The following is a 268848-nucleotide window of genomic DNA, read 5'->3' as shown; positions in this document are numbered from 1 at the left end:
CTGTGTTTGAAACATAATGTGTTATAGATAGCCCGACATGTGCCTGGTAATTGCAATAATCCAGCTGACTCTTTACCTCTCTCTAAGTTGCAGGACTTCTGGACTTCTTACCTGCTATAAGCCTAGAACATGACTGAATTTCCAGAAGATCTGTGGAAGATTGGTACCCCGGCAAATCTGATCTAGTGGTGGTTTCCCTGGCTAAACAGCCCACACAAGTTGCATATGTGCTATGTTATTTGAATTTACAAAGCACAAACAATTACCCAAAGGTGTCAAGGCGCTAGCACTCTGAAAGAGGAGAACTAAGAGCCCTGAGAGGTGTTTACTTAGGAAATAGCCAGGTTTCTAAGGCTATCTGAAATTGAGTAGGATATGGATGGATCTGATGTGGGGTGGTAGATTATTCCATTCCTTCTCTGTGAGGTTAACAACGCTTCTGCCTCCCCAGTTTGTACATTTGAACCTCTGGATCACCAACTGCCCGCCGCCGCTAAACCTGAGGCTCCTCCCAAGGTACCACTTGTTGGATTTTTGCAAAAACTCTGGACCAGTACCGTAGAGAGCCTTTTGGGCCATGCAGAGGCCTTTGAACATAATCCTCTTTCTGATACAAAGACAATGACGCTGTTTAATGGTGGGGGCGGGCTGATCTATGTTTATGTCTCCTGGTTAATGTTCTAGCTGCCGCATTTTGTAATACCTGGAGTTTATTAAGATGTTGTTCCTTCATGTTAAGGTATAAAGTATTACAGTAGTCTATTTGTGCCAGACTAGAGCCATGATAGCAGTTCTCTGGGCATCGGCCAGATTGAAAGAAAATATCTTTTTAAGCATACACAGTATAAAGAATTCAGAGGAGGTGATTGCCTTGACCTGTGGTCCGAGAGTCAGTTTGATGTCTAAAACCACATGCAGATTTCTGACTTTATTTACTGGTGTGGGAAGGGTACCCATTTCTTGAGGCCACCAGGATGGAGCCCATTGGTTAGGGTTGTTCCCCAATAAGATGACTTCAGTTTTCCCTGAATTAAGTTTTAGACAATTTTGGCCCATCCAGTGTTAATTGCTACCATGCATTATTGAAATTTAGGCCAGTAAGATTGTTGGTTGAGGACATGGCAACCACAGTGTGGGTATCATCTAGATAAGAAGTTGGGTTACGACCAAAAGATCTAATCAAGGTCACCAGAAGTTTAACGTATATGTTAAACAGTGTGGGACTCAGGAAGGATCCTTATGGGACTTCACATGGCAGAAAAAAGGGTTCTGTTACAAAGGGGTCAAGGGCCCCATCTGTTTCCTTTCAGTAAGAAAGGATCCTAAGAGTTTGAGAGCAGATCGCTTGATACCAACAGCCTGGAGACGGTTGATCAAATCTTATAGTCGACCGTATCGAAGACTGCAGATAAATCAAGGAGTACCGAGGGAGCACTACACCCGCCATCCTCTATAGCTCTGATTTCATCTGTGGTTTTTATCAGGGCTGTTTTGGCACTATGGCCGCTTCTGAAACCAAATTGTGTAGTATCTAGCAGCTGGTGGTGATTTAAGATTTGAGCCAGTTGTTGGTTTTAAGCTTTTGCATTTATTTTGTGAGGTAGGGATAGGCGGGAGATAGGTCTATAGTTGTTAGGATCTCCAGGGTTAAATTGACTATTTTTTAGCAGCGGAAGGATGTAGGCCTCATTCCAGACTGAAGGAAAAAGTCCAGAGGGCAACATAGAGTTAAAGGTTATAGTCAGATATTCTGCCACTGTTTCGGCGGCCATGTGAAGGATGGAAGGAGGTCAGAGCTCAAAGGGGGAGCCTGGTTTAGTAGTTTTGATAAGTGAGGTTACTTGCTGTAAGGTAAGAGGGGAAACATTAGGTTTGTCAGACGTATGCAGGTTTGTGGAGTGGTTGTCAGTCCTGGGAGCCTGATTCTGCCTAAAAATATTTTACATTTGAACTACTTTATCAAAGAAGAAACTGGCTAAAACGTTACAGAAGTCCTGGGTGTTGTAGCTCGAGGTACTCCTGGGAGGTGATGTCAGACTGGCTACGACTTTGAAAAGCTCTTTGGTGGAATTGTTGGCATCAGTAGTTTTTTGGGTGTAGTAAGTTGACGTTGCCTTATGAACAAGAGTTTTATAATTGTTGAGGCAGGCCTTATATTTTTCTGTTTCAGTAGGATTATAGTCCTTTCTTGTTTCCTACATTTTTGTTTATGCCACCTAAGGGTCTCCAAAAACAAAAGGGGCGATAGGAGAAATACTTTCTGAACTGTAGATCCTTTTTGCAGGAAGAGTGCTGAGACGTTCTCCAGTGAGCGACTTATTGGGAGCATTTGTCGTTATTAATCATTTTATTATAACAGCAACAATTTGATAGATGTGCTGTAAGTAGATGCATTGTAATGTATATAATGTTACTTGATGTAATTATTTATATTTTGTCTGATGTAAGACTGTTTTTGTTTATTGTTTGATGTAAATAAACATTACGGGTCTACGGGTCATATACTTGTTGGTGTCACCGCCACTTCACCATGTCCCTTGCCTATGACAGACACACATACCTCCAAACGCTCTCCTCACCTGTGCACAAAGTATTTTTGTTTTGTTTTGTTCTGCCAATATGTCAACAGCTGGGTATATCTCCTTCACAAAGTGGTAAGTACAATTGGCACATATGTGACCATTGGTGCGTGTTCTGTGAGGAGCCACGGGCTGGATGAGCATGTCGTTTATGACCCACTGACAGGCGCTGTTGGAATCTTCTATTGCCTTCAGCCTCAGCTGTAAAGCTCCTGTATGTGTGCTGTCAAGTACACCCACCTACAACCAGAATTCACCCTGACAGTTAGAGGCTCTCAGCTGACAGCATGCACTATACAAGAGTTCTGCGTCTCAGGAAAAAAACACTACAGGGACCAGTGGCGGCTGCCTCGCAACTCGGGGGAGGGCAAAAAAATGAAATAAACGTACATTTGCCGCCGTCGTACTCCTCTCCTCCATCCTCATCTCTTTGCAATAGCAGTACCAGAAGCACCCAGGCTCCCAGACTCTCCCAGCCAATCACGATGTTGCTCATGCAGAGTTGTGATTGGTCTGAGCGAGCTGTTTGGCTGCTCAGGCAGTGCCTGGTAGCCTGGGTATATTCTCCACTGGGCTGTGCAACACAGCCAGGTGGAGAATATGCTAAGTGCGCATGACTGTTTGGCCAGTCATGCGCACTTAAAGAGTGCAAACCCCTCCACACTCTGACGGTGGTGAGCCAACCCGGTCCCGACCTGGCTCCAGTCCCACACAGAAAAATAAAATGATGATAACGTCTTATTATCATTTTATTTTTATTTTTTGCACTGCTGAACTAGCATTGGGGCGAAATAGCATTGGGGCGCCTTAGCGGAGGAGTCGCCACTGACAGAGATGCTTTATCTTGAAAAAGCAAATACTCTTAGGGAATAGAACATGTTAAAACATGAAATGTTAATAGGGACTACATCACTGAGATAGAGCACCTCAAGTGTTTTTACATTCATTGCTGAGGAATTGATTAATGCTTTTGCCAGTACAGTTAAGTATATGAATGTTGGGGAAGTTGGGCACCCATGTCAAAGTCAGTTTTTACAGGTTACTGCTGGGTATGACTGACAGCTGACAGGACCCGCTCCACTCAAATCCCTGACCTGGACTTTGCAGCAGGAACACAGCACTCAATACCGGCTCTAGGGCAGTGCAGCCAGTGCCACCGCACTGGGTGCTGACTTCCAGGTTATTATGCCTGTTGCAAAGAACGTGTACCATGCAGATTACAAAGTGCATATAATGTAAATAGATCTGTGGGTTAATGCTTTTAAAAGAGACAGCCTTTAGGTACTTTAAATGTATATGGTAAAATCCTAATATAGAACAGCGAGCTATTAACTCTCATCAAAGAACTTTATGCAGACTGCAAAGTATAGATTAGAGCATAGATTAAAGTTGCAAAAAATATTAATTTAGGTAGAAATCGATTCTTATTATTAAATAGAACCCCCTCCCCCAACTATTGGTTTTCCTGATCAAATTCTGAGTTTGTGCTTCTCCAGACCAAGCACTCTTAAACTATACTGCTTACCTGTATGGCTGACATGTCACAGCTACACCTTGTAGTCCTCTAGCTTATGTAATGTTTTCAATACACTAATTTACAATGGTATGATTAATTAGCTCTGTGTAATGTGTGTGTGACTCAAAGTGATGTGACACCCTACACTGGTATGAGTGTAGCTATATCTATATAACTAATTAGATGCATCTGAGAGAGAATGGTTATGGAGACTTGTGGGGCACTGTTGAAGGGCGGTGGTCCTGAGAGCACTATTGAGAGTTGTGGGTTCTGCTGAGAGGACTCTCTGCACAGGGGGCTCAGGTTAGTGATGCAGGCTCTGCTGAGGAGATGGGGCTCTGCTGAAGGAGCTGAGCTCTGCTGAGAGGACTCTCTGCACAGGGGGCTCAGGTTAGTGGTGCAGGCTCTGCTGAGGGAGCTGGGCCTCTGCTGAGGGAGCTGGACTCTGCTGAGAGGACTCTCTGCACAGGGGGCTCAGGTTAGTGATGCAGGCTCTGCTGAGGTGACCTGGCCTCTGGTCACTCCCCACGCCGCACGGCTCCTCCTGGTTGCCCGTGACTGCCCCCACTGCTGCTGCTGCCAAGGGTTCGCCGCTGGTGTGCCCCTGGGACCTGCTCGCTGGTTCTGCTTCATTTTTTCATCCCCTACCTGACTGTTTGTTTTTGGTTATTGTTTTTACTCTGTTTGATGGCAGCTTATTTGTATCTTTCTTTTTGTATCTTTACTCTGTTTGCCGTTCCTGCGCCCTTGCCCTCTGTGCCCCCCCGCTCCCTGCTTCCCGCTGCTGCTCCCCGCGACCCGCCCCATTTTGCCTTCTGTGCCCTGTGCCCTCGCCCATTGGCCGCCCGCTCCTGCCTCCCAGCTGCTCCTCCCTCCCACTTCGCCACTTATGGAGGGCGCCACGCGGAAGCGCAGGAGATGCGCGCAGCGGGCGCGCCGCTGGCGAGCTAAAGGCACGACAAAGGCAAGCCCGTCTGCGCCCGTCCGTGCCTGGACCGCGCCCACCGCCAGATCCCCTGGCCCCCACCGCAGCCCAGTTACCCGGCTGACTCCGCCACCCTCAACGCACTCAACACCGGACGACCACCCACCTGCTACCGAGCCACCCAGAAGCACACCCACGGACCCTTCACCTGTCAAGCTTGCAAATTCACCTGCCTCCGACCCCGCCCCCAGCCAGCCACGCCAAGCAACAACGACAACCACCTCAAGTGCATCCTCCTCAACACCTGCTCCGTCCACAAGCACGCCATCGAACTCTGGGACCTCCTCAACACGTCCTCGGCCACAGACATCGCCATAGCCATCCCGGACGGCTACAAGATCACCCGGAAGGACCGCACCAACCAAACCGGAGGAGGAATCGCCTTCATCTACAAGAACACCATCAACATCACGACCAACGTCGAAGATACACTCTCCACCGCTGAACACCTACACTTCCAAATACACACCGACCCCAAGACCACGCCCGCGCACACAATTCACCAAAACCATTGCTGACTTCATCAGCCCGCACGCCCTAGCCTCACCAGAATACATCCTCCTAGGAGACCTGAACTTCCACCTAGAGAAGAACAACGACAACAACACCACCACCCTGCTCGACAACCTGGCAAACTTCGGACTCAAGCAACTGGTTGACACCCCCACCCACAGTGCCGGCCACACACTCACCCCCATCTTCTCCGCAGGCAACCACGTCTCCTTCAGCCACTCAACAGAACTACACTAGACCGACCACAGATGCATCCACTTCACCTTCAAAAAGAATACATCCCACCACCGCACACAACAAATCCCCCGCAGATGCTGGAGCAAAGTCACCACAGACCAGCTCCTCTCATCATTAAGCCAGAACCTGCCAGCCGACACTGCTGACCCTAACAACGCAGCCCAACAACCTCGCACAATGGATCACCAACTGCGCCGACGACCTCGCTCCACTGAAGAACCCCCAGGCAAGACCGGCAACAAGAAAACATCATGGTTCACAGACACCCTTAAAGAATCAAAGAAATCCTGCCGGACCCTCGAAAAAACCTGGCGCCATGATCGGACTTCAGAAAACATGACAGCCCTCAAAAACACCACCCGCGTACACCACCAGCTGATCCGCACCACCGAAAGGACATAGTTCAAAGAGCGACTGGACAAGAACACCCACAACAGCAAGGAACTCTTCAGCATCGTCAAAGAGCTCTCCAACCCCAGCGCCATCAGCAACGACATCACACCATCACAAGACCTCTGCAACTCCCTCGCCACATTCTTCCACCGCAAGATCACTGATATACACAACAGCTTCGGACCACAAATTCCGCCTCCAATCACAGAACCAACGACCCGTACCATCACCCTCAACGCATGGACACCTATCAGCACGGAAGACACCACCCACGTCATGAACACCATCCACTCCGGATCCCCCGCTGACCCATGCCCCCACCACATCTTCAACAAAGCCGACAGCATCATCGCACCCCACCTCCGGAACGTCATAAACAGCTCCTTCACGTCAGCCACCTTCCCGGAGAGCTGGAAGCACGCAGAGATCAACGCCCTACTGAAGAAACCCACGGCGGATCCCAGAGACCTCAAGAACTTCCGCCCCATTTCTCTTCTTCCCTTCCCGGCCAAAGTCATCGAGAAGACCGTCAATAAACAGCTGACCGCTTTCCTTGAGACGAACAACTCGCTCGACCCATCCCAGTCCGGATTCCAAGCAAACCACAGCACCGAAACTGCTCTCATCGCAGCCACCGATGACATCAGGAGCATGATGGACAACGGAGTAACAACCGCCCTCATTCTCCTAGACCTCTCGGCAGCCTTTGACACCGTATGCCACCGCACCCTAATAACCAGCCTCTACAACACTGGGATCCAAGGAAAGGCCCTGGACTGGATTACATCATTCCTCTCCGACAGAACCCAGAGAGTCCGCCTCCCTCCCTTCCGCTCCAAAGACACCAAGATCATCTGCGGCGTACCCCAGGGCTCCTCACTCAGCCCAACCCTCTTCAATATCTACATGATCTCCCTCGCCGCCATCGCACGCAAACACAACATCAACATCATCTCATACGCCGACGACACCCAACTGATACTCTCCCTCACCAAGGACCCAACCACCGCCAAAACCAACCTCCAGGAAGGAATTAAATATGTCGCAGAATGGATGAAGCTCAGTCGTCTAAAGCTGAACTCAGACAAGATGGAGGTCCTCATCCTCGGACAATCCCTCTCCGCCTGGGACGACACCTGGTGGCCCACAGCGCAGGGCCCCGCGCCGACCCCCACGGACCACGCACGTAACCTAGGATTCATCCTGGACTCCTCACTCTCGTTGACCAGACAAGTCAACGCCGTATCCTCATCCTGCTTCAACACCCTGCGCATGCTCCGAAAAATCTTCAGGTGGATCCCCACAGAAACCAGAAAGTCCGCCACCCAGGCCCTCGTCACCAGCCGTCTGGACTGCGGAAACGCCCTCTACGCAAGAACCACAGCCAAACTCCAGATTCGACTTCAGCGCATACAAAACGCCTCTGCCCGTCTCATCCTCGACATCCCCCGCCACAGCCACATATCCGCCCACCTAAGAAACCTGCACTGGCTCCCCGTCAACAAGAGGATCGTGTTCAGGCTTCTCACCCACGTACACAAAGCACTCCACGACAAAGGACCCGCATACCTCAACGACCGCCTCTCGTTCTACACCCCCACCCGCCAGCTCCGCTCAACCAGCCTCGCCCCCGCCACCGTTCCACGGATCCGCAGAACCACCGCTGGAGGAAGGTCGTTCTCCTACCTGGCCGCAAAGACATGGAACTCTCTCCCCACACACCTTCGACTGACCCAGGACCACCTCACCTTCAGGAAGAACCTCAAGACCTGGCTATTCGAGCAATGACAGCACCCCTCCCCTCAGCGCCTTGAGACCCTCACGGGTGAGTAGCGCGCTCTATAAATGTATTGATTGAGGAGATGGGGCTCTGCTGAGGGAGCTGGGCTCTGCTGAGAGGACTCTCTGCACAGGGGGCTCAGGTTAGTGATGCAGGCTCTGCTGAGGAGATTTGGCTCTGCTGAGGGAGCTGGGCTCTGCTGAGAGGACTCTCTGTACAGGGGGCTCAGGTTAGTGATGCAGGCTCTGCTGAGGAGATGGGGCTCTGCTGAGGGAGCTGGGCTCTGCTGAGAGGACTCTCTGCACAGGGGGCTCAGGTTAGTGATGCAGGCTCTGATGAGGAGATGGGGGTCTGCTGGCGGGCTCTTTCGAGAGAGCCAGGCTCTTCCCTGAGCTCTGCCCAGAGGCTTTAATGAAGGACTTTGCCCTTGCTGAAGGCCCTGGGCTCTGCTGAGAAGGCCTGTGTTCTGCTGAGGGGGCTTGTGATCTGCTGAGACAGAATAGGCCTCGGGCGCTGCTGAAAGGGTGCAAACTCTGACGTTTGCTGGCTTCTCTGCTGGGTTAACTTATCAAGGTTCTCATGTCTCAGAGTTAATTTATGCAAGCCATTCTCTCAATCATTCAACTGATGCGCCACAATGTCAAAAGAGCCCGGGAGTGTCTCTGAGAGAGTTCAGGCTGTCGCTGAGCATCATTGAAAATAGTATTTCCGTCCCATCAGGTCTGTCAATTCGGTCCCTCTAGTGATTGTGTTTCCGTCGTCGGCCTTGCTGATGGGGGCCTTCCTGCTGTTCCTCCCCTGAAGCTGGTGTGTAATACTACTGCATGTGTGTGGGTGTGAAAAAACGTGTGCAACAAGGGGTAGTACCCGGTCTGCGAGATGTCTCTCTGGATTGCTACACATGAGCACGTTGGGCCCAATACACAGAACTAGCTTAAGACAAAATCCTAAACTTACTACCATCACAGAAGGCACTTACTCATTTTGGTATTCACAGAAGGCACTTACTCATTTTGGTATTCACAGAAGTTAGGAGTCCTAACTTTAGGACTCCAAAATGCCTTCTGTGAATACCGAAAGTTAGGATTTTTCTCAGTTTAGGAGTAGTAAAATTAGGAGTCCTAACTTTAGGACTCCTAAACTGAGAAAAATCCTAACTTTAAGACTTTCAGTATTCACAGAAGGCATTTAGGAGTCCTAACTTTACGACTCCTAAACTGAGAAAAATACTAACTTTAAGACTTTCGATATTCACAGAAGGCATTTAGGAGTCCTAACTTTACGACTCCTAAACTAAGAAAAATCCTAACTTTAGGACTTTCGGTATTCACAGAAGGCATTTGGGAGTCCTAAAGTTAGGACTCCTAACTTCTGTGAATAACGAAATGAGTAAGTGCCTTCTGTGAATACCAAAATAAGTAAGTGCCTTCTGTGAAAACCAAAATGGTAGTAAGTTTAGATTTTGTCTTAAGTTAGTTCTGTGAATCGGGCCCGATGGTTATTGAGGGTTCTTCTACTAAGCTTATGAACCTAACTTAACCTTCACACATGTGAAAGAAAACGCATGTGGAATTTGCTTACCGAATCAAAATCTGTATGTTCTCGCAAATACTCTGCATTTTCCCAATAAAGGATTGGCAATATTTATCACAAACTCATAATTACAATATGTGCAGTAAGAGAAGTTAACACACATATTGCACATTACCGGACCACTCATAATGAAGGACCTAGCCTTCATTCAAATTGGGCTCAATGATTTACCTGGGGGCCTGCCACCGGCCATAAAAGAAAGGGTGAAGGTTCTTGGGTAATGTGGAGTACATCACCACTGTCACTGGAAATTCCCAATCATCTCAGATATTTTGATTATGGCTTTTTCTATGGCCGTTTTGGATTTTATAGTACAACCTTGGTTATTTATAATTTAAACTTAGTGTAAAAAATTAATGACCAATGCAGTGGCGTTTGGTGACATAAAAAAGTGGTGAGGCATTGCATACATTAAAACATACATACAGACATTAAAAAATGACATTAAAACATACATTAAAGTAAACATCTAAGAAAGAAAAAAAAAGTTTCACATCCTTCATCCTTCAACACATCCTCAATGCTCTACAATGTAAGCAGCATGAGTGAAGCGTCTGGATTGGGTTGCCTCTGCACTCGGAAAGGCACTGGAGGCCGGTGCCTTCTCTTCAACCCACAGAAATACAAGATGCTAGCCACACACTTACTTAAATCCTCTGTTTTTGAGGGAAAAGACCAAGTCAACACTTCCTGGTCGATCCGGGTTTATCACTCAACCCTTTTTAATTTTTAATTTTTATCTTTTTTAGTTTGATGTATGAAAAAGACACCTTATCGTATTATATTTTGCTCAGCAAACACTTATATACAATTCATAATTATTTACAACACAAAAACATACACATAACTACACGTATATACAAGATTATTTGCTCTGATATATACACAATCAATTCTTGCTAATTGCGTAAAGACAAGAGTCATTAACAGTTCCGTGAGAATAGACAGTTAATCACAATGAACTACAACTTGATGTAGTAAGCTCAGAAAAAAGAATAGAAGAGAAATAGACTCAAAATTAATTGATTCAGTCTATTAAACAAATTTATGTCTAATCTTTTTTACGCCAACGCGTTTCGAATCCGGTATGTCAACTCAACGGATTCTCATCAGGGCTCTGCCTTTTTACGATGTATCTGCAAGTGTATAAAGCAAAGCTTGTTTTAGCTACATTATTGGTATATGACAAAGCTTCCAACTGCACTTGAGTTATGTTCCTCTTATTACCTGTTCTACCAGCCATCGCCGGTTCGAGGGTGGAATATTGGTCCTGACTGAGTTTCTTATTTTCATATCTAGAAATAAATATATGGATGTCATAACCTATTTTGTTTACTTATTGTACAGAACGAGGGCACAAATATTAAATAGCCTACCTGGCTGGATCGTTTCTGTGATCCTTCGTTTTCATCAATTAGGATTCATTTTCATCTCGATGTCTAGCTAACAGCCTGAAAGTAGTAAAACACTCGTTTAATGCGCGTTCGCACAGGCGAGAGAGAGAAAGGCACTCAGTACTCTACTCGGCATACCTGCTATGCATAGCTCTTTGTTTAGGCTGTTCGTGTTCTATTTGCGTGTAGCGGCAAGCGCTCTTCAACAATGTGGACACCACTTTTAAAGTCCACAATACTCCCTTTCGTTTCCCCTAAAGGAGATAACATCGTATTAAAAAACCTTTAGTGCTACTACATTTGTAGGTCAATTAACCTGTGTTATTTTAAGACTTACTCTATCGCGCTGCAACACGGCGTCTGGCTCACAATCTCCGAGTGTGGCGGCCATGTTGGGACGTGGTTTTAAGTCTTATTAAAATACCCATTAGTGGCGGCCATCTTGCAGTGGGGTTTCTAGAAAGGGATATCTTTTAGGATGTAAGAGGAGGTGAATCTCAGTTGTGAGATGCGCAAGAATATCTGGAGCAATTTACAGTCTTGATATCTCAGATAGTGAATTGAGGCCGCTTTGTGCACTGTTAAATTTCAGTATCAAATATGCCTCTTTTTGCAGTAGAATTTTCTCATGATCAGTATATCTTGACTGTTGTAATACATACAAAATCGTCCATTTAAAGTCGTTCTCAGTATGGTTATTTTCAATAAAGTGCTCCACCATAGGTGCGGTTAACACCTTATTCTTTAGTCTCGATTTATGTTGTATTATGCGCATATTCACTTGTTGTGTTGTCTTGCCTATGTACATTTTATCACATGGGCAGGTAACTGCATATACCACATTGCGTGTTTTGCAGTTTGAAAAACTTAAGTGTTTCCACTTAGTATTCCCATGTTGAAATTCCTTCCCTTCCACAGTTGTTGCACACGCCACACAAGACCCACATTTATGGTGTCCCTCGATGGGTTTCATTTTCCATTGCGACAAAAGGTCGCTCTTGGGTTTGGGTATTGCTATATCCGCTCTTACAAGTTGTTGTCCAATGCTTTTGTTTCTCCGATACGCAAACAAGGGACGGGGAAAGGGACAATCCAAGTTCTCAAGTAAGTGCCAATTTTTTAACACAGTTTGCCTGAATCTATTGGTATCAGGCCCAAATGTGGTGACACAGACCAACCGGTCCAGTTCGACCTTTGGTTTTATCTGGAGTAAACATTCACGCGGTGTGCAACGTGTCCGCTTAAATGAGTTTTTTAGCAATTTTTTGCTTGGATTGTCCCTTTCCCCGTCCCTTGTTTGCGTATCGGAGAAACAAAAGCATTGGACAACAACTTGTAAGAGCGGATATAGCAATACCCAAACCCAAGAGCGACCTTTTGTCGCAATGGAAAATGAAACCCATCGAGGGACACCATAAATGTGGGTCTTGTGTGGCGTGTGCAACAACTGTGGAAGGGAAGGAATTTCAACATGGGAATACTAAGTGGAAACACTTAAGTTTTTCAAACTGCAAAACACGCAATGTGGTATATGCAGTTACCTGCCCATGTGATAAAATTTACATAGGCAAGACAACACAACAAGTGAATATGCGCATAATACAACATAAATCGAGACTAAAGAATAAGGTGTTAACCGCACCTATGGTGGAGCACTTTATTGAAAATAACCATACTGAGAACGACTTTAAATGGACGATTTTGTATGTATTACAACAGTCAAGATATACTGATCATGAGAAAATTCTACTGCAAAAAGAGGCATATTTGATACTGAAATTTAACAGTGCACAAAGCGGCCTCAATTCACTATCTGAGATATCAAGACTGTAAATTGCTCCAGATATTCTTGCGCATCTCACAACTGAGATTCACCTCCTCTTACATCCTAAAAGATATCCCTTTCTAGAAACCCCACTGCAAGATGGCCGCCACTAATGCGTATTTTAATAAGACTTAAAACCACGTCCCAACATGGCCGCCACACTCGGAGATTGTGAGCCAGACGCCGGGTTGCAGCGCGATATAGTAAGTCTTAAAATAACACAGGTTAATTGACCTACAAATGTAGTAGCACTAAAGGTTTTTTAATACGATGTTATCTCCTTTAGGGGAAACGAAAGGGAGTATTGTGGACTTTAAAAGTGGTGTCCGCATTGTTGAAGAGCGCTTGCCGCTACACGCAAATGGAACACGAACAGCCTAAACAAAGAGCTATGCATAGCAGGTATGCCGAGTAGAGTACTGAGTGCCTTTCTCTCTCTCGCCTGTGCGAACGCGCATTAAACGAGTGTTTTACTACTTTCAGGCTGTTAGCTAGACATCGAGATGAAAATGAATCCTAATTGATGAAAACGAAGGATCACAGAAACGATCCAGCCAGGTAGGCTATTTAATATTTGTGCCCTCGTTCTGTACAATAAGTAAACAAAATAGGTTATGACATCCATATATTTATTTCTAGATATGAAAATAAGAAACTCAGTCAGGACCAATATTCCACCCTCGAACCGGCGATGGCTGGTAGAACAGGTAATAAGAGGAACATTACTCAAGTGCAGTTGGAAGCTTTGTCATATACCAATAATGTAGCTAAAACAAGCTTTGCTTTATACACTTGCAGATACATCGTAAAAAGGCAGAGCCCTGATGAGAATCCGTTGAGTTGACATACCGGATTCGAAACGCGTTGGCGTAAAAAAGATTAGACATAAATTTGTTTAATAGACTGAATCAATTAATTTTGAGTCTATTTCTCTTCTATTCTTTTTTCTGAGCTTACTACATCAAGTTGTAGTTCATTGTGATTAACTGTCTATTCTCACGGAACTGTTAATGACTCTTGTCTTTACGCAATTAGCAAGAATTGATTGTGTATATATCAGAGCAAATAATCTTGTATATACGTGTAGTTATGTGTATGTTTTTGTGTTGTAAATAATTATGAATTGTATATAAGTGTTTGCTGAGCAAAATATAATACGATAAGGTGTCTTTTTCATACATCAAACAAAAAAAGATAAAAATTAAAAATGGTTGAGTGATAAACCCGGATCGACCAGGAAGTGTTGACTTGGTCTTTTCCCTCAAAAACAGAGGATTTAAGTAAGTGTGTGGCTAGCATCTTGTATTTCTGTAAGTTTACGAATGGTCCGGCTTGCCCCACGTCCCAGGACCTGACTCCCCCATTCTCTAAACGTTAGAGCGGGATCCCCCCGCGAGAGTTCCAAGGGCACACGATTAATTCAGGTTGCTCATTGGTGTTCATAAGATCAAATCAAGGAGGGATAACCTATCCTTCCAAAAAGTAATGTCTGAGAAGGATACCTTATCGTTCAGCGAAGAACGGATACAAAGTTTAATTGCTTCCTCTGCATTCTCCAATGTAGCTCTGAGCTCCTCAGCTCAACAACAGAACGAGTCGGATAAATTAATAAGGCTGAGTAAAAAACACTTAAGGACTGAATTGCATGGGCATTTTTCATTAAAACACCTGAGAGGTGGGACTATACCCTGGGGGCTACAGGTGAAGAATGTCCCTGTGATCTTCACTGAGGATACTGAATAAAGAAGGGGATTCAGTTGTATCAATACAAAATGCAGCAGGGACCTGATGGTCCATACAATAGAAACTGCACAGAGACTCAGTGCCAAAGAACTTGAATAAATAGAAACATTAACCCAGGCTATTAAAGATAGTCCCACAATATCTGATGCCAAAGCGCTATTAGAAAAAGTAGAGAAAGAGATCTTGGCATTCAAAGACACTACACTCAATAATAAAATCGCGCAGTACGAGAGAGACTCAAAGGCATTTACACTCGAGAAAGCATACCCATTCTTAAAGGACGAGTATTATACTCAAGCCGAGTCAAGGGGAGCATTGCGTAATTATCAGGGAAGGTCCCGGTATAGATATAAAACTTTTTCCTAAACCTCTTCATCATCAGATTCATCGGGCTCTGACGCACGTGGGAACCAAAATAAAAAGCAGGTGTCTTTTTTAGAGAAGGACCAGCAAGGAAAGACCAGATTCAAGGTACCATGGGAGATGCGGACAAGGAGGAATTTCTACAAATCATAAAGGCACCTTCAACAATAGTCAATCTCTCTGCCAAAACACTCACAAAAGATGAGGAATCCGTACTAAACTTAGGGTTAAAATTTGTGCCCCGTCAGCAAACTGACTTTACCCGAATGAAGCAAGAGACTATAGAATTTTGTCGCAAAATTCGACTTAGGGTATTTTTTGCCAACCAGCCACCAATGATGGAAAAAGAGACGACTGGGTTACGTAATAAATCAACATTTACACCCAGTCACAAAAATCCCAAAACAGGTTTATGCCTTCGAATAGATTATGCTTTCCTCAATTGATAAAATAGAGAAAACAAAAAAATATTTCAAACAGAATATCAGCAGAGGACAAAGAAGTGCATTACAGAATTTGCGAAATGATCAATCTATAGTTGTAAAACAGGCCGATAAAGGCGGAGCAGTAGTCCTTTGGCCAAGGGTGCAATATCTTGCTGAAGCTGATACACAGGTGAACAATAAAGTCTGGTATAGAAGTTTACAGGAAGATCCTGTAAAAAACATCCAGGGACATATAGCTGACATTGTAAAAATAGGACTAGATGAAGGATATGTGGGTGTGAGGGAAGGTGAATTTCTGATTAAAAAATATCCCAGGACACCAATCCTGTACTTCCTCCCCAAGATCCACAAAAATCTAAATGAACCACCAGGACGACCCATTGTTTCTGGGTGCGATTCCTGCCTTGAACCACTTGCCAAATATGTGGACTTCTTTTTGAAGCCCTTTGTCAGCTCTGTTAAATCATATCTCAGAGACACAATGGACTACCTAGTGAAAGTAGAAGGAACTGAATTCAATCCTGCATCACAATTGCTTGTGACAATGGACGTCATGTCCCTTTATACTCAGATCCCCCAAGGAGAGGCACTGGAAGTCATCGAGCTTTACCTAGAAGCTCGTGTAAGACCACATCGAGTTCCCACCAGTTTCATTCTTAAACTGGCGGAAATCGCGTTGCGGAAAAATTATTTCCCATTTAATGAGCAGTTCGTCATGCAGACCAAAGGGACTGCCATGGGATGCCCATATGCTCCTGAGATGGCTATATTGTATATGGCTGAATATGAGAAAAAATTCATTGAAAAGGACAACCTGTACTGCAGTCAGATTAAGCAGTGGTTACGATATATCGACGACGTGTGGCTCCTGTGGCAGGGGAGCCACACGGAGTTGATTGAGTTCCACGGATGGCTCAATTCTAAACATCCAGACATTAAATTCTCAATGACATTTAGTGACACACGAATGACGTTCCTGGATGTGGAAATCACATGTTCAAATGGAAAGTTAGCCTCTTCTTTACATAAGAAGCAGACTGATAAAAACACAATATTGCACCACCAAAGTGACCACCCCAGGAACTTAAGGGCCAACTTACCTTATGGCCAACTGCTCCGTATCAGGAGAAACTGTACGGAACTATCGGAATATGAAAGGCATGCTGATACATTCTGTCACGAAATGGAAAGCAGAGGTTATCCTAAAAAATTGCTAAAAAACTCATTTAAGCGGGCACGTTGCACACCACGTGAATGTTTACTCCAGATAAAACCAAAGGTCGAACTGGACCGGTTGGTCTGTGTCACCACATTTGGGCCTGATACCAATAGATTCAGGCAAACTGTGTTAAAAAATTGGCACTTACTTGAGAACTTGGATTGTCCCTTTCCCCGTCCCTTGTTTGCGTATCGGAGAAACAAAAGCATTGGACAACAACTTGTAAGAGCGGATATAGCAATACCCAAACCCAAGAGCGACCTTTTGTCGCAATGGAAAATGAAACCCATCGAGGGACACCATAAATGTGGGTCTTGTGTGGCGTGTGCAACAACTGTGGAAGGGAAGGAATTTCAACATGGGAATACTAAGTGGAAACACTTAAGTTTTTCAAACTGCAAAACACGCAATGTGGTATATGCAGTTACCTGCCCATGTGATAAAATTTACATAGGCAAGACAACACAACAAGTGAATATGCGCATAATACAACATAAATCGAGACTAAAGAATAAGGTGTTAACCGCACCTATGGTGGAGCACTTTATTGAAAATAACCATACTGAGAACGACTTTAAATGGACGATTTTGTATGTATTACAACAGTCAAGATATACTGATCATGAGAAAATTCTACTGCAAAAAGAGGCATATTTGATACTGAAATTTAACAGTGCACAAAGCGGCCTCAATTCACTATCTGAGATATCAAGACTGTAAATTGCTCCAGATATTCTTGCGCATCTCACAACTGAGATTCACCTCCTCTTACATCCTAAAAGATATCCCTTTCTAGAAACCCCACTGCAAGATGGCCGCCACTAATGCGTATTTTAATAAGACTTAAAACCACGTCCCAACATGGCCGCCACACTCGGAGATTGTGAGCCAGACGCCGGGTTGCAGCGCGATATAGTAAGTCTTAAAATAACACAGGTTAATTGACCTACAAATGTAGTAGCACTAAAGGTTTTTTAATACGATGTTATCTCCTTTAGGGGCAACGAAAGGGAGTATTGTGGACTTTAAAAGTGGTGTCCGCATTGTTGAAGAGCGCTTGCCGCTACACGCAAATAGAACACGAACAGCCTAAACAAAGAGCTATGCATAGCAGGTATGCCGAGTAGAGTACTGAGTGCCTTTCTCTCTCGCGCCTGTGCGAACGCGCATTAAACGAGTGTTTTACTACTTTCAGGCTGTTAGCTAGACATCGAGATGAAAATGAATCCTAATTGATGAAAACGAAGGATCACAGAAACGATCCAGCCAGGTAGGCTATTTAATATTTGTGCCCTCGTTCTGTACAATAAGTAAACAAAATAGGTTATGACATCCATATATTTATTTCTAGATATGAAAATAAGAAACTCAGTCAGGACCAATATTCCACCCACGAACCGGCGATGGCTGGTAGAACAGGTAATAAGAGGAACATAACTCAAGTGCAGTTGGAAGCTTTGTCATATACCAATAATGTAGCTAAAACAAGCTTTGCTTTATACACTTGCAGATACATCGTAAAAAGGCAGAGCCCTGATGAGAATCCGTTGAGTTGACATACCGGATTCGAAACGCATTGGCGTAAAAAAGATTAGACATAAATTTGTTTAATAGACTGAATCAATTAATTTTGAGTCTATTTCTCTTCTATTCTGTTTTCTGAGCTTACTACATCAAGTTGTAGTTCATTGTGATTAACTGTCTATTCTCACGGAACTGTTAATGACTCTTGTCTTTACGCAATTAGCAAGAATTGATTGTGTATATATCAGAGCAAATAATCTTGTATATACGTGTAGTTATGTGTATGTTTTTGTGTTGTAAATAATTATGAATTGTATAAAAGTGTTTGCTGAGCAAAATATAATACGATAAGGTGTCTTTTTCATACATCAAACAAAAAAAGATAAAAATTTAAAATTAAAAAGGGTTGAGTGATAAACCCGGATCGACCAGGAAGTGTTGACTTGGTCTTTTCCCTCAAAAACAGAGGATTTAAGTAAGTGTGTGGCTAGCATCTTGTATTTCTGTAAGTTTACGAATGGTCCGGCTAGCCCCACGTCCCAGGACCTGACTCCCCCATTCTCTTCAACCCAGGCATTTAAGACAGCTGGGTTGCAGAGATTTGGATTACGCATGTCGGGCTGGCCGTAGTAAGATAGCTGCCCAAACCGACATGCGCACTTCAAACTGAAGTGGCCGCTCCTCATGGCTGCCAATCAGCAGCAATGACGCACTGGCCCACTCCCACACTCTGTTCGGCAGAGAGTGTAAAATAAAATGGTGATAAAATCATTTATTACCATTCTATTTTTCACTCTTTCTGCAGCAGAATGGAGGAACCGCCGCTGGACCATGGTATAACCATGAGTCTGACCATAAAACCCAAAAACATAGAGCTAAAATAATTTCATTTTGAAATTTTACTGTAAACATCCCCCTGGCCTTAGGTTCAACGCTGAGAGGGAGCATTAGCCTTTGGAGCATGCGGCTTGCATTATATTTAGGGTTAGCAGCATTCTGAGGCTCAGGGCTTGGGTTAGTTTAAAGCCTCTTTTGAGCATTAGCTCTTAATTCAGGGTTTAGATTGAGTGCCATGCTTCGGTTTAACATTTATTCCACTGTGTTTTTACCATTATATTAGTTTTGGATTACATCGTCAGCTTGACACTCATAACCTTTTTAATGTTTTTCGAATTTTCGATGTCTGCATATCATTCCCAGTATAACTTTGATTTGTAGTTAAGTATGGTTTGGTTTGTTGCCAGCTCTACCACCAGGACACCTTTTAGGTATTTGCGTGCCCTAAAAATCCCTAAATCAATCAGTCGAGTTAATTTGGGATCATTTCAAAGTCGTTCAGAATCTTTAAAGATGTCGATGACTTGTAGCCAAAGCCGGGGTCCTGTGATGTTGGAAACCATTGTAGCCGCAAATGATTGTTTTTTTCTTGCTGTTGAAGTGCAGACTATTGCCAGATTTAACTCCTAATGAAGCAGAGTATGATGAGGATATCTTCTTCTAATACTGGGGTGAGTGCAACGATGGGCGGACGTAGACAACCCCACCTCCACTTCCAGCTATCAGCAGTGGTCAGCAAGGACAACCAGGAAACACTTTCCCTGAATGACATTTCCTAGGAACTTGTTGACATTTCTTCCCACGTGATTCCCATAAGTGGATACTACCAGTAGCAGCCTGTCCCCTGCCACAATAGGGGAGGCCGAGCCGGAGGAGGGAGGTGCGAAGGGTTTGGTATAAAAATAGTCTTACCTTAACACTGCCGCTGTCTCCCGTGCATCGGCTCTTCCTGCTTCTAGCTCTGGGCAAAGGCTCCCAGCCTTCCCTGCGGCCAATCCTGAAGCTGCTTTCGCATGATAGCAGCTTCAGGATTGGCCTGAGCGTCGGCAACTTGTGCTCCTAGGAAGACTGGGAGCCTGTGACTGCTCTCTCCAGCTCCAGCAACGCAGCTGAGGCTGGAGACAGCTTCACTACGCATGAGGGGTTTGGCCGGCCTGAGTACCCACCACTCCCCCACCAGCAGTGCCACACCCTGGCCCCGCCCACAAGACTCGTCAGAGTCCTAGGAGGAGGGTCAATGGGATTAAAATAAAATGATAATAAAACGGTTTTAAAACACGTTTTATTTACTGGTGGTGGCAGGGGTGGGCGGCGCTCCGCTGCTCTAATGGAACAGCCGCCGCTGGAGGTGGCTCTGGTGTTCTGACTCTGATGACAGTCTCCCAGATGTGTCAATCCAACAGGTTTCTTCATCAGTTTCTTGAGAGCACCAAACCCCACCTTCTTGTCAATTACTTTCTTCATCACCAAGATCTTATGACCCTTTTTCAGTGAGGTTCACTAACACTAGTCTAATTGTATTATGGATGACAATTCTGCATACGTGTAATAACACTTTCCCTTTGTAAAAAAAAATGACTTGATTTACTGAGCTCAGCCATGATAATTCATCAATCCCTGAGCGAGTGCTTGTCAAAGTGTCACCACTGTTGACTTTTTTAATTCTGACTGCTTGTCATCTTCCCATGGAGTCCTGGAAATAGTACTGAGTCAAACTGAAATTGAACAAGCATGATGGTTTTCAATGACTGTAAATTCATTCAGACACAGAAAGATTTACAAATGTTTAATGCCCATACCACAACTAGGCTTTCCTTTCCAGCTTGGATCATCCAATCTCTCCCTGAGTGTCCGTTTAGGGAGTCTGCAGCTCTGGGATGAAAGACAGACCTACCAGGCGTGTATCAGCTGTAAGACCGGTACAGAGCATGGTATGGAAATAAAGCAAGTAACCAGAGTTTGTATTCTGTCGTACTTAAGCGTAATTAGTCCCTCACAGTCTGCTGACCAAGAAAGTTCCAGGCCCTGAGAGGTCAGATGCTTGAGAGTGGGAGTCTGGGAGAAACACTTCAGTCCATATACAACACAGCACAGCCCAAGCTTGGAAAAAAACTTAGTAAAGTGAGGGTTGCAGAGGCAGCTGTGACCTTGAATGGTCCGGGTTGTATTCTTTGCCTGGAGGATATGTGCCCACAGGATTTCACTGAGGCTTTGTTAACTTGAATGTGAACTTGTTTTGCTTGAGTGTGAAATGTGCTTCCTCTACTCGGGGGGTGCTTTTAAGAGCCCAGGCTGCCATCGCTACAGCTGGCACAACTTGAGATGTGTCAGTAGACTTTTTCTGCTTATAACACTCCAAACATGAGGCCATTGTAATCAAACAGACTACTAGGAGAGACAAAAGTCGTAATGTTAAATGATGAATCATACAATTACAGCTGTTAATACCCCTTGTTGAGGGTTCAATTTGGAGAATATTTCATGCCAATCATCCTGTTGATTTTTGTTGGTGGGTCTCACCGTATGTGTTTGGAGCATTGGATTGATGCTTATCATACAGTCACTGGTAAATTGTCTTACTCAGTGGCTCGAGGGGATCATACTGTCCTGTGATGTTGCTGGGCCCGTACATACAGCATTACTAAAAAAGCAAAGGGGATTAGGTGGGATATTCCTTTGATGCTGGACTCTTGTCTGATGCCCCATGTGTCTCTTCTTTCCTTTGTAATGAGAATGTATAATTTTTGGAATACCTGCCTATCAACAGGGATCTTCACTGGTTGGATTGCCTGCTCGTGTCCCTGTACACCTGCACCTGATGCATTCTTAGCCTTGCCTTAGAACGCCTCTTTTGCCAGAAGTCTGTTTTTCATACTGGTTGCGATTCTGCTCTGATATGAGGCAGCAGCGGCTCCTTTGCTATGGCGGAGGAGTGTTGCCCCACTGCTTTTCAGCAGTGCCCTGCAAAGGAAACATAAAATGATAATAACTTTGAGTTATTATCATTATCATTTTATGTTTCTTGTTGCTTTTAGGGTGGGCAAGCGGGCCGGGCTGCTCTGCTCTCAGAGCAGGGCAGGGGAGGAGTGGTTCACCCACTCCAAGGTGCGCAATGACTCTAGCCTCCCAAACCAGTCATGCGCACTTTCCTCGTTCTCCATGCAGGCTTCATTACAGATGTGGAGAACAAACCCAGCCCCCCATTACCTGGTTGAGCGATGATCCAAGATGCTCAAAACCAATTCCAACGAGAGTTGAGATTGCTCAGGTGAGCTTTTTCTGTGCTTCCTGTGCCTCGGAGAGCAGGAGCAGAGACCGGGACCGGCACTCCAAAGTAAGCGTTTCTTTTAATATTTTTTTTTAACAGTTTACCTCCCACCTGCGTACCCACATCCGCAAACCATGCCCATTGCCAGTGATATGAGGGCAATCCGAAGAAAAAAAATTCAGCTACACAGGCTTTTAAGGCACCCAACAGCACTTTCGAACAGCTACTTACCACACACATACATTTACCAGTTAGTGAGCACTTTTACTAACAGAGCAAATAAGCAGTTTTCACCGACCGGAAAACCGTACAGCTCTAAAACGTAAGAATTTCAACCAGTGATGACATGTCTGGGCAAAACTGATTTAGACTCAAGACAGCAATGGGAATGTTGGTAAAGTCATAAGCGGTACTACCGAAAGGGACTGTAATGCCATACTATGGAAGATTGCAAACTCTACAAGTGATAATTTAAATAAAATCAATAGCAACATGGAGCGACCATCATGTGGCTAGCCTTGGTCATGGTAGTGATATTGTCGCTTACTAGGTCACAAAGATTTTCGGGAGTTTGAAGTGTCTTCAAGTCTTTAAGACTGCACAGCTCTTTCATGGCCATTGGATGCCCCACTACCTCTGATTGCATGTCAGCCATATGGGCAGACATATAAAGCCAGTGAGCATCTATTGTGTTGCAGCTTATGGAGGTGTTTACATGTGAACAAGGAGAATACACAGCCAGCAACAAGGCAAATGTAGCTATGGAGATGCCAGATCCTCTTCTCTATCGGTGCCAGTTTGGACCCAGATTCTTAGGGTTTTTGTCCTTTTTGAGGTGGGCAGTGGTTCAACTGAAGCCAGAAACATTGATGTGTATGATGTTCTTTATTTTGTTTCACTGTCAGATGATGAGTAAAAAACATGGTTGGAAACCCATTCAAAGATGGCCAACCTGTAGATATCTCTTTGCACTTGAGGTTGCTATGTCATCTAGTACTAACGTTTGAAGTGAAGAGGAGAAATAAACAAAGTCAATGCTAGCATGTATAATTTAGGAACAGACACACACACATACTGATTACTCAGACACGCTTCTTCCTCTTGGACACACTTTTCCCCAGACACATGGCCACATTTCCCACCTCTCTAACACATACTGCCTCCCTCAAGCACGTATATGCAATGCAGATTTCTGTCTCATAAACACGCTTCCCTCTCTTGGTCATGTAAGGAAGATCGCAAGCCTTGGTACCACAAAACAACAAATACACAAACTCCCATTCTCATATTTACACACACATGCACCCTTGGACACGCACAATTTCCTCTTGCAGGCAGCATATTTAGACACACGTGTGTGCGCGCAGCGCGCACCCACGCACACATAAGCACACATACTCAAATGAATATCTCCTGCAAACACACACAAGCAACCATCTCAAAAACGCAGGCTTCTCCTTGGACATACTTTACACTCATTTACATTCAGATTGCCTTTCTGAGCTCAAGTAATCACAAAACAGGAATTTATAAAATAATACCGGATGAAGACTGTTGGCTCGTTACTTTTATTGACACTGTTATGGGTTAGTAAGTAAGTAATATGCTTATAAAGCGCACGAATGCTGAGGCGTCTTAGCACTGAAGGAGGACTCAGTTTTAGCTCAAGAGAGGAACATTACTTCTGTCTTGCAAATGGCCATGTCTTCAACAACTTCCTGAAACGAGGTCGGGATAGTTGGAGTCTGATATCGTCAGGTAACTGGTTCCATATTTGATTGACAGCAGTTGTCTTGGCCCATCTATGAAGTAGATTCATTGCCTATAACTGACAGAGACATTATGAACAAGCACCACACGAAGTGTAGTAGGAAGGGGCTTGGTGTAACTCTGTGACAAATAGCTTTTACATTGTGAAGTCTCTGACAAATGCAATAGTAAGCAGCTCTACACCGTGAACTGTCTGACAAAACTGGAAGGGTTTTACAATGAATAGAAAGGAGATTCACTTTGTCAATTCTATGACACACACAGTAAGAAGGAGTGGTTTTACTTCGTGAGCCCTGCAACAAAGACCATAGGAAGGGGCTTTGCAATGGTTTACCTTCCTGCACATATTCTAGTTTGAAGAAAAGGCTAGAGCAGTCTGGATTGTATTGTGTTCATTAGTGAGTTTGTGTTTATCATTTAATCATGTGGGAACTAAAGTACCTTTTCTTGTTAAAAGCAAAAACACACTGTGCATTGATTCATCACGTTTCATTGTGTGATTTGCGCAGTTCTGAGTTTGTAACCCTCGCCGCTTTCCTGAGAGCCATGGACTGCTGTGCCTCGCTCAAGGGTTGTACTTGCTGCTCCCGTAGGGTGCTGTAGTAAGGTGTCTCCAGTGCATCTGATAATTAAGACTCCAGCTGTCACAATTGGAGCTTGGGTATTCGTAATTATCATCAGACCCCCCTTCTCCCGTCATCAGTTCCCATATTCTCACTTCACGTACAATGGAGATGCATTGTCAATGCCAACTGCCTCAGAATAAACCAGCCCTGATACCATATCCCCCTAGTGTGGCACCCCAAGCTCCGTCAGCTGCACATACGCCACCAGTAAGAAAAACAATCATTGGCAATGCCAATAGGTCTGGCATTGACTGCTAGCCTTTTGGATTTTCAATGCTTGTTTTGTTTCGCCATGGATTTTATGAACTTTTATTTCTGGGGGAGCTGCTGGGCCCTTGACAGTAAAAAAATAAAAGTTTCCTAAAAGCTAACTTTTTCGGTTTCAAAAAGCACACATTGCCATAGCAGTAACTACCAATTAAGGGTACTACTTTTCGTGTGGATGTATTTGTTGTGAAAGAGGAGAATGATGTCACTCACAGTGACATTAGCAATGATTTAAGTGGACTGACCTATTGAACCATGTTCAATGGCTGAACAGACCAATGGATGAAGAGAGCTGTCTGAAAGTCGCTGTCACTTTATTACATCTATGAATTCAGTAGAATCAAAAGGCCTCGGATAACCACTGTCCAAAAAAGCAATATTGTGTTAGTCCTTGTGTGTCAGACCCAAAATAGTAGTAGCTGACAAACTCCGGGCAAAGTAAGAGCAGTGCTTTATGGGCCAGTACTGTCTGGTACTTAGTACCCCTCAGACCGTTACACAAACACTCCCGTCACACACAGTCCCAGCACACAATGTCCCTTCCCTCATACCTCCACCTCTACCCCGTGACACTCCACATACCTCTCATACAAACACTCCGTCACACACAGCCCCTTCCCTCGTGCGCCCCCTGTCCTCGGACCGCCCCTCGTGACACTACACTTACAACTTGCACAAACACTCCCGTCACACACAGCCCCTTCCCTCGTGCGCCCCCTGTCCTCGGACCACCCCCTCGTGGCACTACACTTACCCCTTACACAAACACTCCCGTCACACACAGCCCCCTCACACAATGTCCCTTCCCTTGTGCGATCCCTTCCCTCAGACCTCTCCCTCAACCCCCTGACACAAAAACTCCTCTCACACACAGTCCGTTTCCTCGTGCGCTCCCTTTCCTCAGACAGCCCCTCTTCCCTGTGACACTCCACGTACCTCTCATACCGATACTCCCGTCACACACAGTCCCTTCTCACGGACCTCCCCCGTGGCATTCCACTTACCTCTCACACAAACACCGTCCTCACACACAGTCACAGTCCCTTCCCTCTTGCGCTGCTTTCCGTCGGACCCCCCTCTACTCCGTGACACTACTTACCTCTCACACACACTCCCCTCACTCACAGTCCCTTCCCTGGTGCGCTCTCTTCCCTCAGACCTCCCCCTCTCCCCCGTGCCACTCCTCCCCAGACAGACAGGCAGCAGTCGTGAGAGGCGGGGCCGCGGCGCTGTCCACCAGCCGCGGTGCTGAAGAGCCCATCACTCCAGGAGAGCCGGCGCGGACACCGGGAGCGCACGCGGAGTCTGCGGGGACTGGACGCCGCCTCCGGAGCCCGAGCGAGAGGAGCACCGGACCCGGCCACGCCGAGCTCAGGGGTACCCCGGGTGCGCCAGGGGAGGAGCTGCGGTGTCTGGGGGGACTCCAGTCTGAGAGCAGAGGGGCTCCTCGGCGGCTGTGCACGGTTTTGGTATTAGAACTGCGGGGCTGTCTCGGAAGACTCGGGGTGCGGCTGGTTCAGAAAAGTTTGTGGCGAGGGGCTATTCCTGAGTCCCCGGCGTGCCACGGCTCTAGACGCCCAATCTCAGCTACCGAGGCTCCCACGTACACTACCCACCCCCGATTCTGAACCCCCCAGGCTCCTCCGAGAACAGACGGACTGCCCAGCTCTGATTCTGGACCCCCAGGCTCCTCCGAGGACAGACAGACTGCCCAGCTCTGATTCTGGACCCCCAGGCTCCTCCGAGGACAGACAGACTGCCCAGCCCCGATTCTGAATCCCCCAGGCTCCTCCGAGGACAGACAGGCTGCCCAGCCCCGATTCTGAACACCCCAGGCTCCTCCGAGGACAGACGGACTGCCCAGCTCTGATTCTGAACCCCCAGGCTCCTCCGAGGACAGACAGACTGCCCAGCTCTGATTCTGAACTCTCCGTTACCGAGGCTTCTTCGATGACAGGCTCCTCTAAGGATAGACAGCTCCGATCCTAAGCTCCCGAGGCTCCTCTTGGGACAGACAGACGGCCCAGCTTTGATTCTAAGCTCCCGAGGCTCCTCTTAGGAAAGACAGACTGCCCCGCTCTGATTCTAAGCTCCCGAGGCTCCTCTGAGGACAGACAGACTGCACTGTTTTGACTCTAGCCTCTGCGTCCTCAGCTTTGAACTCTGACCTCCCGGGTCTCCCGTGAACTCCGAGCGCACGAGGCTTTCCCAGGCTCACCGGGGCCGGATCTGCACCCCCAGAATGGCGTTCATGGTGAAGACGGTGGTGGGGGGCCAGCTGAAGAACCTCACCGGGGGTCTGGGCAAAGGAGAGGAGAAGGGCGAAGGGGAGAAGTCTGCGGCGGAGGCCCAGGGCATGACCCGGGAGGAGTATGAGGAGTACCAGAAGCAGCTGCTGGAAGAGAAGTAAGGCTGCTCTGCCTGTTGGTGTTATTGATTGACTTAATAAGCGCTGCGAGGCTGAACAGTTCCATTTGTAGGCGCCCTTGAGGTGCATGTGGTTGAACCCTAGCTTCTGCTCTGCTGTACTATTCTTGGGTCCCTGTGTATGTATACTTGCCTGCTTCTTGTTACTGGACTGGGTACTACTTCTGGGTGCTAGTTGTGGGTGGCGGGTTGGTTCTCGGTCTAGATCTAGGCGCTAACTCCCGGCACTGTTACAGTTTAGTGGTTCTAGGCAGGGATATTGCCGTCCGTCCTGTCTCTGGGTCTTCGTTGCAAGTACTCGCTCTGGGCAATGGCTCTTCGGACTAGTTGATGGTACTGGGCCTGGCTAATTGATATAGGCAATGGTCATAGTTGCTAGTTCCTGGTCCTGGTACAAAGTTTAGAGCACAGGTCCAGAATACTGGCCATGGTAACTGGTTCTGAACACGTTTGTTAGTGGTAATAGCTATACCGAGGCACTGGACCTAGTTTCTGGGTCTAACCATGGAAACTGGTTCTTAAAATATATTTTGAGTGAGTGCCAGGGCTGAATTCTTGAAACTAGTCCTGGTTCTAGGTATTAGTTAGGGGTACTGCTAACTGGCACTGGTCCTGAGTGCCCGTTCTGAGCGCTAGTAGGTGCCATCCTCAGTTCTCATCTTGGGCACCAGTCTAGGCACCCCTGCCAGGCTCCAGTAATAGCTTCCAGTTCCAAGTAATAGTAAAGGATAGTAGGGCCTGCTTTGGTGTTTGGCTGTCAGGCCCTCTGCCACAGGCGTGAGTACCTTGGCCACCTTACTACAAATGACGTGGGATATGATCCGGACACGAGTCGGGGATACACACTAGTGGATGGCGTCCACCCACTTCTTTGACAGGGTGAACGCAGTCCACCCTGCCAAGTGTTTGGGCCGCACTGAATACTGTGCTGGACTCTTCCCAGTATCATTTCCAAACACCTGGACACTTTCAGCAGCGCCTGCATGTTGTTTGCTTTACTTCTGCAAGAAGCAACAACGTGCAGGTACAGGTGGGAGGCGGCTTTCTTAGTTAAGACTCCTGCTGGGCCCATAACAAAGGCTGAATTTGAGGTGTCATCAGGCCTCCAAGTCTCTTGGCTGGTAGCAGTCAGGAGCCTCACACCTGATGTAAATGAAGCAGAGGGAAAACAAAGGCTCACACCTTGTTAGCACTTCACACCTACTCAAGAAAGGCAGCTTTTCGTTTTGTTCAGTCCCTGTTCAGGAGATATGCATGCCTGTAAGAATATCAGATGTGTTGGTCTTTCCCAGCATTTAACAAAGCAAATTGCAATCAAATAGAGCATACTACACCTGAGGAGGCGTTGAAATAATTTAAGTCCCACTATTTTTTCTTGTATAGCCCTACTCATTCCAATGGAGGGTGTCAGAGAGCTTTACATCAACACGTGCATATTACATGTGCAATTAATTATATGTTTGTAAATGAATGTACAGGATATGTTACATAAAACTGGGGGATTGCAAGATGTACAAGTCACATATCATCTTCCATAGCTCTCAGTGCTATTATCCTCGCAATGCACTAAAGCGTACTCATGATAGACCTGCTAAACATATATGTGAGGGCTTTAGATCTGATGTCGCTTCTTGTGATGCCACTTCCGTAAAGTTGTGGTTTTTGATGCAACTTTCTATGATGTCAATTCTTGTGACGTCATGCGTAGTGATGTCATGTGCTGTGATGTTACGTGCCATGAAGTCGCGCACCATGATGTCACTTGCATACTGCTTAACTAGGTTAGTCCCCCCCACTTTTTTTTAGGACTTTTGCCCTGGATATGATGGATTTGAAATAGTGCAGGCCGGATGTCCATCACGTTCGTGATGCAGTGACCGGCCCTCCAACCTCCACATCAGGCCTTTAGGCTGGAGAATAGTCTGGGGTACTAGTCTGAAGGCTAGGCCTGGACACTGCTCCTGTGTGCACGAGCTCTAGGTAACTGTAAACTGCATCTATTTCCTGGTGCTGGTTTTCGATACCCGGATGTCGCCCTCCTTCCCCCGAAGCAAAGTAACATTTGTAGTATTGTCCTTAAAATCCGTTGTGTTAATCCCCGTGCAATCTGTGCGCCGGGGGCGGGCGGGGCCATCCTGCCCCGTTTATCTGGGCCCGCGCCCTCTGAACGTGAGGCTCCGGTCAGCGATTAACAACGTGTTTCTAGGAGCGCAGGGCGGGCGAGGGATGACGTGTGCAGGGCAGTGAGACAAGGAAGGGGCAGTCAGAGGTAAAGAGAGAGCGGGGGAGGGGCAAGAAAGACACGTCGGTCCCTGCAGCCCCTCTTCGTTTGTGTGTCTGTTTGGGGGCCTTTAAGAAGGGCCCTCTCGTCCAAAACCTCCAAATATAGCAGCAGGGGGGATTTTGATTGCCATTAAGACATTTGCCCCCCACCCCACGTCAATTTACTTTAACGAGTGACAGAGTGGATGAAAAAGAGAGAGAACCAGAGAAATTAAAGGGAGTAAGACAAAGTGGGGGAGGCAATGGCGGGCGGAGAAAGGCAGTAAAGACGGCGAGAGGTGTTTATTTATAGCTTTATGTTTTAGTTTTTGCAGTTACACCAGCTTCTTGGTGCTATAGATAACTAAACACGCATTTAAACATGCATTTGAACTGTGCTAACATACAGTGTTCTTGGTTTAGAGGTTACCTGGCAGACTTGACTCCCCTCAGCATGGGTTCATTGCCATCTCTGCCCAGGCTGCAGGGGCACATTTGACCCACCCCCAGTGCTGCAATGGGCAGCTTCCTGCAGCACCGGGGCTGCATCCACGGAATGAGAGCCACTTCTGGGACAAGCCTTTGGTAGAAAACCCACCCGTGCCCGTCACTGCTTGCAGAATACAGACCTCCAAACGTGGGCACCAGAAATCTACCCTCTGGAGAATGCTGCCCGGTGATTGCCCACGTGGGCTTTTTTCCATGGAGTGAACTCAAACAGAGGGGTCTGACACTAATGCCCTAATTACAAATGCCCCAGGTGGGAATGAGGTATTTAACAGATATGGCAACGACCGACACTGTGGGGCGAGGTATTGGTTGCAGTAAATACCTTCTAGTCTGTGTTTTCTCCTAAAAACCCAGCACAACATGGAGTAATCAGTGGCAGCCGTACCAGGTTACACACGTCTCAGTAATTACCCTGAAGGCTCCCCTGGTACATGTTGGCAGCTTTGACCTGACGTCACTGACCGTGGCTGACCCTGATGAAAGTGGCAGGCGCGCGATACTGACTGCAGCTGGCAATTACCCCCGGGATTCCAATCTACCGCGGAACAGGAGTTTGCGCCTCACACCTAATGATAGGGGGCTTGCATTCCTGGGGGGCCGGGAGCACAGAGGACACGTGCCACTTTTTGGCAGAGCCGCCCACCTTTAACTCGGCCCTTATGTCTCTAGGAGTCTAGGTCAACTCAACTCTCAACATAGTACATTTCTTCAAGCCCCGCCCCCGCCCCCAACTTCCAGACTAACTTACACATTCACCCACTGACTGACGCACACGGTTCTATCCAACGCGTAAATGGGAACCGATTTATAAAGAAAAAAATCAAGTATTTGGAGGTAAAGGAGAGACACAATAAAGGTCGAGGCAGATGGGGGAGGTCAGCAATCCGAGACAAGAGTTCGTCGAGAAAAGTGAAAGTTCAGAGAGGAGAGAAAGGAATAACTGAAGGTAGGAGACGGCTCGTGGGACAGCTGCTGCGCCCACCCATCAGCCGGGACAGTGATGTCTCAATATCACGCCTCCTGCTCCGGATCAATTTAATCCAATTCAGGGCGCTAAAGTGGTGTTTACCAGAAATAACTGCCCCGGCAGCACCTGTGTGGGTTTGTGGTCAGGGGGTGCATGCGTTATTGGGTCTGTGGACCCAGACCTGGACATCCCACATACGGAGTAAACTCCCAGCACCGAGTATACACGATGTGACACGCTGAATGCACACCACACCGTAACATGCACACACTACAGTAGCATGCACACCCAGCGTTCTAGCATGCACACATCACCCCAAAAACACGCAGTTACCCTATTATGCACACACCATAATATGCACAATTTGTGAAATGAGGGCCTGGCAATGTAATACGAGCAACGTCATAACACGCGCACATTACCATCACGCGTGTACACCACCGCAACTTGCACATGGTAGCAAAACATGCACACACCTTTCTAGGTTCATGCGAGTGTAACCGCACAAATCAACAATCCATGAACAAAGCACTGCGGCATGCACACACCACAACACACACAAAGACCACCATTGCATGAAGACAGCAGCAGAGCATGCGCTGAGCACCACAGCCTGTACACACACCCAGCACAGCAATGTGCATACACCACAACACACACAAAAACCACAATCGCATGACCACCATTGCAGGAAGACAGCAGCAGAGCATGCGCTGAGCACCACAACCTGTACACACACCCAGCACAGCAAGTGGAGTGGTGTGGCTCACTGGTTAGAGGCAGCAGACCCGGAAGCAGAGGACGGCCCGGGACCAGGGTTCAATTACCGACGGGGCAGGGTCGTGGACCAGGGTCAGCGGACTCGATAATTCTCGCCTCGGTGCCTACTCTAACCAGGGATCACACTCGGCAACTCTGGGCATTAGCTTGCCTCATCTCCACAACGGCCCCCCACATACGCCGGGGATGCCTGGTTTCACATTGGAGATACCCAGTAGGGACCATCTCACAGGGAAAGCCAGGACGGGTTCCCCAGCGGTCTACAGCGCAGAGATACTCCTTCGGGAGTCGACTAGAAACCCACAAATAAATAAATAATAAATGTGCATACACCACAACACACACAAAAACCACAATCGCATGAAGACAGCAGCAGAGCATGCGCTGAGCACCATAGCCTGTACACACACCCAGCACAGCAATGTGCACACACCACAACACACACAAAGACCACCATTGCATGAAGACAGCAGCAGAGCATGCGCTGAGCACCACAACCTGTACACACACCCAGCATAGCAATGTGCACACACCACAACACACACAAAGACCACCATCGCACGAAGACAGCAGCAGAGCATGCGCTGAGCACCACAACCCGTACACACACCCAGCACAGCAATATGCACACACCACAACACACACAAAGACCAGCATCGCATGAAGACAGCAGCAGAGCATGCGCTGAGCACCATAGCCTGTACACACACCACGCACAGCAATGTGCACACACCACAACACACACATAGACCAACATTGCAGGAAGACAGCAGCAGAACATGCGCTGAGCACCACAACCTGCACACATGCACAGCAATGTGCACACACCACATCACACACAAAAACCACAATCGCATGAAGACAGCAGCAGAGCATGCGCTGAGCACCATAGCCTGTACACACACCCAGCACAGCAATGTGCACACACCACAACACACACATAGACCAACATTGCATGAAGACAGCAGCAGAACATGCGCTGAGCACCACAACCTGCACACACGCACAGCAATGTGCACACACCACAACACACACAAAGACCACCATCGTATGAAGACAGCAGCAGAGCATGCGCTGAGCACCACAACCTGTACACACAACCAGCACAGCAATGTGCACACACCACAATACACACAAAGACCACCATTGCTTGAAGACAGCAGCAGAGCATGCGCAGAGCACCACAGCCTGTACACACAACCAGCACAGCAATGTGCACACACCACAACACACACAAAGACCACCATCGCATGAAGACAGCAGCAGGGCATGCGCTGAGCACCACAACCTGTACACACAACCAGCACAGCAATGTGCACACACCACAACACACACACACAAAGACCACCATCGCATGAAGACAGCAGCAGAGCATGCGCTGAGCACCACAGCCTGTACACACAACCAGCACAGCAATGTGCACACACCACAACACGCACAAAGACCACCATTGCATGAAGACAGCAGCAGAGCATGCGCTGAGCACCACAACCTGTACACACACCCAGCACAGCAATGTGCATACACCACAACACACACAAAAACCACAATCGCATGAAGACAGCAGCAGAGCATGCGTTGAGCACCATAGCCTGTACACACACCCAGCACAGCAATGTGCACACACCACAACACACACAAAGACCACCATTGCATGAAGACAGCAGCAGAGCATACGCTGAGCACCACAACCTGTACACACACCCAGCACAGCAATGTGCATACACCACAACACACACAAAAACCACTATCGCATGAAGACAGCAGCAGAGCATGCGCTGAGCACCATAGCCTGTACACACACCCAGCACAGCAATGTGCACACACCACAACAAACACAAAGACCACCATCGCATGAAGACAGCAGCAGGGCATGCGCTGAGCACCACAACCTGTACACAAAACCAGCACAGCAATGTGCACACACCACAACACACAAAAAGACCACCATTGCATGAAGACAGCAGCAGAGCATGCGCTGAGCACCACAACCTGTACACACACCCAGCACAGCAATGTGCATACACCACAACACACACAAAAACCACAATCGCATGAAGACAGCAGCAGAGCATGCGCTGAGCACCATAGCCTGTACACACACCCAGCACAGCAATGTGCACACACCACAACACACACATAGACCACCATCGTATGAAGACAGCAGCAGAGCATGCGCCGAGCACCACAACCTGTACACACTACCAGCACAGCAATGTGCACACACCACAATACACACAAAGACCACCATTGCATGAAGACAACAGCAGAGCATGCGCAGAGCACCTCAGCCTGTACACACACCCAGCACAGCAATGTGCACACACCACAATACACACAAAGACCACCATTGCATGAAGACAGCAGCAGAGCATGCGCAGAGCACCACAGCCTGTACACACAACCAGCACAGCAATGTGCACACAACACACACAAAGACCACCATCGCATGAAGACAGCAGCAGGGCATGCGCTGAGCACCACAACCTGTACACACAACCAGCACAGCAATGTGCACACACCACAACACACACACACAAAGACCACCATCGCATGAAGACAGCAGCAGAGCATGCGCTGAGCACCCCTGCCTGTACACACAACCAGCACAGCAATGTGCACACACCACAACACACACAAAGACCACCATCGCATGAAGACAGCAGCAGGGCTTGCACTGAGCACCACAACCTGTACACACACCCAGCACAGCAATGTGCACACACCACAATACACACAAAGACCACCATTGCATGAAGACAGCAGCAGAGCATGCGCTGAGCACCACAACCTGTACACACAACCAGCACAGCAATGTGCACACACCACAATACACACAAAGACCACCATCGCATGAAGACAGCAGCAGAGCATGCGCAGAGCACCACAGCCTGTACACACACCCAGCACAGCAATGTGCACACACCACAATACACACAAAGACCACCATTGCATGAAGACAGCAGCAGAGCATGCGCAGAACACCACAGCCTGTACACACACCCAGCACAGCAATGTGCACACACCACAACACACACAAAGACCACCATCGCATGAAGACAGCAGCAGGGCATGCGCTGAGCACCACAACCTGTACACAAAACCAGCACAGCAATGTGCACACACCACAACACACACAAAGACCACCATCTCATGAAGACAGCAGCAGAGCATGCGCTGAGCACCACAACCTGTACACACAACCAGCACAGCAATGTGCACACACCACAACACACACAAAGACCACCATCGCATGAAGACAGCAGCAGAGCATGCGCTGAGCACCACAGCCTGTACACACACCCAGCACAGCAATGTGCACACACCACAACACACACAAAGACCACCATCGCATGAAGACAGCAGCAGAGCATGCGCTGAGCACCACAGCCTGTACACACAATCAGCACAGCAATGTGCACACACCACAACACACACAAAGACCACCATTGCATGAAGACAGCAGCAGAGCATGCGCTGAGCACTACAACCTGTACACACAACCAGCACAGCAATGTGCACACACCACAACCCACACAAAGACCACCATCGCATGAAGACAGCAGCAGAGCATGCGCTGAGCACCACAGCCTGTACACACAACCAGCACAGCAATGTGCACACACCACAATACACACAAAGACCACCATTGCATGAAGACAGCAGCAGAGCATGCGCAGAGCACCACAGCATGAACACACACCCAGCACAGCAATGTACACACACCACAATACACACAAAGACCACCATTGCATGAAGACAGCAGCAGAGCATGCACAGAGCACCACAGCCTGTACACTCACCCAGCACAGCAATGTGCACACACCACAATACACACAAAGACCACCATTGCATGAAGACAGCAGCAGAGCATGCGCAGAGCACCACAGCCTGTACACACACCCAGCACAGCAATGTGCACACACCACAATACACACAAAGAGCACCATTGCATGAAGACAGCAGCAGAGCATGCGCTGAGCACCACAGCCTGTACACACACCCAGCACAGCAATGTGCACACACCACAACACACACAAAGACCACCATCGCATGAAGACAGCAGCAGGGCATGCGCTGAGCACCACAATCTGTACACACACCCAGCACAGCAATGTGCACACAGCACAATGCACACAAAGACCACCATTGCATGAAGACAGCAGCAGAGCATGCGCAGAGCACCACAGCATGAACACACACCCAGCACAGCAATGTACGCACACCACAATACACACAAAGACCACCATTGCATGAAGACAGCAGCAGAGCATGCGCAGAGCACCATAGCCTGTACACACACCCAGCACAGCAATGTGCACACACCACAATACACACAAAGACCACCTTTGCATGAAGACAGCAGCAGAGCATGCGCTGAGCACCACAGCCTGTACACACACCCAGCACAGCAATGTGCACACACCACAATACACACAAAGACCACCATTGCATGAAGACAGCAGCAGAGCATGCGCTGAGCACCACAGCCTGTACACACACCCAGCACAGCAATGTGCACACACCACAATACACACAAGGACCAGCATTGCATGAAGACAGCAGCAGGGCATGCGCTGAGCACCACAACCTGTACACACACCCAGCAGAGCAATGTGCACACACCACAATACACACAAAGACCACCATTGCATGAAGACAGCAGCAGAGCATGCGCAGAGCACCACCGCCTGTACACACAACCATCCAAGAATAACAGAAACACGCACACAGGAGGGCAGCTTGCATCCAGCACTGCAGCATGCACACGCCACAATACACACACAGACCACCATTGCATGAAGACAGCAGCAGAGCATGCGCAGAGCACCACCGCCTGTACACCCAACCATCCAAGAATAACAGAAACACGCACACAGGAGGGCAGCTTGCACCCAGCACAGCAATGCGCAAGGCACACACACTGCAACGGGCACACACTACAACAGTTTGCACATGTGCACATCATCGTGACATGAACACAGCCTCCTGGAATGCACACAAAGAGAATACAATGCACACCCTGTACCAGGCACATTTGATCACATGCACCAACCATTCTAACAAGCACAGAGCTGTACCCTCTGCACATTGGCACAGCACTCACCCACTGCTGGTCCTATCTCGTAGGCCTCGTTGCCAAGTTGATCTCTGGCCTGCCGTTGACTGCTCGTCTGGCGGGAGCTTTGCTGTGCGTAAATGTCCCCTCCTGGGCCACCTGCTCTTTCAATTTCATTGGGGGTGACATGCTCACCCCTGCTTCTGAGGTGGTGATGCACACCCATGCACACACGCACACTCAGACACACACACACACACGCCCACACACACACAGATGTACACCCACGTCCCAGGCACACAGAAGTGCACCCCACATAGTACACCTCGATTGTAAGGACTGACACCAGGTGACATCTACTCACAGTCACCTTCATAGACCCGCCCACTCTTCTGCTTCTAGGCGCTAGTCTGTTACTATTAAAGACCGGGTGCAGAGCGGGAGGCTGTCATCCCCGTGTGCCTGTCCTAGGATGGGGAATGCTCAAAAGAGGTCCTCCCCTCTCCGACCTTTAACCATAACCAAAACCAAAACACCTCAAGTACTACAAGTAAACATTTCCTGTCCTTCGATCAGGCCTACGTCAGGGCATGTTGCAGCCTCTGCTTGGTCTGGTAGGGTCTGTTGGCAATGCCCCTGGTACAGACCTGGCGATGGCCTCTCCTGGTGACTTATGGGGTCAGGTATAAACAAAGGAGGAGTATCACCAAAAGGACCAGGGAGGTACTTAATGGGATATCAGAAGAGAAAAGGATACTTTCCTTTTGTTAAGAAACCCCTCACTCACCAACCTAGTTGGTGACATGCTTCATCATCGGGGTCCACCCAGATGGCCGAGTGCCATCCGGGTGTGCTGCGACACCTGATTACAGTGGAGCTGGTTTTTGATGTGGAGTGCAACAAAAGTGTTAAAAATTGTCCTGGTATGATTGTAGACAAAAACTTTAATCAGAAAGCCACTGGACAATAATAAAAACAGAGTGTAGATACTGGTAGGTTACAATGACCAGGGGTATCTATGTGAATAATATATAAAAAGCGGTCAACATGTTTCAACCTGTAAATGGTAATCCCAGGTTTTCGTCAGGACCAAAAAGGAAAATGGGTGGTGTACACACACTAACGTGTACCCAGTCCTAGATTCCGTGTACTGTGTTGCAAAAATGTGCAGCAGGCAAACTCACAGCCTAAATAGGTGAGAAAAAATGAAGAAACCTGTGGGAGGAAAACAAAAGTAGTCACAAACATATTGTATACGTGCCTGTAACGTAGTGTAGGTTTTCATATTACTGCATGCTTCATGCGAATCCCATTAATAGTAAAAATACATGCCAGGGGAGTGGATACTGGTATCTAGTGTGGTAGTGCTAGCTGGCCGTATCTCGTAAATAGGTGGTGCTATGAATCAGCCATCCTGATAAGCTCACTCAATCACACAGATCAATTGTAGTGTGTGGTGGCTGGGAAATACCGTTAAATGTCACTAGCACACAAATAATTATTCGTAGCGTGACTATTAGAACTCACTTATACATAGGTGAGTTATTCTCATACATGCATGCATATATAATTGTATCTGACTATGAAAGACAGCTGTCAAATGGGGGAATCTTACTCCTAATCAGAGTTTCAATTGCTCCGGGGGGCAGAGGAAGGCTTGTTGAAGAGGAAACCTATTCTGTGGTACAAGATAAGTAAAAAGCCGGCAGTATATCGGTAAGGAGAGAGGTGGTTCGAAATGAGCCAGAGAGAGCCACTGTAGCATGGCGATTTGGACAGCAGCGCCTGAAGAAAACTTACAGTTTCTAAGAAATCCGAACTCCGGATACCTAAACGCCTCTTCGTTGTCCACGTAGCAATGAGGGAGCGCCAGTGAGGAGGTTATCTAGCGGCGGCTTCCGGGTTGGGCGGGGATTCGCATGAAGCATGCAGTAATATGAAAACCTACACTACGTTACAGGCACGTATACAATATGTTTGTGACTACTTTGTTTTCCTCCCACAGGTTTCTTCATTTTTTCTCGCCTATTTAGGCTGTGAGTTTGCCTGCTGCACATTTTTGCAACACGGTACACGGAATCTAGGACTGAGTACACGTTAGTGTGTGTACACCACCCATTTTCCTTTTTGGTCCTGACGAAAACCTGGGATTACCATTTACAGGTTGAAACATGTTGACCGCTTTTTATATATTATTCACATAGATACACCTGGTCATTGTAACCTACCAGTTTCTACACTCTGTTTTTTATTATTGTCCAGTGGCTTTCTGATTAAAGTTTTTGTCTACAAGCATACCAGGTCAATTTTTAACACTTTTTTTGCACTCCACATCAAAAACCAGCTCCACTGTAATCAGGTGTCGCAGCACACCCGGATGGCACTCGGCCATCTGGGTGGACCCCGATGATGAAGCATGTCACCAACTAGGTTGGTGAGTGAGGGGTTTCTTAACAAAAGGAAAGTATCCTTTTCTCTTCTGATATCCCATTAAGTACCTCCCTGGTCCTTTTGGTGATACTCCTCCTTTGTTTATACCAGATTTCAGACCCGGGGACTAGGAGTACCCTCCGTTCACTACGGTGAAGAATCCCTCACTCTCTCCTTTGTTGATATATAGACTTATGGGGTCACTCACTCCCTCAGCTCGTTGTGGGTCTCCTTCTGCTGTGCTGACAGCTCTCTGCTGACAGTGGCATCTGAGCTTTACTTCCCTGCCACCGTTCTCCTTTATCCTTCCATATCCATATTACATGAGGTCCCTGCCTCCTTGGTGACGCATGCAAGAACCCATTTGTGCCTTCCTCAGTGACACCACTTCTACATCTATGTACTATCCATGAGCCAATCCCGAGGTTGCGATACCACTTTTCTAGTGAGAATAGCTCATGAACTTCCACACTTATTCATCGCTCGAACATCAGCTGATGGGTGACACCATAGCCGTTCCATGCGCAGTGCTTCTTTACGATGACCAGAAGTCCTCCAGGGTTGGCAGGCTCCCTCGCCTGGTTTAGGGCACCTCCTTGGTTAGCATGACACGTCCCACAGACCAGTTTTAGGCAGATGATAGGGTGCCATGCAGGGGTGTTTTACTCCAGTCTTTCAGAGGGATTCTTCTAAACTGTTGAGCCTACATTTTGACAATCAGTCTTGACAACAAAGATGAGTCATAGAGCTGGCTTGGGGTTTGGTTGGTTTTTCATGTTGAAAACACGAGGACAGTCCTCCTGCCACTTTGAGGGTGAATCCACCTGCAAGAGATGAGGCTCACCATACAGGGGGCTCTGCAAAACCCACCTATAGTCTCCCCCGCCACTATAGTCTCCCCCGCCAGGCTGAACTCCATTCCTGTGGCTTTTCTTGGTAGCATTTAATGCTGCCTAGAACACACTCTTTCAAATGGCCACACAAAGAACACCATCTGCATCAATGCGAGACACATTTTCTACTGCTTGGACTCTCTGTTTCATACCGGAATATTTGTATGAGGCTTCGGGAGCAATAAACATTGAGTCCCAAATAACAAGGCCCCATTGTGTGTGCAGCGGCTTCTGGGGTGTAAATGGGGCAGAATCTGGATGTCTGGAACCCTGAATAATGTGGCTACTGTATTTTATCAAGTAACTTTTTAATAACATCGTGCCGTTGATTATCCCTTCCTCCTTCTATAAAATTATTGAATTTTTTCTTGTATGTAACTGGAATTTGTGTAATATGTTTTTCTGATATGTACATTTGTGGTTTTTATATTTTTATGAATGAATTGTGTAACTTTTATGGTTTTCATACTTGCAAACCGAATAACGTATTTGAGAGAGAGAGATGTCTGTGTCAGAAAACACTCCAAACAAAATGAGAGTTTATTAGATTTAAAATAAATGTAGTATATGTACGAATGTTGACGTATAGTGCATCCTCCAGAGATGGGAACCTTTACCTAAGCACGCGGACACTCCAGGACCACTGTCAGCCTTTCCTTTTCCAGAATAAACTTAGTGTAAGTGAGTTTGGAGTACTGCACTTGCACCCCCACAGAGCGCCGGGAGGTCAGCCACAGGTCATGGCTCTGACGGGTAATCCTGCAGCATATAGTCAGAGATCTAAGACAGCATGCTGTGATGTGGCCTCGCTGTGGCCAATGATTTCATTCTCACTCTTCCCACAAATCAGATTATCATAGATCAGTCCCTCCAATATCAGGCACTCAGTGGGTGCTGCCAAGCCGCGCACACAGGCAGTACCTCTAAATGGCTGCGGAGGCATTGTGTGCATGTTGCATCGCTGATCACGCAAGCGGTGTTTAGACAGAATATCGGAAACAAAATATCGTAGGACAAAATATCGTGTCAAGAATATCGAGGACAGAAATATCGTGATGCAAGTTTCTATGGGTAAACAAAGTTGTCCTCTATATAACTTCACATATATACACCCTACGATATGTATATCATTAAGCTACATAGATGTGGAGGTAAGGATAGTAAATCTATAATTACCTATTTGCACTTACCTTCTCAGTATTTTGGTCCTCGATATTTTTGACACGATATTCTGTCCACACAATATTTTTATTTCCGATCTCCCGTCCGTGATCCCAGACAAGCAACTACTGCATTGTTGATCGGACATCCAAAGATGTAGCACATTACATAGCAGACCAGTTTTGCTGTGGAGAGGCTCGGTAAATGTTAAACTAACATTAGAAGGAGCTTATGATCTATTATGTAGGTAAAGATTTCATATAAAAAAAGGTACAGGGTAAACACCTGAATCCTTCATAGTAATCAATTCTTATTTATTGATTGATTTCCCTCTGCTGTGTTGGGGATCTGGATGCAGAAGCCGCTGGCTGCCTTTATCTCTGTGTCAATGTACAGCACCACAGACCCTAGCCCATAGGACAAAGCATTGTACACCACCTTCAGCAGCTTTTCTATATGGTAAGGCACCATCATCCAGGAAGCTACGCACATCTCTGCGGTGGCCTGAAATACTCTGACAAGTAATGTTCTACTTTCCGGGAGGCGAGGGGATCAGAAGACACTTTTGGTGATATAGCACCTGCACCGCGCTTAGAAATGCATGGCAGGATATCAGTAGACGCTGGTATCATTACAATCGCATGATATCCTTGGCGTGGGTACCTTAGCCGGGGCTTCATCCATGCCATGTGCCTGAAGCAGCCAGTCCTTGTACACTTCTAGTTTGTCTGTTAACATCACTAATTACATTTTGTGTTTATTTCTGATTTACTTTAACTTTATAAGACCATATCACATAAAACATGATGTGAACATTTGAACTTAATGAGTATTCATCACAATAATTAATTACTAGGAGAACACTCTTGTTTCAGTAACCCTGGACACCATCAAATATGTGTCCTTCTGCAAGGAGGTGATTACTAGATTCAAAGCAGCCTTCAATTATTCAGCATTAGTATTCGAAATAAACAGAAAGTGATATCATTTCTAAGATCATTAGCTACAGCCCAAAGGGAAACACACAAGGCTAAATGTTTCTCTGTAACATCCACACAACGCCCACACTCTCCTCCTTAGAGATGCCAGCCAATGTCCATACAACTTCTAAAACAGGAAGTTGGCTAAGTATAAAACGTATACATTGTCAAAATACTACAGACGTGAGTGGTCTGAGCAGATAATTCAGGAGCTGTCCTTGAACCACAGTCTCCATATTTTGCTTACACAAAGGATTTGCCCTCTCGGGACACAAGGTGGCAGATCTACAAGGAAGTGCCGCAGCGTGGCACAACTAGCAGTTTGGCTGTCCCACGCTGCGGCACTTCCGAAGCACAGGGATGCAACATATTTACAAGAACATGTTGCATCTCTGTGCTTCCCCCTGGTATCCCATTTATTTATTTATTGAAGAGTTTTATATAGCGCTAGCCAGACCCATAGGTATTGGAGCGCTTCACAGCATGAGTTATCCCACTTAGTGACGCAGTGTCTATGTCCTGCAATGTGCAAGCGTAAGTGTTGCGGCAGCGGCTATCCCATGAACAACGGCGTTCATTTCAGGTGATAGTGGACGCACTGTACCCACCTGTTATAAGACGTTGTTGAGTGTCTGGGACTTAGACTCACTTTTACGTTAACTTCAGCCAGCTGGACACTATCCTAAGGTCAATGGTGAAAGTGAAAAACATGAGTGTCCCTCTCTGGCTGAAAACCATAACATAGCATGGGTATTTGTAAAGTGCGCCTCATGCAGCTTCTTGGCATTAAATAACAGATGTTTATTTTTACTCAACAGTATGGCATTTATTCACTTGATCGCACTCAGAAGGATAAGAGGCTGAGTGGGCTTGCTGGGGTTTGAACCTGTGACCTCAAAGTCAAGCACAGGTTTGTGGAGTGGATGGATCAGTCCACTGAGCCCCCAGACCTGACAAGCGGTGACACTGACTCCCATACTGATAGGGAATGCCTCAAGGTATGCCTGGGAGTGCACACTCACCACACTCACTGTTCAGACATGTATCCTACAGGACCGTGACCCTCTTCCAGAGCAGATGGCTTTAGTTTGGTTCTGGCCAGTGGGTGGAAGGGTCCTGTGATTACTGGGTGGCTTGGGAGGACCTCTGCGTAGACGTCCGTTCTTGAACCATGTCTTCCTGGTAAGGGGTCAGGTCTTCCCAACGCTACTAGCAGAACAGCTTCTTCTTCTTGTAGGGCAGTCCGCAGCAGCAGGTCTTACCTTCGAGTGGTAGACTTGTTCTCACCCTTAGGTAAAGAGCCCTTTCCCCGTCACATGTCTATCTGTGCTGGTGTAGCAGAACATATCCAGAAATATTCAGGAATGCGACCTACCTACTGGAGATGGCCAGTATTTATCTAAAACTGGGGCATTGGTGGTTTGTGTGTGCACTGCAAGCTGGGGTGCCAAGTTCAAAGTCATAACACCAGCCAACCAAACCAAAAGACATCTTCATGTGTGTTCTCCTTGGCCTTCATAAAGAAAGAGAAAGGTACCAGTTTTGTGTTCTAGTTTTGTGTTGCATCAAGGATCTGGGCTTGAGATAGCATAGCAGCTCACCAGACTGGGACAAACTGCCCTGAAGTCTTTAGGGACGCCGGAAAGCCTTTATGCAAAGCAGAGAACCAACATCTTGTGCCACATGCCGGGAGCAGCCTTTGCGCTTTGATACATTTTCATTTAATTTCGTGCAACATGTCCTCTCAGAGGACAACATTCATACTGCAAACTGCTTCATACACAGCACATTTAATTCAAGTAACACAACACACACTTATGGGGAAAAGAAGGACTTAGTTACAGGAGACTGGATGGGTTTTATCTGTGGAGGATGAAGTCATCCACTCCCACGGATAGAGGTGAAATACTTTATGCCCCTTGTAGATTCTGAGCATCTATTCTAGTGAGTGGGGTGATTGTGCCCTTTGCATTCAATCCCATTCCAGCATAGTATTGTCCTCTAATTGTTAGCAAGATTAAAACACATAAAGCCCCTGTAGTAGACTCGCGGATATAAAGTCCACAAAGGAAGAAAACCAATGCCGACTGGCAGTAGGGGGCACCAGGTGTTTCCCTGGTAGGCCGGAAAGGTGGGGGCCGGTTTTAGACCGGTGGGGGCTGTTTTTAGTAACTGGGGGCCAGTTTTGCGGCAGTGCTGCAAAATCGTCCCCATGTAACAGCTCAGCAGCATTGTTCACGTCAGCCCCCCTCCGCACCCCTAGCCCCCCTGCTCCCTTTCCCCCCATTCCCCAAGGCCGGTCGGTTTGCGATCCCAGTGCAGCCCTGAAGAAAACACTGGGGGCCATATTATCAAGATTATCAGGTTCTAGTGTTAACCTGGGCTTCTATGGGAAGTCACAAGGGCATATTATCAAGCCCATTATCTCTGCTTTAGCGGCAGTTTCCTGCCGATAAAAGCGGCGATAATGATCGCCCTTTCTTGATAATATGGCCCCTGATCTACCAGAATGGTGCAAAAAAAGGCAAAAAGGCTCTGCTTTCTACCTAATCACGTTATAGCTTAATGCAGACAAGAAATATTGCAGAGGGCCACACACACCACAGCAAGTACACGCCACTCTAGTACTACCATAACTACCATAACATGCCTACAGGGGAATGATGTGCACACACCAAGACATATACAACGCACCAAGATATGCACCCAGCTCCATAATGTAAAGGCACCATGTACACACACACACACAGACAGTATGCACATACTACCAGAGCATGCAAATGCAAGCATAACATGCACACCGCACAACTTGCCCATAGGACCTTAACATGCAATATGATTGAGTTTTTATCATAAAATGTGACAAAAGTGTGCTTACATTTCCCACCTCATGAATCATCAGGGCTCGCGATATAAGCCATGCGCTCACTGCGCTGTAGGGCTGAATGTCACAAGCCTTGTAGGAAAAAGACAGGCCCCGAGGGTGGGGAGGTCTCTGACAGATGCGGGGCCATTTCAAGGGATCCGCGAGGGGACAGGAAGCCAGCGCAGATTTTCCAACTCAAGGACGATCGGCTCTCGTCTTCTCAGACCCAGAATTACCCTGGCAGCAGCATCCTGCAAGAGCTGCAATCTGCGGATCAAACGGAGCGGGAGACCTATAAAGAGTGACAAAACGTGCACTTGCAACCTGTACACAACACCGCAACATGCACGCTCCAATACAGCAGGTACATAGAGTGACACAACGTGCACTTGCAACCTGTACACAACACCGCAACATGCACGCCCCAATAAAGCAGGTACATAGAGTGACACAAAGTGCACTTACAACCTGTACACAACACCTCCACATGCACGCCCCAATAAAGCAGGTACATAGAGTGATACAACGTGCACTTGCAACCTGTACACAACACCGCAACATTCACGCCCCAATAAAGCAGGTACATAGAGTGACACAAATGCACTTACAACCTGTACACAACACCGCAACATGCACGCCCCAGTAAAGCAGGTACATAGAGTGACACAACGTGCACTTACAACCTGTACACAACACCGCAACATGCACACCCCAATAAAGCAGGTACATAGAGTGACAAAACTTGCACTTACAACCTGTACACAACACCGCAACATGCACGCACCAATAAAGCAGGTACATAGAGTGACACACTGTGCACTTACAACCTGTACACAACACCGCCACATGCACGCCCCAATAAAGCAGGTACATAGAGTGATACAACGTGCACTTGCAACCTGTACACAACACCGCAACATTCACGCCCCAATAAAGCAGGTACATAGAGTGACACATTGTGCACTTACAACCTGTACACAACACTGCCACATGCACGCCCCAATAAAGCAGGTACATAGAGTGATACAACGTGCACTTGCAACCTGTACACAACACCGCAACATTCACGCCCCATTAAAGCAGGTACATAGAGTGACACAAAATGCACTTACAACCTGTACACAACACCGCAACATGCACGCCCCAGTAAAACAGGTACATAGAGTGACACAACGTGCACTTACAACCTGTACACAACACTGCAACATGCACGCCCCAATAAAGCAGGTACATAGAGTGACACAACGTGCACTTACAACCTGTACACAACACCGCAACATGCACGCACCAATAAAGCAGGTACATAGAGTGACACACTGTGCACTTACAACCTGTACACAACACCGCCACATGCACACCCCAAAAAAGCAGGTACATAGAGTGATACAACGTGCACTTGCAACCTGTACACAACACCGCAACATTCACGCCCCAATAAAGCAGGTGCATAGAGTGACACAACATGCACTTGCAACCGGTGCACAACACCGCCACATGCACGCCCCAATAAAGCAGGTACATAGAGTGATACAACGTGCACTTGCAACCTGTACACAACACCGCAACATTCACGCCCCAATAAAGCAGGTACATAGAGTGACACAACGTGCACTTACAACCTGTACACAACACTGCAACATGCACGCCCCAATAAAGCAGGTACATAGAGTGACACAACGTGCACTTACTTATAACCTGTACACAAGACCGCAACATGCACGCCCCAATAAAGCAGGTACATAGAGTGACACAACGTGCACTTACAACCTGTACACAACGCCGCAACATGCATGCCCCAATAAAGCAGGTACATAGAGTGATACAACGTGCACTTGAACCTGTACACAACCCCGCAACATGCAAACCCTAATAAAGCAGGTACATAGAGTGACACACCGTGCACTTACAACCTGTACACAACACCACCAGATGCACGCCCCAATACAGCAGGTACATAGAGTGACACACCGTGCACTTACAACCTGTAAACAACACCGCCAGATGCAAACCCCAAAGCAACAGGTACATAGAGTGACACACCGTGCACTAACATACTGTACACAACACGGCCAAATGCACGCCTCAATACAGCAGGTACATAGATTGACACAAGATGCACTTACAACCCGTACACAACAACGTCACATGCACGCCCCAATAAAGCTGGTACATAGAGTGACACAACGTGCACTTAAAACCAGTACACAACACCGTCACATGCACGCTCCAATGAAGCAGGTACATAGAGTGACACACCGTGCACTTGCAACCTGTACACAACGCCACAACATGCACGCCCAATAAAGCAGCACAACGTACACTTACAACCTGTACACAACGCCGCAAAATGCACGCCCCGATAAAGCAGGTACATAGAGTGACACAACGTGCACTTGCAACCTGTACACAACGCCGCAACATGCACGCCTCAATAAAGCTGGTACATAGAGTGACACAACGTGCACTTGCAACCTGTACACAATGCCGCAACATGCACGCCCCAATAAAGCAGGTACATAGAGTAACACAACATGCACTTACAGCCTGTACACAACACCGCAATATGCAGACCCCAATAAAGAGTGACACAACAAGCACTTACAACCTGTACACAACACGGTAACATGTCCACCCCAATGAAGAGTAACACAACGTGCTCTTACAACCTGTACACAACACCGTAACATGCACGCCCCAATAAAGCAGGTACATAGAGTGACACAAAATGCACTTACAACCTGCACACAACACCGCAACATGCACGCCCCAGTAAAGCAGGTACATAGAGTGACACACTGTGCACTTACAACCTGTACACAACATGGTACATGCCCACCCGAATAAAGAGTGACACAACAAGCACTTACAACCTGTACACAACACGGTAACATGCATGCCCCAATAAAGCTGGTACATAGAGTGACACAACATGCACTTACAACCTGTACACAACGCCACAACATGCACACCCCAATAAAACAGGTACATAGAGTGACACAGCGTGAACTTACAACCTGTACACAACACCGTAACATGCATGCCCCAATAAAGCAGGTACATAGAGTGACACAACATGCACTTACAACCTGTACACAACACCGCAACATGCACGCCCCAATAAAGCAGGTACATAGAGTGAGACAACATGCACTTACAACTTGTACACAACACCACAACATGCATGCCCCAATAAAGCAGGTACATAGAGTGACACACTGTGCACTTACAACCTGTACACAACAAGGTAACATGCCCACCCGAATAAAGAATGACACAACAAGCACTTACAACCTGTACACAACACGGTAACATGCCTACCTCAATAAAGAGTGACACAACATGCACTTACAACCTGTACACAACACGGTAACATGCACGCCCCAATAAAGCATGTACATAGAGTGACACACTGTGCACTTACAACCTGTACACAACAAGGTAACATGCCCACCCGAATAAAGAATGACACAACAAGCACTTACAACCTGTACACAACACGGTAACATGCCTACCTCAATGAAGAGTGACACAACATGCACTTACAACCTGTACACAACACGGTAACATGCACGCCCCAATAAAGCATGTACATAGAGTGATACAACATGCAATTACAACTTGTACACAATGTCACAACATGCACACCCCAATAAAGCAGGTACATAGAGTGACACAACATGAACTTACAACCTGTACACAACACAGTAACATGCACTTCCCAATAAAGCAGGTACATAGAATGACACAACATACACTTACAACCTGTACACAACACCGCAACATGTACGTCCCAATAGAGCAGATACATAGAGTGACACGCCGTGCACTTACAACCTGTACACAACACCGTCACATGCACGCCCCAATAAAGTAGGTACATAGAGTTACACCACGTGCACTTACAACCTGTACACAGCAGGGTAACATGCACACCCCAATAAAGCAGGTACATAGAGTGACACGTTGACTTACAATCTGTGCACAACAACGCAACATGCAAGCCCCAATAAAGCAGGTACATAGAGTGACACAATGTGCGCCTACAACCTGTACACAACACGGTAACATGCACACCCCAATAAAGCAGGTACATAGAGTGACACAACGTGCACTTGCAACCTGTACACAACACCGCAACATGCACGCCCCAATAAAGCAGGTACAGAGTGACACAACGTACACTTGCAACCTGTACACAACACCACAACATGCACGCCTCAATAAAGCTAGTACATAGAGGGACGCAACGTGCATTTGCAACCTGTACACAACACCGCAACATGCACGCCTCAACAAAGCAATTACATAGAGTGACACAACGTGCATTTGCAACCTGTCCAAAACACCGCCACATGCACGCCTCAATAAAGCAGGTACATAGAGTGACACAACGTGCACTTGCAACCTGTACACAACACCGCAACATGCATGCCCCAATAAAGCAGGTACATAGAGTGACACAACGTGCACTTACAACCTGTACACAACACCGCAACATGCACGCCCCAATAAAACAGGTACATAGAGTGACACAACGTGCACTTACAACCTGTACACAACACGGTAACATGCATGCCTGAATCAAGCAGGTACATAGAGTGACACAATGTGCACTTACAACCTGTACACAACACCGCAACATGCACACCCCAATAAAACAGGTACATAGAGTGACACAATGTGAACTTACTCCCTGTACACAACACAGTAACATACCCACCCCAATAAAGAGTGACACAACAAGCACTTACAACCTGTACACAGCAGGGTAACATGCACACCCCAATAAAGCAGGTACATAGAGTGACACAACGTTGACTTACAATCTGTGCACAACAACGTAACATGCAAGCCCCAATAAAGCAGGTACATAGAGTGACACAATGTGCACCTACAACCTGTACACAACACGGTAACATGCACACCCCAATAAAGCAGGTACATACAGTGACACAACGTGCACTTACAACCTGTACACAACACCGCAACATGCACGCCCCAATAAAGCAGGTACATAGAATGACACGACCTGCACTTACAACCTGTACACAACACGGTAACATGCACACACTAATAATACAGGTACACCCAATATTAAAAAATACACAAACCACAACAGACTACTCATGGCAATGTAGCATGCACCCAACATAGCTCAACTAAAACAGCACCAAAACATGCTCACACAGGCACCACGCATCACCATAAAGGGCACACAAAACTGTAGCATGTACATAGCATGATAGCATATACTCATCACCATAACCTGCACAGATCACCATAACATACAGAAAGCTTCCCGGCATGCATACACCACAATAACAGGTACACATATCTGTAGCAAGCCCGCACCACCATAACATGCACATACTGCATCCGCTTGCCCACATCACCGGAGGAGGATGGCGTATAGCCAAAGCCGCTGGAATTATGCGATTCTGCATTTTATACACAATTATGGATTGTTTGCCCTTGACATACAATACATCATCTACTGCATAAGCTGCAGATGTTAACAAAAAAATGTGTTTCTTCCTCAAACGCATTAAAAGTTGCACATGTTGCCACGCAGTGTTAACCCTTTGCAACCGCCAACCGGTCATCTTTCAATTGCTGATTACTGGATTTAGATGTTAAACTAACACTAATGCGGTCAAGTCTTCGTCCAGAGGGACTTAACGTGTCGAATATGACAAAAAATATAGCGATATTGCACAAAATGTGCCTTTTTATACGGAATAATCTTTTTCCTCCTTCATAATTTAGTCAACCCTGCTGCATAATTGCAGTGAGTCTGCACATAGTACTATAATCAACAAAATGTATATTTTTACTGATACAGCGGTATCCACAGCATGGGGAAATGACATAAACAACATGGGCAGAGCCACGCTTGCCGTTCCAACACAAGCGCAACCATGCTTGACTTAACCACGCACATGTGTGGCTATGGCAATGCACGGTCTAGGTGCTGAGATGGGCGGGCCCAGGAACAGGATGGATTGGGAGAGGTAAGTGGGGTTAGAGCCGGGTTTTGGGGTAGTTTTTAAATCGAGCTGGAGAAAGCAATGCGAAGCATTGCGTCCAGCTCGACAACTAATGTTGCCCGTCTCCTGGGAATCTGAGACAGGGGTCGGGCTTGCGCGACGATTGGTGTCTGTGGACGCGCACGTCCAGGCCGGCGCCGTGCACATCTCCTGCCTCAGATTCCCTGAAGTGCGCAAACACACATATACACATGCACAGCTACACACACGCATACACACACGCACCCCCCCCACCACGGGCTCACGCGCACACACACAGCCACGCACGCACCCCCCCACCACTCACAGACTCACGCGCACACACACGCGCACACACACACGCACACAGACACACACACATATCCCCCCCTCCACTCACCGTGCTCTTTTGTCACGTCGCCTCGCTGTGCTCTACAGGCTCCACACTCCCCTGGTGTTTTCTCCACCGCATCTCCACACGTGGCGCTTCCCTCATGCCTGGGAGCCCCGCGTCACCGTTGCTCTCTGTGGGCCGGGCTTCCCGCAAAAAGCGGAAGTCCCGCCCCAGGACATGACACTCCCGAACTTCCAGAACCTGCCGTGAAGAGACACACAAAAAACTGACACTACGCAGCATATAACCTCGAAGGATGAATAAAAACACAAACTGGCGAGTTTTTTATACCACAGTGCACCTATTGAGGCTCGGAAGCCACAGGCCCGCCTCATTGGAGCTGGGCACGAGCTGATGAGCCTCCGCCTGGAGCTGTGGGGGGAATGTGAAGAATGTGACCCGAGGGGGTACTGGCGGCTCTTCAAGAAGAGACCACGTGGCCTGCTTCCACCCGGACCTGCTCTCAGCACCACGGAAGCTAACATATTGGGCCCGATTCACAGAACTTACTTAAGACAAAATCGAAAACTTACTACCATTTTGTTATTCACAGAAGGTACTTACTCATTTTGGTATTCACAGAAGGCACTTACTCATTTTGGTATTCATAGAAGTTAGGACTCCTAACTTTAGGGCTCCTAAATGCCTTCTGTGAATACCAAAAGCCTCAAAGTTAGGATTTTCTCAGTTTAGGAGTAGTAAAGTAAGGAGTCCTAACTTTAGGACTGCTAAATGCCCTCTGTGAATACTGAAAGTCTTAAAGTTAGGATTTTTCTAAATTTAGGAGTAGTAAAGTTAGGACTCCTAAATTTAGGATTCCTAAACTGAGAAAAATCCTAGACTTTCCGTATTCACAGAAGGCAAATGAGTAAGTGCCTTCTGTGAATACCAAAATGGTAGTAAGTTTAGGATTTTGTCTTAAGTTAGTTCTGTGAATCGGGCTCATGGTATGTAAGCTGCGGCCAAGCGGGGGACACGCAAATTCGAGCTGTGCCCTCTGCAGGAGTCAATTAAGTACTGGGGGAAGAGGGCTGGCATATGTAACTTCAATTGGGCGACCCTGCGGGTCGTGGCCTGAACTGCACGGTGCAACAGCTCATCAGTGAGATGCAGTGAGAGGTGCTGGACAGTGACCTCATACGCCAATTGGAATAATTAGGACACACAGCGCTTGGTCCTTCCAGGGCCTAACCATCAATTCTGCTTTGGACATGAAGCCCATCTCTTCCGGCCCGCGCCTGTCCCACTCCAAGAAGGCCATCACAAGCCCGCTATGCATTCCGCACCCCTTTTTCCTAGCGCACTCTGTCGCCTTAAATGACAGGATCCATCCTCCCCTCTAGACTGCCCAGCCACGCTCCCACCAGTGCCTCAACCGAGGGCACTTGTATGTGCGGCCCCCTGCCCCCAACGCCCCTGGCCATCCCCGCATCCTCCACTGCCATCACCCTTCCCGCCAGTGCCCGCCCCCCGCTTTGTCCCCCCAGCGTCCTCAGCACTGAATCCCCATACCAACCGGCCCTAGAATGATGAAGGCCCCTGCATGACGCCCCTCCAACCACGCACCAGTCCCCTCCCTCCACCACTGATCCTGCGCAAAGTAGTCTACGACCGCGTCAGCAGCTCCACGCTCCGTGTCCTGCCGAGCTGTGTGCCCCCATGGGCACATTACTCATGCCATTGCCATAAATGTTTGCTACGTCTTACATTTTATTTCCTTTCGATACTTTCACACGTGCCACCATTGCCTATGTAACGTTTGTTGTTGTGTTGCAGGGTCTGCCATTTATTGCAGCATTATGCCTCTACTGGTACTTTGTTTGCTGTTGTAACCTGCACACATGTCCTTTCTCCTCCTGTAATGCACCGTTTGCTACTTTTTTTTATTTATTTTTTGCTGCTCACAATTGTCTGTTCCTATTGTGAAGCCTTTGACACCTTCGGGTAAAGTCCACGCTGTATAACAATGCATAAAACGTCCCCCACCCACAGGCCTGCATTAGCCTCCCAGTGTGTCCTTCATATCACCCGCCCCCACGGCCCTCTGCATAACGCGCAGTCTTTGCACCCTGTATAGCGCCTCATCCACCTCCCCCCCAGAACACCCAGTACTAGAACACGCTTTCGAGGAAATACCGGTAGTTTAAGCACTTGGAAACTGCGCAGCCTGCATTCTTTTCCAAATGGACCAAACGTAACAGTGGTAATACTGCCTGGGCCATAGTTTGCTCTCTCGAGCACAACTCAAGGCCTGATGACATTACTATTAACCCCTATGCGCCTCCTGACTACCAAGGTGTCACTAGACCTTCATATACCTGCTGGTTTGTCCTTGCCTCCTTTTTAGGTCTCGTAGAAGCAACGCACCACTCAGCACCACCACAGCACTACTCAGCACCACCACAGCATCACTCAGCACCATCACAGCACCACTCAGCACCACCACAGCATCACTCAGCACCACCACAGCACCACTCAACACCACCACAGCATCACTCAGCGCAACCCCAGGTTATAGGTGTCACATTTGCGAAAGTTATAACTATTGGCATTGTAAATGACAAAGCTATTAATTTAGCTATTTTCAAAACCAACACATAAATAAAAAAATTGTCATTTACAAAACCAATAGCTCAAACTTTCCTAATGCGAGACCTATTGCATTGGAAATGCTTGTTAAGGGTTGGGGGTAATTTTTAGGGCTCAGGGTTAGGGCTGGGGGGCATTGAGGTTGTTTTTAGGGCTGGGGAGTCGGGGTTGCTTTTAGGGCTCATGGGGGGGGGTCGGGAAATTTTCAGGGCTTGAGGTGTTTTAGGGGTTGAGAGTTCAGGGTAGTTTTAAGGCTCGGGGGGGGGGGGGAGACATTTTTAAGACTCAGGGGGTGGTCGGTTAATGTTAAGGGCTCAGGGTGGGATCGGGTTACTTTTTAGGGCTCAAGGGCGTAGAGGTACTTGTTAAGGCTAAGGGCAGGTGGCGTAGGGTATGATCTTTATCATACATCCCTATATCAGGCATTTCTTTACTACGAAATTGCCTGATAAATGAATGCATTGTTCAGGCGCATTCGTGGTTTAGGCAGCGTAGCAGAGGAATGCGTGGCTTAGCAATGCGTGCCTCTGTCATACAACCCAAAGCGTGCACAAAGCACAACGCCGTAACTCATAAACAGAGTTTACAGCATAAGGCAACTATAGCATAGACAGGCAAGGAAGTAAATTCACATGAACGCCCCCTCCCCAGCTCAAACCTTCACTTTCAGCAAAAGGTGCTAGAAATCACACTCACTTTCTTAAAGGCTCAGCGCGTCTATTAACACTCACAGGAGCTATTTTAACACAAAAAGGCAGGAAAGTGTCACTTGAAACATTTTTGGGCTGGTTTCAATTATCACTTGTATTTTATGTGAACAGTTTTTTTGAGTATGAAGCTTATGCATTTGTGTATTCATTGGAAATCAAAACAATTTTTAATGTGAAAAATAACATACACAGAAGGCACTCCCACACCCACGCACACAGCACGATCTGCACGTTGGCTGTTGCCGCGTCGCCTTTTTTTCATAAAGATTTCCTGCTGGAAGAAGACATTTTAATACATTGCTGCTGAAATGGGGGTAATGCATTTTTTAATGAAAGGAGCTGTAATCCCCTAATCCGCTTTGGAGACTTGGATGTGGGAGTGCGTGCGTGTTTTATTATAATCCGGCAACAACTCTGCTTTGTCTAGGAAGCTGCTGCATCTTCTCGGAAATAAAATTAAGATGCATATTTAAAGGATCTAAGGAAAGAGGCAGCCAACGTCTATTTTTATTGTCCTATCTGTCGTTTAGCATTACAGTGATAGTTTACTAAATAGACGGGTTAACCCATGAATGCCTGCAACGTCAAACGAATACATAATATGAAATATATATGGATGAAACACAGTTGAGAGGATGTTTAAATGAGGGATAGATTAGGGTAACATTATGTCTGGACTCGCCCCTCATATAATTTCCAACGAGTATCTATTGACAAACCAAGTTAACTTCATGTCATCAGTTAATTAGATCCAACAGTGAGTTTTACAACTATCAGGCCACTGACAGCTGGGGGTAAATCTGTAGAAATCTGACGGATCCAGTCAGTGCCTGGCATGTGACTGACTCTCACTCTGTCCTGTACCCTCTGAGAATCAGCAGGATATTTCTACAGGTGGTGGGTGGGAGGCTTTAAATAACAGCTTCTCATTGGATAGTATTCCAAGTCGCAGTCCATTGTTATTTTGCCCTATTTGTGCCACAACAGGCAGGACCATGCATATGCAAATCAACATCGGACCTCTCCAATAAGAATAGTCGAGAATGAACTGCTAGGCCACACCCCTACACAAGTAACTCCAAAACATGTTCAACTTCTTGGGCCCGATGTAGGTAGCCAAATACCGGTCGGTAACGGCCGAAATTCGGTAATTTCGGCCCTTACCGACCGGAATAAGAGTTTCGAGATGTATGTGGAAAAAAAGTGTCCGAATCGGTAAAAACCAGTCGGTAAAATACCGATTCGGTATTTCACGAATTGGAATATACCGAATTCTTATTTACCGAGTCGGTAAATAAGAAATGGGTATTTTCCGAATCGGAATATACCGAATTCTTATTTACTGAATCGGTAAATCAGAAATGGTAAAAATGGCATATCGAGATGTAGGAAACCCAAAAAATACAGAATACCATGAAAATCGGTATTTAAGAGTCGGTATTTACCACGGAATGAAAGCAGGTGGAAACCAGGTGCTGGATATAAAAGAAGGCCCCAAAATGCAACAGTGCAACCACAATGGCGGCTTTCTACATAATGAGAAGGCGGCTACGGATACAGGTAGCAGGAGAGAGGGTCTGGCTAAGGGAGGAGCAGGTGTATAGGCAGAGGATCACCCTATTCCAACTGACTGAACCAGAGATCCTGCAAAGGTACAGGCTACACCCCAGAACCATCCTGGACTTGATCAGGGACCTCCACCCATATCTGGAACACCCAACCCCAAGAGCACACGCCATCCCACCCCATGTGCAGGTGCTGTGCTGCCTACACCTTCTTGCTTCTGGGAGCTACCAGAATGTGATTGCTGTGGTAAGTGGGGTGTCCCAGAGCTGCCTGTCACGTTTCTTTAGGAAATTCCTTGACGCCATGATGCAGAAGATGGGACACTACATTGAGTTCCCTGACACACCTGCTGAACTAGCAAAGACCAAAACCGATTTCTACCAACTTGCACACTTCCCGCACATCATAGGCTGTATCGATGGCACGCACATCACACTATGCCCACCTGCAGCAACAGAACACATTTATAGAAACCGGAAGTCTACGCATTCAATCAATGTGCAGGTGATCTGCAATGCTGCCAACATCATTACCGACATTGTTGCCAAATTTCCAGGGAGTACCCACGACTCCTACATCTTCCAGAATAGTGGGATATACACACGCCTTGTTGCTGGTGATTTTGGGGATGGATACCTGCTAGGTAAATAACTGTGAGACACCCTGATAGTCAATGCAGAAGGATCAATCATGAGTATGTGACTAATCATTATTTCATTTTCCACCCAGGTGACAGGGCATATGCCCTGCGTTAATTTGTCCTCACCCCCTACCTGAATCCATCCACCACGTTGCGTGGTGGAACGCACTTTTGGACTGCTTAGAAGCAGATTTCGCGTCCTCCATAAGAGTGGAGGTGCACGGCAGTACACGCCAATGATCTGTTGCAAAATTATTGCGACCTGCGCCATGCTACACAATCTTGCCACCAAGGAGGGCACAGAGGTAGAAATCACATATCATGAGGACATAGATGATGGGACAGAACAAGCCGATCACAATGCAGCAGGAGCAGCGCCAGCAACAGATGGCAGACTGAGACACGCAGAAATCACAACCAGATATTTCTAATAGAGTGAGGAGACACAGGCATGTTTAGTTACTGAAGCACTCAGTTTACTATGCACTACTGCACTTCACATATACCAGACCACATGAATCAAACAACATCCGCATTTCACACTGGGTGGCCAAAGTTCACATCACTGTGACGTGTCCTGTGTTCAGGATTATTTGTTAATGCCTGCGCTTACGCAATATGGTGTGGGAGCTACGGGGCAGAGGGCCAACTTGCGCATTGGTGCCAGGGTCTTCTGCATGGAGCCTGCTGCTCCGACGGACGTCCTGTACAGGCGTGCTGGATCCACTCCTGCTTGTGGACTCCTCTGTGTCCCCGACACACGTGTTACCAGCAGTGGCTGTCTGCTGTGTCAGCAGTACCTCATAGCAGAGGCCACTCTCCCCATCCCCCTGGACAAGTCACTGCAGCAGTGCACAATGTCAGTCTGCATGTTCACTGACCGGCGGCATAGCAGGGTGGTTGCAGTTGCCAGCCGGTTGATGGCCTTATTCTGCTGCTTAAGTACGTGCCTATTCCTGCGCCTTTCTGTCTGGTCACTCTCTAGCATGTCACAGAGGGAACCCATGCGCACACCCATTTCCCTCACCCCCTCTACCATGGACTCCATTCCTTTTGCCATGGACTCCATTCCTAGGGCCATGGAGCATATCCCCCGATCAATGTTTGACATCCTGCTGTTCAGGATGCGCACCTGTCTGTGCACTGCCATGATCCCTTTGGTCTGCATGCGCTGGATCTTCACAATAGTGGTTTCCAAACCAGCAAAGACCCCATGCATATCCTGCCCCTCATCTCGCTCACGTGCCCTACGACCATGGACACTTGCACGCACAGATCCTGATGACCCTTGTTGCCCTGCGTTGCCAGCCAGTGGTGGAGTGCTAGGTGTGTGAACCTCCACCTCTTCTTCATCAGAGCTTTCTAGAATCCTGAGTGGTGGAACATCCTGCCTCCTTGGCCGAACATGCACAGTGGACCCTGAGGTTGGTGTTGTGGCACCTGCAGGTGCTTCCGGAGTCTGTGTCCCAAACAGCAGGGATGACAGTGGCTGTGCTGAGGTGTCTTCCTCCAATGCTGTGGGTGCCTGCGCTGTGGAAGTGTCCTCAGGGACAGTGCTGGGTCCTGATCTGTCTGAAGGCTTCTCCCTCGCAGCCGTTGCTGGTGCACTCGCCTCCCCTCCCTGCACTGCACTGCGCGATGACTCTCCTGTGGGCAGACATGGACAATGATCACCTGTGTGTCTTCATTAAATACATTCCTATCACACAATTTCCTAAGCATCAACTGCTTGTGTATGGGGAGGGTGGCAAGGCATGCTGAATTCTGTGTTGGCTGCTTTGATGTATGTTCCTATGACTACGACTACCATGATGCATTGGTGGTGAGTACTGACATGTGTTCTGGATTGTGATTCAGTCACCCAGATTGGGGAAGGGGCCAGGGAATGGGTGGGGATTCATGTCCATGCATCTTACGTTTCTTTCTTGCAGCTCTGGCTGAGCTGTCAGCATCCCCAATCCCATGTATGCATTCCAACTCCATGGTGGATTTCACCAGCTGCTCCAGTTCAGTGAGGCTTGGTGCACGGCTCTTCCCTCCACCTGTGGCTAAGGATTCTTTCCTCTGGGTTGCAATCTTCTTTTTGGTGGTGATCCTCAGATCATACCACCTTTTTTTTATATCTTCAATTTCCCGATGTGTGACCCCTAGGGCATTTACTTTGCTCTGGATCACCAGCCAGGTGTTTCTTTTGACAGACTCTGCTACTTGCAGGGACTGTCTCCCAAAAAGCTGGCTGTAATGCTGCACTACCTCCTCCACCAGCACCTGGAGCTCAGTTGTGCTGAATTTTAGCTTCCTTTTTCTATCACCTCCATCCTTCTGGCCTTCCTGGGACTCCATGGTGATGCTCTGCTGGGCTCAGTGCAGCCTGCTCCTCTGTCTTCCCTCCAGCTCTCCAAACAGTTCTGTAGCTCTGCACCTGCATGGGTGTGGCCACCTCCAGGTACTGTGGTGTGGTACTTGCATCTGATTGGTTGATTTCTCAGTTGCTTTGTTGTGGTGTGTGGTGGGTGTCCCTGATTGGTTAACTGGCTCACATGTCTTCTATTCGAATTTTCGAGATCAGATTTTACCGATTCGGTAATCTCTGAATCTGTAATTTCCTATTCGGTATCTCCCATTCATTCCTATGGGCCTGGAGGCCCATAGGGTTGAATGGGTGATACCGATTCGGATATTACCGATTTGGAGATTACCGAATCGGTATTTACCAAGTGTGGATTCCGATTGTTACCGATTCGATATTTTTTACCGATTTTTTTAGCTACATTCAGTTTTCCGATTCATAAATACCGATTCGGTATGAATCGGTATTTAAGAACCGGAAAAATGAACTTACCTACATCGGGCCCCTTGAGCCTTTTCGGTGAAATGCCCCTTGAGTCACATTCCTAACCACTGGTAATAACACCGGGCGCATTGCAGAAGAGGTGTAGCGCAGCGGCCAGGGTACCTGACTCCGGACCACAGAGTTCATGGTTCAATCCCCGGCTCCGGTGGCAGGTTAGCCCAGCACCATGTGACTCTAGGCAGTAGCTTGCTTAATCTTCCCGACGGCCCCCAGCCCTGGGACACCTCTCAAGAGGTAGCTGTGTGCTTTACAAAGGCTGGCATTTCATTTCATTCCAGTCCGTCATTTTTCACTCCCTGTGCCACTACAAACAGGGACTAAACAAATATAAATTAGCCTTGGTTCCCGTCCAATAACAGTTCAGTCCGTGCTGCTAGATTTACCAGTGGCTGAGATTATATTTTCTTTTTATGAACTGTTTATTTAGGTTTACATAAACCATAAAACATATTTTAAAAATCCACTTTTAAATTTACAATTATGTCACGTACAATCACATTTTCATCAGTTTCAACTTATTTAAAGCAGAGCTCCAGAAATCAGATATATTGCATATAATATTTACCAGTATGGCAAATGTAACATTTTTTAATGACTTCATATTGATCCAGATACGTGTGTATCTAGACCAAAACCCAGCCCCAACCCCAAAGTGGCCTTATTTACACGCCCATTGCGCCTCCAGTGCGTCACTTTTTCTGACACACCGGCAGCGAAATGGGCTTGTCCATATTCACAGGGCCACCTTAATTCATGCTGCGTGACTTTTCATGGCCTTGTAAATAGGGGCCCCTTTCACGCATTACTCTGCGTGAAAGGGGTGCTCCATAGGTGTTGCTGTGGGAGTTCCTGTGCTACATTCATGGAACCTGACACATTACCAGATTTACAATGTTTTGTAGAGCTGGGAATGCGTCAGAATCCTCCGCCTCCCCAGAGGAAGCGTAGGACCGGCGCAATGAGGAGACATACTTTTATTTCTCCTTGTTTTTTTCTCTTCCTATGCGTGCTGACTTCTGCAGCACACACAGAAAGAGGGAATTGCCATTAATTATTGGTTTGGTGCAAGAAGGTGTTCCTTCTTCGACAAAAACAATCATCTCCGCAACACTGGCACCCTTGCAACATGACACAAGGGTGTCTGTGTTGGCGCACGGCTGCTGTTTGTGTGCCAGCGCAGGGGAGGACAGGAATGCGCCGTATCTTGTAGATAAGGCTCTTTCCTGCCCTTTTCTTTTGATGCATGGCAGCACAGCAGGAAGGCTTGCTGCACTGCTGTGCCGTATATTGTAAATGAAGCCCTACATTCTTTAGCTCACAGATATATTGCATTGTTCATAGATGTATAAAGTATTGTAAAGCAATCATTTCGTTCTGCAGCAGGCTGTTTTTCGATTCTTTTCATTCTTTCTCTCTGATCACCACCCTACCTTGCCCATGTGCTTCTCTTGCCCTTGTTTGCTTCTCGGTTGGTCTTCTCATTATTTCTTTCTTGCTCTGAGTCTTCATTTCTTTATTTCTATTTTTTATCCTTTCAGCCCCTTCATCATCCTCTCTGCTTCTAGGATTTCTCTGTGTGTATGTTGCCCTTTTGCCATCCATCTTCTTTAATATCTGTTTCTCTGCCTCTCGCTATCATTTCCCGACATGCTGTTAGGCTGACTCCCTCTCCTTCTCCTTCTCTGCTCTATCAGGGCTCTATCGCCTTCTTTAACATATTCCCCAATTATATTAATTAGATTCATCCTCATCTTTATAACACAAAGTTTGCCTTCCATTTCTTGTTCCACCTCTGTCTACCCGCTAACGCGAAATTTCTCCCTGTTTCTCACTCAGGGGAGTGGCCACAGGCAGCGGTGGGGAGTGGTCAGAGGCAGCGGCGGGGAGTGGTCACATGCAGCGGTGGGAGTGGTGACAGGCAGCGGCGGGGAGTGATCACAGGCAGCGGCAGGGAGTGGTCACATGCAGTGGCAGGGAGTGGTCACAGGCAGCGGCGGGGAGTGATCACTGGCAGCAGCAGGGAGTGGTCACATGCAGTGGTGGGGAGTTGTCACATGCAGCGGCAGGGAGTGGTCACAGGCAGTGGTGGCGAGTGGTCACAGGCAGCGGCGGTGAGTGGTCATGGGCAGTGAGGAGGAGTGGTCATGGGCAGCGGCAGGGAGTGGTCACGGGCAGTGACGGGGAGCAGTCACAGGCAGCGGCGGGGAGAGGTCACAGGCAGCGGTGGGGAGTGGTCACAGGCTGCGGTGGGGAGTGGTCACAGGCAGCAGCGGGGAGTGGTCACATGCATCAGCAGGGAGTGGTCACAGGCTGCGGTGGGGAGTGGTCACAGGCAGCAGCGGGGAGTGGTCACATGCATCGGCAGGGAGTGGTCACAGGCAGCAGCGGGGAGTGGTCACATGCAGCGGCAAAGCGTGGGTTACCTGCACCCGGGGCAAGGGAAGTAATGCCCCACCTAACCCGCGGACCGCTAGCACTTTCTCAATGCAACTAGTACGATTTTTTTTCTTTTAAAATGTTGCTCTCCTAAGGAATTTCGCGCCCGGTGCAACCGCCCTTGTGGCCCTGCCACTAGTCACGGGGTTTGGAGGTGTGGGGGAGGAAAGGGACCCGTCATCCTCATCCCAATACTGGCGGAGCAAGAGACTGCTTTCGAAACAAAAGCTTAGCTCACGTCAATACTTTCTTCACCTCTGAATACATTTGGAATGCAAGCTTATGACCAGCGCCAGGTTGCCAAACAAGCTTAAACTCATTTATTTAATATTCATACGAAGACTGAAACTGCCCTTGCTCGGTCATCTGCAAAAAGTAGCCTGAAATAGGGGATAATCACAGTGCTGCATGAGTCACTGCAACAGAGGCATTACTGAAATTCACGTTTTACTTTCCAAATCTCCTTTTTAGGTCTCGGCTGGCAAAAGCAGCGTGCATGCACTGCTCTCGTCATACCAGAGCTTCTTGGAATCAATACAGATTCCTAAGCTCTCTGAGGCGGGGTTGAAGCCCCGCCCATCTTCCTCATTCTCTGGCGTCATCCTGCATGCAAAACGCAGACTCACGATAGAAAAGGAGACTTCTTAGTCCCGCCTTGTTCCCGCCCACCCGGATTGGATCTCTCACTTAAGGCGTCACACACTCTCCTTCATTAGCTGGGACACACTATGTTTTTCACACAACGCCGACAGCTTGTTTAGTGTTAGAGAGAAATATGGACCGGAAGCCGAGAGAAACTGAAAAATATGCATTTTGTATTTCCAAAGTTGCCAACAATAGTTTCTTAACTATTCTAAAATTCACCAGCGATAATATAGGAAGCTTTTGCAGTTTAAATATATTAAAAATAGTTTTAGAACATATAATGTAGTGAGCTCATATTTGAAAATTTAAAAAAAGTATCTCCTCAGCAATACAAGAGATTACTCCTAACACCTCAAAGATTGCCGTGGGCGCTTTACCCTGGGATGGCGGCCATCTTGAGAAGGGCTTACTCAGATTCAGATGCTCGGCATCTGCGGATTGCATGGATGGTTAGCGCGCAATAATATACCCAAACTCATGTAAAGTGTTAGGGGGCACTCCATTGTTTTGAAAGACCCCCTACTGGTGAAGTCCACTGCTCTGTTGATGTCACACATGCACACTAGGTGTCTGAACAGTGATCAACAGCCCTGCATTAATCCGATGTGCCATCTAGTCCGTCAATTATGTCCGTGACAACCATAACACCAGTATGTGCGCACACCCTAAAGCAGCAACGTTTGGAGATGGCGGGCCGGGCACGGGTGCAGTCTCTCCTCCGAAGGTACCAGCTACTACTGTTCACCGTGTTGCTGATCCTTTTGCTACAAGCGCTTCTGGGATGGAGCTTCCAGAGCTGGAGAAAGGGGGCGAGGAGGTGAGATCGGGAGTACGGTAGTGCATCAAGAATGTGGATTGGAGAATCTAAGGAAGGTTTGCGGGTGCTTGGGGAGTGATAGCTATGTTTACAAGTTATGGCTGTAATAATGATTGACTTACCATGCTAAGGTGCTGGAGATGACCTCAGAATGGAAGTCACGTTTGAGATTGTATATCGACCCACATGTAATTGATCACAAATTAGAATTGCAGCACAGACATTGTAATTGTATATAGCGCGCTTCACTGAAATCCATAGGTGGATTGGTAGAGACAATATAAATCCTCCTGAACCTAAAGCTCTAGGAAGAACCAATCTGATTGCTTGGGCAGGGGAAACATGGGAACAGTGGGAAACATTATCACTACACATGATTGCATTGCTATACTGTATATGTTGCATTAAAATACAATATGTGGTCTTTACCGAAAAGTGATAGAGCGCTGTACAATGGAAATAGAACATTACAGAAGGCCCACATTAACCAAGAACTTTGGTACATTTAAACTAGCCAAACACTTTAAAGAGTATGGTATAAATTGTAGCAGTCATAAAAACTGAGAAACAGGATATGGACTGGCGCAAAGTACAAGACAGAGTCCAATAAATCCAGGTAGAGAAGTAAGCCTCAGGGCACTACTCAGTGCAGATACTAAACCAGAGAGGTTAAAAACTGGGGGTGAGGTTGCTACAAATGTCTTTGAAAGAAAAGGGCTTTCAGCTCAGATTTAAAGAGAAACTTTGAGGTGGTAGTGTGTTGGTTCGAAGATAAGGAGTCCAATACTCTGGTACCTCAGAAGAATTGTGCTAAAATTGGTTTCCTTTTAAAGATTGAAGGTGCTAGTAGCAGCGCTTCGGCATTCTGTGAAAGTCTAGTTCCCCCAGCTAAGTTAAGGTTGCTAGCCAGGTAGCATGGAGTGAATGTATGTCGGGTCTTGTGAGTAGTACAGACTGCCTTATATGTAGCCTTGGTTTCAATGGGCAGCCAGTGAAGTTAAACCAATATCAGCGAAATACAGCAATTCCTTTTGGCAGCATAGACAACGTTTTGACAAATGTAGGACTGGTTTAGTAAAAGTGGAAAGACCAGTTGAGGGAGTTAGAGTAGTCTATTCTGGCTAGAGCCAGTGATTGAACACAATTTTTGAGACCTTGTTCTGGATGTAACAGCGAATTGAGCGGAGAGCATGCAGTTGAAAGCATTTCTGGCCATAATGCTGATGTGTGATTTTAAGTTGAGCCTTGTGTCTAGAATGACTCTTGGATATTTGGTTTCGTTAACAGTAGTGAGCTTTCTGTTAAGGGCATCAAGTGTGTCTATTCAGGATTTTATCACAAGTGGTTATTTCGATGAGGAAATGATAAGGGACTCAGTTTTGGAGGGGTCAGTTTCAAATGATGGGAAGTCATCCAGTCATGAACTTTGTTTAGCATGTAGGCAAGGTGCGAGATGTCTTTTGGAGAGGAGACCTTGAAGAGTAGTTTGATGTTATCAGCATACTGAAGATAAAAGATATACAAGTAGTATCGAAGTGTCTGAGGCATCACAAAACTCCTCAGATTGAACCTTCACAATCTGGATAAATCTATTGAGACTGGGCTTGTTTTGAAATATTATAAAAAAAAAAATCCTGTACATCTGCTATATACCCAGGCTTCACTTTGGTGGCAACAGTTTACTTATATTTGGAAAGCATAACTCAAAAGCTGCTTGATCACAGAGTTATAACCGACTTGCGTAGTAATTGAATTTGGACAATGTTGGTATAACTGTAGCAGCAAGACTGAGATTCCTCTAATGTGCTGTGGAGCAGTGACACAGCATTGACGTAGAACATCAAGTGGAAGGCCATTGTAGCTCATGCATCCAACGTAAAATATACCAGAAGACTTTAGCAATGTCACTGGATCGACCTGTCTTTTTTATTTTAGATAACATAGCATGTGTATTGTAGAGCACAGGTTGACTGGTGAGGACATTCTTAGTGCTATTGGCATCTAAAGGGTGTTTATTGTCACCCAACTGAATACTACTCATTTTATTGACCTCAGAAAGATCAAAGGCTGAGTAGTCCCACCAAGATTCAAATATGTGATCATGCAGTCAAGCACAGATCCCTGAAGTGGATGAATTAATCAACTGAGCCATCAGAAGATCAATAGATTTACTGTCTTTTTCCCTCTGTCCCTTCTTCGTAATCTTGACTATGCGTTAATTAAAAAATATGGTAATCCTAACCCAAATCCAGTTGCATACTTCATTATCGGGTTTCTGCTAGTCATGCCCATGCTTCTAGTGCGTGGATGCTCCTATTGGAGCTGTGGGGCAAGGTAATAGAGTCCTTAAACGGTTTAAGACACATTTGTATCAGAGATTTGAACATTAACTTCATAAAATTGTATAGAAATTCTGACACCTCTTCCAGTGTGGTTGGCATTGTAGGGCCCTAGTTAAAATATGAAGAAATGGTTATAGTCTTTTCTGAATGTATTCTTACCTCCATTTTCCATGGTTACAAACAAAGACCAGTAGAGATTAAAGTACAATCCTTTCTGGTATCTTTTACACATGCTTCTACTTTATCTAGTTAAGTTTCAAGTCATAGGCCGTTGTAAGGACAGGTGCTTGTTTACATGTATGGTAATGTCTAGATTGCTAGGTGTGATCTAAAGAGGTGGATTTGAAGTTCTTTCAGATTGTCAATAGATTAGGATTCTGTCATTGCCTGTCGTGGAGGTGATTCTGCATTTTTAGGTCGAGCATAGCGCAGTGTGCAAGCGCTGCTCTAGAAAATGACCTCTTGGAATCACTTCAGCTTTTCAGCCAACTCGTGCGTGTGGCTTTTTTTAGCAACACACACGAGTTTGCTGAAAAGCTTAAGTGATTGGCAATTGCTTGTGGCTTTCAAAAATAAAGGGCATGCAATTGGCTAAAGGCAGGTGCATGTCCCACCTTTCACAGTAAAAGTTTCCTCCCACGGCATGCAGCTGTTGGGAGGGAGCCACAACGCTTTTACTTTGGCGGCCGCACTTGTCTTCCTTACAGCGCGCGTGCACCACTCGCGGGACGCTGCAGCTACATTCCTCACACCCGCAGCGTTTTGCCTGCGAGAGCGAGAAGCTGTAGTGCCTCCTTGTTTTTAATTTGTTAGCCTCTTGGTTTCTAAAAGTTTAACCCCTGGGAGCACTCCCTCCCCAGTGCTGCACACGACCAACAGCTGACACAGCCCCGCCCACCTAATAGACCACCCGCACAGCGGCGGAAAAACCGCCGCGGTTAAGGTGTTAAACACTTTCCATTTTAAGTAGCCTGACATTACTGTGATGACAGTTGAATTTATTGAGAAGCAAAAAACAATCATTTCTGGTGTTTGGACTGGTTTTTATACACTTGCTTCTTTTTCTTCTCTTTTGTAGCTAGGGAAATGTGATGTTGAAAGGCAGCACGAGTACATTTAAATTGTTACATTTGCTTAAGTTTTCCTCTGTCCTTGTGCTTTCATTTCGCACCCTCTTTTATTTGTGTGCAAGGTAATAGGAAGTAGTGTTCCTGCTTGAAAGGAGAGCTAGGCTTTCCCCGGAAAGGACTGCAGTCACCTAATATATTTCAGCTTTTATCAATGTAATATTAATTTACAGAAAAATAGATGAAGTAGTTGTTTGATCATTAAATTATGTGAATTTCCTATTAATCGAAGATCTTCTGTTCTATCATACGGATACGGAGGTCACTGTCACAACGTGAACAAATGAGGTTTTTCCTAAGTGTGTATTGGCTTAATCAGTTAACTGTCTCCTAATAATGTTTAAAGTGCTTAAACTTCTTATAGCGCTCTATTGGAATATTTGGAGACTTCCAGAAAGATACGTTACCCAAAATGACCACACAGGCTCCGTCAATTAAACAAAACAGTAAATGTGGTCAGATTTCCTTGTTCTTGTAGATATGGTCTGGAATGGCTCTCCAGAGAGGTTAAAGCGTGCCATGACATTCTAATGTCCTTCTGTCGGAGAAGCGAGTGGGTGTGCAGAAAGCCCTCCAGAACCCCCATCTAGCCAGTGGCTGAAACCTGTCAAGAAGCACATCTTAAAACGCAGTTTCACAATAACTTTACTCGATGTGATTTGTTAAAAGCTACCAGTTAATCGTGTTGATCTTAATAAAAACAAGCATTGGCATAGACCATAGGTCTCGCCTTTGAGACCTTATAAGTGTTTAGCCATGTAGTAGTTGATGTTGTTGCACCAAGGATATTGTGCTGGATAACTAAACACTTATAAGGTCCCAAATGCGAGACCTATTGGCTATGCCACTGCTTGTTTAAGTGAGTCTCTCTCGCTAACAAAAACGTTATTTTACAAGCTTTTTCCTATTTATCCTTCTCAAAATACTCATCACTCAGGTTAATATTTTTCTTAGCACTTGGCCATCTTTGCTGTCAGTCCTACGAGCTCTTCCACCCCTTTAGCACTTTGAAATGACTTTGAGAGGTCAGAAGCAAATAAAGACAATATGTGGGACACGCTAGTAATTCTGAAGCTGGAATTCACAGGGACACTAGGAAACTGACACTGGGCCATTGAAATAGGGATATAAACTTTGTCTCTGGCGCACTGCCACAGGGGCACCGACACTGCCATGGGGACATTGACATGGATACACTGAGACTAGGACACTAGCAGGGGTCACTGAACCAAATGCACTAACAATGACATGGAAGCTTTTTCACAGTTTTCTATAGCACAAGCACATTAGACTGATTTACAAGAGAACCAGACAAGGAACACAATTTTAGGCACAAAGAGATTGAGTGCCTTTTGCCCAGGACCCCAGGATGTTGAGCCAAGGCCTGGATTGTAACCTTGCTCCCCACTTTCAAGGCTGACCGCTCTAGCTGCTAGGACACATCTCCTCCCAGTGATACAGAATCACTAACACGGGGCTGAAACACGAATGCTGGGCACTGGCAGAGGGACGCTTAGACATAACATGTTGATACTGGGACACAGTGGCAGTACAGTAGGATAGTATAGGGCCAGTGACACCTTGAAACTGAATGGGGGATGCAATACTAGCATCCAGTCATGTGGATACTGATTGAGGAAGTTGAAACAAGTACAGTGAATCGGACATGGGCACTAGGAACCTGACATGGAGCGCCAGCGCAGACATGGGGATTTTAACACTCTAACATTGACATTGTCAATACTAACATGTGAACTAGGACAGTGACACAGCGGCAATAGCACCCACAAAGCGGCAACGACACAAAGGCCTGACACTTGCCAAAGGGACACAGAAAGTGGGACACTGACACAACAGCACCAACACTGACTTGGGGATATTATTTTGAGGTACAGTAACACTGGAACTCTGTCACAGACACTGATGCTGTATCTATGCCATGGGGCAGTTACACTAGGAGAACCTACACAGGGACACTAGAATATTGACACTGTGATAGTGACACAGGACACCGCACCAGTACTGTGATACAACACAGGGTCACCCACGCAAGGCTGGTGTACTGACTTATGGTTACTGACATGAGGACACTGACAAAAGAATACTAACACAGGGACAGTGACATGGAGAAACCAACAAAGAGACAACCAGCATTGATAGCGACACTGAGACACTAACCTGGTCATTGTACACAAAGCATCTAGAGGTGTGGTCTGCACAGACTGGTTAGAAGCAGGATCTGTACATTGGAAGCTCCTGCAAGCAGAACCTCTATACCCTGTACTGAAAAACCTGAGAAGCAGACTCTGTACACAAACTGCTTAGGATAAGAGACAATACACAGAGCAAATAGATCCACAGTGTGTGCACTGAAAATGCATAGAAGCAGAGTTTTCATCCTGGTAGCTTCTAAAAGCAGGGTCTGTACAGTGGTAGCTCCTATAAGCAGTGCCACTGTAAGTCTGTGCATTCTACATAATTATGGCTATGTCACACTTGCCACATGAGCCAACATATTCTGCATAATTTGCAGATTTTAATAAACAATGTGCTTTAAGCAGACCTCTTGTTGTACAGAGGCACGTCACCTTTCAGTTGATAAATGCTGCATTTAGGGAGTAAACTGAAATTAATGAAGTGAAAAGTGACAACATCGTGAAGAAATACTGCTTCAAACTGTTCTGCATTAAGCCATATAATTGTCCCTTTGCTAGCTGCATAATTTAGTTAACCTTGCTACATAATGTGGTCCTCCATGGCTGCATAATTCCAGTGACCCTGCTTGTGAGAGGAAACCTTACACAGAGAGAGAGAAGAAGAAGAAGGCTCGACATAGAATTTCTATACTAGGAGTGTGTAGATAGAAGAAGGGTTTGTAAATAAGACTATTCAGAAACAGTGGATGTACACAATACCCAACATAGAAGCAGAAACTGTTGACAAAGAGGGGCGAATTCACAAAGGAAAAAGTACATGCAATTATTTACACATATGTATATTTACTTCTAAAACTGGATGCAACACTACACTTTTTGCTATTCACTATTTCATCATTTTTGAGTGTTGAATTCTACTTTGATGAGTGGGAGTGGATCCTCCTACAACAGGATTTACAAGTGTAAATGTACTTCTAGTATCTTTGCACTTGCCAGTGTAGATCTCCATCACTGTGGTGGAGAGCTCCCTAAGGGAAAGTATACAGACAATTATTAGTGTATTACTCTTTAAAACAATACAAAACATTCTAATATTAAAATATAAAAAGAAACCATATTTTTTGCATCTAGAACTAATAATACAAACAGTACATTAACTCATCAAATTAAACATTATTAAATAGTTCATCAATTTAAATATATTCATTTAATTTATAAATGTATTTTAAACAATAATTTTAGAAACAACCACCCGCACCTACATTTTTATTTCTATTTAATACATAGTAAATTTAATTTAATATTGTGTTTAATTAATGTAAATAATTGTAAAATAAATGTTTAAAAGTTTCATTTATATTTTAAATTAGATACATTAACTTGTAAAAAATTATATATACATATAAATATATGTGTGTGTGAGTGTAAATATATATATATATATATATATACTAGGTTCCGTGCTAAATTAAAAACATACCTATATGTCAGGTAGAATGCTCGCCCCTCAGTTAAAATTCTAGCTTCCGCCTCTCTCACCATAGCGCGGGGACACGCCGGTGTGCGTAACTCAGCGCTTTACAAATGCCCCTATTATTATTATTATTATTATTATATTTTCACACTCACGCACTATATATATATATATATATATATATTTATATATATTGCAAGTGGTAAATCCTCCACAGTTTTTCAGGAAAGGTATTTGGGACACCAAGATTGATGCTACAAGATGCGTTGTTACATTCAAACTGGCTGAGGATTTGCACCTTCTTCAAAGAAAGGACATTTTTCTTCTGGGTGCCATATTTATCAGGCCATTTTCAAATGTGTCTTCATAAAAATGAGAAAGAGTTCACAAGTAAGTGCAAACGTGCCTATAAAATCGAATAAGATTGGTCCAGTGTGAGGAATTTTATAAAATCTACTCGCTCAAGGTACTCGATGTTTTAGAAAAGTACCTGTTCTTTAAAAAAAAATCTACTTGCCCCATCTGATGCCAAGCAGTGAGGTGACATTATGGCAGGCTCTCTGATTATGCTAATTTTATAACAGGGTTTGGATTCTTTTAAGTCTCTGATTTCCCCACATTTCCACTATTATACGTACAAGGGCTGGAAGTAGGTGAGAAGCAGCTGAATGTCCTATACGTTTGTGAACACTCACTAAATTTGCCTGTTGACGGGTATTCATCAAGTCTTCTTCACACTAGAAAAGTTTGGTAATGTATTGTGAAGGCAGTAGTAGAGTTTTTCCATAATGGGAAAAAGGGGTTATAGAAATAGTGAATTTACAATCGCTCAGCTAAATTGTGTATTGGTAATGCACACATTCACCCTAGGGTCCTCTGGTACTGAAATAATAGATTTATATTGTCACCCACCTCAATGATATTCCCTTTATATAGCCTTGGAAGGTTCCACTTTCTGTTTTGTTTTCAGAATTGGACCCTCACTTATTTTCATGATTCTCCAAATTGAATTACACTGTTTATCAATCAATTTATTTTTAAATATCGGCATACATCCAACATATCATACTAGAAAATGCTTCCAGGAAATTATATTTAATATTGTGCAACTGTTTAGCAAAGTGCTTTTTTCAAGTTGGAGTTTTTTGCGTGTATATTTTATTTTGGAAGCAAAAAAAACATAATTCTGTTCAGGCTTCTTCATTTAGTCATGGAGCATTATAAAGTATCTCAAATTATTAAAGTTTGCAAATACATATGCACACTTTGTAATATAATGCAAGCTGGACTCACATTTCACTGCATTTAATTACATCAATGGCCCAAGTAGAAAAGGGTGTGCATTAATGAATCATATTTACAAGTTTGAAACATTTAAAAATATAAATACAAATCTTGCTTTAGTGTTAGCAGTCCTTTTACACATCTGTGATTCAAACCAGAATACGAAGAATATATGCTTCTGGGGGTTGGGCCTACTTATCCATCAGACAAATAAAACCTGAAAACTTGTTGTCTTTGATCCCAAATAATATGCCCTGGGCTTCAGGCAATGGGAATTCCACACCACTGATTGGTGCAGCAAAATATCAATCTATGTAGCAGAATGGGCAAGAGGTTTATCAAAATTCTACAATCTTGTATTAGACAGAGCTCATTTTCATGCTCTACAATACACTTAAAATAAAGACACGCATGTTGGCTAGTATGATCATGAGGTTCAACTTTCCTCTTAACCGAATTACAACGCCAGTATTTCTTTCTTCTCCGTGTGGCTAAATTAACAAAGACAGAAACCACAACAGATCATACCAGAATTAATTATCACTGTAAACAATCATATCACTGTGTTTGTGGTTCCGATTCATTAGAAAGAACTACAAGTGACACAGAAGAAAGAATTTACACATAACTGAATTCTATTGACAGTTAAGGCATCCTCAGCTAATTGGCCTTATGATAGTAGTTTACTTCTACGCAGTGTCATGTATTCTAATTAATGCCTTTTTGTCCTCATAACAAATGCATATTCGCAAACATAATGTTCTTACTGTAACAGAACACTTTTATTGCTAAAACATATTGTTAAAATGCAAGAAGTGAGATACCATCATTTACAAAAAAGGAAGGAGAAAATGTTCCTAAATAGAAGTCAGATTTAACATGATTGTTTTAATTCATTCTTCCAAAATCCAAATAAACAGGCTGTGAGAATTCATTAAACAAATTAGTAATATTCCGGAAATATAGTCATAATCTTAATATTAATGCATTAGTCATACAAATGAGAGACTCACAGTGCTTATATAACCTTGTCTCGTAGTAAACCAAGTGATTTCCTTATACTATTGACTACACATATTCCAGGGTGATCAGCTTAAGTTACACTATGGTGGCTTTCCTACAGCCACTATGTGTTTTCTCAATCGTGTTTCTAAAGCAGAAATTAACAGAATCAAGAAATAAACAAGACAACTGTTTTAAACAGATACATATGCATCCCAAAAGAGGAGTGAAACAGCAGTTGTTACTTGATTGATAACCAGCATGTAAATATAACTTCTCATTGGAGTTCAAACCATCTAGACATTTAGTGTTCAAATCAATGATGTGCTGGAATTCAACAAGCACCAACTCTCAGGCTGTATCCTGTTAAGACCAGATTAACATAAGACGTCAGGTTTCTGGTTGGGCTTTGTCTGACAATATACCCTTTCCTAATGGCCCACAGATGTTGGGGACCTATGTATTACTGGAAATATTTTACTTCATATTGTGGCTTGCAAGGACATTCCATACAGAATAACCTGAGGCGCATGTGATAAACCTTTTGATCGGTTTTCTCCTGCTCGTTGGTAAGGTAAGGTTGCAGACCCCAATAATCCCTCCAACTTTCGCCCTATTTCTTTGCTTCCCTGCTTCTCCAAGATTCTGGAGAAACATGTTAATTGTTTGCTTAACTCCTTTGTTGAATCCACGAATTTTCTTCATGGTTCACAATCCGGGTTCAGGGCTGGCTTTTCCACGGAAACAACTCTCCTTGGCGTGTCAGAAACCATCAGACGTCAAGTGGATAATGGTGAGACGGTGGCACTCATCCTGCTTGATTTGAGTGCCGCTTTTGATACCGTCTCCCATTCCATCTTATTGTCCACTCTGAAGGCAGTTGGTGTCGGTGGTACCGCCCTGGCCTGGATCGCTAATTTTCTTTCTGACCGCACGTTTCAAGTTTTTTCTTCCACATCCGCGTCATCTATCCTCCCTTCTTCTCACGGTGTTCCCCAGGGATCTATCCTTAGTCCCCTTTTTTTTTAAACATTTATGTGAGACCTCTTGCTTTCCTGGCGGAGCAAGCTGGTCTCACAATTTATTCTTATGCTGATGACACTCAAGTCATCTACTCACTTTCAACTAATAAAAACCTCCCATTTTCCTCTCTTCAAATTGGGCTGAAACACATATCGGACTGGATGCTGAAGCACAAACTAAAATTAAACGGGGACAAAACTGAGCTGCTCCTGTTTGGCCCAGACACCTCCCTCTGGGGCCCACATCATTGGCCTCCGGAGATGGGTCCTCTACCCATTCCATCAGTGTCTGCTCGCAATCTTGGTGTGATCTTTGACAACCAACTCACTTTCAAACAACACGCTGTGAAAGTCTCAGCCACCTGTACTACCATCATCAGGTGGCTGAGAAAGATCACCTGGATGCTGCCTGCAGACACCTTGAGGACCGTAGTCCAGGCTCTTGTCATCTCCCGCCTGGACTATGGGAACATCCTTCTCTTAGGCGCCGCTAAGGAGGTAACCAGGAAGTATCAGGTGGTACAAAATATGGCAGTCCGCCTGATCTGTCACCTTCCGGCCAGATCCTCGGTGACTCATCATATGAGGAACCTACACTGGTTGCGGATTGAAAGCAGAGTCAATTTCAAAGCACTTTGCTACATGCATAAAATCATGACGGGTAAAGCCCCCCGTTATCTCTCTAATCTGGTGCAGCAATATATCCCCCCCCGTACACTCAGGTCCTCGACGCAGAATAAATTTAAAATTCCGCGCATCAACAGAGCCAAGATGGGAGGACGCTCGTTTTCCCTGTTGGCCCCATCCTTATGGAATTCTCTTCCTCAATCTTTGCGCACTGAAGTGTGCTTTCTGAAATTCCGGAAGGGAATAAAAACGTGGCTCTTCAACAAATAATGCCTGATCTTACGTCCCTCTCTACCTTTCATCTGTCAGTTTGCCCTAGCGCCGGGAAACCTCCGGGTAGCTGCGCGCTTAATAAATGTAATTATAAATAAATAAATAAATAAGGTGTATATTTTTGGATTTAAACTGTCTTGACATGTTTTACAACTTTCATATTGGTAGACATATCTCTATGACCACTAGCCAGCTGTAGAGTGGTGCAGATTTCAGTGGTCTGTAGAGTGTGTAGTCTTGCAGAGTAGAGTGTAGTAGAGCACTGAGGTGTAGTGTGGAGTACATTAGCATTCAGTGCAGAGGTGTAAAGTTGAGCGGGGCAGTGTAGAGTGGTGTAGAGAGCTATGGCGTAGAGTACAGTGGTGCAGAGTAGAATAGAGTGGCATACAGTGCAGTGATGTAGAGTCTAATGGTGTAGTGTGGCATTGCGTGCATGGCATAGTGTGCAGTGATGTAGAGTAGAGTGCAGGGGCGTAGTGTGCAGAGGTGCAGAGTAGTTGGCGAGGAGTGCAGTGGCATAGAGTGAATTGGTTTTGAGTACAATGGTGATGAGTTCATTTGCAGAGAGTGCAGTGGTATCAAGTAGAGCGGCGTAGAGCACAGTGGTGTAGAGTATAATGGTGCATAGTAAGGTAGAGTGGAGCAGCGTAGAGTGCAGTTGCAAAGAGTGCAGTGGTTTTGATTGAAGTGGTGTAGAGTGCATTGGTGGAGAACGCAGTGATGTACAGTAGAGTGGTGCAGAGCAGAATGGTGTAGATTAGCATGGTGAAAAGGAAAGGTGGGTGGTGCATTATAGAGTGCAGTGGGTTAGAGTGGAGTTGTGCAGAGTGCAGTGGTAATAAAGGAGATTGTTTCAGGGCAGAGTGCATTGGCATGGAGCACAGTGGCATACAGTGCAGTGTTGCAGAGTAGAATGGCATAGAGGGGAGTATCGTAGAGTGGAGTAGATTATAGTTGAGTGGCCTAGACTGTAGTGGTGTGAGTACTTTGGCAAAGAGTGCAGTGGTGCATAGTAGAGTACAGAGATGTAGAGTGCATTGGTATAGAGTGGACCGGTACAGAGTAGAATACAGAGGCTTGGAGTGTAGTGGCATAGAGTGAGTGGTGCAAAGTGCAGTGGCACAGAGAAGTGTGGAGTAGAGTTCAATGGCAGGGAGTGGTGTTGTAGAGGAGCGGAGAGTGGTGTAGAGTGGTGCAGAGTAGAGTGACAGTGGCTTAGAGTGCATTAGTTTTGAGTGAAATGATGTACAGTGCATTTGAGGAGAGTGTAGTGGTTTAGAGTAGAGTGACGTAGAGCACGGTGGTGTAGAGTAGAATGGTGCAAAGTAAGGTAGAATGGAGCAGCATAGAGTGCAGTGGCGTAGAGTGAATTCGTTTTGAGTAAAGTGGTGTAGAACGCATTGATGCAGGTTGCAGTGGTTTCGAGTAGAGTGGCAAAAAGGGCAGTGGTGTAGAATAGAATGGTGCAATGTAAAGTAATGTGGAGCAGCTTAGACTGCAGTGGCGTAGAGTGAAGTGATGCAGTGTAGAGTGCCATAGAGTGTTGTGATGAGAAATGGCATAGAATGCAGAAGAGTGGCGTAGAGTTGAGTGGTGCAGAGTAGAATGCAGTCAACTAGATTGCAGTGTGGCAGAGTAGAGTGGTGTAGAGTTCAGTGGCAGAGTTTAGTCTTGCAGAGTAGAGTGTTGTAGAGTGCTGAGGTGCAGTGTGGAGTGTATTGGCATTGAGTGCAGTGGTGTAAAGTTGAGTGGTACAGTGTAGAGTGGTGTAGAATGCAATGGCCTAGAGTACAGTGGTGAATAATGAAACAAACCGGGTCTGGTGTGTGGCACAGTAAGGCTGCGCCAATTCAAGTAACAAACAAAACACTTTGCCAGTACTGTGCAATTTTTTACAATTTTTAGTTGAAGAGCTACTAATTGCTCTCCCGACAATGACCACTCTTTCAGTCCAACCAATTTATGAAAACATAGTTCTTTATTTTTTATTTATTTTGAACTGTTTTTTAGGTATTTATTTAGAAAAAATTCATGTATTTTGCAGTGTTTATTCTGCAATATTTTTCGAGTACATCAATGTAATTAATACAGAGGAGGAACAGAAAATTACACGCAGGAAATGGTAAATCAATTGATTGTACAAAAATTTAGACAATTAACACAACACATAGACACTGGACAACATTGAACACTCATGGATATCTAAGGGAGGTTGGGGCGGTGGGGGTTGGTGGTATTTCTCTCAAACTGTTTGTCATGGAACAGTAGATTTTAACTTAATTAAATGTACAATTTGACTTATTTAAACTCAAATCATAATTAAATCTAGCTGGATAATTGCTTTAATTAACCACAGTAAAAGACAATCCAAGTTAGGCCACCTAACCACAAGCGCCTCAATTGGTCGACGCGTTTCGAATCCTAAAGCTTTAATTAGGATTCTCTTCAGGACCAAAACAAAATCAATCTGTGGAAAAACAAAATAAAAAGCAAACTGTCAGTGGAAGACAGAGAGACTCTCAACTTTCATTCAGCGTCCAGAGCACACTCAAAAAGTTACCTGTCAGTGAATTAGTTTGGGTACGATGATGAGCTGAAAAATCAAAGAACATTTATATTCAAAACCCTGTTTGATGTTGGGTTTACTACACATCATATTACGAAAATCTAGTGTACTCACTATAGTGTGATAGTATCAAACACCTCGTGGGGGCGTCCAAACTGGCGAGGGATCCATTCCTTATATTGTTTAACCTCAATTCGGGATCTGACCTTTAGACTTGATCTAGAAAATAGAGAGAAAACAAACCACTCTCAGTGCGCTATTTGGGGCTCAACCCTGGCGGTGCTGCGAGCGGCAGCATTGTTGCACCGCAATTGTAACTAATAACCGGATTGTCGCTCTGCCCGACGTTCCTAACTTCCTGACTAAACGAGGATCTTTTTACCGAAAAGCGGCTCCAGCACGGATTGCAAAGGCCGCTGCCCTGGCTTCTGGGCGGTTTATTAATTACCTGAGATCGTTCGTTTTGTTCCTCCACTGGGTCGCGGTCGATAATGCACGCGATGGTGGTTTTCACAGGGTGTTGGTGTTTTGAAGTCAGAGTGATTTCCGGGTTCCTGCTCTATGAATCATGGGAGTTGTAGTTTAGGTGGTATGACTCATGGGAATTGTAGTTTCTGAGGGATGATCTGCCAAACCCTTGGAGCGAGCGCTGCAAAAAAATGCGAACAGGGGAAGGGGCACAGGGTTGGATGCCAGCGGGTATTTGTTCGATTCATCAGAGGTTGAATTCACTTGATTGGTAGAGCGCCCATTGCGAATGTAACCTTACAGGCTATAAAGTTCCGACATTTCATTCAGACCTTGTGTGGTCGTGTTAAATTTCAAAATTAACATGGCCTCTCTTTGGCGTAGTTTGGCCTCTACATCTCCGCCTCTTGGGTCATTGTCAATTTTGGATATTATGGTCCATTTTAGATCTTGTTCCCCATGTTGCTCGTCGAGCCAATGTTGGACCAATGGGGCGGTCACCACTTTTTTCTTTATCCGAGACTTATGTTGAGACATCCTTTGTCTAGTCTCTTGCGTTGTCTTCCCTATGTACAATTTGTCGCAGGGACATAGGATCCCGTACACAACATTCTTGGATTTACAGTTCGTGAATTGTTCGTGCTTCCAAGATATTCCTGCATGTTGGAACAGATCCCCTTCTATGGTAGTTGAACAGCAAAGGCAAGTGCCACATTTATGGTGGCCAGTGATGGGTGGAAGATTCACATATTCCCGAACTGTCAATGGCTTTTGTTTTGGTATTGCTGCTCTCACGATGTAATTGGCGATGCTCTTGTCCTTTTTATATGCAAAAAGGGGGCTTTCTGTGAATTGACTGTTGAGGTCTTTGAGCAAATGCCAATTTTGATGGATCAGTTTTTTAAGCATATTTGATGATGGACAATATGTCGAAACACAGACCACGCGTTGTTGTTGATGTTTTTTTCTTCTCTCAAGTAGATCCTCTCGCGGAGTCCACCATGCTCGTTTGATTGCTTGTTTTAATAGTTTAGCTGGATAGCCACGGACAAGAAGTTTCTCTTTTAGGACCTCCGCGTGTTCCATAAATTCATCTTTAAAGGTGCAGTTTCTGCGGATGCGCAGAAACTGCCCTACTGGGAGGTTTTGCTTAAGGCTTCTCGGGTGGTTACTTGAGAAATCCAGTGCCTTATTGCGGTCTGTGTCTTTCTTGAACAGGGTAGTGACTAGTTGTCCATTTGCACAATATACCTCTACATCCAAAAAGGACATTCGAAATTTATAGACTTCTTTTTGAAACCCTTTACACTGACGGTCAAATCTTTTCTTTTGGACACCACAGACTTTTTGAGAAAATTGGAGCAAATACCATACAATGAGAACCAAGACCTGTTAGTGAGTATGGATATAGTCTCACTCTACACACAAATTCCCCAAGATCAGGCATTGGAGGTCCTGGAGATCTTCTTAGAGAAACGGGTTCAGCCTTCAAAAATACCAACAGAATTCATATTACAACTCCAATGGATAGGAGGCTGGGTAAGATACATCGACGATATCTTTTTCACATGGTCAGGAACATCAGAACAATTAAACCAATTTCATACTTGGATAAATGACAGGACGAATGACATAAAATTCACGCTGCAGACCTCGAGCACCAGAATGTCCTTTTTGGATGTAGAGGTATATTGTGCAAATGGACAACTAGTCACTACCCTGTTCAAGAAAGACACAGACCGCAATAAGGCACTGGATTTCTCAAGTAACCACCCGAGAAGCCTTAAGCAAAACCTCCCAGTAGGGCAGTTTCTGCGCATCCGCAGAAACTGCACCTTTAAAGATGAATTTATGGAACACGCGGAGGTCCTAAAAGAGAAACTTCTTGTCCGTGGCTATCCAGCTAAACTATTAAAACAAGCAATCAAATGAGCATGGTGGACTCCGCGAGAGGATCTACTTGAGAGAAGAAAAAAACATCAACAACAACGCGTGGTCTGTGTTTCGACATATTGTCCATCATCAAATATGCTTAAAAAACTGATCCATCAAAATTGGCATTTGCTCAAAGACCTCAACAGTCAATTCACAGAAAGCCCCCTTTTTGCATATAAAAAGGACAAGAGCATCGCCAATTACATCGTGAGAGCAGCAATACCAAAACAAAAGCCATTGACAGTTCGGGAATATGTGAATCTTCCACCCATCACTGGCCACCATAAATGTGGCACTTGCCTTTGCTGTTCAACTACCATAGAAGGGGATCTGTTCCAACATGCAGGAATATCTTGGAAGCACGAACAATTCACGAACTGTAAATCCAAGAATGTTGTGTACGGGATCCTATGTCCCTGCGACAAATTGTACATAGGGAAGACAACGCAAGAGACTAGACAAAGGATGTCTCAACATAAGTCTCGGATAAAGAAAAAAGTGGTGACCGCCCCATTGGTCCAACATTGGCTCGACGAGCAACATGGGGAACAAGATCTAAAATGGACCATAATATCCAAAATTGACAATGACCCAAGAGGCGGAGATGTAGAGGCCAAACTACGCCAAAGAGAGGCCATGTTAATTTTGAAATTTAACACGACCACACAAGGTCTGAATGAAATGTCGGAACTTTATAGCCTGTAAGGTTACATTCGCAATGGGCGCTCTACCAATCAAGTGAATTCAACCTCTGATGAATCGAACAAATACCCGCTGGCATCCAACCCTGTGCCCCTTCCCCTGTTCGCATTTTTTTGCAGCGCTCGCTCCAAGGGTTTGGCAGATCATCCCTCAGAAACTACAATTCCCATGAGTCATACCACCTAAACTACAACTCCCATGATTCATAGAGCAGGAACCCGGAAATCACTCTGACTTCAAAACACCAACACCCTGTGAAAACCACCATCGCGTGCATTATCGACCGCGACCCAGTGGAGGAACAAAACGAACGATCTCAGGTAATTAATAAACCGCCCAGAAGCCAGGGCAGCGGCCTTTGCAATCCGTGCTGGAGCCGCTTTTCGGTAAAAAGATCCTCGTTTAGTCAGGAAGTTAGGAACGTCGGGCAGAGCGACAATCCGGTTATTAGTTACAATTGCGGTGCAACAATGCTGCCGCTCGCAGCACCGCCAGGGTTGAGCCCCAAATAGCGCACTGAGAGTGGTTTGTTTTCTCTCTATTTTCTAGATCAAGTCTAAAGGTCAGATCCCGAATTGAGGTTAAACAATATAAGGAATGGATCCCTCGCCAGTTTGGACGCCCCCACGAGGTGTTTGATACTATCACACTATAGTGAGTACACTAGATTTTCGTAATATGATGTGTAGTAAACCCAACATCAAACAGGGTTTTGAATATAAATGTTCTTTGATTTTTCAGCTCATCATCGTACCCAAACTAATTCACTGACAGGTAACTTTTTGAGTGTGCTCTGGACGCTGAATGAAAGTTGAGAGTCTCTCTGTCTTCCACTGACAGTTTGCTTTTTATTTTGTTTTTCCACAGATTGATTTTGTTTTGGTCCTGAAGAGAATCCTAATTAAAGCTTTAGGATTCGAAACGCGTCGACCAATTGAGGCGCTTGTGGTTAGGTGGCCTAACTTGGATTGTCTTTTACTGTGGTTAATGAAAGCAATTATCCAGCTAGATTTAATTATGATTTGAGTTTAAATAAGTCAAATTGTACATTTAATTAAGTTAAAATCTACTGTTCCATGACAAACAGTTTGAGAGAAATACCACCAACCCCCACCGCCCCAACCTCCCTTAGATATCCATGAGTGTTCAATGTTGTCCAGTGTCTATGTGTTGTGTTAATTGTCTAAATTTTTGTACAATCAATTGATTTACCATTTCCTGCGTGTAATTTTCTGTTCCTCCTCTGTATTAATTACATTGATGTACTCGAAAAATATTGCAGAATAAACACTGCAAAATACATTAATTTTTTCTAAATAAATACCTAAAAAACAGTTCAAAATAAATAAAAAATAAAGAACTATGTTTTCATAAATTGGTTGGACTGAAAGAGTGGTCATTGTCAGGAGAGCAATTAGTAGCTCTTCAACTAAAAATTGTAAAAAATTGCACAGTACTGGCAAAGTCTAGAGTACAGTGGGGCAGAGAAGAATAGAGTGGCATACAGTTCAGTGATGCAGAGTCCAATGGTGTAGAGTGGCATTGCATGCAGTGGCATAGTGGGCAGTGATGTAGAGTAGAGTGCAGTGGCGTAGTGTGCAGTGGTGCAGAGTAGCCGGCGAGGAGTACAGTGGCGTAGAGTGTATTGCCTTTGAGTAAAGTGGTGTTGAGCTCATTAGCAGAGAGTGCAGTTGCATAGAGTAAAATGCTGCAGAGTAGAGTAGAGTGGTGTAGAGTACAGTAGTGCAGAGTAGATTTTCGTACAGCGTATTGGTTTTGAGTAAAGTGGTGTAGAGTGCATTGGCATGGAGTGCAGTTGCATAGAGTGCAGTGGTATCGAGTAGACTGGTGCAGCATAAAGTCGAGTGGCACAGAGTAGAGTGGCACAGAGTGGAGTAGTGCAGCTTAGATTGCAGTGGCATAGAGTGGAGTGGCGCAGAGTAGATTGCTTCAGAGTAGAGTGAATTGGTGCAGAGTGGTGAGCGGTAGAGTGGAGTGGTGCAGGGTAGAGTGCTGTGCCATTGAGTGCAGTGGTGCACAGTAGATTTGAGTGGTGTATAGTGGATTGAAATGAAGTACACTGGCATACAGTGGAGTGGTACAGAGTAGAGTGAAGTGTCATAGAGTGCAGTGTTGCAGAGGACAGTTGCATAGAGTGGAATGGTGAAGAGTGGAGTATTGCAGAGTGGAGTGGAGTGGCCTAGACTGAAGTGGTGCAGAGTGCAGGGGCGAAGAGTGCAGTACTACATAGAATAGTAGAGTTGGATAGAGTGCATTAGAATAGATTAGAGGTGTTACAGAATAGAGCGGAATAGAGTGAAGCATCTTAGAGTGGACTGGTGCAGAGTAGAGTTTAGTGGCGCAGTGTGGAGTGGCATAGATTGGAGTGGCATAGTGTGAAGTGGTGCAGAGTAGTGTGTAGTGTGTGTAGTGATGTAGAGTTGAGTGGGGTAAAGTAGATTATACATGGGGTGGTAGTGCACTGGCATTACAGACAATACATCTTCAATTGAAATGATCATTACATTTGCACAGACATACAGTTTTACTGTTAAAACTATACAGCACACAAACGGTAATGATCGGAAATATTTTCACCTATTGCATTGATCATATTTTATCGTATTCAAATATTTATTTCCACCAGACTTCAGAATTACTAAAAAAAGGACTTCATCTGTGCTTACCTAATTCTGAAATAGCTGTACAGTTCATTTACAGACAGTTACATTTCGTTAAAATAATATTGTACAGCCTTCCATCTAGCACCCCCCAGTAGCCATCATGATTTTCACATAAATCCTCTCACTTCGAAGTCAGAGTAGGAAAAGAAAACACCAAGCTCCCTTGGAAGACAGAACCTAACAAATGGCATCTGTCTTTGAAGGAACAGCGACAAGATAACAACAAGATTTAAAGGCCTGTTTGCAGAAATCGAGCACTGGTGGAAGGATACATAGAGTATGGGCATTGGATGGGACAAATTCAAGCTGACCAACCTAAAATAAATAAAGCCAGCAAATCGAAAGTAGGCAAATGTGAGTTACAAAGCACAAAGTCAATGCTAAGCAATGGGCAGAGTGCATTACCAGGGACACTTTCCAAATGTTTCCAAGATGCTGTTAGCAAACCAGATATTTCGACCTAAAAAATGAATTGCTCCTCACTGTAGGCTTTTATTTATCTTGACATCTGTGTTCATTCTCCAGCTTTTACTCATGATGTCTCCCACTGCGGTTTCAGAGATTAAAGGCCTGAACTTCCTGCAATTTCATGCATGCTGGGTAGGTGTAATCTCCGGATAATAAATTCGCCACTGACTGGGCCATTCAACATTTGCAGATTAATGAGCACAGAGGACAAAATTTTGAAAATATTGTGATGTGTAAAAATTAATCTCAATGACATTTTCAATGTAAATATACTGCAAGCACATCATCGCATGTTTCTCTTCAGTGCACTCACTTTACAAAGTGCTCAATTACTGTAGTTCAACTTCTTTTAATGATTACATAGAGTAACCGCATCATTGCATGGTTCTGTGATGTCAACACATTTTTCTAAGAACACATTAGCATTTCTGTGATGAACAAACATAATTTGTGGCTCAACGTCCTTTGGTAATCCCAAATTACATGAGTGCTTTATATCTTGATTCTGTGATGTGCACTTCAGTAAGTCTGTGTTGCACACTCACATATATATATAGTGTGACAATACTCTGAGAACATATCTGGGTGTCCCAAAAACATAACAATTTTCTACCTTAGTATACGTTTTAAAAATATATACAAAAATATCTGATTTATCCGTGAAGTATTGATTTATATTGCAATATTGATGAGATTGAATTGTGTGTATGTTATATATCAGAGTACTATTCATAATACATTTTGAGCCACCTGCAAATCAAAATGCGCACAGCCACGCTCTTGGAACAAATGGAAAGAAGAGTTTGTGACATATTTGTATGCCATTTAAGGAGACACCGTGCCAGTGGATAGACATAAAAATATCTGTTTGCATTCTTTGTGTTCTGAGGGGAAGTACATTTTTAGGAGATTTGCATGCATGATTTCTGGTGAAGGTCAGGGTGAAATAAATTGCATTATTACTTTTATTTATTTATTTATAAAGTTTTATATAGCGTGAACACGATGGAGACAATAATGAAGCCTACTGAGAGTATTGCATTGGAGCGATATACATTTTATACAAGGACCCAAAGGGAGAATGAGGGGTTTGATTAGCTCCTTAGTCTCAGAGCTCTTTCAAAGTTACGCAATTCTGGATTAATGTAGTCAAAATGATAAGGGACTAAGGGGCATATTATCAAGGACAGGCGATACATTATCGCCGCTTTTATCGGCAGGAAACTGCCGATAAAGCGGCGATAATGGCCTTGATAATATGCTCTATGAATTCAATCGAAGCCCATGTTAGGTTAATCTAACATGGGCTTCGATTGAAATTCATAGAGCATATTATCAAGGCCATTATCGCCGCTTTATCGGCAGTTTCCTGCCGATAAAAGCGGCGATAATGTATCGCCTGTCCTTGATAATATGCCCCTAAATTATCATCAATGTAAACAGCAAGAAAATACAAGAACAACTGTGAGTATTCGTAGACCCATCACTGAATGATGCTATAGAAAGCAGCTAAAGCAATAAAGCATATTATCAAGGCCATTATCGCCGCTTTATCGGCAGTTTCCTGCCGATAAAAGCGGCGATAATGTATCGCCTGTTTTTGATAATATGCCCCTAAATTATCTTCAATGTAAACAGCAAGAAAATACAAGAACAACTGTGAGTATTCGTAGATCCATCACTGAATGATGCTATAGAAAGCAGCTAAAGCAATAAAGCAATCGGAAACCTGGATTAAGTCTGTTGATGAAGATCGACTGGAAAGAAGAAGCAAGGCACTGTGCAGTCTCTCAAGTATAATGTTCAAAAGATCACTCAAGTTTTAAAAAATTGAGAGCTATAATATGTGCTGTAAATGTGGAAGTTCTGCACATACTGCTACTTTTAAGTTATTTCCTGCAATAGGAAAAGATTGGAAAAACTGCCAAAGATATGGACGCTTAGCAAGAATGTGTAAGGAATCTGCGAAGTTGGGAAGAGTGAATAGGTCTGCAATTGCTACAGGTGGAGGTGCTATGGCGGTGGAGTGTCGCTGTTGGACCCGGCCTCATGGCGTGGTCCTACCCCTCCCGCATGGCGGGCCCCGGACGACACCAGCCCTCCTCCGGACCTCGGGCGGCCCCTTCGGCCCGACCCCGCACGCCCCAACACCACCGATCCGGATGCCATCCCGGATCCCCATCACCAGCCTGGCTCCGGCGTAGGCCCATCACGACCTAAGCACGAGGCCGTGCCCGACTCCATCTTGGGTCCCCCACGTCACGACCACGTGGCCTCGGCCCAGGCCCAGGCCCCAGCGAAGCCCCGACATCGAGGCACCAAGATCCTCCCAGGTGGTCGAGTGGCCACTCGACAGATCCCGGAGGGAGAGGATTTTCGATGGCCCTCCAGCCGTCCCCGGACGCCTGGTATCGATCGCCCTCCGGCCTCACTGGGCGCTGGCTCCACCCCCCTGCTGGGTGTCTGGACACCATCATCCCGGCCCCTCTGACCCCCCAGGCGGGAGGGTCCGGACATCAAAGGACCTCCGTCCTATATCTGGGCCAGCCCCGGAGTAGGACGTCAGTTGTATCCTGGACTGGAAGCCCTACTGACGCTGTCACGGCCGACACCAGACGAACTCATCCTTCCTGTCACCCGTCGTCCATCTGAGAGCCTGCTGGCGCTGCCGCGGCCTACCTTGCTGAACCATCCGAGAGCCTGCTGGCGCTGCCGCGGCCTACCTTGCTGAACCATCTGAGAGCCTGCTGGCGCTGCCGCGGCCTACCTTGCTGAACCATCCTGTAAGCCTGCTGGCACGGCCGCGGCTCGAACCTCTCGGAACCCCCCAGCTCGAGGATTGAGAGCTGTGCGCAGGGTATCCCTTCCTCCCCCCAGAAGCGAGACTGTCCCGCTACCTCGCCCCCCTTTTCGAGACTTTACGGATCCCTCGATCCGCCTTTATATACTGCCAAGAATCCGCAACCCGTATTCCTTATAAAAGCTTGAGAACTTGACCTCCTGTGTGGTGTCCGTTTGTAGTGTTGTGATTACTCTGCTGTACGATCCTAGGAGAGGGCCCTCCCCCAGGAGGCCTCTCGGTAACGCTCGGCTACGTCTCGACGGAGAGGTGGACCTAGGGGTGGTCAGTCAGACATCTTCTGCCTCCCCCGGGGTCGCCTTTCTAACAGTCGCCCCCCTTCCCCCCCACCAGCAACGTAAGAAAAAGAAAACAATAGTAAACCTGGGTTTTTTATCGTTTTATTTTGTTTCCCAGCCAAGTCTTTGGGGCGGGGTTAGAGGACATGACAGGCACTAACAGGGAGTGGTGTTCACTGTTATCAGTGCGCATTGCAATTTTATGCGATTACCTAAAATTGCAAGTCCAAATTGGTAATTGCAATTTGCGATTCCTTAAGCACATGTACCAAGCATTTCCTAAATACAAACTGGCCATTTAGGAACTGCGATTACCATTGACACCAAGTCGATGGTAACCTTGTGCAAGTTTTTGAAAATGCACAAAAAATGCATTTTTCAAAGTGTCATTTAGCTGTTCCCAGGCACACATGGATTTGCATTTCCAAACGTGCGATTACCAATTAGATAATCACAAATTAGGTCATGCAAAACCATTCCCACATATGGACCTTTAGGCCCATTGTAACTAATAGAGCATTTCCTAAAAGCAATTTCCTAAATGTCATTGTGACTCTGTAGGAATCGCTATTAGGGATGTGCTATTTTCTTACATACCATTTTGCATGCTCTAAATAGCGATTACCTAAAATTCTCTATTTAGGGAATGCAAAAGGAAATTTGATACATGTAGCCCTTTGTCTTTTAAGTGGGAGACACATAATCCCAAAGATACCAATAACGCCACCCGTGTGGGTATTAGATATTCTAGGGGGTCATTGGAAACTAATGGCAGATTCAGGTTCTCTATGGGCAATTGTTATTAAAGAGAATTTTATGGATAGGTTTAGGGACATTCGTAGTCTAGGAAACTTAAAGAGATTGGCTATTAATCCAGAAGCTTTAAAGATCGTACCATAGACATTATAGGGATTCAAGAGAGTTGCTAAATAGCTAGTATAAAGCAGCTAGTCGCAGTGAAAGGTGTAGATGTTTTAGGTTGGAGAGATAAACTGGTGTTAGGAATTATCTTAAATCCTAGGGGTAAGGGGCAAATAGTGTTCGTCAAAGAAGTGGAGAATGTTGATTGGTTAGAGTGTTCATTTTCCAAAGTATTTACTGAGAAACTAGAGAGACTCACGATGTTTTCACACAAAATCAAGCTCAAGGAAGGAGCTATTCCAGTTAGACAATATTTGAGGAGTACCTATGGGTGTCAGGACAGGATATGTTGGAAAATGTAATACAGGAGGACATAATAGAAGAGGTAGAATCTCCTTAATGGGTTTCGCCCACAGTTTTCGCACAGAAACTGTCAAATGCCAGAGATAATGCATAGATTTAAGGGCACCGAATGCCAACCTAGTAGTTGATTGTCACCCTCTATTGAGAAGAAATTAACTACTTTTCAAACTTGTGGGGACATAGGTGTTTTCAGCGTTAGACAGAAGATCTTCGTGGAGTTGTTACCTGAACCCAGGTCCTTAACGGCATCATTACACCTTATGGTCTATTCCAGTACACGTGAATGCCATTTGTTTATGCTTTGGCTGCTTTTGTTTTTCAGAGAGCCATGTTTTACATTTTTACATATTTAAGCACACTGAGTGTAAACACATTAAGTGCTTTTAGGGTGACATATTGGTTTATTCCAAGAATGAAGTTGAACATTAGCTACATTTACAAAAGGTTTGTTTGAGTTTACAATACCATGGATTGACCTTGACATGAGAAACATGTATGATATTTTGTAAAGGCATTGCCTATCTAGGGCACAGCATTTCATGCAGTGGTATTGAACAGAAACAGCCCTTGATAGAAGCCATTCAAAAAGCTCCTGATCCTGATACAAGAAAAAAAACGTTGTCTTTCTCAGGACTGGGCGAATATTATAGTGAATTCATCCAAAAATGTTACGAATAACTGGACCCTTTGAGAAAAATTGTTAGAAAAGAAGAAACATTCACTTTGAGTGGAAAAACAACAATAGTCATTTGAGAACGTTACAAATTATATAGTAAAGGATCCAAACATAAGTTCATTTTCTGTATGTAAAAATGCATAATAACAGTTGAAGCAAGTCAATATGGCTTGTTGCAATTTTCTCACCAAATGCAGGGATTGATGAATGGAACTAGGTGATTGCATCACATAAATTAAATACCACTGAAAGAAAATATGCAGTCTTTAAAAACGGAGTTGTGACACCCTATTCACCATGGATGGAAAGAAGACTGACCTTACTTCTGCAGTCAAATCATTGCGGCAGTAGGTGACCACTTTTGAATCCCGCCTTCACACACTTGAGCATGGAGCAAGTGGAAGCCCAGTACACAACTCTGCCAGACTGTGGCAGAAATATTGACTTTCTCATGCACAAGTTCACTGACTTATATAAGATAGGTCACGACAGGATAATATATGCATTTTGGGGTCACTGAGGGAGCGGAACCAAGTTTGTTAACCAAGTCACTTAGGGGCATATTAGCAACAACTTAGCGCAAATTTATTTATTGCCTCCTCTCACTGGATTTTATTGCAGAGATAACGCAGTATTACCAAGGTTTATCTCCACGGCGATAAAAAATCCAGCGATGGCGGCGATTCCCATGTTTAACGTGAGATTTCCAGCGATAAAAATCCTTTCGCTAAGGAAAATCTCGCTAAGAGGGAGGGGGGATTTAGCCATAGAATCCACCTCACATTGACTATTATGGCTAAGTCAGGTTATTACCAGGTGTAAAATCCTGGTGCTAATCGGGGTTAGCACGCTTTTTTTCATCGCGTCGCGGGTATTGCTACGAGGCGATAGCTGTGTTAGCGACTGCTTTCAGTCGCTACCGGTTTGGGTACGCCCACTTTGCATGTCATTAACGATAAATATCGCTGACATACAAAGCGGACCCCAAACCGGTCGCTATTGCCTGGAAGCTGTCGCTGACTGCTGTTAGCAACAGCTTGGTAATTGGGCGATAAAAAATTGCTGCTTTATCGGCAAAAAGTGCCGCTAAAGCGTCGATAACGCCCTTGCTAATATGCCCCCAGATTTTTATCCAGGAATTGTTTCTCTGAGAATGGTTCCCCAAGACCATAATCATTGATAATGGTGTACAGTTGGTGGCTTCTATAATGCAAGATTTCCTGAAGGAGTGTAGTATTAAACACATCACCGCCAAATTGTACGATCCTCAGTGCAACAAACAAGCAGAGTGATTAAACCGGGTGATCAAGGTAACATTGTATGAGCTCTGTCCAATGGAATAGATTGGAAGGAATATTTGAGAGAGAAAATTTGGCTGAGCAGAATACCCACTCACATTAATATGGAGTCCATTTAAGCTTCGGAGGGGAAGAAAGCTTCCTTCAAGATTTTGTCCATGGTGTTTTGAAGGAAGAGTTTTTTTGGTTGTGAAAATATATCTGAATCTTTCCTTGAGGGAATTGCTGAACGATCAAAAGAAAACAAGTCTTGATCAAATCTTTGTTTGTTAAGTGGAGAGGTGGTAGTATGGAGAGTGGTCATGTGGGAGATGTTGTGCTTACATTGAGACTTGGATTCATATGGAAGTCTGAATAAAAGTTTAGGAATCCAGTCAGTGTGGTAAAAATTAAGAAATACAGTGTGACTCACAAGACACGAAAGTTTGGAGCTTGAGGAGAGTTGCCTCATGTAGTGTGATGGTGGAAAGGATTCTGTTGTACATGTGACTAATGCCCCTTTCACATCAAAAGAAACAAGCATAGGGGTAGTAGAGGATTTGGGGAGGGCTTTGATAACCCTAGGAGCTGGAAATGCTGATACAACTGAGTTTATTCAGTTTCAGAGACTGTTAAGAGAAAGTTTAGCCTCCCGTGTGAAATCCTGGAGGACACACCGGTTTAAAGCTGTCAGACTGAGAGATTATGAGCAATGTTTGTGTTCCTAATTTTGTATTTAATCGGGAAAGGAGGGACACTGGTTGTTCATGTTATGTGAGTAACCTATAAGCGGGAGTAAGCTAAGGAATGGGTCATGGGTTAGGTGGGGTGTTTCTTTTCATTTAAAAAGTCTTTGCCTCTTTGTCAGAGAAGGGTCTCTACTTCTGATAATTGTTAGAATACGAAGAATCCTTTCTGATTGTTCTGCTAAGAGATATTACAATAAAGTATCTTTGAATAAATAGGGAACGAATGTGTTGTAATGCAATATTAGCATGATTCATTGTCATTTATTTATTGAATCAGTATTAAAGTGCATGTGTTTCCTCTTGAATTCCTGCAAGTGTTTCTTTCATTATTATTACTGCTCATGGATGTTTTTGCTGCCGATGCATTGGTTTACTGACATTTATTTCAGTTGATATAGAGCTGGGGTTGGCTCAATTGATCTGCTCCACCTTACTCGAGTTTATTAAAACTAGGGTCACAGTAAGGTACGATTTAACAGATTATATTAGGTGTATGGGTTAGTTTAGGGGTAGCAGTCAGAGTTAGGATGGGGCGAGAGTCACGGATTGGGTAATGTAGTGGGTTAAGTTTACTTTAGGAGTTGTGGAAACAACACCATGTTGATTCTGGTTATCTTTTTTTGTATAAAAAGCCCTTTTTTTATTAATGGATGTCCATAAACCTTGTTCTTACCTTATTAACTTCATAAAACAATTTGTGACAAACAAACAGCCGATACGAGTTTCGCGATAACAGTAACTTCTTCATGGTTGATGAACATGAAATCATACAAAAATAACAAGTGATGTCCTCGTTAATTTTCGTTTCCTTTGCAAGAATCGCACCAGTTTGCCAGTCTTTGCAAAGTTGATATCTGGGATCTAAAAAGGTGTGTTTTGTTTGACATTCAAAATGTGGGCAAGAGTAACTATTCTGTATAATTCAGCCATATCCATCAGGGAGAGTGGGAGTTTCCTTCAGTGTTCCACATCCTCCCTGAATCCCACATAAAGTTTAGACAGATTTCAATCCAGGAATCTCTCCCTATCTTTTGTTAAGAATACGGTAAGGATACAGATACCTCTCTATTTTAATGGGGCTTCGCCAGCTTTATGGCAGAGACCACTCTCACTGGGAAAAGTATTGATTTGGCCTAGCTAATCCAAATACCAGAATATCGTCCATACTTAGTTACTACATTTAATCTTCTTTCATTGGTTATTTGAGTGTCTGCCACATAAAGTAGTATATCATTTACAGTTGAGATGACATCCTCCACATCAGAGCTCCATCCCGGCCCTCTCACTAAGGCAACTTTCCTAATCGAGCATGCCAGGGGTTCTATAGCTAGGGCGAAGAGGAGTGGAGAAAGATGCATCCTTGTATCATGTCCCTACCCCGTGTAAATAGTTCCAAAACCTCTTCATTGACCCGTACTTGTGGTCTAGGGTGTTTGTATAGCAGCAAACCCTAGGATAGAAAGAATGGTTCATACCCCATCTTTTGCAGGATGACCAATAGGAAGGGCCATTCCACTGAATCGAAGGCATTTTTGGCATCAAATGACAGGACAGCTGCTGGTTCTAGTAATTTTCTTGCATGATTAAGTCACCCCTTGGGACATCATAGATTAAGGGCCTGATTTAGGGTTTGGCAGAAGGGTTACTCTGTCACAACCGTGGCAGCCATCCCATTCATCTAGTGCATTATATCCACTGGTACTTGAATCTATTAACAGACATAGTCAGCTGGCAAGGGCTTTCAGGAGTGTTTTATTCTTCACATTCATCAGAGATATGGGTCTATAGGATGTACACTCTTCAGGCTGTGTGCCAGGTTTATACAGCAGTATAATATTCGCCATATACAAGTCTGGTGGCAGACCACCTTGTTTTATGACCTCCAACAACATTTTGTGGATGTACAGTATGATTTTGCTTGATAAACGTTTCCCTATTTCTGCTGGGAATCCTGTGTTTTACAATCTCTATAAAAATAAATATATACCTAATGATTAGTCATCAAAACATTACTTTTCTTATGAAGTAATGTTTGTACCTTAAATACAGTAGTTGTCACACACAACCTTGCAAATGCATGAAATTAATGAAGTTTTCTATTTGAATAAAAGGATTAGCCATCTCAAACCTTCCTACCTTACTTAAATTAATGTAAATCCAGACAGTTTATCCAAGATTGGTAGATCCTGCTGAAACTAACATAATTTGCTCTAATAGTCATTCCCCAACCCACCCGAATTGTAATGGCGCCAAACAGCCTACCATAAGCAAGTAAAGTGCCCCCTCTTCACCCCCTTGCTTGGTAGTAAAAAAACAGAACCGTGGCTCTGGTGTCACTGCATCGGCTCACACCTGCCACCACCCCGTTACCCCCTTCTGTGTATGCCCAAAGCGGTAAGCGGCACACAGGCCTTTACATAAATACATGAATTGTTTATACTCAGAGTTGCTTATTCTGCTATGAGCTCACACAGTAACATCAGAGATAACATCCAGGTGCCATGATTGATGACATCACAGATGATATAATCTGTGACAGCAATGTGCTTAGTGCAGGAACTAGGACACATTGAATTATATGTTCTCCCCACTTACTTGTAGCTCACAGAAGATTTAGCCCTCAGCAATGCCCTTTCCCACCTGGCAGAAAGCTGGAACATATATAAATGGTATGGCCTGCATGTAACAGACAAAAGCCTAAACATACATGTGCAGAGAATACAGTCCATAGTCTTTTGCCATGTATTGTCTGTTGCCTGCCTTTCACAGTGCCCTGAGCAGGCTGCATACACGAACATATGGAATACTTGGATAAATGGTACACAGGGAGACATCCATAATCTGCGTCCTCTAGGTGCACTCATATTGGGCATGTAGAGAATAACCTGTAGCTGTCCCCTATATGTTTCACTATGTGTGGCCTATGGACTTCCAGTGTGCACACTACTTATGGGGCAATGCATATGCAAACATGTTCTCAATTGTTGATGTGTGCAAGGTCACTGGTGATGTCATTGATTATGTCATTTGTGAGGACATTAACAAGGCAGGTATGCTTGTATAAGTTACCATAGCAGGCACATTCCACTAGTGTTTATGGTCTGGCTTGACCGCGCAGCTGTCACCAGACAATTATGTGAGCATCACTAGAGACGGGCAGTGGCTCCGGCCACATGTTGGGAGACAGGAGTACATGTTTTGAGTGGGCAGCAGTTGTGTGCTTCCACCCAAAAAGTGCTTGCCTTCCATCCAGCTGTGATCTTGTTTGTTTATCCAGCTGCCTGAGCATGAACTTCCAGGGGCACAAACATGACACTGTAGTGCTATTGAACTGTGCTAGATAATTGGATAATTTATGGTGTTTTTCTCTGGCAGCACCACAGACAGGAGGGTAGTCTTTAACTTACATGGCTGTTTACCTCTGGCTTGACAGTGCACCTGTCACCTGACCTTTTGACCTACACAAATATTATTCTACAGTTCTTTGCTTTCAACAAATAAATATCTATTTCCATCCTATTTACTTGTAATACTTGACATTACCATACAACATTCCTTTAAAGCAAAACTGATTGGCATTGCCACTGCTTGTTAGGTTTTGCAGTGTAACAACAATGCCATTTAAATGAAGATTTTAGTTTTAAAAAACTTAGAATTTCTTTAACACACCATTTGGTCAAAGTGGCTTCTGGGTAATAGGCGTGCTCTTCGACCATGAACTGAGCTCACAATAGGCCAAGAGCAGGAGCTACGGTCACTGCCTGCATGTACTGACGCAGGACGTGGTCGTTACCACCCACTGTCCAGCATGTACCGAGCATTTGGCCGTAGGTCTTCCTCACACCAGCACTTATTAGAAATCTGATAAATGCTTGTAATTAGAAAAATTAATTGAATCATAATGACGGAAGTGCGATTTCTGCTCAGAAGAGTTACATTTTCCCTCTAAATTCAGGTAAGAGAACATTTCAGTGCAATAAGAGAACATTTCAGTACATTAAGAGAACATTTAGCTACACATAGAGCAAGAACCTCTAGATGAATTAACATCAAAGCTGGCATGAAACAGAGCCTAAGCCAAGGGGAGTGTTTTCATCGTTTGGTATATATCCATCCATCATTTTTGTAAATTACTTCAGGAACCTAATGTGAATGTGTGGTGCCCTGTCCCCTTTCACTGTTAAAGAATGAGAACACTGAACATTACAAGTACCAGATTGTTTACAAAGGCTAGCTGCTATGGCAAATAAAAGCCAAATGGGATTAAATTTAGGAGAGACCTGCCAGAACCTGCAACAATTAAATATAATGAGGTTGTCCAACTCGTCTCTATGTGCACCTTATTTACTGTCTGGTATTAGTCTGAAATCGACTAAAGGAACAGTAACTGGCACCTTCAACACTAAAGAGTATTAATACTCTTCTTCTCTGATGTTTGTCAAAAGCATGAAATGTAATAAAAGATTTCCAGTACTACCTGAGCAGTACTGCTAAAATTACTGAACATTATCATACACTCAGGAGCAAACAATCAGGAGCCCCCACGGACCCCTGCTCGCTGCACATTTTCCACAGATTTGCCATAGCACCCGAGCTACGTTGCACCATCAATGCCACCTCTGAATACGACACATTCCCAGATGACTGGAAACTCGCAGAAGTCAAGCCCCTCCTCAAGAAGCCCTCTGCAGACTCGACGGATCTCAAAAACTACAGACGCATCTCTCTCCTCCCATTAGTGGCCAGAGTCACAGAGCAGATCGTCCACGGCCAGCTCATGAACTTCATGGAAGACAACTCCATCCTCGACTCTTTCCAATCCAGATTCCGCAGCAACCACAGCACCAAGACCGACCTCCTCGCTGCCACAGACAACATCCGCACCCTCCTCGACAAAGGCCACACGGCGGGCTTCATCTTACTGGACCTGTCTGCATCCTACGATACCATCTCCCCCGCACTCTCACCGCCAGACTCCACGACGACGATATACACGGAACTGCCCTCGACTGGATCCGCTCCTTCCTCACTGGCTCAACCCATAGAATCAGACTCTCACCCTTCCTCTCCGAACCCACAGAGATCAACTGCGGAGTACCCCAAGGATTGTCGCTCTGCCCCATGCTCTTCAACATCTACATGGCTCCCCTCACCACCATTGTCAGACAGCATGGACTCAGCATTGTATCTTACGTTGACACCCAGCTCATCCTCTACCTCACGAGGCTACCTGACACCACGAAACTCAGCTTCCAGGAAGGAATGAGAGACTATGCATCTTAGATGAGCAGCAGCTGTCTGAAGCTCAGCTTGGAGAAGACTACGACGACACCTTCACCGCCGCCGAGTATGTCCACTTCCAGATACACACCGACCCAAAGACGACCCTCAGAGGCACCCTCGTCTACAGCCCCCCCGGACCACGTGCACAATTCAGCGACGACATCACGGACTTCATCAGCCCGCACGCCCTCCGCTCCGCTGACTACATCCTCCTAGGTGACCTCAACTTCCACCTGGAGAACAACAAGGACCGCAACACCGCCGCCCTGCTGGACAACCTCGCCAACCTCAGACTCAAGCAACTGGTCAACACCCCCACTCACTACGCAGGCCACACGCTCGACCCCGTCTTCTCATCCAGCAAGCACATCACCTTCAGCCACTCCACCGGACTTCACTGGACCGACCACAGCTGCGTCCACTTCAGCTTCAGAAGAACCACGACCCACCGCCACCCGCAACAGGTTCCTCACAGGAGCTGGAGCAAGATCACCACCGACCAGCTCACCACCTGCCTCAGCCAGAACCCACCCGCCAGCACAACGGACCACAACGAAGCAGCCCGCAACTTCACGCAGTGGCTGACCGCCTGCGCCGACGACCTCGCACCACTGAAGAACCCTCCTAGCAGACCCAGAAGCAAAAAGGCCTCCTGGTTCACCGAAGAACTCAAGGACTCCAAGAAGAACTGCCGCACCCTCGAGAAAGCCTTGCTCCTCGACCAGACCACAGACAACATGACCGCCCTCAAAGCCGCCACCCGCAAGCACCACCAGCTCATCCGCACCACCAAGAAGAAATCTCTGAAAGAACGACGGGACAACAACGCCCACGACAGCAAGGAGCTCTTCAGCATCGTCAAGGAGTTCTCCAACCCCAGCACCGGCAACAACGACATCACTCCTTCACAGGATCTCGGCGACTCTCTCGCCCTGTTCTTCCACCGCAAGATCGCCGACATCCACAACAGATTTGACGCACCACCCACGCACCCAACCGTCGAACCAACGCCCCCCACCGCCACCCTCCGCAACTGGACCATGGTGACCACCGAAGACAAAGCCCGCACGATGAACACTGTCCACTCCGGATCTCCAACCGACCCCTGCCCTAACCACATCTTCAACAAGGCCGACTCCATCATCGCACCCCAACTCCGGGACGTCATCAACATCTCCTTCAACACCGCCACTTTCCCGGAGAGCTGGAAGCATGCCGAGCTCAACGCCCTACTGAAGAAACCAACAGCGGACCCCACCGACCTCAAGAACGTCCGCCCCATCTCACTCCTCCCTTTTCCTGCCAAAGTCATCGAGAAGACCGTCAACAGACAGCTTGCAGCCTTCCTCGAGACGAACGGATCCCTCGACCCCTCGCAGTCCGGTTTCCGAGCCAACCACAGCACGGAGACCGCCCTCATCGCAGCCACCGATGACATCCGAGCCCTGCTCGACAACGGGGAACAGCAGCCCTCATCCTCCTGGACCTCTCTGCAGCGTTCGACACCGTCTGCCACCGCACTCTAGTCCAACGCCTCAGCAACATCGGGATCCAAGAGAAGGCTCTGGAGTGGATCATCTCGTTCCTCGCCGGAAGAACACAGAGAGTCCGCCTCCCCCCGTTCCGATCCGAGGCCACCAAAGTCATCTGCGGAGTACCACAAGGATCATCACTCAGCCCCACCCTCTTCAACGTCTACATGAGACCTCTCACCACCATCGCACGCCAGCACAACCTCAACATCATCTCCTACGCCGACGACACCCAACTGATCCTCTCCCTCACCAGAGACCCCGCCACCGCCAGAACGAGCCTGCACGAAGGGATGAAAAACGTCGCTGAATGGATGAAGAACAGCTGCCTGAAACTGAACTCAGACAAGACGGAAGTCCTCATCCTGGGACCATCGCCCTCCGCCTGGGACGACTCCTGGTGGCCCCCCACCCTGGGCGCCGCCCCCAAGCCGACAGACCACGCACGCAACCTGGGCTTCATCCTGGACTCTTCCCTCTCGATGACCAGACAAGTCAACGCCGTCTCCTCATCGTGCTTCAACACCCTGCGCATGCTCCGAAAGATCTTCCGATGGATCCCGACCCAAACCAGGAAGACGGTCACCCAGGCCCTCGTCACCAGCCGACTGGACTACGGGAACACCCTCTACGCGGGAACCACAGCCAAACTACAGAAAAGACTCCAGCGCATACAGAACGCCTCCGCCCGACTCATCCTGGACATCCCCCGACGCAGCCACATCTCCGGCCACCTGAGGGACCTGCACTGGCTCCCCGTCAGCAAAAGGATCACGTTCAGGCTCCTCACCCACGCACACAAGTCTCTCCACGACCTGGGCCCCAAGTACCTCAACGACCGCCTGACCTTCTACACGCCCACCCGTCAGCTACGTTCTACAAGCCTCGCCCTCGCCGCCGTACCATGCATCCGAAGGGCCACCGCCGGAGGAAGATCCTTCTCCTACCTGGCAGCCAAGACATGGAACTCCCTCCCCACCCACCTCCGGCGGACACAGGACCATCTCGCCTTCAGGAAACAACTCAAGACCTGGCTATTCGAGCAGTAGCGGACCCCTCCCCCAAAGCGCCTTGAGACCCTTCCGGGTGAGTAGCGCGCTATACAAATGTTATGATTGATTGATTGATTGATTGATTGAAGTCCTCGTCCTCAGACCCACCCCCTCAGCATGGGACAACACCTGGTGGCCCTCGGCAGCCGCTCTACTCCCACGGACCACGGCCGGAACCTCGGCATGATACTTGACTCCTCCCTCACTATGACCCGACAGATCAACGCCATCTCCTCCTCCTGCTTCACCACCCTCTGCATCCTTCACAAGACTTTCAAGTGGATCCCGCCCGAATCCAGAAACACCGTCACCCAGGGACTCATAACCAGCAAACTGGACTACAGTAACGCCCTCTAAGCCGGAATCAACAAATCCCTGCTCTAGAAACTCCAGACCCTCCAGAACACCGCTGCCAGGCTCATCCTCAGCACCCTATGACACAAACACATCCCCAGCACTTATGAGACATCTACTGGCTCTACTGGCTCCCCATTGAGAAGAGAGTCAACCTTCTCCTACATCGCGGCAAAGACCTGGAACTAATTCCCGCTCAACATCAGATGTTCCCCTACTCTTCACACCTTCAGGAAAAGCCTCAAGACCTGGCTCTTTGGCTGACTCGGAGCTGCACGAACTCCCTCCACCCCACCTCCACACCCGCAGCGCCTTGAAACCCTCATGGGTGGGTAGCGCGCTTCACAAATCCCTGATTGATTGATTGATTTATTGGTTTCATGGTGACTGCTTGGCACCATGCCCCGGGTTTGAAACGGGATTAATATTGAGAATATGGAATACTGCAATTACCAGACGAGCTTGCGGACCTGGCATCTGGCCACATAAAAGATACGTTACAACAGGTTAAAGAGTGAGCTTCTAGAACCTGCTATAACTACAACTAAAAACTAAGAAGTAGACAAGAGAGTAGCCATAAGATGATGGTCCACGCCAACTAATTAACAGTCTGTGAATAACATTTTGAAAAGGATCCACTGTATGTGTATATTTTCTTTTTCAAGAACCGTGTGCTGGTTTAGCATTTGTAGCCCCTTCACAACTAGATGTGTTAGAAAGTGAAAATAACTAGATAATAATAAACAAGGTAGGCCGCATGTTTTGCGCAATATTCAGCATACTTTGCTTTTCAATGCTGCATTTTCTTGCCACACCATTGAGTCGACCCTGCGGCTGCCTCCCAGTCTGGGTCTTCATTGAGCATCATTCCAAGGGCCCTGGTCCAAGTGCAGAAGAAGGCATATTTCAGGGCATTGAATGAGTGACAGGAGGACATCTGCTGAGAGCAGGGAGAGCCTTTGCTTATGTGCTGCTTCAAAAGACCAAGCATGAGAAGCATGAAAGCACCACATACAACATTGTAACCATAAGGGTAGAAAAGCAGGCAAGCAGACACGTGTTCTGTGCATTCACAGGTTTACAGTGTGTTCACGGGGTGAATGATGTGTGAGCATGAGGCTGCAGGGGGAAAGCAGTGCTATGGAGAAATCCTCTCAACCTCCAATGGGTGCCTGATGCACGGTCGATGAAATGCGCATGTTGACAGCTTCGAATAACACACCAGTGTGCTATGTAACACTTCAGGAGAGCATGGCAAGAATGTACCTGTTATATCCTCGCCGACAGGTTTATTTGCCGCTCTCCTCTGCACTTCTATTTTTTGCTGTCACCTTATAACACATGGGGAGCTATAATAAGTGTATAAAAGCCAGCTTTATTACGTGACAAGAAGTGCTCATAAGGTGGGGCTTAATGGTCAGTGGAAAAGGAGAGGGACAGAGATTGGTTGGGGTACGAAGTGAGATAAAACACAATATTTGGTAAACTAGCAAACATCTTTAAAGACTTTCAAGGCAGAGAAACAGTGTGTGTGTGCGTTTTTGTCTCTGTGTATATATAAAAATTCCTGGTGAATTTCGACAGACAACTCACCATACCCCACTGAAAGCAGCTGTACCAACTATTTACCTGAAAATATATTTATTGGGGGTGGGGGTGTAACACCCATAAAATGCCATCATGTTTTCAAGAAAACAAGTAGAACCCTTGGCTGCCATCTTGGATTCCTGCCCTGTGTCAAGCTCCTCCCCCGAGATCGAGTCCAAAGATCAGGGCTAGATCCATCACCGTTATTTAGCTCACTGCCCCATCCCAGCTCAGAACCTGGCTATATGCAAATGAGTCTGTCCCTGGCCCAGTGCATCATGGGAACAGGGCAGACCAAACTACCAAGCCAATTCTTCACCAGAAAGGAGACAAGCTACCGGGGACCGGTTTCTGGCATTTCAGCCTCGTCGGCCCGGCTTGCTTCAATCCTGATGGAGCAGTGAGCAAGGGACTCATGTCTGAGTATACCCTGCCACACCTATAGTGGCCAAAAACGATTCAGAAAAGGGGGTGGTGATGAAAAGAGTGTCTGAATTAAGCAGACCACTCTTACCCAGTCCAAAGATCAGGGCTTGATCCATCACCGTTATTTAGCGCACTGCCCCATCCCAGCTCAGAAAGCTGAATCATTTTGTCCACCATAAGCGTGGAAGGGTATACTCAGATGTGAGTCCCTTGCTCATTGCACCATCAGGATTCAAGCAAGCCGGGCCGACGACGCCTGAAATGGCAGAAACCGGTCCCCGGAAGCTTGTTTCCTTCCCAGTACAAGAATTGGCTTGGTAGTTTGGTTTGCCCTGTTCCCATCATGCACTGGGACAGGAACAGACTAATTTGCATATAGCCAAGTTCTGAGCTGGGATGGTGCAGTGAGCTAAAAAACGGTGATGGATCAAGCCCTGATCTTTGGACTGGTAAGAGTGGTCTGCTTAATTCAGGCACTCTGTTCATCACCACCCCCTTTTCTGAATCATTTTGTCCACCATAAGCGTGGAAGGGTATACTCAGATGTGAGTCCCTTGCTCATTGCACCATCAGGATTCAAGCAAGCCAGGCCGACGACGCCTGAAATGGCAGAAACCGGTCCCCGGAAGCTTGTTTCCTTCCCAGTACAAGAATTGGCTTGGTAGTTTGGTTTGCCCTGTTCCCATCATGCACTGGGACAGGAACAGACTAATTTGCATATAGCCAAGTTCTGAGCTGGGATGGTGCAGTGAGCTAAAAAACGGTGATGGATCAAGCCCTGATCTTTGGACTGGGTAAGAGTGGTCTGCTTAATTCAGGCACTCTGTTCATCACCACCCCCTTTTCTGAATCATTTTGTCCACCATAAGCGTGGAAGGGTATACTCAGATGTGAGTCCCTTGCTCATTGCACCATCAGGATTCAAGCAAGCCGGGCCGACGACGCCTGAAATGGCAGAAACCGGTCCCCGGAAGCTTGTTTCCTTCCCAGTACAAGAATTGGCTTGGTAGTTTGGTTTGCCCTGTTCCCATCATGCACTGGGACAGGAACAGACTAATTTGCATATAGCCAAGTTCTGAGCTGGGATGGTGCAGTGAGCTAAAAAACGGTGATGGATCAAGCCCTGATCTTTGGACTGGGTAAGAGTGGTCTGCTTAATTCAGGCACTCTGTTCATCACCACCCCCTTTTCTGAATCAGCAAGACTGGTCCTCAACCTGCAAAGCTACTGCCATATCTACCAGCACCTGCGCACACTCTACTGGCTCCCCATCGAAGCTAGAGTCACCTTCAAGATGCTAACCCTCGCTCACAAGGCCCTCCACGACACCGGACCAGAATACCTGAACAGCCAACTCAAATTCCACGCACCCCAAAGGACCCTACAATCAGCCCAGCTCTCCTACGCCGTGGTCCCCCACACCAGAAAGACCAGATCTGAGGCTACACCTTCTCCTTCCACGCGGCCAGTGCCTGGAACGACCTTCCGCTCCACCTCAGACAGATAACATCGCTCCCCATCTTCACAAGAAACCTCAAAACCTGGCTCTTTGACAGACCCCCTTCTTGATGGACTGGAACCTGCGAACCCCCCCCCCCCACACCCATGGCTCCTTGAGACCCTTACGGGTGAGTAGTCGTGCTTCACAAACACCTGATTTGATTTGATTTGATCCCAGATTTACTTAGGAGGTTCCCTAATGGTTCTAAGTAGAGATTAAACAAAGTGGATGCAAGGATAGAGCCTTGAGGGACGCCTTCACCTACCACCAATGGAGACGGAAGACTGTTCGTATCTTGATCATTTAGGATCTGTTCGAGAGGAATGAGGCAAACCATTTAAGCACTGTGCCTCCCAAGCCCATTCTCTGTTGAAGAGGTTGTTATGATTAACAGTGTCAAAGGCTTCAGAGAGGTCTAGAAGAATCAGAAGACACGATTCCCCAGAGTGCAGTATATGCAGCGCATCATCATTAACTTGCAGTAGGGCTGTTTCAGTGCTGCTATTTTGAATGAAGCCAGACTGGAAAATGTCAAGAAGATTATTGTCCATAATATGCAGGGAAAGTTGTTTAGCAACACATTTTCTGTGATTTTCTAAAGAAAAGGGAGTTTGGTGATGGGGCGGAAGTTGTTGAGGTTGTTGGCATCAGCAGAGGTTTTTTTTTGAAGAGGGGTAACCTGTCCTGTTTTGAGGGCAACAGGGAGGGAGCCTTGACTGAGGATGAGATTAACTAGCCTGGTCCAGTAGGAGAGAGTATGGGTGTAGAAATCAATGGGGATGTTACGAAGGATGGGGTCAGAAGAATGGTTGGAGGGTTTGGTTTCGCGGATGCATTTGATGAGGTCATCTTTTGAGATGCGTCAAAATTCTGCCAAGTGACTAAGGATTTTCGCTACTCAGTGAGGGTGGGGTGGGTGACCTGATTCCCCAGTGATTTGACCTTTTCATCAAAGAATATAGCACATTATCCTGCTTTCTTTGTAGAATCCTCAGGCTTGATGGTTAGGGGAGAGCAGTTTGGGTTTTTGTTGAGGTCAAAAAGTTTTTTGGGTCTGTTTTTGGCTGTGTCAAGGAGGGATCTGAAATGTGATGCTTTTTCATGGAAGATGTGATTGTGGTATTTTGATCTTGCTGAACGTAAAAGAGAGAGATTGGAGGTGGATGGAGTTTGTCTCCAATGTTTCTCCAAAATTCTATTTAATCATTGAGAGCTTTATTTAACCAAGGTGCTGAAGGGGTGGGTCTTTTCCTTTTGCTTTGGAGTGGAGCAACATTATCGATTTCGACTGCAAGGACTGAGAGGCAATGGGAGGTGAGATTGTTGACATCCACGTTCCGGTCTAGTCTAGGAAGTGAATGCATTGCAGAATCACACTGAGTGTCCAGATCAATGTTTTCAGTGTTGCAGAACCAGGTAGAAGCCCTTTTAGGTTGGCAGAGAGTTATCACGTGCGATAGGTGAAAACGGAAGGGAACGAGGAAGTGGTCTGACCAGTCTACATGGATGGGTGAGCAATAGTAAGACGGTCAGCTTTTGATATAACAAGGTCTAGAATTGAGCCCTTGGAGTGTGTAATTTCCAAGCAATGTTGGAAAAGATCATTGGCTCAGAGAAAGGTGGCAGGCTTGTTGGCAGCTGAGTCTTCCAAAGAGCCCCAGTGGAGATTGAAGTCACCCAGGAAGATCTGTCTGTCACTTTGAGAATATTGTTCACTGATGAAGTCGGTGAGTTCCTCCAAAAAGGAAGAGCAGTTAGCGGGTGGGTGGTAGATGGCATGGAATCTGAAGGGTGTTAATTGCCTGGATCACTTCACAGAAGGGCATGCGTATACAATGCTTCTATGAGGGGTGCAGGGGTCGAGGGGTGCTCTTTTCTAAGGATCCCCTCCCGAATTGATTCCCCGCTCGGTGGTCCTTGCTTTGCTCTCCTCCCCCTTACAGAACCCCAAGGAGACCTTAGTTTGTAGGGACCGTAGGCCGTTGGCCAAACTTCACATGCAATGCTAGCGAAAGTTAATTCAGATAATACATTGGGCTTTGGCGCCCGAGGACAGTCACAAGCCTCCAGGGCCCCACAGTCCCCTCAGTCGGAGGAGGCTCGCTGATCTGTAAACTGAAGATGCCGCAGCGGTGTCCGTCTCTCACTGGTCCCCGGGGAGGAGGGGGCGCCATCTCCCCAGGCCCTCGCAGCAGCGGACTTATTCATCCACATGAATCGAGTCAGAAAGAATACGAGGGAACTGCTTTCAGCGTCCTTGAAGGAATTAAAGATACCAACAGGTGGCGCTCTAGCATGGAACTGGAGAGTTATCTATGTAGGACAGGCTGCAGGTCGGCGCTGTCAGAGCTGAGGGTGCATGGACGCTGAGAATTATAATTGCATTTATACAGCGCCTATTACCACTGGCGAGGCGCTGCAGCGCTTTTCGGCAGGTTGCACGCTACTCTGGAACCCAAAAAGCCCAGGATGAGTGGTGAATTAGTTTAGGGTAATATGAAAGTAATTTGAAGCTCTAAAAGCATCTGGCATGCGGAAAAGAGAGGGGATACCAACCCGGTGGTGCTTGAACAGTATTTAGAGCGGGGATGATGGCCATCACTCTAGTGCCTTGACTGTCCTTTCCATGCTGATGAGCTATCCATATCTGTACTCTGCTCTGTAAACCACCATCGCCTATAGATGTGTGTTAGAAAAGCTCAGGAATGCTGTGACATTCTCTTTTCACCTGTACTCCAACCAGAGCGCCACGAGCTAAAATCACAAAATACCATAAACATGCAGTAAGAGGAAGGAACAGTAAACACATGTTTCTTTTAAAAGAATCAGCAGCATTTGGTCTAACAGAGTGGCTGCCTATCAGTCTGTGCTTGAACACAGGCCTCTTCCTTGTTAATTCTCCATCTGGCCTCCAGCAAGGATTTTAGGGGGTGCTGCAGCATCCTTCACACCCCCACAGTGCCACTGGGAATGCCAAAGATGTGTAAGCACAGGAGCCATTATACCCGAACTTATGCAGTGGATTGAGTTGAGGAGGGGCTGACAGGTCAGCCATAGGAGGCGGGGCTAACACTTCAAACAATGGGGCGGAGCTATCCCTGGAGCCAATACAAGAAAACAGAGGGACACATTTCACATTTCAAAATATTGATCAGACCTGTAAATATGTTTCAGTTAACCAAGAAATGGCATGGCAGAGCTGCAGGTCTGGGTTTAAGGTGCTCTGTCAGAGCTACGTATAGTACAGTGGAGTAGCAGAGTATTCTGCCCATCAGGGCCAAGGAGCCTTGGTTGGCCCCCTGTGCGAAGTATAGGAAAGAAATGTCAGGCAAACCCTAGCTGCAGGTCAGGATGACGTGCTTTGATGTAAATATGTGAGGGTTAAAGAAATGACAGACCTAAGGGTAGTCTATTGGCATCAGACCTAAGGATGGCCTATTGGCATCAGACATAAGGATGATCTATTGGCATCAGACCTCAGGATGGTTTATTGGCATCAGACCTAAGGATGGTCTATTGGCATCAGACCTAAGGGTGGTCTATTGGCATCAGACCTAAGGGTGGTCTATTGGCATCAGACCTAAGGGTGGTCTATTGGCATCAGACATAAGGATGCTCTATTGGCATCAGACCTAAGGATGGTCTATTGGCATCTGACCTAAGGGTGGTCTATTGGCATCAGACCTAAGGATGACCTATTGGCATCAGACCTATGGATGGTCTATTGGCATCTGACCTAAGGATGGTCTATTGGCATCAGACCTAAGGATGGTCTATTGGCATCAGACCTAAGGATGGTCTATTGGCATCAGACCTAAGGATGGTCTATTGGCATCTGACCTAAGGGTGGTCTATTGGCATCAGACCTAAGGATGGCCTATTGGCATCAGACCCAAGGATGGTCTATTGGCATCAGACTTAAGGATGGTCTATTGGACACAGACCTAAGGATGGTCTATTGGCATCAGACATAAGGATGGCCTATTGGCATCAGACCTAAGGATGGTCTATTGGCATCAGACCTAAGGATGGTCTATTGGCATCTGACCTAAGGATGGTCTATTGGCATCAGACCTAAGGATGGTCTATTGGCATCAGACATAAGGATGGCCTATTGGCATCAGACCTAAGGATGGTCTATTGGCATCAGACCTAAGGGTGGTCTATTGGCATCAGACCCAAGGGTGGTCTATTGGCATCAGACATAAGGATGGTCTATTGGCATCAGACCTAAGGGTGGTCTATTGGCATCAGACCTAAGGATGGTCTATTGGCATCAGACCTAAGGATGACCTATTGGCATCAGACCTAAGGGTGGTCTATTGGCATCTGACCTAAGGATGGTCTATTGGCATCTGACCTAAGGATGGTCTATTGGCATCAGACCTAAGGATGACCTATTGGCATCAGACCTAAGGATGGTCTATTGGCATCAGACCTAAGGATGGCCTATTGGCATCTGACCTAAGGATGGTCTATTGGTATCAGACCTAAGGATGGTCTATTGGCATCAGACCTAAGGATGGCCTATTGGCATCAGACATAAGGATGGTCTATTGGCATCAGAACTAAGGATGGTCTATTGGCATCAGACATAAGGATGGTCTATTGGCATCAGACCTAGTCTATTGGCTTCAGACATAACGATGGTCTATTAGCATCAGACCTAAGGGTGGTCTATTGGCATCAGACCTAAGGATGGTCTATTGGCATCAGACCTAAGGATGGTCTATTGGCATCAGACCTAAGGATGGGCTATTGGCATCAGACCTAAGGATGGTCTATTGGCATCTGACCTAGGGATGGTCTATTGGCATCAGACCTAAGGATGACCTATTGGCATCAGACCTAAGGACGGTCTATTGGCATCAGACCTAAGGATGGTTTATTGGTATCAGACCTAAGGATGGTCTATTGGCATCAGACCTAAGGATGACCTATTGGCATCAGACCTAAGGATGGTCTATTGGCATCAGACCTAAGGATGGTCTATTGGCATCAGACCTAAGGATGGTCTATTGGCATCAATCCTAAGGATGGCCTTTTGGCATCAGACCTACGAATGGTCTATTGGCCTCAGACATAAGGATGGTCTATTGGCATCAGACCTAAGGGTGGGCTATTGGCATCAGACCTAAGGATGACCTATTGGCATCAGACCTAAGGATGGTCTATTGGCATCAGACCTAAGGATGGTCTATTGGCATCTGACCTAAGAATGGTCTATTGGCATCAGACCTAAGGATGGTCTATTGGCATCAGACCTAAGGATGGTCTATTGGCATCAGACCTAAGGATGACCTATTGGCATCAGACCTAAGGATGGTCTATTGGCATCAGACCTAAGGATGGTCTATTGGCATCTGACCTAAGGATGGCCTATTGGCATCAGACCTAAGGATGGTCTATTGGCATCAGACCTAAGGATGGCCTATTGGCATCAGACCTAAGGATGTCCTATTGGCATCAGACCTAAGGATGACCTAGTGGCATCAGACCTAAGGATGGTTGGCATCAGACCTAAGGATGGTCTATTGGCATCAGACCTAAAGATGGCCTATTGGCATCAGACCTAAGGATGGTCTATTGGCATCAGACCTAAGGATGGTCTATTGGCATCAGACCTAAGCATGGTCTATTGGCATCAATCCTAAGGATGGCCTATTGGCATCAGACCTAAGAATGGTCTATTGGCATCAGACCTAAGGATGGTCTATTGGCATCAGACCTAAGGGTGGTCTATTGGCATCAGACCTAAGGATGACCTATTGGCATCAGACCTAAGGATGGTCTATTGGCATCAGACCTAAGGATGGTCTATTGGCATCTGAGCTAAGGATGGTCTATTGGCATCAGACCTAAGGATGGTCTATTGGCATCAGACCTAAGGGTGGTCTATTGGCATCAGACCTAAGGATGGTCTATTGGCATCAGACCTAAGGATGACCTATTGGCATCAGACCTAAGGATGGCCTGTTGGCATCAGACCCAAGGATGGTCTATTGGCATCAGACCTAAGGATGGTGTATTGGCATCAGACCTAAGGATGGTCTATTGGCATCAGACATAAGGATGGCATATTGGCATCAGACCTAAGGATGGTCTATTGGCATCAGACCTAAGGATGGCCTATTGGCATCTGACCTATGGATGGTCTATTGGCATCAGACCTAAGGATGGTGTATTGGCATCAGACCTAAGGATGGTCTATTGGCATCAGACCTAAGGATGGTCTATTGGCATCAGACCTTAGGATGGTCTATTGGCATCAGACATAAGGATGGCCTATTGGCATCAGACCTAAGGATGGTCTATTGGCATCCGACCTAAGGATGGTCTATTGGCATCAGACCTAAAGATGGCCTATTGGCATCAGACCTAAGGATGGTCTATTGGCATCAGACCTAAGGATGGTCTATTGGCATCAGACCTAAGGATGGTCTATTGGCATCAGAAATAAGGATGGCCTATTGGCATCAGACCTAAGGATGGTCTATTGGCATCAGACCTAAGGATGGTCTATTGGCATCTGACCTAAGGATGGTCTATTGGCATCAGACCTAAGGATGACCTATTGGCATCAGACCTAAGGATGGCCTATTGGCATAAGACCTAAGGATGGCCTATTGGCATCAGACCTAAGGATGGTCTATTGGCATCAGACCTAAGGGTGGTCTATTGGCATCAGACCTAAGGGTGGTCTATTGGCATCGGACCTAAGGATGACCTATTGGCATCAGACCTAAGGGTGGTGTATTGGCATCTGACCTAAGGATGGTCTATTGGTATCAGACCTAAGGATGGTCTATTGGCATCAGACCTAAGGATGGCCTATTAGCATCAGACATAAGGATGGTCTATTGGCATCAGAACTAAGGATGGTCTATTCGCATCAGACATAAGGATGGTCTATTGGCATCAGACCTAGTCTATTGGCATCAGACATAAGGATGGTCTATTAGCATCAGACCTAAGGGTGGTCTATTGGCATCAGACCTAAGGATGGTCTATTGGCATCAGACCTAAGGATGGTCTATTGGCATCAGACCTAAGGATGACCTATTGGCATCAGACCTAAGGATGGGCTATTGGCATCAGACCTAAGGATGGTCTATTGGCATCTGACCTAAGGATGGTCTATTGGCATCAGACCTAAGGATGACCTATTGGCATCAGACCTAAGGGCGGTCTATTGGCATCAGACCTAAGGATGGTCTATTGGTATCAGACCTAAGGATGGTCTATTGGCATCAGACCTAAGGATGGTCTATTGGCATCAGACCTAAGGATGGTCTATTGGCATCAGACCTAAGGATGGTCTATTGGCATCAATCCTAAGGATGGCCTATTGGCATCAGACCTAAGAATGGTCTATTGGCATCAGACATAAGGGTGGTCTATTGGCATCAGATCTAAGGATGACCTATTGGCATCAGACCTAAGGATGACCTCTTGGCATCAGACCTAAGGATGGTCTATTGGCATCTGACCTAAGGATGGTCTATTGGCATCAGACCTAAGGATGGTCTATTGGCATCAGACCTAAGGGTGGTCTATTGGCATCAGACCTAAGGATGGTCTATTGGCATCAGACCTAAGGATGACCTATTGGCATCAGACCTAAGAATGACCTATTGGCATCAGACCTAAGGATGGTCTATTGGCATCAGACCTAAGGATGGTCTATTGGCATCTGACCTAAGGATGGTCTATTGGCATCAGACCTAAGGATGGTCTATTGGCATCAGACCTAAGGGTGGTCTATTGGCATCAGACCTAAGGATGGTCTATTGGCATCAGACCTAAGGATGACCTATTGGCATCAGACCTAAGGATGGTCTATTGGCATCAGACCTCAGAATGGTCTATTGGCATCTGACCTAAGGATGGCCTATTGGCATCAGACCTAAGGATGGTCTATTGGCATCAGACCTAAGGATGGCCTATTGGCATCAGACCTAAGGATGGCCTATTGGCATCAGACCTAAGGATGACCTATTGGCATCAGACCTAAGGATGGTTGGCATCAGACCTAAGAATGGTCTATTGGCATCAGGCCTAAAGATGGCCTATTGGCATCAGACCTAAGGATGGTCTATTGGCATCAGACCTAAGGATGGTCTATTGGCATCAGACCTAAGCATGGTCTATTGGCATCAATCCTAAGGATGGCCTATTGGCATCAGACCTAAGAATGGTCTATTGGCATCAGACCTAAGGATGGTCTATTGGCATCAGACCTAAGGGTGGTCTATTGGCATCAGACCTAAGGATGACCTATTGGCATCAGACCTAAGGATGGTCTATTGGCATCAGACCTAAGGATGGTCTATTGGCATCTGAGCTAAGGATGGTCTATTGGCATCCGACCTAAGGATGGTCTATTGGCATCAGACCTAAGGGTGGTCTATTGGCATCAGACCTAAGGATGGTCTATTGGCATCAGACCTAAGGATGACCTATTGGCATCAGACCTAAGGATGGCCTGTTGGCATCAGACCCAAGGATGGTCTATTGGCATCAGACCTAAGGATGGTGTATTGGCATCAGACCTAAGGATGGTCTATTGGCATCAGACATAAGGATGGCATATTGGCATCAGACCTAAGGATGGTCTATTGGCATCAGACCTAAGGATGGCCTATTGGCATCTGACCTACGGATGGTCTATTGGCATCAGACCTAAGGATGGTGTATTGGCATCAGACCTAAGGATGGTCTATTGGCATCAGACCTAAGGATGGTCTATTGGCATCAGACCTTAGGATGGTCTATTGGCATCAGACATAAGGATGGCCTATTGGCATCAGACCTAAGGATGGTCTATTGGCATCAGACCTAAGGATGGTCTATTGGCATCAGACCTAAAGATGGCCTATTGGCATCAGACCTAAGGATGGTCTATTGGCATCAGACCTAAGGATGGTCTATTGGCATCAGACCTAAGGATGGTCTATTGGCATCAGAAATAAGGATGGCCTATTGGCATCAGACCTAAGGATGGTCTATTGGCATCAGACCTAAGGATGGTCTATTGGCATCTGACCTAAGGATGGTCTATTGGCATCAGACCTAAGGATGACCTATTGGCATCAGACCTAAGGATGGCCTATTGGCATCAGACCTAAGGATGGTCTATTGGCATCAGACCTAAGGATGGTCTATTGGCATCAGACCTAAGGATGGCCTATTGGCATCAGACCTAAGGATGGTCTATTGGCATCAGACCTAAGGGTGGTCTATTGGCATCAGACCTAAGGGTGGTCTATTGGCATCGGACCTAAGGATGACCTATTGGCATCAGACCTAAGGGTGGTGTATTGGCATCTGACCTAAGGATGGTCTATTGGTATCAGACCTAAGGATGGTCTATTGGCATCAGACCTAAGGATGGCCTATTAGCATCAGACATAAGGATGGTCTATTGGCATCAGAACTAAGGATGGTCTATTCGCATCAGACATAAGGATGGTCTATTGGCATCAGACCTAGTCTATTGGCATCAGACATAAGGATGGTCTATTAGCATCAGACCTAAGGGTGGTCTATTGGCATCAGACCTAAGGATGGTCTATTGGCATCAGACCTAAGGATGGTCTATTGGCATCAGACCTAAGGATGACCTATTGGCATCAGACCTAAGGATGGGCTATTGGCATCAGACCTAAGGATGGTCTATTGGCATCTGACCTAAGGATGGTCTATTGGCATCAGACCTAAGGATGACCTATTGGCATCAGACCTAAGGGCGGTCTATTGGCATCAGACCTAAGGATGGTCTATTGGTATCAGACCTAAGGATGGTCTATTGGCATCAGACCTAAGGATGGTCTATTGGCATCAGACCTAAGGATGGTCTATTGGCATCAGACCTAAGGATGGTCTATTGGCATCAGACCTAAGAATGGTCTATTGGCATCAGACATAAGGGTGGTCTATTGGCATCAGATCTAAGGATGACCTATTGGCATCAGACCTAAGGATGACCTCTTGGCATCAGACCTAAGGATGGTCTATTGGCATCTGACCTAAGGATGGTCTATTGGCATCAGACCTAAGGATGGTCTATTGGCATCAGACCTAAGGGTGGTCTATTGGCATCAGACCTAAGGATGGTCTATTGGCATCAGACCTAAGGATGACCTATTGGCATCAGACCTAAGGATGACCTATTGGCATCAGACCTAAGGATGGTCTATTGGCATCAGACCTAAGGATGGTCTATTGGCATCTGACCTAAGGATGGTCTATTGGCATCAGACCTAAGGATGGTCTATTGGCATCAGACCTAAGGGTGGTCTATTGGCATCAGACCTAAGGATGGTCTATTGGCATCAGACCTAAGGATGACCTATTGGCATCAGACCTAAGGATGGTCTATTGGCATCAGACCTCAGAATGGTCTATTGGCATCTGACCTAAGGATGGCCTATTGGCATCAGACCTAAGGATGGTCTATTGGCATCAGACCTAAGGATGGCCTATTGGCATCAGACCTAAGGATGGCCTATTGGCATCAGACCTAAGGATGACCTATTGGCATCAGACCTAAGGATGGTTGGCATCAGACCTAAGAATGGTCTATTGGCATCAGGCCTAAAGATGGCCTATTGGCATCAGACCTAAGGATGGTCTATTGGCATCAGACCTAAGGATGGTCTATTGGCATCAGACCTAAGGATGGCCCATTGGCATCATGAGCTGTAGACTTACTACAGGTCACAACTCTGTCGACGAGGTAGGACGAGAAGAAGGGTCCCTTGCCAGCAGAGTGGCCAGGGCTGCCCTCTGTAGTAGTGCAGGCCTTAGCTGAGTCACTCATGAGTCCATTTTGCAGTGGGCATTGTTATTAATATTAATGTATATATGGCTGCCCCTAAATGGAGACCGAGTAAAGTAGCATGTACACATGCTGATACCCACAATACACTACTGCACTGAGGCATTTATCTGGCAAGCATATTGGACACAGGGGGAGCTCACGAGCTGTATAATGCCAAGGTCATTTTATAATCAAGATGCCCTGTCCCACGCGCGCTGTGACACACGTAAATGGCTGTACCAGGCGCAGAGTGGGATAGAGCCCCCTATCACACTAAATACACTGTTCACAGTGCAGGAGTAAACACTCACCTGCACTGTGAACAGCGCAATAGAGGAAAGCGAACCAGCCAGCCTGCCTTTGGCTTTAGGTGAAGATCCAGTTTCACGTTTAAAGGGGGGAAAGACAGGGCTTTAAGTGGGATGAAAAAACTATGGGGTCTCTCAAAGGGGCGTGACTTACAAACTTAAGCTAAAAATCAGTGCTTAGCACAGTGTGCCGCCCGACTTGTATGTTGCTGTTTCTGTCATTGCATCTAGACATATGTTACAACAAGTAACATCATACCTACAACAAGTCAGGACCATTGGCTTTGTCAATGGCTATTAGTTGCACAAGATAAATAAGCAGCAACTATAGCTTGTATATAATATTGAAAAAACTTCGACTTAAAGCCCTGGTGACACCAAGACGATGTTGCTACTCTGGAATTTCAAAAAGAGAGGGGAAATCCAGAGAGAAAATGACTCTCTTTAAAGGACTTCCCATCCCCTACAACGCTCACCTGGCATGACGTAACTTCTCCACTAGTGAGAAGTGAGCAGTGTGAGCACGTGCACAGGGGTGGCTCTAGGCTCATGGCGGCCCTGGGCAGGGAGCGTAGGTAGGGGGCCCCGGAAGAAAGGTCCGGGCGGGGGGCCCCCGAAGAGGGGGGGTCAGGGTTTTTGGAAGTGTAGCAGAGCCGGAGGCCGCCAAATCCCTGCCAGAGGCCGCCACGAAAGTATGTATCCATCCTCAGAGGATTATTATATTAAGGATATATATTGGCGTGGCGGCCCCTGGGGTTTGGTGGCCCTGTGCAGGTGCACAGCTTGCACATGCCGCAGGCCGCCCTTGACGTGCACATCAATGTGCATGCTGTCACTGCTGTCCAGAAAAAAATGGACCACCTATGCCAGGGCATAAAACAGAGCCCGATAGAGACCAGTTTCGAGGCCCCTTCAAAAAACTGCCGGTGCTCAGACCCAGTGAGACCCGGCCCACTCAAGGCCCTCGGGAAGGGGATCTGCCTCATCGGGGGGAGGGAGTTGCGGTCAGTGACTACAGGTGCCTCACAAGAGTTTCTCTCTGTCCATGGGGCACAACCGTGTGTATCCCCTGACAGCATCCTTAACTCTGCGCCTGTAATGTGTTGTCTGTGTTGGCTTCTTAGTATGTATGTGTGTGGGTGTCTGTGAATAAAATATGTTTATTTTTGCAATCTAGGCTTGAATTAATCATGTAATAAGAATGAAATGTGTCATATTAATTGCATTTAAAGAAAACTCCTCGGGAAGCAATCTGCTCAAGCTAGAATGTAATTGTCGCAGCGTCCTTGGGTTTTTGGGGGTGCCCTAATAAAGTTTATGCAGTAATACGGCATGGGCACAAAGGATTCCCTTGGGATCACAATGACACGCATTTAGCACAGGCACACATTTAGCACTTGGGAAATCCATCATCAGAGGGCGCCGCAGTGAGAGGCAACAACAGGTGCACACATCTGTGGAGCCCCAGGGCAGTTTGTATGATATGGTCTCAGAACAGCCCAGTTGGAGAGGGTCTCTAGCAGCACCTCTGTCTATCAGGAAAAGGTTGACATGGTGCAAAAGATCGAGTCCCATCTCCATACCAAAGGTCAGCAGGGTGGGATGCTGCCAATCAGCTCCAGTGGTACCAAGATAGGGTCTAGGTACTGTGGCAGCAGATAGCCCTAGATGAATCCGTTCACTACCATGGGCCACCAGTGTGAGATAATCACTCACTGCACTAAAGCGTTCAGAGCCTCAGAAGTGGAAAAGAGAGAAGTCTCAGCACAGGTAGGTGACAAAAGCAGTCGTTGAAGTAAACACCTGAAAATAGAGGATTCGGACTCTGAGAAGGTGTTCATTGTATCACTTGACATGCGAGGGTTGAGAAGAGCCAAAGGCCATCCTAAGTGGAAAACCCAACTGCAAGAAGTGGACATAACTACAGTGATTCATTCTGTCTTTGTTTGGTTAATTTTGATCGCTAGAGCTTTTGGCTTCAGGCATTAAGCCTGTATGACGACACGGATGACGGGGTTAGAGTCTTTCAGATTTGGGAAGAGATCCAGGGACTCACATCTTTCAGTTGTGACTCCTGCTCTACTTGTAGACCTTTTTAGGTCGAGGTAATATCTGGTCTGCCGAAGGCAGAACCGGAAGTACCGAGATTTAATGTTGCTTAGTGTGGACTATTTGTCCCGCCTCTGTTTTTGCCTCACTCCCATTGGCTGGCTTCCTAAACGGAGGCCAGCCATTGGAGGAGAGAGCCGTCCCTCCGAATAGGCTCAGTCTTTTCGGATTTGGGAGCGTAAGTTTTGCTGTTGTTTAGACTGTGACGTTGTCTGTCACTCAAAACAGCAAAACACGCCCCCGAATCCGAAAATGGCCGTGCGTTTCTCCGAGGCATTTTCTCCAACACGTGGTGGTGTTTTCGGAGCTGCTCGCCTCCCTTCCCTTCTGCTTTTAGGAGCTGCTCGGCTCCGCTCGCCTCCCCCCTTCCCTCTGCCCTCCTCCGTCGCGCTCTCACCTCCCCCTTCCCCCCCCTCTGCTGCAGCTCTCCTCCGTCGTGCTCTGCCGCTCCCCGGCCCCCACCCCTCCCTCCCGCCTCCTTAAAATTATGTTGTGACCTCCCTATTCACGGGACTAAACTTTTGAAAAAAATTGACATCTTTATTTATCTGTTGGGAATTAAGTCAGACGATTCAGGGGACAGGAGGTCAGCTGGAATGAGGTGTAGGCACGAGTGTAGTGGGGGCACTGCTCAAGGCTCGCGGGCCGGGGCTACTCCTGGAAATATCGCTGCTGTCTGTCGCCAGACTCTGGTCACTGCGGCCGCCAGTGAGTGCTCACTGCGGCTCACCACAAGTTTCGTAGAGCTGCGGCTGAAGGCTGGCATCTACACTGGAGCCGGTGCTGCTCACTGCATTGCCCACTGCTCACTATGGCCGGCCAGGGGCTGCGCACTGTGGCCCCCTCAGGTTGCCCACTTCTGTCGGTTAGAGGATGGTCTCTATCACCCTCCTCACCCCCCCTCAGATATGCTTTGCTCCCTGACAGGCTCACAGCCTCTCCCGCACCCGGTCCAGCTCTGCGAAGCCGTCATCTGCAGAGTCCGCTGTTCACACTCAACCACGGGGCGCATTGTCCGTCCATCCGCGGAGGCCACTTGCCACATCTCATTAACGTGACACGCTCACGGGCTTGAGAGGGGACAATCGGGTGTTTTTCATCGGCCTCTTGTGGCTTAGCGAGGAGGCCGCTCTTTGTGCTGTGGGAACCTGTCATGTGCTCCCCTCCCCGCGTCTTCTCGCGGGTACATAGGTGGCCTGGGCGCCGCAGAGCGTTCTCACGGGGGGCACACACCTGCGACCGGGATGCGCGGCTATCACCCTCCTCACCCCCCTCAGATATGCTTTGCTCCCTGACAGGCTCACAGCCTCTCCCGCACCCGGTCCAGCTCTGCGAAGCCGTCATCTGCAGAGTCCGCTGTTCACACTCAACCACGGGGCGCATTGTCCGTCCATCCGCGGAGGCCACTTGCCACATCTCATTAACGTGACACGCTCACGGGCTTGAGAGGGGACAATCGGGTGTTTTTCATCGGCCTCTTGTGGCTTAGCGAGGAGGCCGCTCTTTGTGCTGTGGGAACCTGTCATGTGCTCCCCTCCCCGCGTCTTCTCGCGGGTACATAGGTGGCCTGGGCGCCGCAGAGCGTTCTCACGGGGGGCACACACCTGCGACCGGGATGCGCGTCCTCCCGGAGATAAGAGCCTCAGCCCAGGGCATCTCCGTGCGTGTTACTCTTGGTGGAACGAAGCTGGTACCCAGGTAAAGCGCTCTAATACCTCGCGCTATATAAAACTACCAAAAAACGTATCTACCGAAGACGAGTGCGAACGCAGTCTCAACGCGGGGAGTTATGAACATCAGTAAGTGCACCCCAGATTTATCGGACATCCCCCAGGGACGATAGCGAAACTTGAGGAGTGTGACATTTAAAGCACAGATACAACTGCAGATGGATTTGAAAATAGAAACGTGGGAATCACTTCTCTAACGTATTTATCTAGGTCTTTTGGTAATTACTGCATTTTCTCTGGCCCCAGTATTGCTGTAATAATTGTGCTACGCATTATTTGAATTTCATGCTGGCGGCACTCCATATAAATAAATGCATTAATTAATTTAAGGATTTCTAAAGCGCTAGGTGCAGCCGTTTAGTGACTTTATAGCGCCTACATACGCCGATAAATGGAGTATATTCGGTATTCTCGGAGTGTATTATAGATGGTCTTCAGACTTCACTTCACGGAGAGTTTTTTGGCACCCCAACGACAAAGACGTGCACCTCTGTTTATCCCAACAAGTCCGACCGGGCACACTGCCACAGTGCGATTGTGATCAAGACGAATGACTGCTCCTCTTTCATGAACGTTGCACTTTATATTATTAGACTGTTCAAACCACCCTCACACCTGCCACACACCTGCCACACACCTGCATGCCACCACCAGCGTATATATGTGCGTTTGTTTAATGCGCGCCTGCCCGGAACCTCTTCAGATGGCGATCGTTCTGCTACAATGTGGCCCCTTAAAGCATCCGTGGCACTGCATTCGTGTTGCACCAACGGGCCACTATCGTGGACACGGGCCACGCACTAATATCCAAATGCGTGGCCCTGTACACGCGCCGTGCAACGTTAGTGTTTCACCACATGCGATTAAGCTATTGGCAATGTAAATGACAATGCCATTTATTTATGATTTTTAAAAAAAAGAAAGAAAAAAAAATGTCTTGAGCAATGCCAATAGCTCTACCTTTAATAATGCCGAGACCATTGCATTGTAAATGCTTGTTTCCATGTGTTTCCTGGTTGAGCTGTCACTGGAACACAGAGATCAGTGTGCTCCACCACCGTGTCTGTTGATTGATTGGTTGATGATGTGCAGTTGTTAATTGCAAGATCCTAGAGATACCCTGGTGAACTGTCATTTTCTCTGGGTATCCCGAGTCTTTGCCAAAGTAGGTTTTTTTGCAGCAGAAATGACTAAACTTGATTGTTTCATTTACTAGGAAGGACACTGTAGCCATTTCCCTTTGGGGCCCACTTTGGTCCTTCCGTAGTTTTGGGTTTTAGATGATTTAGGCTGCTTCTGCTTGTTCTGCATAACCACATATAACACATTTGTTCTTGAGACATTATTCTGAGAATATGCTGTAAATGTTTGTTATTCACGGACTCCATCTACGCATTTTGTATAATGTTGCTTGGAATACATAACAGCATGGTGTACTATTTTCTTTGTTCGTTCAGCAACAGCTCCTAGTGTTTAGACATAACATGGTTGCACAGTTGTATCTCCAGGACAATAGTTTTGTCATATAAATGGTGATCTGTCCCCTTAGGGGCAGAGAGGAGAATTCCGACAGAAAGGACTATTCTGGAATGAAAGCAGTGCCTGACATGTAGCCCTGCGTAAACTAAGTTTACACTCATGATGCAGACTACATACACCAGGTATGGGGTCACAGCCCAACCATAGAGATTGCAAATATATCCCTGTGCTCACACAGTAAGAGTAAACCTACACAATTATATAATTTGCCATGGTTGGGATGTTTGTACTCTACAGTTTGTTAGTAATGCAAATAACTTCGCTTGGTAGCATCTGCCTAATGATCGCTGCACATTTGCTTCATAATAGACTATAATAGTTTCAATAAATGTATTGTAACATTTTCTGCATGTCTTTCTTATGTTTATTAAGGGCCTACATGAAGGCATTAGTGAGTAACTGAAGGGAAGGATCTGTTTCCATGATGCCCTTAGGGACCAGAGGGTCATGTTCGAGGTTGCCGAAATCACATGTTACTCTGGGAAGGTTAGGAGCTCAGGTGTGACACTGTGAGATAGCCAGGATTAGGCCAACAAGTGCTGATGCTGTAGAGAACTTAGGGCCATATGTAGGTAAATACTATTTACCGATTCTAAAATACCGAATTTTACCGACTAGGTATTTCAGAATCGGTAAATGTTATGTAGCTAAAAATTCGGTAAATATTACCAATTCGGTAATATTCAGTATTACCGAATCGGTATTTACCGATTCGGTAATTCCCATTCATTCCTATGGGCCTGGAAGCCATTCACTATTACCGATTCGGTAAATACCGAATCGGTAATAGGGGATCACATTCAAGGGTGGCAGGGTGTCACATTGACACCCTGAGCATCCCTGAATCGTGCATGTGTGCACATGTGGCACACATGCCACATGGCACTGTTGAAAAGGCACAAAATTGCTTTTTCAAAGGTTTTCGATATTTACCACCAACTTGTAGTTGGTGGTAAATAACGAATCCTTAATGCACATAAGCACTCTTAAATGTGCTTCCTACATACCCGATTCGGTAAATAATGATGTTTCGGTAAATACAGATTCGGGAAATACCGATTCTGTATTTACCGAATCATCACCTACATTGGAAATGGCTCAATACCGGTCGGTAAGCCTGAAATTTACCGAATTTCGGGTTTACCGACCGGTAATGAGCTACCTACATTGGGCCCTTAGTCCCTACATTCCAATGTCCTGTCGTCCTAACTCACAGTTTTGCTTCACTAGCAAAATCTGTGCAACAATACCCTGAGGTGGGTTTTATGTAGTTAAGCTTTTGGAGATTGAGGGACGTTACAACTGACCACTTTTGTATGGAGCCTGCCAATGAGTTTCTGTGATATCTTATTAGTTTTCCAAATGGAAGTTGAATTGGGGGTCATCGCATTGCATGATCAGGAGCTATGCTGAGGGGCACACATAGATGATGAACAGGTTTCTTAGTAAGGAAAGATTGCATGTACTCTAGGGCAGAACTTGACAAACTCATCAATTTTTTTGAGCATTCTCAGAAATATGATCAAATGCAAGTCTAGTGTCTTCCTTCAAGGCAATCAGGATCTCTTTTCTGAAGCTGACCAAAGCAATTTCAATGTTTCAGTGTCCCATGTGGGTCTAGGGCCTCATAAATGATTGTGAACAAGATGCATCAGTTTTGCATCTACTGAGATTATCTTGTAGCAATGGATATTAATTCACCAAAATGTCATGGGGCTTGCAACCTCTATTCCTGATCACATTCACAGGACTGACCAACTGCACCATCAGTAGCTCCTTAGCAGCCTCCTATTGGCTGCTTATGCACTAAAGGAAAAGCAAGGAATATGCATTTCCACACCTGACCCTGCTTTTAAAACCCCTGAGACTAGAAGGAGTAAGGCCAGTGCTGGGGTCAGCACAGGGCGACTCTAATTGATGCTTGTTCTTGTAACCGCCGTGTCCATGATTATGGTGCTAGGAGAGGGTGGGTTGGAGATTAGCCGGTCGTAAGCCAGGAGTTTCGGTCTCTTGATGGTTTCTTCAAAGGTAGAATGATGGTGGGATATTCAGGGGTTTGAGATTAACTCCACTTGGAAGGGAAGTGTTGGTCAAGGTTGTGATGTTTGTTACAAGTGCAAGAAGGAAATGTTTCATTATGATGTTATCCATGGCTCAAGATGCAAGTTGAAGATTTTGTTTTTGCAGTCAGAGTTAGCACATCCTTCTCTATGATTTAGAAGTGGGTAAAAGTAGATTGTAGCGGAGGGGCAGGGTGGTTATAGGGAGAGCAGAGTAGAGAGTCTGGGTTCTTGATGATGGAGCTATAGATATTCGTAATTTTGAACTTCAGATTTTTAAAAATGTCTTTGGAATTCACAAGGTTTATTTCTAATGTACATCAATCAGCAAATGTCTGATAAATATTGAAGATCTAATTTCTAATTTTTTGGGGTGAAGTTGACGGTGTACAGTCAAAATATCGAGTTTTTAATTTCGACTAGACATAATATTGAGTAAAAAATATAGAATGGACATAATATCGACTAGACATAATATAGACTACCAAAATATCAACTAGAAAATTTTAATATCGAATAGAATGGACATAATATCGAATCAAAAATATAGAATGGACATAGAATCGACTTGACATAATATAGACAACAAAAATATCGAATTTTGGGTAAGTTAATATTAATTTTTATTTTTTGTGTAATATAATTCTGTAGCGGGTTGTGGGTTTATAGGGGAATAAGGTGGGAAGTAATTTAATTATAATTAATTAAATATGTTAATTAATTAATTGATTGGTATTTATTTTGAATACATTGTCAATTAATTTTTAATTGGTAATTAATTAATTGATAATTACATTTTATTATTTGATTAATTGATAATTATGTGAATAATATTATTTTATTTTTAGTAGCGAGTTGTGGGTTTATAGGGGAATAGGGTGGGAAGTAATTTAATATAATTACTTAAACATGATAACTAATTAATTGGTATTTATTTTAAATAAATTGTTAATTAATTTTTAATTGGTAATTAATTAATTATTAAGTGGTAATTAAAATGTATAAATTGTTTAATTTATAATTATGTGATTTATATTAATTTATTTTCACTAGAGTGGGGATATTAAAATTTACCCCTATGCTATCCAACGCTTTTCCTACTGTTGCACTCTCTGGAGTGGGAATAGTAATTTTTACCCCTACGCTATCCAACGCTTTCCCTAGTGTTGCACTCACTGGAGTGGGAATAGTAATTTTTACACTTACGCTATCCAACGCTTTCCCTACTGTTGCATTCGCTGGAGTGGGAATAGTAATTTTTACCCCTACGCTATCCAACGCTTTCCCTACTGTTGCACTCTCTGGAGTGGGAATAGTAATTTTTACCCCTACGCTATCCAACGCTTTCCCTACTGTTGCACTCTCTGGAGTGGGAATAGTAATTTTTATCCCTACGCTATCCAACGCTTTCCCTACTGTTGCACTCGCTGGAGTGGGAATAGTAATTTTTACCCCTACGCTATCCAACGCTTTCCCTACTGTTACATTCGCTGGAGTGGGAATAGTAATTTTTACCCCTACGCTATCCAACACTTTCCCTACTGTTGCACTTGCTGGAGTTGGAATAGTAATTTTTACCCCTACCGGATCCAATGCTTTCACTACTGTTGCACTCGCTGGAGTGGGAATAGTAATTTTTTCAACTACGCTATCCAACGTTTTCCCTACTGTTGCACTCTTTGGAGTGGGAATAGTAATTTTTACCCCTACGCTATCCAACGCTTTCCCTACTGTTGCACTCGCTGGAGTGGGAATAGTCATTTTTACCCCTATGCTATCCAACGCTTTCCCTACTGTTGCACTCACTGGAGTGGGAATAGTAATTTCTACCCCTAGGCTATCCAACGCTTTCCCTACTGTTGCACTCTCTGGAGTGGTAATAGTAATTTTTACCCCTGCGCTATCCAATGTTTTCCCTATTGTTGCACTCTCTGGAGTTGGAATAGTAATTTTTATCCGTACGCTATCCAACGCTTACCCTACTGTTACACTCACTGGAATTGGAATAGTAATTTAAACCCCTACGCTATCCAAAGCTTTCCCTACTGTTGCACTCGCTGGAGTTGGAATAGTCATTTTTACCCCTACGGTATCCAACGCTTTCCCTACTGTTGCACTCTTTGGAGTGGGAATAGTAATTTTTACCCCTACGCTATCCAACGCTTTCCCTACTGTTGCACTCGCTGGAGTGAGAATAGTAATTTTTACCCCTACGCTATCCAACGCTTTCCCTACTGTTGCACTCTTTGGAGTGGGAATAGTAATTTCTACCCATACGCTATCCTAAGGTAAAAATATTGTATATGTTTTGTAAATAATATGTATATATGACCTGGGATGAAGGGCGCTGCAGTCCATGGGGACACAGGACTGGCGCCGTGATTTTCGTCGACAATCGATCACCCCACCCTCCTGTGTGGGCACCAAACTACATTTTCTCCACTCCCCCACACCAGCGACCTGGACCTGCCATGATGGTGCATGCTGGGATTTTGAGTCCGTAATACTAAAACACGGACTACAACTGCTGTGCTGAATGCATTAGGGGGAGGGAACTTAGTGCCTACAAGACATCCAGTCACAGGAGGATAATCATTTGGGGCTGTTTCGTTTAGGAGGAAGCCGAAATGCATCCGCCATTACCTGGACCTTGAAATAAATGGTTACCTGCTCCTGTATCCCCGTGTGGCCTCTCTTCTTTTCGTCGAAAAGATTCCAGTCATATATATATATATGTATTTAAAATATTTATATTTTTTTTGTTACATTCATTATTTCTCAATTTTACGTTTCTTTAAGTATTTTAAATATGTTTAAATTAATTAAATTTATTATTATATTACTTTTAATTTACTTTTAAGACATTTAAAAAAATCGATATTTTGACAGTCTATATTTTTTACACTCGATATTTTGGAGTCAATATTTTTGTGCTTACCTGTTTGAAGATAGGAAGTCGATATTTTTGCAGTCAATATTTTTACTTCTATATTTTGTCCTCTCGATATTTTGTCTGTCGATGTAGTATCAGTGATCCGAAGTAGACCTTTGGTCTCTGCTCACGATTGTACGGTAGCCTCTTCCACATGTCTTATGGAGAATCTTATATTACTAGGTCATTGTCTTAACCATTAGCTTTCAAGCTCCTGGTTATTCCACAATATCTACGCAAGGTCCGGATGTACAAAGCTGTGGAACTTCAACCAGGGCTTTTTTTTTAATGGATGGAGCCAAAATGTTAAGCGTGGTAGACATATTGCTGTAAAAAAATTTAATCAAGGCTTCAGACGCAGTTCCATTTAGTAAGTCTATTTTCACAGCTTTGAAGTCTACCCCAAATTTCACTTTGCTAATTGATCTAGTGTAACTAACAGGCATAGTGGGAAACTCCCTCCTGCTTTGTGAGGTACTGCTGAATTGCTAGTAGGAGAGATGAATGTGGATCAGAGAGTTATCCAACAATATTTGAGGTAAGACCCTCATGCTGCAGGTTTCTATAATGTCTGTAAGACCTAGGTTGAAAATCAGGCCAACTGTGCACATTGTTCATCTCTCTACGTGGTTGAATCCCAGATTATTTTCCTTGTTCACGCTGCAACTCTCGAGGGGCTGACATTCATTGTGGTGCCATTTTAAGGATTTATTGGGGACACGGGAAAAACATATTTTGGGACCGTGCTGCCCTGAACTGAGTAAAATATATTAAACTAATTGCAGATAGTTCAGAAACATAGGGGGCAAAACATCTGAAAGTCAAGCTGTCTCCCATCCTCAAGCCAAAATGCTCCAAAATCAAGTTAAAAAGAAAAGGAATTATGCAAAAAGCCCTTGAAATTGTAGCTTTCATTAGAGGCTATTCATAATCACAAAAACCCGATTCATCTGGCATTCTTAGAGAAATGGGAGGGAATAGAAGACTAGAGAGGGACAAAGAGATACAAAGATTGGTGTAGGCACAGAGGGGCAATAAGAGGAGAAGGGAGCTAGAGAAAATGACATAAGCTAAGGAGAAAAACGTGAGGTAGCCTGAAAGAAAGATACAGAACCATGGACGGAGATAGGGACGAAAAGGGAGCTAGAGAGATAGGTAAGATTTTAGGTGAACAGCCATTAAAACGTGGCTGTTAAACCGTCATTACATCGCATGCGCTTTTACAACGCAATCGATGTAATGGCTATCCACATCGTTGTGAGGAAACTGAGGCTCTTCCGTTTCCTCACAACGACATGAGGCAGGAACCACGAGGAGAGAGAGGTAAGGGGGATTGGGCCTGGGGGTTACTTTTTTAGGGTTTAGGGTGGTGTTGGGGGGTTGGGCAGGGTAGTGTTTAAGTGTAGGGATCAGACTGGGGGTCGGGGGAGGGTCATGCTGGAGGTAGTGTTTTCGAGGGTTTAGGGTAGTGCTGTGGTGTGTGTGTAGTGCAGGATAGTGTTTTAAGGTTAAGGGTAGTGTTGGAGGGTTGAGCAGGGTAGTGTTTCAGTGTAGGGACCAGACGGGGGCAGGGGAGGGTCGTGCTGGGGGTAGTGTTTTATGGTTTAGGGTAGTGCTGTGGTGTGTGTGTTGTGCAGGGTATGGTTTTAGCGTTTAGGGTAGTGTCAGGGGGTCATGCAGGGTAGTGTTTCAGTGTAGAGAGCGGACTGGGGGTCGGGGGATGGTCGTGCTGGAGATAGTGTTTTTGAGGGTTTAGGGTAGTGCTGTGGTGTGTGTGTAGTGCAGGGTAGTGTTTTAAGGTTGAGGGTAGTGTCGGGGGTTGTGCAGGGCACTGTTTGAGTGTAGGCACTGGACTGGGGGTTTGAGGAGGGTCGTGCTGGAGGTAGTGTTTTAGGGTTTAGGGTAGTGCTGTGGTGTGTGTAGTGCAGGGTAGTGTTGGGTTTAGGGTAGTGTCAGGGGGTTGTGCTGGGTAGTCTTAATGTAGGGAGAGTACTGGGGGTCAGGGAGGGTCGTGCAGGGGTACTTAATTGGGGTTTAGGGCAAGACAGGGTAGTGTCACTTACATTGCATGCTTTTACCATGAGTATAGCTTTACCACGCATGCCTTTGCCTTGTAATGGTATGCATGGTATAAGCATATGCGTGGTAAAAGCATGTGATGTAATGGCATGTTGTTTTAATTTTAACGCGTAGTAATATCTGCGTTGTAATGGCATGTGTGGTATTAGTATGGGTTGTAATGAGTCATATTCAAGATTTTATAACGAGGTACAGAGAGCTAGGCATATAGAGAATGAGTCGTAGAGCAGGGGAGAGGGATGCAGTAGTGAGAGAGTTAGGGTAGGAGAGTTGAATTAAAGAGAGGTAGAGACAGAGGCAGACTTGTAGAGAAGTGAGTGAGTAAGAGAATCATAGAGTTGGTTACAGTCACTCGTTGACTGTATGTTAGCCTTTGACCCATATAATGGTGCACACACTCTTGGCTAGGTGGCACTGAAGAAATACCACCTACATATATATATAAAAAGATACAAGGTATAAGGAGCGGTGGGGCAGAGAAAGGAAAAAAATGGGAAGAAGTATAAAAAGAAAAGTCGGGTAAAAAGAAGAAAGATAGAAAGATAGAGGAGAGCTGAAATAGATGAAATGCAGAGGTGAGAAAGAGGGAGAGAGTTGTGGTGGAGAGGGGCTGCTTTGAAATAGAGTTGATGCTGAGAGAGCTCTTAGAAAGGGGAATGTAAAGAAAGAGTAAGGTAATGCAAGGGGTGAGGAGGAGGGAACAGAGGTAGAGATTAGAAAGGGAGACAGGATATGTAAAGAGGTGAGGTAGTGAATGAATGGTGATGTGAACTGAGCGGTCAGTTAGTGACAAAGAGATTGGTAGGAGTTGTGAGAGATGAGGAAGTGAGAGGGATGTGACGTAGTGAAAGACATGAAGTAGTGAGAGGTGAGGGAGAGAGGTGAGTTTGAGGGTGAAGGGCAGTACCTGGATGAGGTTGCGTAGAGGTGGAATTGAAAGAGGAAAGTTAGATAGATGGATAGGCTGAGGGAGAGGGACAAATATAGGGGTTGAAACAAGGAGTGGTAAAGAGAGAGGTGAGGTGGTGAGAAAGAGGTAGGGTAGAGAGAGGTGTATTGAGAGAGGTGAGATTGAAATTTGAGATAGAGAGTGTGAGGGCAGTGCTTAATTTGAGCCTGTGGTTTCCAGTGCCCAGCACCAGCTATTATTTGTCAGCACTTATGACAGACTGCCACACGGTGGCGATGTCTGCCTAATTTAGGTATTAGCACAACAACAGCTGTTTATTAATACAATATGCATTAACAATGCCTAATGCGTGCCACCTAAGACATTCTTATAGCGTTGGGGGCTTGGAATAGTCTAAAATGTCACCCTTATAGGAGTGTGATGGTTAGTAGTTGTGTCATTCGCAGCGCTAGTAGGGGCAACGGATGGTGCAAACTGCAGTGGCCTCCAGACAAAGGCCTTGGCACTTTTTTATTTTTTTATTTTACAAATTAAGCACTGGTGCATGGAGAGGTAGAGAGAGGCAGAGAAAGCACTAAAGGGAGAGGTGAGGTAGAACAACTGAGGTGAAGTAAGGAGACACAGAAACATAATTTGTAATGTAATTACCACCAGATCTCTGAGAGCACTAGAGTGAAAGATGGCCAGGGACAGCTGCCAAATTAAAAAGTACATTCATACTTATTTGGCAAAACATGTTACATTTATATTCTCGAGTCAGTGCTTTTCGTTTCCTATACAATTCATTTGCAATACTAGACTTTGAGATAATCCTTCAGTAATGAAAAATTGTTTTGACATAAATCATAAAATAAATACAGTTTTTACAATCAAACAGTTTTTAATTTTGTTTGATTGTAAAAACTGTATTTATTTTATGATTTATGTCAAAACAATTTTTGGCAATTCCCGGCGATGAGACCTATGGAGCCCGGGAAGCAGAGAGGTTTTACGGAATGGGTAAAGTCAGTAGCAGCCCAGGGCCCCAACCCTCCTGAGGGCTCCCCAGTAAAGTGATAACCATGGGTATAAAAAAATGGAGTACTTTTTAATTTCCTTCAAAAAGAAGAGAGTTTCCCAAAAAAACAGAAAGGACTGGGAATTTTACAATGACAAAAACAAGATTCCTTTCTGTGTTATTCCATCCCTTTGTGACCTATAGGCCTACACACAGAATCCCGCTAATCGTACTTCGTAGTGACACAGATTATTGATCTTACAAGACACTGGAATTACTTATATCTCTCAAATTTTTATTTTTATATATAAAAAGATTTATGGTGGTTAAAATACATTCATACATATTTGGCAAAACATGTTACATTTATATTCTCAAGTCAGTGCTTTTCGTTTCCTATACAATTCATTTGCAATACAAGACTTTGAGATAATCCTTCAGTAATGAAAAATTGTTTTGACATAAATCATAAAATAAATACAGTTTTTACAATCAAACAGTTTTTAATTTTGTTTGATTGTAAAAACTGTATTTATTTTATGATTTATGTCAAAACAATTTTTGGCAATTCCCGGCGATGAGACCTATGGAGCCCGGGAAGCAGAGAGGTTTTACGGAATGGGTAAAGTCAGTAGCAGCCCAGGGCCCCAACCCTCCTGAGGGCTCCCCAGTAAAGTGATAACCATGGGTATAAAAAAATGGAGTACTTTTTAATTTCCTTCAAAAAGAAGAGAGTTTCCCAAAAAAACAGAAAGGACTGGGAATTTTACAATGACAAAAACAAGATTCCTTTCTGTGTTATTCCATCCCTTTGTGACCTATAGGCCTACACACAGAATCCCGCTAATCGTACTTCGTAGTGACACAGATTATTGATCTTACAAGACACTGGAATTACTTATATCTCTCAAATTTTTATTTTTATATATAAAAAGATTTATGGTGGTTAAAATACATTCATACATATTTGGCAAAACATGTTACATTTATATTCTCAAGTCAGTGCTTTTCGTTTCCTATACAATTCATTTGCAATACAAGACTTTGAGATAATCCTTCAGTAATGAAAAATTGTTTTGACATAAATCGTAAAATAAATACAGTTTTTACAATCAAACAAAATTAAAAACAGGTACAGTTTTTAATTTTGTTTGATTGTAAAAACTGTATTTATTTTATGATTTATGATTTATGTCAATACAATTTTTCATTACTGAAGGATTATCTCAAAGTCTTGTATTGCAAATGAATTGTATAGGAAACGAAAAGCACTGACTTGAGAATATAAATGTAACATGTTTTGCCAAATATGTATGAATGTATTTTAACCACCATAAATCTTTTTATATATAAAAATAAAAATTTGAGAGATATAAGTAATTCCAGTGTCTTGTAAAATCAATAATCTGTGTCACTACGAAGTACGATTAGCGGGATTCTGTGTGTAGGCCTATAGGTCACAAAGGGATGGGATAACACAGAAAGGAATCTTGTTTTTGTCATTGTAAAATTCCCAGTCCTTTCTGGTTTTTTGGGAAACTTTCTTCTTTTTGAAGGAAATTAAAAAGTACTCCATTTTTTTATACCCATGGTTATCACTTTACTGGGGAGCCCTCAGGAGGGTTGGGGCCCTGGGCTGCTGCTGACTTTGCCCATTCCGTAAAACCTCTCCGCTTCCCGGGCTCCATAGGTCTCATCGCCGGGAATTGCCCACAGCTCGGTCCTGTGTCCCTGGACTGGTACCAGCAGCTCCTGCATTAAAGGTCCCCCTAGCGGCGAATGAGTGCTTTAAGAATAGGAAGTTGAAAGAAGGGAGGACAGTCAAGGCTTTGCTCCAAATCTTGAAATGGCAGATGGTCTTCAGCTCAGGCAGCTGTTTGTCACACTGCCGGCTTCCCTGCAGCAAGTATTGGGCTGCCATGGCACTCATTACATGAAGGTAATCACTGCCCATAAATTACAGCGCCGTTGCAATCATGGGGAACACAAATGCATCCATGGAATCAGTACCAGCGCCTTGAGAATCTTACGAGTGAGTAGTCGTGCTTTACAAGCCGCTTGATTGATTGATTGATTGAATTACCAGAGAGTGTTATATAATGCAGCTAGCTGACGCATATTTCCATGCACTTAACAGGGAAGCAAATACTGCTGAGGATACAAGTTGCCACCTGGAAACACACAATACCAACAGTCACAGATAAATGTCAATTTCAGGGTCCCTGCAGAACAAAGGACTCCAACATTATTGGCTCAGTGTTCAGTAGCCGCATAGTACTAAGGCCTCAACCTCTGTGGATTGGTTATTTAAGGATGGCTCTCAACTGATCCTATTTGCAGCCGTATTTCTGTAATGGATTGCTGCAAGTAATCCAATTACCACTGCAGTAATGCATTTTAACATTGGCAGTAATTGTACTCACACCAGTAGCCTACCCGGCTGGATTTTAAGGTCAAACAGTATTTACGCCTTCTGCAATAACAGCTAGACTGTAATAAGAAAATTACACACAGTTTTGTTTACATGTATGGTAGACCTGGTGGGCCAGTGAACTAATGCATCCAGTGCAGGAGTGAAAGTACTGTAGATAGACATGTGTTTGGCCTTATGGTTACAAGACTCCCAGTGGGTCCACCCAGAATTTCATTCTTCCTAGGTTGATAAAATGGGTACCATTCAGTTGGAACACAATGACCATCTTTTACTGAGCGCCACAATACCCGTCTGGGTGAACGTGAGTTTTACAAACACCCATTGATGCAGTGGCAGCTGCTCCCTGGCAACAGTAGTGGGGCGGGGTAGGTTAAAAAAGTCACTTATCTGCTTGCCGGCGCCGCCTCTCCTCCATCCTCTCCGTCCTCTTCCTTGTGTGAAAAGAAAGCAGGAAGCATCGAGGCTCCCCTAAGCCAATCACAACACTGAAATGCAGCATTGTGATTGGCTCGAGGACTGTGATTGGGCGCTTAGACGGGGACTGGGAGGTTGGGCATGTTCAATACAGCCAGTGGAGAACATGTACAGTGCGCTTGACTGTTTAGCCGGCCCAAGACTGCTGGCCAAACAGTCATGCGCACTTAAGGTGTAGTCACCACTCCTCCTCCCTGCTCTGCCCAGCCAGCCCCGCCCTGCCACCCCAAACTGCCTCAGCACGGAAAAATATAATTAAATAACATCGTGTTATTATCATTTTATATTTCTTTTTTTGCAGTGCTGAAAAGCAGTGGGGCAACGCTCCTCCGTCTTAGCGGAGGAGCAACCCCTGCACTTATGTTCATATTATAACAGTGGCAGATACCAGTGAGAAGATCCTGCAGGCTTATTAGCAATTGAGTTCAGTAAATCAGAGAAGACGGCGGTGCAAAAACAAGCCTAGAAAAGCAAATGGGCAGACCAACCCACGTGCATGTAAGATGATAAAGAATGTGTTGATTCTTTAGGAGTAACATATGTGTATTTGTTTATTATCATGGTGGATTTCTCTCGAGCACAGACCTAATTATGTTGGTGGTCGATCGGACGACTGGTTGCCTTTAAAGTGTGAATGAGACCACCCAACAACGAATTGGCGGTCCAACCCGGCACATTAGGATAATTGACCCCTCTTCCCATCATTTCTGGGTGCTCCCCTTGGCTGTGGTGTTGTCACTTACTGTATGGCCGATGTTCCGAAGTGCCACATCTTCCCCCTGGGTTTGCGGCTGTCTGTGTGGCAACAGTGAAATGACTTGTAAGTTTCATGTAGCAGCTGCTGCAACAAATACAAGTTTAGTTAATGCTGTAATATTTGTTAAGTGTTCTGCCTGTTGAGCCTTGCCTGTCCCTGCTGTTGGGGCATGGACTACTAATATACTGGCCTTTTGATCTCCCAAATAGTCCAAGCCAGTGGCATAAAGCAAACATGATGGGGCCACCTGCACAACATGAAGTGGGTTCCCATGTCTCCAGTATCTCAAAATTATTAAAAGGCTTTGCTCTAAATGGGGTCTCCTGAAGGATTGGGGAACCCTTAAAGATTTGGGGGTCAACAAAGAGGGTTGTCAATGATCAGACCCTAGTTGCTGAGGGTGTGAATGAGCTGAAAATGGATAATATATTCAGAGTTGTTTTGAGCAGGAGGCCCCAAATTATGTTTGGCCCGGGGCCCCCAAAATCTTTAAGATGTCACTGGCTTGCAGTGTGATGTGAAAGCCACAGAGTGGCTAGTAGAGAGTACTGCTGGCATATTGTATCCTAGATAGCTCTCGATCTGGAAAGTTGTTTTTTTTCTGGTTTTTTTTTTGTCTTAACAGCACATTTATTGCTATAAAGATCCAAATGCATCTGCTGTAAATTTCCACACTGGTTGATATCACTATTAATAAAGCAGAAATTAAAAGATTAACCTCAAACAAATCCAAGCCCACCTACTGGCAGCAGACAACTGCCACAGGCTCAAGCATTTGCTATAATGCATTTGCATCTTAGAGGATTTATAGGAGACACTATAATGTGTCCGAAAGGAGAACAAGATCGGATGTTCAAAATTCAAGTAACTAACGTGCATGATCATTTACTGGTACTGCTCAAATATATTTACATCAGTCTGCAAGGAAACCATGACACACTGGGACATAGCATCTAAAGCTCTATGTTTAAGTTATGAATAATAACACATCAGAATGAATAAGAAAAGAACTGTGAATAATAATAGCAGCAGGATAACCATGTAAGTGCTTAAATCGGCTAACGGATACATTTGTTAACAGTATCATAACGTACATTTTCGGGTTCGATTTATTACTTTTCAGTCGTTTGTACCTCGATCTGGAAAGTTAAATCTGTCCCCCATCCTCTCACACAACACATCACGCTAAAATTAGAACAGACAAACATTTTGCTAAAGGCAGAAGGTCGAAAATGTACTCCAATTGCACGGGGTGCGCTGATTCCTTTAATGTAAACAGCCATCAGGTTAACGATTTGAAAGAAGGACACTTTGGAATGAGCCAAGTTCCCATGATCCCAAGTAAGAGTGTTTCTTTTCTTCACAGGATGGAGAGAGATGCCCAGTTCACCCAGCGAAAAGCGGAGAGAGCCACACTAAGGGGGCACTTCAGGGACAAGTACCGGCTGCCCAAGGTAAGGATCCCACCTCACACCGGCCTCTGCGGAGGTCCTACAGCGGTGCCCACATCTGTCTGCAGTGGGTTGTCCCCGTGGGAGGTGTATCTTTGGTTACTTTCTTTCAATAGAATAGATGATTCAGAGGCTTTTGTCTGCTGAAAGGGGATTGGTCGACTCGTTTGGTGGGTGTGCAGGGCCTTGAACTTGTTGCATCATTGAGATTTATCCAGATTCGTGTTCTATTAGGGCGCCCACTAGTTGTGTTCGAAGGATGTCATTGGCGGTGTTAAAGTGACCCTTTTTTATATTATTCCCACATCATTTGCTCTTGGATGTTTACTGGGGCCCCAGACGTCACTGACAGAAGACTGGTTTAGTAATGCAGATAATAAAGACACATAATGCCAGCATGAGTTGTAGCAGTGGACCTTTCTTTGGAGCTTCCATTGGTGCAGCAGATGCAGTGGCACCGGAGCTCAAAGAAATGAGGGGCCCACTGAACCCTGATTATTGCTGTATTTCACTTCAAAAACCGGCCAGTGTTGCCTACTTTCTTCCTTGCACTGTGGCCCAAGACACCTTCCCTAGGTCACTGACTACAGTCGCGGCTGGCACCACTAGAGGGTGGTGCGGCAGGAAAATGGGTGGTGGGTGGGGTAACATTAAATTAGAAATAAATAAAAAAACACTTACCTGGACACACGTCCTCTGGGCTTCTGTCCGGTCTACATCTTCTCGTGTTTTCCTCCAAAACGGGACTCCCGACAACTCTCCTAACCAATCCTGGTGCTGCCCTCATGCTGCATGACAGCAGCACCAGGACTGGAGGGAGCGGTCTCTCTTGCCGCTCCCGAGGACACAAGCCCTGCACTTGCTCTCACCCAGCTGTCTTAAGAAAGCTGGGTTAGAGGGAGCTTCCAAAGTGTGCATGTCTGGCTGGCCATCGCAAGACCCAAAGGAACACGCGCACTTTGAAAAGGACTCAGGCCACCCACCCTCCTCCCTGCTACTACCATAGAGCAAGCCCCGCCGCCCCGTCCTGACACTCGATTTGGGACAGGGAGAATGAAAAATAAAATGGCAATAAATTAACTTTCTTGCCTTTTTATTTTTCTCATCTCTGAGCATTTTGGGCATTTTGGTTAGTGGGGCGTCGCTCCTCCGCTCAAACGGAGGAGCCCCCCCTGTATGTGATTATATCACACAGCTTCCTTCCACATCACTTTCACTGCAAAGCTCTGTGTCCAGAGTGAGTCACCAGCCACGTGGGAGCGGACAGAGTAGGCGCATATTTTATCATCATGTTCTCTGTGGAAATATGTTTTTTGTTAACGATGATGGGGTGTACTTTTGCCTGGTTATCCTCTGGCTGATGAGAAATACTTTTTGGCTCCAATGCAGGATGTATTTGCCATTTATGTATGTCTCAATTCTCCTACAAAGGGTGGTGTAATGTCTCCTCCAGGCGGCTTCTTACTAGACACTACTGTTATTATTCGTGGCCAAGTGGTCACCATTTTTAGGTCTCGCCTAGCGAACGCAGCGCATGCGCTGCTTCGCCTTCGCAAGACTATTTTGTCAGTTTGGTGCGTGAAGGGAGACAAACCATGTGCGCGCACGGACATGGGATATGCACGTGCATGGCGTCTCCTCTCTGCCTCACACGCTCCCACCGCGCGCTCATACGCTCCCACCGCGCGCTTGTTCTCTTCTTCTATCTGTGTCCCTCGGTCTCTGTCAATCTATAAGTCAGTCTCTATTTCTCTGTTTATCTACCCATATCTCTCGTTCTCTCTTTTTCTCTTTCCTGCTGTCTCTCTCACCCTGTCGCTCTGTCAATCTGTCTGTATTACTCTCCCTCCCATTTCTGTCACTTTACATGCCTGGTTCTCTTCCACTCTCTTTATCTATCATTATCTCTCTTTCTCCCTGTCCCATTCTCAGTCACTGTCTCTCTTCCTCTCTATTCATCTCTATCTTTCTCCATGTTTCTCTCTCACTCACTCTCTCTAGTCAGCTCTCTCTCGTTGTCTCTCTTTTCCTGCTCTCTCTTTATACTAAGGTTCCTTCGCTTCTGCAGGGAGGGAAGGTGAACGGCGCTCATAGCTCAGCTAAGCACAGTACGTTTTGCCGAAATAGGCTGGAAAGTGATTCCCCAACCCTCAGCACTGACCTTCGCCTGGTGTTGCTGCGGTTCCATTATATTTATTGTTTCTCAAAGCTCTTTGGGCGCAGTCTCTGTCAACAATCTCTGATAGGCGGGACTGACAAAACGCTCTTTAGAGGATGGCCTTTTGCTGCATCAAAAAATATCTGAATTTTAGAGCACATTCGTCAGAGTGTTTTTAAGGTATTGTGGTCCCGTAGGCGAAGTTCAAAACTTATATTTGCACATGTAAAATGTGCAAATCTTCTCCCTCTATTTTTGTTGCACTCTCTGTAAAACAAACCAGTTAAAGGATATATAGGTGCCTGAATGCATGCATTCAATTTGACACGCACACATTTCTCTATATTTCTTACTACTCAGGCCCTTCAAGCGGCAATGAAAAACGGGGGGGTCAACAGAGGGTTCGGGGGGGAGACAGAACTCTCATCCCGCAGCCAATGAATCTCTCGGCGCACAGGCGCTCTGTTTACATCTTGGTGCCCTGCTGGCACGCAAAACTATACACATCAGACCCAGCATGGCAAGAAGGGAAAACCGCCTGTGGAAAAGGGTTTTTCTCGAGCTTTCAAACCCTTCCCAATGACACTGCATGGTAAGCCCGAAAGGCTGAGCCTCTGTCGATGAGGCACACATGGAATGGTCAGTGGGGAGAGCGCGCCACCAAAGACGCTGCCGTTCGGAAGAGGGCAGCGCCAGAAGGGTTAAACCGGCGGATCCCACCGGGCAGTGTGACTGACGCCTGCCAGATAGTAATAGGGGCATGTCCACCCCTGGATTCTAGAGAGGACACGCTGACGAGGGACCGAGACACCGCCAACTGGGGGTTCGTTTTCAGTGGGAAAGAACTGTCTTAAAGAACTGCATCCATGGCATTTTGGAGCTGGAGTCCAACAGATGGGGAAGAGTTCAGCAGAACATATGAGGGGGCGCTGTAGGAGCAGGCCCCGTCATCGGAGGCAGTTTGGGAGTAGGCACGACAGTGGGCTCACGCCTACCTGAGATGGAAGTTTGGTGCAGGGTCGCAAAATGGGGCGTTAAGGGGCATGCACCTCTGAGAAGGGCAGTTTGGGGGAATGTAGAGGAAGTCACATCTAAGAAGACAGGCTGAGCGCAGACCCCGTGGGAAGGGTGCAACTTCAGGAGTGTCCTTTCAGTAACTAAACACCCCCAGGTGGTCATTTTTGCACAGACACTAACGTAGCTCCAGTCACCAGCTGTTCATGGGGGGGGGGAGGTTTCGCTAAGGGTGTTCGCCACTTCAATGGGAAAGCTTACCTTTTTGCCAAGGGGTGGAGATGGCCAGGGGTTTTCATGAGGTTATGGCACCGAGAAGGGGCTGTGGGCTCAGGTCGGGGGCAGCTTAGCAAGTTCAGCTTTGGGAGAGAGAGGACAGGTGGGTACAGAATGGCGGGCTGGCACTGGTTAGGGTACAGGTGTCGGGGGCAGTATGAGGGGCAGTTTAGCACCTTAGCCGTCAGTATGTGTCACAAAACATAGCAGCAAAGAACTTCAAACACAGTTCATGGGATATTCATGTACAAATGTGCAGATCCTCACTCCGCGTGTCGTGCTCATGTCACGCTCTAAGACCCTTCGTCTGCTCTGAATCCCAATCTGTAACCCCGTTATCTCGGACCTTCGCTCTGCACCAGTGTGCGCCTCTATTCTTCGCCATCCCCGGTTGCCACCTGAGAGCCCCCTGGCTTGGTTATGTCCAACGCCCCAGTTGTGCCTAGAAGCTATACTCGGCTCATTCAGTGGCCTGAAGTCCCCGCATGTGTGCATATATATGGAATCAGAGTAATGACGGTGCCTAAAACCCCTATGTCTGGCACTCTGTATAATACCATGTTCACTGCAATGTCTAGAAAACTGCCTCTGGTGCTCTCTAAGAGCAGCTCCCTTTCAGTGCCTCTTGGTACCGGCCTCTATGCACTATATGACAACCTTCAGTTCAGTGCCTGAAAGCCTTCACCTCTGTATGCGATATTACCTTGCATGATTTGCACTGCTTTTAACCTTCGAAATATGTGCGCTCCATAAGATCACATTTTTCGAAGCGCCTTGACAAGCCAGCTTCTGTGAGGTTAGATCACATTAAATCAATTGGATCAAAGCCCCAACGCGCTATATTTAACCATATTAATTTTCACCGGTAGATGCTCTGACTCTGTTTGAAGACTAATGGAAAGGTTATGCAGCATCCACCATTCACCATCAAAATGGAGGAGATGGCATTACAGTGATCACTCAAGGCTTTTCTTTGATCCGCTCTAGACATCCAGATTTTGAAACTTCCCATTACCATCCAATGAAGTTTTGAGAAATAAAATTACATGAGGATTTTCTTGTTAAAAATAAATCCAACAAGCATTTGCAATACAATAGGTCTCGCATGTACGCACGTTTGAGCTATTGACATTGCAAATAACAACGCCTTTTATTTTTGTTTTAGTTTTTAAAACATAAGTAAAAGGCATTGTCATTTAGAATGCCAATAGATTAAACTTGCGTAAATGCGAGACCTATTGCATTGCAAATGCTTGTTATAAAGAGCTGTGAAGTACTTCTTGCCACAATGCAGTAGTTTTTCTGATGCTGATTGCAGCTCTGATGAGGTGCTGCACTACACCATTTTACTACTTATGAAGGGAGAGTTGGGTTTTTGCCTACTGTTTTTCGGTTTTCACTTGCTCCTATCAATCTTTCTTGTCACCGAGGTGGGTGATTTCTGAAGTGTTTAGTTGCACTTTCTGCTTTGCGAATGAAGTCTGTTTCTGATCTTATGTCATTTACTCTTATTTCCTGAATGTATAGACATTTTGGCATACTCCTGTTTGTGATGCCTAGCTCCCTCCCTCTACGTATATGTACATATTCCTGTCTTTACTTCACAATATGCTCAATGTTCGATCTAGACTTTTTTATATTTAAAACTCGTTTTCCTAACCCATCAATGGACTGGATGAGTCAGGGTTCTGGAGCTTAAACTCTAGTCACTCGGTTCAGTCTGGTTTTGATAACAGTTTCCACTCTTTAGCGTGGATGGATTTGTAGCCATGTAGAACTAAAGGAATCCAGTGTTCTCTGGTCTTTCCTATTTTACTATATGTGACTGTGTGTCATTTAATGATGATCTGGAAACCTTCTTTAGAATGTATGCAGCACCCCTGGTAGGTTATTGTCTCTCACCTGATTTCTGGGTGTTTTGTCTCAATGCAAGAAGTTCTACTGAGAGGAGACAGCAGCATGGTGAACCATTGTGAGGAGCATTAAAGGGGTCCTCTAGTGTAGAGGTAAAACATTCTCTGTTCTGACCCAGCATATGCATCTCTAAGAATAAGCAACAATATAGCCTTATAACCCGCTGCCAAGGGCGAAACCAGTTGTTAAAGGTCAATGAATCCGAGTGATAGGCCTGAGCTGCAGACGAGGGACTATAACAATGGCGAGGGCCTTTAACAACTGGTATAGCCCGAGGAAGAAGGGCTATAAGGCTAATAGAACATTCCACCCACTAAGGGTAGAATGCTCTAAATTAAAAAGCGAGAAACACAAAGGCAAACATTGGAATGTTGGCGCTCTGGACTTACACCAGCTATTATAAGCCCGGAGCTACTCCATTTTCTTCAATGGAGCTCGCCACTTTCTAATGTTCTAATATGCATTTAAGAATGTTCCTTGGCATCATGATATCTGCTTGGGATATAATGTGAGATCATTCGTTGGATGGACCCTTTAAATCCTATAAAAGTTTGATCACTAACGCCCTGTTGGCCTACTTTGCTTTTAAGGTCGAGTCAGCGAGCAAGTCGATGACCTCTTCAATATTGTCAGGGAACTCTTTGCGCCCCATCATACTCAACTTCGGTCAGGCTCCCAGCGACCTCTGCTGTGCCCTTTTGGAATTCTTTTGGGACAAAAGTGTTGAGAATGATCTTAATTTGGCTCTTCTGACCCACCCTAAAAGTCACAACATCTTTAGAACTTCTACTATGCTCAGCTCTCTTGTAGTGGACGTCCCTGCCTCTCCTTTGGACTCCGGCCCTGTCCATGCTCTAACCAAGGCGCTTGATATCATCAGTACTGCAATCACTTCACTTTGAAATCCTTCTCTCCACTGCCCAGGACTCCTCAGAATGGAAAGCGGCCATTATAGTGCTATGTCATTGACATTAATAAGTCATTTCCATCCTATATCGCTGCTTGCTTTTCCTTCCAAATTCCTTGCGAAAGAAGTCAATCGACAAACCTCACCTGTTGCTAAGGATAATAATGTCTAGGACCCAACTCAATCTTGCTTTTCCCTCTACATGTAGCATAAGGCTCAGCATATCCTGTACTGAGACAGCGGGGCTGCCTTGATCCTCTCACAGCTCAGTGCTGCTTTTGACACAGTATCCATGCTGTGATTATGCATCTCCTATAACAAGGTGGCATGTACAGCAGTGCTCACACCTGCCTCACATCTTTGACTGACAGACCTCAAGGTGTTCCATTTTTTTCTTTTACTCCCTTGGTTTGACGGTTTGGCTTCTCTCTTATGACCTACGTTGATGACACCCACATTATCATTCGCTTTGTCGATGCTATGGACATTGCGCAACTGAAGTTTTGAGTCTGTATATCCACTCTATAGATGAAAACTGACTTTTACTCAAGCTCAACAGCCACAAAACAGATGTCCTGATCTTTGAATCTGCGGCTCGGGATCGGTCTTCTCCTTCGCTGCCAACTGGGCTAGGCTCCTCTATCCCAGTAAAAGCAGCTAAAATCAGGACTCCATTTTTGATCATTCTCGAATCAAATCAAGATTTTTTCCTCGTATTGCTTTTTTATCTAAGAACCCTATACAACAGTTTTCATCTTCTCTGAGTTTTCCTCTACCGTGAGCTTTCCTCTCCTCCCGTCCAGCTGTCACAAGTCCATAATCATGTCTTGCATAAAATATTGCAATTATTTGAAGTTAGGTTCAAGGACTCAGCTTATCCAATGCCTGCAATTAATACAAAACTGTGCCTGATGTTGTGCTTACTGGCATGCTCTTCCACCTCCTTTTATCTCTCAGCTCTTCACTGATTTCTATTAGCTAGCGTTGTTTGATAAGCCCCTATGTGTGTACCATATGGCTTTTCATAAACACCAACCTATCTTTAAGAGTGACTGCTTCATTGCCTACCATCCAGATTCCTACACTCAGCCTCAGCAAACCCTCTGTATTGCCATCTACATTATGCTTATTTCCCCCAGTGGTGGTGCAGTTTACTTCTGTGCATGTTCTTGGTACAGCTCTCTAGTTATTTTAATGTTCCCTCGGGCTTTGGAAGAAGAGGCTGTCTGACTTTGCAATGTGCAGGGTCTCCTTGGCATAGTAGGCAGATTCCGCCAGTGGATGTTGACTGTGCATAGGTGAATTCATGCCGTTTGATAGAAGAACTACTTAGATGACCGATCTCAGATTCAGGTCTCATATTGTTGCCATTAAATATTTGGACAATTCCCGTTCGTAACCTTGTCTCTGACCCCTCATTACCTGCCTAATTTGTGCTTGTGGATTTTCATTGGTTGTAGATCCATTTCTTGATATTCGGTTCTGCACCGTGTCATTGAGGAGGTATACTGCCAAGAATGAAGTTATCCTACATTGGTTTGTTTGGCAAACTCTTTGTTGACAGTTTTCGCCAACAATGTGTGATTTCTGGCCTTCAGCGCGCCAATTTCTGAAAGGGCTACATTCGGATACGATTCTTAAATTGAAGCACAAGCTAGTGTGCGGCACTAGGATTCAAGACCAACATTCGTAAATTTTAGCACAGATGTGGAACACTAGGACTCATTACCAACATTCTTCAAGAGGTTAGATTATAGCCTTATAGCCCGCTATACCGGATATTAAAGGTCCACTGCAGCATTAAAGGCCCGAGCTAAAGGCGAGGAAATTTAACAAGGCAGTGGGACTTTAATAACCGGTATAGCCCTGCTACGAAGGGCCATAAGGCTATTAGAACATTCTGCCACTAGAGGGCAGAATGTTCTAATAAATAAAACAAAGCCTTCAGGGAGCGTGAGGGTATTGAAATCCCCTCAGGCTCCCTGAAGCCTTTGTTCACAGGCAGAGCTGTGTACAAAGAAACATTGGAATGTTGGAGCTCCGGGCTTATACCAGCAATTATAAGCCCGGAGCTACTCTATTGTTTTCAATGGAACTTCCAACATTCCAATGTTCTAATAAGGAGTAATGTCACATCACGTGTAGCCTTTCTGGTGTGCAGATATACCATATACCAGGCCATACCACTCCCCCACCCCCCCTTTTGGAGGATTTCATATTTGAAACTTGCAAAAATGCCCAGCTGGTACTGGTAAGTTTGATATCTTGGAGTGTGGGAGATGGACCCAATGTATACCTATTCCCCAGTTGCATGTTGTGAGAATCACTTAGCACTCCAACGTGGTAGTAATTGATTAATAGTTTGCAACCAAAATTCTGGTCTCAAATTGTTGATGAATACGGTACGGGGACTTGGGCTGACACTGACCTGGGAGGTCTTCATTTGGGCTCTTCGTCCACCGCAGCCCCTGCGCTGCATTGCTGCAACACTCACCAGGCTCTCTACTTCCCTGCTGCCTGCCGCTTCTCAACCACCGCGGCGAGGCGGCAGACCGGGGACTACATCCCCCAGCACCGCTTGCGCCTAGGAAGGCGTGCATCCTGTCCCGCCCCCGGAGGTGCGCTTAAGGTCAGCGCAAGCCCCGGGGGAGCGGGGGACTTGGGCTGACACTGACCTGGGAGGTCTTCATTTGGGCTCTTCGACCACCGCAGCCCCTGCGCTGCATTGCTGCAACACTCACCAGGCTCTCTGCCTCCCTGCTGCCTGCCGCTTCTCAACCACCGCGGCGAGGCGGCAGACCGGGGACTACATCCCCCAGCACCGCTTGCGCCTAGGAAGGCGTGCATCCTGTCCCGCCCCCGGAGGTGCGCTCAAGGTCAGCGCGAGCCCCCGCGTCGCTAAGCCCGGGCAAAGGGCGGGCCCTCTGTGGCCCTCAGAGGCACGAGGAGGCCGGGACGGGCCTCCCCATTTGGCTTCAACGAAGGAGGAGGTATCGAGTTGTTTTATTTATCCTTCTTATTGATCTCACATTGTACAGTTTCTCTGATTTCCTCTCAACATGTCCATCTGGGAGGAGCTGAATGCCTTGTGTGGTACGAACTACGCCCAGGATGTATCTACCCCCCCTATAGTGGGTAGAGATGCTGATGAGGAAAAAGACATTGACACTGAGAATTCACCTAATGCCGACAAAATGTGCACTAGCCCCTCATTATCTCCCTCCAACCCACCTTTATTATTGCCGATTGAGGCCGTGAACAGAATACCTGACTCCGTATCACCACTTCAATTGACCTTACTGGCCCAGATCGAGCAACTGTTAATATCTGCTTTATCACCCCTGGTCACAAAAATCAACGCCCTGGGAGACAGGTTGACCAGTATTGAAAATACAATACTAAGGAACTATACTCCAACGGAAAAAACTGCTACACCCATCCACCCCATTCTCTCCAGCAAAAATGAAAAGCTCAAGCCTACGACAAGTACGAAAGCTCAAACTCTTGAACCCCTTATGTCTATACCTAATCCAAGAAGCCGGAATATTACTTTTAACTCCGTACCTGTACCCCATAGAGTTCCCAGGACCGCACTTCGGATTAACTTACCTCCAGAAGCCGCCCCCTACGTGGCTGTTCTCTCTGGGGTCCCTGCATCTAGGCAGAGTAAATTTGAAACTCATCAAGACCTGTTAAACAAAACCATTTCCTGGCTACAACAAAACAGACCATTGCCATCTGTTTTAGATGGTGGAATCCTGAGTGTCAGGAGGGTGGGGTGGCTAGGTACGTCGCCCAAAGACATCCCGGGCGACCTGATTTTAATTAAATTCAAGAGTATGAACATTGTCCCCTATCTGCGATCTTCCCTGCCAAAAGAGGGAGATGGCCCCATTTGCATCTGGGACCTGTATGATTTCTATCCTGGCCCCCGACTCCATCCTTCCCTAAGGCAAATGACATTGAACCACAATTCTTGGTGAAAGGGGTTTATAAGAACTTTGTGCCACTAACCATCTACCCTTTTTCGATTTTGCACGTACATTGTCAAATTAGTTTGTTTTTAATAGTTGGATCCTTCTTATTTTGTACATGATATGCTGAGTCATTTATACATGTATGTATTTTCACTTGCTGCTTTTATGGTTTTAAACAAAAGAAACCGAATAAAGCTTATTTTGATTTGATTTGAATACAGTACCTATTTGAGATGAGGCATGCCAACAAACTGCCATTAGCTATACATTTCGAAGCACTTTTTAGGAGTGGTTAGACATCACCTACTCTAAAACGGGGTTAATACATAGCTAATAACTTTTTCTGCAGTTGCAATCCCTCTGATTTTGCAAATCAAGGGTCTGTGATGACTAAAAAGTTAGGTACATCTGGTCCTGATTATTCCGGCTATTCGCAGATCGTACCCCACGAGAACTTGGTTGTTTAGCACAGAATTAATTAAACTACATACAAGCCCCAATGCCCAGCATGATAACATACATCTAGCGCATCACTGCCACGCATTCATCCACATACCACTGCATTCTTCCTTATACAAATGGCCTAACCTCTCCCCATCTAACCTCCTCTGCATGGGATCCAACTTGATGTTTTACAGATCATCTGCTGATACTAACATTTCCTTGACCTCAGTACCTCCCTCCTTCCACCTTGCATCTTTTCTTGCTCTTCTCCTCTCCTCTTCCTTTTGGAATCCCTCTCTTGCCCACTTCTTGTTTCTTCCCCTACGCTTCCTCTTCACTCTCTTTTGCCACATCGCTTTCTTGTCTCCCCCTTACTTCCCTCCCCTCTCCCCTGCTCTGATCCTCGTCCCTTCCCCTTCCCTCATACCGGCTTCTTGTTTCCCCCTACTTTCCACCTCTCTCTACTGCTGTTCTCTCATTTCTCCTCTCCTCATCTTGTACCCCTTATTTTCTCCTTTTCGCTCCTTCCTTTAGTGCCATTCTCCTCTCCGTGACCTTACCGTACAATACTCTCATCTATTCTCCTCTTTCTTTCTCACTAAATGTGCATATCTTATGTTTCACTGAAGGCTGCCATCACTCTTCTCTTTTCTAGAGTGAGCAAGATGAGGCCCAGATCCAGTTAGCTGGGGGTGACGTGGAGCTCCCGAAAGAGCTGGCCAAGATGATCGAAGAGGATGAGGAGGAAGAGGACCACTCCGTCATCGGCCAACTGACCAGCATGCAGAATTTGGACCTCGACTCGCTGAAGGACAAAGCACAGTCAACAATAGAGGACATCAAGCAGTCGGCTGAGAAGTGTGCAGTCATGTGACTCTGCTCTCAGCGGTAGACGTCATGTGAACCCTGTTGTCACCTATGTGACCCTCCGCAGTCAGCTCAGAAACGTGCTCTCCCTAGGAGCCCACTTCCTGTGTCCAGTGTGAGGGAAAGTGACTTCTTATAACTTGACCAAGCTCAATCATTTTGGAGGTGTAGATGGAATCTAAGCCATGTGACTGTCCTACCACTAAAGTAATCACCCCGATAGACCTCCCCTGTCATAAAGTGAGACCCATCCCACGAGTTTGTTTTGTCTTCCCAATAATGTATTACAAAAGTCTACTGTATCTGCTGTGACACCCTTCCACAATTCTTACCCCATTCTGGAGTCAAACTCTCTACCAAGCCAGAAGGGCCAGTTGGCCCTACTAGTTTGCATTCAGATTAAGCTGATGATCGTGGGTCGTCATCAACAGGCGATTCCTAGAACTATCTATGATCACCATTTTCCAGCATTATTGCTGTCAAGCACAAGGCAGTCTCTCTGGCAGTCTGAGTTCTCTGAAGCAGCCTGCTGCTGCACGTGACACTGTGAAAGTCAATCCTTAACATAACATGAAGTTCAGAGAGGTTAGTAACAGTCCACCCCACCTCAATGCTTAGCCTAATTTTGTGACATGTTAATTGATAACCATGTCATTTTAAGCCCCATCAGCTGAGGATCATGGTGTCACTAACTTACTGTTAGTCATTTCTCTTTGTTACTGTTGTAACAGAGCATGACTCTGTGAGCATTGGTTCAGTCTTCCTCCTTAAATACAGATAGTTTCCATGTGAAGGGGAACACAGGGATATCAAGACTGGATACTCTTTAAGGTGAGTTTGAAAACCTTGAGGAGGGGATTACCTTTAGTCTCTTAATACTGGGCCACTAGAAAGCTACGCTGATTACTGGATTACATACGAGGTCCTGATTCATGAAGCAGGCCAGATTTAATTATTGGACAGTACATCTTCAGATGGTCTGGTCTCTAAACATTCAGTTCTAGCTAGATTTTAGCAGGGGCGGGGCCAATTCACTGAGCAGGCAATGCAGCAGGGATGGGACCAAGTCACTAAGGGGTAATTTAGCAGTGATGAGACCAAGTCACTAAGGGTTAATTCAGCAGTGATGAGACCAAGTCACTAAGGGATAATTCAGCAGTGATGAGACCAAGTCATTAAGGGGTAATTAAACAAGGGTGTGGCCAAGTAGCTGAATACAATTGGGGCCCAGTGGTTTGTCGATTGATTTACCAAGTCATTAAGTAAGATTTTGACCATGTCACCTAGCAGGAATTTTGCCAAGTACCTGAACAGGGGTGTGGCCAGGTCACCTAGCAGGAGTGTGGCTTATTCACTGAGGAGGGGCGTGTCTAAGTCACTGGCAGTGCTGTGGCTAATCCACTGGGCATAAGTCTAACCAAGCTAATGGTCACAAGACGTCATTAAGCATGAGTAGGGTCATGCCATTGAGCAGCTGCGTTGCCAAGTCATAGATCAGAAAGATAGCAAAACTACTGAGAAGGCACTTGGCCAAATCAGTAAGACTGGATGTGATGACATACCTAAGCAGAGGTATTGAGAAGTCACTAAGCAGGGGCATGGCCGTATCATGTGCGGCGTAGTAACTGAAGTAACTGAGGACTGGTTTAACCAAGTCTCGAAACAAGTACAGCCATATTAGTGAACAGAGGTGAGACCAATTCACACAGAATGGGTGTGGAGAGATCAAAGGGGAGGGGACTTGTCCACGTCACATAGAAACTAGGTAGCCAAGTAACTAAACTGATGTACAGTCCAGTCCCTAAGTACAAGTGTAGCGGTGTCACCAAGCAAAGGTGGGACCAAGTCAGTAAGAAGAGGTGACTATGAGTCAAAGAGCAGGATTGTGGCCAAAACACTAAACACTAGTCTGAGTCACTAAAAAGCGATGTGGTCAAGCCACTTTGCCTGGGGCAAAGCCACACCGTCACCAACATGGGCCAGTTAGTCATTGACCGCTATGGCCAGGCTACTGAACAGGAGTATTATTAAGTCACTTAATAGAAATGTGGCCAAGTCACTGGGCTGACAGGTAGCCAGGCCACTGAGCAATGGTGTAGCCAATTTACAGAGCAGGGATGTTACCAAGTTGCTAAGCCTGAGTGTGACCCCTTCACCGGGATGTAAGGTGATGAAGCTACTTGTGGCTAAGCCTATGACTCATATGTGTAACCGAGATCTCTTTGAAGGAACTCACAGTACCCAAGATAAATGTGCCCCTGATGGAAGAAAGGTTCTTATACCTTCTGATCATCAGAACAACCTACACCAATGCTCTGGCTTCCTAACATGTGCTACAGCGGCCCACAGGGGGTTCAAAGGCCCACCTGGTGTAAACACTCCTCTCTGGCACCTAACTATTGTGGACTCCATTACCTTACTGTCTTTAATCCAGATTTGTGTGAAATGAGCTGTGAGTGGTTAGGTGCCCCAGTTGAACATCTCAAACACTGGGCCTTTAGTGGGGGAAGAGTGCAGCACGCTGGCTGCTGTTGTGGTAGTTGAGTCCCACCACAGTGGGATTTATTCCTTTTGCTTCACCCTCCCACCTCTTCCTAGTGCCATCAATACCCCACATCAGCCCACACCTGCCCCCTTGGGAAGGAACCGACACTGAGCTCTCCATGGAGCCAGAGGACTGAATATCTCCTGTTGTCTTACCTGCAGAAAGTGAACCCGCTGAGACTGCAGTCCAAGTCGCAGCTTTGTTTTTATGTGTTGAATAAAAAGAAACTGTACTTTAATTCTATGATTTTCAGACTTGTATATGTGGAAAGAAAACCCCGCTGATACTGGCATATCTTAGCCAATCAAATGGGAGGATGGGGGGTGGGGGAAGGTGATTGGAAGGACTGAAGAGTGAGTATGAGCTTTCCCAATCAGCAATGTGGTATATTCAACCGAAATAACCATTGGCAATGCAACAAGTCTGTGTTATAATTCAAAGTGTCTCTTCAGGCACTCAATTATGACTCGCCCGCCATGTACCCTGTCCCTCATACTTGTACTCGTCCATTCATTCACCCATTAACTGACTCATTATTGCACTCCTCCACTCACCATTCAAAATAATTCACACAAACACACCAAGCATGTACTATATATATTAAAATAATAAAAACAGAATTAAGAAAAAAGGCTGACACCTAAACATAATGATCCTACGCAATATCAAACCGGTTAAACACATGAACATAAGCAGTGAGTAGACACCTTAGAATACCATACCACAACACAACATGTGTATTTATAAAGCACACGTTCACTCAAAGGGCATCTTGGTGCTGAATAACAGATGTTTATTGTTATCCAACTCAATGGTACTCATTTTATCGACCTCAGAAGGATGAGTGGACCCACCAGGATTTGAACCTGTGGCCATGAGGTCAAACACAGGCCACTTTAGTAAATGCATTAGTCCGCTAAGCCACCAGATCTGGCATCGAATAACATTGTACTTAGTGTCTCTTTGTTTTAAGGTTTGAACACGGCTGTTACCTTTAGAAGCAACATGTGTGCCATGGCGGGACAGTAAAACATTGATACTCTAGAATAAATACTATTCAAAGATCGTCACTCAGGAACCATTGCAGTGGGCAGCCATCTTGCAATGGTATTGTGCATAGTATATCATTGTTGTACAGATCCAAGATGGATGACCTATTACTTCTAAATGTGGCAACAATCTTAGCATGGTAAAACAGAGGTAACTGAGCAGAATATATACCAAGATTGCGACACCCAGGACACTGATCGAATGAACATCAAACCCAGTAGCAATCTGGAAAGTTGCTAAGTGCTCTAAAAAAATGCAAACACAATAAAAAAAGTAAAGAAATGAAATGGAAATCATAAAAGGACGTAATTGAAAACTAAAGGATTGGCCCTCCAGCCCAGCCTCTGAAGTGCATTAATTTTCAGGTGAAAAAGAACATGTGATCTGGGAAAATGCCATCACCCATAAGGTAATAGTCCCCACAGTTGAAGTGGGCTGACCATTGCCGAATGCTGTGGGCTGTCGTGGACAGAAGCAGGTTGTGAATGACTCTCGTACAAAGCAGTGAATGAAGAGGGCTGGTACAATGCCCTCTATGAAGGGGTATGTATGTATGTATTTTAAATGCATTGTTCTGATTATGAAAGCCTGACAAACAGCTAACGCTGTGAATCTGGATCGAATAGGAACTTTAATGCACACACAACTAAATACTATGGTTATAATTACAAATGTGCAAAATTACAGTTGGCAAAACAATGTACAACCGCCTAAAAGTGTCTAGTGTACATTATCATAGTGCAAATATTCTACCCATAGGATTTGTTAGAGGGGATAATTAACACCGAGGGGCATATAATCAACAACTAGCGATATTTATCGCTTAATGAGCTTAGTGATATTTTTTTTATTCGCCACGCATCGCCGGATTTTCTCGCAGAGATAACGTGCTATTATCAACGTTTATGCGATAAAATATCTGGCGATAGCGGCTCAATGCGTGAATATCGCTGGAAATCAAGCGATATTCAGGCATTAACGCCAATAGGGTCTTAACCTGAATATCCAACTTCTATTGGATATACAGGTTAAGAAGTGGTCTGAGCAGGCGTTAGTTTTTGGCGATATTCGCGCTTAGCGCGAATTTTTAAATCGCTGTGCCTGCGTTGATAATAGGCGATAGCGATGTTAGCGACTGCTTGTAGTCGCTAACAGGTTGGGTACGCCCACTTTGCATGTCATTAGCGATAAATATCGCTGACATACAAAGCGGGCCCCAAACCGCTCGCTATCGCCTACAAACTGACGCTAACTGCTGTTAGCGGCAGCTTGCTAATAGGGCGATGACATTATCGCTGCTTTAGCAGGAAAAAGTCCCGCTAAAACGGCGATAAGGCCCTTGATAATATGCCCCCGGATTCCTTGCCAACTACTGTCAGATTTGCATACAAACATTAAATCAGCGTAATAAACAACCTAGCCTTAACGGCATATTGACTTTAACTTATGCTTTTCACAATTAGTCAGGCCTACTCCCATGAGCATTGTCGTGCCATCATAAGGAACTCAGGCCTTCTGTGTTGAGTGAAATACAAGCACTCTGTTTCATTGGAAGCCCACATATCACCCCAATCAAAAGTGTGTAGTGGGGACGGTCAACAAGTTGAAGATGAACATGTGGGCACAGTCCTCCCCCCTCAGGATTGCGTCTTGAAGCATTTTTCAGGCATTTATATAATGTTTGTCCACAGCTCTGCTGCCACCCATGAAATGTGGTGCAATGATGGGAGAGGCTTGCGTCTATGTAGAGATGGCCATTGTCTTTGAGGTTATTGGAGGTTCTGAGGTATTAGTGGTGCGAGTGGAGGGAGAAATATATTCCCAAAAGTCAACAACATTTTTGAAGCCCTTCAAATCCATCCAAATATTGTGTCTATAAAAGAGCTTGAGAAAAGCTGACAATACATCAATGAGACCAGCGCATAACATGAAGACTGCGTCAGTTACAGGCTAAAGGCTCAATTTCTATGGGATAACTCAGGAGTCCGCGTGTCAACTACTGTGAGTACTGAACGTAAACTGCATGTCATACGTTAAAGTGCCAAGAAGACAGTTTAGGGTGTTGACGCACTTGGATGTGTGTATCCACATGTGCTCAGGTTTTATTTGTATTTATTAGCTACTTGATATACTGTGAACCTTTCTCCAAGAAGCAGCAGAATGCTTTACAGAGACTATTATCATCATCAACTCTATTCGTTTTTATTAATAAAATCAAACAAGTACAATAGAAAACTTTGATGCAGACATACATAAAATAACCAATGTGAATAAAGGAAAACATATCGTAAATATTTCATCTTTCGACCTCACTCTTGGTTTATAGATAACGAACAGCTTTATATACCCCCACAAGAAACGTTGACACATTATGACAAACTACGTGAGAATCTAAAAGTTGCAGAAATAAAAAGGCTGGCCTATCCTGATTTACAACGAAGATGTGCATACAAAGGGTATATCGTAACAATGTGCAAGGTATTGCATTTGATGGCAAATTGCATGTACATAGTGGGGCTCAGTATACTTATGCCACTTCCCATCGGTGTACAACAGCTGGGGGAACAAAGTCAATCTAAAAAAACTAAAAAGATCACGCTCAAAAATAGACATATCATAAAGGAAATATTGCTAAATTTCGGATACAGATTTGACCTTGATAAAATTGCGAAATAGGGGCTTGGTCAAAGACACAGCTCCCCTCTCAGTTTAAGCTGGGGAGTCTCCTTAAGTCACGCAGGGCCATATTATCAAGGCTGGCGATAACATTATCATCACTTTCGCTAAATCGGCGATAATGGGCTTGATAATATGCCCTTGTGAATTCCCAGAGAAGCCCATGTTCACACCAGAACCTGGGCTTCTATGGGAATTTACAAGGGCGTATTATCAAGCCCATAATCGCCCCTTTAGCGGCAGTTTCCTGCCGTTAAAGCGGCGATAATGTATCACCGGCCTTGATAATATGGCCCGCAGTATCTTGTTTGGTAATGCTGGACGGGTTAAAATATAATGCAGGCCGGTCTAGATGTGTGAAAGTCTCTCTGCTATACACCAGCCAAGGAGTTTGGGCCACACAATCCAATTTCATGCAATCTATCATGATTAATCTGTTTGAATCTAGCACATCCTTTAGCCAGACATTATACCAGAGCAAGAGAGGGTGCAGCCGAATGTAATCTACAATATAGCAAATGCCCAGCTCTTCATGAAGGATTTCTGTGGGGATAAATTGACCCAAACCCAAACGTCCTCTGAGATATTTATTTTCTGCAATCCCCAGGGAATCTATATTTACGTAGCCCAAAATTTCACTACCAAAAGAAGATATGGGAATACACTTGGCCCGATAGATATACAGCATAATTTTTTAGTGACTTTTGATTCATGCGAGAGGAAAATTCATTCACCCCAGCACAAGCTCTTATAAGATTGCCGGTGTTCTTCTTGAGTAGAGGTTGGCAATTAAGTTTTGAATTTAATAAAATGCCTAGATAGGTGAAGTTGTCAACCGTAGATAGTGTATGACCCTGGACATAAAAAATTGCACTTTTCATTTTCTTCGGATCGAGGGTCATTACATTGAACTTGTTAAAGCTGGTACGTAAGTCCAAACTACTCATGAAGTCAACAAACAGATCTAAAAGCTGCTGTAGGCTTGTAGCAGTACAGGCGATTAAGGCAGCATCATCTGCATTTAAAAGAGCTGGAAGCATCCTGCCACCGGCTGTTGGAACATGTATGTAAATGTGTTTGTATTTATATAGCGCACTTCTACCCAGAGGTCTCGTAGTGCTGTATTCATACCGCTGTGGAACCCATCCTGGCTTTCCTGTGAAATGTCCACTCCTGAGTACCCCCGAGGTGAAGCCAGCGCTGCTGGGGCCGTTGTGGAGATTAAGCAAGTTATTGCCCAGAGTCACAGAGTGGGACCCATGATTAGACTAGGCACTGAGGTGAGAATTATCAGGTCCGGGGAAATTGAGTCCAAGAGCCGCCAATGCGGGAATTGAACCCTGGTCCTGGGCCAGACCTCTGCATCAGGGTCTGTGGCTCTAACCATTGAGCCACGCTTCTCAATGTATGCACAGAACCAGAAGTGCTTTCTCAAGGCGGATTAACATACGTAATAAAAAGAAAGGAGGCCAACATACAGTCCTGCCGGACCCCCTTCCTAAGTGTCAAAGGCTCGGTACATTCGCCATTACCACCATAGCCAACTGAGGCCATCAAACCACAATGAAGATCCCCAGGGAACTTAACTAGACACTAATCCACCCCATAGATCTCAGCTATGCTCAGAGCTTCTTTCTGTTAACCAAATCAACTGCAGAGCTGAGGTCCATGAAGGCGAGATGAAGAGACCCTTTCTTTCCCATTACATATTTGTTAACTATAAAGATGGACATTGGTGTTCTGCTCGACTGTAACCGTCCACTCATGAAACCCATACTGGATGTCTGACAATATCTTCTGTGCTTCTGCCCGCTCTGTTAGCCTATTCAAGATGACTCTGCCTATGATTTTAACCTCTATTTCTATTATTCTAATAGGCCTATGGCAGGAAGTATTGCTTCTGTTCCCCTTTTTATAAACCGGAATGATGATAGAATGTCGCCAAGACTCCAGGATTGAGGTGGTAATAGCAGCCTTATGATAGAGGGTTAAAAGAGGGGCCGAGAGATCCACACGTCCTAAACAAATCGCTAGGAATCTCCTTAGCTCCTGGTGCCTTACCCTCCCCCGATAGAGAAACGATTGCATCTCTAACCTCTTCCCATTGCAATAACAGTTAAACGCCCTGACCCAAAGGGGGGATGTTCATAGACTGGGCAATCCTCATGATATAAAGCAGAGAAGTGACAGGTTGGGCATTGACCAGAACCAAAACATAGGGTGTACAAGCTGGGGGGAGCTGTAAAATGTCCTGAGAGATAAGGTCAGCAGAGTGGGCCCCAACTGGGCCCATCTTAGAATGCAGCAGAACTTTCTGTACAACAGATTCTGTCCTAATAGATGGCTCGTGAATCTCCCCGACTAATTTGTCATTAATTTTCCTAGGATTCAGACCCTGAGAAATTCCAGATTTAGCCCCAGTTTTGCTGTTTCCGTACAATACAAAATTTACTCGAGTACCAGTTTCTGTTACAGGTGAAGAACCCTGGCTCCATCCTGCCACCTTCCGGTCAGCCGATTCATCAGACATTTGGGGGCATATTAGCAAGAACCTCGTTAAAATTATCGCCGTTTTAGCGGCAGGAAACTGTGCAGGACATCTAACCTGGGCTTCTATTGGAATTCTATAACGCATATTAGCAAGCCCATTATTGCCGTTTTAGCGGCAGTTTCCTGCCGCTAAAGTGGTGATAATTTTAACGAGGTTCTTGCTAATATGCCCCTTGGTTTGAGTGACGTACCTGCTGCCACAGTATCTCCACGTGGATAATGCTGCCAGGCAGGAACATGCTCAACCACCTGTGAAAAAGGGATGCAGCACCACGCCGTGGCAGCCATTTTACAGTGTTGGCAAGTTCTCTAGTTATTCATTGAGATCACGCGGTATTGCTGTGCATATGTTTAATTCTACAAACGGTATCTGTGAGTCAATACCAGTGATTCACACACTTTCGACAAAGGGGTCATCAAATTTAGGATAATTTGCTACTACAAATTCTGTGTATCAGCAGTATCAGTGGGTCAGCATCAGTCATTCACACACTGTCAACAAAGGATGTATCTGAATGAAAATAAATTGGTTACTATGTATGTATTTTTGATTATTCCCATAATTTACAAACTACAAGTAATACAGGTGAACACAGTGATTCGCAGAATTTAAGAAAATATTTATTCTTTTGTAATTTAATATAGTATTTAGCTGTACATTTATTATGTGGGATACATTTTGTCTGTATCAATTTTAAGACCATGGAAGGAATCAGTGCTCCAGCACCTTTTCTATCTGATCCTGGAGAACCAATCCTAGAGTGGGAACAGTGGAGAGAAGGATTTGAAGCTTACCTGGAAGCAATTGAAGGAGACAAATTCACTGAAAAAAGAAAATTAGCAATTTTTAAAACATTGTTTGGGGTCTGAAGGAAGAAGAGTTTTACTACATTTACCAAAAATTATTCCAGATGATGAAAGCGAAGATGACTCAGATGTTTATGAAATGGCTATGAACATTTAGAGCTACAATATAAAAAGAAAACAAATGTTGTCGCAAGACACAAATAAATGGGTAGAGGTCAGTTATCTAATGAGTCTATTAACTTATTTGTCAGTGATCTTAGAGTGTTATCTGCTAAGTGTGATTATGGTGCATTTAGAGATCAAATGTAACGGGATCAGTTAGTGCACAAAGTAGCTGATATTAAATTACAATAAAAGTTATTATTGGTAGATGAATTGACTTTAGGCAAAGCAATAGATATTGCTCGTAAATTTGAAGAAACAAAATTAGGGATGTAAGAATTAGACCATAAAGCTGTAGAAGGTGTACAACTAGTAAAAAGGAGTGAGCCAACACTCATATCTGGCAAGGTAGGAGAAACAAAAGCCCAGTTTATAGAATAATATGATACAACTAAGGAGAGAAGGGTGATTGTATGTTTTAAATGTGATCAATGGGGTCATTATGCCAATGACAGAACATGTCCAGCTACAGGACAAATGTGTAGGAATTGCAATGTTAAAGGTCATTTTGCTAAGGTTTGCAAAAATAAGAATCGCAATGCTCATTGTTTTTATAGTAAACAAAATCAAATTAGAGAGGTTAGACAAGAAGAAGAATCCAATTTGGAGGAATATATACTAGGTGTGTAGGAAGTGATGGAGAGTAAGAAAGATGCACCATTTTGTCTAGCAGATAGAGGTGGTATAGAGGTGAAAGTTATGACGGATTCTGGAGCGCAAAACACTTTAATTGGAGTCAATTTATTGCAACGTTTTCCTGATGTACATTTGTCTCCACCAGACGTTAAATTAGTGGTTTATTGAGGTGATTGTCGAAAGTATGTTTATGGCACACAATTTGAACTAAGAACAGATCATCATTCAGGATGTATGACATTACAACGCATACGTTTACCACGCATACCTTTACAACGCGGTTTTTACCACACATACCATTACAACGCATAGCGCTTAGAGGTGCTGGATAGTGGTAAGTATAATTTTCTATTCCAACTCCAGTCCCCGTGGACACTAGGGAAGGTGTTGGATAGAAAATTAAACTTATTCCCTATCCTAGAGCGCCCCCCAGCGCAATGCGTTGTAATGGTATGCGTGGTAATGCCTGCGTTGTAATGGTAGTGTGTTGTAAAAATTTCGTTGTAAACGTTACATACCCATCATTCATTAACTAAGCTATTTACCACTTTAACTCAACTGAAAGAAAGGGACAGGGATTTGATCATTGTGCCATCTCATACTAACCTGGGTTGTTTGTATTGCAGCTCTGAAAATAATGCCTAAGATTTGTTATGTCTTTCTGGCCCTTTCCCTACCTCTGAGGCACATTGTCATTTCTAGACTTCAGGAACTATACAACAACTTCATCTGATATAATAAGCACTGGAGAAATAGCTGGAGACAATGAACTGAGCATCCCAAGCAGAAGGGCCTGAATCACTTTCTGTGCTATGTTAATGCATCCAGTCTGTGGGAAAATGTATTATTTGGGGAAGGCGGTATCTTCCTGTTTCAAGGAATAACCAGAATCCTTGTGAGCTTAAACCATCCAAATCACTAAATCAACCTGAACTCAATCCTCTGATAGCTATGGCGCAGAGCAGATAGGCTTAACTTAAGACAAAGAGTAAAGAAAGTATGCAGTACCAACATAATACTAAAACCAAAAGGCCAAACAATAAAAATCTCAAATTGAATTAGAAAAATAGAGTAAATCATAGAAAATTACACCAAATTAATACAGAAATATTCATTTTTAAAGTTGTAATTAAAAACAGTGTCAAAAAGCGCTTGCTAACAATGATAATCCACGGTTGCAGTAGGTTGGGCCCTAGGCACAATTGCAGGCTGACTGTGAGTTGGATTCACCAACTAGGTTCATGCCAGTCAAAGATTTTACATTCTGACTTTTTAAAGCCCCTATCAATCAGAGGAGTACACTTCTAAAGCCCCTCAAGAACTCAAGGGAGGCACTTAAAGGCTCACAGGCAGACGCTAAGGCCAACAGAGGGTCCAGCCCATGTCCCATTGCCACCTGCCAGCTGGGTACTTCCAGGAAAATGCTTCTTGCAGTTTGTCTTCCTGTAGATGCACCAGGAGTCAGCTAGGAGTCAATTTCTTTGTCTTGGGTACAAAAGGGATAAGGTCCAGTCCTTTAATTCTCCTCCCAGGTCACAGACAGCAGGTCCAGTCCCAATCTGGTCTTCTAGAGATCCATAAAATGTTATGACGTGGGTACCTGATAATGCCACATTTATAATTGGCACCAGCTAGCGGGGGAGGGTGGTTTCAGAGCTCCCCTAAAGGTTCCCAGACCTAACCCCACCTAGGTTTTCAGTAGTGCCAGTGTGTTTACTGCAAACATGCTTAAAATGCCATGTGTTTTTAAAGTGGCGAAAGTCTTTGGCCACACTAAACCTGGGCTCCGTTTTGTTTGGGAGTGTCAGGGAAATCATCAGTGCCCTCCCACATCTCACTCTAAAATCCAGTTTGAGGCAGGTACTGTGCCAACAACAAGCCCTGAGAGACAGACGTCTGGTAGGACCAAAGCAGGGTACTTCAGCAACCAGACTGGAGATACATAAGAATTGTCTTGGAATCTAGTGCTCTCCCTTTCAAGTGTGCCAAAATATGTCATGCGGCTCAACAAGCCAGCCAAGCAGGATTTGACACTGTAGTATCAAAAAGGAGGCCACCAGCCCTCCCCTTGCATAGTCTGTTGACTTCAGAGAAGTCATTGCGGCTCATTAAAAGCAGCCAATTGTTTGTTCCTGGGAGGCATTTCACACCTATTCAAGCCTGAGCACAGCCTAAGAGCTGGCAAGGCTTATGCTATTGCTAATTAGTTTTCTGACAGTTCAGCCAAATAAAGGGTAACTTTCTCAAAATTGATTATACTTAATATTTATTAAAAATCTGACTCCACCATTGAATTAAATTCTTACAAACTATTAAAAATAGTGGTTTCATTATTTTTCTAGCGCTTGCCTTTTCTAAGATACAGTATTAGTATTTTATTCTGTACTCTACCTTTCCACATACAGCAGATAGGCCTACCACACTGAAAATAGCTTTTGTGGCCTAGCCACTGGTGGGATATGGTAACATTAATTTTCTACATGTCTCACTTTTCAATACCATACACCCTACATTGTGGGTTTCAACACATTCATAGAGGTGACATACGAAGGCTTAAAAGAGGTGACATACTTGGGCTTAAAAATGTCCTGCACCCGCCTGTCCACGTTAGTGGATGAAACATGATATGAGGTACCACGGGACAGTATACAGTGATGGAGAATCTCAGATCAAAGGACACTGAATGTGAGGGGGTTCTAAAAGATCATTAGTCTCCTGATGGTGTGACGGGTATAAATTGTCACTGCCCATATATGCCTGAATTTGCTATATAATTTAGTGCAACACAGCTGGAATTGGGCTTAGTTTGCTTCTCTACCCTTACCACTGTTCCTCTTCCCACAGGATCTGGGAGATGGTTAAGTGTGTGGCACAGTACAGGGAATGGGTGCCTGACTACCCCACCCAGCTCATTGGTGTACAATCCTCTATTACAGTTCCACACCTACTGGTTCTTCACTGTTGAATTGAACTACTACAGAAAGGCAAGAAACTCTGCTCATCCAGATGAAATATTTCATTGCTGTATGTGGGTGGGGGCGGCTGTTGCCAATTCACATAAAGCGGAGGAGTAACTATTGATCTGCCTTTTTTTCTCTTTTCTTTTTTTTAACATAACTGTGAGAAAACATAGATCAGGGTGAGTAATCCAATGAAGGTCTTGTAGTAAAACAAAATTGAACTCCATTAGAAATAAATCTTTGCATCTTGGTGCTTTTACAGGCTTGGCATCGATTACCACCCAAGTTCACTCAACCTTGCAAAAGGACACTGTGATCCATTCTGATCAAATGAAGGATGAATTAGGATATGATAGTGTAAGGGAAAACTACCCTGTCACCTGGCCACAAGCATCTCAAATTCAGCCGTTAGACTTTACCCAACCTGATATTAACATTGAGTGCTCTGCAACTATTTTTCTATGTGCCTGTTAGACCTGGCATCTTTGGCGTGGTTCCCCCTATCTTTTTGCCTCTACCTCCTGTATTTTTGATGCTGTGCTGGATTTCATTTTTGCTGGTTTAGATGCTTTGGGCACTTTGCCACTGCTGTTCAGTGTCAATGTGCAAGTGCTCCCTGTGTAAATTGGTATTATGTTTGGTTATCCATGATTGACACATTGTGTCATCAAGAAGTCCCTAGTAAAGTGCACTGAGTGTGCCAGGGCTGGTGATAACACATGCTACTAGTAGGCCTGCAGCACTGATTGTGCCACCCACATGAGTAGCCCTAATATGGTGTCTCATGCCTGCCACCGCAGTGCCTGTGTGCAGTCTGCGAACTGCCATATCCTCCTGGTCAGTGTCTAACCCTTCCCTTTCTGTACACATTGGTTACCGCTATGGAAGGCCCAAGGTACCCCTTGGGCAGGGTGCAGTGTATGTGAAAGGTAGAGCATGTACTTGTGCAGGTGACATGCTCTGGCAGTGAACTGCAGCCATTTTCGTTTTTCACTATTGTAAGGCTATCTTGCCCCAGAGGCTATCATGGGGAATGCTGGCTACAGTGGCTACCAGCATATCTTCCCTTAGGAACAAGATAGGACATAAAAGTCTGGTATCCCTGAACTCAGAATTTAATAACACATCTTTTAGGAAAGGGTGTTTTTAAATCCTGTGTTTGAGAACAGCACTTTTAGAAAGTTGGTGTTCTCTTGTCTGACCTTTCTGTGTGCCTTGGCCTATTTGTGAATTGACTGTCTGGTTTGTAAGTAACAGGGGCTGGGTGGCTCCCAGAGTCTGAGTGGGCCATCCCTGGGCTGAATAGTTCCATCTGCATCTAGAGTGGTGGGAGGGGATATCACCTGGGCCTGAACAGGGCTGTGCCTGACTTCCCCAATGCTGGCGCCACCTCCTGCTGGGCAGCTGACGACCCTGCCCCTCTCTCTGAAAGGAAAGGAGAGGCTAGGAAAACAAAGTGCTCCTGCACAAAGGGATCAAAGACTTTTAGGGGTATAAGTACAGGACCTATGACTACAGAAAATTAGATCATCCTGGAAACAAGAAGGAACCTCTGCCAAGGAGAAAGCTGGAAGAATGAAGAAGAAGGACTGCCCGCTGTGTGATGCTGGACTGACCTGCAGTTGCTTTGCTGCCTACGAGAGGGGAAGGACTTTGTTGTTGCTTCGTCCCCTTACTTGAAGGATTCTCCAAGGGCCTGTTGTGAGCTGGCTCCCTGTTTTGAAGTCCCAGGAACAAAAGAACTTCACCCCCAGCTTCCCTGAGCTCTGCCGAGAGAGCTCTGTCCTTCCTAGAGTGCTTGGGCCAGTTGTGGTGCCGCTGGAAGTTGTACCTGTGCTGGGAAGTTGGAAACCAAGATTTGAGAGACTTTGCTACAGAAAAGTTATCGCATCGCTCGCTTGCGGAGCGCATTCCCGACAGTACAAGGAAATTTCCACCGCTACGAAGGCCGAGATCGTAGCAGCACCTGTTGCCACTGCCGGAGACGTCGCACTCGTCGTTTGCGGGAAGATTACCATCGATGCGAGCATCGTCGCAGAGCCTGTCATCGCTGGGTAAGATCGCCACACCGCTTGCTTGCGGACCGCATCACGTCGCTTCGAACATCGTCGCTGAGCCATCGCATCGAGGAGCTGTGAGAGGAAGATCGCCGGTGGATCGGGCATCATCGCCCCGGAGATCGTCGCAGCCCCTACAAATCATCGCATCGTGCGAGAACAAACTTTCTACGGAACCTATGCACCGGAATTCATACAAGTCATCAACTTCCTCCCCATACAGACCGGATTCATCGCAACCCAACCACTGCTGCAACGGGGCTGTCGCCAAAGCCTCCCCATGGTCTCAGGAGCAACGCATCGCTTGTTTCCCACCGCACCAGATTCTGCTTTGGAACTTTGTCGCATTTAAAAGGTACTGGTGGCAAAACATGACGCAACTGTGAACTTTTCACGCAACTGTGGATTATTTTTATCGCAACTTTAAGAACTCTTTCGCAACCATATTTTTGAACTATGTTTGTTGGATTTTTGTCGTTTTAGTCTTGTGTAGTTTTCTAAACTGTTGTAGAGTCAGTTTGTGGTGTTTTCACTGTGTTACTGTCAGTGTTGGTATAAATACTTTACACATTGCCTTTGATAAGCCTGACTGCTTGTGCCAAGCTACCAAGGGGGTGAGCAGAGGTTATCTAAAGAGTGTTTCCTCCTTACCCTGACTAGAAGCAAGAGTCCCTATTTGGACAGTGGTACCTACCTCTGCCAACTAGAGACCCCCAGTTCTAACAGTGCCACTCCTATGAAGTCTCATAAAGCCACAATAAACGTATTCAGTAGTACACCAAGTATTGAATCTCCAGAGGTCCCTGCGTTATCAGTAACACTGGAAATTTGTCCACTTGTAACGTACCACATAATTATGTTTAGTACTCTGAAACTATGCACGCTAAGGAAAGAATTTTGCCAGATGTATGCAGGAACCGTTTTGCGATTCCCTAATTGCAAATTTGTTTGATTCGTAATTCGGACATCACAACACCCCATATATGAAAGTGTGTTGAACACTTTCCGCGATTCCTAGAGGGTCACTAATGACCTCCCTCATGGATATTAATGAGGTAGGTCGCAATTTGCAACCTTTTAGGAATCGCAAAAATAACGGTGATAGCGGCCTGCAAGGGATCAGCAGACCAGCATGTCCGTCGATTGCTTTTAAATTAAGCAAACATTTTTTTAAATGGAGACCATTTTCCTTACAGGAAAATGGGTTGAATTTGAAAAGAAAAATGAAAAGTTTTTTTTTCATTTTCTGAGAGCAGGCAGTGGTCCGTGGGACCACTGCCTGCTCTGAAAAGACGTTTTGCTGCCATTCCCAAAGGGGAAGGGGTTCCATCCCCGTCCCTTCTTTACTTGAAGTAGGGGGTAAAATGCATATGTTTTGCTGCCATATTTATGGTCACAAAACATTCATACATATCATTACGATTCGCTATTTAGAACCTCCCAAATAGCGAATCCCAAACTCATTTTGCAATTTATTAACAGGTTACCAAATCGCAAATTAGGGTCTCATACCTGTGGAAAACATTTTTTGCATTGGCAAACGGGCCGATTTGCACAAAAATGCTTGATAAATGTAGCCCTATATCCTCTATCTTAGTATTATTGGAAAGATTTACAAGTAACTCAGATCATATTCTGGATACTCTCACAGCAATTCTCCAAAATCTGGTGCCTAGTGGTACGAATGGTTCCTTCAAGAGAGTCCAGAGCAATTTGCAGACTGGATTAAATCCTAATCAAACTATGGGAACTTCATCCAGATTACAACGACCGTTTTTGGAATTACTTCATTCTAACACATCAGTTAAACACTTCACAAAGTCTAACCTGTCACGCTGATAGCTCTAAAATTATTCAAATAAAACTTAAGAAAATAGAGAAGAATGAAAATAAAAATGCCCAAAATGTATTCCCTTAGAAAGCACTTTAAAGAGGCCCACGTTGATAGTATTTCACCTTGTCCTACAAAGGTTCCAATTACTCCTCTGGCCTATTAACCGATTTTTCTCAGAAAAATGAGAAAGTACTAGTAGCAGAAACTAATGCTTTCTCTGGTCAAAAAATAACTAGCATGTGCAATGTAATAGGTCTCGCATTTGCGAGAGTTTGAGCTATTGGCATTGTAAATGATAATGCCTTTTATTTATGTTTTAAAAACCAACACATAACTAAAAAGCATTGTCATTAACAATGTCAAAAGCTCAAACTCTCGCAATTGCGAGACCAATTGCATTGCAAATGCTTGTTTTCTGCTGATTTCCATGATATTACAATAAACATTACCTGTGGCAAGCAAAAATGAATGTAGTGCCCAATATACCTATAAAAACGTTCATTGCAAATTCAAAACTGCCCTGTTTGCAAATATGGGCCACTTTCTCTTACTATGTGATTCACTAATGGGGGCCGCTGTTATTTTGGTGCACAGGGCTATTTCCTGTCCCAAGGGCGGCGGCGAGTTACCCCAACCTGCACAGACATGAGATCGCTCTGTTAGTGAGCCATTCACACCTGACGTGTGCAGCAGGAGCGCCCAGGGTGTCTCGCGGGCTTGGCTGTACATGCGAGTCTGGCATAAGAGAACAAGCACTGGCGTTGCCAATAGGTCTCGCATTAGGAAAGTTTGAGCTATTGGTATTGTAAATGACAATTTTTTTTTTTTGTGTTGGTTTTGAAAATAGCGAAATTAATAGCTTTGTCATTTACACCGCCAATAGTTATAACTTTTGCAAATTTGATACCTATAGCATTTGTAATGCAATATGTGTTGTATGTACGTGACTTACATGTATTGATATTACAAATAACAATGTTTTTTAATTTTTTTAAATAAAAGTTATTGTAATTTATAATGGCAATAGCTTAAATTTTGTAAATAACTTTTGTGAAGATTATGTTTAGGGTATTTTATTGTGACAAAAATCCAAGAACAGAAGTGAAATATTAACATCCTTTTGTGACATTTGTAATAAAGCTTGAAAAATTGAGAGAACATATTTGAACCAGTTGTTGTTGATTGGTTGCACAGATTGATGCTGTGGTGGCGCCGAGTGATGTTGTGGTGGCGCCGAGTGATGTTGTGGTTGTGCCGAGTGATGTTGTGGTGGCGAACGAGTGATGCTGTGGCGTTCAGTGATGCTGTGGTAGCCCATAGTGATGTTGTGGTGCCCCTGAGTGATGCTGTGGTGGTGCTGAGTGATGCTGTATGCTATGCTATGTTTTGTTTTGCTATCCTATGTTTTGTTTTGTTATGCTATGCTATGTTTTATTATGCTATGCTATGTTTTGCTATTGGTTGTGTGGTTGTGTGTGTGGTTGTGTGTGTGTGTGGGTGTGTGTGTGGGGTTGTGTGTGTGGGGGGTTGTGTGTGTGTGTGTGGGTTTGTGTGTGTGTGTGTGTGTGTGGTTGTGTGTGTGGGTTTGTGTGCCTGTACCAAGTGCCTTATGGCATGGTGCAGCACCATGCAAGAACAAACGGAATTCAGTCTGCTAATTATATAAATCCTTTTTTGTGAAGCTGATTTTCTTTGATTTCTAACCAAACGTGCAAGAGAAACGAAGACATTAGGAAGGAAAGAACTGGCAAAGACTTAAAAATCTTGAAATCGCTGGTTTGAAGCGCCTGCCGTACCTCTGCGGTGATCAGGGACGTACAGAAAAATAATCGTGCACTGAGTGTGCTGTGTAGCTCACAGCATTGCGGCTGTGAGTCTTTACGGAGTCTGATAACAAACAGTAAATTGAGGAGGGGGCGCTGTGCGCCCTGATGGCAGATAAGTGTGAAGGGTAGAAAGAAACGCGAGAGCGCACGAGCAGGCTTCTACTGCAAACACGCTGAATTCTTTGGGTCTGGTGTATATAAGTGGCTGCGGACCCAGATTGGTGGGGAGCGGTAACCCCGCAGAACTCTCGGCCTGTTTGTTGGGGGTCTCTCTCTGCGTTATGAGCCCAATGGAGCAGAGAAGCAGATACAGAGAGAGAGAGCGAGAAAGTCAGACAGGAAAGAAGGAGTCAGACAAAGAAACACACCAGAGCGCGGAGAGTCAGAGAAAGAGAGAGGAAGGCAGGAAAGAGAGCGAGATAGTCGGAAGGCAGGAAAGAGAGCGAGATAGTCGGTGACGGGCAGAGGTGGGGTGGGGGGAGCAAGCGAGAGTGGTGGCGATCAGGGAGTGAGACAGTGCAAACACGTGGGTGTTTTGGTGAGCAATAAACACGCCTGAGAAGGGAATAGAAAAAGATGCGTGGAGGGAAGCCGGATGGGGGCGGGAGAGCCTGGTGGGGGGGCGGGAATGCGAGCGAGGGGAGAAGAAGTGTGGCAGGACTTCTCTTCTAATTAAGTGTTTTCAGTTAAGGTCATCCAGCTGGGCTGCAAGCAGACACTTACCCATAGATAGTGGAAAAGATGGTGAGAAGATGTAACAAACCCTTCAATGTACGGTTGTGGTATGGTAAGACAAAGCTTGGAAAGGTCGGTAAAAGGAGTTTGGCAAGGATGTCTTCTTGGGTTATAAACAGAGATATAAATAAAGCAGGCAAGAATAACAAGAATAACAAGAGCGTAAAGGGAAACTGAAAGTACGGCCGGCCACCGGCCAGCCATGAATAATTAGGGGAGGAGAAGCCGCACAGCACACGCTGGGAGAAGCCCTTTGATGTGCTGTGCGGCCGTGAAAAAATGCAATTAGGAGGGAGGGAGGCTGATGCGCGTGCTTGTTTGGTCACGTGATTCACGTGAACTCAAAGAAAACCGCACGAAGAAACCCTTGGTTTCACAAGCATTTTGAGCACTTGAATTCTCGCTCCGCTCAATGCGCATGAGCGCATTGATAGGTCGCGAGACCTAAAAAGGAAACCAGGAACAACTTTCAGTAGCTACGGGAGCAGAAAACACAGGTAGCAGTAGGCAAGTGGGGCGAAAAGTGAGTGGGGTAAAGAAGGGGCAGAATGTAGAAGAAAAAAGTTGGTAGAAAACAAACAGAGAAAAAAGATTGGGGGAAGGGGAAGGGGCATGGTGGAAGCCACATATCGAGGACAGGCTGAGCAGAGAGGAGTTAGGAGACAGTTGAGGGGCAGAGGACAGGGGTGGAGGGGCGCTGTGCCTACCTGAAGGTAGACTCTGAATGACAAGACATGCTGCCCGCACTGGTGAGGAAGTGGTTGAACAGACCCAAGGTAAGAAAGGGGACCCACTAGTACTTGGGGGCAGGGGTCTGGGGTAGGGGCCTGTAGGGCTAAAAGGTAAGGAGACAGGCAGTCCCGAGGAGGCCCTATATGAAGACGCGATGTTTATGGGAAAGAAATGGAGGGCAGAGGGGGCATACCTGGGATAAGAAGGTGAGATTCAGGGAGATAGTGGGGTTACCTTGTGCCACGACAGAATAAACCTATTTGCACTGGGGGAGAGGTGTTAAATCCGGAGTGGCATCTGATGGAAGAGGACCCATGAGCAAAGGAGAGCTACACCCTGTGGTGGAGGTCCTAAGATGCCTGAGAGAGGGAACAGTCCCGGGGTCAGTGCGATCCTAAAACGAGACCTATTGCATTTTCAATGCTTGTTAGATTATGTCAATATGCATGTTCTTTCAAATCTGTTGTTGTTGTTCATGCAATTCTTATGTGCACTGTACGTGAAGTTACAATTGACCTGTTGGCTTCAGTACTCAAAGTCAGCTAAGAAGCAGTGCCCAGGAGGAGGTGGTGTTGTCATAGTACCTATGGAAGCGTTCAGCGGGTGCCACGTTGTGCCCCACCTCCCCACGTCCTCTGCTGGCTTCAAGCCCGAGCAGTCGGACTTAGCCTGTGATACCTGCTTTCACTAGGGGCTCCTTTATCTGGCCCTTTGGTCTCCGCATGCGGGCTAACCCTTTATAAGCAGTTTGTATACAGCATCACTCGAGGTGAGGGGCTCGTGGGGCAGCCAAAGCCGGGAGGTATGCTGTCCAAAAGCAGACGTACGTAGGTACAGAGAAGCTCTTGACACCAGGACCCTTACTGTGTCAACATGGCGCATGGAAGCCAGTGCATAGCAGAACAGCTGCCCCCTGCTGAGGGAAAAGCCTGAAATGCACCTGCCCTTTCATAGTACGCAGGTTCCGACCATAAAGCAGGATTCTTAGGCTCAGAAGCCGTAGCTGTACACGTATGACTGCTTGTGTCCATCAATCTAACTTATTTCCAAAGCTTTTATCCCTAAGGACATTTTATTACATGTGGCAATACATGATATTGCTAAATATACACAACAGATATTTATTTTCAGATGCTACTGCTGCAGATTTGCTTAGAAGGTAATCATCTTCTCTTTATATGCCATTTCATGTAAAAAAAACTACACGCGTGCTCTTCTTGTTCCCCAATCAGGTCTCAAATTGGCTGTCATTCAAACTTCATAACACATTCACACCTTTCAGCGACTGATGACTCAGTGTCCTCTGTGGGTTAATTAAACCGGAGCGGGTCTCAACTCCATGAAGGGGCGGCTGAAAGAACGCCTGACATGCGTGACTGTGGTGGCAATGTGTTACAGCACTAGGATACAGAGCTAGAAAATAACAGAGGGCCTCTTGCGCCATCGGAACGTCACGAAGCCTGTGTGATATTTATCAGGCAGCACTAAGCCATTTTTTTGGCTTAATGCTGCTTGATAAATATCAGTCCCTTTAACGCAGTGTTCTGCGTTAAAGGGGCGTGCAATGGGTGTTGCTGGGGGCGTTCCCTGCAACATCCATGGTCTTTTGACACTGCCCCAGATTTATGAGAAATCTTAAATCTAAGGTAGTGCCAAAAGCTTACGCCTACCCAGGGGAGGCGTAAGTAGGCGTAAGCCAGGCGCAACAGGGAGAAATATCTTTATTTCTCCTTGTTTTTTCTTTTTCTATGTGTGCTGCATTCTGCAGCACACATAGAAAGAGGAAAACCTCTTTTGATTATTTTTGTACGGGAAGATTTCCCTTCCTGTACAAAACGAATCATCCCCACAACGCAGGCACTCTTGCACCATTGTGCAAAGGTGTCTGTGTTGGCGCAGACAGCTCATTGTGTGCCGGAGGAGGGTAAAAGAACAGGAATGCGCCGTATCTAATAGACACAGTGCATTCCTACCCTTTTATTTTGCCGTAGGGAAGCACAGCAGGAAGGCCTGCTGCACTTCCCTACGGCAATAACTCATAAATGAGGCCCAGAGTATTTATGAGTTTCATTATTCTTATAATCTGTATTTGAGTGCGAAGCCAAAGGACCCACCTCCATCTAATTAGCAAACTCCATCACAAACATGTACGTGCTTTAATTTAGTTTAATCCCCATCATACGACAAGTTTCTGATTTAAATCACGATGGGCATAAAAATGCATGCAATGATGAGCAATCCCCATCTAATGTCCCGTTTCTGATTCAAATTAAGATGCAACAGTGTAGTTGCATGAATGACACACCTGCAGTGTATCTAGATGGGCCTATGAGGGACTCGCAAATCCATGTCCCAAGGAGATTTCATGACACAGCAATTGGAGGCAGGACAAAACTCCTCTGATAAGAGACACGAATCAGCAGGAAAATATTTAACACACTTCTTCAAACAGGCGGCTGAGCTGTGCTGGATATGAACGGCCACCCTTAAATACATTAGGAGGCCAGTAATTCGCTCAACAGACTAAAATATGATTCAGGCAATGCAACACCCACAGACCATTTTTTATGGGGTAATACGGAGACCCGAAGACAGTATTATGGCTGCGAGAAATCGGCCTCCTAGTAAAATTCGATAAACTCAGTAAACAAGACATTACGCGTCCCTCTGCATCTTGTTTTGTAAAGATGACCAGCTGCTGTCTGGGCCTCCACTCGATCAAGCCTTTGAAACAAATTCAATTCACCAAATAGAGATCGCGAAAGCACCCGCGAGTGGTGCGCCCGCCACTGCGAGCCATATGTCTTCAATTATCGCTCCCGTGTCTGGGCACGATAATTGAAGACATATGGGCTTTGGTGCAGACACTAATAGGCCATGGGCAGAGCAATGCGCCCGCCTTTGGCCTATTAGATGCTTTGTTAAAAAAAAAAAACACGCACGCAAAGCCCAATAGCGGAACCCATAAGGAAAAGCACACGCACGAGCGTGTGTGATTCCAGGGCACGTTTCTAAACCCCTACAAAACGGCTCGCCCCCGCGAGCACTGCTGCGCAATGCATCAAGAGGGGCGAGCCCTAAAAAAGCAAAAAATGCAAAAGTAGTAAAATAATCAAGTGAATTCTCTATTTTGTTGAAGGTCTCAAAAACCAGCCAATTGATTTAGACAATCCTAATTCACAACCACAAATCATAAATCACATAATGGTACATTCTGATTCAGTCAATCCTAAAAATAATCCACCCACTCAAACTGATCCTGAGGTTTGCACAAAGATGGAAGGGTTGTCTCAAGGTATCTCCCAGGGCAATAACTCTAGGGTCAGTGGTGAGTTTAATTTTAACGCAAAATAATTTACATCATTATCTGCTTATACATCTTGGGGCAGATTTACAAGCCCCTTGCGTAATTTTTGCACCGCCTTTGTGTCACTTTTTGTGATGCAGTGGTGGCGTAAAAATGCAGACCATCTACAATGTGACGCACATCTACAATGTGACGCATCTAGGGCGATGTGTCACGTTGTAAAGCCCTGCGTCACATTATATCTGCGTCAGGTATAATGTATGCAGGGTGGGTGTTTTCACACTGGAAAGCCTCGTAAAAGTGATGCAGTGAATCTACAAGGTTTTACTGCGCAACTTCTAGGATGCCACTGCGTCAAAACCTTACGCCCTCTTGAAGCAGGCGTAAGGAGTAACGCAGTACAATGAGGATAGGCCTCAACATGCATTTCTGGAGTTGCGTCTTGCTTGCGACACAATACCAGCTATGTGTGACTTTTGTGCCAACAGATAAGTCGCAATTTCTGACGCATCTATCAATCATTGCGCCATGGTTCGCCGTATTGTAAATACAGGGCATCCATGGTGGTGCAAGGGTTTCTCAGGGTGGCGCAGGGAAAGTGACGCATCTCTACAGATGCATCACTTCCTTGTAAATATGGCTCCTAGTTTAAAATCACAAAGCATTCTACGCCTATAATATCCCAGCTTCTGTACAATACTGACAACTTTAGACTTCATTATTCTATTTGACAATCAAAATATTTTTGGGAACAGAAAGTTTTTGTTGAATTTCTTGTGAGAAATTGATACATAAAAATGGTCGGAGGCAGTGATATTAACGTTGTTTACTATTATGGATTTGTATTATGGCAGATTATTAGAGTAACCTTTAACTCAGAAATAATTGCAAGGCTTATTATGCAAAACTGTGAATATTTTCTTAGTAGAAGAATTGAGGTTATGCTCATTTTCTTTCCATCAAATAGCCAAATGTTCTGGTCTGAATCTCCTGAGGAAAATGCCTTAAGTAGTAGTAACTGTTTTAATATTTATGGTCCTTCTATCTTGGAAATCACTCCTCCAATTTAGCGCAATGTGTGAGAATAACTATAACAACACCAGATTGCTGTCAGTTCATATAAATATTCTTAACTCCTGATAAATGGCAGTCAGTCAAAATCGCTTTATTCGGTTATTCAAAACCATAAAAGAATGTTAAAATACCCATCGCATAAAAACCAAGTTTGACACAGAATCCATTATAGATAAGATACAATCCCAGATCAAAATACACATTAAAACTAAATTCATCTCTAAAAATGCAAAATGTAAGATATAACATACATGATATAAGGGGGTGAATCAATTACACATTTAAAAAGAGAAGACCTGCACCTATTAAGGAATAGCATTCTAAAAAATGCAAGTAATGCAATATAAAATACATATGGCGAAGAAAAGATATTTGATCATTAAGGGATAGATATGCATTAAAAAAATCAAGTCCAATGGGCCCACTATCTTATTATTTCCTTTTTTCCTTGCTCTGACTGCTGCTACTAAAAAGCTAACGATATGAACAATTTTCCAGGGGCTATTCAGCATCTGCAAATTTATTAGAGCCGGCCGGGCCTGCAGAAAGCCTTTGTCCATTAAGATTGGAAAGATAAAACGCTTGCAAAAATGCAAATAGTGGTAAAAAAACTGGACAAAGTGCAAGCTATTTTGACTCGAGAAACTATCGCAAGAGCAAGGTCCCAGATCCTGTATCTTACTCCAGCCCAAAGGTTCAGCCAATAAAGAATGCAATAAGTTGAACCTCAGTCTCGTCAAGAGAAAACGGTGTTGAGGTTTAGTGACTATGTCCAGATAGGGCCCCATAAAATAAGAGGTTTTTAAAATCTAGTGAGCACAGACAGTAGGTTTTGATAGTTCTGTGGCCTCTCTTTCTGCAGACGCTAAGTGTAAAAATTAGGTCTTAGCCCACACCAAATCTTTTCTGCATAAAATATTTCTGGGTTATCAAATACCTCTGGGCGGCCTAGCTACTTTGCTGTGCTTTTCATGTGAATCAGCCATGGGAACCTGCTAGCCCTATCCAGTACAAATCAGTCTCGAATGATCTCTTGATTTAGTGCTAATTCTGGGTTACACCAGATCGAGATCCATTTAAGAAAAGGGGACATTTTAATCAAATAAACCACGTAGCCGATACCCACTTCTTGATGGATTATGTACAAAGGTATAGATTGGGGAACTGAGAACAAGCTTCTTAAAAATTTGTTTTCCACAATTTGGAGCTCTGTACAGTTTTTAACCCCAGATTTCGGAACCATAGTTCGCAATGGCAATACTCTTAGATTTATATATATTTAACATTGCCTGCACGGGTTTGGCACCCAGCCTCTGGCAAAATCGAGTACCACATCTGTAGATCTTGCCATAGCGTTTCTCTTCGCCCTCCTTTGCGGAGCCCTTGAGCACCTGTCATCAAATAAAACACCTAAATACGGAAATGTAGTGACCCTAGTTATTTCATTACCGTCCCAACCAAACATTTTAAGTTTACTTGGCTTTGCTCCCATACTCATAGTGTGTGATTTGGAAAAATTTACATTTAGATCCAGGGAGCCCATAAAATCGGCAAAGGAGGTCAGCAAGTGCTGAAGCCCCACCGCTGTGCGCACCAATAAGGCAGCGTTGTCTGCATAAAGTAATGCAGGGATCAGTCGATTCCCCACGCAAATGTAGATTATTGATGTATAGGGTAAATAGCAAGGGAGCCAGAATACAGCCCTGTCTGACTCCTCTTATAATATATATCTTCTGCGTTAAGTTACCCTTTTGGTCGAACCTCACCGCTGCCGGGAGATCCCTGATTAATGTGAATATGCCCTTAAGTGAACAAAGCACTTTTTGACCAGACTGCTGATGCCAATTTTATCTAACATCATTGGGGCATGTTTACAGGGAAATGTAGGAGGGCAGAGCTGTGCCAAATGTGGCAGTGCTGCGCTCTTTTCAAAATGCTGGGATGTGCCATATTTACAAAAATAGCGGCTCACCTCTGTGTTTTCCCTAGCGTAAGGCTAAAATTAGCTGCCTAGTGCCAACACAGACACCAATGCAGCATAGTGCAAGGGTGCCTGCGTTGCAGGGAATGGTTATTTACGTGCAGGAAGGTGTCCCTTCCTTCTCATAAACAATCCATAATGTCGATTTGTTGCTTCTATGTGTGCTGCAGAATGCAGTACACATAGAAGTAGCAAATCATCATTATTTAATGTTTGTTTATGTGCAGGAAGGGATATCTTCCTGCACATAAACAATCATTAATGACGTTTTGCTCTTTCTATGTGTGCTGCGGAATGCAGCACACAAAAAAAGGCTATAAAATGAGGAGAAATAAAAGTATTTCTCCTTGTTTCGCCATTCTAACGCCTGCTATTGCATGACATTCGTTTTTGGCACTGCGTCAAATTTACACATCCTTGTAAATCTGGGGCAGTGTCAAAAAGCAATGGGTATAGTGGTGAAACGCCCACAGCAACTCCCATTACATGCCCTTTTCACTCAAAGTGATGCGTGTAAAGGGGCTGTATTTACAGGGCGGCGTTAAGTCACAAAAAGTGGCTTCACGTCACTTTGTAAATATAGAGAAGGGGATAGCTCCCCAGAACGTCGCTAAAAGTGATGTTCTGGTGGCAATATGCCCTTATAAATATACCTTATTGTGTCTGGAAAATTCCATTTTATACTTATGATGGGTGACTTTAAAGCTAAAGTTTGTAATCAATAAGTAGAAACATTTGCCACCAAAGAAAGAGTATGAGCTTTAAATATTCCCTCCTTTACATACCCCCTTATTCAAGGGATGATAAACATGGTTTAATAAGATTAGAATTCTTGAGGGATCATGAACTAATTATAATAAAGGACTGACTTGAAAAATATATTTCTGCAATTTATACACTCTTGTATCAGGTGTCATCAATGTAACCTCTTTGTATTGTGCATTCGGACGTCCCTCTGATCTCAATGTGATATGATAACACCTATAGCGACCACAGAAAACTACCGTTTAGAGTCACTGTCTACCCAGCAAATATATCCTCGTGGAACTTGAAAGGTGACGTGTCTCTTCAAAAAATCCAATAGCAGGATTCATTGGAATACTAATAAAATAGTGAACTTGTATCACTTGTTACCAAAAGCAATTGATAGCATAACCAACTCAACAAAAATTCCATTTGAAAAATAGGATTATAACATGGAGACTTTTTAGATGTTAGACCTCAAAAGTGTAAGCCATCCATCCAAGCTCAAATGTATTGGCTGCCCAGTTTGAATGTAATTTCTCCAAAGAAATCAATGGTCTAATTCCAAGACAGTTTATTTTTTCTTCCCAATCAAAGGGAAAATAATTAGTACCCTAAGAAGAATGAGAGCCTAGTTATAAAAAAACTTCAGATAGATTGTCTCTGTATAAAACTGTGGTCCCTAAATATACATGAACCATATGGAATCTAATTGCAATGAAATGCAGAACAGTTAACAGACGGAACCTCTATGTGTAGACATTTTTGATCGAATAGGAGGGGACAGCATACTTGGGAAAACAATTTTATATGCTCTATGTTAGAAATTAGGGTCTCTAGTTGCGTTACTTTTGAAGCTTCCAACTGCAGAAACAACCATCAGAGGCCCAGAGCAGCAACAGGCACCTCTTGGCAGGATAGAACTCTCAGCAAGAGAGTTCAGAGGAGCTGGGGGTGAAGTCTTTGTATCCCTGAGACTTCAAAACAGGAGGCAAGCTCTACTTCAAGCCCTTGGAGATCTTCCTGAAGCAGGGGGCACAGTACACAGCAAAGTCCGTGTCCTTTCCTTGGCAGAAACAGCCACTGCAGGCCAACCCCAGACAGCACACAGCAAAGGGGCAGTACTTCTCCTCAGTTTCTCCTTGGCAAAGGTTCCTCTTGAATTCCAGAAGTGATCTAAAAGTCTGGGGTCTGGGCCCCTCTTTTCTAATACAAAATCATTTGTTCTCTGTGGCAGAGAAGCTCTTTGCCCAGCCAAAATTAATTCTGTTCTCTCTAGTGCAGCTTCCTGGCAGGAGGCGGAGACACTATTGTGACCCTGCCTATTCAGGTGTGAAAGAAATCTCCTCTCCCTGCTCCGAATGCAGCCCAGGTCCATTCAGCCAAGCGATGACTCACCCTGGAAAGGCAGGACACACCGAACCCCCCAAGTTGCTGTCTGAAAAAACACAGCCCCTGTCACTCCAAAGCCAGACAGTCAATACACAACCTAGCAGAGGCACACTGGATGGTAAGGCAAGAAAATACCTATTTTCTAAAAGTGGTATTTTCAAAGCCAGAATATAAAAATCACCCTCACTAAAAGATTCATCTAAACATTCCGAGTTCAGGCATATCAAACTTTATTTTCCTATTTTGTTTCTATGGGCAGTTATGCTTATAAAGATGTTATAAGCAAACTCCCCATTCTATCCTATTAGACAGATAGCATTACAATAGTAAAAACAAAATTGGCAGTATTTCACTATCAGGACATTCCACACACATCAGGGCATGTCCTACCTTTCAAATACACCGCATCCTGGGTACCTTGGGTCTACCTTTGGGGTGACTAACATGTAAGAAAAGGGAAGGTTATGGCTTGGCAAGTGGGTGCACTTGCCATGTCGACATGGCAGTACCAAACTGCAAACAGACATTGCAGTGGCAGCTCTGAGTTACATTTACAGGCTGCTCATGTGGGTGGGAAAATCAGTGCTGCAAGCCCACTAGCAGCATTTTATTTACAGACCCTGGGCACACACAGTGCACTGTACTAGGGACTGACTAGTACATCAAATATGCCAATCATGGAATCACTAATCCATAACAACAATTTAAAGGGAGCACTTGCACTTTGGCACTGAACAGCAGTGGCAAAGTGCCCAAAGGATCTAGACCAGAAAAACGAAGTCCAACACACATTAAAATAACAAGTTGCAAAGGCTAAAAATACATCGGGAAACCCACTCCAATGAGGCCAGTCCTAACACGTGTCTGGACAGACCATCAGCATTGGCGTGTTCTGTAGCAGGACGGTGTTCCGCCGTAAAGTCCATCCCCTGTAGGGAAATGGGCCACCTCAACAACTTTGGGTTCTCATCCCTCATCTGCATCAGCCAACTGAGGGGCCTGTGGTCGTTCTGAACCCAGTAGTGAGTCCTAAACATGTAGGGCCTCAGCTTCTTCAGCGCCCAGACCACAGCAATTGCCTTACGCTCAATCACACCCCACCTCTGTTCCTGTGGAAGTAACCTCCTTCTGATGAAGGCTACAGGTTGGTCAAGGCCCTCCTCATTTAGCTGTGCGAGTACAGCCGCCACACCATGCTCTGATGCATCTGTCTGCACCACAAATTCCTTTGAGAAGTTAGGTGCCTTGAACACGGGTGATATGCACATGGCAGATTTAGGGCATCAAAAGCTTTTTGGCAGGCATCAGTCCAGTTCACCTTCCTGGGCTGCTTCCTGGAAGGCAGCTCTGTCAAGGAGGCAACAACGGTGCCATCCCCTTTGACAAATCTCCGGTATTATCCGGTGATGCCTACAAAGGCTCTCACCTCTGTCTGGGTCTTGGTGGGTTCCCAAACCAGAATTGTGTCAGTCTTAGGCTGTAGGGGTGCCACCTGGCCGCTCCCTATCTGGTGTCCTAAGTACACGACTGAATCCTGCCCGATCTGGCACTTGCTTGCTGTGATTGTGAGGCCTGCCCTCTGCAGAGCCTTCAACACTTCTGAGAGGTGGTACAGATGTTCCTCCAGAGTGGCACTGAACATTGTGATGTCATCCAGGTAGGCGGCACTAAAATCCTCCTGCCCATCCAACACCTGGTTGACCAACCTCTGAAAGGTGGCAGGGGCATTCTTCAACCCAAAGGGCATCTCCCAGATTTGGGGTTGCCCCTCTGGGGTTGAAAATGCAGACCTCTCCTTGGCCCCATCGGTTGAGGCAATCTGCCAGTACCTAGACGGTAAGTCAAACGTTCTGAAGTACTTGGTAGCTCCCAACCAATTTATGAGCTCATCAGCTCTGGGGATGGGGTGTGCAGCAGTCCTGGTAACTGAATTAAGCCATTGGTAGTCCACACAGAACCGTAGTTCTGGTGCGGCACCGGGTGTGGCATTCAGGACCTAGACCACTGGGCTGGCCCAAGGGCTGTTTGAGGGCTCAATCACCCCTTGCGCTAACATTTTGGAGACCTCCTCCTTGATGCAAGCCTTGACCCCGTCAGTCACTCTGTAAATGTTGTGTTTCACAGGAGGACTGTGCCCAGTGTCCACATCATGGACACACCACTGGGTGACACAGGGGTCAGGGAGAACAGAGCAGCAAACTGTCCCAATAGTTGGTGGCAGTCACTCTGCTGTTCAGGAGTCAGGGCGGGGGAGAGGGTTGCACTGTCCATTGACCCATCATGTTCCTTAGCAGACAGGAGGTCAGGATGCAGCTCAGTCTCCTCCTCCATTCCAGCATCTGTTGCTAGGAGCATGCCCACTTCGGACCACTCCAAGTTGGACTTAAGGCACTTCACATGTAGGACCCCCAACGGGTTCCTTGGAGACTGCAAGTCCACTAGGTAGGTCACTTCACTCTTGCGACCAACCACTTCAAATGGCCCAGTCAACTTATCTTGGAGAGCACAAGGCTCTACTGGGGCCATGACCCACACATTTTGACCAGGCTGATACTCGATTAGAGTGTTATTCTGATCATAACACCATTTCATCTCTTCCTGGATGGCTTCCAGATTCACCTGAACAAGTTGCCTGAAGCACTTAGTCAGGATCCTGAAGGCCAGCATGTAGCTGTATACATCCTGGGGAGGTTTACTGGGAGCTTTCTCCCAGCCATCTTTGATCAGACTTAAATGTCCTCTTACAGAATGCCCATACAGTAGCTCAAAGGGACTGAACCCTAAGGACTTCTGCGGTACCTCCCTGTAAGCAAACAACAGGCATGGTAAGAAGACATCCCACTTACGCCTCATGGATTCACCGTGACCCTTAATCATGCCCTTCAGGGTCCATTTGAATCTCTCAACCAGCCCATTAACTTGGGGGTGGTAAGGAGTGCTGAACTTGTAGGTAACACTGCACTCCTGCCACAGGGACTTCATATACTTGGATATGAAGTTGGTATGCCAGTCAGACACCACCTCTCTGGGGAACCCCACACAGGAGAACATCCCCATAAATGCTTGACCCACCACGGTGGCCATCACAGTCTGGAGAATAATGGCCTCGGGGTATCAGATGGATGGTCCACCAAGACCAGGATGAACCTGTTGCCCATGGCTGTATTGGGATCCAAAGGCCCCACAGTGTCAATACCCACCCTCTCAAAGGGGGTTCTGACTACAGGGAAAGGTTGGAAAGGAGCCTTGCATGTCTTCCCACTACTCTTACCACTTGCCTGGCAAGTCTGGCAAGACCTACAATGGGCTTCTGAGTTCTTATGCATTTGGGGCCAGTAAAAGTGGATGACAAGCTTTTCAAAGGTCTTGTCTTGCCCCAATTGCTCTGCCAAAGACATATCATGAGCCAGACCCAGCTGAAAGGCTCTGAAACGCTCAAGTATCACAAGCACAAGTGCGGTCCCAGGCTCAGCAACCTTAGGCTCACTGTACAGGAGACCATTCTCCCAGTAAATCCAATGTGATCCAGACTGATCACTTACTGCCTGGTTTGCAGCCTGCTATCGCAAACCAACAAAAGAAGGAGAATTTCTGCTGCTCCCGACAGAATTTCTCCCTGGAGTGGCCTTCTTCCTGCTGCCAATGGGTCAGCTCAGGCAGGTCCCCCAGATTGGCCACTTGCTCCCCTGTAGGCTCCAGGGCATCCCCCTCAAGGTTTTCCTCCTCTTGGACCATGGGAACTTTGGGGGGCGGTTTCCTGTGTCCCCTGCACCTTCTCTTTCTGGCAGGCACCTATGCCATGGTTTCAGGCTCCAGGTCCTCTTGATTGCCCTTACCAGCTGCCATAGACCGAGTGTTCACACATGCCCACTCAGGCAGACCCAACATCTCCAAATGAGACTTCCGCTCTACCTTCTCCCAAGGGGAACTCTCCAAATCGTTGCCTAGCAGACAGCCAACAGGCATGGCTTGCCTCACAGCTACTTTCAAGGTACCTGAGACCCCACCCTCCACTCAAAGCGAAGGTTCGCAGAGGCAGAGTCACTCCCAGTTGTCAGCTGCAACTACTGGGTAGAATGTATTGGGAACTGCCTGCTCCTCAGACACTAGCCGACAACTGACAGCTGTCAAGCTGGCTCAAGTGTCTCTCAGAGCTTCCACACTATGGCCATTGATGGTCACCCACTGCCTGTACTTTTTAGTGTTATCAGGCAGATGAGCCCTTGGGACATTGTTTCCTAAAGAGACCAGGGTCATTTCTGCTGGCCCCCACCCCTCCTGGGAACCCAACTCCTCCCCCAAGGCTACACTAACTAACTCACAGAGCGGAGCACCTGTGGGTGAAGTGGTGGCTTTTTTGGGACACTTAGGATCCCCTATGAAGTGGCCAATCTGACCACAAGCATAACATGCCCGGGGCCATCTGCGCAGGCTTACCTCCCGGCAACCATGGCTCCTTTTCACTCGGGGGCTGGGAACCTTTCCTTTGGTTCCCATGGGAATTACTGTGGGGCCTTTTTTGGAACTCCTTCTGTTTACCCTTGCCCCCCCCCACTCTTCCGCTGGGGACCATGCCCACCTTTGGCAAAGTCTCCCACATCACCTATGTGGACCCTGGTACTGACCTAGTGGTCCGCCTCCACAGCAAGCTTCCTGGGGTCAGTCAGGCTACTGTCAATGAAGTGCTGGCATAGCTCTGGAAAATAACTACCTGACAAGTGCTCCCGTGCAACCAAATCATAGAGCCCCTGAACATCATTTACCTGGCTATCCTTCACCTAACCATCCAGTGCTCTGCAAAAATAGGACACATACTCCACCCAAGTGCTTGACTCAAGCATCTTACCAACCCCCAACTTTTGCCTGTACAACTCTGATGTCAAACCATACCTCCTGATTAAGGCTTTCTTCATTGGGGCATAAGACATCTGGTCCTCACCTGGTAAGACCAGCAAAGTGTCCCTTCCTTCTGTGACAAAGCAGCTCCACAACCTCTCTTCCCAGTCTCTCTCAGGGATTCTGTGGGACCTCATTGCTACCTCATATGCATTGGCCCTCTTACTAATGTCCTCACTCTTTACAAAGTCCTTAATTAACTCCTTGGGGATGTACACCCTCCTTTCTCCAGGCACTGGCAACAAGCTTCCACCATTCGAACAGGGAGCCACACTCTTGGCCTTTATGTACAGTTCCTTTAAACCTTTCTCATGCTCTAAAAGCATTCTCATTTTCTCCATGGCCAGTTTCTGCTTCTCTAACTCCAGTTTCGTACTCTCGATGTCACTCTCCTTCCCCAGCCGGAGCTTTGTAAGCTCCAACTCATGCACTCTGCTTTTCTCCCAGTTCTCCAACTTCTTTGGAGCTACACCCTTTGAAGACACACTGCTGTCCCCCCACCCCCGCACGGTAACTTCCCTCCAGGCAGACCCAATATCCCATCCTGCTGCCCATCTAAATTCTCATCCTCCGCCATAGGCTCCTGTGTATGCTCACTGGCAATCCTTGATTACAAACAGGCCGTCAGTGCCTTTTGGTATTCCTCCTTTCTGGTGAGGCCTCTTACTGAGATTTTATATTTCTTGCAGACAGCTTTCAATTGTGGCACATTATAGGTTTCAACCCTATCCTCTTCAAATTCAATATATTATTAAAGACCTTGTAGAGAACGCAGCTACCCAAAAGGGTCTCCCATCGCTAGAGCAGACAGCAACAGGGTGCATAAACCTGAAAGCGGAATCCACTGAGCTCATTGAGAGCAGTTGAAGAGCAAAGTCTTCAGATTCTTATGGAACACTAAATATGCAAAGGAGCGGCACTTCATGCGGGCCAGGCGAAACCTGGGCATGGTACATGGGGCAAGGTTAGCTGATCTCATCGGTCAGGTGGGCACATAGGGTAACACCAGAACTTGGATGTATGAAAAGGCGAGTATGTGCCCAGCTCGGAACATATAGCATAAGGCCTTAAGTTTAATACGCTTGTCGACCTTAAGCCAGTGTAGTTTGTAGAGCCAGAGAAAGACAAAAGTATGTCTAAGCAGCCGAAAAAGAAGGCGGGCAGCCACGTTCTGGATAATCTGTAAACGGTGGATCACTGATTTATTGGTGCCCAGATACAGAACATTCCCGTAGTCCAATCTGGACGTTACCAAGGCCCACAAAACCGTTCTTGGGGTATGCAAAGGAACCAGCCAAAGGATTATCTTATGCCATTTGAGAATGGAAAAACAAGAGGCTGTGAAAGATTCTCATCAATATTATAGCCAAGATTCTTAACTTTATCAATCGACATGGGTAAGGATCCCAAAGAGACCGGCTAGTGGTTAACTCCCACTCGGTATTATTGCTCGTAATCATGACTTCAGTTTTATTGCCATTAAGCTTTAAAGCATTTCTGTTCATCCAACAGGCGACATTAGGCAGACCTTGCCTAAGTGGGGAAGGATCTAGGTTCTGAGCATTAGATAGTGAGAAAATAATCTGGGAATCATCAGCATAAGAAAACGAAGTGAGGCCAGACTCCTCAATCACGTCCATCAGAAGGTGAAGGTAAATGTTAAGAAGCTGGAGACTCAAAATAGAGTCCTGCGGAACCCCCGAGGTCAGTGAGAGGGTCTTGGATGTGTTATCAGCTGATGAGACCTGAAAAGTACGATCTTTCAAAAAAGTGGACATCCACATCAGGGCCTGGTCCACAATGCCTAGCGCCTCCAATGTCTAGCAGTATACAATGTAGAACCGTGTCAAAAGGCACACTTAAATCCAAAAGGAGAAAGGGCGGCAATGCCACCGGAGTCAAGTTCTTGTCTAATGAGTTCTGTGACTCCCAGTAAGGCGGATTCTGTACTATGGCCTGTCCTAAAGCCGAACTGAGACAGATGGAGGATTGGGAGGTGCACAATGTAATGAGTGTGTTACTCCCGGCCTACATGTTTCAAGCCTACCCGTATGGCTTTTCGTCACGATCAAGTTCAATTGAAGAGGGGTACCGGATAAATGGGTGGACCTGGATGGGGAAGGGCAGCGCAGCAACTGCGCCACAGAAAAAGGGCAGGAATGTAGCGCATTTATCCAATATGGTGCATTTCTGGGCTTTACCCCTGCACTTGCACGTTTTGGCAGCCTAGTGCCAACATAGCCCCACTTGCACCATAGTGCATGGGTGCCTGTGTAGTAGGCAGGATTGTATTTGTTCAGGAACGGGCACCTTCCTGCACAGAAATAATCCATAGAGGCGTTTTCCTCTTTCTGTGTGTGCTTTCTATAGCACACATAGAAAGAGGAAAAAAAACTAGGAGCAATAAAGATATGTCTCCTTGTTACGCCTCCCCTTGGGAATTCCCAGGTTTACAAATCCTTGTAAATCTGGGAATGAGTCAAAAACCATGGGAATTTAAATGGAACACCCACTGCAACGCCCATGGAATGCCTCCTTTTCACTGAGTAAGGCAACTCAGCGATTTGCGCATTTGTGAAGCCATTCACAGCCATGCAAAGTGACTTTGTGTGGCTTCCTAAATATGACGTGGAGCTTTGTACCCTGCGTGTACCTCGTTTCGTGGGGCAAGCATGATGCAACGCCCTCGTAAATATGCCCCTTAGTGGGTATTACATATATTAGATTTTTTTCATCTCACTATTTCCTTGGCCAACCTAATCTTTGCCAATCCTTGTTTATGTGTTTCTGTCGTGCCAGCCTTCTCCTCTAATCTATCTCCCGCTCTCTATCCCCACATCATTACAGCCATCAGCGCCATCCCCGCCTCCTTGAAGTACAGTCGATGTGCCCAGGCCCGTCTGTTTGCAGCCGGAGCACAAAAATACAAAGCCTTTCATTCCTTGGAATTAAAGGATTTTTAGTTTGAAAGCAGCGAGTTTCCTCTGTCGTCCTGGTACAGTGCACGATACAGCCATCTGGCCCCTTGCATTTACCGACTCCCCCGTAGTTGGAAGTTCTTTGGAGATGAACCATCTGCTCGTGTAAAATATGCAATATTATCAGATGCACCGAAGTATAAACCAGCATCCGAGACACCCATTCAGCCCAGCGACCAACACTTGTGCGTCAGCGCCTCCTGGAGCATAGCTATGGAATGTCAACCACTTGTGTTCCAAAGACAGCCGCTGCCTTCTTTCGAGCCTCTGGTGTCTATCAATATTTGTGAGGAAAGAGTAGAGCGCAAAGGTAGTGAAAAGAAGGGCGAATGGGTGGAAAAAGAAGTGTGGGTTTGAAGATGCTTCACTATCTGCCAGGGAGTTAAGTGAAAGGTGCAAGGAAGGCGTAACGGCCAGAGCACCCCACTTTGGGAACTGGGGTACCTGGTTCAAGTCGCAGCGTCGGCTCAACATCCTGTGATTCTAGGAAAACCCCTTAATTTCCCGGTGCCTAAAAAAACACAAGCATTGGCAAAGCCAATGGGTCTCGCCTATGCGAGATCTATTTTCTTTGACGGTGTTTATTTTTAGCCATGCTGTACCGCAACTGAGCAGCTGCGCAGCAAGGCTAAGAGCAACTGTGGAGGCAAGATACGGGCTTTTTAGGTTGGTCGCAAAGTCTGCAGCTGAGGAAATGAAAATAAGCCTAGTGACAAAAAGGTAAAATGCTTTGCCCAGAATCAGACATTTTGATCAAGTGTGGACAGGGCCGGTTCTAGGATTTGCGAGGCCCTGGGCTAAAGGGGAACGTGCGAGGCCCCCTCTAATTTAGATAAGTGCCCCCTTGCAAGGAGACCATTCAGAGACACTGTGGGAGGCCCACTATCCAGCATGTTTGCGCCCCCACGGTTTTAACTTTTACTCCACAAGCATTTCTCACACCTTCAGTCCGATAGGTGTGAGAATTGATTGTGGTCTAAAAGTTTAAACTGTGGGGGCGCCCAAATGCTGGACAATGGGCCCCCCACAGTGTCAGTGAATGGTCTCCTTGCAATTGAGGGAGCGTCTCCGTCTCCCTCCCCTATGCCTCCGGACACCATCCCTGAGAGGCCCAGGGAGGGGGCCCCCTCCAATGGACCTTAATTGCAGGCGACAGGGAAACAACAGGACACATCACCAGTGCGTGGCCCCATGCTGGTGGGCTGAGTGCGAGGCCCTGTGCAGCCGCCCACGCTGCCCATGCCTCGCGCCGGCCCTGAGTGTGGAAGCTGTGATTGGAATCCAATTTTCCGTTCAGTGAAAATGTCTGAACTTGAGACCTTACATGACAGCCTTGTGTCTCTGGTGTTATGGGACAGGCCATCGATTTATACGTAGTGTTAGTTCAAGAGCCAAACAAGTAAAATACTGATGCATTCATTGCATGTGCAGTCACGTGGCATCAACCTGACACTATATAGGAATATTTTAGAAACAAGTTGAGAAAATCAAGAGATATTAAGCCTAAAAACTACCAAGAACATATAATAATGATTATCTGTGGAATAAGTGTAAATCAAACTGCATGGCTTCAAAGAAATAAATCATATTGTTCTCCTGCATACAGCACAATTCAATGTAATGCAGAAGACGTCTCTGAACATCACTCCCTTGAAGTCAACAATAGAACTATTTCAGAAAGGCCCAAACTTACAAAAGCAAATATAAAAGATTATTAAGACAATGAGTTCGAACGGAACATAATTAGTTCCAGATTACTAATTCTTACTAGGAAAGATATGTGAAATTCAGATGGACTGCAACGCATATTCTGGGATAAATTATTCACACACATCAGCCGATAAAATTATACAAAATGTACAGGGTAATAGGGAGTCTACAAAATATACAAACGTACAATTAAATTATATAATCACAATCATATTAAAGATATTTCGAATATAACTACCAATAAATAAACTTAGAACAGGTCAGAGGAATGTGTCCGATGCCGGGAGTGATCGAGGGAAGATCAGGGCAAAGACAGAGAGGGGATTGGTTAGGGTCGCTTAAGTGACCTGAAAAAAGGAGACATTTGAGGTTAGATATGAATGTATTGAAACAAGCTGCCACCCACAGATGGTGAATATTATTCCAGAAAGTGAAGGCAAACAAGAGGAAGTTTTGTTTTTTTCCTGTTTTATAGATGAGATCATTTTTAAAGTCATTTGGTTGCTGCTACATGTCATCCAAAAGCAACCGCTGAGTTTTTATAAAAATTGTAATAATTCCACATTTGTAAAGCGCAAACTGATCACACCTAACGGTATCCAGGCACCGGAGGTGGCCGTAGGGGAGATTAAGTGAGTCCGAGTCATATGATATTGAGCATAGCTGCAGCGGGCGATCGAAATGTGAGCCAGCGCTCCGGAGTCAGATGCTCTGGCTGCTGCGCCACACCTCTCCCACTTTAGCTAGATATGCCGGTTTGTGGGCATGTAGGGCACTGTGAAAGATACAAAGGGTTGCAGGCTGGGAGGGGAAGCCAGTGAAGATTCCAGGGGTCAGTGGTGTTACACAGGCCCCCGCAGCCCCGTGGTGCGGGGTGCAAAAACAACAGTTGATGGACAGAATGCAGAATAATGTCATACATTCACCCCAGTACAGAGATCGTGGCCTAAATCCATTGTTTTTTTGCTCACCATGCCATTCCAGTTTGGACCCAGCCATATGCAAGTCAGTCTTGACCCTGTGCCCCATGGGAACAGTCCAGCCCGAACTGCCAAGCCAGGTCCTCCCTGGACTGAAAACAAGCATCCTAGGACCGGTTTCGGGCTTTCACTCCTCTTCAGCCAGGATAGCTTGATTCCAGTGGCATGAAAATCACGGGACTCACGTCTGAGCATACCCTTCCCACTCGGGGTGACAAATGCAAAAACAACAGTTGATGGACAGACTGCAGAACAAGGTCATACATTCACCCCAGTACAGAGATCTGGGCCTAAATCCATCGTTTTTTTGCTCACCATACCATTCCAGTTTGGACCCAGCCATATGCAAATCAGTCTTGACCCTGTGCCCCATGGGAACAGTCCAGCCCGAACTGCCAAGCCAGGTCCTCCCTGGACTGAAAACAAGCATCCTAGGACCGGTTTCGGGCTTTCAGCCATCATCAGTGGGACTCACGTCTGGCATACCCGTCCCACTCGGGGTGACAAATACAAAAACAACAGTTGATGGACAGAATGCAGGACAATGTCATACATTTACCCCAGTACAGAGATCTGGGCATAAATCCATCGTTTTTCTGCTCACCGTGCCATTCCAGTAGGGTTCCAGGGGGCCCCCTCGGCACAGTTCTCTGGCCTAGAGCTCCTGATTGATTCTGGAGGGAGTTCCTTCACCTACCTTGCAGGGGGCCCCCTCTAGTTTTGTTATGCCAGTGCCACGGGTTCTGACAATATAATCACATTTGCAGTCACCAGTAATACAACAAGCTTCTGCATGGAAGGCGGCATGACAAGAAGGACAGTGGTGTCAATGAGTCAGGTCAGAAGGGCATTACCCCCACAGAGGACAAGGGCTTGTACCAACATTTTGAAGGTGGTTAGTAGGAAGAAGGGTTTAACCTTGCAGAGAATGCTGATTTGTAGCACAGCTTTTAGTTTTTTTTTGTTTAGATGTGGATGAGAGAGAGAAGAGATCATAGTAAATGCCAGAGACATTGCATTTGAGGGGAGAGAAGAAATACTGTCACAATGCAGTGATTCTGAATAAGATTCATACTTTTAATGCATTTTCCACCGCTAATTAAGAGAAATTCATTTTTTTCTTGTTTAAGATAGATAATGGACTGGATAGAGCCTATGTACATCTCATCACTCTTGCTATACATAGAAATGCTCTTTGGTCACCTGTTACTGTATTTGTTAGACCGTTCCTCCTATCAATGTTCTACACATCTACCTTCTGTTGAAGAGTTCACTAAACCCCCTCAAACGTTCCTTTGCATGGTTTTCCTAAAATACATTTTAATCATATAAGTATTGTTATAAGCTCCACTGCTTTATAAGTATTCTTCAGCAAATATTTACATTGCAATTATATGGTTCCAATCTATGCAATTGTTGCGTCTTACTTATATTTTCTTTCCTTTTTCCATTTAATTTTTCTCTTCCTTTTTTCTTCTCTCCTTTCACTTCCTTTTGCTTTTGTGCTCTTCTGTTTTCTTCTGTATTACATGATCTACCATTCTCAAAACATATTTTGGATCTACTATGATTTCAAGTCCTCATTTAGTTTATGGAAATGTACAAGGTTATATTCTAACTGACTTGTTTTTCTTCTTTAATAAATTGACCGAGAGCCATGACATCATCAAAACATTTGTGTGATGTGCCCCTCTGCCTATTCATGGCTCTCTTGGACAGCCACCGGTCCACAAACATTCTTGACCCCCACAGTGTTTTGGTCTTCTTGGTGGCCACGATTGGCACATGGAGGTAGGTGGTCCTGTGACCTTCTTGATGACCTCTGCCTGCTTAAATCTTCAGAGTTCCTCAACCTCTTTGAATCTAATACAGAAAGGTTTGACCAGTGTCACAGAATGGTAATCTGAACATGTTTCTATGACTATTTAAATCATATTTAACCACTGCTATTATTACCGCTATGACAACTACTATTACTGCTATTATTTTGACTACTATTATTACTACAACTATTATTATTATTTTGACTACTAATAAAAATACTACTACTACCATAACTACGACTACTGCTATTTCAACTACTATTGCTACCAGTAGAATATTTTTGCTCGTGTTAAGGCTGTAATAACAGATGTTACCTGTGAACCTATTTATGTCAGAAAAGCCCACCCTTGTGAACAGGATCTGCAATCACCCGGTTTGCATGCTCAATGTCAAATATCTTCATGGTATTACAGCTGAGCGACCTGCTCATAAATATCTCAGTCTCAAACACTTTGGCTTCTACATCCGTGATCTTGGCCTCAAACATGTGTTTTGGGAATGTCACATCACAGGCCTTAGTTTAAAGAATTTACTAACTTAAGTCAGCTTTCGGAACTGTCTCTGTGAGAGGGTGCATTGTCCATGAAGGTTATGACCTCTAGTCCTAGAACCTCCATATTCCATTCGGGGGCGATTTCTTCCTTTCTTCGACACACACCCTACTAATGATGGCATTAACACATTATTGGAGGCACTGCCTTAAGATCCTACCGATACTCATACCATTTTTCCTGCCTGCCTGCATATGTGATTGTTGCATTTGGTACCAGGAGTAACTCAGAAGCGTGGACCAGCTTTTCTTACTGTTTGTTCTTCCAGCACGTGAGGTACATGCATCCTTTGGCAGGGCAAGTATATTCACTCAAAAATTCACCACCAGAATACCCAGATTCTGCCACTCTGCTTTTGGGACTTTTAGGTTACTTCCCTTTCCAGACCCAGGTCTTGCTTTCTTACAGGTTTTGAACTTCGACTAGATCAACCAGCTAAAAACATTTTAGCTTCAGAGATACCCTCCATAATGCAAGTTTCATGCGAGCAGCTTTTGTGTTGACTGATTCATGAGCCCTCCTCGGTCCATCGTGTTGGCCAGTAAAGCGTATCGTTTGCATAGTATCTATTTGTGCAAAGTGGCTGATTGACTTCCTTGGATGACATGTGCTCTGGTATCATTGTTGGCATTTACTTAGGGAGGGAGTAAGTTCTGACCACTTACTAGAGCCAGGCATGGAAGACATAAATGGAATCTTCTAGTTTTCCATTTGGCCTGCCAGAAAGCAAGCCTCTCTTCAACTGCACTCGTCTTACCTCTGACGAAGACAACAAGGCCTTCCAATCCAGTAGTCAAATCAACGTCTTCACCACCTTTAGAATGGGACTGAAATATTTCCCCTGAAAAAGTAAGTAGTAACTTCTTTCTTCCAGAATCAGTCTCTTCCAAGACCATGAAATATTGCTTTATACCCTCATTCATAAGGGTATGGGCATCTGGAATCCTTGCAGCAGGCAGATGGGTGTTACCTGAGAGACCTGGCTAAACCAAAGCCACGTTTGCTTCCCCCTCTGCCCTGCACTTCAGATATCATACTTCTTCTGATCTTTAAGGTGCCTTTAGGGATCTCTAACCAAGGTAATCGAGTAGGCGTATGGAAGACTGACCCACTGGGTCATGGTTTGCCCAATGTACACCCGTGTGCAGGAACGTCTCTTATTTATTTATTCTGACAGAACAGCCTGTTGAACACAGGTGCGGGTGCTAGCGGGCAGGTGGCTTAAAAGAGCTGCCAAAAGCATGTTGGAAGGAAATAACACTGACTTCTGATGTTAGAATCATTATTATTCAAAGGGGTAGCACTAAGACAATGCTGAGCGAGAACTTTAATGGGTGCCTTGAGGACTGCGTCTATTGATCTATTAACTTAGGCGGTATGCGAGGGATCAGATCAGTGACCTAGAGTGTAGTAAAGAGACCAAACCCTGTAACCTTTCAGCTAATGAGTTGATCCAGTGATATAAAAGGTGACCTATCTCTTTAGTGGTGTTATGTTAAAGTTGTAGCCAATATATGGATATCTAACCCTCTAGGGGGGCACAGAGGCCATAGCTGGTCATCATCACTGCTAGGGTTTCCTCAAAGACCATAACCTGGGATCCACCACCTTAAAAGATGTGTTTAAGACAATTGCTATTGACCTTCGAAGCACATGCTCACTACTGCAGCCTCAGACAGCATTGGATTCATGCATACGATCCTTCTGCAACTCATCCTAAGTTCTAAAACATCCAACGACCCCCAGTAGTGTAGCTGGAGAACAGATTGGCCATTCTTTCTGGATAAATAAGCCCAAACCTGCCTCATTTAAAGATAGGTTGCCTGCCTGCTGGACCACTCATGAGGCCTTGCCACTACCAACCAGTCACAGGAAAAAGTGGTCCATGGCAGCTGATCGACCACACCACTAACCCTAGGCAGTGAACTCCGCTCCGCTCACAGAGTTTTTCCCCCGCTCATGTTCGTCAACATCAAGTTGGAGACAGCGAGCGAGGAAAAACAACCTCACGGCGAGATTTGTCCTCGTTCGCGATTGTCAACATCAAGTTGCCGAGCGTGAAAAATCAACATCCCGGCGAGATTTCTCAACGCGGGGGGGAGGGGGCAGGTTTCACATTGCAAGTGGTCGCATATGCTTGCAGCAGCTCGTGTTGAGAAACTGCCTGTTCGCTTTGAGAAAACTGGTGCTGGAGTAAAAATCTACTTGAGCGGCAGCAAAGGAAAGCAGGGACCGCTTGCGCTGTGCATGGTGCCGTTCGCAATGATTGCACAGTGTGGACAAGCATCCGGTACTGTGCAATCACCATGATCGGCATTTGTTTATCATACTCTGCCGCTTGCTGAGCTCCGCGTCGGGCGACAGTTTTTTTTTGCACTTTATGGATTTCCACATAGTGCCACTCTGCGAACTCTGCACAGGGTTACACACCATGCCCTCACAGCAGAATAGCTGTCACTTGTGTTATTTCTGGAGAGACACCCACAAAGTAGAAGTCCATTATTAGGAATAAGAAAAAGAATGCACCCATGCTGGGAGTTTTCATGATTTGCTTGCTGCTCCCAGACAGAAAAGATGCCAGCCGCGGTCGGTAGTGGGATGACCTGCAGGGCGGTGACGTGGGGAGGGGGTGGGCCAGGGTGGAGGGTGGTAATATATGGATTACGGAGTTTTACAGGTAAGTAAACATATAAATGAATAAAACGAATTTCGTTGCCTGCACTGCATCACCAAATGCGATGCAGTGCGCACAACGAAATTCGTTTTATTTATTTATATATTTACTCACCTGTAAACCTCCATAATCCATACATTACTACCCCCACTCTTCCCCTCCCCCTCTCCACGTGACCGCCCTGCAGGTCATCCCACTACCGACCGCGGCTGAAAAATGACGATAGAAACGTTGCTCCCTCTGGCACCATTTCCACCAGTGCATTGTCACTGGTGGCAGAGCTCTCAGTGGTTCCGCAACTGGGAACCTTTCCTTTTCACAAAACAAACTTTTAGTCCAAATTAATTACTCAGTTAATCCAATTTATTAATGTCTTGGTGTGCCCTCTGACCCAGGAGCACAGTTTTAACTGTGACAATATTGATGATCTCAACAAACATGATATCAGTCTCAAGACCTCTGGATCACTTGTAAACCAGTTCCACACCAGATTGTGTCTCACTTTTTTAATGATTTTAATGAAAAAATCATCATCATTCATTCCTTTCAAACTGATTCATAAATATATATTCACTCATAATACATTGCTTACGATGGTTGTGTCGTTGTTCATATTTTGTTAACGAACAACCCAATGCATTTCGAGTCACAGACCCTTCCTATGATGCATGCTGCAACCGAAGAAGCAATATACGTTTGACACAAGGAAAGACAACAGTGTTGTTTAATGAATGTGAAACCATGTTATAACATGCAAATAAAATTGTCCTCATGCAACTGTTGTGAATCATGGTGCAAATGAATTGCTGGCACATTAAAACCCGAGGGGCTTATTTACAAGCCTATCACACCACTGGTGGGTCACTTTTTTTGATGCAACGGCAGTGCAATGGGCTTGCCCATATTTAAAAGGCCTTCCTGTGACTTTTCATGGGCTCATAAATATGGGATGCTTCATGTGACGGAGCCACATGATGACCCCTATCTGATCCCATGTTAAGGATGGGCTAGTAGCCTTACTCCTCCTGAACTCCTTATCACATTCCTTTCAGGCAATTCCACCATAGTTGTCATGAGCACACACAATCATACTTGTAGCACACGAGTTAGGTGCCCAGATTACTAAAACGCTCTGCCAAAATGGCTTGGTAGATCGAGAAGCCTCCAACCCAGTTCAATAATGTCTCCTCAACTTCCTTCTTGTGGGGCCAATGGCCACAGTCCTGTACATTCCTTGCAAACCTTGGCTTCTTCCCTGTCAGATTCATCCAACAGCAACTCAAAGATAACCACATCCTCCCCCTTCAAGATTTTTTGCCTTGACCTCCATGGTATCATGCCTGCCTAGATGCTGCTCGTGCTCTGTGCACACCTCACCCAAAGCCATGGGTGGTAAAGGACCCCCTGTACCTGATGCTGCTGTTCTCTGAGCAGAGGCAATTATCACTGTAGAAGTCTGTCTTGCATCTGGCTCACCAGCTGCAAGTGCCCACCCCAAGCCCCGAGCACTCCCCCCTGACTACCGTGGAGGCTGCTGCAGAAACCGGAGGCATCCCATTGGCTCCAGCCGCCGCCCCTCCAGCAGCGACAGACCCTTGCGACACCTGAACCCCCCCCCCCCCCCCAGCACCTTCCAGGTGAGCCGCCAAGAGTCTGGCCCTCTCAAAGTCATCGCCATCACTATTACCCGTGAAGCCTCCCCCTAATAGGGGGCAGACAACATCCCCACTCTAGGGGGTAACAGCAACATGCTCCCTAAAATAGCCACCAGGCCCGACTGTGCAGGTCCCTCCATGGGCGTATCCCGACTGCTGTACACCTGTTTCTGTTCTGTACAATGCCACCGTCAGCCGTCGGTCCCGTAACCACCATGACAGAACCACACACTGTAACTTGGCCCGAATAACCTAGCTCTGGGATCTGACCCACGCGGGCACGTTCCAGCGTGGGGCATCCTGAACATTCATCAACCCAGTGTCAACCACTGTCTGACCCTGCACAGCCCCTTTATGCCTGCCCTGTGTACAAACCCTATTGGGGACTGGGGACAATGCCTCCTTGGAAGGCACTCCGTCCCTCCAGGGTCTCGCAACCTGGTGTACAGGTGCCACCTCCACGAGGGCTGTGACTTCAATGCAGCAATCACCTCATCCATAGCGTCATTTCTACAGACCAAACCCTCTAAAAGCACCTCAGTCTTTGAGCACCTGGCGCCCTTACGTGCACCAACAGACATCATTGTAGTGTAAGACAGGCAAAACAAACAGGCAATATATATGCGCCGCTCGATCGTGCAAGGAATCTGAGAGCCTTCTCTCACCTTACTGGTCAGGCCTAGAGAGCCCCCCAATACCAGCAGCTAGCACCAATGAAGCCCTGCCTTCCTGCCAGTAATTGACCACTTTATCAACAAAGGAGACAATATGAATAGATACAGCAAACGATGGTGCCCTGAACCAACTATGCTGATCTACCAGAAAAGAAACTCCCACAATGCTTTCTCAACCTAAATTTCCACAAATACTGCTCCTCAATGGGTGGTCGCTAAAAACCAGGCACCCAGAGTTATCAAGACACTAAGGCAAGCTGTGTTTGTGCTCTGGCCAAAAGTTGACCACCTCAGTAAGAAACTAGCAACTCCTACACTGCCTCCACCACTGTTTGCAACTCCAAAAATTGCCCAAAAACGATAATTACTCCTTGCAACAATCATCCCCTCACCTGCAGCTACAGCAGTCCACATATGGTGCCACCACTGTGCCCCTTGTTTCGGCCCCCCCCCACTCCCCAGGGGGAGGGCGATAGTGGCTGGACCAGGGGTCTCAGTGAAGGCCACCCCCAGGGAGCAGAGCCCGAATGCCAAGGTACAGGATTGGTTAGAGATAAGGGAAAGGGGACATGGAAGGAGCTGGACCACCAGATAATAGGGCTGGGCCAGCTCAGCCGTAAATCTAGGGTTAGGAATTTGGCAGCGAGGCAGTGGTATTTAAAGGTGGGCACCAGGCAGAAGGCCCGGAGTGAAAGGGAAGGGTTGCATCCCCAGGTGATAGGTCACCAGGGCAAAGAGAGCTGCACTGAAGGTAGGCACAGTGCAGAGCTTATGGGGTAAGGACACAGGCCCGCCGGAAAAAATAATGGGGTGTAAAGGATTGCTTGTAAGTTGGAAATGCCTAATAAACTGCAGCCTCAATTCTTCCATAAAACACAAATTTGGTGTGGTCTGAATTTATTGGGATTCGGGTGGGGCGACCATGTGGGGGGGCCTCTGCTGAGTTCCTCTGTACCCAGGTCGGGTGAGCAAAGCCCACACCCGTACAGCCCCTGGACAGGATACAGAGCAGGTGCATGGCCGGACTGGGAACAGAAACTAGCCCTGACAATTCCACCGACCCCACCCTGGTGGGGTGCTACCGAGACGCTCTGGCACCCACTGCCGCTTTTGTTACAGGGGGCCGATATTGCTGCACTGCTGCAAAACTGGCCCCCAGTAACAAAACGAACCACCATGAGTCAAAAACTGGCCCTCACCCCTCTGGCCCACTGGAAAAATGCCCGCTGCAGCCAGTCCGGCCCTGAGCAGTTGGTATCCTTGCGAGGCAGCAGGCTGGAGTGATAGACCCGCCCATTACCTTGCATCCCCTTTTATTGGCAGGGCTCTGTGCTTTATCCGAACACGCACCCTGTTGTAGAAATAGAAACCTTTTTTAGGGGTTCACGGATACACCTGGTCCTTTAAACCAACAAAAAAGAGATTGGCACCGAAGCTGCAATATAAAAAAAATGCATTTATTAACCCCACATGAGGGAGTCTGCGTCACACAGTACCCTCAGGCCACTGTATGAGACAGTCAAAGGAGTACAGAGAACAGGGGCCTAATATATGCATTTGTTACATAGTCGGCATAAAACCAAGGGGAGGTCCTGGCACATACAAGCATCGTTATTGACAATTTTTGCTTGCTCAATAAAGTGGGAGGGGAGACTAAATTGCTTACATCAGTAAGAATAGCCTGACAGTTCTACACTAGAAGCAGGTGCATTCTGACAGCTACAGGTCTTTCTGAGCATGTGCAATGCTCTGGAAGAGGGAGAAAGCACATGGCGAGCACTTGGCTAACTAAAATGGCTGTCAAGTACAAAATGGCTTTTAGTTCATGCTAACAGCAATTCCTACAATCTTTAACAGACGGTCCTTTTAGCATGAGCTAAAGACATCCCTATGATCTAGAAGGAACATAGAAAATATTTTGCAGATTTATTCTCATAAATTCATCAATATTCTGATCCATTGCTAGGTGGGCATTTTTCATTCTAAATATTAAGTGGGCATATATAAGGTATAGACAGAAGCACAAGGGGGAACAGGGGAGAGTAATGACTATTATCACAAACAGAACTATCAATATTTTATAACCCTAAGTAGAAAGCAAATCCCCAAACCATCCAGTCCAATACTCAGGGCCCCTATGTATTTCAGTGATCATCTATTTTAATTTCAGAATAGCTAACAGCACATATCTAATAAAAACACTTTCAATAGACTTTTCCAGTGTTCTTCTCATGAGGGCTAGAGTATCAATCAATTTACTTTAGGAGGAGGGCAAAGTAACATTTGTCAACTGCTCAGAAGAACGTTTCTCTTGCAGAATAAACATTATTCCAAACAATAATATTAAGGAAAGCACAAGGATCATTACAAATATTATCTTGGCTGCAGGAGACCAGAAAGACCAAACGGGACCATGAGAATTAGGACGAGGAGCTGCAAAGGACAGCCCCTCCTCAAAAATGAGACGTCTAAAGGGATACATTGCTAACAAAAAGAAGTCCTTGGGAAATTGAAGCCGCTGTACAACCAGCCAGATGGGAGTCTTCTCCCTGTGTCCGTTTGAGCCTCACAGGCAGGCTCTTGTTGTTCCTACGATGGAGCTGCACAACTTGCAAGTCAGGAAAACAATCACAGCCCAGTTTGAGAAGAAAAAGTTTTTCTTTCAGGATAGGATAATCACTTTCCGGGGCAAATACCCTCAACGTTCATGTCCAGGGCACAGCACCTGTCCCCTACAATCAAGTCCTTCCCTAACTCCTGTATTGTTCCGCTGGTGCACTGCACTTTTGTTGGGGCCAAAGATTGTACCCAGTGTGCCCAGGTATCTCTTGATCAACAAACAAAGGTGCAGACTTTCATTCACTTTGAGACCAGGATTCAGGGGCGTGTTGCTGAAGTACCTGAAGCAACCCTTATTTCAAAGGTGGTCACCTCAAGCAAAAGCCTCCTTGCTGTTTTGGTCGGTCTGTGACTCTCAGCTGGCATCACAAACTTGACCCACGACTTCTCCTTTCTGATTTGTGACCCCGTCTTTCACCCTAGACAGTGGCAGGGTTACACACTTCACATCCCAGTGCTTCCAGCCTTCTACCTTCACTGAGGTCTTAGTTGCCAGCAACGCCTGTGCTGGTTACATTCACCTTGGTTTCAAGCTGGACTGGTGCTGATTCCCCAGGCTGGATCTGATGTTTGGGCCCCGCTGGCAATGGTTGTAGAGCAGCAAATATCTATTGGTATACAGAGCAAAAGGTCTTTAGACAAGGCATATAAATAATCTATCAACAGAGAGGATAGTCTCAGAATACTTCCTTAGTCTTGGGGCGCCCCATACATTAGCAGGACAACCCAAGAATCACTTCATCTATCTGAGAATAAAAAACCACCCTAGACCTATTGACAAGTATAAAAGAAACCTTTGGTGAACTGGCAAGAGTAATACGTTACTTTATTTAATCTGTTTCTCCCTATCCAATGCAGCCAAGGACGTCTGTGTTCATTTACTAAATTCTGAGGAAAAAAGATAAACAATACAGACATACTCCAAATCCTTATATTTGTGTATTCCTACATTATTCGTCTGAATAACCTCAAGAAAAACGGAAATGTTCTACACTTTTACTCACAGACTTTACATTATTTGTACAGGACTGCAGACACTACTAAAATGAATTTTCTTTCATAAAGACACCTACATTTTACGCTTAGGACCATGCTCTCATGTTATAGGTGCAGCAGGGAAATCTAAAACTGCTAATTTAACAGGGATTCTTATTACATATAGAGCTAAAAAAAACTCAACATTGTGGGTACATACATTTCTCCAGCAGGACATGTTGTGACAAAACAAAGTCCTATAAAACAATATTTTTCTTCAAAAATGATGGCTGATGATCACATGGGCGTCTTTCCTGACATTATGAACCTTGTGCATTCTACTTTTCACGACCTGGACATCATTTTCAAAAGAGAAAAAAACCCTATTCCCCACCTCTAATAAGGGCTGTCAGCTTATTTGCACAGACTAGCTAATAAAAAGACTAGCAATGCCCTTGCAAAACTGTATGTAGCATGAGAATAACATATAGATCCCCCTTAAAGGTCAAATAAGGGAACAGCAATATAGACTACTCATCCTTTCACAATTTCATTAGACAGGATGGGCAGTAAAATGACATTTTTTTTATTCATTTTATTAAATCTAACAATTTTAAAACAGTATTACTGAATAGCCAATTAATTGTCTCATGCCCGTTTCCCAGACAGCTTAGACAGGCTCAAAAGAGAGTGAGAAAAAACATACATTTGCTTACCCTTAATTTGCTCACAAGCTAACCTCCTTTCCCCCATTTTGACAGTAAGAAACCTGAAACAGGTGACCTTCTGTCGACACTATCTCCCCTATTTGAGGCAACTGGGCACAAACAAACTTGTAGGAGGTAAATAGCACATTGAGCTAGCTAGAAAACATTAATAACCAACTACCAATTCCTTTACCAATTGTACTAGTATAACATGCGGGCGAATGAATGCAAACTAAATCCTTTTGCCTCCTTATCTCAGCCGTTGCACAGTAATATTTAAGCTAAAACCATTAGTACTATATACATGGCAGAGCTATTCTCTGCATATGACCTACAAACGCTGCTATCCCTTGATAATGTTATTCAATAGGATAAACCCCACCTGCATTTTTCCTACACTTGTATTATGTCTCAAGAAAACAGTGATATCCCCATGTGTTCCTAACAGAATATGCAATATTTCCTTTAGCTAATGTTATCTAAAACATTACTTATAGTGCTTTACCCTACAGTGTGAAAATTAGGATATTTAATTAATACAAAGAAATCAGTTGATTAAACGACTCTTCAGCATTACAAGCTTCCATAGTGTAATGTAGAAATCACATACTGTCACAATGGCTCCCTGCGTGGGAATTGCACATTCAGTAGGGTTGGTCAGTTATAAAAACAGTCCTTGGCTTTTGACCCTTAAACCTGTTGTCCCATGACTGAGAAAAGGCTATACCATGCAGTCTTTGAAATTCAAAGCAACTCTGAAGACTCACAGCTGAAAGGCAGTCCTGTTCCGTACCTGTTTGCAAATAATTTAAAGGTAGGATAATAACTTCTGCTGGTTTCTTTATACTTATTTTCATTTGCGTGCAGTGGGTGGTGTGCTTTTCTAGCAGTATAGAGGCCAGCTGTTTGTTCTATACTTGCATGTGTGCATTACTGAAGCCTGAAATCAGTTTAAAACCTGCTCTTAGTGACAGACTGCTTTAAAAAAGTAAATTTTGCTCAAATTCGACCTTGGTGGTAGGGGCACTTAAAAATGAATAACCTACAATGTTTTGGCATATGAGGGACCCCCAGGGTCTCCCCTAGATATCCCAGGGATGGGGAATCAAATGCGTCACTTTTTAAAAGACAGTAATTATTTAACATCAGAACCACAGATGAGCTTATGTAAAAAGCAACAAGAAAGAAAATCCCTACTTTTAATCTTTTCTCTGTTATCCAAAATAATGAAACTGTCTGTTCTAACTTTTCTAAAATCAGTAGTCTTTAATGCACGCCTTTTACCAGGTTTCCACTAACTTAAGATCTAGTTGACCCAGCATTTTCCTTGTGACTTGGGACCAAGAATAGCCATGTGTTATTGACTCAGCTGTGCTCTGATCAGCAGGTGCCGACATCTCACGCCTTTCAAGCCAGCACAAAATCTATTGTATTGTAATGTGGTGAAATAGACTTTTATTTTACAGCAACTAATTACTCAAATATTGTGAATGCCTTTTAATATCTAATACAATGTATCTAAGGAGAATGCTGTAACATTTTGTACTTTAGTTATTGCAAAGCACACAATTTTGTTTTTTCTTTCTTTCTATGAGGCTTATTTTATTCCTATTGAATGTGAATTCTAATTTTTTCTTTAGCATTGTGGCAATTTGCACACATGCATAGTTTCTTACTCTTTCAATTGTAATGATAGCGTGCAGCTATTTAGCATATGTTACATAATTCATTTCTGGAATTATTTCTTTTTTTATTTTTAAATTTTATTTAACCATTTGCTTACAGGACACGACATTATACATCAGACGTTCTACGAACAACCATACACATATTTTACATATATTGGTTATAAGCGTCACCTTCTACATTGTTATCTTATTACATCATGGAGGGTTTATATATTAACACCTCAAACAATGAATAATTTCATACAAGAACATAAAAGCGAAAGAAAAAGTACAAATAAAGAGAAAGGAAAAAAATAAATAAAAAAAAGGCCGCACAAGACACCACATGCTAATTCTCAAACTAAAGATTCGATTCCTCTTTCCATCGCTTAATCGGATCCCAAATTCGCTCCCCCAAGTTTCTCCCTTTTTTCCCCTTTCTGATATATATAGCAGTCTCTAAATTATATATAGACAATAATCTAGCTAACCATTGATGATATGTTGGAGGTATAACATCCAACCATGCTGAAGCTATACACAGTCTCAGTACTGCCATTGCAACGAATATAAAATAGGCCTCCTTCATATGCCTATCATTGTTATTAACACCGAGGAGGATTATCGCAGGGGACAGAGTGATATTACCACCTAACACTCTATTAAGGAATCCCTCTATATCTTTTTGAGTTGGTTGCAGATGTGTACATGTCGCAAACATATGCACTATATTTGTATTTGTATTTGCGGATTTCTAGAGCGCATGGCTGCCCGTGAGCGTCCCAGCGCTAATGATAGAGTAGGTGGAAACAGATGAGTGGATTTAAGGGAACAGCCAGGTCTTCAGGAGCCTGCGAAAGGAGAGAAGATTGGGCTGGGACCGAATGTCCAGTGGAAGTGCATTCCAAAGTCTGGAGGTGTTGTACGAAAAAAGGCGTCCTCCTGATCGGGACTTCTTGATCCTGGGTGTTGTCGTCAAGTGAAGATGTGTTGAGCGAAGGGTTCTACTAGTTTTATGTGGGGTGATGAAGTCTTTAAGGATAGGAGGGGCTTTGCCATGCAAGATTTTATGGGTGATACACAAGGCCTTGAAGTGTATCCTTTCGAGGATTGGCAACCAGTGCAGTGACCTGAGAGCCGGCTTCGCTGAGCAGCGGTTGTTGGTGCCCGTAAGAATCCGCGCGGCAGTATTTTGTACAACCTGCAGTTTGGCTGTCACTTTCTTTGGGGCGCCAAGATAAAGTGCATTTCCGTAGTCCAGTCTGGACAGTATAAGGCCCTGAATTAGGAGCTTTCTGGACTGTGAAGGCAGCAGTGGGAGAATTTTTCGCGCGGTGCGAAAGAGGCCGAAGCAGGCCGCGGCTGTCTTCCTGGCTTGAGTGTTAAGTGTTAGGCCTTGATCCAGCCAGATCCCAAGGCTTTTGATGTCGGACTTTGGGGTTGGGGATGGGCCCATACATGGCGGCCACAGCGTCTCAGGACGGAAATGTGACTGGTTGCCCATAACCAGGATCTCCGTCTTATCGCTGTTGAGCTTAAGATTGGACCTGCCCATCCAGCTGGTTATATCCTTCAAACAGGAGTGCAGATCGATGGGGGGATGTTCCTGTTGGCTTAGTGATACCACAAGCTGGGTATCATCAGCATATGTCAGGAGCTTAATACCGATGGGGGTGACGATTTTTTCAAGTGAGGACATGTACACATTAAAAAGTGTAGGGCTCAGGGAGGAGCCCTGGGGGACACCACAAAGAAGTGGGGTTGTGTTGGAGCTAAAATTGCCCTCCGCTACCTGGAATGACCGATTATACAGAAAGGACTTATGCCAAGATAAAGCAAGTCCTGAAATGCCCAGGTCTCTCAATCGCTGAAGCAGCGTAAGGTGATTGACGGTGTCGAAGGCTGCGCTCAGGTCCAGGAGGATCACTGCCACTGATCCCCCTGCGTCAATGATCTTCCTAGCCTCTTCAACCACCGCCATCATCGCCGTCTCCGTACTCTGTCCAGGTCGGAATCCCGTTTGTGAAGGTTTAAGTAGGTCGCTTGCTTCTAGGTAGCCCGATAGTTGGCGATTAATGAATTTCTCAGCCATTTTGCTAATACCTGGCAGAAGAGAGATAGGCCGAAAATTATTCAACTCCGTAGGGTCGAGATTGTTTTTTTTTGGGAGGGCCTTGACTACTGCCATCTTCCAACTCAGGGGTACGATCCCCTGTGACAGAGAGATGTTAATCAAGTTTGCTATGGGGGCCAAAATATAGGGTGCAACTGATTTTAGAATATGTAGTGGGGCAGGGTCAAGTTGCTGTGTTACTGATGAGGGAAGCTCCAATAAATCAGTCGGACTATCAGTGTGGAGATGCTTCAAGATTTTTTTGATCTTCTGATCGAAGAGCGCGGCAAGCTCATTGCAACGATTGACCGAGGGGGCTATCGGACAGTGGGGGTCGGGGACTTTTAAAAGTCTCTCTTGATGAATTTGTAGAGGATTTAATTTTTTCTGCGAAGAAGGCAGCTTGCGCCTGTTTCAATGCTTTTTTATAGTTTAATATCGAGAGTTTATAGTCCTGTTTCCTGCCGGGGTCATAATCCTTCCTCCATGCCCTTTCGGCCTTCTTGCAAAGTTTTTTTAGGAGGCGGACCTCCTTAGTGAACCAAGGCGAGGTGGCTTTTCCGCGAGAATTGGGGGTGAGTTTTTTTGGGAGGACTGCGTCCAAAGAGTTTTCAATCCATGTAGTAAACATGGTATCCGCTTCCGTGGGGTCTGCTCCGAATGTAGGAGGGGAAGATTCCAGAGTATGCTTCCAGTTATCTATGTTCAGTTTTGACCATGGGCGTGTGAGCTTACAGGAAGCTAGTCTGTGATGGTTGGTGGTCGGGAACCGCCAATTAAACAGGATAAGAGAGTGGTCTGACCATGGGAGTGGGATTGGTGCGTGTACTTTAAGATCTGTGATATTGGAGAAAATGGGGTCCAAAAGGTGCCCCATGGAGTGCGTGGGTTGATGGTTTCCCAGGAAAAGCTGTGATGTTGCTAAGTCAAGTGTCAGTTCAGTGGCTCGACTATCTTCTTTATTATCGAAATGGATATTTAGGTCCCCTAAAATGATAAAATTAGGGAGAATGCTGGCCAAGGACAATGATGTTTCCGTGAGTGAGCTACAGAACTGTCCAACTGCCCCTGGGGGACGATAAATTAGTCCAGAAAGCGATTTACAAGGGGAAACTTGAATAGTGAAGAATGCTTTTTCGCAGTCTTGTATAGGATTGCTGTGAACTCGGCAGGAGAGATGCTCCTTATATATTATCGCTATCCCACCCCCTTTTCCCTGGCTCCGATCAAGATGTTGAATGAGAAAACCTGAGGGCAGAGCCAGGACAATGTCAGGGTCAGAATCTGGATATAGCCATGTCTCTGTAAGAAACAGTATCTCCAGTTTGTGTTCTTCAAGAAGTATGTTGATTTCCAGTGCATGTTTCGGCAGGGATCTGCAATTTAGCAGTGCCATGTTAAGAATGGTGTGGTGTGGGCGATGTAACACCTGAGTAGAGAACACATATGGGCAGTGAAGGCAATGCTTGTGAGGGCCATCAGGTGTGAGTGAATGCAGACATAAAGGAGAAATAGACTGTCTCAGTTGTAGCAGGGAGTCCCTGGAGTACTCTGGTAGGGTCGAGGGTGAGGGGGTCATAGTACTAGGCCATAGGGCCGGTCTGGCGCGGACGGGCGCAGACGGGCTTACCTCTGGCGCACCTCAGGCGCGCCATCGGCGCGCCCGCTGCGCTCGTCCGCTGCGCGTACGATTTAGGGAGGGCATGTTATAGTGGGTGGCCCATATCGCCCTCACCACTAGTCCGCCGACCGTGATTCCCCTCAAGATGGCGCCTGTATCAGAGCGCTCGAGATCCTGAACCCGCGTCCCTAGTGACCCAAAATCGGCCACCTGAGGACATGTGGACCCTCGGGAAGAACGAGTAGAGGTAGGGGGAAGTGAGGGGGATATTAAAAAAGCACAGAGATCGTGCCGTGCTATAAGTAGTTTTTTTTAAATTTCACACAAGTAACACAGATTTAGTAATCAGTAACCGTGTAACAACAGATTAAAAGTTAAAAACGAATTCCTGCCTGACTCCTGGCTTCCGCCTCAAGAGTCTGACTATCTATCAATGAATGTTTGTTCACGGCCGGTCCTTATGTAGTGGGTGGCCCAAATCGCCCTCACCACTAGTCCGCCGACCGTGATTCCCCTCAAGATGGCGCCTGTATCAGAGCGCTCGAGATCCTGAACCCGCGTCCCTAGTGACCCAAAATCGGCCACCTGAGGACGTGTGGACCCTCGGGAAGAACGAGTAGAGGTAGGGGGAAGTGAGGGGGATTTTAAAAATGCACAGAGATCGTGCCGTGCTATAAGTAGTTTTTTTTAAATTTCACACAAGTAACACAGATTTAGTAATCAATATTCGTGTAACAACAGATTAAAAATTAAAAACGAATTCCTGCCTGACTCCCGGCTTCCGCCTCAAGAGTCTGACTATCTATCAATCAATCTATCACTAAATCAGCGTCTGCACTTCCACATCTAGGACAGTTGATTCCTGAGATCCCTCCCCACTGTGCAATTCTCGCTGGTGTATAATATAGATGGTATACAGTTTTATAATGCTGCGCCTGAAGAGATGCAGAACATAAAATACTGTGCCCCAACTCCACCGATGTATGGAAACTTTCTTCTCCTATTACGAGTTTATTTGCCCATTTCTCCGTCATCCTGCTTCACTTTTATCAATTCTAAGTAGAACCTCGTAATCGTACAATCCGAACCTGCTTGTATTATATCCATAATTGGAAGTTTACTAAACCCTGCTGGTCCCCCCCTCTTTGTTTCAATAAAGCTTCTCACTTGTAAAAATTTGAAGAAATGTCTCGGCTCTATTCCATACTTTGTCTGCAACTCTGAAAACTGCAATAACGCTTGTGTGTTCCTAAGATCCCCAAACATCCTTATCCCCTTCCTTCCCCATTCTCCAAAAACCATACCCGTAAATATATCTGCAGGGAGATTAGCGTTTTCGTTCATCCTAGTGTAAGCATTATATTTCCCAAGTCCAAAACTTTTTGCAAACGCTTTCCAAATGCTGTAGGCTGCCAAAATAATCTTAAAACATGTCCTTTTAAAGTAACTAAAGTCAGTGTGTTTCAAAAACAAGTTCTATGCTTCCGCTCCCATAGCTAAACCATATATTGCTAATGTACCAAACTCGTCTTGCCCTTCTGCCCCTCCTACACGACCTACCATGTTTTGTAAAGCCGCTGCCCAATAATATAGCTTTAAATCCGGCAACGACCAACCACCCCTCTCCCGGGGCAGTGCCATATACCTAAGCGCTCTCCTTGTCTTTCCTTTTGCCCAAATGAATCTATTGATCACATGCTCACATCCCTTAAACCATTTAAGTTCAAACAACAGTGGTATTGCCCTGAAAATATATGAACTCATGTTGGTTGCTGCTCACAAGGGAGCCTATTACTTGAGCGAATCTTGTTGCTAGGACCCTGGAAAATATTTTTGTGTCAGAGTTCATAAGCGTTATTGGCCTATATGAACCAGGTTCTGTAGCTGGCTTCCCCTTTTTAAAAATAATCACTATATCAGCACCTCCCCATGACCCCGGTATAGATTCCCCAACCTGTGCCTTCTGCATCGTTGTTAGCATATCCTCCCAGAGAACATCCCAAAATACCTTATAAAATTCCATTGGAATTTGGTCAGGACCAGACGCTTTTCCGGAAGGGAGATTAGATATAGCAGTTTTAATCTCCTCTAAGTCTAACAACTTTTCCAGTCCCTCTGATTCTAGCTCCGTCAGACGCACCACTGGGATATCTTCTAGATAAGTCCCTATTTCCTCTGGGTCTTGGTCTTGCTGGTCATCAAAGAGTTGGGCATAAAACTTCCTAAATACCTCTCTTATCTCGTCCGCATCTGTATATAATTTACCTGCAGAATCCCTGATTTCCCTTACTTCTCCAGAGGCAGCCTTTTGTCTAGTGCGTACAGCTAGAGTTCGCCCAACCGTTTCACTAAACTCATGGCATCTCTCCTTCATAGCCAGATAGGTCTTGGCTGCTTTATTTGCGATATCCTCTTCCACCTCCATTTTTGCCTTAGCAATTCTTAGGAGGGCATGTTCCAACGTGGACCCGTTGCGACACGGTGATGAAGCTCTTCCTCCGCATCCAACACTGCCCTAGCTAAATCTCTGTTCCTAGACTGTTCGAGGTGGGTTCGTTAATGGATATTAAAAGTTTTGCCACGTACTCCCGCCTTAAAGGCATCCCAAACCATACCTGCAGCTGCACTACCTCTATTGATTTCAAAGAACTCTTTAATCCAATGTGCCATATGCTGTATATATTTTTGATCCTGTAGAAGCCCTCGCTCAAAAGTCCACACTCTCTCCTTCCTAGCTCTAGTTGTTATATCCAGCTTTAAAATCAGAGGGTTCTGATCACTGAGTATTCGAGGAAGTCTCTCGATCTTAGTGCAGGGGATCAGTGAGTTGGAGGTGAAAAAGTAATCTAATCTCACACACACCCGATGAGGGGCAGAATAATATGTGTACCCTTTATCACCAGTTCTTGTTTTGCCCCAAACATCAGAGAGTATATTGTTTTTCACCAATTGTCCTAACGCTCGGTGCACTCTTTTTTTCCTCCCCTGATATTTCCCAAACGACCCTACCCCTAGCCCATCTGCTCCATTAATGTTAAAATCCCCTCCCAGTATCACACAAGGTGCCCAAGTAGCTAACTCCACATCTAAACTCAAGGATCTCCGGATCGTCCTCCGTTGAGCCGTAGATTGCTCCTAAGGTAAACCACTCTCCCTCCACAAAGCATTCAACTAATGCCCACCTGCCCCATTGATCTTCAAGTTTCTTTCTAGTAATCCTGTTCTTAGATAGTATAGCAACTCCTCTATGCTTTGATCCTTGTTTTGAATACGCTAATACCTGAAAGCCTAATTGATCCCGTAGGTACCCCTGTGAGGCCATTACATGAGTTTCTTGCAACAACATAAAATCCGCATTCATCCGCTTTAATGATATTGCAATCTTTTGTCTTTTCTGACGCTCATTCAGGCCACTAACATTCCACGTTGCTATGTTAATAACCATTACTTCACATTAGATGTGTAACCACCACTAAAGCCATCAAACCAGCAACAGTTTCCTTTCCGTTCCCAAATGGCATTTACGTCCGATTCTAATTTCTGTTCAGTTATTGCTTTCTCCACTTCCTTAGTGCAGAACGTGACAAACCCAGCCACCACCAATCATGTTGTGTATATCTTAGTCTGTCGTGCCCTGTCCCCCTTCTCCCCCCCCCCTCCCCCTCCCAAGACACCCCACCCTTACGGTCCCACCCCCCCTTACTGGCAAATAGGTCAATCCTGGCCTATATTTGACAGCCTGAGGCCCAGGATGTCTCCCCCCCTCTCCCCTATTCATTAACTTATCTATTTTCTCGTATACTGGCCCTGGTATTACGCCATTTACGCCATTTATCATTTTTATGCTAGCTTTCCTCTAACAACCAAGAAAGAAAAAAGAAAAAAAACAACAACAAAAAAAAAACTTCCTATTTTTGAGCCTTTCGGTTAACTTGCACTAGAGCCATTGACTGGTTTTTCTGACTCTCCTTCAGCGATGAGAGATACTCCTGAGCCAGTATTTCAGAATGAAACACCCTGAAATGCCCATTGATTCCTACTTTAAGGCGAGACGGGAACAACAAATAAACTTCACATCCAACATTACGAAAAGGTGTTATTAATTGTCTCATCCGCCACCTTCTCTCAACGGTGGTGTGGCAGAAATCCGGCAGAGCAAAAAATGTTACATCTTTATAAACTCTTTTAGTCTCTGGCTTTGCCTTGCTCATTATTTCCTCCCTTGCCAAAAAGTACCCGACATATACCAGGATCGCCCTTGGTTTACCGGCTATATTCCCTTTTCTCTGGACCAGAGGAAACCGATGGGCTCGCTGTACCTCTTTTTCCCAGTCCCATTTAGTGATCTCCGGGAATGCTCCCTTGAGCAGCTCCACCACAAATGCCCGAGCGTCCTGCCCCTCCTTTACTTCGTCCACGGCAAGCAGCCTTATATTATTTCGTCTCTGCCTATTCTCAAATTCTTCAAGCTTCCACATAACATCCGATGTTGTTTTCTCCTGTTCCTGTTTGTCCTCCTGAAGCTTCGCGACTACGTCCTCCAGCTTCCCAGTCCTATCCTCAACCTCTGCAACTCTTCCAGCCATATCTGCATATAATTTATTTACTTTTCGCAGAGACCCCTGTATTTTTTTATTTGCATGTCTGGCTCTACGCCCTTCAGCTCTTGCTTCGCTCTGCATCTGTTTTAAGGTTGCAAATAACAGTTCAAAGTTAGCGTTAGAGTTAGGGTTAGGATTGGAACTGTGGCTAAGTGACTGATCAAGTTGGTGGGGCCCGGCCCCTGTCCCCTCGCGGTAAACCTGTGATGTAGCAGAGTAATCCCAATCTAGTTTCTTGGCCACTTCTCTCTGCTTTGGACTTAGCGAGCTCTGTATTCTCGTATGTGACCTCCTTGAGGCACTATTTGACTTCCGACGTGCAGGAACCCTGTGTGCCGTTGCACCTTCAGCTTCTGATGATTCTAACCCTGAGTTCCCGGTTTTCTGCCCCGGTGACAAGGAGATCTCATCTAAATCAGATTCATTGCTCTCGCTTAGTCCAGACCCTACATCCGTTTCAGAAGCTTCTTCCTCATCGTTGACTGAATAGAAACACTCATCGCTAGGTGAGCCTGGCACATTTAATCCTTGAGCAGTTAAGGCGCCAATAGCAGGTTTATCTCCATTTTTCACTCTACCTTCCTTTAAACCAGCCAGTCTCGTCACCCCAGACTCACCCCCAGCATCGTGCCTTGCCAAATTACAATCTACGATGTTTGTAGGAGATTCAGCAGCATTTTCATCCACGCCTAACATCGCGGGTGTTCCTATGCTAAGTCCGTTCACAGAATTACCTCCATATAGTGCAACTTCAGACAGTGTTATATCAATAGGTATTGACTCATTTTCTTTAGCCCGCTCCTGAGTCTCTCCTTCTTTCAGAGCCTCCATATTTGCTGGGTGCAAGAGCAACAGCGACCCTGCCACATCGCTATCCCCCCATGTCTGCCCCTGCCCTTGCCCTTGTACCTGAACATCAAATCAGGTCTGTCCCACTCAGAAGTCCCGGCACTCATCTCGTTGTGCATGCTCTTTCAGTGGGGGGGCTGGAACCGCAAGGCTCTCCGACAGGCTCTCCGACAGCACATCTCCGACGCTCACATTCTGAGCTCCTAAAGCCGAACCTGTGGGCTGCCTCTCCGTCTCTGGCGCCGCCGCTGATTGCTCGCAGCTCCCCCCGCCAGTCTGATCCTGGATACTGCTACCGCCGGCTGTCTCTGCTTCCGCATCACCAATGCAGGGCAACGGAGGGAGATCTGTACTGCTTTGGAGGAGACCGGCAGTGATCCCATAGAGAAAACCTCCAGCAAGGTAGATTGGCGGAGAACAATCTCTTTCACCCCTTCGTCCGGTTTTGCTGACTCCAAATCAGGTACGCGATCTTTACTTTCGCCTTCCTCTCCTTTTCTTTTTCTTTTTTGACTGTACCCCCGGATATTTTATCGCCTTTCTCGCCTTTCTCCGATGCAAGTACTCCATCCTTCCGAGCCTGCATCTTTAACCGGGACTTCGTTCTTAGATTGTCTGCTGGGGCACCAGGGTCACAGTGCACCGCATTAGCATCATCATTGTCGTTATCATACTCCTTCTCCCTTTCACCCATCAAGTCTCTCATCCCTTTTGCAACCCGCTGAGGTTTCGGGGCCATTCTTCGTCTATAATAACACCAGAAAGGGATGTGGCAAGTGAATATTGTTATAACTATAGTCCACTGTAAACACTCCTGTCGTTTTTTCTTTGATCCTTCAAATTTAATTTATTCACCTGGAACCTTCGCATTTCTCCTTTGCATTACCGATAAACTCCATTCTTAATAATCCATTGTAGATGGATAGTCAGTCGGCCAGCAAGAGTCAGTGGTTCAACCACAGGAGAAGAGAGGGAGTGCGACCTTCCCTTACGGCCTGCCAACGGCCATCTTGCCTCCTGAAATGCCTCCATTTCTGGAATTATTTCATTGACATTTGCATAACAAAATGATGACAAAAAACAAATTGAGCTTATTCCAGACATTTTCAGAAGGGGGTCATACAGTCAGAACACACAACACAGCGTGCTTTAACCTCATGGGTGCAGCTGACGAGCTCAGCTCGTCATGAGGCGCTGCGGAGCTGCCCTCGAGCTCAGCTCGTCACGGCCGTCGGAACGTTCGCACGCGGGGCTAATTTCCCCGCTGTGCTGAACGTTCTAAAGACGGGTGTGGCCGTGACGAGCTGAGCTCGTCATGAGGGCAGCGCCGCTGCGCCTCATGATGAGCTGAGCTCCTCACCAGAACGGCGGCGCTGCGCGCAGCTCTCCTACCCCCCGCATAGCGGGGGGAAAACACCCCACAGCGAAGGGGTTAAGCTAGCCATTCTTACACACAGAGGGCATTCACTACTCACTAACACAAGTAGCACCGGTGTCAAACCACAAACCACATAGACATTCCAACACACAATCAACCCACAAATCAACATTTAGGACAAAAACAAAAGACAGCCCACAGACTGTACTCGAACCAAACCATTTGTAAATACTAATTGTACGTCATAGTTACAAGAAAAGCTCTCAAAAGTAGTTTAAAAGACTGCACCAAAAGAGCCCAAAGACTGTTCCATGTTCAAGAAGCCAAATACACCAAATTCACCAGTTTGGCTGGCAGAACACTCAAAAAGCGCTCTGCATATCACCACTTATGAATGTTATTAAGTGCGCAGATTAGGATCCTTTGTATGTACATATTTAGTTCCATGGTTTACTTAGTCACCACGGAAGAAATACCTTTTGTAATATACCTAAACCTATTTAGGTATCCCCTCTAGGGGAATCAGCTGAGTACCTTCTAAATCCATATTGGTACCTCAAGACAGCAAAACTTTCTACGAAGTGTTCTAAAAACAGGCATGCCAAAAATATTGTAAGATATACAATATTATACACAAAGTAGTGTAGCAGGGCTTCTGCTCCTACACAGAACTGTGCATAGAGACTTGAAACCTCAGTGAATTAGGGTGTGCCAAAACTCACCTTAGTACCCAACATCCCCTACCAGACTAGCATCAGTGTCTCATTGGCTCTTCCATAACACCAATGATTAGACAACCCAGAACATGGAACTTAGATTACCTCAGGCAATGTGGAACATATGAACACTCTTTCGTTATACTATCATACCAGTCCAAAACAGGGAGTAAATGAAGACACGGGCAAATTTGAAATGTTTATTTCTAATGTTGTGTTCTCATGCGCAGTATCTTAGCTAATACAAGCAGACATATTATCAGCAACAAGATTATCAGCATAGTTACTATTCCATAAAATACAAAGGGAGAAAGCATGTTATAATGCTAAATGGAAACAGGTTTAAAATATTCCTATATTTCACCCTCCCTTGCTAGTAGGTTATTTTATATCTACAGAAGGTCTCTTGGGATTACAAAGGCAGCCCCATACCTCTGGTACTTAGCAGAAATGGATCAAATCAGATTCTGCACCAGCTTTCAGCATGCGAATGTTCTCCAAGTGTGTGTGATCATGCCTACGTAGTGCATTATTAAAAGCTCCAAAATCAGAGGTATGTATATGTATATGTATAAACCATTTATAGCGCGCTCTATTACTTGGGAGTATCCTGGCACGGTGGAGAAAGGCAGAGAAAGACAGAGAGGGGACCAACTTATGCCGCACCGGTAAACAGATGAGTTTTCAAACTCTTCTTAAACTGGCCCACGCACTGAATGGAGCGCACGTGAAAGGGAAGGGCATTCCATGCCCTGGCAGCCAACACGGCTATAGACTGACCCCCTAATCTGGTCCGCTTAAAGCGAGGAAGAGTCATTTTAAACAGGGAGGACGATCTGAGGGCACGTGAAGGAGCATAAAAGATAAACCGTTTCTTCAAGTAGTGTTGAAAATTAGTACGTTTTGGTGAACATTATCTGCGCCATCTTGCCTCCCCTGATGCCACACTTTTTGTCGTGCGCGCCCGCCATTTTGTTAGATGCCCCGATCAGAACGAACCCTTTTGCATGCCGCTGGCCCCTGACATAGCCTTTCGCCTTCACTAAGCCTGCACGCTGACCACCCCCTGCTTGCACCTGCCTTGAGTCATAAACCCCTCTTCGGCGCTGCTCTGCCCCAGGCCCTCATCCTGTTCCCAGCGCGACACCTCCCTGCTTCCCTTTCATGATCTCCGGCCCTTAGATGCAAACCCCCTTTTTCCCCGTGTGCCCGTTTTGTCTTCCCCGTTCCCAGGCCGACACCCAGCTCTGCCGATACCATCCCTTGCCCCTCCCCGTACAATAGAAAGCTTCCCCCATCAAAGGATCCCCGGGTTGATCAAAGCCCCCACTCCATGAGATCCGATCAAACCCCCACATTCCGTGAATCGGCGGAATATCCAGCTGCGTGATACTCATCACCTGTTGTGACTAGGGTGGGGACTTCGACTGTAAATGTGTGTGGGAACGGGCTCAAAGGGAGTTCCGGGAATGTCTTTTTCATACATCAAAGCTTTAACATGAATGTGTAATGTACAATAAAGTCATAAACTTGTGTATAAGAGGCCAGGCCTCAGGGATGCAGTTAGAGCACCTCAGAACGATACCTTCTGTCCGTTTCGTTGTGTTCTCCTCCGGAGAGAATAAAAACCTTGTTTCCTGCTTTCCAGTCTCCAGCGCCTGCCTCTTCATTGATTAAATAACTAGAGGGTCACAGAGGCAATACCGCCGGGCAAACATCGATTGCCCCCGACCCGCATCAGGTTTTTACAATTGGCGTCCCAAGCGTGGGGCCCATCAGCGACTCGTGGATCCAGTGGGAGAGGTCCCGACGACAGAGTGAACGACTGCAACGATCGGGAGAGCTCTTGCCCAATAGACCCTCGTCTGGCAGCCGATCATCCGAACTTCACTAGTTCCGAACAGACCTCTCTCGAGTGATCTACGGTCCTGACTGGGGACCATCAGGAGTGCCGTGAGAAATACGAGAAAAAGAGGACGATCGGGCGCTGGATTCGGAAGACAAGAAACTGTCCACATGGTCCGGGTAAGGTCGTGTAATCACGACAAGTTGCGAAATAATTGCTTGTTTGCTTGATTGTTTAGAAATACTAGTATTGCTCTTTTTATTTTATTTGGAGATTCACTGTCTACAAACGGAGAAACAACGGGCTCTCTCTTTGCAAGCAGTGGAGGATAGGTAGGGCAGCAGCCGTGCTTATTTTTTCTCCCCCACTCAATAATTACTTGAAACTGAACTGTTGTTCGCAAACTATTGTTTCCTGGAGATTCCCTGTCTGCAAACAGGGAAGAGACCACCCTTTTTGCAGATAGTGAAAAGGGTAGGTAACGCAGATCTTTGCGGACCTACTCATTCTCCCCATTGTTATTTATTGGTCTTTTTTTATTATTTTTGATCCATGAGGTATTCACTGCCTGCAAACAACGTTGAATAGAAATATTCTGTCCGGTCTTTGCACCTAGTGATAAGATAGGCAGTGCTGACTTTTTAGTCCCTCGTTACGAGCCGTCATGTCTGTCTTCTCCCCACTGATTAATAGCCTGTTTAGCCCGGACCGTGTATTAGAGGTGGACCATATAGCTCCACTAGAAGGCACCCCTAATAAGGACATGTTCATAAACTATGGATTAGTCACCATAGCCTATAATAAATTGTGGCACAGGTATACCGAAAATAGTCAAGACAAACAGTGGCCACTGGCAGGATCCTTTGACCTTGATAAAATAGAAACGTTAGAAATAGCCCTTCGAAATAATAAGACAACGCCAATTATGCTCGACAGTCTGGGTATGTGGCGCAGAGAGGCTATGCAACGACAGAGAAAAGACGAGGACAAACCAAGCAGAGAAATATACCGACAGGACAACCCCAGGACATCGCTACCCACAACTTATCCCCCGACACTATGCAAAAGACGACCAGACTTAGGGCAAAACCAATGCGCTTTTTGTAGGTATGTCGGACACTGGAAAGCCCAATGCCCGACTCTACTGAGCGTGAGTAAAGGCAAAGGGCCGACAGGAACGACAGACCGGCAGTACAAGAAAAAGCGCGAGACAAAGAAGAACCCGACTTACATAGACAGACCAGACAGAACCACCACGTTTGATTATGCCCGATGGCACAGATTTCGCCAGGACAATTTCAGCGGCATGCTCAAGTTCTCCTAGGTCGGGCAACGTCAAGACGGGAACCCAGCCTCGTTTCAAATTCACAGACGGAAAGAGATAATTATGACCAATAACTGTTTTATATTCGTCTTGGGTCTTTGTATGTCGTACTTGTACTGTCCCCCCGTCTGAGTTTGTGTGTATGTAATGTACAAATCTGCGTCATCCCTCTACACGTGTTTCCGTGTTACTCAACCTCTGTTAGCAGAAACTTAGCATAAAAACAACCTGAAAAGAAAGAAATGGTAAAACAAAATCCGTAGACCATTAATGAACTTGAACTTTTAATTTAACACAACAAACAAGGAATAATAACGGTAAACTGTAGAAAATGAAAGTCAAACAGAACATCCCCCCCCCATTCTGGAACCTTCCAAAGTAGGGCAGGGTTACGGCTACGCCCAACCAACGGCAACCCATATAAGGCGGGCCCGGCCGCCAACTCTTGGTCAGGAAATCTTAACGTATGGGGGAGCCGGAGGAGAGGCAGGAGCCAGCAGCCGGGGCAGTTGTAGGTAGTCCCGCCACATGTCTCCTCGGCCAGCCGCAACGGGCCTGGATAGACTTAAGCAGTCCCGCCACATGTCCAGAGAAGAACGAGGCACCTCTTCCTTTTCTCTTCCGTCACAGCCGCAGCAGCCCTGGACGGCGGGATGTCCTGCACGTACCTCCACAACAATTTGTCCAAGTTGGGCTGGGAGGGAGAGGCGACGCGGACGAGCCTCTCCCACCTCCACCGATAGGAGGTTTCCCAGCCCCCGGCCCGACGCCGAACACCCCCAGTCAGGCGATGGTGCAATACTTCCACAGCACCGAACACACCATGGTGGCACCCCAGTACTTGCGCAGCACCGAACGTGCAATGGTGGCCATACTCCCACAGCACCGAGCACAGGTCTTGGGGAACACCGGATGTGGAGAAACCTTCATGCGGGGCGATGAAAAGGAGCGGCCTGGAGTGCACCGGGAGAAGGAGACGATGCGAACCAGTCTCCCTCGCCCCCCAGGTGGGGGCATCACAGCTGCACCCCAGCCGAACGTCCCGCTTTCACAAAACAGAGACCTCTTCCTTTCACTCCGAAGGATCTCTCCCACTCTTGCAAACTCGACGAGAGTGGCCCCTGTAGGGCCTCAAAATGGCGTCTGGGTCCGCTGGAAGGCGGGCCCCGGCCACTAGAGTAACTTTGACCAGCAACATAACTCGAACATTTGCCCCCTGGAGCACGAGCCCCCATCTCCGACAGCATCTCCACAGCCTTGAAGATCCTACAAAGGTCCCCGGCGGAACCTTCGGCCTTTGCAGGCTTCCGGTAAGGGACGGCTGCCTTGATCGCCAACGAAACAAACATGACATTGCCACTCCTTCTGTTAGCATGAATTCTAGAACTGCCGAAAAGGACTCTGGTCCAAACTGCCAGTAATGGGAAACATTTCCCCCTGATGCTGCTTCCGGACTGAGCCGGCCCCGCCCAAAATGGCGCTGGTATCAATCGGAACTTACGAACACCTCGTGGTGTTCCTTCGCACTGATATAAACTTGATGTTCTGAGATTTTATATGATCCTTTGTACACTTGGCTAGAAAAGACAAGGAGAACTCTCTCGACGAACAGTATGAAAGGATCCCCGTTACAAATGTTGATTACAAATGTACAATGTATTATATTTTTATAACTGATGTAAACCTCATTTACGACGCACACGTACGGTATGCATATAGGAAATCTGATTACCACTATTATGATTATGCTTCTAAATTATGAAAATAAATGCCCCCGAACCCCCAGCCAATTAATAGACGTTTTAGTTTCTTACAAATGAATGAGTAAAACTTTCCGATGTTTTTATTGCTGCAAACGACACCCCCCCACTGTACGCACTTTAGCCATTGCCACGACCGGCCAAATACGACCGCACCCTCATAACCCACATGCTGAAATGATTTTGCAAAATAAAGTTTTTGAAACTTTGGACGGGTATTGCATGCTTTATTTTAAAAATGTGGGATCGGTGGGAAAGTTCTTTTCTGTGCACCCTACCTACTCTGCTCTCTCTTTAAGGTTAAAAGAAGATGGTTGCCCAGCCCTGGAGGACGGATCGGATCGACAACACGACACTCCGCCTTCAAAGTACGCGACTGACTCATGAACTCTCGCGTAGAGGAAGACCTTGACTTCCAAGGATGGGTAAAACGAACGGTGTAAATGAGGGAATGTAAAAGGAGGGTGAAATGAAATAATGTAAATGTGATAAAGTACAACGTTCCAAAGTATCAGGGAACGGAGCTGACCCAAGAACCGAAGAACCTTAGAACGCCACAGCGTTGAAAGAGGTTTAAGGATCCCGATAGTGAGATACATCCTTTGACTAGATACCTCGCACTAAGCACCTCCGGTTACCTTTTTACGTTTCCCCGCACACGACCTATATGGACACACTACCCCCCTCGACTCCAGAAACCATATCCCCGGGGACCCTGCCCCGAGGAGGAAAGACGAGTAAGAGGTAAGTAAAGGACTTATGAACCCATGTGTTTGAATATGCGCGAATGCTGTCTCCCCCACCCCCTTTTTCCTCCCTCTGCAGGTTACATCAGAGATTACAGCCAAGGTGTGGCGAAGATCTGAAGCCTTGCCATGTCTAATACACGAAGCGGACTAGCACCGCAAGGTGGTGTCTAAGCGCGCCTGCAAACTACTCACGTATCGAACAAACCCGAAAAATTAGCACAACCTGATAAAAAGTGATCACCCTTAAACCAGACTGGACGAATGAACCCATGTCACGTATGATGCGAAACTATGAGGGAATGTGTGTGCGTGACTGAGGCGTCGACCCAACTGGTCGAAGGACCGAGAATGCGAGAAGTGCGACAAAATGGTACCTCCTTTCTTCTTTCCTTTTTCTCAAGGCACGTCCCCTCTACCCTGTCTAATGCTCAAACTGCATGATTACAAGATTCTAACGCAGACCCGTGAATGCCCTTTACTGTGTAATGCACTAAATAGCCTTTCTTGAATACACCGCCACCCTCTCTGTCGCACGTATACTATTTAACCTGCCGTTGCACTCTCTCTCTCTCTCTCTCTCTCTCTCTCTCTCTCTCTCTCTCTCTCTCTCTCTCTCTCTCTCTCTCTCTCCCTCTCTCCCTCTATTTTTGCACTCCCACTCTTCCGAGTGATTAGCCCCGAAATTGGCAGATTGCCACCCCTAGCACACCACCTAATTGGCTTCAAATACCGTCAGTATTTGCACAAAAACTTGTCTTTAATACAATCACCCTGAGACCGCGTCATTACCTCTCCTTTTCCGCTAGAAGTCAATGAACCGAGGTTGGGCCGTAAGGGAAAGGACAGGTAAGACGACAGAGGTTCCCTAATCTGGCCCGAAATAAGGGGACTACATGTCGACGGCTCCTATGGTATAAAACAAGGACCTCAGAATACGCGACCCTCCCCTCCCCGAATTGTCGCAATACCCAGACCGGAAAAATGATCACCCCTGTTACCTCCCCTGTATCAGCCGCCCAAAACTGGAATTATGAAACTACCCCTCATTTCCGGTTGTGAGAGATGGGTCGATTTATGCCCTTACCACAAGTTTCCTATGCCCCTGGTTGTTCCCCATAAAACCCCTGTCCTTCCTAATTAAGTAATCGGGCTGTAAAAGGTTACGTAGGATCCAGAGTGATGTTTTACAAGGTTAACAGACTAGTCCAAGGTAAAGAAATCATCGACATGAACCCCGTAGTAGTTAAAAGGCAGGATGCATCGATAGAAAGGAAATGTTTAGCCATGATCGTCTCTCAGCAAAATACCTGTGTAGTACCATGTTAACGTCTCACGAAGGTGGGTCACCATCAGATGAACTGTCGTGACTGTGATAAATAATTTTAAAGGAAAGTCATAGTAAATCCAACAGGCCCGTCACCGGTCATTCATATGCCAGTTGTGAACACTAATATGACGGGCATTTTTCATTCTTTGCCTGGAGCTGGGAGAGAAATAGACTTTTTGATTATCTTCATCTGCAAATTAACATTTGACATCCCCAATCGCCGTTTCTACTAGACCTCATTTCTCTCCCAGCCGCCATTGTATTGATCATGCTCCAATCCGAACCTGATATATATGTAATCACCTGCCTGTATGAAATACTTGCTCTCGCTACAGAATCGTTTTTGTATTGCATTTCTATGACTTTCCTGCTAGACAAATTGATCAAAGTTTATCAAATAGGCCCACCTCCTAAAAACTAGAAATGTTAAAATGTATTGTTTACGACTCTTTTCATCTAGGGTTCCTACCGTTTTCTTTCTCATGCCCACCACAATAGAACCGAGTAGAAAATGAACCAGCAAGATGTCTTGAATATGTTAAAGGGAGGACTGTTGAAAATTAGTACGTTTTGGTGAACATTATCTGCGCCATCTTGCCTCCCCTGATGCCACACTTTTTGTCGTGCGCGCCCGCCATTTTGTTAGATGCCCCGATCAGAACGAACCCTTTTGCATGCCGCTGGCCCCTGACATAGCCTTTCGCCTTCACTAAGCCTGCACGCTGACCACCCCCTGCTTGCACCTGCCTTGAGTCATAAACCCCTCTTCGGCGCTGCTCTGCCCCAGGCCCTCATCCTGTTCCCAGCGCGACACCTCCCTGCTTCCCTTTCATGATCTCCGGCCCTTAGATGCAAACCCCCTTTTTCCCCGTGTGCCCGTTTTGTCTTCCCCGTTCCCAGGCCGACACCCAGCTCTGCCGATACCATCCCTTGCCCCTCCCCGTACAATAGAAAGCTTCCCCCATCAAAGGATCCCCGGGTTGATCAAAGCCCCCACTCCATGAGATCCGATCAAACCCCCACATTCCGTGAATCGGCGGAATATCCAGCTGCGTGATACTCATCACCTGTTGTGACTAGGGTGGGGACTTCGACTGTAAATGTGTGTGGGAACGGGCTCAAAGGGAGTTCCGGGAATGTCTTTTTCATACATCAAAGCTTTAACATGAATGTGTAATGTACAATAAAGTCATAAACTTGTGTATAAGAGGCCAGGCCTCAGGGATGCAGTTAGAGCACCTCAGAACGATACCTTCTGTCCGTTTCGTTGTGTTCTCCTCCGGAGAGAATAAAAACCTTGTTTCCTGCTTTCCAGTCTCCAGCGCCTGCCTCTTCATTGATTAAATAACTAGAGGGTCACAGAGGCAATACCGCCGGGCAAACATCGATTGCCCCCGACCCGCATCAGGTTTTTACAGTAGGATGGCCCTTGATCGTGAGTTGCTCTAAAAGAGAGCATTAGGGATTTGAATAGAATGCGCTGTGCCACTGGCAGCCAATGAAGGCTGCACATGTGGGAGCGAACGCTCTTCCATCTCGGAACATTAAACAAGAGGCGGACAGCGGCGTTCTGAATGACCTGTAAGCGTTTGACCAAATAAGCAGGGATACCGCTGAACAGAGCATTCGCATAATCCAGTCTCGATAAAATGAGAGCCCGGGCAACAGTCTCTTTTGCTTCTCTGGGCAGCAATGGGAAGAATCTTCGCAGTGCTCTCAGGGTAGCAAAGCAGGTCCCTGATAATTTCCTTATATGTTCTTCAAATCTTAGATCTTCCCCAAACCATATCCCAAGATTTTTTACGGGGCCGCCCATCACCTTAGGGCTTGGAATGTTCGGAGGCCACAGCGAATCTTTAAAACTGGAGGAAAAAGAGCCATAGAAGAGGACCTCAGATTTGTCCTCATTGCATTTCAGCTGGGCCATAGTCAACCAGCGAAAGACTGAGGTCAAACAAAGCTGGACTGCCGTGGTATCCAGATGATCGTCCGGCCAGGTAAACAGCAATTGAGTGTCATCGGCATAACCAATTATCTTAGCCCCGTACTGTTCCGCCAGGTAAACCAGGGGAGTGATGTAAACATTGAACAGTAGGGGACTAAGAGTGGAGCCCTGAGGGACCCCAGTGAGAAGTGGCTTAGGCTCTGAGGCATGGGGCGGTATCCAGACCTGTTGCATCCTATCTGATAGGAACGATGTTAACCAGGCCAAGGCACAGCCACCAATGCCAATCGCAGACAGCCTGGCGAGGAGGAGCTCATAAGGAACGGTGTCAAACGCGGCAGAGGTGGCCACAGCTGCATATATGTTATGTCCAGAATGTGCGCTGATCAGTCCGAACAACAACCACTGTGTTGAAATAACCATGAAGGCCTCGGCACTCACTGTTCAGACAAAGCTTACCAAGCAAGGCTGCTAATATAGAAAAACATATTATTCTCATGTGAAGCAAAACACTCTGCTAGACTCTAAACATTTATTATAATGTGTGCCGTGTGCAAAAGGCAGCAGGAAGTAAAAATGGCGTTTAAGCTTCTAATAAGCTCATGTCAACTTAACACAGTGTGAATGCAAGGCTCAGCCCCACGACAGTAGCACTTAACTCAAAGTGTGGCGTTCAAGTTCTCACAATTTAGAGAAAAATCTCCTCATTACCTGCGTTTACAAATTGCAATTCATATATTTCCAAATTCCAAAGTCTTTGGCCAAACAAACAAATCAAATGTCGACGACCTCACAAGCACAAATCTCCAACCTACCACTGCCAAGTTCTGAATGACCTAACGGTCGTTTTAGAATACTACAGCCAAAGAAGATCTCAGTCGAGAGTGGCTACCTCCTGGAGCGCCAGATCAGGGACACCAGAAACATATGGGTCTGCAAAGATAAAGAACCTCTGTGCGCAGGGTACCTCCTCAGTAGATTCCTATCCTGTCCTCATCAGTAGATTCCTGTCTCCCATCAAGACCATTCCCTTGGGTAGCCGCTTCTCCGATGAGCCCCGCGACTGGGCACAAGTTTGTAGAAATAGAAACCTTTTTTAGGGTGTCACTGATACACCTGGTCCTTTAAACCAACAAAGAAGAGATTGGCACGGAAGCTGCAATATCAAAAAAATGCATTTATTAACCTCACATGAGGGAGACTGCGTCACACAGTACCCTCAGGCCACTGTATGAGACAGACTAAGGAGTACAGGGAACAGGGGCCTTATATATGCATTTGTTACATAGTCAGCATAAAACCAAGGGGAGGTCCTGGCACATACAAGCATGGTTATTGACAAATATGGGTATAAAAAATGTGCTTGCTCAACTAAGTGGCAGGGGAGACTAAACTGCTTACATCAGTAAGAATATCCTGACAGTTGTACACTAGGAGCAGGTGCATTCTGGCAGCTACAGGTCTTTCTGAGCATGTGCAAGACTCTGGAAGAGGAAGAAAGCACATGGTGAGCACATGGCTAGCTAAAATGGCTGCCAAGTACAAAATGGCTTTTAGCTCATGCTAACAGCAATTCCTACAATCTTTAACACTGGAAGCACTCAAAGTGTCTCCGGGTTCACAGCCCCGCCGACAACCAATCTCTGCCCGTCTTGTTGAGGAGCGGCAGCACATTGACCTGCGACCCCCAATGCCAGCCCGCCATAGGCCTCCATATGTGTGGCTCTCTTGATCTGGTAGAGCCTCTGCCAAACTGAGTGCACTCCTCATACATTTTTAAAATAGAACAAGGTCCAAGCATAAAGCGGTTCCATTTTTAAGCCGTTACCGCAAGAGGGTTGCCCGGAAATGAATGGCCAGTCATGATTCACAATAGTTGCATGAGGACAATTTTTTTCACGGTACAACATGGTTTCGCATTCATTAAACTACGTTGTCTTGTTTCTTGTGTCAAATGAATATTGTTTTATGTGTTGCAACATGCCACTGATGAAGGGTCTGTGACTCAAAATGTGGTGGTTTGTTAACGAAATATGAAGAACGACACAACCATAGTATTAGTGACGAAGTATACTACAAATTAATATATATTCATAAATCCATTGGAAATGAATGGATGATGATGCATTTTTTTGTTAAAAGTATCTTTAAAAATGTGAAACACAATCTGGTGTGGAACGTATTTACGGAGGAGTGTGCTATGGAACAAAAAAGCGTTTTGGCGTCTCGTCAGGGGTAATAAGCACTATGTAAATACAATTACAATGCAATTACAATACAATACAAGAGATCCTGCAACCGGAATATGCAATACAGTGTGCCTTGGGACCGATATGCATGTTTGCTGCGATCAGCAAAATTTCAGAACATCATCTTTTCCCTACTCTATACGAGTCAGGAGGTCGAGAGGGTGGTGGCCTGGAGATGCACATATTTTTGTCAGATGCCCCGTCACCTCCCAACCGTAAATGAAGCGCTAAGAGTCTATGAGGGATAATCTAGTAAAATATTGTTTTTTATTCCAGTCTAGCCTGCTGCCATGCCAACATATCGGAAGAGACAAAATATAAGCAGGAGTATACATTTCCAAGCACAGCAGGCTTCCAGGAGTCACCCTGAGGATAGACAATAGCTTTCAAATGCAGAAAACAATCCAATGAACACTGGAAACCTTTGAAGATTGTGTGCCCCGAGCATACCTTCTGCAGGTAACACACTGAAGCGGAGTGTTTGACACCCTTAATGTATTCAATGCAGAGTTTCAAAACTCCTTTGATGTTCAAATTAGGAAGCGTGTCCTAGGGCGTATTAGAGTGGGGTTTTGAAAAAATAAGCAGGTGGGGTCTAATCACCTGACTCAAACAGAAATTTGAGACGATTTTTTTAAATTAAAAAAAGTGCTTTGTTCTTCATATTGGCCTTTCCATGAAAAAGAAAACTACAGGGTGCTGAGGCCAAAAATAACTAAAGCTACCTGAAACGATTAAGTGAAATGGCACAAAATGCGAAAAACATCTGCTTGGAAGCAACATGGAAAGGGACAGACCTTTTCGCCGCTTCCTAAATTCTGCACAAAAGCCTCAAACTATGTGGAATTTCAATTTGGTAAGAAAGGGCGTGCTCCGCCATTCTTTCCTGACACGTAGGAGAACATCTGTTTGATTTTCTGTCTTTTCTATTCACAAATGGAGCCGGGAATGGAATTTTCAAGAAACTTTGCAAAAGCATCTGTATCCTGGTGTATGTAAGTAAGGTGGCGTCTGAAAAGGATGGAGTGTAAAAGTTAGGGATGAGTGTTAAGAAGAGAGCAAAAGAAGCTCGACCATTATAAGTGGAGTTGGTGGGGGTGGGGGCTTTCCCCACCAATACATTTCTGAAAAAAGGGTGGGAAAAGGGTGCTTTTGCACACGCACGACTGCCCATGCTGAAATTTAGATTTTTTTTATTTCTTCATATTTGCAAGCAGAAGAACACATAAATAAAATTAACCGCAGTGTATTAGCATGATATATGGAACACTTAACAAGCTTTGATTTTCCTCTTCTTCAATAAAGTTGAAAAACTTTTAAACTTATTAATGGGGAAATGTGTGAAAAGGAATTACCACAGGACAGAAGAGATACCGCCTCCCCTTGGCATTTGGAAGCAACAGTTTTCGACTATTCTCTGAACTGAAAGTAACCCTTTGGTGAGACAGCAATGCAGCATTTTGTTTACTCGTGTGCTTAACACTATCCCATATGCCACAACCATATTTAAATACAGTTCCACCAGTCTTCAGCTCATTATTGTACCCACTGCTGCCTTTCGGCCTGGACATGCAGTTTGATGCAACACAGAAAGAACACCTGGCAGTTGCTATACGCGGAAGAGAAATAAACAGTAAGCTAACCTGAGCTGTGTATCAAAGCAGGACAGCCAGAATCAGAATAATCCTCTCTCCCATGCATTTTTTTTAATGGAAACAATATTTTTTCCAACGACAAGTCTCTGATCCTGAGCTCAGCTGAAATTAAACGTAAACCTCTTTGTGAGAGATGGCAGTATGCCGCCCACATGTGCCACCATTTTGTAACTCATGTAACTGATCCAGCATTTTCTGGGCCCACTTTCTTACCTTTGGTCCTCCAACTGACCTTTTTTTTCGACTGAGAGGTGATGGGAGTTCACAATACATCAATCAATTTCAATTAACGGTGTAACCCATTTTGCTAGACATTAAACCAGGAATCAGGGACTATGGTTAAGTAGATTTCTTGCAAGTTAGCGGTCAAATTAGGGTACAAAAATCTCAGAGCTATAATGTAAAGATACGGCACAAGAACAGGGAAGCCCAACCTCTGGAAGAAACTGAGGCAGACTAATACAAAACAAACCAGTAATTCAGTTACAGCAATACAAAGGATAAGCAGTAAGATTTGATGCTCAGAGAAGAGTTTTCTGTTTTCTCCTGCACATCGATACATCCAGATTGAAGTCCAACTAAGAGGACGATAGTATCTAACAGTAACTAGCTGAAAAAATTCATAAATGAAAGAACTATAATGGGATTGTAAATTAGGGAAAAGGGGAAAATCTGGAAGAATAGGGAAGTCTAGAGAAATAGGAAGGTGGCAGCATTGCAGTAGCTGGGTCAAGAGTCTTCTTGGGTCAAAGGAATAAGTGTTAGCCTAAGCCACACTCAGCAAGGAATCAAGTGGTAGCATAGAGGTCTAAAATTCTAAAATTGCAAGGGAAAATGAGAGTCTCAAAAGGTTCAGAAAGAGTTCTGAAAGGGTCTCAAAGGCATCAGAAAAGCAACTGTCAGGTATCTGCGTGAACACTAAGGAGCATATTAGCAAGAACCTTGTTAAAATTACTGCCTTTTTAGCGGCAGGAAACTGCCGCTAAAATGGCGATAATGGGCCTGCTAATATTCGTTATAGAATTCCAATAGAAGCCCAGGTTAGATGAGCAGGACATCTAACCTGGGCTTCTATTGGAATTCTATAACACATATTAGCAAGCCCATTATTGCCGTTTTAGCGGCAGTTTCCTGCCGCTAAAACTGTGATAATTTTAACGAGGTTCTTGCCAATATGCCCCTAAGTTATAACACACAAGAGTCTTCTAGTACAACACCCTCTTTGCATGCATCCTCAGGGGGCTATTGTCTTTCTCCACTTATCACGCTGTGGACTGTAACATCCATCAAAAGTCCCACACTGGACAAGGGTACAACATCGTCTTTTCACACATAGGACAGGTCTCAATATTGCAGAATAGGCACTTCAGTTAACGCTCCGGCTCTCCATGTTCTTTCATCAAGGTCTTCTTCCCAGGCTCTTTCTCTATCACTAGTACAGTAATGTATCTATTCTTCGACTAACAATGCGTGTGAATGTCTGCAAGAAATGTCATGTTAGGAGAAAATGGAAAACAATATTTTATGCAGCACATTAATCAGGCCTACCAACGACAACTTAAAACATTAACTCAATAGGGCACATTTAATAGGCGTGTTGCACGTTTAAACACAAATAAATATGAGCAATCTGTTCATTAAGGTCCTCTTACGTCTGGCATACAATAAAATCTTTAAATTATCAGGTGTAAGCATGTCTAAGAACTACATTTAAATGGAATATACATATAACATTAGTGCATGATACATACACTTTTGTCATTTCTACAGTATTCACGTGCTACATATATGAGAATGGTTTCTATTCAGTCATCTAAACGGCAAATGTCAAATAATGTATTAAAGCACACATTGTATAGATTGTCTTCATGTTATAATAGGTACATTGCTACTAAGTAAGGATGGTTTATTCAATCACCTAACCAGAACAGCATCAGATGTCTAAATAATACATAATATAATATGATTAGGGCACACAATGAATACATGATTTCTCTAGTTCTACATTGTATGCACTTTAATATAGATGTTGAGTGCAATATCAGGGCCACTGGAATTATGCGATTGTGTGTCCAGTGTGATTTTCGCATAATTATGCACTTGCTGCATTTGTCACATAATACATCATCTGCCGCATAATCTGTAGATTTTAACCAACATTTTTTTTGTTTGTAGCACAAATGGTTAAAAAGTTACTACAAATGCAGCAGCACGTGTTGCTGAGTGGTAATAGGCCCTTTGCAAAGCTGGACTGCTCACATTTCTGCTGCTTATTGCTATATTTGGGTGTTAAACTGGTACCAATGAGGAGCAGCCAAAGCCCAGAAAGTGTGACTAAGTTTAAACATGACGAAATAATGTAGTAATACTATTACAAAATGTGCTGCATTATGCCACATAATCAGTATTTTCTTGCTGCATAATTTATTCAACCTTGCCGCATAATTAGGCCCTCTCCTGCCGCATAATTCCAGTGGCCCTGGCAATAATTCACATTAGTATTAGAGCACATAAGAAACATGTGCTAAGTGCACGTTTATGTATTGTACTGCATTGTAATTGCATTTATATAGCGCTTTTTACCCCTGACGAGGCATTGAAGGCTATGTCATGAATTTTGTGACGTGTAACGGGTGGGCAAAATTGCGCTGCACCATAACTGCTGCTGGAGCAGTGAGTTGGGGTGTACATTTGATTTAGACACTGGCACAGAATCGAAAATGCTTCAGGGATGTCGCACAATCTATAATTCAGTCATGCAGCTGCAGCACATTGCCACAATGTATATCTATCATAATTTCCATTGTCAGCCACAATCTTATAATAGTTGCAATACGTAGCCACGCACAGTCTGATCAGACTGACGTCACTGATTGAGTCTGGATAGCTTTGATATTTATATACCGAGGGCTTGAAGGCGAGGCGCCCAGACACTGTAAAGACTCCATTAAACTCATGTCATTATTACATTAGTATTGAAATAATTAGTTCGAGTGAGTCACGGCTGATCTTTGAATGCACGCGCAGCTCGGCGCACAGTGCCTTGAGGCCCTTATGGGTTGTTGCGCTCATGCCTTGCCTGGCAGTGGCAGGAAACCAGCAGAAACTGGCACTTTTCATGCCAGGGGGAACGAGAACGCCGTGACGTGAACTGCCTTCCGAGCCGAGGGAGTGAGCTGAGGAGCCGGCTGCACGTCACGTGAACAGCGACGGGTACAAACTTAGACACTGTGATGTGATTTATACATTGAAGTCTGTTTTTTGCAAAGAGAAAGTAAGGCACTGTCAAAAAACCATCACAGCCCTCAACTGACTGTTTTCTATTTTTTAACACCGTGGCCTGGTGTCTCCACCTCCAAGTGCAGCTTTTCCCTTTCAGGAACTTCTGAAACTGAAAGGAATACTCTCATCTCTACCCTCATTCACGATGCCACTTGAAGAGGAGGAAAGTGGGCAAGGGACAGTCCCTACACAGCTGCATAATAAACCCTTGCAGTGATTGGCCATGTTCCGTCGACCTGAGCCTACCAGTGCGGACGTCTGGGACAGAGACTAAATAGTGTGTCCTGAGCCAATCCAGACGCAGGTTCCTTTCTGTTATTTTACCAATACAGCTTGAGAGCAGCGGCAGGACTGGTTCGGGCAGACAAAACCAACGTTCATTAGTATTCCAATGGTCTGCAGCTGTGATCCTCCAGCTCCGTAACTGCGCAGATGGGGAGAGGTCTCTAGTGCGCATGTCAGGGCGGTCACTGAAAGGCAGCCGTCCAACCCGACATGCGCATTTTAAAGAGTCACCCCAGGTGAGCCTGAGCCTGCATGTTTAGTGAGCTGCCCATCATTTTTAAGCCCCACCCTTGCACGCCATGCCCTCTGCACTCATCAAGCAGGAACTCGGCTCACTGCTGAGAAAAGCACAGCTGCGTCCAGAAAAAAACATCTATACCAGTATAATTACCATGAGTAATCGTAGCTGAATGATGTACTGTAAATGCATTGGAGGAATAGAAAATAAACTGCAAAGGGGGCGTGGCTTGGACGGCAATGAGGACAGTCGTCTGAGTCCGACATCTCCGCAGTCCCGAGGCCAACAACGGCGAATTTCACCAGCCAAACGGAACAGAAACAAGCTCCTGTAGTCAGCTTCCGACGTCGGAACCCACAGGCAACAAGCGGAGCGGGGAAAACCAAGGGAAAAGCTGCCAAGGCAGTATTACAGACCGTTTAACCCTCCAGTGGGAGACAGAGGCGAGAGGCAAAATGGCACCCCAACGCCCGAGGCGAGAGGCATAGCCGCAAGCAACGAAAGGGAGTGAGGTGAGCTCGCAGCAAAAACCAATCGCGCAGCACATCCGTAGAGCCCCCACGCATGCAGGCATAAAAGAACACCTCAGCTAACGCCTAAGCCAAATCGGAATCAAATTCCCGCCAGAGCTAACGCGGTGAAGGGAGACACAGGAGGCAACATTCAAGGAGAAGCACCGATATAACAGCGAAAGAGGCTAAGACTAATTTAAGCCGAACAACATCTACCGTGGGGGGAGAGAAGCAGCTAGGCGAGATCGCGCTGGCGGCATAAACGAAAGTGAAACCGCTCCTCACACAGGACGCCGCCATTTGCAGCCGCCATCCCCGGAAGGAGTCAACAGGGAGCAAACAAAGGAGCAGGAAGTGAGGAGCAGATAAGTCGAGAAGCACGCACTGTGGCAACACCGCACCAACGCGAAACGCTACACGCTGTAGGCACCGGGGAAAGTGGCAAGAACTGGGAGACTGAGCCACCTGCACGTCTGTGGGGGAAGCGCTACCGCAGCGGCGGACACGGCCGAGGTAGCTGCGGCAGCCTCACAGGTGGCACGTCACCGCACACCGACCGCAAGCAAAGCCGCGAGAGCAGCGAGAGCGCCTCGGGGGTGGCAAAAAGAAATATACATACGCGACACAGGGGCAGCGCAGCAATCGCTAAACGCCCTGAATGAGCGGTGACCACGACCAGAACAGCTGCGGGCGGCCTCACAGGTGGCGACGAGACTACACACCGGCCAGAAGCACACAAGGGAGACAGCGGGCAGGCGAGGGTACCGCAGCGGTGGCGAAAGCAAACGGAAACACAACAAACTTGCCACAGAGGCAGCGCCAACCCTAACCATAGCGAGCCAAGGAAACTAGCGAAGTGAGGGCAAAGGCAAAGGCCTCAACCACGGCGAGCGACTCCTGGCCACACAAGAGGGAAAGTGAAACGGAGCATTAACTGGAAGGTCCGAACCGCTGCCGAAGGCGCGGAACAACACAAGCCAGGCGCAAGCAAACACTGGCCACAGCACTAAGGTATCTAAGCACGACAACCCACGATTACGGTACGATATGGTAGAACTCGGCGCAACAGACCCAAATACAGGAAGCCAATGAACAAGAGGCACAGCGCCACGACCACGTAGCAACTAGTCCAATTCCAATCAGGACAATACTACCCCAGATCGCGCGGAAGCGAACGAGGCAAAGCACGCGCTGGCAGGGGCAAAATCAAAAACAAGAACCAGAAGCATAAGAGAACCCGCAAGGTACCGTACACACAACGTAATCGCGATACAGAAGAGAGACTCGGCCAAAGCCCTGACCTCTACCCAGAAAGAAAGACTAAGCAGCCTCCAAACAAGGAGAGGCCTCAGCGCGATGGCCGGACAAGATGGGAAGACGACCGGAGACCAGAAAAAGCCCAGGAAAGATAATTCGGAGTCGCCGATGAAACTCAAAAACGAGACGATAACTTTAGAGACAATCCTAAAAAGAGTCAACGAAGGAAATGCAGTGGTGAAAGAAACAAAGCACACAATTGACAATATGCAGCTGGAACTAGCAGCGATAAAAGCAGACCTGTACAGCACCAATACAAAGATAGAAGCTGTGGAAAAACTCATAAGCGACATCGAAGACGTCACCGTCACACACTCCAAAAGTCTAGCGCAGTGCTCAAAGACCACAAGAGCCATGCAGAAGCAGCTCGCGGAACAAGAAGACAAAGCACGAAGAGGCAACATGAGGATCCTGGGCGTCCCAGAAGGTACTGAGGACCCAGCTGGCTCCTGCGCGGCCCTGCTGGAGGATATGCTACCAAAGCTGACGAGCCTGAAATTTGATAGGCCATTTGAGGTTGACAGAGCATACCGAGTACCAGCAGGAAAACCAGCACACGGGAAGCCCCCCAGGCCGATAATCTGCTGCCCACTAAGATCTACCCATACCGACGCCATCTTTGCCTTTGCACGTAAAAACCAAAACCTGACATGGGCAAGCAGCAAGATAGTGCTTACACAGGACTACCCCAAACCAACAGTGGAAACTAGGAAAGGGTTTCCAGCACTGAGAGATGCCTTGCGAAGAAGGAAGCTCAACTTCAGCTTCACCGGCCCAGCGCGCTTCAAAGTCACAGACAACTGGAGGACAATGGTCTTTGAAGATCCAGAAGAACTAAGAAGATACCTACAGGGGCCGCCAACGGAGGAAATGGAAACCAAAACCAAAAGCCCTGGAGCCCTGAAGTGCATCACCGGATGATGCAGGGAAAACCGAATGAAAGGAGCCAAAAAGGGAAATACACCGCAACTACCTCACTAGAATCTACCTCACATATGGGTCAGCGGTCCCCTCAACCAAAGAACAAACGACAGCGACTGACCTCTATGACAGTAACTACCTCAGATAAGAGACGCGGAAGGAGACAAGGGAGAGACAATAGCGGAAAATGATCGATGCAGAACAATATCCCTCGAAGTTAACGAACATTGGATGGATCAAGGCTGTTTCTGAACAAGTAAACGACAAGTGAACGACTGAGCATAACGCCTCAGGGACGATGGCGGAGCAAAGGGAACTTTGTCGTCGCACACCCACTCAGCAAGAAAGGGGGGGAGGGGGCAGGGTGGGGGGGGGCTGGGGCGAAGGGGAGGCGCGGGGTACACATACATGGGTTGGTTTTGTTTCTTTTTCTTTCACAATTTCTATCCTTCTATCTCTTATCCCCATCTATCCAGTGGAACTAGAAGCACAGGAGGGAGAATAGGCAGATACCGACACGCAGAGGCGGGCTAAGACAGCCAGGTAAACAGCCAGATATACACCATATAGAATGACAGCCAACCAACAGAAGCACATCACCACTAACATCAAGGTAGTGTCTATGAATGTCAAGGGTCTGAACCACCCAGTTAAGACAAGGAAAATCCTGGACCACCTAGCGAAACTCAAAAGTGACATATATGTACTACAGGAAACTAGACTAGAAGCGGAAGATATAAGCCGCCTCAAGGCCAGCTGGATAAGCGAAGTGATAGGATCACTGTCACAAAACAAAAACAACGGGGTAATCACAATAGTGAGCAAGAAATCCAAGCTAGTACTGACAAGCTCACAGGCAGACACAGAGGGCAGAATGCTAGTGACCAGTCTCGCAAGAGGGGAAGAACCCATACATGTAGCGAACATCTACGGTCCCAATACGGATGACAGGTCCTTCTGGGACATGGTCGGAGTGCAGCTAGACAACCTACCGCTGGGGGAACTCCTCGTGGTGGCAGGTGACATGAATCAGGTCTTAGACCCCGCCACGGACAGACACCCACAAAGATCGAGTCAGACAGCTCATAGAGGGAACATTCTGAAGAATCTCTGCACAAAACTCAACCTCAAAGAACGATGGCGACTTCAGAACCCGGACGGCAGAGAGTACACGTTCTACTCAACCCCACACAACTCATACAGCAGAATAGACTATATACTGATCTCAGACATGCACACTCACCTAATTGACCAGACAGAAATAGGCCCGCGAACGATCTCGGATCACTCACACATCAGCCTTGTGCTGACAGGTAAACACAACGAAAAGCCAACGCGCAGGTGGAGATTTGATGACGACCTGCTTAAAAACACAGCAGCCAAAGCGGAAATAGAGACGGCAATAAAAGAATACCTTGCAATCAATGATACCCTCGACATAGAGAGGAACTCCCTATAGGACGCCCTAAAAGCCACCATTAGAGGCATAATACTCACAATCAAAGGCAGGCTCAACAGAGAAAGGAACAAAAAGATCTCAGACCTAGAGCAGGAGATTAAAAACTTAGAAACTAGACATATAGCCAACTTAGAAGACAGGAACACCCTCACTACCTCAACAAAAAAGAAATACGAACTAAACAGAATTCTCAGTGAAAGGGCAGGGTATTGGATAAACAAATACAAGGCCATAAATCTGTGTAACGCCAACAGAGCAGGGAAAGCGCTAGCATCCTACCTCAAGGGCAAACAGAAACAACACTCAATAGCCGCAGTCAGAGACAGCAAAGGCAAATCCCAAACAGCAAACAAGGAGATACTCAACGCGTTTAGAGATTTCTATGCGCAACTGTATAAAAGAGACACCACCCTAGGCGACGACGGAGGCAAGGAACTCCTAGAACGCATCACAACTCCCGTACTGAGTGACTCCCAGCGAGAAATGCTAGAAACAAACATCACAGGTGACGAGGTAGAAAGAGCAGTAGCCAGCCTCAAAGACAACAAAGTGCCAGGCCCAGACGGATTTACAGCCAGGTTCTTCAAACAGTTTCTACCACTACTCAAGCCTACGCTGATAGACGTACTCACAAACTGCGTCCATAAAGGTAGCATGACACCAACAATGGCAGAAGCCAACATCATAGTTATACCCAAGGAAGGCAAAGATATCCAGCACCCCAAAAACTACAGGCCAATATCACTTATTAATGTAGATTGCAAGATATAGGCGTAAATCCTGGCGACGAGACTAAACACATACCTACCTAAGCTTATACACTGCTCACAGGTAGGCTACCTTAAAAATAGAGTGTCCCACGACAACACCAGACTGCTCTGTCACATAATAAACCACGCAGGCAAAAGCAACAACGCAGCAGTTATGATAGCCTTGGACGCAGAAAAGGCCTTTGACAGAGTGTCCTGGCCATTCCTAGACCAATGCATGCAGAAATTTGGACTGGGACCAAACTACAGGAAGATGGTCCTGGCTCTTTACAATGACCCGAAAGCACGTGTAGTGGTCAACGGGGGGACATCTGAACTACTCTGCTTAGAACGAGAAACCAGACAGGGATGCCCACTTTCACCAGCCCTTTTCCTCCTAGCAATAGAATCACTGCTAAACATGATAAGAACAAACACGGACATGACGGGGATACCAATAGAAGGAGAAACATTAAAACTAGCCGCCTACGCGGATGACGTCCTAATAATAACGGAAAAACCGGAAGAGTCAATAAAAGCCCTCATGGACACCATAGAACAGTATGCTCACATATCAGGATATAAACTAAACAGGGAATAATCAGAGTGCAAACCGTTAAATATCCATACCATGAAGACAGTACTAGGAACATCAGGGCTCACATGGCAAAAAAAGTCCATCAAATACCTAGGCATCCTTTTCGAGAAGGACCTCAGGTCCACCCTAGATCAGAACGAGCAAGCAATACTACGTAAAATCAAAGAACAGACAGAGGGGTGGTCACCCAAATTCACCACATGGTGGGGAAGGGTGGAAACGGTCAAGATGATGCTCACGCCGATAGTGAACTACATGCTTAATATGCTCCCATTGATTAACACAGCGGACTTCCATAAAAAACTAGATAAACTGCTCAACACCTTCCTATGGAAGGGCAAGAAACCCAGACTTAGCTTACAGAAGCTCAGACTAGCCAAGGGCCTGGGAGGCCTCAATATAACAAACTTTAAGATATTCCAAACAGCATGTATAGCAAAACAAGGATTACACTGGCTGACCCCTCAACAAGAATACACCCCGGCCTGGCTCTCACTAGAGAGGAAGCTACTAGGGGGCATGGAACCAATTGCACTACTCACCGCAACCAAACACCCCGCAATCAGACATAACCCTATACTAAGAAACACAAGAAAGGCCCTCCTTAAGATAGACAGGCTTCTAGACACAAGTGTGAAGAATTCGCAGCTGGAGTCCATATGGCACAACCCCAGAATCAAATACAGAGACAGAATACTAGACATACACTCTTGGTACAAACATGGCATCTCCACAGTAAACCAACTACACCAACACGGCCCACACACCACGTTTGACACACTCAAAGATGAACACAACCTGGACAACATCGAACTATACAACCTCCTGAAGATCAAAGTGGCGATCAGCAAGGCAGGCCTTAACAAACACACACCCTCAATCCTCCAATACGCTACCAACCTAAACAAACTGGGGCACCAGGTAGCACACCTGTACAAAGCCCTAAGCCCCAAGTCCACAAAACTTAACAACAAGGTCACATCATACTGGGAAACACTCATAGGCAGAGCGCTTAGCGAGGGAGAGAGGACCGAACTCTGGACATCCACGTCGAGGAAGAAAGTAACAACCACCCTAGACCAAACTAAATTCTGGCTGATACACAAAGCTTACTGGATGCCTGCCCCCTAGCTTCCATAGGAATCAGAGAAAGCGACTCCTGCTGGAATTGTAACAAGCAAACAGGAGACCTAGCACACCTTCTGTTCCACTGCACCAAGGTCAAGAAGTTCTGGAACATGATAGGCACACTGATAAATGACATAACAGGCGCCTCACTCCAACTTGAGTTCCACAGTCTGGCCATAGGCTTCATGGCTCCCTCAATCAAAACCAAAGAGGACAGAGACCTGATTGACCTGCTACTTACGGCAGCAGCTAAGATGATTCTGAACAACTGGAAGGACACAGCGAAGGCCACTTTTAAGGCATGGTTCAACTGGGTTACATTCCTAAGGGGGCAGACACCATATCGGCCAAACACACACAGACGCCCCACAAGAATTGCGAAATGTGGCGTTCACTGGACAACTACCTTTCCTCACACAAACCGCCGTAGAAACGGCAACAAGCAACGCAGCCACAGGAGCCTTAAGTGAGTCATAGAACAGCAACAGGACACCGCCCACACACCGCACCATAAAATATTCCCCTACCGGCAGCTTCTCCACTCTCTCTTCTTCTGTTTCTTCTCTTTCTCGGCCACTTGGACTAGGGGAGTGGGTAATCAACAAACGTACAAGAGACTATCGAAAAGGACATCAGGGGGGGACGGAGGGCAAACCAAAGAATATTGATACGACGGCACGAACTAACGGAATAAACTGCCAGAGACTGCACAGCCACAGTCAGAAGTGCTAAGATGATGGACTTGTGTTGCCTCCATGTAACCCCCCCCCCCCCCCCCCCCAGGGCATTTTTTCTTCTTTTTCCCTCTGTAAATTACCTCCCATGTATACGCTATGCACCATGTAAATATAATCTTCAATAAAAAAATTACTGAAATAAAAAAAAAAGAAAATAAACTGCAAATGTAAGACAAAGAAATAGGAAGTATCAAGTGGTGGAAGAAAGAGACTTGTTATTTTTTTTTTACAAATTAAACACTTCTCAGTGGCGTAGCAAGGAGGTGTGGGGGGGTGTGGGGGGCAGTCCACCCCGGGCGGCATGAGTTTTGGGGGCGGTGGACTCCCCTCGACTCCCCACTCTTACCTGCAGCCATCTCAGGGGCGGCCGCCGCAGGAATCACCAGCATCCTCCCACTTTTTCATATGGCTGCCACGGGGCAGAAAACGCAGGGGCCGCCACGGGCGGCCGTAGATCTAGCTACGTCACTGATACTTCTTGCACCTAAACTACTGCTATGACCTCTCTGTCTGCATGTCGTGGCTTGGAATAATGCAGATGAGCTCAAAGGACAGTCCTCCGATAAGTAAAGACACACAGGTAGTCAGACCAGCCCAAGACTTAATACTAGGTCAAGTCTAGCCATCTCTAGCTAGCATCTTCTTCCAGACAATAAAAAAATTGTAATTATCACACATCCCAAGATCATGCTGAAAGGAAAGCATCTGAAGCGTGGGAGGCCTCATTGAGGGAGAGATCCCTTTAAGTGAAGCAGAAGGTACTTGTGGTTTCAGATGAGATGCAAATTTTTGTGAGACAGATGTATAAGTAATTGTAGCACAATATGCAGAGCCAGCATGAATTCTTATAATACATTTCAAAAGAGCCTTCCTTCAGATGCAGTCTCTGTCACATATTTATTGCCTTTAGCCTCAGATTTCAAGGAGAAGGGAATACACACACAGTACTAAGTATGGTCATGCACTGCAGTGGTCCTTACAACTTAAAGGTGGGTGGGGGATGAGGAAAATGCCAGCCAAAGGGGATTCACCAGCCAGAGTCATAGGGGTAAAGGCCCAAGCCCAAGCCCAAGATGGCTGCCATTATTCTATATTTTTCTCTGAAGGTATCGTTTAGAAAGCAATTTCTAAAGAAGTACAATTAATTGCGGTGAGCAAACAAGCGGGAGGAAGGAGACTATAAACTGAGGAGGTATGTGGTAATGAGAAACCTTTTCATATATTTTAGTCATATACGCAAAAGTAAAACAGCACTGTGTTACATTAAATGTCATGTAACCGTGGTTTCGTTTCCGGGTCAACTGCACGATATTCACGCCAGCACGGACCCTGGATCCACAACACTAGAGGCTAGAGGTTTGAGAACTCAACAGATTATCATTCTCTACCTTCGATACGAAGATTGTCACCATAGCGTGGCGTAGTGAATATATCAGCATATTCATGCTCACCTATACATAGAAGATCTTAACCAATCAAAGAAAATCCGAAAGAGAAGTTCCTACCTTCGGTTCTCTTATCAGTATCTACAAACGTCATTTAAAAAGTGAAATCCTTTTTTGTATCCTGGAGCCTCTCATTACAAGATTATACTTGCAAAAAAACTCTAATGGACAAGTTTATTGTTAGCATTTCCTGATGAAGGCACCTATATTGCCGAAACGTGCGTTGAAGAAATTATTTCTGCCACCTATTGTTGTTTTCTAATTGTAATATGAATCCTTGTAATATTGATCTATCAATGGCATCAAGTGATGTCTTTTTAACAGAATTCTAATGTATTTCCTTTTTTAGAAATCACCTTTTGGACTCATTTCTTGTATTGTATCTATATTTTTGTGATTATTTGCTGCCTGGGAACTATATTTTCCATTACGTACCCCGTGATATACTTTGTACAGGTGCTCGTGCAGGGATGAACGGCGCCGGTGACATGTGAGGGAGTATATACAGCGGAAAAATGTGCAAACAAAACAAATTATATATACAAGGTGTATTCGTAATAATGCCCTTACAATGAATGCAGTTAGTACAGGATAATTTGGGCGGGCAATCACGAAAGAGATGCCGTAAATTGCACTGTGGAAGTCGACGGCGTTTTGGTCTGTATACAACGTTAGGCCATCATCAAGACTAGGTTACAGTTAGTTAGGGAACAGTGCTGTAAGGGGAGAATACAAACTCCCCTTACAATACTGTTCCCTAACTAACTGTAACCTGCACCTCACAGTGCTGTTTTGCCTTTGAGTATATGACTAAAATATATGAAAACGTTTGGATTTACCACATGCCTCCTCGATGTATTGTCTCCTTGCTCCCCCTTCCTTGCTCACAGCAATTAATTGTGCGTCTTTAGAAATTGTTTTTTAAACAATACCCTCAGAGACGTTGTATGTTATACACTTCTACCCTGGTCTCTACCGGGTTTATGGGTTACCGCCTGTAGGTTGTTACTGCATTAAATCTATATTTTCTAGTGCAGAGTGTCAGTAGGGTGGAAACTTGTAGGTTCTATCTTGTTTGACCTCACCATAGTGGTCTCAGCCATCTCCCCTCTTACCAGACACTGCCATTGGAATGCCAACAGCTCTCAAGGCGGAAAACCAGGGCTACAAATGAACTTGAATGTGTGGGATGTATATTCTGTATACTCAGCTATTATAAATCAATAGTGTTAAACACATGAGTGTAAATCAGGGGTGGCTCCTCCACATGGGTGTCGGAGCATCGCCCCACTGCTTTCTCCCAGTTGTGAAGTAGAAACGAAAAATGCTATAAATACCATTTTACGTTTCTTGCATCTCGCACTGCGAGAAAGCAGAAGAAAGGTATGTCTGGTTGGGGGCGGGCAGGTGGGCGGATCGGGGAGGAATGGCTAGCCCAATATTATGGGTGCTGACTCTTTGGTCGGCCCCAGGGCCGACCAAATCAGTCATAGCTCTCTCCATTTTCTCCATGTAGGCTGCTGGGCAGCCTGCATGGAGAAAGCGGCCTCCACATAGACGCCTGTAAGGATGGGTTCCTAGCCAATTAGAACGCTGCCATTGAAGCGTTGTGATTGGAGGAGAGGGAGGCTGCCTGCTTCTGCTTCCTTTGAGCAGAGAGAGAGCAGGAGATGTGACTCGTGTGTCCAGGACTGGAGATGAAGGTAAGTTGTTTAAAAAAAAATGTATTAAATTATCCCCCACCCGCTACCCACATGACCCGCTCCCTACATTACTAGCGGGCTTTCCTTCAACCAGGCGGCTAAATGTGGGTACAGTGTTGCTTGAAGAGGAGAGTCTTCACCAGTGGCAGCTGGTGATCTTTGAAGGTGGTGTGACATATTCCACAAATTCCTGCAAGCAAACCTGACCTAATGTTTGAGGGTTTGCGGAAGGAGAATTCTGGTAAAAAATGGGGTCCGATAGTGAGATTTAGGGGCAATGAGCAGACAGCAATGTAGATGACCGCTTCCTAAAGCAGCTCCACCAGCTCAAAATCTTAATCCTCCCCTCACACAATCCATCCCCACAACACCACCTTACATTAGGCACCAAGCAGACATCCTCATGATACTCGCGATACCAAACTGCGATTGAGTCGGGACCGGCAAGTGGGCGTTGGAGTTGTCCCATGTGTGGAACCCTAGACTGGTGAAGCGATGGCTGCGCCGTGGCGGGAAACTAAGGAGCCAGGGCACCAGCCGGGATAAGTAGGGAGTGCATATGTGCCATGAGAGAAGCGGCCCTGAGCTGAGGGGCAGCATGGGGCCGACGGATGCAGAGGAGATTGGGCACTGGGACTGCTGGCCGGCTTGAAAGGCCGTGGTAGGCGCACGCGGCACGGAGAAAGGCCCAATAACGGGGGTGCCCTCCATGCACTGGGCCGAGCTAGGGGAGGGGCCCACAGCAAACAGTGTACCCCCTCGGGCGCTGTCACCTGCCAGCCTCAGGTCGAGGCCCAAATCAGGGCCAGACAATGTGCTGCACTTCCCCATGGGAGGGAGTGATAATGCCCGAGGGGGTGTCTTATGCTGCCAGGAGGAGGCCCAGAACACAGCTACATGCCCAACTACCACGACGGCAGACCATGGGTAACAGTCCCTGACTCCATCAGGGGGAACCCCACACTACGGTGCCTTAGTAACATGAAGTTGGTTGAACTGTGAGAGACACTCTTCCCTCCCTGACCATCATCACTGCGGAGGGCCCATATGGGGCCACAAATCTGTGAGGTGACTGCAACCAGTGGGTACCACAGATCAACATAATTGTTGTCAAGTGGACTAAGAATGTGCCTTGTTGCCATGGCGGGTGGCAAGGGAGAAAAGGTGATACAAAAAAAGAAAATGGCCAAGTATGCAGTGACCATGACAACACAGAGAATGAACCAGCAGGTCAGCGAGGAAAGCATTGAAAAGTGACTGGAACCTAGTGGATAGTGGCAAACCCCATGCTGACATACATAATGACAGCAATAATGGAGTACAAGATGCACTGGAACTTAGTATGGACTGTCACCACTGAAGTAACTGAGACTACAAAGAGATGAACAAGTGTCATAACTGTATGCAAGTGTGGTAGCTTCATGACAGACAAGGGCCTTAGGCCAGACTTACACAAAATGAATGACTGTGTTTCAAGCATGGAAAGGTCACTCACCACGCTACAGGAGGACACTAAGGGCCAGATTCTGAGAATCTGGCCTTTTGCGAGTGCAATTTTTGCATTTGGGATTCATCATCCCAAATGCAAAGTTCGCTATTAAAGAAATCGCACATTTGCGAGGAATTGCATTTAAGGAATCTCTATTTGAGATTCCTTAAATGCAATTCATGAACCATTTTGAAATTGCGAATTCGCAATTTAGGACCGCTATTTACCACGAAGTCAAACCTCATGGTAAATAGCGAAAACTTAGAAAAATGCATTTTACTACATTTTTCTAAGTTGCATGTTACACACACACACGTCCTTTGGATATGTGTGTGCACAACATCAGTGTAAATTCACATTTCAGGGGTGCTACAGGGTGTCCTTTGGACACCCCTGCACCCTTGAAATCGCATCCTTATTTGCGATTAGCAAATTGCTAATCACAAATAAGGAATAACTCCCCATTCATTCCTATGGGCCTTTATAGGAATGAATGGGGAGTTATTCCTTATTTGCGATTAGCAATTTGCTAATCGCAAATAAGGAATGTGTAGGAATCGCAATTTATTCAGCAATTCCTACATGAATCCCGTTTTGCAAGTCCTTAATAGCGATTCCTTATGAATCGCTATTAAAGACTCGCAAAACGGCCCTTTCATGAATCTGGCCGTAAATCCCTAGAATAAACAGTGGCCCAACATGCCAAAGATAACGCAACTATGTTGGCACAGCTGGAAGACTATGAAGGGTGTACTGGGCGCAACAACATCAGAGTCGTGGGGGTCTCCGAACAAGTGAAGGAGCATAGCATAGAACTCTTGGTGCTAGGATGCCTCATTGGCTCTAGGCTGCCAAAACGGTGCTAGCGCAGGCAAAAAGAACAGGAATGCACTGTATTGCTTTAATAGTGTGCATTCCTGCCCTTTCACTTTGGCACAGGACAGCGCAGCAAGGTGCCTTGCTGCACTGCCCTTCACCAAAATGCCATAAATGGGGCCATAAAAGTCCAGAGAGCACAAAGCAGCTTTGAGGAAGTCAAAAAAGTGCTCAGGGTCCGAGAGCTCCACCAGATGATTATGTACCCAGCCATGCTTAAAGTACAGGAGGAGGGGAACACCCAGTGAGGCATGGGACTGACTGGAGGGCTGGTGCCTGGCCAGGCCACCCAGAGATTGCCCGGGTGCACCAGAAATACCTAAGCTAACCGAGACGGAGTATGGCGCAACTGTTCATCACTGCGACACCTGACGTAATTCCAGAAACCTTTAAACCAGAGAGAGAGAGAGAGAGACCAGACAACCAAAGTAGAAGACCAGCAGAAACCCACTAGACTATAACTCAGCTATGAGTCAGATAAAGATAAAAAAATTGGGTTCTGGAGGTCAAGAAGTCAACAGTGGTGGGAGAGGGAGGGAATCCTGAGATAGGAGTGGTATGTGCCAAGCATTACACCAAAGTTTATGCAAAGGCCAGAAGCCAGCTTCCCTCCCACAGACAGGACTTCCTTAAAGATATCCAGCTTTTGGCCTGTCAGCTGAGCACAGACACTTCTTAGAGACAGAGATAGAAACCACAGAGATAGCTGCAGCAATCAGGTCAATGCAGTTGGGTAATGCAGTTGGCCCTAATTGCATTCCCATCGAAATCTATAAAAGCATGGCGCATCTTTATCACAACACATACTAAACATGCTGAAAGAGGCTAAAGAGCAAGTAGAATTCTCACAGGACCATAGTGGTCATGCCGTAGGAAGGGAAACCTCTCTATGAATGCACATCCCATATGTCTATCTTGTTGCTAAACACTGAAGCCAAAATATTGGCCAAGGTGTTGGAAACAAGACTGAAATAGGTAATACTAACACCAATGGACCCAGATCAATCCAGCTTAATCCCCAAAAGAGGGACTACATTTAACATACTCCATATATGGAGTCCTAGGACTGACACAGTGTTGGAACCAATGCTGATACTGTTGCTTCATGCCACCATGTCGTTCAATACACTTGAGTGGCCCTACATGTTTACAGCTTTGGAAAAACTGGGCTTCAGCCCCCGCTATGGACAGTGGGTGGATCTCCTCTACCGACAACCGCTTGCCAGAGTCTGAGTCAATGGCATGGACTCCAGCATAATTAAACTGGGCAGTGGAACTAGGCATGGGTGCCTGGTGTTGCCCATTGTGTCTGACCTGGTCCTGGAACCCCTTGAGGCATGGGTCAGGACAGATCTACTCACCGAGGCCTGAAATGGACAAATTCCGGGTAATACAAAATATCACTATGCGCAGATAATATTTTACTCTACATAGCTGACCCAGAACAAACAGTTCAGCGGATTCTACAGGTTTTTAAGATCTTTGGTAATTACTTAGGCTAAACTATCAACTGGGATACATTCCAAATGTGCCCCATAATGGGAGAAACATTTCTTCTCACTCCCTGACTGCGCATTGTCCCTGAGCTGCGAAGCCTTTAAATACCTTGGAACCTACCTAACCTGATACTGTGATAAATTCCTAGAAGTGAATCTATAATGTCTTCTGGACAGATTCAAGCAGGATTTGAAGCATTGGCAGACACTGCAGCTGATGCTGCTGGGAAGAGCAGCCCTCTTTAAAATGATGGCACTGCCTAGAATCTTATGCACCCTACAGAATAGCGCATACTGGATCCAAGCTGCATTCTTCCGGATATTTGACACAGGAATGAGGCTGCACCTATTCAGCGGTAAACCTCCACACATAGCACTACAAAAGCTCACACGGGGGCATACAATAGGGGGTTGGCTGTGCCGACATATAAAAGTAATACGGGGTTGCACAAATAGGAATAGTTAACTCCTGGGTGTGTGCAGCCCAGGAGGAGCCAGCACTCTGGGCAGATAGACATTGGATATTCATGGGAACATGGGGAGATCCTGCACTACTGTACATGGACCAGCCCACGGAGGATCTACCATTCTACACAGACATTGTGATCTCCATATGGAGAGAAGCAACACCATTCTTGGGTAACTCTGAAGACTTTGCAAAGTTGGACACATTAGGAATCTCCAGGATGGGTCACTTGTGATTACGCAGGGAGATGCTCTCCTATGAAACCCTAAGTAGTTATTACCAATTAGCAGACAGAGAACAGTACAGATACCTCCAGATCAGGCAGGTCCCATATCTCTTAATGCACACAGCCCATGATGTCTGCCCCTTTACTGCTAGACATTTTAATTAAAAAAGCAGTACCTCTTATCTAAAAAATACTGAACAACTCTCCAACCATACCGCAGATACTAAAATCAAAGTGTGAGCGCGGACTAGGTGAACTAGAAGAGGAATGGGAAGAGGCACAGTGGACTCCACGGGAAATTGCCGTGAGGATGGGTTTCCGCGTGGTGCAGTTCCGGGTCCTACACGTCATACTACTCACGATCACACCTGTATAAAATGAGAAAAAGCCCCTCGCAACGATGCGTAAGAGACTATGGCCAACAAGAATTTTTTCCCCATATCCTCTGGGACTGCTCCCAGATCAAGAACTACTGCAGGGTGATAGATAAAGTAATGATGCAGGTGACGGGACTCCCGATTCAATGAACAGCAAAAATGGTTTCTGCTCAACATATGGGGAGAAGACATGATGCCCGAATACCCGAAATTGTGGTTGTCAGTGGGCCTGGCAGTGGCGAAACAAAACCTAAAGCGTTGGGGTTGTCGCTTTACCATCCAGACCAGCCACGGATAGGGCACAGAACATGGACTGGTGCGTGATGATGAAAAAGCAGTATAGGAGGGGAGAGGTTGCCCCAAAAAATGGGGGAAAATATTGGAGGCCTGGAGGGCCTAACAAGGCATCTAAGAAAGTGTGCAGCCATTCTCTAACACAAACTTGAATGCTGCCAGGTTCCAGGGTGGGCAGGGAGGGGGAAGGAATGTGAAGAGTCCCTACTATACTGCGTGGTGGGAAGATAATAGGGCATCACGAATAGACTCTGCAGGTGTCATGGTGAAATGTGTTGTGGTGTTAATATATCAACTGAAAACCCCAATAAAAAGTATTTTAAACAAATAGTGCATTTTAAAGCACAATTTTCACTTCTCAGAAGCTGACACCATCTTCCTTCACATTTAGCTATATGTTAAAAAAAATACCCCTGGTGTCTCATTGCCAGCTCTGTCATTCATACCCACTTTATGCTAAGAATCACATGCAATCTGCCAGAAGCTGAATTGCATAATTCATGTTGCCAATGTATTGTGTGCTCCATATGTCAAGCATGTCTCTAGTATGTGAAGGCCAGCATTTTTTTGTGTATGCCTCCCCTAACACCATATGTTGTGGTTGCCCCACTATTAAACCAAAATGTACCTTAAACATGCCAGCACCAGTATTTTTCCCCTTGTTCCATTTTATTTGTAAACAGATTTTATTGGGTTTTAAACAGACATTCAGTAGGGCACATCAATATTGCAAGTTATATGCATTCAGGTGTATTCGTCCATGCACCTCATTTACATATCGAAATGGACTGGAGTGCCATGGCAGTGGGTTAGGGCCTCTCCCTGGCTTCCCACTCAACAAAGATAATACAGTGCACATCCCAGATAGTCCATCAGGGTCTCTGCTAGTAGTCCGTAGAGTCACTGCTCAACATGACGAACCATCCCCAACTAACCCCTCAAACTCCCCTCCGCCCGGATGTGTCACATGCGTCCAGACACTTACCGGTCTGATCTGGGGATGTGCTGCTCTATGTTCTGCTAGCTACCAGTATAGGTCTATCCCACTGACCTAACGGTAGAGGAGTAACTGCCCCTGCATATCTGCTCCAGCTTACGGCGTACAACAGGCAGATTCTAGAATGTGGGGTGCAACCTATGCCGTCAGGTGCCTCTCCTACTGGGTCTTCGGCCCTCTCATCCTCCGGGTTTTTTAGCAATTCCACTAACTCTGTCCATGCCCTGGCTGTCCCCAATGCCTTCTCGCTCCCTGTTTTTTTTTTGGCTATTTGGAACCTGACTGCCCTCTCGCACTCTGCCCATTTAACAAATTCTTTTTTCCATCTGCATATGTTAGGGCCACCCCTCGATTTCCAATGGTTGGTGATGTCCCTTTTAGCCAAAACCAGCCCCAAGTCCATATATTTACTTGTCACCTTATTCTTGGCCTTGTGGGGGAACCAGTGCAGTAGGCAATATGCAGGTGATACTACTATCTCCCTTTCAGTCACCTCTGCCAAAAGTGTGATTACCTCCACCCAGAAACCCCCCAGGTTCGGGCAGTCGCAGGAATTCAGTGCAGGAATTCTGCTCCTTCCATGCTGCAGCATGGGCAAGCAGCTGCTTGCGTGTCAAAGTATTTATTAATCATGCCCGGAGTGAGGTAAGCCCTGGGCAATACATAGAAATATACCAATTGGAACATAGCATTTCTAGTGCTCTTCCATGCCCTTCCTACCAGCTCCCCCCATGCTTTCTCGGCTATAGTTTCACCCAATTCAGCTACCCATTTGTGACCCAGCTCACTCAGAGGGGGGAGGAGCATTTCGTGAGACGCCTGTAGAGGCAAGTAAAAGCCTTAAAAGTGCCAGCTGCTGTCACCACATATTGGCACCCTAAGGGCAGAGAAAGTAGATTTCTATAGGTACCTCCATAAGTCAAGATGTATGCCAGGGCAAGCGGCAGACTTAAAAGCTTAACACACACACATGCACACACACACTCACAGCCTTTCATACATATTGACACTCATTCTGACACTCAGACTCCCATTATTCATTTTTACTCTCACACTTAATCAACAAATCTTCTTTATTCGATTATTCAACAATAATAATAAAAGGACAGCAATAATAAGATCAAAATAAATTAAAAATCCATTCCACAATAAAGCACAGACTTAAAAAATTATCAACCAGATAGAAACTGGTGCGTTATCTAAAAATTGGTACAATTAAAAATTGGTAAAAACATCAGAGATTCAAGAAGACGATTAGATGATCAGAAGAGAACAAACATTGATACAGGCCCCCCAAGGACACAAGTTTCTGCAAAAATATTAACTCAGGCAAGCATGTTATTATACCACTACGCTTTAAAATCAGAGTTTAAAATAGTTTAGAATAAGCATGATAGCATTTGCAAAAAAAAGGTAAACCGCAATAGACTGCGGAGTGACCGTTCATCAAAAGAGCATAGGCAGATCAATTTGGAGTCAAATTGTTGCATAGGGAAGCTCTAGGTTGGTAATAATGCCAACTCTACATTGAGTCTGCAAAGAGCATTCCCACACTTACTCACTGCCACACTTACTCACTTGCTTAAGCATGCTGACACAATCACACACTCACACACTCATTGACTCTCATCATCACACTTCCTTTGTTTCAGCCCCTATCCACTCATTGTAGCTCAGGCTTACTCACTCAGGCTGCTTCAAGAACATCAGTGCAACATCCCACAGAACAAGGCCATAAATCGTCACACCCAAACTCTACAGCACAAGACCTATACAATTAAGCTCAGCTGACAGACCAACCTTAAAATGGAAATTTGCTCTGCACTCCACCTTCACATCCAGGCAGGGAGTGTGTGTGACTGAAAGGTGACAACAATCTTGTGAAAATACACTGCACACCTGTTTGGTATTAAGTCGCTCATGTCAATGTTTGCTGGCTGCCCCCTCCTTCACTAGTCCCCACTGGAGCCAGCATTTTTTCACATCCTATATGCCCCACATTCTTTCACTGCCTCTTGATAATCGATGCTTTGCCCCATTCCACTGCCCCCTCAGCTTCCTTTAACCTTACAGTTGTTGCCCCCAGGTACTGCCGTCGCCACACAAATTCTTCATCATTGCTTGTCTTTTACTCCATCCTTCCCCTCATCACAACAGAAAATGGAGAGCAAAGCACCGGAAGGCCTTCCAACAGATAGGGCTGCTAGCAGACCACCCTCAGCAGGCAATGCCCACCACCCCAACACAAAACAAAAGACCTGTCAGAGTAACAACACCCAGAGCATTGCCACGGATCCCAGACGCCTAACGCTTCACATGTCATGAGTGAAAGCCCCACGTTTAGACATAGGGCTGAAGATTCAGTTTCAGTGTGGTTATTGTTACACTTGGTGAAAAATTGTCTGTAGTCCTCTTATCTCCAAATAAGCTCCCCACTAAGGGAAGCAACTATTCCCCTCACTATGTGGAAAAACTACGCTGCTTACAGCAGACCCGCTGTCCCACATTTTGGCGAAATACCTTTCCCGTAGTTTCCAAAGATACTGCATATATCATACATTCAGGGTAAAGTTAACTCGTTTCTCTATTTTAGTGAGATTTGGCAATCATTTCTTATACTTTACCTGTATTCTGAACATTTCTACAATTTCACTAATGTCTCTTACTCAGGTATTATCAAAGTCAAATATTAAGTGATATCCCCTCCTGTGTGAGGTCATCGGTATGCAAACCTAAGCCATTGGTAAGCTCCACACAAAAGGAAACCCTTCTGGGGCACCAAGCTAAGCAATCAAGCCCTCTAACCCCTCCCCGCACAAAAAGGAGCGAATATCTCCATAAGTTGGTAATAGGAGATAGCGATGTTAGCGACTGTTTCCAGTCGCTAACATCTTGGCACGCCCACTTTGCATGTCATTAGTGATAAATATCACTGACATGCAAAGTGGGGCCCAAGATGGTCGCTATCTCCTACTAGCTGTCGCTAACTGGTGTTAGCGACAGCTAGGTAATAGGGAGATAATTTTATCTCCGCTTTCTAGGCTTTTAAAGCCAAAAAAGCGGAGATAAACCCCCTTGATAATATGCCCCTTAGTCACTTAAATGTACCACTTTCTCTCTCTAGGATCAGAGCCATACAGAGAGGCATATTGCCATCAAGGGGAGGTTTTCTCTGAACAGATTGACTGGCATATTTGTTATCATGCTGATTTTACTGTATTAACCTATCATAAAGTTTTACATAGCTCTACGGTAATAATTTCATATTTTTGGACATTCCTTGTCTGGAAATTGCTATCTTTTTCAATAAACCATCGGTGATGTATCAGCTTTAAGGAAAACTGGAGAAACTGTTGAGGCGTGGAGTTACAGCTAGGTGTCCAAGAGGCTATGTCCTGTTGTTCTTGCCAGAAAATCGAATTGCTCATTGAGAATCAGTGTGGATTTGAGAGCAGCAAATATGTGGCAATTTGGTGGACAGGTATTCTCTTCCTAATATTGATGGTATGATGATGACCGGGAAAAAGGCAGTATGGTTCAGAACTATCAATTTGTCATCAAAATACCACAAGAACGGAATTTGATGAGGAGTGAAAAACACATCACTAGCTTTATCTCTCCCTTGGGTATGTTCAGATACCTAGATGCCTTTCAGAGTGGCATTCACATTAGCTGTTTTTCGGCAGATGATGGACAAATTAGTTTGAAGTATTTATCACGTTTCCGATATTACATTTTATTAAGTGCAAAAACTGAGGAGGCACACAGTGAATCATTGCATCACGTGTTGGATACTTTGAAAGAAGGGGAACTAACCGCGAAGACAATAACATTTAAGATAAAAATACATTTAGTAACATGTCTAGGCCACACAAGATCCACAGACAGAATCAAACTGGGTGGTGCACTGGTGCCAGGAATGCAGAATACCCTCCCTTCTCACACCAGTGTACTGAGGGCCAGATGTACAACCAGTTTTTGCAATGCGCAAACTGGTTTGCGACCCGTTTGCGCATTCAAAAATGTACAGGGCCATGTACAAACCCTATTTAGAGAGTCGCAATTTATTTACGACTCGCTAAATAGGAAGGAGCGTTCCAAGGGTGTTCCTTCCTAATTGTGACTCGCTACCCCATGTTAGAATGTTTTGCGACCGCAATTGTGGTCGCAAAACACCTGTAATTTACCACCCTCTTCAAGAGGGGAATAACCTTTACAACGCAACTTTTACAATGCACTACCATTACAACTAAACTTTTACAACGCAACATTCATTACAGCGCATGCCATTACAATGCAGCCATTACAATGCATGACACTACAATGCATACCACTACAAAGCATGTCATTACAACGCAGTCATTACAACGCATACCATTACAACGCGTACCATTACAACGCATTGTACCCTTACACTATCCAACACTTACCCTACTGTTGCACCCCCTGGAGTTAGAATAGTAATTTTTACCCCTACACTATCCAACACTTACCGTACTATTGCACCCCCTGGAGTTAGAATAGTAATTTTTACCCGTACACTATCCAACACTTACCCTACTGTTGCACCCCCCTGGAGTTAGAATAGTAATTTTTACCCTTACACTATCCAATACTTACCATACATGCAATGTACTGTTATGCGTTGTAATGGTATGCGTTGTAAAGGTAGTATGTGTTGTAATGGAATGCGTTGTAAAGGTAGTTTTAAAAAATTCGTTGTAATGGCAATGGTTGTAATGGAATGAGTTGTAATGGATGTTGCGTTGTAAAAAATGTGCTGTAAAGGTATGCGTTGTAAAAGTATGCGTTGTAACGTCATACATCCCTTCAAGAGGGTGGTAATGCATTCGCAAATGGGAAGAGGTCCCCAGGGGACCCCCTCCTTTTTGCAAATGCAGGGGAAAATATTTTTTAGGGGCAGGCAGTGGTCCCAGGGACCACTACCTGACCTTACATAATGAAACGAAAATGTTTCTTTTTATTTTTTAAATTCATCCCGTTTTCCTTTAAGGAAAACGGGCTGCATTAAAAAAAACTGCTTTATTTAAAAGCAGTCCCATGCTCAGGGTTTGTGTGTGTCTATATCTGCAAGTGAAAACCTACTAGCTCTTTGAACCCGCCTTGACCCCAAAGGCCTGACAGTGTATCTTGCTGCATTTTTGGTTATTTCAACATACTTTTCTTAAGTTTTATATAGAAAAAGGTACACTTCGAGTAGGCAGTCATACATCGGAGAATACACTCAAAGAAAAAGGTTGTATCTTGTAGCAAATCGCACTGCAAATGTAAGCACCACACTGATGCAAATACTTGAATATTAAAGAACAGCACAATATATGGCATCGTTCTAATAACTTAAGCGTATCCCACTGATGACTGTAATAGCGTAATGTCCAAATAGCAGCACACCCCAAACTAAAGAAAGAAATAAAATCAGACAGAAACAACAGGAGGAGGGGTGGTGGATTATGCGCTGGTAAACGTGCTCCTAGATCTGGGCGGAACGTACACAGTCCTATTATTCATCTAGTGCGCTCCAAGTGGGGCTGATCAAGTGCTCACCATCCTAGATCAGCAGCAATGGTCAGAGTGTGGATTAAGGGGTTTGCATTTGTATAGGTATTCATTAAGGCGATACCATAATGATCTAGAGCTACGAAACGGGTGTAACTTCGAGTACCTTATGTTATCCGCACTTCTAGCTGTGCAAAGTAAGGACCGCCATTTTTTTAATGAAATCATGGATGTTGATTTCCACTCCATCCGAATTACTTTAGTGCCTAAGGTTAGAAATAAGTCGATGCGTAATGAGAGTTGAACCGATGAGGTCGATGAGATTGAATTTGAAGATATTTCCAACTCAATCGTCAGGAAGTCTATGCTAAAAGGTACCTCTTGGATCATAGATTGTATTCTAAACCAAAGGGGTTGGGCCAGTTTACAGGAATAAAACATTTTGTATCCTACCACCACTTTACATTTCCAGCAGATATAAGATTTAGAGCCAGATTTATATTCTGGCGGACAAACAGTGGTGTCTGCCACTAACCGAGGGTGGTGGGGCGGGTGGTAGGTGCGCTGGGGGGATGGGAGAGTGAGTGCAGGGGGGCGGGGATGACGGATAAATAATAATTTAAACATTTTACCTGACGCCGCCAGCTGCCTCCCGCGTCTCTTTGCTCCTGCTGGCCTCTTGCTGGGTCACAGCAGCCCGTGAGACAGACTCCCAGCCAATCCCTGTGCTGCAGAGCAATTCTGGGATTGGTCTGAGCGGGCAGTAAAGACGCCCTGCTCAGACCAGGGGGTCTACAGGGGTTTCTCCAGCCCGGATGCTGAGTGCAGCCGGCTGCAGAAACCTAAGTGTACATGTGTGTTTTGGTCGGCCTGAGATGGCCGGCCAAACACACATGTGCACTTAGGGAGTGCACAAGCACTCCTCCTCAACCTCCAATGCCCGCCCCTCCATGCACAAGCTGGCAAACTAAAAATAAAACGATGCTTTTTATTTTTCGCTTGCTGGCTCTGTATCAGGCAGTAGGACGACGCTCCTCCACCATTGCAGACGAACCGCCACTGCGGACATAGCATTGTCCATTGGCCTGGTGGAGGACTTTATGTCCGCCAGGCCGAGAATACTCCCCCTGCCAGATTTATAAATGGCCACCAAGCAGGCAGGTATTTTTAAAGGCATTGACTTAAACCACTGTTACAGCGGTTCCTGTCAATTAATTTTACTGTTTGCTGCAGAGCTGTATCGGAAGGACGCGGCCCTGAAGAAAACAGTATTCTTTTTTCTTTTCTTGTCAAAAAAGAAAATTCCAAAACAATATTTCCTTTTTAAAAAGAAAAAAAGTAATGCTCCCCTTGCCATGGGAGGCTTCTCCTAAGGCGAGGGGAGCATTAGAATGGTTTTACTGTTCCTTACCAGGTTTTACATGGAGGTAAGTAGCAGTAAAAAATGACTACATGTGCACCCATCTAAGTTGGGTGGGCAGACATGTAGCCATTTATCAGACTGCCTTTGTTCCTCAGGGTCCTAAGAGAAGTTTGGCCACGGCTGAGACAGACTAGTCTTCGCTGTGGCCAAACTTAAGGTCTGCTCGCAATTAAATTTGGCAGGCGGACCACTATATTGGCAGGGAGGGAACTCCATAACCATTGCGACAGAATACCCTCTCCGCCCATATATAAATCAGGCCCTCAGTCTAAAACAATCTGTGAAGTCTGGCTGGTGCGGTCCAGAATGCTTTGTGAAAAGACCAGAATCTGGATTGCACTAAAGCAGGTGTGAATTTGAGGAATGCCAAATCTTTTTCCATGCTGCATCATTATAGGAACTAATATGTGTAAGTTGCATGTGTGAACTCCATTTCTTTTTTAGGTCCTTTGTTAGATATTTTTTATTAGGTTCAAGCACTTTGTATATGTGGGATGACAAGTGACCAATCTTCCTAAAGTTACCCAGCAAACCTGGGAGGTCAGGGACATGAGGGTGAGCCTGTTTTCTAAGTATGCTTTTCAGTTTCAGAAAATTCCAAACATATTTCATATCAAGAAGGCCACATTTCGAATGTAGAGTGGAGAACGGTAGAGGGTTGTCCAGTGTTCCCAAATCACCTATTGTGTTTATGCCACTAACTGTCCAGCGTTCCCTGTATATCTTTTTATGACAAACCTTGATTCTATTATTAAGCCACAAACATGCCTGTGTAGAACTGCACATCCTTTTATCTAGTTTCTTATATGGCTTTTTTAGGCCCTGGACAGTAGCCAGAATTATGGAGCTTATGTACTCTAGTTTTATTTGAGATATGTGACATATGGTGAGAGTAGAACTGAGGAGCAAAGGGTTTCAGGGGTGTAAAGGAGGCCCATAAAGTCCCAGCGGTGTGGGAGGCCGCTAGGGTTTATTGTTTTGGAGGGGGCCACTCACCCTCTAAGCCATGCCATTGCATGCCTTGCAAAGTGCATACCATGGCATGGAATAAGAAATAGTTAATCGCTTGGAAAAGCCGCTCCGCTTTACGGAGCAGGCCCCTGCAGTGTAGGAGGACTCAATCAGTCAGGTGGCCTCCATTGAGCCATCTCTGCAAGGGGCCCCATCACTTTGCATTACGCCAGTGAAGGGTGTAGCAACTGGTATCCTATTGGTAGCCAAAGTAGGGGCTGGGTTTCCTAGGACACAAACCACCACATATCTTGGACAGTCAGAAAAAGAAGATAATACCTCGGATGGTCAGGGAGATTTAGGCCCCCTTAGTTTTGTTAATTTGCAATATGTTCATGGCAATCCTAGCTCATTTGCCATTCCATAAGAAATCAGAAATGTATTTGCCTACTGAATTTAAGAAAGTGGATTAGAGTGAAATTGGTAGCATGCTAGTAAGCAAGTTAACAAGCAGTGGCACCATCATCTTGATGGCTTCCGTCCTTCTCCACCAAGTGATTTATTTAGGAGGCCTGGCGGCCAGCAAGTCTTTAATCTTCGATAGCATTTTATTATCATTAAGGGCTAAGGAGCTTTTCAAAACATTCTCACACCAAATACCTAGACACTTGAGGAAAGAAAGTTGCCACTTCAGGACCAAGGTACCAATCACTGTTGATGTGCAATGAACATTGAGGGGAGGGGGGGCAACTCTGTTTTTGCCCTATTACGTGAGTAACCTGAGACTTTGAAATATATTTCTATCTCTTGCATGATGATCGGGATGGCTTATTCGGCCTCTTCTGTGAGCAGTGACACATCATCAGCCCAAGCTGCAACTAAGTGACTACCAGATGGGAAAGAGATCATTTTTATATCTTAGTTATTTCTAACTGTTGAGAGCAGGGATTCAGTAACTAACAGGCAGGGGAGGGGGGACATTGGAAAGCCCTGAGATTACAGAAATGAAATGAATAAATGCATGTTGACCCTCATCTTTGCCACTGGGTTCAAATAGAAAGCCATAACAAGACATATAAAGTCACCGCCCACACAATATTTATGTAAAGTTGAATTTAGCAAAGTTCAAGAAACCTTATCAAAGGGCTTTTCAGTGTCATGTGCCATTGTGGCTGTTGGGGAGTGGATATATTCAGCCTTATCAATGACATGGCAGAATAGTTATCTACAGCCAATCTACCTTTGAGAATTCCGGTCTGGGAAGAGGGGATACGTTTGAATATAACTGCCTCAAGTTTACAGTCAAGATTTATTAGTGATATGGGTCTAAACTTCTTAACATTTAGGTGAGCTTTCCCTTCTTTCAGAATAACAACTAACATGGCTTAGTTGGCTGTTCCTTAGATAGCCACGGATCCAGCAAATTGACAATAAATGGCTTCCAATGGGTCCACATTGAGGTCTCCAAATGATTTATAACATTTCCCAGAGTAGCCATCGGGGTCAGGGTTGTTCCCCATCTTAAGATTGTGGATGGCTTTCAGAATTTCTTCATTTTTAATAGAAGCATTAAAACATAATTGATTCTCGTTATCTATGTGTGGAAGAGCTAAGGAGTTTAAATACTCTGCACACACCTTTGGAGAGAATGGAGTTGAAAGGAGGCAAGAATAGCCTGCGTTGAAGTAATGACTTTCCGGGTGGCATTCCTGACAAGTATAAGAGACTTGTTTTTAGTATATTTCAAATAAGTCACTTATGATCTCCCCGCTCTGTTTCAGGCACATATTGTTTCTGATTTAGATAAACTCACCCATTTTTTAGTTTTCTTACTAAGGATTTTGTTGTATTTATATTGTAGGCTGCTTACCTATATTACTTCTGCAATGCCTTTTTTATTCCTAGGTTTCATGTCTAAGTTTTACATTTCAGTTTCTAATAATGCCAGTTGTTTGGACACAGTTTTATTTTTAATACTCATTAAGTTTATCAACGACCCTCTGTCTGTGGTTTTCAGCACATTCCATCTAATCATGGGTGAGGTATCCGCAACTGCTTTCTATTTAAAAATTGTGTCATTGTTTCAGATATTGTGTGTTTGGAAGCTGTATTCTCGAGGAGATCATCATTGAATCGCCATTCTTTAGGTGATGGTGCAGGGTCACTTAGCGTAAGTTCCAATGGGATGTATGTCATCATAATGCATGCTTTTACAACGCAGGTTTACAACGCAAGTCGTTACAATGACTTGCGTTGGGGGCGCTAGATAGTGGAATAGTTTAATTTACTATTCCAACTCCAGTCCCCGTGGATAGTAGGGAAGGTTTTGGATAGTAAATTAAACTATTCCCTATCCTGCAGCGCCCCCCAGCGCAATTCGTTGTAATGACTTTCGTTGTAAAACCTGCGTTGTAAAGGTACTGCGTAGTGAATGTTGCGTCCTAAAGGATGTTTCCCGTTCCAATGATACGCAGGGATAATCAGGTATTTCTTTTGGTTCTATTTTCAGTTTTGAGGACATGGAAAGTAGATGTTTATTTACCAAAAGATAGTCAAGTCTAGATAAGGAGTGGTGTGGAATCGAGTAAAACATATCATCGCAACCTATAGGGTTGTGTAATCTCCAAACATGAAATAGATTATTGTTCACACAGCATATTTTCGTTTGCAGATGGGATTTACTTCTAAAAATGTAATCTTCAACAGTCCATCGATGGTCCCATCCTTAAGAACATTAAAATCACCCTTGCCAAATCACCCCCTAGTTATCAGGCAGATTGAACAACATTTTGTCAAGATCTTTCCAGAACTGTACCACAATGTTTAACGGTACATAAATGTTCACAATAAAAAAATCCTTATTCTTTTTCTTAACTCTAGTTATGAGCCATCTGCCTTGATGATCATGGGAGTGTGATACTACATTAAGAGCCTGATTTAGAACTCGGTGGAATGGGTTACTCCATCACAACAGTGATGGCTATTCCATCTGCCAAAATATAAATCCCACTACATCCTCTGGAATTTATATTTCCGCAGACTGGATATCCATCACTGTTGAGACAGAGTAACCCATCCGCCAAGTTCTAACTCAGGCCCTAAGTCCGACTTTATGATGTGACGGTGATTACCCCACATAGGTGGACAAGATCAAGACAACTGTGCCGGCGGGAATGTAGACCAATGGTGAGAAAGAATGCGGCAGTTGGTGGTAGGGTCTCTGGCGGAATCCACTAGGAAATTGTACATGTACAGGAATTTATATAGCGCAAATCACCAAGCGGTCTCTAAGCGCTTGCTTAGGGAACCCGTCCTGGTATTCCCCTGTGAGATAACCCCGGCAGGGTATCCACAAGGTGAAAGCCAGGCATCCCACCGCGAGGGGCCGTTGTGGAGATTAAGCAAGCTATTGCCCAGAGTCGCAGAGTGTGAACCCGTGAATCGAGTAGGCACCGGAGCGAGAATTGTCGAGTCCATGGACATTTTAGGACTCAAGACCCCGCCGAGCCGGGAATTGAACCCTGGTCCCAGGCTGACCTCTGCTTCCAGGTCTGCCTCCTCTAACCAGTGAGCCACACTTCTCCATGCAGGCTTGGCAGGACTTACTAGGTGGTGGAGCCAGGCGGAGGTCAGAGATTTGGCCAGGGAGAAGATGTTGTGCTATTTATCCTGAAGTTGATCAAAAAGGGATAATCTGGAATTTGTCAGGAGGCCAGTGTCAAGGGAACTGTTAGGTAGCATATTTAGAGGACTGCCGTAGATATGCCGAGGGAGGGGGAGAGAGTTTTGTATTCACCATTAATTTCATGGATGCTCTTTGGAGTGTTCAGGATGTTTGAGCTATTGGGGAAAAAAGGAATACCAGGGTTGGAATGGACAAAGGTGGGCGGTAGGAGAGGATGGTGCAGTAGCTTAGAGTTGTGACTTCAACAATCTAAGACAGATCAGTGATTTAAGGAGATGACAGTGTTGCTAGGTGCTTTCCCAGATGCAGGTCTGTGCTGTGTCCAGTGGGGAGCTAAGCTGAAAGCAATCAGTGGTACCAGTTATGTCGTGTTTTTTTTGTCAAGATAATGGGAAAATGGGGACACTTGGTCAGTTACTGTGGGTTATCCAAAAGGCACTGGCTAACCTGGGGATAGCCCCAGGAGATAACAGGACACACTCATTCAGGATTGGGGTGGCCACGGAGGCAGCTCACCAAGGTTGGGGCAGGGACAGGATAATGCAGTTGTTGTATTAGTTGTTGGATTGCTTTAGCTGGTATGTTCGGTGGGGTACACAAGGATGTTGATGAAGATGTCAATTTTTGGTTCTCATATATGTTCTTTTCAGGTAGTGTGGCGGGGTGTGAAGCTGGCAAATTGTCTATTTGAAGCATATGACACTCATTCGTGAAGCTACACGAGGAGACGGCGTTGGGGTTCCATAAACAGCATAGGAGATCCCTATGTGATTTGACGCGTACACTGAAGAGGAAGCAATGTGATATTGGATCTACCTATCTATATATTTTATTCCCCAAGCCTGTGAGTCGTGTGGGTTGGAATTATCACCATACAAGAATAAGCTCTATTGAAGATAGTGAAGCCCCGAAAAAGTTGCATGTACATATAAAGTGAGGCGACGAAACGCATGTTGGCTGTTGATCTGGCTTACTAAAGTGCATATGAAGAGTCTACAATACAAGAATAAACAATGAAGACACTACTATGATATGTGTATACATTTGTGCTAACACACTACTGCTGCTGCTGTCATTAACTGTATGAATGTAATTTGACTTGTGCTAAGGAACTGAACGTATTCATTCGTGAAATCAGCCGAAAGACATGAAATCCAGAAGGGGCAAGGTTTGAATCTTGGGCTTGATAACCGTTTGTTTAAGATCACTGGGCATGGCAAAGGTGGGATGAGATGCTGAGACTTGTTGGAATGTTTAAACAAATTGTTGATGTGACACACAGGCACAGGATGTAATAAGCTTACATTTAGGGGGAATTGACTTGGTGGTATGTAAAGGTTTAGCTTTTCTAAAACAGATGAAGATGGACTTAATAGAAATAAGTGAAAGATTACAGAAGTTTAAAGGTCAACAGTTAAATACAGAGTAGGAGTTAAACAGTTGTAAGGAAAGGATGTAAAAGAGGTGGGAATCCAGATGCAAAAGTACAAGGGTCTGACCAGCAGTTCTGTAGTTCCTTTCTGGAAAAAACAGTTTCACTTTCTTTATAGAAAAAATGACTTGGTGGTATGTAAAGGTTTAGCTTAGATAAAGAGGGATTTTATAGAAATCAGGCAGCAGTGGTCTAGATGCTTTGTCCTGTTTATTGAATTTATCCCAAGGAGGCAGTGGAAAGGGACGGCGAAGCCCGCCACCATTGACAAAGCTAGGTGAAAAGTTAACAGAGATATGCAGGTGTTTTGTAAGGACAGATGTTTTGGTCGGGTGGAACACCTGGATTTGAAGTTTGAGTGGTCGATTTCTTTAGGGGAGATGGGGTTCATTTATCTCACTCCAGAATGGAGCTTTATTTCATACATTTGAAGGAAGTGCTGAACAGGATCTTGAACATCAGAAGATACGATAACTGTGCCGAAATGGGGTGGCCAGAAAAGTCTGAGAGAAGGAGAGGGCCTTTTCTGAGTGGTGGTTGGCAGCTACTTTGGACATGTTTACAGATTAAAATTAGGGTTGTGAACAGAGGTGAAATAGGAAAAGGGCGGGTGGTGGTACAGTTACACAGAGAGAAAGCAACAAAGGACAAGTTAAGATGTAAGATACTTAGATACTTTGATGTTAATAGAAGTAAGTTAAAGATTACAGAAGTTTAAAGGTGAACAGTTAAATACAGAGTAGGAGTTAAACAGTTGAAAGGAAAGGATGTAAAAGAGGTGCGAATGTTAGGGGTGGGAGAAGTAAGTAAAAATAGGTGAACAATTGCATAGTGAGGTTTGGTTTTGTAAGGCGAAGGCCTGGGTTAATTTTGTAATGTGCACCTGTCTTCAATACAGCGGCGTTTTTCACACAAATGAGCCTGTTTGTGGTCTGTGCTGCACTATTTTGGCCCAATGGGTACTCCAATGCGGCCGCTATCTTGAGTCAGATGGTGAGGAGGCGGCAGCTCTGAGCAGCCTTCAAATGAACCTGCACCGTTGGAGTCTGGCAGGCAGCGATGGTGAAGTTAGCATTCCGACAAGGAGTAGCAGGCATTTCGACAGCCTCTCTTCCTGCAAAATCAGCTGTCTCCATATGAGTTCACCATGCTAGGCTGTCACTGCAGGCAGATCAGGTGCAGAGCAGCGGGCTCAGGCGACCATCATGCTCGCGCACTAACCACACCCCTATATCTCGATGCTTTTTAATGTTCTTGGACAGAGTAATTCCCTTTGCAAGTCTGTGGTGCTGTCCTCTAATTCCTCTTTCCTATTCTGTAGTGCTTTTCAGAGCTGAGGTGTATTTTATTCACAGTACATCATAGACCTTTGTCCATTATTTAAGTTTTCGATGGCAGTGATTTTCCCTACTATAATCCACCCTTACAGCTTTGGGTTTCCATATTTAGTTCTGACGTCTCCTTCTGGTAGGCCAGAGAGTAATAATTTAGTCATTCTGTGTGTTTGGGATTATACAATTGTGCATCTCTGAATTGAGTCATCCCGATTTACTCTTAACTTACTTCTAGGCACGGTATGACTTTCCCTGACCATCTCTTACAGAACACTGATGGTCATTTATTACATGTAAGTAGATTGTTCAAGATTGAGGTCAATAGCTGTAAGAGTAGACTATTCGACTGAGGGAGTCCATTTACTCTCAAGTGTGCTATTCAATTAAAACTCCCTATCCCTTGCGTTAAATAGACATGTCTTTATGCGAGGTGTCCATTGAGGTACTCTGCTCCAAATATAGCCACAATGCTGAATACCTGTTTTGTGTGGTACTATTCTTAGAGTCTACCATAAACTGAGGCATCATTGCAGTCAAATAAAAGCACATCCTTAAATTTATAATAACATAATCTGATTTTATCTGTAGATATTTGTATCTTTTCCAGGGCAATGTGACATCATATGTATTTAAATATTCCTTCTATTTTTATGATGCATTGGTTTGGGAAAGCACATGGACATGTATTTTCTATGTTTTCCTTTGATATTTTCGACTTAATTCTTAATTCACTGAGAACCATCAATGAATGTCTTGTTTGGAAATATGGCAAAATACCATTATAATCTGGATTGGACATATCTTGAGTGCACTTGTGATCAGAAGCAAGAATAGTTAAGGTTGAAGGTCGAAGTTGCAGTAAGAAAAAGCGAGTTTGGTAGCATGCAGAACCCTCACCAACTTATTCTATACCTGGACAAAGAGACATTTTCAGCATTTGTTGTAAAACGTACTATTGAACCGTAAGAGGTACTGAAACTGATGCAGATAACTACACAATTCATATTATTAGAGATACTGACTTATGTTACTGCCTCATATTCTTGCAGCTAATAACTTTGCCCTGTAATCACGGAGAAAATATCCTATGAACAACATCGTTCACATTGTCACATACACAATAAAAAACATGTATTATGTAGAAAATTCTCATAATCATTCTCATGTAATTTCTCCCATGTTACATCACTCGTGACAATAATATTTTAACACAGTGCTTTTGGACATCAGTAGAAAAGCAGCATTCTTGACCCTTTCGGAGAGAGGACAGTTCGACTTTAAGGTCACTTGTTGTCTTCCTGTAAGGTCACAGCCTAAGAATACCCTGGCTTCTCCGAACAACAAACCGCACTTGCAGTCAGCCCCGAGCTACTGCTCTCTGCTTTCAGGCAAGCAAGCAAATAATGCTGTTCTGTCCTCACCACGGCAAGCTTTTCAATGCTGGTAATTCTTAGCCAGGGAAGAGGGAGTTTGTTTAATGTATTATGTACTATGCATGTATGTGGTATTTCTCTAGCACACACCTAGCCAAAGGGCAGCAAAACACTGCACAGGGTCGAAAACAAGCATAAAGTAAATGTCTGATAGAAGACGTAGCTGGTTTGTGGACTGCTAATGTACTGTGCTTTATGTAGTGTTCTTTAAAGAGTTGCGTCTTCAGCTCTTTTCTGAAATGAAGCAGCTTTGGGCGGTCCGGAAATATCTGGGGATGTTGCTTTATACGCTGGGTGCATAGATGGATATTTTTTCCTTTTTATTGCACGTCGTCATAGTGTGGCATCTGATGGTGTCCTGGCTGTGGGTGTGCCGAAAACCACCAGAGATGGAGAGTTTTTCTGCAAGATAAGTGGCTGTGCTGGTCGTGATGGCTTTGTAAATAATGGTGCTGGTTTTGAAGATGGTGGGGATGGCTAGGAAAGCCAAGGGAGTTTCCTCAGAATGGTTATGATGTCATGATTTTTCTTCAGGCTCTGGTGGGGAGGGCAGTCTACGAGAGTCAGGGCTGTCCCAATAAGTAGATCACCTGTACTTAAAACTTGCCCAAGATCAGATTGTGGACCCAATGTTTTATTCCGACCTGAATTGCCATTACACTGCGATGTTTATTTTATTTGCTTCAATAAAAAGTCCAAAAAAAAAAAAAAGTTTGCCTTTGTAAGTCAGGCTCTCTGTGTTCTTCCTGTGAGGAAAGAGCATATCCAGTTGAGGGCCAGTCTTGGATGACTTTGTCGTGCAGTCTTCTGATGAGGGTGTATTGTAATACTGTATCAAATGCCGCAGAGGTGTTGTGTAGGATTGGGGCAGCAGTTTCTCCTCGGTCCATTATTATATGGATTTCATCCATGGCTGTGATGTGTGCTGTTTCTGTGCTGTGGGTGCTCTGAAAACCTGATTGGGTTTAGTTGAGTAGGGTTTGGGATCCAAGGTGGTTAGTGAATTGTTTGCTGATTGCCTTCGTCATCACTTTGACTGGGTACGGGAGCGTGGAGATGAGTCGCAAATTGCTCAGCTCGCTAGAGTGGGCTGATGGTTTACTGCAGAGGGCATTGACTGCTGTATGTTTTCAGTCTTTGGGGAAGATGGTTGATTTGATGGAGGAGTTGATGATGTGGGTGAGGAACTTGCTGATCTGTGGTCCTCCCATGTTGTAGATGTGATGGGGCTAGAGCCCATTGGCACCCCTGAGTGCCCTGTTTTCATGATAGATGTGGTGTCTTCCTTGGTGAGTGTTTTGAGTATTTTCCAGTTGGTTAGCTGAGTGTTTTGGTTGGCTGTGGGCAGGTTGGTGATGTGATCTTTAGGGTTGGGTTGATGCTCAAAGTTGCTGAAGATCTTTTCGATTTTGCAGTGAAAGAAGTTGGATATGTTGTTGCAAAGTTCCTGTGTTTGGCATGATGGAGTTGTCTGCGGCCTCTGGCGTCATGAACTCCTCAGCGATAGTGAAGATCTCTTGCAGCTTTTGCAGTTTGCCTCAATATATCTGGTAGGGCTCTTCTCATGGTGTGTCGCAGGAGATGGGTGTAGTGCCTGAAGGCAGCCTTGTAGGTGCCTCTGGAATCGGCTTCATGTTTGGATCTCCATTTTCTTTCAGCTGTTTGCAGTGTTGTTTGGATTTCAGGAGGTCACCTGTGTACCAGTTAGCCTGTTTGTTGGTTATGTATAGTCTGTGAAGTTTGATGGGTGCAAGTGAGTCTGCACAGATCTTGATCCATTGGTGATATCCTTGTCTAAGTTGTTGGTGGTGTCTGATTGGTCAGTTTCAAGGGTGTTGTGCCAGTTAGCTCCTGTTATTTTGTCCCAATTACAGCTGGGCAGGTTGATGCTGGTGAGTGCCTTGGCTTGCAGTGTGAAGATTTGGAAGTGTATGATGGAGTGGTCTGTCAATGTGAGCAGTGAGGCGTGGATGTATTTAGTTTTGTTCCTAGTGGCGAAAATTGGATCTAGAGCATGGCCTGTGATGTGTGTTGGGTCTGTGATCAGCTGGGAGAGTCTGATGTTGAGGAAAAATAAGGAACCAGTGGTGGACAGTGTTTAACGGGGTCCAGAGTATATGTCCAGACAATTTGTAAGCAAAAAGAATACTAAGTTCCCCGGAGATAGATAAGGAAGGAGGTGTGGGAATATGGAGACAAAACAAAGTCAGGGAACAGGGTGTTCCCTTGTTGGAACTAGGGGACCTCACACACCCAGATACCTAGGTGTCATGCTTCATCATTGGTCTCCTGCTCCTCGTCAGACTGGCGCTGCAATGTCTGACGGGCGCCATAGGCGCTCTTTGTTGGAGATCTTTTGTTCCAGCCAATTGTTTGAGTGCGTGTGAGGGGTCTGGTGAAAGTGTAGTCGTGAGGGAATCGTGAGGTTTAAAAGGAGGTGAGTCAGTCCACAAGGGACTTTTATTCGGGTGGCTGACTCCCTTATTAAAAGGGTGGGAGGGGAGAAAGGAACTGCTTAATTTACAGTGGACTGACTCAACCCTCTAAAAAAGGTCGACATGTTTCATGCCTGTCTGGCAATTCTTCAGGACCTCGAGTTGGGTATTACACAGTGAAAATATTGGTAAAAATTAAAAGTAAAAGATACAACCTCACTAGGTCAATCAGGGAGCAAGCCAACAGGTCCTACTCTAGAGAGGAAACCCTAAAAAACAACCCTGAAGGGCCCCGCAGTCTGTTCCCGTGGGGCTGTTCGAGAAGGTAGAATACCTATAGCGACGAACAGCCAGGGTGGAAAAACCTACCCCCAACGCGAGGCGCTCCTACCGGTAGCGCGGAACAGCTGATGTTGTTCAGGCTCTCTAGGACGTTTTTGGAGCAAGGATCGGTGGGGTCCTCCAGGTGGAAATTGAAGTTGGCGTGTAGTATAAAGTCCTTGGAATCGATAGTGAGGGTAGTGATGAAGTCTGTGATGAAATTGCTGAAATTGGTTTGAGGTCTAATTGATCTGTGTGCTAGGGTTCCTTTCAGAGTGAAGGTGTTGTTTGTTTGTATGCTGAAGTGCACGTGTTCCATGTAGGGGTGTCTGCGTCCGTGATTGTGGGGCATTTGATTGTGTTTTTTTTAGGATAATTGCGAGTCCCCTTACTGGTTTGTGTAGATGGTCTTGGCGTTTGATTTTGTAGCCTGCTTGGATGGCCACACTGATGTTGAGAGTCGATGTTGGGTATTACTAGATTCCAGTGAGGAAAAGGAAGTCTGGTGCGCTGTTGTTCAGGAGATCTCAGATTTTGATGGAGTGTTTGCTGAGTGAGCAGGTGTTGAGGGGCATACACATGAGTGTCTGCTGAGATCTTGGTGCTAATGGTAAGTAATAGTGCCTACAAGGGATTTCATTCATTGATCTTATTCAGATTTGAATTGTAACTAGTGATTTGGGTGTTCAACTCACGGTAGTAATTCAACCTAGAGTAAATCCAGTAATCAATAAAGTTATTCAAATAGAAATGTATAATTTTAAAGAACACAGGTATGTCTTTTTACAATACAGATACAAATTTAATTTAGTCATAAATCAATAGGGTACATTCAGAAAACAATAAAACACCATGATGGAAGAAATATAAAAGAACCTACAAATCATGAGTGTGTACATCTATTTCAAATAAGTCAATCAAGGGAAAATTAATCTAAAACAGTAGATAACAATTCCTCAGAGACAATTAATGACGGGTAAATAGACCTTATAGTCGACGTTTGGGTCTGTAGTGGAAGAATCGTCCGTCAGACCATCTTCAGGACAAATAGGTAATTGTTAAAAAGAGTCCCCTGTATAAACAACAATGTCTATAAAATTACATAGATAATACATTTTGGAAAAAAAATGTATTTTAGTTTTTTTTTTTTAAACTAACCCGTGTAAAAGATAAAAGCAATGGCTGAGATCTGCCAGAAGTGCACATTTAGGCCTTACCCCAACATGACTGATAGGACATACCTTGACAAGTGTAAGAGATAAAAACAGTGGCTGAGATCTGACAGATATGTGCAGTTAGGCCTTTACCCAACAATGAAGCAAAGTGCAGAGTCAGTAAAAGACAGTCGTGCAAAGTAAAGAAACAATGCCATTTTAGTGCCTACTATAGAAGTTAGCACAAGATAGTGACTGTATTTGATTAGTCTACTTACTCTATTCGAATATGTGGTTCATTATAGGACTTGTAGGTCAAATAGAGGTGAACAACAATTATGTAGATCGTAATATTCATCACCGCTTAATTTCAAATCTATTATTTTGAATTTTAGATCATTACGTTTATTAAATCATCTTCTTAGCCGTTAATCGAGGTAGACTCTCAACTAAAAGAGAATACCATTATAGTCAAATGCTGATGGTCATCTAGCATGACAAAGATAAATGATTGTCATAAAGACAGCAAAAAATCAAAAATAATGCATAAGACAAATGTATTTGTTGCAAAGGATATTACATATATTTCAACTGCAATTATTTTTATCGAAATGAGGCTCATAGGTGACTGAAAGATATAAACCCTATCATTATTCCGGTATGGTTAAATGTGTGAGTTACCTTACCTAAACATGCGAAAAAATAATTCTTTCATGTTTGTTCATTTATTGTGGACGGCGCGATAGGCAAAGAGTATTCTTAGCACACTAACGAAAAAAGGGATAAAGTGTGTTACTCGATTAATCTACACTATATCTAAATGAAGGACGCCTCAAGATCTTGGTGCGGCATGTTTGGGGGTGATAGTCTGAGTTGGTATTGTGGGATGTGGGGGTCGTGTGCAGGTGTGTTTTTGCAACTGAGGCAGCAGTGAAAGCAAGAGAATGTTCCTACCATGCTGTGAGTGCCGCAGCAGCATGTGATTTTGCGTCCCAGGTCAAGTGAATAGAGGGTAGCTGCAGGATAGTGGAGAGGTCTGAATCAGAGCAGGGGTTGTAGTGCTGGGTGCAGTTCAGGTGAGGACAGGCGCAGACTGGCTTGCCTTTAACACACCTTCAGTGCGCCAGCGGCACACCCACTGTGCAGTTGCGCAGTTGATGCCATTAAGTAGAACTGAGAGGGGGGAGAGTGTGAGGGGGCCATGGATAGGGCTAGAAAGGGAGGGAAGAATACGCGGAAAGAAGCAAGAAGATAAAGGAAGCAGGTGAGAAGCCGGGAGGTCAGAGGTATAAAAGCGTGGGAGGGATAAGGGTCCTAAAGGAGCAAGTGGACTGAGAGAAGAGGAGAGAAGTGGCACAAAAGTAAAGGGCAGCTGAAAGTAGAAGATGAGAGAAAGGTACAGAAGAGGGAAAATGCCCAAAGAGAGGCACAAGAGTGGAGGGAGGGGTAGGAGAAGAAAAGAGCAGAAGGCTGAAAGGTACCTGGGAGATGAAAAAAGAGGGGCACTAAAACAAAAATGAGAGCAGAAAGCACAGACATTTAAGAATAAGAAAAAGGAAGAGAGGTATTGAAGTATGAAAAATCAAGAATAAGAGAGCAGAGAGTGAGAAAAACGTGAGGAAGAGGGTTGAAGGCATGAAGAGGCAAAAAAAGACAAGAAAAAGAGAGATAGTGGCCCTGGAGAGAAAGAACGTAGGAAGGTGAGAACAGGCATGAGAGAGTGAGAGTGAGAGGAGAGCGAGTGTGAGAAAAAGGAGAGAGGAGGCTGCAGGAGGCGCAAGGCTGGGTCCAAAAGGGCCTAGACTGGTTGGAAGACCAGTCACAGGTAAGTGGTAGGGGAGCTGGGCCTGGGCACTTCCAACAAAGTAATGAGCTTAACTTGAACAATTTTTCAACCTGCCTCCCCTGGTCTTGCAACCTTTTGCATATAGGCTTCTGACACGACATGGCCGCCAGCAATACTTTTCGGGGTTACTGAAGGATCATTTAGACACTGGAAGGCAGACTGCAGACCTGTCAGAGCAGCAGCGGTCTGGTCTCAGCTGGCACACGGATACACTGCTTGCCATATTTTCAGTTCACTGTCATGTATGCTGGAAAGTTTTTGCCAACAAGGTAGGTTAATTTAAGTGAAAATTAACCGTAGTTTGCATAGTGTACTTTGCACTATGCAAGCTACGCTTAGCTACGTGAACTGCGTAGTGCAGTAGGGAAAATGCGGTAGGGATTGCACAGTGCCGGATGCTTGTCCACACTGTGTAATCATTGCAAACGGCATCTTGGACAGTGCAAGCGGTCGTTTTCTGCCGCTCGAGTAGATTTGTGCTTGAGTGGCAGTTTTCTCAACGCGGACTGCTAGTTTCTCATCGCGAGTGATCACGAGCATACGCGACCACTCGCAATGAGAAACCTGACCTCCCCGCGTTGAGATTCTCGCCAGGAGGTTTATTTTCCACGCTCGCGATCGGCAACTTGATGTTGCTGATTGCGAACGAGGAAAAAGTCTCGCCGGGATGTCATTTAGCTCGCTCGCGGTCGCCAACTTGACGTTGAGGACCGCGAGCAAGCAAAAAATGCCAGCTGTGCTACGTGCAATTCGCGTAGGGCGTAGTTGCGCAAACTACGCAAGCGTAGTGTAGTCCTATGCCCAGGGTTAGTGAAAATGCATGTGGGGTGAGCCACCATGTAAAGGCTGCCTGTTCTGCAGAAGAACTACTTCGGATTGACACAGCAGCCAAGAAATATTTGACCAATCAATTTCCAAGGAACCTAAAATGTACTTATTACCCAAAATACACAAAAGTTTGGTTGATCCCTCATTTAGACCTATTGCGTCAGGGTGTGAATCTTTGTTTGAAAACCCCGGTCGATACATTGATGCTCATCTTCAACCATTCGTACAAAGTTGCCAAACTTATGTTGAAGACACTACTGATTTCTTGCGAAGCCTGGGCTCTATAAGTAAGGAGGCAACAGAAGATTGGATACTCTGTACCATTGATGTGGTTGCGCTGGGTGAACAGCCTTTACGACGTGGCTGTTACACCGCCGTGCCGTTACAACGCGGTCTTTTCAACGCAAGTCGTTACCACGACTTGCGCTGGAGGGCGCTGCAGGACAAGGAATTTTTTAATTTACTATCCAACACCTTCCCTACTGTACGTAGGCTGGTGTTGGAATAGTAAATAAAAAAATTCCTAAGTCCGCACCTCCTGCAACGCAAGTCGTGGTAACGACTTGCGTTGAAAAAACCGCATTGTAACGGCACGCGTTGTAAAAGTACGCGTCGTAATGCCGTACATCCGTTGCACTGTATATCTCTATACCCCAATCATGTGGTTTGGAAGCTGTAGAATGGGCACTTCTCAGGCAAGAAAACCTTGAAGCACCAAAAAGTTTTATATTGCAACTACTCAAATTCTGTTTACAAAACAGCTATTTGTCATGGAATGAGAAGTTTTACATTCAGCTTAACGGAACTTTCATGGGATTCCCAGGAGCGCGCGCCTACGCGAATACGTACACGGCAAAATTTGAACATGACTACATCTTGACTGACACGACTTCTCAGGAAGGTTTAGTATTCTTCCATAGGTACATAGATGACGTTTTACTCATTTGGAACAAAAACAGAGTCAGCATTGATAAACAACATAAGTACACTAAATCTGGTGGACCCAAGGATTTAATTCACGCATACCATCCACAGAAAAGCACTATCCTTCTTGGACGTATGGACCGTATTAAAATCAGGACACATCAACACGCGTGTTTTCAAAAAACCAACATACAAAAAACAACGCTTTACTCTTCAGTAGTTTCCATCCACCATCTCTCATTAAAGATCTACTAGTTTCTCAGTTTTTAAGAACTCAACGTATTTCGTCTGGTGACAAGGCATGTCAAGAAACACTGCTTCAACAGAAGACTAACTACATAAACAGAGGATATCCGGAAGAACTCCTTAACCAACAACTCAGGACAGCTCTGTCTACACCCAGAGAACAATTGTTAAAAAAAGTCCCTAAAAAAAACACCAACAAAGTAGTGTTTGTGTCAAAATACTCTACTTTTTCTGCAGAGGTCAAAACCATAATTAACAAACGTTGGGAACTACTAAAGTTAGAAACAGACTTCAACAATTTGTTTTGTGATAAACCACTATTCGCTTTCACATGAGCTTGTAACCTGAAAGAATTACTATCCAGAAAGAAGACACACAAATCTATAACCAAACTAATAAATGTCAAAAGTGGAACGAAAAAATGCTGGAATTGTATACATTGCAACAACGTAATTTCTGGAGAAATCCTATCACACCCTAGAACTGGTGGGAAATTCAAACTACAAAGTAGTACACATTGCAATTCTGAAAACTTCGTTTATGCCATTAAATGCCCCTGTGGACAATTATACATCGGAAAAACAGAGAGGAAGTTGAAAACACGGCTCACCGAGCATAAAAGCAAAATCAGAACAAAAAGCACTACTTTGAGTCTGGCAGTGCATTGGGAAGAACATCGCCATAATATTGCACAACTTAAATTCCAAATCATTGAACAGGGCCCAAAGACCCCAGGCATGGACAATTCAAAAATACTCTTACAGAGAGAAGCCTTCTGTATTAAGCGGTTGCAGACAATGATGCCGCACGGACTCAATGACAAATTTGAGATGGCATGTTTTCTCTAGTAATACTCACATGAAACCGTTTGAATCATTCTGATATCCTTTCAGCTATATACAGGGAGAGACACTTATGTGACGCATTTACTCTCACATCACATGGGTTCATCTATACACACACTGAAAACATGCATATCAACGTACCACATAAATGACACTGATTAAGGTGTTTACTGTCTTCGTCTTGTTTGGGCTTCTCTAAATATGTATGTTTCATTGTACTTTATATACATATTCTGTTTTTAATGCAGTATTGTTAATACTTTGTTATTCTTATGTTTGTTTGTAACTCCAATTACACATACCTATTGTGTACGCACGTACAACTCTCAGCCATCAATCCTGACATTGCAGCTTGTTATGTGATGTTATGTTATGTTGTGTTAAGTGTCATTTGTAGAGCGCGCTAACACTGAGGCTTCATGGCGCTTTAAGACTGAGTGAGTGAGGGGGAAACATGAGTGAACGCTGTTATTAACCAAGGAGTGGGAAGAGGTGAGTTTTGGGAGATTTTCTGAATTGCAGGAGGGAGGGGCAGGATTTGATAGAAAGAGGGAGGAGATTCCAGAGGACGGGAGCTAGGTGGGAGAAACGCCGACCACCGAATTTCTTGGTTTTGGCTTTGGGGGTGACTAGCAGCTGAAGGTGGACTGATCGGAGGTTGCGCGTATGTCGATAAGGGGTGATGAGGGATTTGAGGAATGCAGGACCGGTGCCGTGGAGGGCCTTGAAAGTGAGACAGGCCACCTTAAAAGCTGCCCTTTGACCTATTGGTAGCCAGTGCAGGCTGTGAAGTAGAGGTTTTGCCGATTGCCATCTAGGTGTATTATGAATGAGACGGGCCGCTTGGTTCTGAACGACCTGGAGACGGTGCAGTAGAGATTGTGGGAGACCATGATAAAGGGAGTTGGAGAAGACCAAGCGGGAGAGTACTAGAGAAATGACAACCTGTGTGAGTGCGGCGGGCGGAAGTAGATGACGAACTTTGCGGATCTTCCGAAGCTGGTACATGCAGGATGAGATAACCGCGCCCACTTGAGCTTTGAGGGATAGTTCGGTGTCGATAATCACACCCAAGCTCTTCACTGAATTAACCGGGATTGGGGGGAGCCTAGCTCAGAGGGCCAGAACTGTGGACCCCAGTGGGCATGGCTGAGTCCGGGGAGAAGGAGCTCGGTTTTCCCGGGATTTAGCCTTAGTTGATTCAATTTCATCCATTGTTGGATGTGGATCATAACAGAGTGAAAAGTGTTGATAGCGTGGGGTGAATTAAGAGGAAGGACAATCTGCAGATCGTCGGCGTAGTTATAGACATTGATGTCCCATTTCTGAAGTGAGTGGATCAAGGGCCGGAGGTATAGGTTGAATAGGAGTGGGGAGAGGGACGAGCCCTGAGGAACTCCGCAGGTCGTGGGGGTTTTGGTTCCAGTATAGGGGCCCAGGCATACGGCCTGTGTTCTTCCGGTCAAGAAGGACTCTACCCATTTAAGGGCAGTGCCCTGGATGCCCGCCTGTCCGACACGGTGGAGAAGGATGTTATGGTCCACCGTGTCGAATACGGCCGACAGGTCCAGGAGCACGAGGGCTTGGGGGGTCCCTGCGTCCGCATTACTCCTAAGCGTATCCAGAACTGCCAAAATGACGGCCTCAGTAGAGTGGGCAGGTCTGAAGCCAGCTTGATTGGGCTCAAGGTGGCAGGAGGATTCGATGAAGTTAGACAGGCATCGGGTGACATGGGCCTCCATTAGTTTGGAGAAGTAGGGAAGAAGGGAGATGGGGCGATAATTGGATGGTTCCGCGGGGTCGGCGCCTGG

General features: G+C 45.4%; 1 protein-coding gene across 1 annotated transcript; it reads left to right on the top strand.

Annotated features, from left to right (window-relative positions):
* The first annotated feature begins 26083 nt into the window (after positions 1–26083).
* CPLX3 (complexin 3) lies at positions 26084–147740 on the top strand. Its single transcript, XM_078685129.1, has 3 exons — positions 26084–27284; positions 133316–133403; positions 144746–147740. Exons 1-3 carry the CDS (start codon positions 27121–27123, stop codon positions 144962–144964), a joined length of 471 nt encoding a protein of 156 aa, XP_078541255.1. The 5' UTR covers positions 26084–27120; the 3' UTR covers positions 144965–147740.
* Positions 147741–268848: the final 121108 nt, after the last annotated feature.

This window comes from Lissotriton helveticus, chromosome 3_2 (assembly GCF_964261635.1).
Source record: "Lissotriton helveticus chromosome 3_2, aLisHel1.1, whole genome shotgun sequence".
NCBI classification, from domain to species: domain Eukaryota; kingdom Metazoa; phylum Chordata; class Amphibia; order Caudata; family Salamandridae; genus Lissotriton; species Lissotriton helveticus.
Note: the sequence above shows the minus strand (reverse complement) of the source record. Positions and strands in the feature narration are given on the sequence as shown.

What these genes read in the sequence shown, in the direction of transcription:
- CPLX3 (XM_078685129.1), top strand. Translation starts at nt 27,121, where the DNA reads ATGGCGTTCATGGTGAAGACGGTGGTGGGGGGCCAGCTGAAGAACCTC. An exon ending in AAGCAGCTGCTGGAAGAGAA is followed by an intron (nt 27,285 to 133,315) that starts GTAAGGCTGCTC and finishes TTTTCTTCACAG; the next exon opens with GATGGAGAGAGATGCCCAGT. An exon ending in ACAAGTACCGGCTGCCCAAG is followed by an intron (nt 133,404 to 144,745) that starts GTAAGGATCCCA and finishes TCTCTTTTCTAG; the next exon opens with AGTGAGCAAGATGAGGCCCA.